Below are 271,360 nucleotides of genomic sequence, written 5' to 3'. Positions count from 1 at the left end.
TGGCAATAATATGTTATGTAGCTGTAATCTTATTTTTTTTAATCAGGATGTCTTCCTCAAATATTCCTAGCCATATATGGTATGAACTTTTTGCCTTTATTCAGGAATTTCCTTTTCAATTTCTGTTTTTCTTAAGGCAGCCTCTACTAGGACAGCATGAAAAAATGCTGGAGTGTGATCCAGCCCCTTGTATTCATAGCTGATAAACAGATGTTTCTGTGAGCCCCAGGCAGTGGAGGAATATCATCACATTTATAGAGTTTTAGTGATAACTCAGATAGTTATCCAAAACATCATATGTTACACCAATATTTTGCACCAACTGAGTAATGTGGAGTGTTCTGCCAAGGCTCCTCGGTGTCCTTTTTCACAGCTGTGATGCTGTCAGCCCAAAGACAATGCTTGCAGTGAGGAGCCCAGCACTCCCACAGATGCTCGGCTGACTCCAGGCTGGATCTCAGCCAAAAGACTCTCGAAACATTTTCCATGGGCTACAGCTTAATGCGTATTCCAACCCTAGCTGTTCTGTGATTCTATGGTTCTTTCTAATGAAAGGATGGTTTGCAGGATAACTGCTGGGCTGGCTTATAGTCTGCTCTGGAAGTGCACAAGGCAGAGGTCACCTCTGTAGAACTAAGGTCACATTATTTTCCCTGATGATTATGCATTTACACTTAGATTTTGTGTCTTGTTATTTTGCTCAAGCCTCCTTAAACTATGTGGCACCTAAGTATACCCAAGCCATGATGATTTATAATATCCTATAATATATAATATATTGACCACTGCATTGCTGTAGCTTGTTCACTGAGCAGAGTAGCTTGTTTGACTGAACGGCGTGGTGTTGTGGGAAGACAACCCCTAATGTGATGGCCTGCTCCATCATTCTGCACTCAGTGGTTTCTCTGGTGGTACCCTATAGGACAACCACCATGAAGTGTACGGGCTGGGGGCTTGGAAATTAATATCCTTGCTTCTTCTCTTGGTATTGATTATGAAGAAACTGAGCAAAAAACTTCAGCAGAGCACTTCTCTGCAACAGCTCTGCTTTGTGCAGCACCACACTGAGTGCTATCAGAATAAGTTTATTTTACAATAAATAACATAAAATACATGTAAAAATGTAAGTAGCACATTGTTTATGGACTAACAAGCCCCTGGTGAACTGACCTTTTGGTAATTATGTAAGTAACAAAGCAAGCAGATGGTGTAAGTTAACTGAATACAAAGCAGGACTTCCACTGGAAAAATGCTGGCAATCTGTAAACCACAGGTTAAGAATTACCAATGTAGGTAATGCATTTGTTCTCATCCATCTTCTGGGAGTGGGACCACACTGCATGCTGCGGGAGGGCCCTCCAGTTACCCCTGAATGGTGTATCTTCTCCAGAGCGCAGTACTCTGGGATGCAGTCCTTAGAGCTGATCACAAAAGAAGTTAATTCATGACATTCCTCCCCTGCAGTGCCTGTGTCAGTGCTCTTTTCAGGGCAATGAGCTCCATTTCAGTCCTCTGAGGATTCTTTGGGAAGTGTGTTAGGGCCTTCTGTTGGGTTACGTCCAGTAGTTGCTGGAACAGATCCCTCTCTTGCTCCTTTTTCTTTCTGAACTACATGTTGGCCATCCATCTGTGTGCACTACTTACTGCTTCGGGGGAGCTATGGCATCAAAAAGTTTAAGGCAGAGTTAAAAAAGAGTAAGGGGTTTTAAATTGTACTTTCTCAATATCAGTCCTCATGCTAAATGCAACATAACTCCCTTAACACTACCCCATCTTTAATTCACACTCAGGTGTCCAGACAAGGCAGTAAAGTGTAATCCAAATTGCTTTCACTTGCTGTAGGTCTTCATGTAGCAAAGATGAGATGGTTTGGAATATGTCAAAAGAAGGGGCAATTAGCTGGGGGGGCTGTGTTGGCTCATGTAAATAGATTAAATCAGTCAGCAGGTCAGCAGTTCTGTTGTACCCCCTGTTCTCTTTGTACAGGAGTCAGAAAAACCCTTGCAAGGGTCTTGTGCAAGAGAAAGGACTTTTGTTATGAGGGTAGCCCAGTGGCTTCAGTGTTCTCTGTGCTGGGCTCTTGTGCAATCTTCAGCCCTGTTGTTTGTGCAGTGTTGCTGACTGCTCTCATAAATCTCCTGATAGAATCACAATGCATACACAAGATCAAAGGAGCTTGCAATGGCTTTTATGCTGTTTGTTTGGATGTGCTTGTGCTGCAGCCTTGGGTGTTTTGTGAATAGATAACCACCACATAAAATTTAGAGTCTGCCTGCAACACTTGGAAAAAGGTGGTCCAGCTTGTCCTTCGGTAATTCACCTGTAGCTCTCTAGCTCTGCCTTGGTAGAGTGGCCAGTGCGGTGCATTTGGTTTTCCCTATTTGTCTTGAAAGTGTTCACTAAAGGTGACTGCATTCTGGTGGTTCTTCTGAGAGAGACTGCAGAGGTCTGTGTCAGGGCCAGTAAAACCTTCTCTCTCCCAGAAAAAGGCACACCATGGCATAGATGCTACAGTGCTGATAATTACTCTTCTTTAAAATACCAAATAATAGCAAATTCACACATAATATTCCAACCTGGAGTCCCCAGACTAGCCCTATATGAAGTGCTGACCCCACATCCTCTTGCTCCTAATTTAAACCTAGCCTGGGAAGCTTGGGAAGTCCCAGCCCTAACCACAGCGCCAACACTTACATACCATGGGGCTGTGTGGTGTGAGGTGGCAGTGACTGAGCTGTAGCAACAGTTGTAGGATGTAGAGGTATGGAGGATGTGGTTCTAAGTGTGGAAATTCTTCAAGACCCTTAAGGTTTTATTTCTTTTGCTAAGTCATTCCTGATGGTAACTTCCTTACAAACCTTGCATGACACATCTGCTTGCTGCTCTGTTAGTTCTTGTTTTACCTCTGAAAATTGATTTCATGCTGTAAAATATCATGAGATCATTCAGCTGTGCTCTTTAGCACCATTGCAGGACTGTAGTCTATCATTTCATTTTATTGCTTGTGACAGTCACTACCTACACGCTGCAATTTTATAGTCCACACTTCTGTTAAAAGAGCAACTAGTTCTGATTTCTTCAGACAGAATATTTGCATGTTTCTAGTAACTTGGTCCCTGCCTCTGTGTGAAAAGACAGGTTCTGTAGTCTTATATACAGCTGTTCACATGCACAATGTTTTATGAAGACTTAAAGCAATGTGATCATGCATCTCCTATTCCAATCCAAAAGGCAAAACTTTACTGTTTTGTTCAAATCACAAATGACCTGCATACATTACACTTTTCCTTAAAACCAGTGATACAGCTCCACTGTGTAAGTTATAGGGAATGTGGTATGGGCTGATAATGAGGTTTCTACCACCATGTCATCCAACCTTGCCTACAACCATGGCCTGCTTTGCATTCTCAAGCTGGAAGCAATGGTATACCAGTACAAAGGAACACCTAATTTCATTTTAGTTTCCCTAAAGGGGACATTTCAATCTCTTCTGCAAAAATGAGCTCTGATTATGATGAAGTAATCTGATGAATGTATAGAGGTATGGGAACAAAAAATATTGCAGCAAGTATCTTTTGCCAGTGGAAGAGGGTTAAGTAGGAAGTTGAGCAAACCACCACAGAAATATGTACCATAAAAACATCATTTTCAAGTGTGGTTGACCTCTTCCAACAGCATCATGCAGACAATTTTAGCAGAAGAAATTAAAACAAATACGTAAATATAAGCAGTTATTGCTAGAGCTGAGCAACATATCCGTCTTTTAAAAATACTACTGACTGACTTCACATTCCAGAGACTCCACATAGATCATTCCTTGGATAGTGCTATGAATCATTTGCCCATCCCAATGTTTTGTTCGAACAACAATTCTAGTCATCTGATTTGTCAGACCACGGATGATGTCAGATAGCTCCTCTGCACCTCACTTTGTGCCCCCAAGGCTGAGAAAATGGATTGATTTTAAAATGGGACCTATTGTGCCAAATTTCCTGAGCACTTCAAATGAATACTCTTGCTCTGTCATGACTAAGAACTTCTCAGATTCTGAGAACATGTCCGCGGCTTGCATGCTCTTTGAATAACAAAGAACCCCCATACATAGAGATCTTTCAAGAAACTTCTTGTAAATCAATCACTGACAACTGCGCAGTCAGTCTTCTTGGTCTTGTCAGTTTTTAATTAAAAAGTTACACCAACAAGTGGTGACAGACACAAGCAGCACAGCCTTCTTCAGAATGTCCAAATCCATCTGAAGTGAGCATGCAGTACAGGTTACTGTGCCACTCACAGAGTAACAGCTGAAAATGACCTGTCATGTAGAAATAAAAAGCAAACATGAAAAGACAGGTTTATTCTTTTTCTTTTCAATTCTTTGTGATTTGTGTATACACATAATGTGCTCTCTTTCTGCCCTAATTCAGGCCTAGATGTAGCCCCAGAATAAACGAGATAACTGATTGTACTTACTCTTACATCATCTGATGGCATGACATCAGCATTCAGTCAGTGGTGCTAGCTTACAAGGAGTGAGGGAATGACGGCTCTGTGTTTCCATCCATTTATTCTCCTAAAAAGCACTTAACTGGTTGAACTTTAGATTAATTAACATGCTGGAGGAAGGAAGCCTCTGTCACAAAGCTATCTAGCACTGAGCATGTGTTTCCCTTCACCTCCTCATGGTGATTTTAACCAGTGCATGAGAATTATTGATACACATTCTTCAGGGATGCCAACAAATGTTCCTGCAAACCCGGTGGAGACCCAGAACTGGATCAGAATCATAGATGATTTGGGTTGGAGAGGACCTTAAAGCCCATTCAATTCCAACCCCCTACCATGGGCAGGGACACATTCCACTAGAGCAGGTTGCTCCAAGCCCTGTCCAACCTGATGTTGAACACCGTCAGGAATGGGGCAGCGACAGCTTCTCTGGGCCCGCTGTGCCAGCGCCTCAGCACCCTCACAGGGAAGAATTTCTTCCTAATGTCTAATCTAAACCTCCCCCCTGTCAGTTTAAACCTCTTCCCCCTTATCCTGTCACTACATGCCCTTGTAAAAAGTCCCTCACCCAGATTATATAAGGTGAAAAGAAAGCAAGGCAATATTTAGAGGCTGAGTTTTCTCAGGCTGCCTTTCAACATCAAAAAAGAAGGAAAGGGAGAGAGAAAGGACAACTCAGTTTAAAATTATTTCTTTGAAGGCAGATAATACAGAGAATAAACCTACTGATTTAGTGCTTGTGACATCTTCTGACCCTAGACTCGTAACCCATGTAGTCTTCTGCTTGGTCAGGAAGCAGAGAGATTTAGGAAGTTGGACCAGATTCACAAGAAAACTTGAGGCTTATTGGGAGATTTTTTTTACTTTGACCCCAAATATGAAAGTTTGCATTTTTATCATTCAGTTAGCCAACTCTGGATTACCTAAGATACAGGGACTTACTGAGGATTTGTACAAGTCTTTTCAAAAGGCTTTTGTTAATATAATATCAAGTATTTCAGGCTGGCAACTTCAGATCTCCCCACTGGTTTTGTTTTTGGTGTAAGTCAAGAGGTGCTTCATACATCTTAATATGAACATTATTATTTTGCTTTCCATTAATAATTCTGCGTCAGAGGAAATTGCCATGATTCTGTCTATTTTTATCCTTCCATTCTTTATAGCAATGTCTAAGAATACAGTAACTGGGAGAATAAAGTAACCGGAAGACAATAGGACAAAAAAATAAAAGATCAATTTTCTCAAATTCATTTCATCCCAGCACATTGCATAGCTTTTACTTTCTCACTTTTGATGGTTTTTCACCTGCATTGCCAGTCAGGGCTCAGTTCTCCTTGCATTCCGAGTACACAAGGCAGATCATAGCCTTAAAATTTAACTTTCTGCTCATTCTTTCATTATAAGAAATTCGTTTTAGACTGCGCAAGTTTCCAGCAGTGCTTGATGCTTGGTGCATCAAGTATATGCAGTGAATATATGTGAGGTACATTACTCACATGATGCAGCACATTTTGTAGCTTATCATATTTGAGAAGTATATTTCTATGTATGCAAGGCAGAACAGAATGTTAAGCAGGCAGGCAGATCTATTGGGAAAGCAAGTGAAAATATTAACAAAATTAATATTAAAATATAAAGAAAAAATAGGAGAAAATAGGTAAAAGACTAAATCAATGCTACGTAGTTAACAACTCCGTAAAAATCAATAAAACCCTGCACTTCTTAGAGACAGACAGGGTAACCACAGGAACATTTGCAGAAAAAAATCAGTAATTACAGATTGAGAAATAACATGCTTATTCATAACTTTGCCATTACAAACAAGTGATATATATGTAGGAAGAAGCCAAGCAATAAATGATTTTGTCCTTCTTTAAAAAGCCAGTAGCCTCCCAGACAGACAAGTACTTGTCCATATCTGCCATACATTCTTCTCCTGAGGTTTGCATAATTGCTTAAAAAAAAAGAAATGAAATCCTTTGGCTTGACCCATAGCTTCTAGACTTTCCTGTAGCTTCTCTCATTAAGAGGAAAGAGTAGTGTTGTTAAGTCATTTGGGCTCAAAATGTAGGGGAACAATTCCATACAAGTTATGCCAAGCCTCCTTTTCAGAAAGCTGTAGGGCTCGTTTCATAGCTGACTTATGATTTTTGTTGTTTTTATTTGCCCAGTTGGAGGCCTGGCCTTTAATGTTTCCAACTCCATACGAAGTCTATGGGACCTGCAGTTTTTACCATGTGTAATAGAAGTTAAGAGTCTCCCAAAGCAATCAGAAATGGCATATCCCCTAATTAGAAGCCATGCTTAAAAGTCAGGGGTTTAATCTCTTTGTGATAATTCAGAATACCTAATTTAGGTGGCTGTAGACTTAACCAACTCTATAAGGAGCCTAAGGCTTCTATGTGCCAAGATAGAAGCTTAAAGGTTGGCAGTGTGAATATGTAATCCCCTGTAAAATGGGATATCCATTCCACAAGGCCACTGTGAGGCTGAACCCCTGCATGCTTTTGAAGTGCTCAGACACTATGAGGTGTACATCAAAGACAGTATATAGAAAGAGTAGAATAGGGCCCTGCTGAGCCTTCAGTTACACCAACTGCAGGCGCAGAGCAGTACAGTACCAATTACCCCCCAACAAAATCCCTTAAGTAAGCCACCATTTAACTACATCTAGAAATCACATCAGCATAAATGTCTTTATGGCAGGGATAAGGAACAGTGGTGGGTAGCCAAGCAGAAGGTTAATATATAGATATTAGTGGCCTGCTTCTCATCTGTTTTAGACTCATTCAAACCAAGAGCATCCCTCCTGAAGCTGGTGGATGTGCCTCTGTGAAATGGCATAGGGGTTGGAACTAGATGATCTTAAGGTCCTTTCCAACCCTAACAATTCTATGGCTCTATGATTCTAAATTCCTTCAGTGGAAATGAAAGTCTCTGACTGACAATGACTCCTCTCCTCAGTTTCAGATGCCAGTACGTAGGCAATAGATATTTACAGCAAGAAACAGCTTAAATTCAGTTTAATCCTCTTAATAACTTATTATATGTTGTAGTCAGCTTGATGTAATTTTGGAATATCATCCAGGACTAATAATAATTATGATACTATCACAAGAAGATTGGCTTTTACCCTTACCAGAGCCCAGTGCAGCAGCAAGAAGGACAGAGAGCAAAGAGCTGACAGAGACCCTTCACAGCTTTTCCTGTCCGTGCTGTGCACAGGCATTCAGGGAAAACTCACTCTGTCTTCTGCAATACAAACATGCTTTGGATGAGGGTCAAAGCAAGAATAATGGCAACACCATCTCTGCCAAATCCCTTCCTGATGTGGGATTTACAAAGGTTATTGTGGACTGGGGAATAATTTCAAAGGACTTCTTTATTGCTATGGCCTGGGGCCAGGGGAATAAACCTTCTGGAGCAGAGGAGGATTCCCTTTACCTTAGGCTATTCATTCTAAGTGTGAACACATAGCAGAATTTGACCTACCAGTCTCTCCCTTCGAAAGGATCCTCAAAGTCTCTTCTTACAGCACCTAGATAAAATCAGCTGCTTCTGGAGACAAAAAGATTAGAGATAAATTTGCCACTACCCAAAGCACATAGTGTAACGTTATGGAGAGAAAAAGCTGGACCAATGTCAGGGGAAATACGTGCTCCTATAAGAACAATACCAGGAGAGAGAAGCTGGGAGCTGATTTCCAAAGCCCCATATGAAACTCCAAGACAAGACTACAGAGATGTATTTTTTTAAAACTTATCAGATAAACTGAACAGTTAAAATGGGTAGTTTCTAATTCTCTGAAATTTGTGGTCTAAGGCAACCACCTCATCTGCTCTTTTGGGAGTTCCAACCTTAGTTTTTTAAAATGACTTCTATTTCTTATCAGATGTCAATTACTTTCTTTAAGTCAGACATCACCTAAAGTTTAGGTGGGGCAGTTAAATATTGAACTTTCCTCTTCCTAAAATCAAGATATGGGTGCTCCAGTGTAGGCACACTTGTACTGAGGTAACAAATAACAAACAGAAAACTCCTGGAGAAGGTGTTTGATGCTGGGAGACCACCATCACCAGCAGGATTTCCTCGAGGGGTTTGACCTTATTAGAGTGTTTCTCTTCCTTTTTCGCCCCTCAAAGTCCCTCACTTCATTGAACTCTGGAGACTACTGGATTACCATGACTAGTAGAACTCAGTATTTGCCTTTTTTTTGCTTTCTAATGGAGATGTTGTAAATTTGTGTAATCTTTGTGTCCTAGGCAGGTTGACATAGTTGTGGTTTGTAAATGAAAGAAGGCTGGAAACTTTCTTTCTTTGCTGCCATTATCCAAAAGGGCTACAGCACAATCACCCTGTTTTGATTCTGCCCTACCTTGTAGTGTAACAGAGGTGCTTAGAGACTGATTTGTAGTTTATTGTGGAATATAAAAGCCCCAGGTTTTTTCCCTTTTATTCATTTCCCTGGCCAATTCTTTCCATGACAATCATAGCTGCCATCATCCTCTCCCTAAAAAATATCCCCAGCCAGTCAGGAAACAGACTGAAATCCTGGGAGTGGCCCCATGCTGCTGTCAGCTTTAATGCACATCCTTTTGGCATTAAAGCTTGGGATCGTGTGGAGCTGAACATCACGGACGAAGGGCAGGGTATGAACATGTGTGTATAATTGCAGGACTTACACCTCAGTCAGGGGGAATACAAAGCCCATCCCCAGGCCATTATTCTTTTGGAGTCCTGCCTTTTGATCAGTTAATTAGGACCTACTTTTGGATGATGCTAAGCACACCTAAACTCCAAGTAACTTCAGTGGAAGCTAGAACCAAGCTTTCTAAGCACTGAGCGCAAAGTAGCAACAAGAAAACCTACCTCTGACCAGGTCTCATTGCTTGGTTGGCTGCCTGCTCAGAGTTGAGCTTGTTATGCAGCCTTGGAGCAGATCATCTTGTCTTACATGGTAAGACTGATGCAGAAGAGGGTTTCTGCTGTAAATTCCAGCCTGAGCAGCTCCTTCTTGGAATCGTTTCTGAAAATGAATTTACAGCTTCAAGACTACACCTGCACAGGAGATGCCTGTGGCAGTCAGTAGGGAATGTGGTTAATTAAATAGGAACAGATTTGCAAAGATTACTTCATCCAAGAAGCGAAAGCTAATAATTATATGGAACAAGATGATTACCTGGAACAAGATGATAAAACTGCTAATGTTCCTGTTTATAAAATGACTCTGAAGCCTCTCTGTTAAAGCTTGGCTGCAATGCATTACAGTTTATTGCCTAATACTACAAGAAATAATGCTGCCTGTATTCTGTCAAAATCGTGCTTTTCTTCCAAACAAAATTCCACCTGGAACTGACCCATCCAAGTAACTCCCACGCTTTCTGTGGTTTATCCTCACCTGGGAGGAAGGAAGGGTTAAGAGAGGAGAACTCAGGGTTTGCCTTATACATAAAATATATCTGGAAACTTCAGTAGATGGTGAAGGATGGGAAACTTCCCCCACATTTCTATAAGATGGCAAGTAGCATTCAGTGCGGTAGGAGTGTGATCCTGTGCCTCCTCATTTGTGTGATGAAAACATGCTGATGCAGTGGCCACAGCTATCCGTCTCCTGGGCTTTGTTTTAAAAGGAGAGCTCTGCCCCTGTGCGTGCACGGTCAAAAGCTCGCAGAGAGTTTTTGATCTTTGGTCCACCGTCAGCCGGGAGGTGTGGACTGCAGGGTGTGCCCAGCCCATGCATCCAGCCATTACACCAGCAAACACAGCACTTAAAATGTTGTATTCTACCTCTCATTGCTGAGCTAACTCCTCTGACCTCTCTGTAGCAGAGTCCCAAGCTCTGTGCTGGCCCCACTCTGCTCTCCACCCAGCCTCTATGCCTTTTTATTTATATTCACTTTATTCACCTTTTTCTATTTCTTTTAAAAAGAGTAAATAGCAACTCATGAGGTGCCAGTGTGTAGTACCATGAGTACAGCTTGTACAAGTGCTAACTCGACCCCAGTTCTCTGTATTTTACAGATGACCCTCTGCAGAACATTAAATTACTGCTTGTCTCAAAGCCAACTCTTCCTGCTATACCACATCTTCCCTGAAGCCATTTATAATGACCTCTGCAGATTGGTTTCAAACTCTGAAAGCATCTTGGCATCTGCCAGCCTAAGTGGCCTTGATGCTGTAGCTTCACATCCATGTGAACTTCCTCCAAAATGAATCTTGACAGCGGGGATTCAGCATCACTGGGGGTTCGATGCACCACTTACTTCTTAATTCTTTCAATTTCCATGAGACATTTCACATCCCGAGAGCGAAGGATGACTTAAAAAGGCATCTTGGATCAGGACATAAGGCTTTACCTGAGACAGTATCTCAGATTCAGGACCTGCATTTCCACATGGCCTTTAGCATTCCTGAGTCAGATCTCCCACAGACAGGGATCCTGATGTCACTGCGTTTATAGGGCTGAGCAGCCTATTTCAAGTTAAAAAAGCCTCGATAAATTATGGCTGTGTTTCAGTTGCTGATTGCTTTTAACCATTTGTGCAATACCTCAAGCCAGTTGGCAGGATTAATAGGTTAACAATGCTGTATTAATTAATATCATAAAATCGCTTTGAAGGAGGGAAGAGCTAATTAAGTATGAAGCACTAATACTCCAACCAAGGGAGAACCCACGGGAAAAAGTCTACAGTGTAATTAAGAAAGAATACATTTTTCTTCCTGCCCTACAGTCTCCCCATTGTAACAGTCACTAATGACTTTCACTTGGCTTTCTGCAAGGTTTTCTGCTCTCCGTCAACCCATGCCATGCATAAAATACCCAGAGGTAATCTGTATTATTTTTTCTTTCTTGACATTTTCTTCTGGTGATGCCCTCAATTCAAGCTGTGAACTCTCCTGTTCCCTTTCCTACTGTGAAGTACTCATGAAGCAGCTTCTTTCTTACATAGGAACAGCCATGCTGGTTAAGATCCAGCCTCCAGCTGCCAGTAACACAGGCACGGCAGGAGAACAGGGCATGCCGCAGCAACTCTTTCTATTCTATACTTTCCCTTCCTACTGTACATCCCACATTTTTCCTGTGAAGATCAGATGACTCATTGATTTATTGCAGCCCTTTTTTTGTTTTATCTCGTTGGCAGTCAGTCTGCTTCCAAACACACTGCATTTTATTCATTTGCTGTTCTCCAGTAACAATCCTCAAGAAACAAACAAACAAAATGACAAATTATAGTCAATTAAGGGGGGGGGGGGGGGGAGTTAACAAATTTGTGCTTGCTTCTATAAAATTCCAGCTGTCCTTAGTTGGGGTTTAAAATGAAAGCTTACTACCCTGCTTTTTGTGTTTGGACATCAATCACCTGTGCAGTCAAAGGTAGTGAAGGTGCCCCCGAGTGAGGAGCTGGGGAAGGGCACAAGGAGAATTGTCAAAATAAGCATCACATCATGTGAAAATAGCTATCTTCTTGCTGTAAAAATATCTCCATGCTACAGCTTGGGCTGAGTTAACTGATGCATCCAGGAAACAAATGTTTATACATGTCTAAACCAGAATTTAAAACATGCAATAGCATCTTCAGTGAACTAGCCATCAAAAACTGAAACCTTTGTCCAGATGAAAATGCTTGAACTACATCAGTATCATTGGAAGAGTAGAAGAAACAAATGAATAGCAACTGGCTGTAATACTGAAGCATTTCTACAACATACAGCTTATTTCCTGGTAAGAACTGTTTTCATGCATCTGCAGTGGTGTTTAGACCTAATTATTCAGTTTAAGGAAAAAATAATAATCAATTAAATTTATTTTTTGAAAGTCCAGCACTCTATCTTATGCAGTCCTTAGAAGTTATTGCACATCCTATCCTTCCCAATGGAAAGCAGTGGGTACAACCCATACACCTGAGTCAGGAGGATCAAGTCTGAGTCCAACATGGAAAACAGAGCTGTGTGATATTGCCAGGAGAGCATTGTGTCATTACAGAGTCTGTCCGTCAAAGGAGAGGTTAAATCAAGCTCTCTAATCTCTGGATGAATAATCTCACTATTTTCCTGAGAAAACATCTCACAGAGCAAATATAGTTAAGTCTTGCCCAGACACGTTTTCTATAGGTGGGAACTGATAATACGTGGATGAGGGTGTGGAATGGCCCTTCTTGATGAAGACTCTCCACATTAATCATTATGTGTCTCATACACAACAAAAAGTGTTGATGGAATTGGTTTAGACATACTTTTCAGTTAGAACAAACCCCGTGTCACACCAGCTCAGCTAACATTAGTTTTCATGTTGGTGGTTGTCTGGTATGATGCAATGGAAAATTGCTAATAAAATTCTGATGCACTCTCAGCTCCCTGTGAACTTTATCTGCAGGCAGGAGGTGTCACAGAAATAGAGCAGCTCTCCATCTTGCCACAGACACCTTCGTGAGACAGGAGGAGGAGAAGACTAAGATCACCATTGTGAGAGATGATTCTTCTCACAAAAGGGGGTTTTACTCTGAGGGTTTTGCATCTTTATTTTGTTTACCTAGAGCTGCGTCTATTATGCTGTTTCATCCACACGGACCAAATTTACCTGCCAGCTTTACAACGATCCATGTGATCCCTGCTGCTGGGCTAACACTACATGTGATGAAAGGTTCCTTCTGCTTCCGAGAAGCTCCAACATCTTTATTATTTGTCTCATGCTTTGAAATCTGACAGGAAGAAAGTGATCAGCACAGAAAATTACCTTGGTTTTCTTCTGTGAATTTCTCTTCAGGTATTGCCACAATAGAAATGATTGAAAACTTACTATTTCCTCACTCCTGGAGGAATTGCTGAAACACAAAATATTGGCAGCACATCAAAATTGTAGCTGATTAGAAATATTCTAAGGAGAAGGATTCACGCACCACCAACACAGCTGCGAGAACCGATATGTCACTGACAGTGCTTGGGAACTGCCAGAACAGATGGAGCAGCAGGTCTGGGAAGAAAGAGTGAGTCCAAGCTTCTCCAGCCATCACCTGGTGGTGTTTCCCGCCTGGAAGATACACAGGATCCTCCAAGCTATTTCCTCCACAGTCCTCTCCCCATGTTATTCCTTACCATGTCCCATGGGTGAACTGGAATAGTGGTGGAATAGTTTCCTGCCTGATACTAGGTCCTTATCCCTTTTTAGAGAATCTTGCCTATTCTGTGGGTCAAAAAAATCCTCAAACCACTTCCAGTTCAGACCCAAGCTTCTCACCCATTTTACTCTGGGCTGACTGCTTGCTGCCTGAGGAAATAGCATTGGGATCTGGCATTTGCCTTCTATCTTGGCCCTCAGCCCAAGTGGCAGGTCACCCACAGCAGCCTCAGGAGAGAGCTGGAACATGTTTGGGACTGGTGCCAGCCTTCCTCCATAGGTTCAGGGAGGCAGAAGTAGACTTGTTTGTTAAAGTAACTGAAGGTGGAGCTGAGGGTCCCCTCCAGTGGGCTGACTGAACACGTGTTCATGCAAGATGAGTTTCCAGGGCTCACTGGGAGTTTTGCTGCCTTGACGACACATAGCTCACAAAGTATCGCTCTGCTGTCATGCAGGAGGAAGGTAGCCCTCAGAAACACCTTTACAGTGTAAATCCTTGAAGGAGCAATACAAACCTCAAGTCTCTGACAAATCCTTTTGCGATATTTCCACACCATGCCATTGTTATCCTGTACTATCACCAGTAAATTTATTTACTGGAGCCCTTCCAAAGTGGAAGTACAAAATGGGTAGAAATCCGTTCAAAAAAGAGCTAACCAGTAGGATAGCAGAGTTCATCTGGACCTTTGGTGGTGGAAATGAAGTAGAGCCCGCACTCAGCCATGAGTAATACCAAAATCATTGCTCACTTTTTCTTCAACACCCACCTCCTGGGCTTCTCCAGCTTGTCAGGTTTAGTGCAGTTGCACACTTAACAGCTATGCCTGGAGCATCTTCATTTAAACATTCAAACCAGGAAATGTTTATGCAAAAACTTCTTGCAATATTCACCCAATTCTAGGGCTGCTTTTCTATATTAATTGCAAGGGAAGAAAAACAGGTAGAAAAGCATATGCTGTGTGTAACATTCAATACAGCTTTTAAAATGTGGGGGTTGAGCCTAAGGAAGCAAGTGACATCTTCGGCTTCTCTTACATCTTTGCAGGATCTGCATGATTCAAGTCTGAGTGTATGGCCAAAATATAATGCAGACTTGTGAGCCAAGCGTAACATCCCCAACTTACTGGCACAAAGCACCTTTTCCCTGCAGACACTCTCCACTGCTTCATCATTTGGCTGTTTATTTTTAACAGCTTCCAAAACCTGATCAAATGTATATTGTTGCAAACAATTTGGATGTACATTTTCAAGGCCTTATGACCATGAAGTCACGCTTGTGTGTGTCATTCTTTCCATTGGGGATGAGCCTGAGGTGCTGAGTTCATTTCTGAATCCAGATGGGTATTTGGAGCCCCATTTTTCATCTGGGCACATGATCAGATGCATTTCTTGGCTAAACGCATATCAGGGTCTATAATTTTTTGAGTATTTAGCAGAAAAGTACAGTCAGCTTTATGTTACTACTGAATGGGATGATCAGTATTTCTTTCCATGCAGAGGACAAAATAATGTGGAACCTAGTAAGTGAACATAAAAAGTGGAATCCCCATAATCTTCTGAAAAGATTCTGGGTTCAGCATCTTTTCACACTGTCTTCTTGTTAGCCTGAGAAAGAAAAAAAAGAGAAAGCATTGTCTAGACTGCATACTTAGATCCCGTTAACTGTTCAGGGGAAAATACACATCAGGCACAGACAGAAAGATTTGGATGGCAACCTTTTATGTATTTGCACAGTGTCCTGCAGGATAATTCACTCTGTTGAGAATGCACATAGTACTGTGCATTAAAGTCATATGAAGTTGGTAGTTAGGTCTGTTGAGATGCTCAGGCTATGCAGAAAGAGCTATAGAGCTTGTCCTTGGATCAAAAGTTGCAGTTCCTGAAAGCAGGAGGATGAATGCATGTGGTATTTTCTACGTATGCTGAATAGATGCCAGCTAAGCTCTCTTCGCCCTCAGCTTCAAGATTTTTTGCTTGCTGCAGAGTGCTAGGCTCAGCTGCTGTCCAGATTAGCGTTATATCTGGTTAAGAGCTAGCTAGGGACCCAAAATAGGTACCTGGGGGTTTTATGTACACCACCAGGCTTCCAGGGAACATGGAAACATGCATCTGTAAAATGGGCATCATAATCCTCACTCATCTCCGGTGTAGGAAGCTTAATTAGCAATTTTAAATCATCCTGAGCTCCTGAGAGGGATGGTGCATATGTTAATAGAGTGAGTAATTTGGCACAAATGTTTTATCACACCTACAACTTTATGTAGATGTGCTAGGGCATTTACAGCAGTGTGTGTCCCAAATGCTGCGGAGACAAATGGCTCTGGAATAGCCCAAAGGCCTCTAGCAGAAGCGAGGGATGCACCTACTGCACACAGGCTTTATTATAGCACATACTGGTATATCAGCAGCCCACAACTTTTCAGCCCTATAGACAAAGGCAGCCACAGCCACAAGCTTTCTGGAAGCACAGAGATACACCTACATTCCAAAACCTTTTGGGAACCCTTAAGGGTATAGTCACAGCCACAACTTACTGGCAACGCACAAAAGATACGTCTATAGTGTGCAGACTTTCTGGCAACACAGCTGCATCCCCAGAGCCTGGTTTCCTATGAGCAGTGATACACCACAACCCTTAAGGCAAAGAGATGATACAGAAACACCTCACACTGCAAAGGGAGATGCCTTTGAAAAAGAAAAAGGCTTTTCTTTTTTTTTTTTGAATACACTGGATAACAGGGGCTGTAATTGTTACTTACGTGCCAACAATGTCAAAAGCTATCTCTGCATGAAGTGAAAGCTCAGTGTTAATAAAATACATCCAAACTGAATAGTCTACATTCTGCTGAGCTGTACAGACCATGAGAGCTCTGAGCTCTCGTGGTTTATGTTTCCACCAAGAACCTGTAATAATGAAAACACTGACCTAGCAATCAGCATTTTGAGTGCAGGCCCTGACACTGCTCAGTTGGGCACAGTTTCTTTCTCTAGAAGACAGCATGCAATGCAATTCATCTAGTTAGTGGTACATGGCATATTAGGGGATAGCCGCTCCTCCACATGAACAGAACAGCCAGTGTTTGAGTATTTCCTTATTTCTAAGTGCTTGTCTGTTAAAGCTTATGATGTTCTTTGACACAGGGAAGACAAAAAGTAAGGGAGGAGTTATTAAATATTATACAGTGGATCCAGATTTGTTGTTATTTAGGATTATAGCTAGAACAAAATACTCTGGGATTTACTTTAATCTCCACAAGGGGCTAGGTCTCTTTGGAAATGCTATAGCTGATCTACTGGGGTTCACTTAGACCCATAGCTTTTCTCATGATGATTGTCCTCACATTACACTCAAGAGCTATTCAAAATGGAAATCTAGATTTCCAGCTGTTTTGCTGGCTGCAGCCGAGTGATGTGGGAGAGCAGCCAGGAGGGCTGCAGGTACATGGCTGCTAGATTGCTATTTGTCGCCTGGCTCAGTCCAGAGCAGCCATGCCCAGCACCATGTCCTTCAGGGATTCCAAGAATGAAGAGAACGGGACATCTCTACCACTTTCACACCACCAAAGGAGGGGAGTGTAGCCAGCACTCTCTGTGCAGAAGAGATAATGATCAGAAGTCATTATTGACAGCTTGCCAAGCAATAAGTCAGTCACTTAAATTTTGTCTATCACGCAGCAATAAAAATGTCCATTACCCTGTAGGATGTGACTGCACAAGGGCTCTGGAGAAATCCAGGTTAGGGTTTGGAGTTGCTTGCTCAGGCTTGTCTCTACTAGGCACAACTCACTAAGAGTGATTTTGCCTTCTCTCTAGCTCATTGCTATAGCCCAGTGGTCGACCAGCTGCATTGCACGCTAGCGAGAAGACACTAATCGGAAATCTGATGGCCCTTAGGTGTGAGACTGTTAAGAGGTGTAGTGGACTTGCAGTAGATGCAGATTTTTTTGCAGTTGAAGCTCATTCACCTTCTTCTGTGGGATGAAAGGCAGGAAAAAAGCCCAATGGAGCCTCCATCATTTGAGATGGAGAATTGTTAAGACCTGTGTGGTTATGAGTGAAAGCTGCTGCTTCCCTCAAGAGCCTATACAGACATATATGGCTGAAACCATGAGATAAGCCTGTTCTAATTATATTTGAAAGGTCTGGAAAATAGGACTTGGCACAGCTGCTTCCAGCACTGTAGCTTGTGTGAGAGATTCTACACAAAGTTGAAAATGGAGGTGGATGAAAGGAGACTGCCAAGTGTACTGATGCACTTACATCCCAACACCCTCTCCTGGGCCTTCACTGAGCTCTCTGCTGCATGGTAGTTTTGTGGAGGCATTGACAGCACTTGTCATGTTCTAGTGGAGCTGGTAGACTGTACTGTTCTACTGTATGATAAAATGCTATCAACAATGTCTACAAGAAAGGAAATACAGTCTGTATCTTTATGGAAAGCTTGTAAGTTGCCAGCACAGCTTGTACCTAATAGCAGTGAGAACCAAAATGTGTAATAACAATCAAAAAGTAAGTCTTAAGGCTGGTATCTTGGACAGGAAATTGAAAATGAAATATTTCCAGTTTGTTGGGTTATGCCTAACTACAGTATGTCTTGAAGGCTATGTCAGGCTCTATTCCTACTTCAAAGTTTACTTTCATCTTCCTTTATTTACATTAGCCTTTGCCACAGTATTCACAAAGAGTTTTCAATGACTGCTCCAAGTCATGTATTACACCCTGCTAAGCCGTTTTAAGTCAGTATTATGGTGGTGTACACTATATGAAATAGCAATAATACCCCCAGCAATATGAAGTATTACCCTTACACCTTTAATACACACACATCAGAATTTACACAACCTCAGCCATAGTTCCATATAATTAGGGACAGTTTCTAACCAAAAGTTCTGTGAAAGTTGCCTTATAGAGCCAAACCTTGTACTTAATATGCTTTTCCACAGACTGTGCTCCACCAGAATGGTACATAATGAGCAAACATAAGCTGCTTTACCCAGGAGAGGTGCATAAACAACTGCACCAGGACAACCAGCCAAGGAAGGATCATGCTAAGCACCAAGTACAGTGGAGAAGTGACTCTATATCCTGTCTATATTTGTCACAGAAGCACAAAATGTGAAGGGGTTTTACCTTTTTTGCATAGGTGTAAGCAACCCAAATGTTTGAGGGCAACAGAGAATCAACCTCTTTTTGAATCTCTTGGCCCACCCTTGCTGATGTCATGGGCCATGGCAAGCAGGATGGTGGCTGGTTTGCTCATTCCCATGGAAATCACAAAACAAAATGTCTTCTCCATATTTCTAAACAACTCAAGGACAAGGCAGGAAGTTTCAAAGTGTTAGCCCTTCATCATTTCATTACTTACAGTCAGGTCTGTTTAGGAAGTATCGTAATCATAACAACATTCTAACAAGTGTCATGATAAATCAGGTAGCATTTTGCAATGCAAAATCCCATGTCTTTTTCCCCTCCCATTGACTTTGGCTAGGTTTTGGAAAGGGTGATGTAATGGAGAGACTAGTGAGAGGATCAAAGCTTTAGATCATGAGTTTCATTTTCATTAAGGCCTTCTGAAGACTCCAGTAGAGCAAGGGAATCCCAAACCAAGCAGGTATACCAGCAGTGACAGACAGTGAGAGGACTATGAATGACTTTGAAGGCAGATTTTATTCTGTAATTTACACTTGTCAGAAGGCTAGAGTATCATTCACATAGGGTGTGGAGTACGAGTATTCCACCACATTTTCCAGGAACCAGACAGTTGGAACAGAAGACATTACACAAACACCAAGCTTTTTGCTCCCATTAAGAATCCAAGTAATGTTCCAGACTCGAATGTGTTTAGGAAAACACAGAATTCTTTTGACTAAAAACTGTCAGCCACGCTGAAGGGTAAAGGGAAGAAAGCCAGCCTCGTGCCCTGCAATGTGTGTATAAAATGCCTACGAAAATACAGTATTTTCCATAATGACATTTTTAAAACTGTTGTATTATTATCAGCATTTGTCATAATAACTCTAATTGATCAATATAGTAGGGGTTTTAAAAACAAAAATGTCACATTAATTGCTGCAAAATGACCAAGCAGTAATAAATCAATAATGAGAAGCTATGGCAAAATATTTGGATGGTTGTATTTAAAAGCAGACCCAGAATTACTGTTCTGTGAGCTGCTGGTATTTAAGTTGTTGTTTAAATGCTAAGTAATTCTTATTTGATATAATGTAGTGTGTGTAAATTGTAAAAGGAAGGGACAGACCATCAGAAATCCAGGAATTTAGATGTGACATTTGACTCCGTTCATTTTCTATGATTCTCTTGAACTTTCTGTGTCCTAATTTCTCTATCTTTCAAGTCTGAGAAAATAATGTATTCTTATGGTGATATCACCATATACAATTTTATTCATAAATACAAATCATTCTAATTTTACACATAGAAAATAAGGTCAATATTTTAAGTGAATGTTGACAAGTAGATTTTAACCTTTCCTCTTGCACAGCATCGCTAGCACATGCCTGGGAGCAATGCTAACTATAAACGTAAGTCCCACCCTTTCTGCTTTCATCATATGCCTTTGTGGATGCCATGCAGTTTGGCGATTACACTGAAGAGGTGTAAAACTGTGCTAGCAGAAGAAGTATAGGACTGGAGATGAGTACCATATTCCAAACTGGAGGCAAAGGGGAGCTGGACACATTCCTCTTGTTGCCACTGAAACCACTCATCTTGAGCAGTAAAGAAAATAAACAAGTGGAGAGATGCAGCTGATGCTGTGTATTAGAAGTCTGTGTCTGATGTGTTGCTCTGGGTTGACTGGTTACAAAGTCAGCAGAGCAGCTGGAAAAAGAGACTGTAGGAGGCACTGTCTGTGGGAAAGGAGACTGCAAATCCTGTGGAGCACAGACGCACAAATTAAAGATAGGATGCGCTCCTCAAGCTCAGATGGGAACGTAAACACTTCCAGACTTCAGGATATTTGAATTCCAGATTTGGGTGCTTCCCATTACCAAATACAGGGCATTTGTTTACAGGATCCAAATCCAAACTCCATCATGTTCATAACGGCATGAATGAAATGCTTTTTATACTTAAAAGGACTAATCTGCAGTAGCTATAAATCTTCGTAGGTCCATTGATCTCACTGAGACTCTGACCTAAAAGTTTCAATGTTCTCTGTATTTTTCCTAAACTTTTCTTCAGGAAACATTAACAGCATTATCAGTCATGGCCTGGAAATGTCAGAAATGGTTCATTAAACCTCACACTGCTGAAAATTTACTTTTAGAGAGACATTAGTGGAAAAATGTAATGACCAGATCTTTTTGCTCAAGAGTGTTTTATAACCCAGAAGAGGCAGTTAATCTCTTTTCCAAGATATCTTTTTTTCCTAGAGTTTTTATTGAATTGAATGAAATTGTGTAGCTTCTGCTTGTATGATTTTTTCCTCTTCATGTCAGGCCACCATCCTGGGTTGCTGTGACAACCAAAGCATCTTAGGAAGCAGTATTAATCTGCAGGGCTTTTCTATAGTAGGATCAAAGCTTTGCTGTCCTGGGATGAAATTATCCGGGATGCACAACTGTAAAGCAACACTGATCATGATTTAAGAAGAGTATAAGACAGAAACCCTGGTGAAATGCCAGCCAATTTGGGTATCCCCATGCAGTGAATGAGCAGAGATTCAGAGTAAACTTCAAATGGGGAGAGGTTTAGTCAGAGCAAATACAAAGCTAAGATTCTTGAGCAGCAAACTTAAAAGTTTCAAGGACCTGTGTCAACGAAATGGCCAGCACCATCTTGTGGCATTATTGTTAATTCAGCCAGTTGTTTTTTCTACTGTGGAAACTATAACTCTTGCGGTTTTCTTCCCTGGAGAGAGATGATCAGAGATTTCTCATTATAAAGCAAGAGTACAGCTACAAATCTGCTGACAAAATGAAAGCTTTGGATTAGCAGCATCACTAAAACTAGGACGTGGTCCACGTGTTCAGATAGGAACACAAACATTTCAACAGTTGTTATTATTGCTTGAAAAGTACTTAAAAGGTAAAATTGAGGAGTGTTTATAAAATGCTGTTAGGCAGGAACTAGATGAGGTAACATTTAGTTATATACCCATATAACTAATATAACAATATACATATAACTAAGCATATACCTAAAGCTTGCTGGGGCAGAAGGTGGGAATGCCTATAGCCAGGGTGAAAACCTGCAGCGGCCTGCACTGTAGGCTTCCTGACAAGTCTGTGATCCAGGTCCTGCCTTCTCTTGTGCTGCCAGCATCCAGGAGGAGGCTGGGAATCCATCACTCCTTTAGAAATAGGCTGGGGAATAATGCTCCTTCTGATGGCCTGGCCAACATTCCTTCGTCCAAAAGACAGCATCAACTTTGTGCCAGCTATTAACTGAAACAGAGCTGCTGCCACATTTGCTTACATAGCTGATGCCTTACTAGTATCTAAGTCATTGTAGTGCTCTATGCAAGATGTTCTGCATAAATATGTATATAAAGCGACATCATGCTTTCAGCTAAGTTTATAAAATATTCCCATGCAGCTTCACAGCTTCAGCCCAGAGTTAAATTGGGATGAAGAATGGAAAGGGTCATTTATGGGAAGCTTTCAACATTCTGGACTAATGGCTCTTTGTCTTACTTTGTTCAAACAACAAAACCACCCAGCTAAATTGCCTTTTTCCCTCCATATCCATGTGTGAATTAAATTCCACTGCTGCTTGATTCACAGATGTGAAAGTTCTATCAAATTGAGAGGAAATTCTGGAAGCTCATCCTGTCATTTCTCACAAGCTGAAGTTTCCCTGTCTCTTCTATCCTGGTGCTTCACAGCCTACACTTTAAAAGCCTGTATTTATGAATTAGGTTTTAGTTCATTCAGTCTTTGGCCTCTGCTGAGATGGATAAAACATTCCAGCTTCAAATGGCACCTGGCAGGGAGGTTGTTTGTTTATTTTTAATCAGGTTTGTTGCAGCATAAGTTGTGTTATCGTTACCAGATTCATTTCAGAGGTCACTGGATTCTTTGGCTTCCACCCACAACTGCTGTACACTCATATAGATCCAAAGACATAATATCTCCAAGGATCTGGCTATATTTCTTAGCAGGGCTCATAGCTATGCTGCAGACATTGCTAATGCGTAATGCACGTGTGTATAAATAGCCACGTATTCTTTAAAGCATTCACTTTAAATTCTGAAGCTTATCCAAATCATGAGCTTCAACTTTCATGAGCCCTGAAGTGGTGAAAAATAAATAAATCAAATTCAATTCTGTAATTATTAGTTAATCAGAAAGTCACAAGCATGCCTTGAATTAAAATGATGGAGATGATGTCCTTTTTACAACAAATAACCACATCATGTTAACCTCTGACAACAGGGAGTGTCTTTGTAACTGGTCATGGCCTTGCAGCCAGTTGTTGTTCTTTGGACAAAACCAAGTTACTAGGTTTTGAATCTCACACGTACTTGATATTTAGTTTAGATCTCTGTTTACTTGCTGTTTAAGTGAGGTAAGGTTGCACTTTGTTGGAAAAATTCAGTCTGTAGTTACTCTAACTCCTTCTTTGCCTTTCACAATAAATCAGGTGAAAAAGAGCTGTGAAATAAGACAAATGATTTGTAGTGGCCACTGCGAGATATTTTAAGTTGTAAAGCAAACGGATAAGCACCAGAAAAACTGAAATCTAGTTGGGAATATATATTAACCAGATGGGTGCCAGGAAGACTTCCTCACACTTGTATAAATAATCTCTTTACAGACAGATGTCTGATCTTTAGCTAAAGGGATTACAGGATAAAGTGCAGATTTGTCCTTCTAACTGCAGCTTAGTGAATCATTGGTAATATGTCAAATTTGATGTACATCCATATATTGACTTGAAGTTTTTGGGTGGGTTGTTTAATTTTGGGTTTTGTGCAATGGAATTTCAATTTGTCAGGGATACAGTAATGTGAACTACAGCAATGGAGTACCTTGATGTGCATGAAAAAGTAAGGCAGAATTACCAAATTCAGCATAGGCGAAAGAAATCATTTGCTTTGGCCTAGCAGAGCAGACTGTGGTCTTACTGATTTACAGAGGATGATAAAATGAATTCATATTCAGTAAAAAATTATAGAACTATAAATTAACACATAATATAATATAATATTTTATAGATACCCTAAGTGAAGAAAAAATAACTTTTATTTGCAAAAAAAGTAAGAAAAAGATACAATATTTAGGAGACAACCTGAAAGAAATGCCTCTGAATGCTTTGAATATGTTCCTAGAAAGACTTCCGCTGTTGCCTATCTGGGAACTTGACAAATAAAGTCTGTTAGTTTTTAATGCAGGATTACTGGAAACAACTTTTTTTTTCTTTTTATGAAGTGTTATTTGGCAGCTATTTTTGCCTTTTTAAATTATAATAAAGACAGGGCATTGGCCTTGTGTCCTGGGTTCAGCAGTAGCAGTCATTCCTCTCCTTCTTAGTAGCTGGTGCAGTGCTGTGGTTTTGACTTTCAGCCTGGGAACAGAGCTGATAACACCGATGTTTTTAGTTGCTGCTCAGTAATGTTTACTCTGACCAAGGACTTTGTGAGTCTCATGCTCTGCCAGGGAGGAGGGTAAGCCAGGAGGAGTCAGAGACAGGACACCTGACCCAAACTGACCAAAGAGGTATTCCATACCACAGCACATCATGCCCACTATAGAAACTGGGGGCAGTTACCCAGAAGGGCTAGATCACTGCTTGGTTGGGCTGGGTATCGGTTGGCGGGTGGCGAGCGGTTGTATTCTCTTCCCTTGTTATTTCCCTTATCATTATTATCATTGGTGGTAGCAGTAGTGGTTTGTGTTATACCTTAGTTACTGGACTGTGCTTATCTCAACCCATGGGAGTTACATTCTTTTGATTTTCCTCCCCATTCCTCCGGGAGCGAGGGGAGGAAGAGGGTGGAGTGAGCAACAGCTGCGTGGTTTCTGAGTGACAGGCTGGGCTTAAACCACAACACCTTGACAACAAATTTCTGTGACACAGCTTCGTATCTGTTATCTACCCAAGCCTGCAACTGTCCACTAAAGGAAGAGGATGTTTCCTTTAAGACCAGAAATACACCATTTCTGTGGGGCAGGGATGTCTCTCGCCTCTTCCTGTGAGCAATGCTGGTCCCAGAACACTTCAGAAAGAGGGAATTATGTATAATTTGACGAGGAGCAAGCCCACATAACCTTGCAGCCAACCTTAATAGAAAATTGTGTGTTTGATTCCTGTGACATTGAAAGGATTAACAGCTCAGATTGAATCCAAACCCCTCCATTAATCCACTGTGTGAGCATAACATCAGTATGAGCACTTACCCTATCACTGTCCTTCGTGCCTTAAATCATTTTCAGTGTCAGTAACCAAGGGGCAGCTGGATGCAGTCCAGCGTTTCCCACCGACTTCGTCCCCGTATGACCCAATGTCCCACCACTGGAGAAAGGTGCGCCTTAGTTTCTTGATAGCATCTTGTGGAATCTTAGTGCTAACATAAATGTTTTTATGCAGGACTTTGTTGATGGTGGAGTATCCCTGTGGGAATTTTCAGGTGGAAATTTGTTGGTGGGGTAATGCTGTTGTGGCATTTTTCCTTTAGGTGTTTTCTGATGGTGTAGTGGTTTTGTGTGAGTATTCATGCTGAGGAAGACCAGTAGAAACTGAAGTGTTTCCCAACAACTTACTGCACTACTGTAAGCCTGAACTTCTAGAAATCAGAGAGAAAACAGAAGGTTTGCAGGAAAAACACTCTGTTCCTAAGCTATAATATCTAACAGGCAATGAACTTTCCTCTGAATGGAGCAGACTTGGATAGAAGTAGCACTGTTTATTTGAACATTTCAAAAGACACTGAGGCCACTGTAAATTATCAAATAAGCTCACTTCTTATAGTGCTATTATAGTATAATTTAATCAAGTTCAGAAAGACTCTGGACTTAATTAAAAAAGAGGAAAGGCAACACAACTGTCAGATTTGTAGTGAGAATGAAATAAATCCTAATGGTGTAGGAGAGTATTTTATTGTAATGCCATGCCTACTAATCTACTTTGTATAATAGAGACTCAAAGTTCAAAGATAATCTCACCTACACCAAAAAGAAATCAAATAAGGCTAGCAGGATTTAGTACTAAACCTAAATTACACCCACCTCAGAAAAAGGTGAGGGCTTGGAACTGGGAGTTGAGAATGTTAAAGTCAAGAAGGGTGGCCATTTTGGAAGAGGTGGGCCATGCTTTGGGAAGCGATAGGGACGTGGTTTAGGTAATAAAAGAGCAACACCGGTGTTTAGGAGTGGAGAGCAGTGCGGTTGTAGAGGTGGTGAAAGAAGGAGGGTAATGGCTGTATCCGCTTTGGGAGAGGTGGGTTTTGTGGTGCAGAACAAATACAGGTGGACAGAAAATTAACTTCTAGAATAGAGATATGTTTCCTGGGTCAGGGCTATTCTGAGCCAGCTGCCCAGTGACCTGATCTAGAACCAGGACAGTGTAAAAGACGTAGATGATGAGAAATGTGTCTAAATGCCAGTTTAAAGAAAATAATTAAGAACTAAAGTCATGCTACTGCATTTGGGAGCTGTTTGAGCAGGGATTTTCTGTGTGGCAAAAAGAGAAACAGTCAGACAGACCTCCAATGCTAAGGGAGTTGCACAGTTGTATTCTGGTTTCCTTGGGGTTGGAGTGCCTGGCTGTTAAGAAGCTCTAGAAAAAAAAAGGGGGGGGGGCTCTAGAAAACAGGTCTGCAGAGATATTTGCTATATGAGCGTATAGAGAACATGCAGGATATGGCTACGCCATTTGGATCAATTAAAAAAAACACACACAATAATAAGACCATTGCACTCAGTTCAAAGGACAGATATACTGGACTCCAAAGGAAGACACCGAACTCAGTTGGAGTATCAGTGCAGTTTGCTTCCCTGCTTGGCCAGGATATCTCGTTTCCCTAAGTCGGTCAATTTGCACTGTGTTTCTTTTTCCCTCTTTTGTTCAGCCATCAAATACATATAGAAAGGAAATCTCCTCTGTAGGAGCTGAGAGGGAGGGGAAAAAAGCTCCTGTCTCCCTGGGAAGGAGAGTAACTGCAGCTCTGTGATCTTAGTACACTTGTCTTGAGCCTTTTAATCTTTCCCCATCAAAAATAAAAGCCCAGCCTGCCACCTATAAAGATCATAAGTAAAACTGCCCTTGATTGCTGCAGTATTATAGGGTAATACCTGGAACAGCCTTGTACAGAGGTGAAAAAGCATTGCTGGCCCTATTCCTTTTCTAATTGCAGATGAAAAGTGGTTTTCAGCCTGTGCTCCCTGGGTTGAGGGAATGTGTTTCATCTGCTGGTTTACATTTATACTCCTCAGGCTTTTATTCTGCTGGTGGTTTGGAAAACTCAGCATCTCCCATTTTTAATCTGGTTTAATGACTTGATACATTCCTCCCGTCTGCAGCAGCGCAGTCATAGAAAGCTCTTTGTGACAGGCCAGTGTTAGCAACAAAGTGCAAACAGGTTCATTCCCCTGGCTCTGAACTGTGGTCAACTAGGACAAAGTAGTTAAACCATGAAGCAGTAAAGCTTTAGAAGTCTCCTGTAACTAATTATTTCCAGCTACAGCTCCTGGGGTGACACTGGAGGAAGTTAAAGTTTATTAGTGGGTATTTTGGCTGTCTGTTCAAATGATATTTCCACATTCAGCTAGGTCAGAGTACTCAAACAATACAAGTATCTCCTAGAAGTGGGGAGGGACTGCTCTGGTATCCTCAGTGCAGCCGTTTTTCAGACATGACTTGAGCAATCCTTGTAGCTAGAGGTGTTAGGTGGACACCTCAGAAGAGAGAAGCCTCAGGCCAGGGCCCGCTCCTGCTCCTGAACCAGGGTGCTCCCAAGAGCAGTTGCATGTTCCAGACCTTCATTCTCTGCTTCCTCTGTTGCACAGCCAAGCCAGGAAACTTCAGGACAGGGAATCCTCTCTGCACCTGCTGCAGCCCTATAAAGCCTGCAGCAGCTTAGACTGCATGCAAACAGGGGTCTACCAGAGAGAGCTCCTGGATCCATCGTGAGAAAATGGGCAATTCTTTATTTTTATTTTGTTTAATATTTATTTTTCTTTAATATTCTCATTCTGTTCATATCATTCTGAAAATGAATAACCCATGCTGTTCTTGTATTGTATGATATAATTTCCTTAAGGTTTGCTGCATTCTACAAATGCTCACAGGCACCTGCACATACCCCTAAAGTTTTCTGTTGAGATGCCCATTGGCTAAAAAGCATTGAAGTTGTTGCTATATACTGTTCAGATTTAAGGCTTTTATTTATTTACACAGGGCACAAGGTAAGTACCACCAGCAATATTCACATCTGGGTGCATGTATTTTATAATACATATATAATACTTATATATATATATGAAAATCCAGGGGTATTTATATCCAGATTGCAGGTGGAAGCTTTTATTTGAGAATGCATCAGTGTTAATTCCCCACCTGCAGGCTGGTCCCAATGAAGCAGATGGAGAATTATTCCTGGACAGCCTCAGACTCTACACCGAGAAACTGGTAAAAAGAAACCTTTTCTTTTCTAGAGTTAGCACACTGACATTTTCTCTTCTGCTTTCAGCTGAAAAAGATTACTCCTGTTACTAATATCTGTTTCCACAGTCATGAAGTGGTGTCTTAAATAAAACTAAATGCATATCAAAAATACAGTTCAGTTGTTGCTGTGACTGACCTTGGTGTGATAGCTGTGCACTAGAAAAAAAGAAGTGGATTAGGAAAGAAGAGGACTTGAAAAAGATGAGACTGGGAAAAGGAAATGAGATCTCAAACTACCACAGGTCAGCAGAAAGGCTTAAGAGAAAAAAATATTTATTGAGGTAATGATTAATTCCTTCACCAGGTAGAATAAAGCAGGAGCCTGGGTCTTCTGGCTGTTGGCATATTTAACAGTATGCTGTTGTGTTTAAAAAGGCTGTTCTTATTAACTGTCCACAGAAACGAATGTCAGAAAGGAAAGGAAGACAGCACCAGATTATATTTTGCTGAACCTGAGCAATATCTTCATTCTTCAGGAGAACAGAGAATTCTTGCCCTTTTTTTTTTTTTTTTGCATGCCACCTTTAGAGGGAAATCCTACACTTCTCCAGAAAAATATTTTGAAGGCTTAGGACTGAACTTTCTGCTATTTAAACAACAAAAAATACAGAGGACCCAATTAAATGCCATTATATAGAGTAGTAGTTATAGGTCTTAGAGCTTGGTGTACAGACAGTTCCATTTCGAAGGTGGGAAAGTAAAATGGATAATGATTAAATTATAGTTCCTATACTGGGGAATTGAATCTGCAGGACTTAACCCCACTGCCACAGGATGGCCTCCTAGGTCAGGATATATAGGTTTGCTTAACGCTTAAACTAATCGCTAAATATCATAGAATCACAGAACCAAAGAATGGTTTGGGTTGTAAAGGACCTCAAAGCTCATCCAATCCCAAACCCCTGCCACGGGCAGGGACACCTTCCACTACAGCAGGTTGCTCCAAGCCTCATCCAACCTGGCCTTGAACACTGCCAGGGATGGAGCATTCACCACTTCTTTGGGCAGCCCATTAAAGTGCCTCACCACCCTCACAGTAAAGAACTTCCTCCTTATCACAGTATCACAGTATCACAGTATGTTAGAGATTGGAAGGGACCTCGAAAGATCATCTAGTCCAATCCCCCTGCCGGAGCAGGAACACCTAGATAATGTTACACAGGAATGCATCCAGGCGGGTTTTGAATGTCTCCAGGGAAGGAGACTCCACAACCTCCCTGGGCAGCCTGTTCCAGTGTTCCGTCACCCTCACTGAGAAGAAGTTTCTTCTCAAGTTTAAGTGGAACCTCTTGTGTTCCAGTTTGTACCCATTACCCCTTGTCCTATCATTGTTTGCCACTGAGTAGAGCCTGGCTCCGTCCTCGTGACACTCCCCCTTTATATATTTATAGACACTGATAAGGTCACCCCTCAGTCTCCTCTTCTCCAAACTATAGAGACCCAGCTCCCTCAGTCTTTCCTCATAAGGGAGATGTTCCACTCCCTTAATCATCTTTGTTGCCCTGCGCTGGACTCTCTCCAGCAGCTCCCTGTCCTTCTTGAACTGAGGGGCCCAGAACTGGACACAATACTCCAGATGTGGTCTCACCAGGGCAGAGTAGAGGGGAAGGAGGACCTCTCTCGACCTACTAACCACCGCCCTTCTGATACACCCCAGGATGCCATTGGCCTTCTTAGCCACAAGGGCACAGTGTTGGCTCATGGTCATCCTGTCGTCCACTAGTACCCCCAGGTCCCTCTCCCCTACACTGCTCTCTAACAGGTCGTTCCCCAACCTATACTGGAACCTGGGGTTGTTCCTGCCCAGATGCAGGACTCTACACTTTCCCTTGTTATATTTCATCAAGTTACTCCCTGCCCAACTCTCCAGCCTATCCAGGTCTCGCTGGATGGCAGCACAGCCTTCTGGCATATCAGCCACTCCTCCCAGCTTAGTGTCATCAGCAAACTTGCTGATAGTACACTCAATTCCCTCATCTAAATCATTGATGAATATATTAAATAATACCGGTCCCAGTACTGACCCTTGAGGCACTCCACTAGTTACAGGCCTCCAACTAGACTCAGCCCCATAGACTACAACTCTCTGGCTTCTCTCCTTCAGCCAGTTCGCAGTCCACCTCACTACCTGATCATCCAGTCCACACTTCCTCATTTTAGCCGCGAGGATGCTGTGGGAGACTGTGTCAAATGCTTTGCTGAGGTCAAGGTAGACCACATCCACCGCTCTGCCATCATCCATCCACCGTGTTATTTCCTCATAAAAGGCTAAGAGATTGGTCAAACATGATTTCCCCCTGGTGAAGCCATGTTGACTGCCCCTCATAACCTTCTTATCCTTGATATGCCTTAAGATGGTACCAAGGATAAGGTGTTCCATCACTTTCCCAGGGATGGAGGTGAGGCTGACTTCCCCTGTTTCAGCTTAAACCCATCACCCCTTGTCCTATTGCTGCAGTCCCTGAGGAAGAGTCCCTCTCCTTGTAGGCCCCTTCATTGAAAGAGTTGAAACTTAAAATCCTTCCAGAATCTTAGGCCAGTTTTTTGTTTGTTTCTTTGTCTTCCCACACAGATGTGTGATGAGAGTTGAAAGAGGAGAAGGACATGAAAGTATCCTGATAAAGAGAGTAAAAGCATAGTATTGATGAAATATCAGCAAGCTTAAAAAGCAGATGTTCAACAGGTTTACGTGGGTGTTTCAGAACATTATGATAGGATTTGTTATATCAATAAAAATTAAAAAATCCTAGAGTCCAGCATTACACTTTTGTACAAATTCCACTCTGGAATGCTAGAAACATTTGCTGATTTGAAGAAATGCTTGGTTGGAATATTTTTGGCATTAGCAGAATGATGGATTTTAGATTTATTGCCATCCTGAAGATGGTTGTAAAACTGTTCAAATTCTCAAGACAGCCTGAGCATGGAAAATATTAACCTGACAAAATTAAAGTGTAGAAGATTCATTGCTCACTGGATCCCGAGGCTGAAATGGGCATTCTCTACCACTGCAGATGCCACAGAGCCCTGGCAGAACCAAGTTATAGTGTCTCCAGACCTGATTTAGGGTGTCTGCTGCCCTCTAACAGCAATACTTAGGAATCACATACTGATTTTTACTTGTAAACTAGAGAACACAGGACCAGATCCTGCTCTGAGCTGCACACCCTCCTGTCTCCTGTAACTCCAGAACCTTCTGTTTCTCTATAGCTTTAGAAGACAAGATGCATGGTGTTTTTGCCTATCTGCCATCACTCCTTTGGTTTTAATCAGCCATCAGAAATGTAAAAGGACTATCAGCGTACAAATAGCTTGGAGTCTTCCCTCCAACGGTATCACACTTTAAAAGCAAGCCAAAACAACACTCTAGGGAAGAACGGGTCTTTTGGGTTGATTGTATTTAATTTCCTCCCTCAGTAGCTCTGCCTCCTGCACACATGCAAGTCTGATTGCTACCGAATGAATTACAGCTGCAGTTGCATCTACCAAAAATAATCTCCCAAACTGTTATCTTCCTGAACCCGTGAAAACAATGTAAAGGCTAAAGTACTGAAGTCCATGCTACAGAACTCAGGATATCTTCTGCCCTAACCACATGGCTGATGTATAAAAAGAATTACTGCTATTTCTGAGATGAGACTGTGAAGAGGTGGCTATGTTAGCCATTTAGTTTGCTTCCACTTCATGAAAATAACATTCCCATAGACTCTTGAATGGGTTAACAGTGCAGGAAAAAGATTTTTTTTTTCCTCTGAAATCTATACAAGTACAGCTGCATAAAAGGCTGTTAGCATTTCTTTATGATTTGAAATTAGTATAATAGGTATATCCAGACAGGATCATCTCAAAACATTGCTTAAAATACCAATTTAGAAAGGCATTTATGTAAGTACCTTTATCACAGTCTCATTCTGCACGATAAACACATGCTGTTCTGTGCAGAGTTTGAAGGGGTGAAGAGAAATTCTTTCTCTGCCAATCTAATTGCTTTTGAGAATTTATTTTCCATGCTGTGTAGGTCTTCAAATCTGAAGGAGAGGTCTAACTAAAATAATGAAGCTGAATAAGACTGACATCCATTATTTTGGTTCCAGTTTTAGCAACTAAGCAGCTAATGCTAATGGGATTATCTGTTAGCCCATTGGCATACTTGGTGCTCCTGACACTGGCCAATCTAATGAGCCCATGGCACTATGAAGTTCAGTAAATTACACAGAGCTTAAAGCTAGCAGCTGGTCTGTCTCCCTTCTCTATCTAGAGGTGGTTTATTTCTCTCAGGAGGCACAAGTCATGCAATTTTCATAGTTATAGCAGAGACTTGGACTCCCAACCATGTCATCCAGCTCAGCAATACACAGCTGCTTGCTTTGTGCATGCAGTACCTCACCTCAGAGGCATTTATGGATGCTCCCTTTCCTTATGCCTTTTAACAATGAGACACTGACTCTGGGCTCTCTTCTTCTCTGGAAATGAGAAAAGTTAGTAAAACCCTGCTGAATCAAACAGATGACAACAGGAAGTAAATTGGCCATATGTTAACAGACATTAATTCTCCATAATTATCTAAACAGATTGGTTATATACTGCTGCTCTTAATTGCGGATTTAAAAAGACACATTACTATTCCCTTAGCATTTGAGAAGACATGTTTAAGTGCACCTTAATAAATGGCATTCTGAATTTGATGTGATTCATTACTTTAGTTAGGTGGGAATATAATAGAGGAAGCACTGCAACAAGAAACGTTATGTCTAAAGCCTTTACCCAATTTGCAAGCCCAGTCCCACTGACCACATCCACACTACTTAAAATAATAGGTAGTGCCAATTCTGTTTCTGGTCTGGTCGTAAATAACCACTGCCACTGATAAGAGTCAAAGAGGACAAGCAAGGGGGTTTTCTTCCTAAAATACCCATGAGATATAGGGTGTTGACAATAGATTTGTAACCTTCTGTGCATGTGTGGATAAACCTTTTGTTACATGAATTATTGTTAGGAAAAAAGAAAGATTATTACACCTGGCTGTGAAGCTTACAGATGAGACTGAGATTTCTATGTATGGGAAAATATGTTTAATGACTGTTGACCAGATACATTTATTTCAGACACTATTATTTGCTCAGGATCTGCTTTTTATTCAGTCTCACTCTGCTTATGTAGAGAGGAATCTGCAATCACCCATATTTTCATTTAACGTTCAGCTCATGACATCATTTGAGCTACTGCAGAAAATAATTAGGTTCGGCTCTTACAGATCCTTAACCAGAATCACCTTTTAAACTGCTGGTTGATAGACAGGGAATCCCAATTTTATCAAGACCATAGAACACTGCCTCAAGTGTGATAAAAGAATAATTATTTGCATGCAGACACCTAGGATAATTTATTATTGTTATTGCCCTTCATGAAAGATGAAAGCAGATGCAAAGAAATGAATTGTCTAATCACAGCCTAAGCTGTGATAAATCAATTGCCATTAAAAAGAAAACCTGCCCTGTGGCTCAAAAGACTCATTTGGACACACATGTTAAAAGTAAAGATAAGAGGAACAGTATGTGAAACTAGGGACATTGGAAAATTGCACAGACAGTGCTGCCCCACTTTGCAGCATCCCAGCATCCCTAGGAAATGATCCAGGAATGCCTTTCCCTGCCCTAGAGGGCTTCTCTAGAGAAATATGTGGCTATAAGCTAAAATATCAAACAAGACTAAAAGAATCCACTGCCTGGAATGAGAAATTTTCTCTTGCTCCAGGGAATTACGATGACACCTTGAACCAGCATGATGTGGATGAATGTAGCTTGATCTATTCTATAACAAGAGCCTCTGCTGACCCATGTCAAGATGTTCTGCACCCCCAAATCCCGCCACATCATTAGTGATGATTTCTTCACAAGCATTCCTGGGTGGCAATTAGCACTCTAGGCAGCCGTTATGTTGGATGCTGTTTATGTTACATTATTCATACAACTTTTGCATAAACACAATATTGTACTCACAAAATTTGGGGAAGCATTTCCGCAGCTTCTTATGAATGCCTGGATAGAGATGGATGGTCTTTTGTCTTCTGATGATGATCACAGACAGGTGACCTATGACTGCATAACTTTTTATTAACTCCTCCTTACTACTAAGTATATTTTACTTCCCTCTTTAAAAGGAAACAAGGGGCTGCCAGGGGGCGGGGGGGGGGAACCCAAACAAAATGGAACAAAATTTCCATATAAATTAAGTAACCATTTATAGATCAGAAACATCCCCGCCCCATCCCTGGCAGTGTTCAAGGCCAGGCTGGATGGGGCTTAGAGCAACCTGTTCTAGTGGCAGCTGTCCCTGTCCATGGCAGGGGGTTGGAACTAGACAAGCTTTAAGGCCCCTTCCAACCCAAACCAGTCTGGAATTCTAAGAACGTATTGAAGGGAAGTTTGAGAACAGGCTGTAGATCAAAAATTATTCATTCAAACAATTCCACAAGTACTCAGAATCAGGCAGAGAGTTTGCAAATTAACTCAGTGAAAAGTTCACTGGATAAAGTATTTGCAGTGAATACAAACTACTGGAAGGTATCCTGTTACATCAACCACATAGGCTGAACTTCTCAGCCCTTCACCCAGATTTATCAGCCCTAAATCCCCCAGATGGCAGTCTGAACTCATCCTCTGAGATGGTAAATTTGCTTTGCTGATGTTCAGGTTTTCTCTCATTAAGGATCACGAAGACTAGGGATCCTTTCTTCTCTCTGTTTTTATCTCTCAGATCTGTGACATCAGAGTCTTACTCTAATGAATAAAGACATTGAAAAGATGAACTTCAAATACAGGAAAAGAGCATCTTTTTTGCTTGATATGCTTGATTTTGCTTGATTTGCATGTTAGCAAACTAGGAATGATGCAGCATGCTAGCTGCATTCTTAACAATACTGAAACTAAAAGAGAGGTCCCTCCCTCACTTTTGAGCACCTCTCTAGAGAGTTCCAGCTAATGTGCTGAAAACCCAGATATATAATATTCTACTGGGAGAACTAATCAAAAGTATGTACTTCAGAGATACGAATTATGCAAGAAATCCATCTTATTTGACTCTTGTCACTGAATAAGCCTGTGAGATTTAACTATATCTCTTTATGTAAAACTCAAAGTAGTATCTGAAAGTTGCCTGGATATATATATGTGAACTAAGATCTCTTAAGATATATTACTGACATTTAAGACCAGTAGAGAAATAGATGATTATCTGATACCCATCACAAGCAAAGCTATGTTGCTGAAAAGCGATCATCTCACTTATTTCTCTCTGCTTTTGTTTTCAGCATCCTGAACATGAGAAAACTGTTTTAAACTTGTTCAGATTCACTCAAAAATTAACTGTAATAAAGAATTCTTGGCCTGTAAGTTTTCCAGGCTGAATATTCAGCATTTGAATCATGTTGATTTGTCATAACTAGACAAAAAATTCAGTGGGGTACACATATGCTCCATGGCTGGGGTTGTAACTGGCAGAATCACAGTTGTACAGTGTTTTTCTTGGGCACTGTTCTTCAATATTTGCATACTGTTTTTTTCTGAGACTATTTCAACCTGTGAAATTATTTGCTGAAATATTCATGAAAAATGAATATAGATGGAAGAATCGCAGTGAGTTAATGTCAAAACATTAATATCCTCAGATAAAACAGCCTATTTTTTGCTTGGCCTTTGTATCTCTAGAAGATATTGAGCTCAACAGCCAGTGTGTTTTTTATGGAATGCTACAATCTGGATTCTGAGGTTGGGGAATTCAGGCAATACAAAATAATGTGATTTGGCCAACCTTTAGTAGCACAGAATGACCTTATTGGAAGAAAAATTCTCTATGGGGTATGGATAAGAATTGCAGCAGTGACATTGTTAGTGTTACATAAAATACATGGTGAATCTCCACTCACTGCGCAGTCACCCAAGGCTGCTGCAGGCTTGATGTCATGCAAGCTAGGGTGGCTCAAGGAGTCAATGGAAGTAACTTCCTCAGGACAGAAAACAGAACTGTTAAATTCCCTCATTTTTCTTTCCATATCTGTTATCTTCCATGAGAGGTGGCTGTGAGGCTGTGTTTAAATCAGGACCATCAAGAGGAGGGGATGGAAGGTTCTGTGGCAGCACCTTTTTTCCACTTGTTTGTTTTATGATAGTGTCCTTGAAGACCCTTAGATTTGGAGCTTTGCTTTGTAGGTGATCTACAACTACAGAGACAGCACTTGCCAGGAAGAACACATGAATTCTGTTTATTTCTTCCACTTGGGCCACATACATCATTCCCTCTTTGCTTTTGAAACTCCCCTTTTTTTGTGGACATGTTTTGTTCTCTAATATAAATCACAGCAGTTTGTTTTTTTGTGGTTTGTTTTTGTTTTTGTTTTTTAATCTGGCTCCTGCCTGCTCTTCAGCTGTATCTTGTCCTCACCAAAACTAATTTCATTAGTTCTACATGTTAAAACCAGGGTGTAGTGCCTGGTCCACGGTTGCTTAGCAACAGCTACCCTCTGGATACAGGGATAACAGGCAGACAGAGATGCCAGCATGTGAGTCCAGCCCAGAACGGTGAGAAAACCCAGGAGCAAGACAGACTGTATCCCTCTAGACTTTGATGCTGCATGCTGGCAGATGTGTTGGATGGGCAGGGTTTGCTTTCATTTCCAGGGCTGTTTTTCCAGGTAAGAAATATTGGCTCAGGACAGGACAGGAATCAAGTGCGTGCAACAGAACAGGTTTTGGATACATACACACAGATCTAAAATATTTGACTATTAAGCATTAGGTATGGATTAGAATTAATCAAATCCCAAGACTTAAAACTACATGCAAGTCCCAAGTGTATCAAGAAGGAATGTGGCTAACTTTGTTACACAGAAATTAAGGAACTAAGCGTTGTAATCTTCAACCAGGAAGCCTGGCACTTCCAAGATGAATATGTAGGATTTTTGGTGTAGATTCCTTCTGTCCCAAGACTGCCTTCCAACAGTGTGGGAAGAGAACTTTGGGGGTTTTCACTGTGCTCTATCAATGGGAAATATACCATGGCACTTTATCAAAACAGTGTTTAAACCACATCTTTAGGTGAAAGTTAAGAAATGAAAAAGGTAAGACTCAGAGTGGGTAGCATCAATCACAAACATTCAATGATCCAGCCTGTGTTCTTCAACTACAACCTTTACGTAACGTCTGTAACAGCAGTAAGGCATCTTCAAGCTTTTAGCCCTGCCACAGTTCAGCCTTGAGTCTGTGTGAGAGCTTACAACAAACAACTCAGTGCTACTAGATAGACAGAAAGGTCTGCTATAGATATCTCAAGATGGATAATTTTGTGACATAAAGCTCTTTTAATATCCTTATATTTATATATGTTTATATAAATCTGAATTTAGAAATTTATATAAAGATACAAATATGCAAATTGATGTTCAGAGGTGACAAACCACTGTAAGTTATAGTGACACTTTGGGAATCACAGACATTTGGCATGAGACAGACATCATTACTCAGGAATCCAAGGATGCAGTTCTATGATCAGCTGTGATTAGACAGCAGTGAAAGTCTTGGTAGGAGTACCAATGTTCGATTGAGATTCTCCATATTCTCTCTGTTAACAGCTTTTATTGAACACTGATTATTTCTTGCTCCCTCCCTGCTAACTGCAGTACTTGTAAGCCACTTATGAATGGATTTGATAAAGTGACTGTTTGCATCAGATTAACATTACAGTATAGATGTGTCTGCTGTAATTATTACTAAATTGCTGGTTTAATTTTCACTTACAATCAAAGACCAAATGCAGGCCTCTGCATATGTTAGTATAATCAATTCATTTATGCTAACTAGCATGCATGAACAACAGGTAGAGACCATCACTGATGGTGAAGAAAGCAGAGTTCTACTCGCAGGTCTCCACGGATCTGTGGACTGACCCTAAGCAAATCACTTATTCTTTCATTACTTTCCTTTCCCCAAGTGAAAATCCCTAAAATCCATAATTATGCATTTCTGTAAACACCGTTAACGTCTCCAGATGACAGGACTGATGTAAATGCAAAGCATTGTTGTCACTGCAAATGTATTGTTAATTTTGGCTATTAAACATTATCTCCATTGCTTCAAGAACTTTGCTTAATGTTTATGACAGAGGTTTTTCAGAGCCTTTTTTCTTTTTTAATAGCCTCCAATATAATCAATATTTTAAAATTAGTAACTATTGAAGAAGGTATAACAAACATAATCCAGTAGCCGAAGTGATAATGTGAGTTCATCAGGGCTCCACCCTGCCTTGAAATATTAACTCATCTGTTGAATTATTCATTGCATTATTTTATGCATTAATTGGTATCTTGGCAGTTTCATAACTTGACTTCTTGGTGCACAGCAAAACAGACAGGGGATATGACTGTGTTTTACACTGCTCACTAGTCTTTAAACAAGGAAATTTTCATAATGTGATGGAAGCATCACTAAAGAGTGACAAACCAGGCTGTGAATTTAATTGCTTGTATACTCTTTATTTATTCACTTGGTATTACCAGTGACTGCATGTTACAGATCTAAAATGTCACGAAATACTTTTCCCCACAGGCTTTACATGGTTAATTAGCGCATCTTCAAAGTCATTAGCCATTCCTTAATACCAGGTGCTTTAAACCTTTTCCACACTGTGACCTTATTTTTGAAGAACCACCTCCTCACTGGTACACAGCATGTAATTCTATGCCCATTCAGAAAAACAGGATTCAACCATTCTGGATTTAATAAGCATACAATTATTCATCTGCTCACATTCAAGTCTAACCCGTGTATTGCCTAGGAAGCCACAGATTTTAAATGTTAAAACAAACTGTCCCTGCTCTTACTGAAGGCAAAACTGCAGTTGGGTCATGGTGCAACAAAACAGAACAGCTGAAGACATTAAAAAGTTGTGAGGGTAAGTTAGAGCCACCTTATTTGAAAATCTGACCAGAGATCCTCTGGAGTTTATACCCTGTTACAGTCTGTGCCTCCAGTTTCTAGTTTGGAATGAAACTTCTCTTAGCAAAAACATGTTCAGCCTTAGAAAGTGTTTAAAGACCACCCAAAAAAAATGCAAACCACAAACCAAACTGTCCAAATGACTGGGACTACTTGCTCAATCATTTCTGGTTTTAACTACTAAAGACACACACATCGTTATCTAGCAAATAAAAGACACCTGTGTAAAAACAACCACCTGTATTTTTATATGTTAGGAAGAGCCTGGTAAAGTAGGATCCATTAAAAGATATTGTGAAATTCTGTGGACAGTGCAATTTGTTTCTTCAGGGCCCAGAAAACATCTTCATGTGTTCTTCTCACATATTTTTTTTCCTCTTTGCCCTAAAGGATGATTGTTGAGACTGTGGTTCAGCTGTCACCACTACAGATGTCACCCCACAGCAAATCTCACTTGTCACAATCACTGCTGCCAGGAAGATGAACAGAAATTGTTATCATTGAATTGAAGCATGAGCTCTCTATTTGCAAGAGCAATTAAGATTGAAATAAACCCGGTCTTCACTACCCATTAAAGGTGTTGCCAGTTCAACACAGTAATATAGGTGTTTAGGGCTGTTGTTGGTTCACTCTTGAGAAAGAATAGCTGGAAAGCTGCTCATGGAAAAGGACCTGGAGGTGCTGACTGATGGACCTGAACATTGGCAGCTTGTGCCCAGGCAGCCAAGAAGGCCAACAGCACCCTGTCCTGTATCAGACCCAGTGCGGCAGCAGAGCCAGGGCAGTGGTTGTGCCCCTGTGCTGGGCACTGGTGAAGGCCACACCTCGAATCCTATGTTCAGCTCTGGGCCCTTCACTATATGAGACATTGAGGGGCTGGAGCAGGGCCAGGGAAGGACAATCGAGCCGGTGCAGGGCAGCGTGATAAGGAACGGCTGAGGGATCTGGAGGGTTTAGCATGGAGAAGGCTCAGGGGGACCCTCATCGCTCACTAAAACTGCCTGACAGGAGGATGGAGGTGGGGTTGGTCTGTTCTCCCAAAGTTACAAGGGATGAGGCAAGAGCAAATAGCCTCAAGCTGCGCCCAGAGAGGTTTAGATGGAAATGAGGAACAATTTCTTTCCAAAAGGGTGCTCAGGCATTGGAAAAGGCAGGGCAGAGGTGGAGTCACTGTCCCTTGAAGTGTTCACACAGCGCGCAGACGAGTCCCCCGGTGACAGCGGTTAGTGGTGGCCGTAGCAGTGCTGGGGTAATGGTTGTACTTGATGATCTTAAAGGTCTTTTCCCACCCAGCTGATTCTATGATTCAATGATTCTCTGACGATCAGGCCTGGGTGATGAAATGATATCTGCACCCAAGGTCCCCATGCAACCGCCGGCCCGAGGGGAGCACACGGACACTCCGGGCGCCATTCCCCTCAGGAACAACGGCAGCAAACGGCCCACCCCCAACCTCCCACCGCACGCTGAAGCGCCCCCCGCCTACCCCCTCCCGCTGCCATCACTCCGCTCCGCGCATGCGCGGTGTGCGGAGCAGGGCCTGAGGGAAGTCAGTGATCGTTTCCGGGTTGGGTGGCAGCGGTGTCGGCACTACCGGTATCACCATGTCGTGCGTCCTGGTTCCCTTCGGACACTTCCAGGACCTGGATGCGGCTCGCGACTTCTTGTGCCCGCACCGCCGCCAGGCCGGCGCCGCGGCCGGCAAGGACAGCGGTGAGTCCTACCTCGCCGGTCCGCTACAGCACTGTGTGGCCTGCCCGGTGCTACAGCCGGGGCTGGACTCGCTCGTCTCCGCTCTCCTGTGTGTCATTATCCGCTGTGGGGTGTGCAGACAGTAACCGCAGGTAGCCGGGTGCTTGGCAGCGTTACTGTGGGATGGGGCTGTAAAGGGTGAGTGACCTGCTACAGGTGCCGTGTCTTCGCCGGCAAGTTCATGTTTTCCTGGTGTGTGTAAGTTTCAGGTGTTCAGCTGTTCTCGGTCCTTATCCCGTAGTGTGTGAGTGAAGCTCTTTGGCCACACACCCCGTGTGCCACGAACTTAGAGATGAAAGTTTGTGATTTTATCGCTAAGAGAGTGCAGTTATTCGAAGGTTCACAGGCGTTGTACATGCAGGGTTGTCTAATAATGCAGTTTGCTTAACGTATGCTAAAAAAGCAATAAAATCCTTTCTGTAGAAACTACAGTCTAAAGTTGTGGACCTGATTTCTGTTGTGTGAGGCAAGGCACATTGAAAGCTTCTCGACAAAGAAGAATGACCAGTAGATCCATGGCCAAGGAAATGAAACACTGGCCTGTACGCTGTCCCTGTACTGTCTTAACTGTATTTGGCTGGTGTTTTGGCTTTCTGTTAATAGAATTGGAGGAAAGTATTAGAAGAGGTTAGGGTTAGGATGTTTGTAAAGTCCTCTCTGCTGTAAACAGAGCTATGAGGGAAAGCAAAAAAGGCTTATTTAAAAAACTTCAAGTGTCTGGGGGGAGAGATCATAGTGTGGGATGTGTAGGAAGGGACCTTTAAAGTCCATCTAGTTTCAGCCCCCTACTATGGGCAGGGACACCTCACACTAGATGAGGTTGTGCCAAGCCCCTTCCAAACTGGGCTTGAACAATTGCATGATGGAACATCCGTAACTTCTCTGGGCAACTCGTTTCAGTTTCTCACCACCTTCACTGTAAAAAAATTCCTTTCTACTATTCAAATTAAGTTACCTATTTCCAGTTCAAAACTTTTGGTCCTTGTCCTCTGGTACAGGTGCTGCTAAAAAGGTGACGCAACAAGTGTGAAAAAGTTTTCAAAGTACAGTGTATGTTCAGCTAGTTAACTTTGCCACTAAAACTTATGCATGCACATAGTTATATGTTATCTCTGCTTTTGATGTTGTGAACCAAGGAAAGAAAAAAAAAGTCTAAGCAAGTTATTTTTAGTTGGTTGTTTTCTTTATAAAGTGCATATTACATTTTAATAGGCCAGAGAGCCAAGGCAAATATTTTTAACCAAGTAAGATATAAATAAGTTGATTTTATCAGAGAATTCTGTAATAAGCGCTGTTTCATTGGCAGAATGTACTGTAATATTTATGTATATGATATTTATGTAGTTGCATAAATATCAATAAACACATGTCAAAATTCTAAGTATTTTATATTTTAAACTGGAGAGCTAGAACCTTTTATTTACTGTTTTTCTTGTGGGTGTTTTTGTATGTTTTTTTTATGTTCTGCTGCATTTGTATGGAAATTTTCCCTAGTATATAAACTTCATGGTTAAATGAAAGATGCTGTCTACCTTAGGAAAATAAATGTTAAATATTTTTAGTTAACAAAGCATATTTCAATGAACAAATTAATTATGATTTTTTGAGACATAATGTTTTAGGTGCTGAGTAGAATTTTCAAAAGCTCCTGTCAGATTTTGGGTAACAAATGGTTTTCAAAAGGTGCCTTCAGGATCTTCAGTATGCGGGATTTTGGTTTTTGGTTATGAGCTGTAGATTATTTTTTTTTCTTCTTAGTTATAGATCAAATAAGCTTTTTTCTGCTGTTTTAGCTTCGGCCATTTTTTCATTATAACCAAAATATTTTCTGTGAGTGTATTGGCCACACTAAAATCTGGGATGATTCATGTGAGAACATTTTGTAGGTCCATTTTAACGAAAACAATTAGTTTGCAAGTAGTATACATGTCTAAATCACCATGCGATACTGTAACTTTTATTAAAGTGTGAAAGTAGTTGTCTTTAGTATGAATAAAAAGCTGTACTTCTCACCTATTCATATTTGACATAGCAGCATATTTCATTTATGGTAATTTAATCTAGGTCATTAATTTCAAATTTAAATTGAAAATAGTTTATAGAAGTACAACCTCTATGAAAAATACAGATGTAAGTAAGCTTAAAAAAAAAAAAAGTCTGCTTTTTTATTCTAAGGGAACTTGATTATTCTCTTTTCCTTCCTTTATACAAGTAAACATTGAAATGCTTTCAGTGTTAGAAAAAGATAGTGGAAAGCATCATCTCAACTACAGCTTTATCCTTTCCTGTAGCCCAGCAGTTTATCTGGTTTGTGCAAAGGATGATTTTGTGTGGTAAACTGGGGAGGAAAAGGAAAGGTTTAACTTTAAACCTGGTTTAAAGTCATTTCTGCAGTTGCCAGCTTCCTGTTGGGTCAGGAAACACTGGAAGGAAGGGTTCGCGTTGTTCTTGCTTGTGTTACGCACTCATGTCTTAAGATTGCTACTAATACAATGCTGAAGTGACTAAAGAAGTGCTCACAGACTGAGGTAATGATTGATCTGCTGTGAAGCAAAATATAGCTGCGTTTTTATTGTGTATATTAGAATAAAAGGTGCTGGGGTTGATTTTGTCTCAGGTATCTTAAATTAAATAATATATTATGGAGTAAGCTGGCTAAAGATGCTTCGTATGGAGTTCCTGTACTTATATCCTCTTAAAAAAAAGGATGGAAAAAAAATGCTAACAATGAGGCACGAATAATCTGTGGAGTGATATCTAAATGGCTTTGAAAACTTCTGTTTCAAATGTGTAAATACTGGGAATAGAAAGTATTTGCATTACATTTAGTTTGCCAGCTTGCTGCGTTTTGGGATGTGTATTGGCTAGATCAGAAAACAGCTGTAGCAAGTAATTTCATTATACAATTCTTTATAAAGGTGTACACCTGAAGGAAAAAAAAATCCATCTTATTTGCAAAATGCAGTAAAACTTCACAGGCATAACATAATTTTAGCTTTAAGAAATTAATGGGTATTTAACTGGAAAGAGCAGAAAACTGAGCAGTACACATAACATTTTCTATAACATTTTCTATAGCTTTATAGTTTGAGGAATTTAACTACAATTTATTTAAAGTGATGTGTTCTTCCAGTACACTCTGAGCTTGAACTGTGTGTTTTAAAACACTGATGACAGGAGTTCAGTGACATAACTATTTAGGACTGCTGGTCCGAAGCTGAACTTTGAAGGTGTTAAGATGAAATAAAATAACCATTACTTTCCTGGTGTGCAGTTATTTTTAGTTCCCAAGTGTGTTTATCTCCTAGTACCTAAATGAAATGGATAATGAAAAAAACCCAAACCCAAAAACCCAAACCCAAAATTGTTCTGTGGAGGTCTTGAGCGATGATACCTGCATCTGTGATAATGAGCTAGCACAGCACATAGCTTTGAGGTCCAGCTGCATCAAAATCGACCTTCTGATTCGGAGGGTTGCTCAGGGCTATAAGGTGTCACTTCACTGCTTCTTTTTACAGTAGGAATGTTGGCTTCAGCCTGGTGGAGAAACTCGTTTCCAAACTCTAGCCCTGTTACGCTGGCAGCATCCTGAAAGATGCTCTTCAGCCCAGTTCTTCTAAACAACATCTTTGGACTTGTGCTTGTACACTTTGTTTTATCTGGATCAACTAATTTCATTCAGAAACATGGAAGGCCAGGCAGGCTTTTTATTTCAGAGTTGCAAACAAGGTTACAAAGAAAAGAAAAAGATTATAAAATCAAATTCTCTATTGCATTTAGCAACGATTCTTAGCTATTTCTGTATCCTTCTTAGAGAATTTGGTATGTTCTTATTGAAGAATATTCTGACAAGCTCTTATGTATTCCCTCTTTAATCAGCTTCTCCCCTCCAGAAGGCATGATATACAGATAAGATTCTTTTATTTCAATTTTCATGTAAAATATCATAAAAACTATGCACTGTACCTGAATTGTGCTACATCTGTAATTGTTAATACATTCTGAGATGTAGGAAAGACTAAATGACATGCTCTCAATGTGCATGACAATGGTGTCAGAGTACTCTATCCAAATTATCTTTGCACCTGAGTGTTTTGCTGCTTTAGCACCTCCTTTACTGGATAAACTTCCTTCTTTCTTGCTATAACTTCAGCTATTAGTTGCCCCTGAAAGAAAGCTGAAATGCTCTGTTTTGAATGCAATCTTGTTCGCTTGTTTCCTATGCCATATAGCATCACAAAGTTGCTTGGTTTTTTATTCTTTCCATATGGTACATCAGACTGATTTTGGAGTTGACAGCTGTAAGCCATGGAGATCTGCAGCATTGCTTTAAAGACTCTCTGGATTATTTTTAATTTAGTCATCTTTTATTCCGTTGAAAGTAATTGTGACCATCTAAAGGAAGAGAAATTGCTCAAGTGTTTCTTTTTCAGATCAGTGAGCTAAGTTTGAGTGTTGTCTTCTTTTTTTCTGCCTATGGTTGTCTGGAGTGATAACACAAATGTAAAACTAGTCTCAAAAGGGGCTTCCTAGTAATGCTGTCGAAACCGAATGTATTTGTCAGTCCTTGTGTTGGAGGAGCTTTGGGAATAAATGGCTCATGATTACTGAATAGCAAGAACATTTTCAACTATTTCTATAATTCCTTGGCCTGAGAAGAAAAGAAACTACTTCTGTTTCTTAAGTAATTATGCAATCAAATGGTATCAGAGTTGCAGTAAATAGAGAAAAAAAAAAAAACAACCTGAAACTCTTGCACTTAAGTAATAGGGCAAAAAATAATTGTGTATTAATTTTATAAATTCTTAAAGCATGGATGGGAAACAAGCTGCAAGATCATAAACCAAACAAACATAGACAAACATACTGATATAGGTAGGGGTAGTTTGACATTTGTGGTTCAGTTTTCAACACGTACTCTCCCACTTGGCAAATACAGGCTTTTCTGGACAAGCCCATGCCAAGCATGTCCTTTGGTAACATGCTGCATAGAGCTCGAACAGAAGCATGAGGGCAGGTGGGAAAGGCTGTTGGTGCCTGCCCCAGGTTATTGTGCTGCTCTGGAAGGGAGGATGCTGGCAGATTTCTATGCCCAGAGATATTCTGCAATTTGGGGAGGAAGTCTTAGACTGGGTACAAACATGTTTTATACTGAATTTGTTAAATGCCAGTTAGACCTCATTGATCTAGACCTAGCATTTTTCTCTCCTCTGTTCTTGTCTTCTAAAAGCATGCTTATCAGAAGGACTTGTTTTTTTGTGTATTAAGTTTATGATAAATGTGCTTGAACTGAGTTCTCTTATACATGAACACCAGTGCTGTACGTGTGCAGCATTTAAAGCAGCATTTAAAAGTTTCACATATGCTGATGATGGAGTTTTAAAGCAGTATACTTCAAATTAAAGAACGAAGTTGTTCTTGTAGATGCAGTAGATTAACTTTTACTTTTGCAAGCTCCGCAGTAACACACAATCTGGAATATTGCTGATGCTTTATCTAAGTAGGGAGACCTGTTTACCAGACATCTGCTGCTAGTCAGAGAGAGATGAATGGAAATATAGATTTGCAAAGGGAGGTTTGATTTCCAATTAGTGGACTGGAAAAAATGAACGCATTCCAAGTCAAGAACTGTTTTGGCCTTGTTTAGGTATTGGTTATGAGGTAATGTCTTGCATTCCACAGCTGTAAGTTCTGTAATGTTACTAAAGGAAACAATGGGGTATTTCGTAAAATCTTTATTGTAAAAAGAGCTTGGATCCTGTGTCTTCTCTGGCTTGACCAGCCTTTCTAGGTGCCGGTGCATGGAAAAGTCTTTGCAGGCTGACAGCTTCTGCTGGCATTGCAGAAGCAGGTCGCAGTTCTAAAAGATCTCTGCAGCTTTATCAGTGGGATTGTGCCTCACTCATTTTTCCCATCCTTTTTTTATTGATCTTGCTTCATCCAAGGAAGATGACAAGCAGGAAAATGTAGCTATTCACAAAGAGGCAGCCGGATTCTTCATGGCTGAAGGTTGGTGTTGCATGTTCAGTCTCAGAATTGAAGTGGCTGAAGATTCTTGGGAAGGCTGGTCTGCTCTGTGCTGTAGGGATGCCAGTGGCCCCAGTTGTTTTTTAAATGTAGTTATGTTTCTCTCTGGACTGTGCCACACTGACAGACTTCCTTTATTCATAAATTTTACAGTAAGGAGATTTTGTTGCCTTTTGAGGTAACAGAATGCAAACAGAAGTAGAATTTTGTTAGGTATCTTCAACTAAACATCAAAGCTATTTACGGTTTTCTTCTTGTGGTTTGTATTCAGCAGTATTTGTCATAATTCTCCTTCATGTATTTTTTCCTGAGTTCAGCAGTAGCAGTCATTTTTCTCCTTCTTAGTAGCTGGTGCAGTGCTGTGGTTTTGACTTTCAGCCTGGGAACAGTGCTGATAAAACTGATGTTTTTAGTTGCTGCTTAGTAATGTTTAGTCTGACCAAAGACTTTTTCTGAGTCTCATGCTCTGCCAGGGATGAGGGGAAGCTGGGAGGAAGCAGAGACAGGACACCTGACCCAAACTGACCAAAGAGGTATTCCATACCACAGCACATCATGCCCAGTATGTAAACTGGGAGCAGTTACCCGAAAGGGCTTGGTCACTGCTCGGTTGGGCTGGGTGTCGGTCAGTGAGTGGTGAGCAGTTGTATTCTCTTCCCTTGTTATTTCTCTTAACATTATTGTTATTGGTGGTAGCAGTAGTAGGTCTGTGTTGTACCTTAATTACTGGGCTGTTCTTATCTCAACCCATGGGAGTTACATTCTTTTTGATTCTCCTCCCCATCCCTCTGGGAGTGGGGGGAGAAAAGGGGGGGGCAGTGAGGGGGAGACTGTGTGGCTGACTGGGTTTAAACCATGACAGTTATTTTTGGCGCCCAGCGTGGGGCTCGAAGGGTTGAGATAATGACAGATCTGACCTGAGGGTGTCTAATCGTATTTGTGCTAAGCATTAATTGGTTTGGATTAATAGTCACTCGTCATAATGCTGATTTATTGGCTCTCAAAGTTGTTGCTCATGATCTCGCAGTTCCAGCATGTCATACCTTACTTACAGCTGGTATTTGCTGTTTTAGTGTTTATTGGCTGGGGACCTTGGGCTAAGGTTCTTGTTTCTTTGTACTTTATGGTAATGACTTGTAATACAATAGAATAATTGATCATGAAATTGATCTGGCTTGCGTTCCCAATGTGGTCACCACCTCTATGCTTTGGGAGGTATGTAATAGAAGTGTATAGCAATTACAAATATCTTTTCTGCTCCTTGGCTGGTCAGCCTATGAGGGAAACATTCCCACACACCCTAGTAACAAGTGCAGCAGCTACTCAAACTCCGACCACAGCAGATAATGCAGCTACTCCAGCTCCAAGCACAGCAGCTACACCAGCCCCAGTGACAAGTACAGCAGCTACACCAGCCCCAGCGACAAGTACAGCAGCATCATTTGAGAGTTCTGAAGGTTTTGAATGGCCTTTGGGTACCCTTGAGACCTGCCTGCTGATTGTGATAGGGGTCACCCTGGTGGCAGGCATGCAGAGTGTGTTTTACCCACTACCATTTCTTCTGATATCAGGAGCTGAGCAGAGTTGGGTTTGGGCCTTGTCTAGGGTTAGACGATGATATAGGAGGACCAAGAGATTTTCCCCGAGGCTGGACAGTCATGAGTGGCAGGGTATGTGGGTCAGCATGGGGAAGTATCTAGGCCAGTGAGCTCTGCCAGTGCTTTGGAAGCGTCGGACATGGAAGGCAGCTGTATGGAGTCCCCAGCAAAAAGCTGCAGAAACTGCTGAAGGGGACGGTGAATTATTTTGACCCTGGTGGGCCCATGGCACTTCAGACCATCAGGGTAGAGATGCAATGTACAGATGGACTCATGATTGAGGGGTGAACTTAGCAGTAGACACTATAGCCCAGGTTATTCACGAGTGTGAACACTGCACACAGCCTCTCCTGCTCTGAAAGACTGTTACAAGAGATGGATCCCATCATCGTGAACCAGATGGACTCAGCAGCTTTATAGGGATTTATCCATGCACTAAGGAATGATCTCTCTCTCTCTGTGGATGTGTGTATATACATATATATGAGATAAGAGTGATGGTATATTGAAAATGTGGGATCTGAACATGATGTGAGTGGTACGGAATAAGAGGTGGATACTGTCCTGGGTTCAGCAGTAGCAGTCATTTTTCTCCTTAGTAGCTGGTGCAGTGCTGTGGTTTTGACTTTCAGCCTGGGAACAGTGCTGTTAACACCGATGTTTTTAGTTGCTGCTTAGTAATGTTTAGTCTGACCAAGGACTTTCTGAGTCTCATGCTCTGCCAGGGATGAGGGGAAGCTGGGAGGAAGCAGAGACAGGACACCTGACCCAAACTGACCAAAGAGATATTCCATACCACAGCACATCATGCCCACTATAGAAACTGGGGGCGGTTACCCAGAAGAGCTAGATCACTGCTCAGTCGGGCTGGGTGTCCGTCAGCAGGTGGTGAGCAGTTGTATTCTCTTCCCTTGTTATTTCCCTTATCATTATTATTATTGGTGGTAGCAGTAATGATTTGTGTTATACCTTAGTTACTGGACTGCTCTTACCTCAGCCTGTGGGAGTTACATTCTTTTGATTCTCTTCCCTATCCCTCCGGGAGCGGGGGGAGGAAGGAGGTGAGGAGTGGGGCCAAACTGCCTGGCTTACTGAGTTTAAACCACGACAATTTGCACACTGGAAAATTCTCAACCCCAAATACAAGATTAGAATGTGACCCTTGGAAGCTGGTTGCGCCTTGGTTATGCCTGAAATAACTGCAGTCAGATCTGTATTGATGACGATGCTGTAAAACTGACTCATCCAGTTTATAGGTGGTGCAGACCTTTCCATTTTAACACAGGTTACTCATGGAGTGGGCATTTTGTCTTCTACAGTCTCATGAAATACCTTCTCAACAGCATTGGTGGAAAATTTCTTTCTTAAGCTAATATTTTTTGTCTTTCTTAGCCATACAATAGTTTAAAAATCTGCCTAAACAGCCAGAATACAGATTTCTGTTATACTGGATTCTGCCTTTCTTTGGTGGTAAAGGAACCAGAGTTTTTAGACCAAATAAAATTGGAGTGTTCTGGGTACAAACCTTCTTGCTCATATTGTTTGACCACCTAAAATGGCAAAATCTTACTTGCTTGAGACTAAATTGAAAATAATTGATATGGATAGGAAACAGGTCAAAGTAGCCATGACATAAGCTAATGAAAAACTTGAAAGAAATCTTTGGAGAAATCTTGAAATCTAATTGATGCTTCAGATTTCATGCTAGTGCTTCTAGATGGAGGTCAGTGCACTGATTTCTTGAGGGTCCCAATGATGGTCTTTGAGAACTGTACATCTTCTACTTCTAAATTGCTGTGCAAAATTACCCTTTGCATAGAATAATTAAATCCACATCACAATTGGGATTTTTAGATGAAGGAATTTTAGATGTGTTCATACAATATGTTCACTCTTTTAAGGCAACTAAGAAGTAGCCTGTGGCTGAATTTCAGTCTTCTCAGGTGTTTCAGGTATTTTGTAAGCCTGCAGTTTTTGAACGAGATAGTTAAAGCTGATCAGTGTCTCATTCATTTTCCTCTGTTGTCTTGCAAAGATGTGAATAGCCAAGGTCCTTGTGCTCATTTTCCCCTTAGAGGCCACAGCTTCAACTTTTTGCTTTGGCTGCTTTAGGAGTGCGGGTGAGATCTGCGTTATCCTCAGAGGTTTTGTTGTCACAAATGAATTTCCATGTACTGTCATTCCCTGTTAAAATCATAGAATGGTTTGGGTTGGAAAGGACCTGAAGATCATCCATTTCCAGCCCCGCTGCCATGGGCAGGGACACCTTGCACTAGGCCATGTCACCCAAGGCTCTGTCCAGCTTGTCCTTGGGCACTGCCAGGGATGGAGCCTTTGGGCAGCCTGTGCCAGTGCCTCACCAGCTTCACAGTAAAGAACTTCCTTATATCTAACCTGAAATTCCTCTGTTCAAGTTTAAACCCATCACTCCTTTGTCCTATCACTACAAGTCATTCTCCAGCATCCTTGTAGGCACCTTTCAGGTATTGAAACTTGCGTTGCTACTGGCTGATCCAGCAATTGACTTAAACCAAACCGAAATCCACCACTGTGGAAAGGAATATATTTTACTTATGTACAGAAATACTGTTTCTCATAAAGTTGAGCATATGTTGTTCTTATGGTGTGTTAAAGATCATCTTACGCCACATAGTGAAATATCTGAAGTCCTGACAGGAGTGAGCCTGCTGTCCCCTGACTTTCCCTCTGTAGCTGCCTCATACATACAAGATGGGACTTTTGTTGTGTTTGGAGTAGTAATTAGATAAATGCAGCTAAAGCTCAAATTTTGTAGTGATGTCTGAGGTCTCTGCACCAACTGGAGAAAGTTTTTGTCAAGTGGACACAAGAGTTTCCCCCTGTTATGCCCTCACTTTTTGCTTGATGTATTGAACTTGAAATATGTCTTGGCTCTCCCTCAGTGTCTATGAGAAGCCGAGAAAAAACATATTTGGTTGAATAATTTGTTCTAAAAAGCAGAGAGTCCCTGTTGAAGGATCAGTGGTGTATTGCACCAGGGACCGTAAGGTATTACTTAGCAAGGGCTTTAGATGCAGTCTGTCAGAGTTAATTTACAATTTGTTCTGTTTCCACATTGTACTTAGGTTGCATCTTCTGGTATTGCTTGTCAATAGTGTCAAAACTGGAAGTAAATGCAGAGAAGTAGGACAGCCGTTTCTGCCACTTCATGTTTCTTTCTGTAGAGTTCATCTGGTAACTGCCATAAATGAACTTATTGGCGGGGAAATGAAAACAACCACCAGCAATCCTTTTTGATTGTGTTTTTCATTGCTTATGCTGTATCTCATGTGCTGTTTCAGTCAAGTAACAAATCTTTCTTTGCTTAAAGCAGGCAAGTCAACCAGCTGGGAAGATGGTGGCTGGGGAGGCTGGGATGAAGCAGAATTACAAGAACCTGTAAGTACATACAGATGAGTTTTCATTGCTAAGTTGCCTATTCTAAAAGACTTCTCTTCTTGTTTGTGCTTTGTTTTTTTCTTCTATGTAGTTATCACCTGGACAAGAAGGATCTTGCTCTGTGTTACAAATGTGACAGCTTATTTGTCCCTTGCTCCTGTAAATTTTTCTAAATAACTTGGATGTTACCTGTTGTGATATTTACTTATGTTCTTGTATTCTGTAGGGTTTTTGTCACTAGAGTGTGCACACATCTTTCTGTGCTGCTGCTTGTTTGTCCTTTAACTAGTCAGAGAAAGCAGGGCATGGCAGTGAAGTTATAATAATCTACCATGAATTAATATAAATCGAAATCTCCTCAATCATGAACCACTGACACAAGCATCTTTCTGACAATCATGTAGTAATTCTTTTATGTTGTGATGTGGGGATGGTATTACTGGAGGGATGAAACTACATAAGTAGGATGGGGCAGCCCTTCAAAGGGAGGAAAACATCCCTCTGCCAAACTAGCTCAACTAGGAATAACATTGCTAGTCTAGTAATTGTTAAGGCTGAGACTTTTATCTACCAGCTGCCTTACATAAGATGCTGGCAAAGCTGACTGTGTAGAAATCCTCTGCACCTGCATGAATCATCTGAACAGAATTGCTTGATTCATCCCCTGTTATTGCTGATGGGGTTTACTGAGGAATCTAGAGCTCACCTTGCTAACAAAATGCTCTTATCTGCTGTCTTTATCTCTGTATGCAGAAAGTATGCCTAAGGATTTGGGCAGGATCCTCCTAACTACTTAACTTCAGCAGGGAAAGAGGTCTTTCAGCTGAGCTGACAAACAGTTTGAAATAAGCATGATGCCTCCCAGGAATGAATCATGGTGCTGATGTCAGGGAATGACAAGTGTATAAAAACATAAATAGGATGGGAAATCAGCTCCACTGTAATTGCTATGACGGTGTTTCTTGGGCGACATCTTTGTTAGATGAGCTGTGATACTTGTAACTTCCTTAATGAGAAGAACAAATGCTCTGTTTGTTACTTACATTGTAATTGAGTAGAACCACCAGGCTCTAAATGGAAATTGCCTTATTTTTCACTCTTTTTCTTTAAAATGTCAAACTGTTCTGCCAGGTAGTTCACTCCCTTCTTGCTAAGGATGTCCTGCCTACATGTTTTCCTCCAAAGTTGCTAGTAGTTTCAGGTCAAACTCTTTAGAAAGAAACTGATCCACAGCAAACAGGACTGTTTGTCCGTGGTTTGCATTGTAATTGGTGCAAAATGCATCTTTTCTTGGAATTAGTCACTTGTCAAGTTTCATGGAACAGAGCTTTTGAGAAGGCATTCTTTTCTTCCACAAGGTGTCTTTTTATATTAACTAGTTTGTTGGGATGATGATGTTAAAGTCATGTTTTAAACGCTGATTTTAATTTTTCAGCCTTTTGCCTTATAAAGGAGTTTCTTTTGACAGGTGCAGTGCCTTTTCTGTTTTAACACTTAGTTTATTTTTGTCACTAATAGAAGATGGCCATATTTGATGCCTTTAGATTTCAGGTTCTTTGTATATTCATGCTTATGTTGAATTCTTTGTTTAAGATATAATTTTAATTCCTTTTAATCTTGAAAAAAGCCTTTCATTTTCGATTCTTTTACCTCAGTTTGAAAATCATTACATTAAAATCTAGTATAAGGCTTTTCTTTGGGGTTTGGTTATGTGCTTTGGTACGATATATTTACCTCTGTCATGAGGAGTTAAAATTAACATGGGTATCACAGACAACTTCATCACCTCTTTGTGAAGACTTGACAAATGCCAGTAATCAGGGAAAAATTGTTGCTATAGAACTTGGCATCCAGCAGCAGACAAAAATGGCATGAAAATAGGTTGTCCTCTTGCACAAATCAATGGATAATGTGGACAAAGTTAGCAGAATATTTGTGGTGTGCTAATGTAGAGCTTGTGATGGATATACAGGGTATTCTTATGTGCGCAAGGTGATCCATTTATGGTACAACCTTATGAAAAGAAAGAAACGCAATGAATAGCTGATTATGATATACAAATTATTCCTACTTTTTTCATTTGGGAGTACATGTGTATATTTTGAAGTAGGTGTAACTTCATAACAACAGGATAAATTGCATGAATCAAAAGGATCACATTGAAACTGTTGGGTTCTTTGTGCATAGCTGCTTTGGGATCCTAGGGGATGCAGTAATATTTTGGAGAGCTAGGAGGAGGTGGGCTTGGGTAGGTGGCTATGGAAACAGAGACTGGACAAGGGAAGGTGTTTGTATTGCTGTGATCAGGGTAAGAGGATGGAGGTAAGAAAGCTGGAGTATCATCTCTGAGACACCTTTTAGCTGTCTGCTCAAAGCCTATTACCTGCTTTCTTCCTTTGAATTATGGTTAACAGGAGCTACCTTTGTTTGTTCTGCAGTCAAACATTTGACACTGCTCCAAGGAGAAACGATGCAGTCTGTTTGCTTTTATACTTAGTGGTGGTATCTAAATCTGTAACTTACCCATCGTTAAACCTTTAAAACTTGACACTAAACCTGAATTTTTTTTCTTTGTAAGCTCCTTCTTGTGAAAAGACATGGTACCTGTTGCACGTTACCATGAGGCTTTAGTGTGAATGCCAGCTTAGTTATGTTCTTCCTATGTGCATATGTTTACTTAATGCTGGTCAGTGTATGAGCTTGGATAAATTATTCATTTTGAGTATGGATTATGATGAGAACAGCTAAAGAGATTCTCTCCAGTCTCTAATCCATAACAATAATGCTTTAAATTTTGTTTTTCTAATGTCTCTTTGGTGAAAGGAGATATTTTGAAGAGCAGAATTAGGGATGAGTACTTTGGGTTTTGATTTGTAAACACATAGAATTAGTACAAGGTTGGTGCATTTCTCTTGGCTTTTCATGCAATTTCTAGTGACTGGATAAGTAACAGTCCATTCAGTGCTGGTATAGAGGGCAAGCCAAACTGTTGTCATGAATCTTGCAAGTTCTTCTATGTTTAGAAACTCTTGTATACATTTACCTATAGGAAGAAGAGGAATCTAATTCCAAGAACCAGAGAAATTACTGGCTTCAGGATTGTGTGTTGTCCTTATCACCAACAAATGACCTGATGGTAATAGCTAATGAACAGAAGGCAGTCTTTTTAGTATGTAAGTATACATGCTACTAAGTGTATATGCTAGTACATCTAGTACATTTAATAGCAATCAGGACAAGATTTGTTTCTACCCCATCCACTTACACCCTCAAGGCATACCTTCAATAATTTTGGAGTGTTTTATAGTGTACATCATGCAATTTTTAGGTACTGCTTGGGAAGTAAGTTGTTTTGGTTTTACTTCTTAGCTGTATTTTGGTTGGAGAAAACTTTTATCATGTATAGTTAATATATGCTGTAACTACCCAGTTGTTTTGAGATGCTCCAAGATACTTACATCAGTTGTGCTCAATAAGAAAACCCAAACGTTTGTATTAACTTTAGCCATTAAGAAATATTTGACCTTGTTTTTCTCTTCCTTTTGAAGAAACAAAAGAGCTAACTGAGCCAGGGGCACTTGGAGGAGGGATATTGAGGTGGATTGGTTTTGAGATTCCTATCTTCGATAGAAAATTATTCTTTGTCTTGAATAATGGGAAGCTTTATATTTTACTCTCAAGTAGGGCTCTTGGAACTTTTAAAGGTACCCTTACTGTTGTGAACACTGATAAGCTAGCTGCTGTCTACATAAGTGCTGAGGTATTGATTGTGTTAACAACTGTAGTTGGTTGCACGTGAACATGAAGAAGTGAAACCTCCTGCCATGGGGCATATTACACCATCTGAAAACAAGAACAGGGACTTGAAGCTCAGTTGCATAATGAGGTAGATTGTATTGAGTTGTCATGCTGCATTTGGCATTCCCTGCATTCCCTTGTGTGTTCCAAAGCTGATATAGATTAGTTGCTAATTTTTCACAAAGAATGGAAAGGTAACAGTACTCTTAAGAAAGTTCTTACTGGATCAGGAGTAAGGAGTCAATTTACCTTGCCAAGAGCTCACTAGCTGGAGACTTGCTTCTGCTCAGTGGTGCGGTAGCAACTGTACCACGCAGGGGCAGAAGTGTCCCTGTGTCTCAGGTTTTAGGTGTCAGATAAATGGCACACAACACTACCTTTCTTTATTTGGCATCTGGGAGTTGATTCAACAAATGTCAGCTGTAATAGCACCTTGTGCATAACAAGCTGTAGTGTTTTCTAACCTTGAATATGATGTGATGATTAAATATTGTCAAATTTAATGTAAGATTCCTGTGTCCTTCTTAGCAGTTAAAATTAGAATTTTCTGTTCATTTAAGCTCATCTTCAGTAATCTTTTCAGAAGAAGCGTGCTCTTCCATAGTGCTTTTCTCCTAAGGATCCCTGTTTCGTAAATTGAACTTTTAAAATTTGATAAAGTAGATATTACTGTATAAATCTTATTAAAAAACAGTCATTTCAGAATTGTAATCGTGCATTATTCCATGTCTTCACATTTATGACAAGGTGCTTAGCTAAGTGTGGTGGGTGTATTGTACATCCATTAGAAGGGAAGGATTAGGAATAGAACTACATTTGTGAGATGCAAAGCAGTTTTTACAGATGGTATCTTTATTCTTAATGGCAGCTAAATGGAAGTATGGTGACAAGGGGAAGGAGGAGATGCAGTATGCTGTTGGCTGGAGTGGCTCTCTGAATGTTGAAGAAGGGTAGGTGTTGAAATACAGCTGTGATAAAAATATCATTTCCATGTTTAATAATTGGTAGTATATGCTTTTTACTTGTAGGGTTGTGGAGTTTGGGGCTTATTTCTTCTTACATCTGGATGCATTCATTGTCTTACGCATTTTAATGTTGAAAACAGAAGTGACCTGGGTGATCAGAAACATTGTCTGCAAAAGTCACTCTTCATGTATAGTGTGATACCTCAGGACAAGTTCATATAAATTAAGAGAGGTCCTCTCTCGGCAAGTGAGTGTATTTGCATGTAATTTAGACATCTGAAGAGATCTGGATTATGATACTGTTTATAAATTCCTGTACTAGGAGGGAAAAAAAGAAGTACCCTTCTGGAAAAAAAATCTACTTTTAAAGTAGGGATTAAATTTTGTTAGGGGATGTTGCAAATGGAAACATATGAAGTTGTTTTAGCAATACTCCTTTTCATTTTTGAAATCTCAAGGAAATATAACACTATGTCTCTGATCCACAAATAGTTTTGGACTCTAAGTCATTTAGGGGCTTGAAAAATTTGCTTTGGTCATACATTTGGTATTTATACAACATTTCTGGTCTCTCTGTCTTCAAATAACCAGACAGATGCTTTCCACAAATCTCCCATATGGAAGAGGATTTTGCATCTTGTTATTAAGTTTGCAGCCTTGAGTTGCTGTCTGCCTTTCCACATGCTTCTTATTGGCTTCAACCTTCTGTTACACTGCAGGAGGTGTTGACTTAATCAGTTTCTCTCCAATCTGTAAAGCTCATAACCTAACTGCTGGTGCACACATTTAAACTGGTTTATGTGCATCTCTTTAAGTTTTTGTTTTTGTTTTTTTTTTTTCTGAAATTATTCTGTCATCTTTTATTAAAACAAAAAAAAGGAAAAGAAATTCTGTTTGGCTGTTTGGGATTTTCTTTCTTACTACTGTTACAGCCCAAGAGACATGCTGTTATACAGGACAGGAAGCTTTCTTTAATTGACATGGTTGTATTCACTACACCTTGATTTAAGGTTTGCAAGGGTTTACTGTAGGTGAAGGTTCTATATCTGTGGAAGTATGGTAAGATGGTAAATAATAAATTACTATCAGATTGTCAAAAGACATGACTTTTTTGTCACCAGTTGCCTCCAACTGATAATGTTTTGTGGTGGCCAAGCTTTGCTATTGGAAGATGAGATTCCACTGAGATATTCAACACTGCTTTGAAGTTGTAACTGAATTGTGGTTGATGTCAAGCATGCATTTAGGAAGCCTTTTTTCTGTAATTGTCTAGCTGATAATTTAATCACTCCTTGGGGAATGGAGGTGACCTGAAATGCAAATAATCAACAGTACTGCAGGCAGTTATACTTTAAGTGCTGTTTGGGATGTCATCTTGAATTTATATGCTCTTTCATAAAAACTTTGTATTGCTTCTGTTTCCCCAGACACTATAAAACTTTGTCTCATGGTAACAGTTCAATAAGTTCTGATTGGAGATATTGAAGCTTGCTCATCTGCTTGCCTTCTGCATGCTTTGCTTGCTATGCAGTGAGCATGCTCACCTATTGTGTGAACTGAGAAGACTATGTTAGCCCTTCGAATGCTCTTAAATTGGTGAAATGCAATTGATCTAAAATCTACCTAATTGCATAATGTGATTCAAAAGTTTATTTTGATAAGTATGGTTCAGTTCTTTGTTTTGTTGGTTTTTTTTTTTGTTTGTTTGTTTGGGGTTTTTTTAGTGGCTCTTCTCTGTATCTCATTATAGATCGGGAAAAAATATTTACTTTTTGATACCTGAAATTTAACTTGCATATTTACTGAAGAGTACTGGCAGAATATTTAGTCTGTGAATGATGAAAGGCAACACTAGCAATGTGTAATAAACACTTTTGTAATCTACTTGGGTAATCTTGAACTTGTAATTGAAAATGACTTGAAAAAGTTTTTTTTGCTTTTTAGTATCAATTTGACATATTGTGTGCTGCATTAATATAGTCTTAAAATGTTTAAAATGCTGAGTTGGTAAAATCTCTTGTAAAGCAGAATTTCACAACTGGAGAAAATAAGATACTTAATGGTTTTATCTTTCTTTTTTAGTGAATGTGTGAGTAGTGTATTGTGTATCCCATTGGCAAGTCAGAAGAGGTAAGGATTGATACTCTTATGTATATGCATCATCAGTCCTCTTATGTTGTTCCAGTTTTAAATGCTTACAGCTTGGAGCAGGATTTGTTTGTAACTTGTAGTGTGTTATTGTGCAACAGGAGTTCCACAGGCCGTCCAGACTGGACCTGCATTGTGGTTGGCTTCACCTCTGGCTATGTTAGGTTTTACACTGAGGTATGTTTCATAAGCCAAGCTATTGTAAGACTCACCTATTCCTATAAAACTTGTGTTTCTGCAGGTAGTGCTTTTTGACTTACATAAGAAAAGGGGCACAAATGTTCATGCTTATTATTCTTTCTCTTCCAGAGTGGAGTTCTGCTTCTTGCTCAGCTGTTAAATGAAGATCCTGTCCTACAGCTTAAGTGCAGAACCTATGAAATTCCCAGGCATCCTGGTGTCACAGAACAGGTTTTGTCACATTATTTCAAAATTGAAGTGGCAGTGTTATGGTGTTTGGAAGGGAGTCTTCTCTGTGAATCCTCTGTGTTCTTTACCAGTTTTTGATGGGATGCACAGTTCCTTAGAACAAGAGATTCTGGATTTCTTGTTCTAGAATTATAATTTGTGTAATTTGAGGATTCCAAATTGATTTTTTGGTTTTGGAGTATTTAGTTATATTTGTACTATTTTTCTCTGTCATAACCGTGCAAGGCTTCATTCATTTCCTATTTATTCATTCATGTGCAGGAAGCATGATAATATGTTGATGAAAGTAGAAAATGCAGCTGGACAAGTGCCAAGAGCTAGATGTACTCATTCATAAGATCTTAATTATTTCACAGAGAAGAGAGTTGAAAATTAAAACAATCTTTGTAGGAGATAGTTGTAGCAACCTGCATGTCATTATGAATGTATCCTGCAGAGAAGGCTCTTGATGAGCTCAAGCTCTTTAGTAGGAAAGCAGCTTGCTTTGTTCTTGGCTGAGTTGTCGTGCTTTATGCAGAAAACTAATGAAGTTACAGATCCTCAAGTTTGCTTTATACAAATGCGCATGTGATTTAACATGATGTTTTGGGATCAGTTTTGAAATTCAGAAGCATTAAGGAATATGAGTCTTGAATTTATATCACCAAATTAGCATTTATGTGCCCATGTGGTAATTCAGGCACTAAAAAATCCAGTCTCAGAATTTGGCTCATAAAACCTTGATACTTGCATTCTAGATAAAGCTGTTTCTCTGTGGCCTTCACAAGCTGCTGTAACTTTTTTGTTTTCTCCGTAAGCCATAAAATACATTAAGCAAAAATTAAAGTTATTGAAAGAAGATAAAAATATAATATGTGCCTAAACTTACCTATTGGATGGTTTTAATACTGAATTTCTGTGGTATTGCCTTAGTCCATTGCCTGTGGCTTGTTAGATATTAACTTGCTGGATGTAATCCTCATCTTTTTGTAGTTAATAGTATAAAAAGCTGGAAAAGAAGCTGTTACAACAGTAACAGTGATTTTTTTATTTTTTTTCTCCCTCCTTTCATTTTCTTCCGTAGAATGAAGAGCTTAGTATCTTGTACCCAGCAGCAATTGTGACAATTGATGGTTTCAGCCTCTTTCAGTCCCTTCGTGCATGTCGCAATCAGGTTGCAAAAGGTATGATTAAGAGGAAATGTTCATTTCTGACTCTGTTAATAGAAATTTACATTACATGAAAATTACTTATGTTTATTAAATACCAGACCAAGGTGGAATTTGGATCTTCCTTGTTTGTCCATCAATATATAGGCATCTACTGCATAGAAGGAAACGTCTTCCTCTACAGGAAATGTTCTCAGGGATATGCATGATGAAGCTCTGCTTTTCTGGAAACAGTTAAAACACTTGCCTGCTGATGGGAAGTTGCGAATGAATTTGCTATTTTGCTTTGCTTGCATGCAGAGCTTTTGCTTTAACTGTTAAACTGTCTTTATCTCAACCCACAAGTTGTCTCATTTTTATTCTTCCAATTCTCTGCTCCATCTCACTGGGAGGGAGTGAGCAAGCAGCTCTATAGTGCTTACCTGCTCACTGGGGTTAACCCACCAGCATACTGCTAAGGTGCTTTTTATCATGTCAGGATGCTGATTTTGCTGTCGGTGAAATGCTTTTCTTGACAGTAAGGACTTTTTAGCAAGTGATAATGCTGTGATGATAATGTTGGTAATGATCACTGCTCTTTGTATTAATGTGGAAGAGCTTTTGATACCTGGTTTGATTGTGCAGCCTTTGATCCTTTTTTTTTAGTATACTGCTGGTTTATACTTTAATTTGGAAGCAGGGTCGGTTTCCTGGGGTTAGAGGAGAGTCATATAAGAGCACCGTGTGGTAGGTTGTATAAGCATGCTGCTGTTACAGTTCTGCAAGATAAAACATAAACAGGTGGAGAGTTTCAGTTATCCCTTAATTTTTGCCACGGTTCTTACCTCACATTGTTACAGATCTAGTGCATGTGCTGACTTTGCAAGTACTTTTGCACAGGAGTGTCCACTTAAACATGCCCAGACCACAGAGATAAATTGTCGTGGCATTTTAAAATTGGGCAGAATATTAAACCATAAATTACAAGTAAAACAAAGCTCTCTGCAAGCACAAGACATAGATGTGATGGAATATCATTTGCAGTTTTACTCAGTTAATTGCTTAAAATATTTTAATTTCATTAAGGTAAGTATTTTAAAAGGCTATTTTAGTTCAGCAGCTGTTTAAATGTATGTTAATTTAAAACTAGGTTATTTTGTGGCTTAAGATTGCATCATTTCCCCCCCTCTATTATGCTATTCCTTTGTCTTTGACTCAGTAGGAATTTTTTTGTGTTTTATCAACTTTTGTCAGCTGCAGCATCTGGCCATGAGAATGTTCAGCCTCCACCATTAGCTTATAAGAAATGGGGTTTGCAAGATGTGGATACAATTGTTGACCATGCTAGTATTGGTAAGCATTTCTGTTTAATTTCAACTATTTGGCTTAAATAAAACTGAATGCTTCCGTGTTTTACATTTGGGGTGAGAGCTCTTAGTAGTACCGGTTGGATAGAAATAAATAGTGGGAGAAGTCTGTTGTAGTGAATGATGTCATTAACCATCATCAGACATATTTTACTTTCTCTTCAGATCTGATTGAGCCTCCCCTGTCCACTTGAGGGAAGAAATTTACAGCTGTAGCTGTCTTGTCCTCTCTTGTTTGGCAGGGAACAGCCAAGGGAGACTAGATCAGGTGCAGTTGTTCCCATTATGGTCAGGTTAAAGGTCTGTCTGCAGGCAGGTTCAGGCTGGTATGGGTCTTTCCAGAGTCTAGCACATCAAGAAAGTAAAAGTTGGGATTGTTCCTCTCCAAAAAAGACAAACTGACTTCTAGGCTCTCGAAGACTTCTACTGCTTAGGATTTGCAGAAGCCCAGGTTCTTGTCAGACTGGCAGGTCTAAGGGACAGTCAGCTTCATTTTTCTTCTCCCCTTTCCACGTAAGATGTCAGAAGGGAGTTAACAAGGCAGGTGAAGTGAATTTGGTAGTTGTTTTTGATGCTGACTTCAACTGACTTTTTACCTCTTCTAAACAAACTAACTATGCTTTATAATTAACCTAAATACATCAGGTTATTTCTGCTGTGTCCTTTGGAATTCCTATGGTTAAAGCTGCAGCTCCTCCCTCCCCTCTGAACGTTTGCTAGTCATTCAAGAAGGCAGGAATATATTTAGGCTTCTAGAGCAATTGCATGCCTTTATTCTGAAAGTATAAGACATTCACTTTAATGTTTTTGTTAGGCATCATGACACTGTCTCCTTTTGATCAAATGAAGACTGCCTCCAATATAGGTGGATATAATGCAGCTATAAAAAACAGCCCACCTGCTATATCTCAGTATGTTACTGTTGGATCCAATCCTTTCACTGGTTTCTTTTTTGCCCTGGAGGTATGTACTACAAAGCTGACTTGCTGAAATTTTGAATGATTAACCAGGCTCTTTTCCATATGGGTAGTTCTGAAGTACTCTTATGTTAATTTTTTGCTGACAAGTGTCAGCACAGAAGATCTTCTTGATCTTCCAAAACTGGAATGATCTGGAGTGGATGTGATAGTAACATCTATCACAGGTTCCTGCTAATGAGAAATTTTATTTTCTATCTTAATGTGATAGTCATTTTTTAGTTTCTTTTCGTTTGTTAATTTATTGCTGATTAAGTAACCTAAGGTTTCTGCAAAATTATGCTGGAAGTTGTGCAAACATTCCTCTTAACAGATGTTTGGAGGCCTTTGATCATGTATGCACATGGCCTGAGTATTTTGTGGTGATTTTATGTAGTGGAACTACTACTTGTAGAAGAAAACTGCAATTTAGGCTTAACAATACTTGCAGCACACTTAGTCATCTTGCATTGTCTTGGAGGAGAAGGATGGCAATGTAGTTCTGTCTTGCACAGTCAAACCCTACGTGTGTGCTGGCCTTATCAGGATTGAAAGTTGATTGAAAATGCCAGAATCCTGGTTTTGATTTTGTACTTGCTTTTCCAATATGTTTATGAAAAAACTGCCTACGTTGATGTTTGCAAGGATGCCAAAGCCATCCACCCGCTAACTCTCCATGATAAATCATACACAGGGTTTTTTTAACTTCTGTTGCAGACAAACATACCAGTGACTTGCAGGAGGATTTTGAAATGGTAAAGAGATGTCAGAATGGCTTTTCTGGGGGCAGTGAATTAAAATTTTGCAGAGTCTTAAAGCTATGCTTTCTGAGCTGAAAGTCCATAGGAGGCCTGAAAAACTATTCTGCAGTTGAGTTCAGTGTAAGAACTATTTCTTGGCTTTCTGAATACTTTGTTCCTTTATTTCAGGGTGGCTCACATATGACTATTTCTTGGCTTTCTGAACACTTTCTTCTTTTCTTTCAGGGTACCTCACAGCCACTGTTGTCTCATGTTGCCTTAGCAGTTGCAAGTAAACTGACTTCAGCACTATTTAATGCTGCCAGGTAATAAAATAGTTACGTATTTTTGTTGTAGCAACATAATGATTTGAGGATTTTTAGGACCATTAGTATGATCTCTCAATGTGTTTTTCTACTGCAAGTGGCTGGCTTGGTTGGAAGAGTAAACATGAAGAAGAACCTGCCCCAAAACAGAAACCGAAAGTTGAACCTGCAACCCCACTGGCAGTGAGGTGAGTTTTACATACTGTCACAATTGCTTTAGATCTCTTCTGGTTTTAATGATGTGAATTATTTTAAATGGTGTATAATTGATGAACATGTATTTTTCTTGACCTTAATCAGTGATGGTAGTTTGCATATCATTCATTTGAAGCTATCAGTTTATCATTGTGGACTTATCCTTTTCACTTAAGATGTGTGGGCTCATTATTACTATGTGCACAGTTTAATGACATTATAAGTGCGTAAATACCAGCCCTGAAGTTTATCACTCAAGTGTTTCAAAGAAGCTGGATGATAGTTTAAAGTCCCTCTCAAAAAGGAGGTATCTTATTTCACTGTTGATAGAGGAGAACCGGAACAACAGTTTGTAGCCTTATGTAATCAAGAAAGCTGATAAAAGACTAAAATAATTCCTGTTTGCTTTCCCTGATTATTTTTAAGTATTCCCCAGGCTATTTGGCAACAAGAGAGGATATATAAAGTAACCCACTGCACTTGAGATCTTTGCCTAACAATGTATGACAAGGCAGTCACCCTAGTTCCTGAGCTTTGGTTTTCACTAGGACTTTAACAGATCTGAGATCTTGCAGTAGACATAACATGCTCTTGATTTTACCCATACCTTTATGTTACCTTAAAAAAGAAATGCGAATCTGTATGACATACTGTTTACTGTTTCTGAAGAATAATAGGTATCTAGTGTTGCTTATGTTTTCCCCTTTTTTTTTTTTAGGTTTGGACTTCCTGATTCCCGTCGCCATGGTGAAAGAATATGTCTTTCTCCATGTAACACTTTGGCAGCAGTAACAGATGATTTTGGAAGGGTTATTTTGCTGGATGTTACAAGAGGACTTGCAGTTCGCATGTGGAAAGGTATGATGGTATATATCAGTATAGCAAATAATACTCTTCAAAACATTGTGGCTTCTTATGTTCAGATGTAGAATTCCAAGTATTTTTCAATTATTAAGAATGACTTTAGTACATTGTTATTATACACCAAAGGCAGATAATGTAAAATCTGTATGGGTATTGTTGTACCAATCGCTGAAATAGTGATAGGGCCTGTAGTAAAAATTGTGTTTGGTTTGTATTGTGTAGATGTCTTTATTTTTTCCCCACAGCTTCTATCCCAACAGAAAGCTTGTAACCTAACTTTTTGTGGGGGAAAGCTTTAGCTCTGTTCTCAAGGATTCTCTCTCTTGAGAAGCTCTAGTGTCTTCTTTAATTCTACTGGGAAAATGACCTGAAGTTTGAAAAATCAGTAAGATGTACAACTTAATAGATTCTCATTCCTTCATGTGAGTGTGCAAGCACGGATTGCTCAGTCTCTAAACTGCAGACATTAAGCTCTCATTGTAATTATACCTAATGTTACAGCATGTCTTAGTATCTCTATGCAATTAAAATTTTCCAGCTGTTTATGAAATGGAAGATAAGTTTTAAGAACAAGTAAAGAATCTTTAACTCTTCTCTCTCCACCCCCAATTCAGATGGTCATGACTATAGTAGCTACTTCAGTGACATGCTAGCAGTGTGATAGCTAGATTAATCATGTTTCCTTATGCTTTCTCCTCTCATATCTTGAAACTTACTGGCTACAATACATGCTTTCTGATATTCTTGGACTGCTTTCTTCAGTACTGGAGAGCTTCCTGTCACCTAGCAAGTACTGTTAGAGTCCCAAGCTTTGATAGTCAGACACAGGTTTATAATTTGCCTTTCCCTCATGTTGACATATGGAATAAAACCACAGTTTTTAGCAAAACTGTCCACTGAATTAAATGGTTTGGGTTGTACCTTTCCTCTCTGAGTTGTGAATGCTTTTCAACCTTCTTACCATCACTTATCTTGTTATGGACTTGTTTTGTACATTAGTATTGTGGTTTGGAGTCTTCATTTGTACTTACTAAACCATTACATAGTGATATCGTAGAACATCTTTGCCTTTTTTTGTTTAGGAAGATTTTGAGGGAAGGTATTAGTGTTACCGAGAGAGAAAAGTATTTTTACTGGGTTACTAAAAGTTGCGTTTTAATGATGAAAACACATACCTATTCTATTTAGTAGGTTATACAAATTTACTTCCTTAAATCTTTTTTTGTTGTTCTGAAGTGTGGGAAATCTAGACACTTACTACATATTTTCTCTGGGAAGCTTTTCGGTGGTGTAATGTCCAGAGTACAGACCTGATGTGTTTTGGGGTTTTTTGTGGCTTCTCCCAGGAGAATTTGTTCCTCCCCAGAGCTGTGCAGGAGGCTGCGTTTGGCTCTGAGGAGTCCTCTGATGGGCCCTGCTCTAAGTCCATGGACCACAGCTCTTGACAGGACCTAGTCTTGTTGCACAGTTTGAAACAAAGCTTAAGACAGCTTGCTGCTGGAATAGTACTGAAGTGGGTGGTGATGCGTACTAATCATGTATTAATTACTGTACGCTAATCAACTTCTGGCTTCTCTTCCAAAGGATACCGTGATGCAGAAGTTGGTTGGATACAGACTGTAGAGGACCTTCATGAGAGGGAAACTGAGAAGATGGATTTTTCTCCTTTTGGAAATGCACAGGGTCCAAGCAGAGTAGCTCAGTTCCTTGTGATCTATGCTCCGAGGAGAGGCATTCTGGAAGTGTGGAGCACGCAGCAAGGCCCTCGGGTTGGAGCCTTCAATGTGGGGAAATACTGTAGGTAAGAAACATTTAGCAGGTAGGCGTATTGGTTGTACTGCTGCAGTAAAGTCATATGTGGATATGCCAGTGGCAAAAGTAGAAAGTGCTGGTAAGCAATTTTTGCACAGCCCACAGTTTTTCTACTGAATGCAGCTGCTTGCGCCATAGAAGGGGACTTTGTTATCTTTCATCACTCTGCTTAGATAGGTACACTCTCTGTCAGTCTTCCCTGATAAATGTGTGTAGCAGTTGTTAAACCTTAGGTTTGTAACATAGGTCTTTTTATTCACTGTGTGGAGAGGGATGGTTGCTAACTTTGTTCCTCACTGTTTTTTTTATTGTTTTTAGGTTGTTGTATCCTGGTTATAAAATAATGGGTCTAAACAATGTGACCAGTCAGGGATGGCAGCCCCAGACTTACCAGATATGCCTTGTTGATCCAGTCTCTGGAAGTGTAAAAACTGTCCATGTACCTTTCCATTTAGCACTGAGGTAAGGACTCTGTGCTCTGTATAACCAAATGAATTTCATTATTGTTTTGGAAACAATATTTACAGAGAGTGATTCTAGTTTTCCTTCTCAAGCTGAATAGTAGGCAATAGCCTGATTGGTTTGTATGCATTAACTTGATGTTTTGTTGTTTTGTTTTTTTTTTTATTAATGTGATGTTATCGTATTCTTTAGTTCTCTTCACTCATATAACTAAAATTATTTCCCTCCAGTGATAAAAAGAGTGAGCGAGCAAAGGATATGCATTTAGTGAAGAAGTTAAATGCTTTACTCAAAGCTAAAACCTCAGATCCGGGTAGGTTCTCTTGTATAATTTCTTCAAATTGTATGTTATCAAATGGGTCTTGTATTATCTGTCCTGTAAGTGGACAAACACAGGTATGATTGTAGTGCATTGTAAGTGCATTCTGCCTGCACCAGGTTAAATTTAATCTCATACACTGATCCAGTATAAGCCTTGTCTGCCATGTAAATCTTAACTAAATTCTACTTCGAGTGCTTGCATAAAACATGGTCTATGTGCAATCCGTTATGCTATGTAATGGAGTTTGGCATTTGACGCTAGATATCCTTCTTCCTCTAAGTGATACAGATGATACTGAGCTCTTGTTTTGTTTCATTTTCTTAAGCTTATTTTGGCAGCTTTTGTGATAGTGTCTTCATCTTCACGGCATGAATCTGTGTGCCTCAACTATGGTGTGGATTGACTTGCTTTTCAGGTTTCATTTGAGAAATATGAATTGAAGTTCTGATTATCTTTGCAGATTTGATTGAAGCTGAAGCAAAGGAATTAATACTTGATATCAAATACCCTGCTACAAAGAAACAGGTGAGTATTTAGAAGCCAATATACTTTATTATTAGGAAAAAAATTATCAGATTAGTGCTAAATGTTTTAAATGTTTCAAAAATATGGTCTTTTTTTTCCTAGAGGTATTTGAAGCAAATAATTGAGCTGTTTTATTCTGGGTTTGGTGTGTGTTGGTTTCTTGTTTGTGGGTTTTGGTTTGTTTTCTGCAGCATACTGACTGGAATGAATTTTGCCTTGTGACTTCCCCCAAGGCATCTTCCTAAACTAATAAAAAGAGAGAAGGCCTTCCTGTAGAATCAGTTTATGCCACAAGTATATATGAAGACAAAATACAGATGAAAAATCATTGTCAGAGTTGTGCTGTTATTGGCTTACCTTATATGTTTTTACAGTAAAGTTAAGTAAATGTTTAACTCTGAGCATCTGCTTAACAGGCTCTGGAGAGTCTATTGACAAGTGAACGTGTGCCACTCTCATCCCTCACCAACATCACTCAGACATTAATGGATAACTTAAAAAAACAGGGTAGGTGGATATTTATTTTGCAAATATGGAGAGGCATTTGCACTTTGCCTGCAGCACTGTAAGACATCTTTAAAGCTATTCTGTTTCACAGAGAGACCAGGGTTGGTTTTGCTGCTAGATAGGATGTTTAACCCCTTAATAGGGTGTTGCTTCTATGTATTTTATGTTGTTTAATGCAGACTGCAAATAGCTTGCTAGGAAGTATGCTTGCTTGCTATGTACCTAGTAAAGAGTGATTATATTAGAAAACCCCTCCAAAACACCCCCAACAACTGGGCTGAGTACTTTCATCCAGTAAAAGCTTTCTTCATGAAGAAATTTTCTAGAGACATTTACTTCTAGGTGGTTTAGTTTGTATTGAAGCTAATAAGGATATGGTACTTTGGATCTGTAAGCTTGAATGTACTGGAAGCACAAAATCCTTATCACTGAAGATCTGAGCTGTGGCCAGATGCTTGGTATATTTTCTTGGTAACCTTTGCCAAAGTCATGTTTCATGTGTTTTGCTAGAGATATCTGAGCCAATGCCAGGAAGTGTCATTACCCATTCAAAATCTTGTTGCTGAAAGCCTGCATGATTGTTTCTTTGAAATGATACACTTGGATCTTTCTAAATGGGAAGAACCTTCTTTGTGCTTGAGGTGACGCTATTGTGAAGACTGAGGAACTGAGGAATAGAGTGTGCCTGCCACTTCCTTTGCATACTCTGGGACTTCTCAGGAATAGAAGTCTGTTAGATTTTTTATTATCACTTGATTCATCTTTTAGAAGATGAAGCTTTAGCAATAGGAGTCAAGAAATCCCTGCTGTGTGGAAGTCCTGAATAAACCATTTGTCAATAAGAAAGGCTATGTCACTTGTCCTGCCTCAGTGAGAATGTGACAACATGTTTTGGGAGTTTCAAAGCCCTGGGGGAAATCTTTCAGTTCTGTCAGTGGGGTATTTCTTAACCCCATTTTCTTGAATTAGATAGAGGAAATTGAGAGCTTCACACATGCAGTTCTCAAGGTAATTTTGGTTTGTCATTCTAAATCATTATTATTATCTGTTCTATTAACTCCCAGAAAAACCCAAAAGAAAGATGGAAACATGCCCTTTTACACTGAAAAGAGATTGACAGAACTGTACACTTACTGAGGTGTGTCTGTGTGTCTGTTTTCATCATTAGTCTGTTATTGTCATATATAAAGTTATTTCCTCCCACTCACAATAAAGAAAAAGCTTGGCTGATGTTCCAGCCTTTTAATTTCAGAAGAGTAGTGTTCTTTGTGCTTAATAGGTAAAAGATAATGTGAAGCAGATGCTGGGCTCTGTGAATGCTGTGATTATGAAGAAAAGGTCAAGTGACTGTGCAGCAAGCACTGTGCATTTCTCATTTTGTTTGTAGGATTTTTAATACAATGTATTGGAAGAGCTGGTAGGGAGAAGATCACATTTAGAACCTGTTCACAGGTGAAGATGATATATTTGGAGTTATCTTTTGTATAGAAAGGTCCTTTTGGGATCTCTCTAAAATGCTTTCTTTTAAAACAAGTTGGAATAGAGAGTGGTTTTCTTTTTATATTTCTTTTTCCAACACTGTTTTGGTTAGTTTCCTACATTCTAATTACTGTATTTGTTACTGAAATTTGTATGTCAATAGATACATGAAATTTCTGAGACTAAGGTTGTAGAAATACAAAAGGCAGTGTCTTGCAGAGAATTCAGGTGAGTAGGTATCAAGCCGTCTTCTGTTGCAAGGAATATGCTCAAAATATTGGCAGAATGAGTAAGATTATGGCTTGGTATTCTTGATAAAAGAAAATATGATTGAGACTTGGTGTATTTCAGTTTTTGGCAGTCTCTGGTTTGGCCATAATGAGGGAAAGACAATAGATTTATATTCGTTCAGTTCCACATTTTTAACTGAAGGAGGTTGATAATGAGTCTGTTTTCTCTCTAATACTTCTCATAGTAATAATTCTTGTTTTATACCTCTGTGAATTAAGTATCATTGCAAGCAGCAATGCATCAAAAAATTACACTGAGAGATGCAAGTCCTCCAATACTAATAAAGGAGAAGTTAAATGCAGCTGAGAAGCATGTTTCACTATTCCAGGCTATATGTTCAAGTTCAAATGCAGGGTTTTTTTTCTCTTCAGAGCTTGAGTGTGTGGATGAAGGACTTCTGCAGTTCTGTGCAAACAAGTTAAAGCTGTTACATCTTTATGAGCTGATCAGCAAACTGAATTCCCAAAGCATCCTGAAAGACACTCCACCCTCGGATAATGTGAGTAAATTACAAATTCAGTTGTCTTATAGAAGCTATTGATGATTTAAGCATAAAAATACATTTTCAAGGTTTCAGATAAGATATGTAGGTAAGCAAGTTACCTGGTTTTGTGGCCTGGAACTTTTAATGAAGTAATTGTTTTGTAATGCTTCTCCCATTATACAAATGCCTAGTAGTTCATCTACCTAATTTTCTTTAGTAGGTACATAAAGTTGAGACAGAAGTGAAAATACAGACAGGATCTCCTGATTCCAGTCCTGTATCCAAAGTACATGGCATATTCTTAACTTTGTTTAGTTTTGGAGGGGTAATGTGGGCCCAGTAGAGATTACACATTCTGGTATTTGCTTGTGTAGCATCATATTTTGGCTGGCTTTTGGTATCATGTGTAAAAATATATATACATTTATATAGTCCATATGGAGTGGTGTTAAATAAGCTGCTTGCTTGATGGGTGATTCTTATACTATGAGCAGGATCTAAATATGGGAAATGTATCTGTTGAAGTCCTTAAAAAAGGTCTTCATTTAGGCTCTATGAATAAATGAGATTATTCAGTCATTTTGGCCTTTTTAAAAGGCATTTTTAATGTTCAAAATGAAATATTTTAACTTTTCTGATTCTTATTTTTTTACTGTTTTGAAAAACATCTCTTTGTATTAGTCTTCTGATATGGGATTTTTGGGGCTTTTGCTTTTAAGGACTTGGCTAAACTGCTTCGACTGAAAGAAAAAGATTTTCATAGGCTTGAAACTTTACTGGAGAACTATAAGAAAGAAAACACTCAAACTACTGTACAGTTTGCTGATGGGAAGGATGATGTATTGTCTGTGAGAATGTTCTTAGAATATTTGGAATACGAAAAGGACATGATTAATGTGAAAAATATGGAAGATGGAGAATATGTGGCTTTAGGTAAGAGCTATTGAACTGTTTGTCAATTAGAATCATAGAAACCATGGATGTTAGAAAGGACTTTAAGATCATCTAGTTTCAAATCTCCTGCCATGGGCGGGGACACCTCACACTAGACCAAGCCCTGTTCAACCTGGCCTTGAACACTGCCAGGGATGGAGCATTCACCACTTCTTTGGCAGCCTGTTCCAGTGCCTCACCACCCTCACAGTAAAGAACTTCTTCCTTATATCTAACCTGAACTTCCTTCGTTTATGTTTAAACCCATCACCCCTTGTCCTGTTGCCACAGTCCCTGATGAAGAGAGTGTATAAATTACTTACAGACTGTAAATTACTATAAATTACTTATAGACCAATTATAATCTAAGATTGTATCAATACTTCAGCCTTAATTTGGGGGCCTTAAGATGGCTTGCCTTGAAGTTGTATGTGACAGTGCTTGTTCTAGACTTTTACCTTTAGCCATAGGACAAGCTTTTCTACCTAGATGGGTATTAGTACAAGTTAACTACAGCCATGTTATCAGTGTGCATTCATTTATTAATGCCACTAAGTTGAACAGTGGTGGTGAGGTGCTGAGCAGGCTCTGTAGGCATGGGTTAGGCTCCAGCACATTGCAGTGATTTGTGCTTCTCTGGTATTGCTAGGACAACAGTGCACTTCTTCCAAATACTTTTTTTTCTGGATTCTGCATTTGTTCAGGGATGAAGTTCTAAAACACTGGAGGTGCCCACTGGTGTAGGTACTTGCTCTTCTACATCCTACCGCTCCTAACTGTCCAGCTTCCAGGCAGATCTCTGGGTGGTATTTTTAAATAGATGTTTAGCCCTGAACAAGACGTGAAGAATATTAAAAGATCTTAAGAGCTATTGTAATTACCCTGGAGGAGAAGGGGGAGATGGAGAACTGCCTCTCCCCCATGGACTGGCTGAGAAAAGGTGAAAAGTTGTAATTAAGAATAGTCTCCGATAGATGGCTCCTGAAGTACAGAGGTGGCAGTGCTGAGTACAAATACCAGTCTCATGACTGGGAATTTTCTCGTAAGGTACCAGCTACTAGGAAGAAAATTAACTGTATCCCAGCCAAAATTAGGCCATCCAAGCAGTAACAACAATAATAGCAATAAGCCTTGTTAAAATCCATTTTCCATGTGACTCCTGTAGTGGTAGGAGCACATAAGTCCCTAGTGGAGAAAAAGGCTTATTACAAAGGTTAAACCATCAGGGAGTCCTGGATGTAATTTAGTCCTTTTTATTGTACTCAGTGGGATCTGATCAATAGATGATCTTTCATATGAGTGTAAAGGGAGAAGCTGTGACTTTAGGTGTTCATAATGTCAACTAATTTTTGCTTCAGGCAGCTTTTTCTTCTGGAAGTGTTTGTGTGGGGAGAGTTCTGCAGAAGAAATGTGTCGTGCATTGGAATCAGCAGGCTTTAGCCCTCAAATCTTGTTGGTAAGCTTTTTATTACATATTTTGAAAACAACATACTGAAGGGAAAAATTCTAAATGTTGACCTTTGTATTAATGCTGTGTTCAGGGTATTCAGATACCCCCACATTAAGTTCTTTAGGTGCTCTTATTCATATTTTCCACTTAAAAGATGGCAAAGGAAAAAAAAAGGGGGGGGGGGATATAAAATCTTATGCATTAACTATATTGCAATATTAGAATTTCATTATATTGTTTTAATTCAATATTCTTTTTTTTACAGTCACTCCTTCTCAATTTATGGCTTTCCAAGGAAAAAAATATTCTAGAAAAACCAGATTCTGTCCGTTGCCTTCACACTATGCTGTCACTTCTGAGCAAAATGAAAGGTGAGATGTGCATTTGGAACACTTAAACACAACTGATATTAATTATTGCTAAAAATCTGTTGCTAATAGCTAATATTATTATTAATCACAGTCTATATTATCACTTAGGGTTTCCCTCCCATTTCCTCGTTATTAGGGAACAGAGCTAAGTGCTTTATGTTGATAAACTAGCTGAAAATAAGATTCTGAAGAGTGTCACAGTTAAAGGCCTGATTCATGTCCTGTAGTTTCACTTGCTACTAAATTGACACAGCTCCTGTTTGGCACCAGAAGGTGGCTGTCTCCCTTTCCCCCTGTTGTTTTGGGTGTATAATCCTACCTCTCTCTTGTGCTGACTGGTTCTCAGAAGTCCTTTGAGTTGCTTTAGCCCCTTGGGACACTGTTATTCCAGTGCCATTTTGTATATTGAACATCTTTAACTTGAGGAGACTTTCTGAAGCCAACTTGCTGTTATTTAAGTTAAGTTGCGTAATGAATAAATACTGATGCTCCTACCTCACCCAAAGCTGCTATAGATTTGTCTGTGCCAGGTTCCCTTATGTCTAGTACACCCTAGGGCACCACTATGAGCTTAGAACTGGAAGCATGAATAAGCTACTGCTGCTGTCTGAATAAATTAGTTCTGCTGAACACAAGGTAGTTTGAAGAGAGCCAGTTTGAGTGCACTGGATGTGTGTGGCATCTTGAAATTACACAACAAGCTGTCTGCATTATGAAGTGTCATTTTGTAATATTCCTTAGATGTAGTAAGTGTGGAGCAGGTTTTACTACCTGGTCATTTAGATCTATTGCCTGTTTCCTACAAATGAAACTTGGAAAATGAGCAAATCACATTCTGCTGTTTATTTTAAATTTGAATTGTAATCTAGAAATTGTATGCTACATATCCAGAAAAAAATAATGTAGAGTAACTGAAAATTGCTTGTCGTGTAAGCTGTACTAATAAAGTGCTGCTTTCAGTGTTGGCTGTTGCTTTACTAGTTTCAACACCCAGTGACCCGTTCCCTTTCCCTACAGTTGCTATAGATGAGTCGTGGGACACTCAGTCAGTTTCCCCCTGGTGGCAGCAAATGCGTACAGCTTGTGTTCAGTCAGAAAGTAATGCAGCTGCTTTGTTATCGGCTCACGTTGGGCATTCTGTCACTGCACAGATCATTGACAGTGTGACAGAGAAAAAGGTAAGACATCTCAGATTTCCCCCTTACTGTATTAGTCCCTTGCAATTTGCTGTCTTTGTAACAGAATAGCGTCCTCAGCATTCATCTGGCATCATTCTCACATGTGCACAAGCATCCTGCAAGCCTGAAAATTTGTATTTGAATTTGAAGAATATTATGCTGAAGTGAATAAAGTATATGTCAGAATTGCTTACTAAACAAAATATGTGATGGGAACTGCACAGTGAGATTTTCTCCTGATAATAAATGATGCTGACAGACATGAAGCCTATACAGTTTCCACATAAATCCACTGAACCTGTTTTAACATAGCTGTGATTTTTTTTTTATTATTATCCTTTTAAAATATACTGATGAATTGTCTTAGCACTTATGTTACTATGCCTTCTTAAGGTGATAGGTGTTTGGTTTTCTTGGCAATAAGTATCTTTTCACAAACTTGTGAGTAAGACTGTGAAGCTGCACACAGCATTGATGGATTCAAGATGGAGAAGTTACTCCATTCCTAAATAGCCCTAGGCATATGTGTGTGTTAGTACTTGTCTTAACTGTTTAGTCTTGTGAACAGACTGCCTTATAATTTATAACTTGATTACCTAGAAGTGCTTTAGTAATTTTGAACATTTATCTTAACTATTCCTAGTCTGTATATTAAAATTGTCAGCATTGCCCAAATAGCAGTGTTAGTATGTTGCGGCATACTGTTCTTTACTTGTATGCTCTCTCCTTTGTTACCTTCTCTTCTGCTCTTAGAAGAAGAAAGTAACAATTTTATTTCCCTCAACACTTCCCTTCCATAAAGCCATTTATCTTTTCACCTTTTTATTCTCGACCATCATTTGGCTGAAAGCTTGTAAGTGTTAATGGCCAGGCTTGTGAGAACTATAGTGTTTGGTATCTTGGTGCGCAAAGCTAAAAATCAGATCTGCACTCCTGCTGGAAAGACTCTTGGACATCCTGGTAGACCCAGTATTTCTGAGTGCATGATATGTATTTTTTAATACAGTAGGAGACTGAAATGTAGGTGGATTAATGACATATGTAGGGAATGTGTATCTAGAAGAGGATTTAAAACAAAGTATTTTTGAAAGGATTCTAGCCCTCTTTTCAACTAAATATAAGCTTAAAAATGGGCCTATAAGATTACTTTTTATTTCCTTAGGCTTTTAGTTAAGAATCTGTGCATCTTGTGGGTAGTGTGGGATGTCTCATCATCTTTGCACATAGTTAATGTGAATACTTTGTTTGAACTAAATCATTCTTTAAAATGCAGTAGCTCTTGGGATATAGCTTTCCATTGTAATTAACATGCATTTCTTAGAAACTGCCCTCCTTTCAGTGGACAGACCCAAAACAGTTCATGTGTTCTGTTAGTTTTCCCAAATAATTGTAGGTTCAGACACAGAATCCTGGGAAGCACTTTCCCTTGATACTGAATATTGGAAACTTCTGCTGAAACAGTTAGAGGATTGTCTGATCCTTCAAACACTGCTGCACAGCAAAGTGAGAAAAAGGACAGAGAGTGTTTCATCACTCCAGGCTGATCCATTGGGCAAGCTTTCTGTGAAGAAATTGCTTGAAGCTGGAAAAGGTACATTTTTTCTCTTGGAAAGATGATTGATTGTCTCTCTAATAGACTTCTACTTACCTAATGCACTGGAAATTGTTCTGCTGATTACTCTCCTTAATGTAAACCCAAATGTAAACCTCATAAGAGTATTGCTTAAGAATTGTAAAGGGATATAACTGTAAAGACTGCATTGTCATCTACTCAGTTGATTAGGTTTTCTAATTGGTAGTTATCCTTGTGTAATTAATAGTAGTGGTTAAAACTCTCTCTTGTCCTTTGATACTGAACCATCAGTCTTCTGGGATACAGTGACTGTACCTCATTGCTGTTTGTTTGTTTGTATGTCCCAGGAGGTATTGCTGACACTGTAGCCAAGTGGGTTTTTAGGCAAGGCTTCAGTCCTCTTGTACTGAATTTGGCCCAACAGAAAGCCAGTACAGATAGTACTGAAGAATCTGAAGAAATGCATACCAGTATTTTTCTTGAGGAACAAGAAGCAGGTGCAGGCTTGGAAGCAATCTTAGGTAACAAAATAACATGATTTTTTCTAATTGTACACATCTGCAGAGATGTTTTAGTCACTGCTGTTGTGAAGTAGCAGAAATTACAGTGGAAAGAGGTCTGTCTTGTAACTTCAGATTTGCTTTTTCTAGACCTGCTGCAACTAGCATATCAGCAATTTCCATGTAGTCTGGAAGTGGATGTACTCCATGCACACTGCTGTTGGGAATATGTAGTGCAGTGGAATAAGGATCCAGAGGTAAAAGAATTTAATTTGCAGGGAATAATGTTTAAGACCAAATCGACAGAAACAGTTTCAAAAGTTTCTGATAGTTCATAAAAGCTTTCATTAAGATGTCTGACTTTGAGAGCATACTAGTTACAATATTTCTGTGATAAGTGCCAAGCAGACATTGAATTGAGAAAACAAATGCAGGTCCTGAGGCTGAATGGCACCTCACAAAGACAGGAATGGATCTTTCCAAACTATCAGATTCTCAGAAGTGGAAGTGCAGAAAATGGGATTCAAACAGGCAGCATGAAGAAGGGTTCTGACTGTATTTTGTGCAAGTACAAACCATTTTCAGCACTGCCATACTGGTGGTGAACCTTCCCTCTTTTTTTTTAGCAGATCACAAAGATCACGAAATGCTGAATGCATTAGGCTAGAATCCATTCCATTTAAAGAGGAAAGAGGGATTTCTTGAATATTATTAGATTTCCTGGCCACTGATGAGAATTGTCATAGGAAAATAAAACAAACCAGAAGCCTTTTGCTGCTGCTGTCCTGTAGTTTCTCTAATATTGGAAAATATTGTCTTAAGTCCAGCTGACATTAAAATTGAAATTAGCACTCCTTAGATCTGTGCAAGATAACACCTTGTTATGACAGGATCCTTTGAGATTGTTAAAAACTTCATCCATCCTAATGGAATGGAATAAAAATTAATCTTTCTAGCACAAATGGATTTTGTTTTTGAAAAATGGCTATAGTCAGTGGATGTGTCTTTCAGCAAGGAGTATGTTTGCAGTCAATAGACTAAAACAAAACTCTGAAAATAGTGCTGAAATCACAGTGTGTTTCATGACTGAAACATACTTTGCCACATGAATACGTTTGTCAGAAAGTAGCAGAGAAGATTGCAATATCAGAATAGCTTAGTTTTATAACTGTCAGAAAGTAGTAGCTTTAAAATAATCAATAACCAAAAGAATCAATATTTTACATGTAAACCAAGTTCTGAATAATGTGGTAACTTGTTCTTTTACTTCTTTTGTTTTACATAAGGAAGCATGTTTTCTCATTCGGTCTATAGATCACCTCAGATACATCATTAATGCTCATGTTCAGCATGGTAAGTGTGAAGCTGTTCTTAAAAACTACCTCTGTTAAAACTAACTCAACAGAATAAATGATTGTTTGTTCACTAGTGTAAATGTATGCAGGTTTTAAGTAGTGATGGCCATTCTGTCTAAATCAAAAACACCCCAAGACCTTTTGCTGATATTCAAGCTTTGTTTTTCATGTTGAAGCTGAGTTTCCATCAAACCATGAGAATATGTTGACTAATCAATAAATAATCAGTAAAGTTCATGTGTTTAACTAAAACATTGCTCTGAAACTGATTTTTAAATCATGGCACATGCTTCTTGCTGTCAATTACATTTCATGCATTTCTTGATAATCTATTTTAGTGAGTGTGATGACAGTTGTCTTTTGTAGACTATTTGTGTGCAAATAAGGGGCAGTCTATGCCTAAAGCGCTAGTCTTAAACTTCATGCTTACCACTGAAGTTTCTGTGTACCTACAATGTTTAACCCAGTCCGTATAATGTTTTATTACACTTCTGATTGGCTTTTCACTCATAAGATCTCTTTTCTGTTCACTGGGAGTTCACAAGTTTGCAATTCTTCCAGGTATTGCTCTGATGATGTGGAATACATTCATAGTCAAAAGGCTTTCCTCTGCTACGTATCTAATGGACAAGGTGAGTGCACTATTGTGATAGTTGAGGCTGAGCTTTTATTAGCTGAAAAGTGAAACTAGTATTTTTTAACCATTAGGGGGTTTTGTTTGTTTTTAAGTAAGTTTGGAATATCTTTGACTTAAGCATTAAAAAAAAACTCCTACTGATTTGGTTTATTGTTTAGCTAACTTTTGAATTGATGAAGGAATGTATGTTTTAAAAAAATCAAAGCCATGGGATGGTCAACTACAGGCAACTTTAAGTAATAGCTGATCAGCACTGGCTGATGTGTACTGAAGATCTGTGCACAGCATTAGCTTGTAATTACCAAATACAAAGTATTTGTGAAACAGTTTGGAACTATGTATGTGTGCATGCGTCAAATTTAAAGATAGAAAACAATAAATAACCTAAGGTGTTTTCTCTGTGCCTGTCTCCTGGTAAGTTATTGCCATGAAACTTTCAGATTCCCACAAGAAACATCTTTTCCTAACCTTTTGGTCCATCTCGGTGGATACGCTGGCGTCTTCACTCTTTTGTTTCCTCTTCCCTTGTTCCCTACTGTTTCTTTCTCATATCACACCTGGTATTTTCTTGTTTTATGTTAAGAAAATAGTACTAAAAGGTTAAAATGTGGTGTATGAAATACCTTATGATGAAAACTATTTGATTGTGCTAAAGTATTTGTTTATTTGATAGGTTGGAAAAGCTCCGAAGGACAGATTATGCAGACGGGCAAGTAATAATACTTTTGTCTAAATGGGAAGAAATAAATAAAAATGCCTTAATACTAATATATGATTTTGGTTAAAACTTTTTTGGAAGGCAAATCATATGCTCAGAAACTGAAATTCACTTGATGTGGTTGAGGAATTGAGTCTTCTTCAGAGATACAGTATTGTAAATGGCTACATTTAGCTTTATTCCTATTTTTTCCCTTATTATTTCTATTTCTTTGTGGTAATTCATGAATATTTGTTTAGCTTTAAATAGAACAGGTTAATAAACTGAGCTTAAGAGTGTGTTTTATGTCAGCAGCTGCCTTCTCAAACAGAGCTTATAAAAGCCTGTTTCAATTCCAACTGAAACACTTTAAATCACACTGTTTGTTAACAGGACGTGGGGATGGGTGACGTAGCAATGACAGCTTTTCTTGGCTGCTGTTCAGAACTCCTGCAAACACTGCTAGAGGTAAACTTTCATTTTATCCTGTACAAAGTAAGGAACTAATCCATTCAAATTTAATTGTCAATAATACAGATACACTGATTTCTGTACTGTTCAATTCAAATATTAATGAACTTTAATGACATTTTCTTCTTCATTTCACTGTAGAACAGGGTCTTTTGCATAGAAGGCCAATAGAGATGACATTTATTGTAACCACTGTTCTGTGTTGCTCTGGCAGGCTGATGTTAGTAGCGACGAAATGCAGGCTCCTGTTTTAGATACTGAAGATGCTTGGGTGGCCGTAGAAGGGCCAGTATCGATAGTGGAACTGGCCCTTGAGCAGAAACGTATTCACTACCCCCTGGTCGAACACCAGTTTGTGTTATGTACCATCCTGTACGCCATCATGAGGTTTTCTCTGAAGAGCGTGAAGCCTCTTTCATTGTTTGATAGCAAGGTATGTCTTTCAAAAGCATGTGCCTTAATATTGCTACCCTTCCTTTTGGTATCTGTAACACAAGCTAGCTTTCACTCTTTATACAATTCATGCATAATTTTGAGACATTTAGTCCAGTGTGGTGCATTAAAGAAGTTGTCGGCAGCATGCAAGCTGAGACCCAAACCTGATGCTTTTCCTTATAAATAAGACATTTGTAGTAACCTCAGATGCATGAAAACCAGCTCCACAATAATTAGCTGTCCTGAAAACACTGCATCATAAGAACATGGGATGGCAGCATTTTCTAATTGCTTTGAGACATGCCAGAGGAGTGAAAACATAAATATTTTAAGGTCAGAAATGTTATATCCATTATTGCTGATGATTATTCCAGAATTCTGAGCATCTCTAAGAGAATAAGCAGCTTGTCATTTAATGCATTTGAACACTTAAAATAAGAGTCACTGTATTTAAAATGCAGTGTATCTCCACTCAGAGTTTGACCCTGATACAAAGCAGGTCCCACAGATCTATTTGTTGTACCACCCTACAATTTTAATACATACTGAAACACAAAGTACTGGTGTATACTGTCATTTAAATCCTGCTGGGGATTTTTGTCCTTGGAGTGAAACAGAAGATGCAGCACAAGATTAATGTAAAAAATAAGTAACTTATTAATATTGGATCAAAATGGATTATTTGTATTCCCCTGTATCTGAGGCCTGTCTTTGGTTTTCAATTTTAGGGCAAAAATGCATTTTTCAAAGACCTCACTTCAATTCAGCTGCTCCCTAGTGGAGATATGGATCCAAATGTGTTATCCATACGACAACAGGTAGGTATAACTTCTGTACTTAAACATCTAAAATTCCAAATAACACTGGAGTAACCTGCAATTTTTTGTTTCTAAGTTCCTGGTCAAAGTTGTGAGTGCAGCGGTTGAAGCACTCTGTTCATCACAGAAGGCCAAAGAAGTCTCAGAAGAGGAATTGTTCCCTTTTGAAAAGGGGAGGAATTGGCCAACCTTGGCTGTGGACCTGGCTCAGTATCTTCAAATCTCTGAGGATGTCATCAAAAGGCACTATGTGTGTGAACTCTACAGTTACGGGATGGATCATCTTGGTGAAGAGGTAGTAACAGTTTTTAATGATTTTTAAATCATTATGTCAGATATTCTGCTAAGATTACATTTTCACGTGCTTAAGATGCCTGGGAAGGTAGGGCAAGTGTTACAGGCTCAAAAAATCCCCAAGCTTGAAGAAGTCAGAGGTTGAAAAATAAGACCAGTATCACCCTCATTTTTCCTTATTCCCCAAAAGAATCTCTGTATAGCAACTAGGGGAAGCATGACAGGGAGTTGCTCTACTGGTCCAAACCAGTGCAGCCTTTTTCATTTAACTATATTTGATAAGAATCTGCTTTTTCTTGCCTGTAATCTTTTAGGAAAAGTTTACTAGTCTTTGGACAAGAAAATCCTTCCTTTTCTTGAGGGGGAAAGAGATTATATGGCAGTCAGGTGTATGTTGTTGAACTATAAAACAGATCTCATGCTAATCACTGTAAAGCACAGAGTAGTTCCCTGCTCATTTGAAGCTATTAATAACATGCTTAATTACAATAACAGATAACAGTCCCAAAACTATGTGTCCTTTTAGTATTGAGAAGCTTCTTTTGATACAGCTTTTCAAGCCTCCAGATAAGTGAGCTGTATCATGCTGCAATGGTTTCTAGTTATGTTGTTCTATTTTCAGGCCTTTCTTATGGTGACAGATAAAGAAGTGCTTGCATCACAGCTGCTTATACTGGCTGGACAGAGACTGGCCTTCACTTTACTTTGCCTGCAGACAAAGGAGGGTATGGAACTACTTGCCAGGCTTCCTCCAACACTGTGTACTTGGCTCAAAGCTATGGTAAGTTAAACTTGATTTAGGAAAATTGATTTTCAGAAGCTGTTGTTCACCAAGACAGTGATTAGATCTGAATGGCCCTTTCTTACAATGGAAACGAGAATTTGTTCTCATTTTCCCTGGTGCTAGCTCTGTTTTGTGAAGGGTACAGCAGTTCCATGGGTTAAAGCATCAGCTTAACTGAGTTAATAAATCTTCCTAATCTGTTTTGTGCGTGTTGAAGAGGGCTTTATATGCAGGAGATCATCTGTAAAGTTACTCTAATGCTGTGTTATTCACTTATGCAGGACCCCCAGGAACTGCAAAACGTAGAAGTACCAATTGCAGCAACAGCCAAACTCATTAACAAAGTCATTGAGCACTTACCAGAGAATCATGGGCAGTACAGCCTGGCCTTGAACCTCATGGAAGCTGTTGAATCCATCTCATCATCGTGACACTCTTGGTGTTAGCACAGCTGTGCTACACAGTGGTATAATGCATGATTTTACATCATGAGGCTGAACTTCACAGGAAGAAACTTCTTTGTGTGTGTCTCTTGTTAGAACAACGACAAGAACAATGCTCCCCATCCCAGAACTTCAGAAGGTAATTTGGAATTGGGGTCTATTTTAAACTCTGCACTAACACAAAGCTGTTTAGTTTCTAGTACACTTGTATCTGAAATACTTTGTTATTTATTTCCAACTTGAGCGCTTTTTGCAGTAGTCTAAATTAGATTTATTTGACAGCAGTTTTAGCCTATTCACAGAATCACATCTTGTGAAATCCTGTATTTCATGCTGGCAGGAACTGCTGCACTTTCACTGTTCCATGTATGATTTGAGAAACAAGCTGTAGAATTACACCCGAGCAAAACTTCAGTCTCTGAAGTTACCATGTAAAGCCAATACTGCTTTGTCAGAAGCTAGAGCTGGCCTTGGGCTCATGCCTTGTAACTGCATTATACGTGATGACAACGCCTGCACTAGACATCAGAGGAAATGTGCTGGGGCCTTATGTAAAGGGAGAACTGCTGACACTAGGAACAGCTTGGGAAGGAGAACCCGGTTCTCTAGGCACAAGTATGGACTCATCTTTTAGTCCAGCTCTCCCAGTATTGTCTCTAGGGTGCTGGCCTTCAGCTAAAACTGGATTTACATCCCTCTTCCTTATTATTAAGCTCTGCTGAGTTTAAATAGGTCAAGGAATGTCTTACTGTAAGATTATTTTCCTCATCACTGTAGAAGATGTAGTATGCTATAAGTCTCTGCACATGTAACTTGTAGTCAGAAACTGCTTAAGTAGTTGACCCAACTTCACTGAAGATCTATAGTACTGAGTACTTTAGCCTTAAAAAAACCCATTTTTATCTACGGTACCTACAGGGAGTCATATAGTGAGTATCTTCACTACTGGGAGTGGTATTAAACATGATTATCTTGCATCAGTTAGTACTGTCTACCTAAAGAAACCAGGAGCGAAAACTAAACTCGGTGTAAACTGTATTTGTCTTGAAGTCAGCTAAAACTACTAGCTCCATCTTGTAACCTGCTCCTCTTGCATTAGATGTAAGAAACATTCATAGTATTCTGCCTTGCTAGAGACAGAATTTGGTCTTATCTTCCTGACGTGGGCTGCTGTCAATGAAGGGTTAAACTGTCCCCCAAAAAAAAAAGGTTCTGTAGGTGGCCTGTTGTACACAGCCTCTTCCACCTGCTCAGCATCCCCAGTTCCTGACCACTGCACAACGTAGCTGATGAAGGCTTCTTAACAAGTTCTGATACTAAATGTCTGACTTCCTAGAGTGATAGGAGGTCAGAGTAAGAATTCTAGTAAGTGGCCAGCCCTGGTCTATGTTTTAGATACTCCTGTACTGTTCTATAACAGTTTAAAACAGCTTTAGGGGCCAAATGGCAGGTGGCAAGATTGTATGGGTGACTATACCTTGCCTGACAGCACTTTAGCCTGCTGCAGAAAGGAGCATGCTAAATTTGGTCATCAAGGAACACAAAAAATGTGTCTTAGTTGCATTACCTTCTGTCTCCCGGTATAGCTGTGTGAAGGATTTTACTGTAACTGAGTATCGCATCAGAGCTGACGCACTACACCAACCAATTTGTAATGTATTGTAAGTAATACTCTGTATATAGTGCTATTTTGTGTCTAATTTGCTGTGGATTTGTGTAAATTGATTAAATAAAATCTGAGGTTTCATTGTGTCTTTTCCTTCTTTTTAGGGAATGGTGGTCACCACCTTTTCTTCCTCTGTTTTACAAGAGGAATAGACACTCCCATAGAGAGAAAACTGGTTTGCTGACTGCTGTCAGTGTAAAGATTAAATAGTAGTTTTACCATGAAGTTCCATGTAAATGGAAGTGAACTTCAAAAGAACACAGGTTGCTAAAACTAGGTAAATCAGTCAGTTATTTAGAACCACCCTTTTTATTAAGCTGAAAAGTGATATACACATGTATATGTACATAAGGTTTCCCTCTAAACACAGGAAAATCTACTTGGGCTAGAGCTTAAAGCATCTGATTCTACAGGCTTTAGTACACAGACCTTCTCTTCAGCTACTACTTTGGCATACTGCAGTACTCATAGCTTCGGAGCAGCTTCACGTGCTCCCTCGTCCAGAAATGACTGTGAGGCACCGCGGGCAGGGAGTGCTTGTGGAATCGGAAGTGTATCTCCTGCAGCGAGGGCATTTTGCTTTGGTGACTGGTAGAGCTATAACTTTATATGAAGACTCTTCACGGATATCACCCCCTGTTAAAGAAAACATTATTGCTGAGATCATGTAGGCGGAGGTTGGGTACTCAACTCTATGTATGAACAACAAAGTATGGTATAGTGTAGAAAACAACACAGCAGCCTGTCTGGAGTAGTTCTCGTACCTTCCAAGTTAATCAGGAAGGTCCCTCTGATGATGTTTGCATCTGTAGGTGTTTCTTTAGGTAGCTCAGTCAGCAGCGTTGTCTGGGAAGCCATCATTATTTCATTCAGCTCTGAAACACTAGAAGTTTCTTCAGCCTGCAGAGCCTATGGAAGAGTTCATTTTCAGACCTGTGAGCTGGCTCTGTTCAACATCCTCCTCCCAGATAATGTTAAAGCAAAAGTAGAATTACTGTGTATGTGATTGCAGCAGCTGTCATGGCCTTGGCATGAAGGGAGAGCAAGTTTGTTTATGTACACATACATGCCTAAATATATGCATACATAGAATTCTGTTTAGATCCAGCATCAAAACTGATGTGTACACTCTTGAAAACAAATGCTAAGGTAGAAGTTCCTGATCAGAGTGAATGAGAGTAATTTACTTACTCCTCAGCACCTCTGTGACACATCTGCAATGCCAGATCCAGTTCTGTACTACCTGATAAAAGGGAGATGTCCAGCAAAGGGCCATAAAGATGACTGAGATGGTAGACAAGGTGGAGCCAGGCACTTTTCAGTGAGGGCCAGTGGCAGGACAAGAGGCAACAGACAGAAACTGGAAGAAGAAATCCCAAGAAAACACAAACCCACTTTTATATTGTGAGTGGGGCCAGACAGTGGCACGGGTAGCTCAAGGAGGTCATGGAGTCTCCAGTTGGTATCCACAACCCAACTAGACACCCTGGGGGATTTGTGCTAGATGTGCCTGCCTGAGCAGAAGAAAGCATACAGCAATTATGAGGATTTGCACAGATAATGCTGTTCTTATTTGCGTCTTTTACCTCCATTAATTCAAACAGCAGTCCAGGCTCAATTACAATGATGACTTCATATTCCAAAGCATTCTTGCCAGAGATGGACCCAAGGAATGAGTCTCTTATTGCACATGCACCTTCTATTGCTTCCTCAATGCCAGGCTTCTTCCATGCTGAGCTTGCATTAATCCAGCCAGTACGAAACACACCCCCTGAGTCTTGAAAGCAAAGCAAAGGAATCTTTCATTTAGTGTCCTTTAGTCAAGTGTTTATCAAATGAATAAAAATGAACAGCTTATCTACGTGCATTCTCTTCACTGTGCAATGAAACAGTGAACTAAAAGAATCCCTTAGAAATCATAGGTGCTTTACCTTTCTTGTAAGGGAGGTGCTGGAAAACCTCCTCTGCCAAGTGGGGAAGAATTGGTGCAAAGGATCGGACTACTACGTCTAAAGCCTCTGCTAGCACAGTTTGACATGAACGGCGCTTGGGATCTTTTTCTTCTTCACAATAGAGCCTGTAAGACAGAGATAAAAGCTGGGAAGTATTTGTGTGTTCATGTTACTGTCCTTGATCCTGAGCCATCCTTTCAGGATGCTTCAGTGAAGGTAGAGGAGTCTGACCCAGCTTGCCTTTTGAAGGAAAGCTTTTCTTAATTGCCCTTCCTAGGCATGCACAGCGGTGCAGGTACAGATCCATTTGCATGTGCAGCCACGTTTTGTCACAGGAAGGATGCTGTACATGGCAAGTTAATTTGCTTTGTTGTGTAGAAACAGAATCACTTTCAGAGAGGTGAGCCTGCAGCCCTGTCAAAGTGCATTAGTCACAGCCTTCGGATTCTCTACGGTTTTTACAGATCAGTAAAAGACATTAGGGCGCACAGGTAAGTGCTAAATGCTCTTCTACCTTCCCAGATCCAGATGCACACATTTCTAGGCAGAAATACAGCTCCAAGAATCTGACTTTAAAAGTCTGAAAGGTGATCAGGCATACACCTTTAAAACAAAGTGATTCAGTGCTCTCAGTGCACAGCAACCAGAAGCTTGCTGATGACAAATACTCAGCTGACAGCAACCAAGCTTTACCTATGAGCTTTAGTGCAGCAAAGCACAACACATCACTGAAATGTTCCCTGTGCTCACACGACATTCACCTGGAGCATTATTGCCTCCATCTCAAACTGATGAACTTGTATTTCCTCTTCTAAGGGCAGAATGCCAAGTAATGAACGTACCTGTCTTTGATGATGCTGAAATAAAAGTTTGATAAGTTTCTGGAACAGAATGCTTGCAATAATCGAACGACTTTGCTATAATTGTATTCTTTGTATGCTTCTGTAACCTGGAGAGGGAGCAAAGAGAGAGAGAACAGCATATGGATTCACATACATGGCACACAATGACAATCTCTGATGAATCTGAACGTAAAGAAACAGTAATGAGTGCCGGAGTCTGGGAGAATCTTTCCTCCAAAAGGTGGGTTGTGGGGAATATTAAAGCAGTAACAATTAGGACAAATAAATAACTTCAATTCACATTCGAGGGGAGAGGACATGGGGAACCTTAGATATTATCTTTCTTATTCAGAACAGTTCTGAGTGACAGAAATTACTAAATTTTGGACTACAGCAGCTTTCCAAAGCTCTAGAATTTTTTGGGTTTGTTTTTTTATATTCCATTCTAACTATTTCTAAAGACTTGTAATTTGAGGCCTTGACCAAGAGGGAGTGGGAAAACCAGCCAATGTCAAAAGTAAGTTAAGAATGTTAAAAACAAAGCTTGCTTCTTAAAATCTGAAATGGGCTTAAGGGAGCTCACACTGCATCAAAGAAAGCGCCGTGGTCAGAATTTGCCAACTTGGCATGTACTCTGTACCTAAAGAGCCTAGAGGGTATAACTGATGATAAACATTACACATACATTCATCTCAATACAGTTTACCCCTACCTTGCTGCCATAATCTTGCAGTAAATGCAGCATGTATTGATCCACTATGTACATCTCTCGAGCAGGGATGGAATCTGTTTCTGGGTTGAAGCCAGCCAGGTTCCCCAGCATGAAGCGTATTGTGTTCCGAAGCTAGGAGCAAACCAGGAAAATGAAACATTAATGATGTGCACTTTAGATGAAACAAATTATAATATCCTAGAATGAATTAACTGAAGTTGACTGGTTTCCAAAGTGACTGAAGAGTTACAACAGCATCTCTTCATCAGGGACTGTAGCGATAGGACAAGGGGTAATGGGTTTAAACCTCAGGTTAGATATAAGGAAGAAGTTCTTTACTATGAGGGTAGTGAGTCACTGGCACAGGTTTCCCAAAGAAGTGGTAAATGCTCCATCCCTGGCAGTGTTTAAGGCCAGGCTGGAAGGGGCCTTGGGTGACACAGTCTAGTGTGAGGCGTTCCTGCCCATGGCAGGGGGTTGGAACTGAGTGATCTTAAGATCCTTTCCAATCCAGACCACTCCATGATTCTATGATGCCAAAAGGACCTATACAGAAGTAAAGACAAGACTGGCTATTACTGAAGAACACTGCAAACCCTAGTGTTTTCCTTAGGACCCTTTACTATTTGATTCACAGATGTAAAAAGCAGTAATACCTCCCTACCTGAGTTCAAAAAGCTTTCTTTAGGCTAAAGATTAAATAGGTTTGCCATGAATTCTACTCAGTCAACATAAGATCAGATACAGAGTACCTGGCACTAGAATGAAGAGCGTATATGGGTCTTTCTTACCTTGTTGACATCATCTCTTGCAGCATTAAGTACAACAGGCCCAATCAGCACCTCAGTGAAAACATTGGATTCTGCCACCCACCAGCGGAGAACATCAGCACCATATGGGGGATCCTTGGTGTGATCCTAAGTACAGACAGAAAGGCATCAAGTTAAAGTGGTGGGGGCCCTGCAGCGTGGCGAGCAGTGCAGTGCCACACTGCCACTGCTGTGAAGGTATCTATAAGCATGCAGGTGGCCACTGTATTTGCAGGTCTTCCCCCTCTTTTAGCAAGCATATATACCATTTATATTATCCAGTACAATAGATACCTGCAGCAGTCTGCAGACAGGGAATGCCAGAACTCGGGTAAGCTAAGATGAACTCATCTTACAGCCTGACCCCTCTGAATGGTTAACATTGCTTTTTAATGTTAGTATCTAAAATTACATTCTTCCACCCCCTCTTCAGACTGTTTTCCACCCTCTTTTCAACCCCCAAAATGTCTTCTTTTTTTAAAAAAAACATAGAAGCTGTTGTGTGTTTTATTGAATTAGATAAAGTCTTTGTAAGGATGCATTATCTAGAGCTGCAAAATCTACTTGGCAGCCTCTAAAAGAGCAACAGCAGGACTGTGCAGAGCATCAGAGCATCACCTGCAGTGCAACCTCCTTGTACACAGAATGAAGTCAGTTTCCAGAGTCAATCCACAGCCTAAGCTGGGAGCAGATTGCTGGGTACAACCACTGCTCTGACTGCTCAGCTCATCTTGTAGGTTTTAGACAGTTTGAAAGCAAGGGTTAATTATGTTAAGTGTGTTTAAACCCTGCCCCAAATCACTCCATCGACAGTGTTCCCAAGTGAAAAGGAACCATTCTACACCTCCTGTATAATGCACTTCCTTTTCTCTTAGCACAGAACAAAGGTGTGGGGTCTTCAGAAGAGCCTTACAAAACCCAACTGTTCAAACATACCACAAGACTGCTGCAGGGTCTGGTAGTAAAAAGTTGCAACTAGCGATTCTTACAAACTCAAGAGTTTGACTTACTTCGCCTCCATTGATAACTATGTCAGGGTCAACCACGTTGCCAACAGATTTAGACATCTTCTCCCCCTTCTCACCAAGAGTAAATCCATGAACTACCAGAGTCCTGAAGAAAAGATTTTAGTGAAGACAATATCCCAGTGAAAAATCTTTGTTAAGAACAGGTTTCTAAGGATATTCCCACATCAAAACATGCAGAAATCCTCTATTTCACTAAGCCTGAGGCTTCATCTGTTTATTTCAACCAACCATGAATACACTGTACTACCCTCCAAGCAGTGATACTTGATTTTCCTCATTTAATTTTGCCATGGGAGCAACAGATTGTTTCAGGTATTTGGGCACATGTAGTTCACATGAATTAAAGACTAAAAGTATTACTCTCTTCAAGCCAATGTATTTCCCAAATTTGCACAGCTTCCTTCCAACTGACCCACATTAGCCTCCCCTGTGGTTTTCATCTGCCAGGGGCAAAACAGAGCTCCAGTCTAAGACACACACAGACTGATTCCGAATTCCTTACAGCCTAATGTTCAATTCACAAGTTAATGATCCTAGATTTCCACCCTGCACCTCCCATAGCAATCCCTTTGATTATGGGAATGGAAGAGATGGCAGAAGAACAGGCCTGTGTCTGGCAAGGTAAAAGGATACACCTAAATGACTGAGGAAGAAAACAGCTATTAGGATTGAAACAATTCAAACCATAAATCCATTACAATCTAATCTGAGGAAAACTTTATACTGAAGGTGTTACAACGTAAGTCAGATACTTACTAAAGGCTTTCTCTCTCTGTTACACGATTCTGTTCACACTATCAGAAGCCTGACATTTAATAAATGAATTAGCAATGTGTTTGCAATCCACACTTACTTATATGGTGCTTTATTCCTTGCTGCCACACTTGTTAACAGAGAGGACTGAAACCAACCTCCCAGTTGGTCTTTTCCTTCAAGGTACGTATCTGCTCTTTGCTCTGCACCTTTAAAACCAGGAGATTTTGTTTAAAGTATCAGCCTGTATCTTCAATTAATACACTTCACAGGAAATCTGAGAGAGATTAGTAAAAGTTATTCTGCTCTTTAAACACAGAACGTAAGTTACTTGTATACATGGTGCATGGTTACTGGAACATAATACAAGTGATTCATTAGTAGCACAATGGTCTTTTAAGTCCAAGACATTTAACAAATGAGCTTCCTTTCCCCCAAGCATAGTAGTAAGTTATGAAAACGGAAGCTATCACGTTCAGAGCACTTCATGAGTTCTCAAAACACTCTAAAACAAAGTGAAGGACCCAAAGAAAAGATCATATAGTTCAGGATTAATAAAACATCTATGCCACAACCTGAAACTTCACCAGCTGGGAATTACTCAGGATGCAAGTCCCAGATGTAACATGCCTGTTTGGCCTGTGTAAGGCATCAGGTACTTTCAGAGGAGACCAGGAAGCTTTGGCAGTGATCACAGCTCACCTGTGACAGAATCCACATTTCTGGTCACTGGTGTTCCAGGAAGGTTAAACATTGCAGGGAAGGGTGAGGACAACATGGGAAACAAAGCCTGTGGTGGGAGAGAGGGGTCTGGAGGAGCATGGCTTGTTTAGCTTATCCAGGTGAAGGCTGAGTGGAAATATTCTTCCATATAAATACACAATAAAGAGGAATGCTAGAGAGGAACTGGAGCCGATCAGTACTGCTGGCATCAGAGCAAAAAACGGGCAACAAGGTGCACAGATTGGGTATGAGCTGCCTGCACACTAAAAGCATAACAGCAACCCTATTCCTGCCTGGAGAGGGGACTTTTTACAAGGGAATGTAGTGACAGGACAAGGGGGAATGGCTTTAAACTGAAAGAGGGTAGATATAGATTAGGCAGAAGTTCTTCCCTGTGAGGGTGCTGAGGTGCTGGCACAGGATCCCCAGAGAAGCTGTGGCCACCCCATCCCTGGCAGTGTTCAAGGCCAGGTTGGATGGGGCTTGGAGCAACCTGGTCTAGTGGAAAAGGTGTCCTTGCCCATGGCAGGGGGCTGGAAATGGATGAGCTTTAAGGTCACTTCCAACCCCCACCTCCGTGCTTGGCAAAATCTTGGAGCAGATTCTCCTGGAAGGCATGTTAAGGCACATGAAAATCAACAAGGTGCTTGGTGACAGCCAGCATGGCTTCACTAAGGGGAAATCCTGCCTGACCAATTTGGTGGCCTTCTATGATGGGGCTACAGAACTGATGGACAGGGGTAGAGCAGTTGATGTCATCTACCTGGACTTGTGTGAAAGCGTTCAACACTGTCCCACATGACATCCTTGTCTCTAAATTGGAGAGACATCAATTTGATGGAGGGACCACTCGGTGGATAAAGAACTGGCTGGATGGCCGCACACAGAGAGTTGTGGTCAATGGCTCAATGTGCGGCTGGAGACCAGTAACGAGTGGTGTCCCTCAGGGATTGGTGTTGGGACCAGTCTTGTTTAACATCTTCATCGCTGACATGGACAGTGGGATTGAGTGCGTCCTCAGCAAGTTTGCCGATGACACCAAGCTGTGTGGTTCGGTTGATACCCTGGAGGGAAGGAATGACATCCAGAGGGACCTTGACACACTTGTGAGGTGGGCTGATGCCAACCTCATGAAGTTTAACCATACCAAGTGCAGTTTAACCATACCAAGTGCAAGGTCCTACATCTGGGTCAGAGCAATCCCAGGCACAGCCACAGGTTGGGCAGAGAAGAGATTCAGAGCAGGCCTGCGGAGAAGGACTTGGGGGTGCTGGTTTATGAGAAAATGAACATGAGCCGGCTGCAGTGTGCGCTTGCAGCCCAGAAAGCCAACCGTATCCTGGGCTGCATCAAAAGGAGCGTGACCAGCAGGTCGAAGGAGGTGATCCTGCCCCTCTACTCTGCTCTTGTGAGACCTCACCTGCAGTATTGTGTGCAGTTCTGGTGTCCTCAGCATAAAAAGGGCATGGAACTATTGGAACAAGTCCAGAGGAGGGTCACGAGGATGATCAGGGGACTGGAGCACCTCCCATATGAAGACAGGCTGAGGAAGTTGGGGCTGTTCAGCCTGGAGAAGAGAAGGCTGTGTGGAGACCTCAGAGCAGCTTCCAGTATCTGAAGGGGGCCTATAGGGATGCTGGGGAGGGACTCTTCATTAGGGACTGTAGTGATAGGACAAGGGGTAATGGGTTCAAACTTAAACAGAGGAAGTTTAGATTGGATATAAGGAGGAAGTCCTTTCCTGTTAGGGTGGTGAGGCACTGGAATGGGTTGCCCAGAGGGGTTGTGAATGCTCCATCCCTGGCAGTGTTCAAGGCCAGGTTGGACGAGGCCTTGGGTGATACGATTTAGCGTAAGGTGTCCCTGCCCACGGCGGGGGGGGTGGAACTAGATGATCTTAAGGTCCTTTCCAACCCTAACGATTCTATGATTCTATGACTCTATGAACTAACTCAGCCTTCCCACAGGGTTGAAAGAGGGCAGCAAAGTTGTAAAGGCTAGTTGTGGAGTTCAGTCACTGTACAGAAAGGTAAAAGACCTGTAGACTCAACAAGTCCCTCCTCGTCCTAACCAGCCCCAGAAAGGTCACCATCAGAGTGAGAACAAAGTTAATGTGGAGCACCACAGAGAACATGCACGTCAAAGCCTAGAAATGTGCAAAATAATACACACATCTGGCAGAAAATTAGTTCTGATTCTAAAAGCTGGTGGTGTAATTTTCCAGATATGCAGATATAAGTTTGTATCTACTGCTCCTTCTCTCCTCCCCTGAGGACCCCTGAGACAATGCTTCTTTCTGCTGCTGACACGCTTGATTTATTTGCTTGACTTAATGGAAGTTTCGATATTTAGATCCATCCTGCAATAAAAGGAAGTTCAACATTACAAAGGTCAAAGCCACACGGTTCCAGCTAGCACAGGAAAAATGCGTGGGCTCCTGCTACGGGTTTTAACACATCTGTTTATTCCTTCAAGGAAATCTACAGAGAGTTTGGGTTTTAAAAGGAGAGTAAGTGGGGATGGGCCTTTGTATAAACAGACTGCAAAAATACTTGTGAGGACAAGATTAAAAAGTGTTTGTGGTAAGGAAGAACATCACTGTGATAATCTGTAAGAACATTTGTTATTTACAACTAGTTTACTAGTCACTGGCTTTAGAGAAGTGAACTTTTAATGGAAATGCCAGTAGTAACAACTTAGGGAAGAATTTAAACAACCAACTGGTTACAAACAGCAAACTTGTTGTTTTCTGACAGGAACCAGGACATCTGGCTAATGTAGCTTAAAGTTAACTGATCATTTTGTCTCTATAAAACACAAACACAGGTTTTGCATATACAAAGCCTGCCTTTTAAGCAGCTCCCCTACCGCCTCAGTTTCATTACAGTTGTGATAGCTGTATATAAATCAATTCCAACAATGTGCACGTTTGTACATGGAAGAGTATGTCCAACAACCCAGGAGAGACTTCTCGGTTGTTTGTTTTACATTGAGGTATAGTACATAGGTCAAGAAAGAGAATTACAATTTATGATCCTTCTGGGTTGGATTTCAAGATTCTGTGCCTTTGATCTCACAGACTTTGACTTTTAGATTAAATGTATTGTATTTAATGCCAGGAATGAATCAGCCAAGATAAATTCAAGTCTCTAAGTCAGCATAAAAGTTTAAACAGATAGGTAAGTTGTAAAATAATCACATTCATTCAGTTAAATATTAGCCAATAAGATGATAGGGAAAAAAGTTATGATGTTGGAAACTACCATCATTGCAATACAAAGCTACAGGTAAAAAGCTGTGGGACTTTTACCAATGGCAGATACCACAGAATCATAGAATAGTTTGGGTTGGAAACGACCTTAAGATCATCCAGGTCCAACCCCCCTGCCATCGACAGGGACTCCCCACCCCAGACCATGTCACCCAAGGCTCTGTCCAACCTGGCCTTGAACACTGGAGCATTTACCACTTCTTTGGGCAATCCATGCCAGTGCCTCACCACCCTCACAGTGAAGAACTTCTTCCTTAGATCTAACCTGAACTTCCCCTGTTTCAGTTTGAACCCTATCACTGCAATAAGGCCCAGTGTGCATTTTTATATGAAATATTTTGAAAAGTAACAATCTGAAGGTTGCAGCGCAGATGGCATCCTGCCCACAGGGAGAATGTCAAGACAGAATTCTCTACAATGGGTACTCCAAAGCCAGCTACTGGAATGAGCATGATCTAAAGCCTGAACACAAACTGAACTTCAAAGCAAAAACCCCAAACCCCAAAAGTCTGAGGCACCACAGCACTGAGTATTTGAAATCAGCAGATGCTTTTGAACCAAAGCCTGCTTTTACCAGACCCTGGTTTTGGAGGCAGGGTATTAATACTCTGCCACCTCACAGCAGAACTGTGAACATTATGTATTCACACTTCAGTGTTCAGACTAAGATTTTAACACTTGCATGTGTAGCAAGAAACAGGGTTAGACAGCACAAGAGTAAACTGTTCAGTGAAAGCAATGCTAGGCAAACAGCATTAATGAAGCAAGTGGTATCCCCAGATATCTTCAGTAGCAGTGGGTTGGTTTGTGAGAGCACATTGCACCGTGGGTCTGCTCTCAGTGGTGCAAGTAGGGTGGTTATTTTTTGCACACAATCTAGCTATAACTGTACACTTCTGGGTTTGTGATTACAGTAGCTAAATCTTTGGTCTTAGCGTGTAAGTCACCCCCCTTCCTCCCTGCCACACTGCTGATGGAGAATGATTTGGGTAACGTGCCATTTTAGAAGTGGTTCCTTTGACACACCCGGGCTGGAAAGGGAAGCCAATCATAATTTAATGGAAAAAGAGGAACTTTAAGTCCTTCCCTCAGAACCGTGCCCAGTCCCTGGTAGGAAACACAGCAGAGGAAGCATACAGATATGACTGTATCCATGCAACCTACGATTCAGGCCACTGAGTTTGCTGTCACTCAGCAACTCCTTTAACCAGTTCAGAACCCTCACAATGCAGAACCTCTCTCTCTGCTTCCTCCTCCTTAACCTGCCCTATTTTTTGAAAGCAATCCATGTGGCCATCAGCTAAAGGGATGAATTTTATAACTGCTGCCCCTCATTTCATAAGCTCAGACACATTTTGTTTGAGACCAGTGAAAACTGAGGCTGAAGTTCCCCAGGTTCCGGAGATAATGGAGAAAACAACTTACTCTTGCAAGAGTGGAACTGGCACGGAAATCTGTGCTACCTTTTATACCTGCTGGTTACAGACAGATCATTGATTTATCATTTTCAATAACCTGAGCTCATGGTAGAATGAAGCAATTATAAACATTAGTCTTGGCTTTAACCATCATATTATACTCTCCCGTTTTCCTAAACTCGTGCTGTGAAAGAACATGATACTCATCAGAAGGCCAGTAATAATTGCTGTTATCGTCGACCTCTACACAAAATGAACAGGTAGCATGCCAGCTTCCCTATGCCTCTGTGCTTCCATGAGTTTAAACTGCAGGAAGTTCTTCCTGTTACAACGTTCTGTAAGCAATTCTGGATTTCATCCATTTTTCTGTAAAAGTACTTTGGAAAAGAATCCCACCAGTGAGCCTGCTTGTAAGCCTTGGCCTGTTATTTATAGGAAGAAGCTCAGCAAAAAGTCTTAGAAGCTGGAGTATATTGGGAAATTCAAGACACAACTACTAATTCAACAATTTCTCCTGCAAAGTGCCTTTTGCATTTTGATGGCACTACTACTACTACTTTTTGCACCACTACTGCTGGTAGTGGCTGGGAGCCTTAATTACATAGGAAAAAGGGTAATGCAACTCTGGTGTCATTTCTGAAGATAGAGGCTTATGAGATCACGCTGCTTTAGTTGTCCTTCCCCCAGCTTTTGAACCAGTGGGGCCACTCCAGTCATGTCAGACAGCAAATGAAGATGCCTTACACACACCACACTGAGCCCAGTTTCAGGAAGATACATGAATTAGGTAGAGAAGAGGAACTTTGAATGGTTCCATAAAAGAAATAGTGTGAAAGACCCAACATTTATTACAGATTACAGTATCCATATGGGAGCCTTACACAAATGAACAGTGAATCAAGAGTCCATTAATAAGCAGTGTCTTTCCTCCACAGGATTAGATGTAGTTTTTGCATACTGAGGTGTTAAGTCCATAAAGAATCCAAGTATGTAACTGTGCACAGAATACCACTACTTTGTTATACCTTCCAAAACCAAGCCAGAACCATTTTTAAAGAGTACAAATTTTAATACATGTAAAGGTCTTCTAGAAAATGAATGTTTGCTGATGATACTGTTGCCTGACCATGTTGCTAAGAAACAAAACCTCTGGTACTAACGTGTTTTATAATTCAACAAGATTGCTATCACACCATTGTGTACTGTGGGTTTAAAGTCCAACAGACCTGATGTATGGGACCAGACTCCTCCTTTAGAAAGGACTCCTGACTGGACTATCCTCCAGGCAAACAATCCATGTTTTATATATTTTTACATAAATATATAGCTGCTACCTGCTGAGTAGCAACTACTGGTAGTAGGAGCTATAAATAGCAGATAGCAAGTATAAATATTTTAAACCACAATATATTGCTTTAGTTACTGGAAGTAGTCAGAAAGTAAAAAGTACACCTACAACTCACTTAGATCCAGCAGCTAATCCGTTTTGTTTTGCTTCAAATACCTTGCCCAAAATGAAATTTTTTAACTGAAAATAATTCAAGTTACCACCTAACAGCAAAGTACTTTGTGTCATGAAGCTTCTATACTCAAAACAAGTATGTTCTGATTAGAAGATCTATGGTATGCCACATGGCAAAATCAGTCAGAATAGAGTACTGGAGAATTCTCAATTTTGACTATGCTGAAAATGAGTTTGCCAACATTAAATCCTTATCTTTACAAGCAAAAGCAGCTTTACAAGAAGTCACAGCCACAACCCTACGTCAGTTTTGCTGATACCAGCCACCAACCATCATGCAAAACAGTTACACTTCTGTTCTACAAGCATTTTAAAAGAAAAATCAACATATTAATTCTGTACCTTCCAAAGCATGAGCCCAGGAAGTTCCACTGTCAAACCAGATGTCTAGGACATCCTGTCCCTTGACATAATCCAAAACATCATTACCACCAGCCTATGGGAAAAACAACTATTAAATAACGCAAATAGAATACCCCTTAGCATCAATGCTTTTTGAATGTAGAAATAAAGTAGCCTGTAGATCTGTACAGGCTCTGCCATCAACTTTGTGAGTAAACACAAAATAACTTGGATAATTTGTCACAATAGCTTTTAGATATTTACTGATGAAAACCCAAACCAGAACAAGGAAAGTACAGTCTGTGTGCTTGCTTAAGAACACACTTGTTAAAGGAACAGTAAAAAGTTAGGAAGAACTAAATTAAAATTCTCATCTACTTTAATGACAAAGACCAAATATATACTAGGGTTCATAACTTGGTTAGTTAGGGTGTTACTTTTCCCATGAACGAAAAGGAGGAGGAGGAGGGAGATTTCTGCCCTGAATTAATGGCACAAATCTGACTGTGTGGCTTTTGCCATACTCAGATCTCACTTTCTGAATACTCCTCTCCCAGAATACCTTCTCATGAAGGTCCAAGATTCAAAAAGGGGGATTAGAATGTATAAAGGTTTCATATCATTTCCCACCACTGAACTCTTTCAAGCACCTTCTGTATTTGAAGTCAAAAATTTACCTTCGCTACAGCCTCTTTTGATAGCAGTTGTTCAATAGGAAGGGTCCACCATGCATCTGTTCCTTGCTGCTCCACGATTTTGATGACATTTGTGACAGTTTCACTGGGTTAGAAAGAAAAAAGGGGTTTATTAATTAATGAGTTAATTGTACCTCAGTGTTTCAGATCCAAAGTGGTGACATAAACTGATAAAGACATCAAGCTGTTTATCCTGTGATTTTCCAGCTTCTAATCAAGATGGGACTCCACAGAGCTTTCTGCCTGTATAGGAAGACTTCCTACTTTTGTCTTCCAAGATGGTTGGGGTTGTGTAAAACCTAGACATACAGAAATCCACATGTATTTCAAACAGCTTTTTCTGCAAATAGTCAATAACTGGGCACTCGGAACAGACGCCAGCAGCTTGAAAACTTCTAGAATCCATTTCATTTGCTATTTCTTGACCTTGAATTTAAAAAGAAACTAAACAATTATTTTCCACCCAAAATATCTGCTCCTTTAGCCAACAGGCTTTTATTCTCCACTGGATAAAAAGACACTGAGAACTTACATGGAAATGTAGAGTTGAGAAATGGCAGCATTTTGAACAACACACATGTATTAGACGTCTGGTTGCTTCAATTCCCCCTTTTGAGCAACATGTTTTTTAAATGGTAAGAAATTGATAAATATATTAATCCCAATAATGTGGCAAACTTTACCCAGTAGAGGAGTGATCTAAAACACCATTCAACATACACTCTGAAGGCAACAGATGAGTTCATAAGGTACAGCAGTTCTGTGCACTATTTAGGAGACATTCAATTGTTGTCCCCAGTAGGAAAGGCTATAGGGAGTTGATTTTTAATATCATTTAATTAGATAAAACATTAATTAAGACAGCTTAAAAACCAAAGCAGGCCTCATGCACTTTGCCTTCTCTTTAGTAAAGAGATGATTTTTAAGACACCTGCTGTATTCAAGTAGTACAGTAAATCATCATGACCTGCCGACTTCAAACTAAACCCACTGCGTTACCCAAGCCACCAGAGATTCATTTTTAACTCAAGAAATGAAGATTTAATCAATTAACTAACTTCTTGACACAGTATTGCAAGAGGGGAAGAAGTAAAATAATGATCTGACATTGTTATCTTGAAAACACAACATGAAGATGGTCTTGGTCTTGTACAACTGCAGCACAGTATTTTTACTGCACTGCTACTAAGGTGAGCTACATCACTCTAACATTCAGTGGACTCCTGTACACAGAGTTCAAGCATGACAACCTATGTTCTCCAAGAAAATGCAGAACAAATTGTTACTTAATCATATGACATGAGGTGCAAGAGTAAGAAGAAAATGCAGTTTTGCTCTTGATTGTGGGAATAAAATTGCAACGACAGACCAACAGTTTTGTATTAATCAATCAATCATCAATTCATCAGTTTATTTTTCAAATTCCTGTAGAACATCCCAGTAGCTTTTCTGGAGAGGAAACTAGTAAGGCTCACAAAGTGATAGCCAGCCAGTTTACCTCCACCAGTCTTAGCCTTTCAGATTAGGATGGGTATCATTCACCTTCCATTTTAATGATGATAGGACACAATTTATGGCTTTGTAATAGGACTGCTAACAGTTGGTAAAACAACACTGAGGAGCTCCAACTCTGAGTAGTATCTTTCTCTTTCAGTAGTATTTGCACAGAGGCCTATTTGCCTACACTTTCAGTTGTGAAATGTTACTTCTCCAAGACAAAAGCAAACAGCAACTCCAGTCCTGGCAGATAGTATCAGTATCCCTTATGCCTTGTCTCCTTCAGGCTAAACCTTCACATTCAGAAAGCATTCAGGAAAAAACAAATCACATAAGTCAAGAAGTTTGTTTGCCTCAGTACAGACAAAATTATTCCAATGAATCAGCCTCTCTTGCAGGGTCAGTACCCTCCACTGAAAAGGCTGGCTTTACACCCATATCTTCAGTCATGACACAGACCATGGCATCTGGGAACAGGCTAGAAGAAGCAATACACAACATCATTTTCACTCCTTGCCAACAGAAAGCTCCATCTTTGATTCCTCTCAAATACACTGCCTATGCATTTTTAAAGACAATGATGGATAACTAGTTGTTTCCAGGTATTTCAAGAGCTCTCGATAGTGTCAATGCCTGCTTGTTACTGGGCAATCCTTACTCACGGAATTCACCAGCAGAAGACAGAGTAGCTAAATGAAAAAGAGGATGATTCACCCCAGAACATGCTTATTACCACATAAAAGGTTAATACATGTTGAGTGATTCATGGAAGAAGCAAGTCAGTGCTCAGCTAATGGCTCTGGTATCAAATTAGAGCCAGAAATTTTTTCTTATCATGAATCATACCCATAACCAGTGTAGAAAAGCCACCAGCATGCTCCAAAAAGCAAGTAGAAAACTAAAACAGGAACTAAGCTTGTCTTCCACATAACGTTTCCATATCGCAAATAACTTCAGTGAAGGGCCATAAACTGATGCTGAATTAATTTTCAACCTATACATCTTTGAAGTTTGCAACTGTATTTGTGGGGATTTTTAGAATGTGTTAAATGTAGCCACAGACCAAAACTAAGAGCTACCTGGGACAACATGTATGAATATACTCTTAATAAACAATGTTTTCCAGCAATTATCTGGCTTCAGTTTGATCACAGCAGAAATCCCAGTTTGTCAGATGTTCTAAGCTATAAGTAAAGGAGACACAGCTTCAAGTGCTGATGTTTTTCTGACTCTGCAGCTGTTAATTGTGATGACATCTCTCCTTAGTTGAAGGTATAACTGTTAAGATCAGGCCTATCAAACAAATATTTGGAGAAATTAATACGGAGAGAGGACCTGAAGCACTGTGTTAGTGCAAACTGTATTGCCTGTAGTGAGAATGAACTGTTCTCCTTGCCACTGGAGGCAGGGGGAGGGACAAGAAGGAAATAAACCTTACTATCAATCTCCCTTGAGAAACCATCATAAAATGACTGCCTTCATTTACAGCAAGTATTGCCAATGCCACACAGCAGCTGCCTACCATTGTATCACAGTATCACACAGTATCACAGTATGTTAGAGATTGGAAGGGACCTCGAAAGATCATCTACCATTGCCGGAGCAGGAACACCTAGATAATGTTACACAGGAATACAAAAGATACAATAGCCTGTTCCAGTGTTCCGTCAGAGAAGAAGTTTCTTCTCAAGTGGAACCTCTTGTGTTCCAGTTTGTACCCATTACCCCTTGTCCTATCATTGTTTGCCATTGTAGATACACCATTACTACAAAAGATACTATAGGTATAGCTTTTTACCAAGTGTATTGCCACGCAATGCAAAGGCTTATATTGCTAATTTAGGAAGGGCAGAATAATTTTAAAGACACATTTCTGTGACACGTGAACTAACAGATATGATTACGCCACAGATACAAGCTTCCAGACCGATAAGGTCAGTTTTGTGTTATCAGTTACTTAAAAGAAATAAGGAGTCAATGCCTGTGAACTTAACTTGATAAATATTCTCAAAATTCTACTATAGTTTAAAATCAAGTAAAAAAAGAAAGAAAGAAACAAACAAACCCCAAACATTTTACCAGTTTTAGTTTTTTCATTATATTCAGTTTCCCTACAGAATCCAAGTGACCTGTCTAATGTGAGGCAGCCCTGCCCATGACAGGGGTTTGGAACTGGATAATCGTAAGGTCCTTTCCAACCCTAACTATTCTATGATTCTATGATTAACAAGCAAGTATTTTATAAGATGAGATAGTTAAGACCAAAGATTTCCAGGACACCATTTCAACAAATACTTTTTCCTCCAACAGTTTGAAAAGCCCCACTCCTTTAATCCCTTCCCAGTGTCCTCATGATTAATTATCACTGCAAGAGAGAGAAGTGACTCTACTTAAGGTATCTGTATTGGAAGAAAGATTTTGGCAAAGTACTTTTCTGTAAGGTGCAAGTGAAAAACCACCTTTCTCAAATAACTACTCATTACTTTATGATCTGCAGGCTTCAACGTGAGCATGACAGTTCACCAAGTTAGCAATAAACCCCATTGTAAAACTTTGCCCTGTATTCATGCACTATCTAGAAGAACTCCCATTACGTGTCACCTGCTACGTTTTAGCACTGAACACCCCCCCCCCCCCCCCCGGCAATTCACGCTACCACGACACCAGCCAATCACTCTGAAGAATGATATTGATTATGCTGAACACTTATTTAATGTGTTAACAGAAATTAGGCAGCATAAGACACAGTCAGGAGAAGAAGAATACAGGGCCTGGTGTTCTCTCAACCTCTTCAAACAACAGAAAAGACGGCAAGTTATCTTTTTTACATGAGCATTGATACTGTAGCAGTAAGTACCTAGGTTATGGTAAGTTGCTATCGCTTACAAGTCACTGATGTGTCTTGATACTTTCAACAGTAAATTAGAGAGCAGTATAGATCTACTTCAAAACAGGTCGGGGTTTTCTTCGTCAGAAATTTAAGTTACTTCTTAATCGAAGTCACACAGAAGGGGACAAACGTTTGCAGGCATTAGAATAATCTTTGTAACAGTACTTACTATTACCAATATCTGAAAAGTGAATTTGCAAAGAAGTTACTGCATGAGGTCAGATTAAAGTACATATCTCACATTTATTACCTGGTCCAAGCTACTACAGGCAATACAAATCTCTTGGTTTACTTTTGGAGCTTTCTCTTTTCTCTTCCATGCGTTACAGAATTTCCTAAATCAATTTTTTTTTCTCTTGAATCTATTAAATTTTGAAAGTTGACAAACAGCATCAGCGTTTATTTGTGCATGTATTCTAGTTCCACTCACGTGGAACATGAATTTTACCTCCGTATTCTTACTAAAAGTGGCAATAATGAAAAAAAATTGTTCTTTCTTTTCTCTTTCTCTTACACGGGGTTTTGCTATTTTAAAATCATTCTTTAACTCTCGATGGCAGTATGACGTGGCATACCCTACATTAAGAATTTAATCACCAGTATTAAATTTCTAACTATAGGCAGCAGTGTCGAACAACTGAATGGCTTTTAGGGCTGTGGCGGGCCACAGTAGCAAACAGGAAGATTCACAGAGAACTAGTTGCGTGCAATATTCCATCTAGCTCTTGGCTTTCAAGTTAGAAACATAGGATTGTTGGTGTGGGAAAAATACTCTGTTAAACATGAGCAACCTGAAGAGAAGCCTTCTGCTGCCTTTCACGTAACAAATTCAGGGGAACTCACAGAGGGAAACACAGTGGTTTATTTTAGGGACTCTTTTGGTTATCTTTTTTAAAGTCTTTTTTACAGGTGATACACAAACAGCATCACTCAAGATCGACCTTTGGTGCTCTCATATGTAACAGCAACTCCATGTGGACTACACTGACTTCCAGTGGAGATGCTGTTACTTTTGATAGTCACTGGGAAACTCCAGAGCAGCTGCTACTGGAAGCACATTTATCCAGAATTCCAGATAAGAAAAGAGATTTTGTTTTGAAATTTATTTACTATTGTTTTCATCATATTAATTATAACCACAATCTGAATATGAAAATTCTTAAGTGGCAGAAATATGTCAGCAACCTCTTGTGATGTGTTTTCCAAAATGATTAACACAAATGCAACAAAAATACTTCATCTTCGGTGCTTATTTCAATAAGAACTGGTGTCCAGGAAAATGACCTATGAATTGACAGACTGCTTTCTAAATTTGCCTGTCATTTCTATAGGCCAATATTCTGTGCACTTTTCCCACTCTGGTCACAGAAGTCTGCTGTGGCTAACTTTAAATATTTAATTTTTAAATATTTAATGTGTTTTACACTTTGCTTTGACAATTTCACCTCTGCTGTAAAACAGGTTACAAGTAAAGAGCACAGAGGATAAATGAGCATCAGAAGCTGTGGGTCAAATGAAATAAACCTACTTTTCAAGCATATTGGGTATGTCTCTTTTTTCCTAAATGTCTCTCTTTTCCCCCCAGATGAACTCTAACCAAACATGCCATAATGTTGCTCTGCTCATCCACCTACATGTGTGACCACCAGTCCAGTACCTACAGACAAAGGTCAACCTGTCTTGTTAAACTAGTGCAGAGTTTACCACATCAAAATGCCCCAACTGCCATGTTGTACAACTCCAGCAATAATCTCACACAGCTCAAGCACTTACAAAAGACATGCTTTTAAATACAGATCACTGGCTTTCAAGGTAATTTTACTGCAACCTAAAGGAATCCCCATGCATCCCTCCTTTCAAATGCTTTCTGATCCCACTGTGTCAGCTTCCCTTGGGGTCTGAAGAAGCTATTGCTTCATAGTGCCCTTCACATTTGACTACCAACTGTTAACCCGGTTTTCATTACACTCGAATTTTGTTGTTAAATTATATATTTAACAAACTTAAGCAAGCACAAATAAGTACAAAGTTAAGAGTAGTCATAAGAACACTCACGCCTATTCTGCAAATAGACTACAATAAGTATTCTTCAGAAATTGTGACTTTTTAAAATGTGATCATATGCTTACTTTCTAATATGGTAACAATTTTGGTGAGTAAAATGTTTTTTACACCCCATAGAGCCTCCATCCATTTATTTCCTGAGGTGTGTCAGCATTATTCAGGAACTATAAACAGCTACAGTTATTGTGGTCTTTTCTCACAGTTATTGCCTACTGTGAGAGAGTCAAAGTACACATCTGTGCACCTACACACCCAGTCGCACCAGGTGAAGCTAAGGACTAACTGCTTGAAGTCCATTCCCTGCTCACCACACCCTAAGCCTCACCTACTACTACACCTGTGTGCTCAGTCCAGCCTCTGGAAAACATGCTGGACTCTGTGCAGTATATTTATTCAACACCAAAATAAAAACCCCAAGAGTTCTGCAATACTACTTAAGTTCATCTCCAGCTATGCAATCTTATTATCCATAATGAATTTGCATGAGTGGGTGTAAGGTTAAGATGTGTAAAACAGAGTTACAGCAGCATATCTCAAGACAGAAAACAATGAATGTGGAATTCCACAATACTACTTTTATGAAATAATCTCTTAGAGGATACTCACAATTGATAATCTCTGTTCCCCAAAGGGATAAAAGCAGAACTCTATTACTGCTTAAAAGACAGAAAAGGTTCGTATTTGGTTGAGTTTTCTTGTTTTCAAGCATAGCTTGGATTTCCTCTACATTACATTGTCTGGAATTTCTTAAATGCAGGGTTTACAGTACCTGGATGCTATTAGCCAGAAGATGGCTGAATAAGGCTAACATCTGAAGCTTTAGACATACGAAATCATATAGCTAAAGGTCAGTTACTTACATTTATTGAGGCTAGCTTTCAAAAACGCCCTATTTGGATTTTAAGTGCAGTTACTTATTCTGCAACTGATTTGGTTATTCCACTTCAGATAGATTATTGCCACTTATTCGACTGCAAAATGCTGTTTTTACAAAATACCTGTTCAACTTACAACTGCAGTTGCAATCCACTCTAACTACAACTTGCATTTTACTCCTTGCTTAAACATAAAGGATGGGGATTACTATCAGCTCACTTAACTTGAAGATGAGAGATGAAAGCACAGCAATAACTATCAAGGAGACTTTACAAGTAACATAGGTATCTAAGTAAACTGACCCCCATTACTTACAGGCAACTCACCTTCAGCAATGAGGTTTTGATTGTTTTAATTTATAGCTGAATTAGTTCTGCTATAAACAGTTACAAGTAAAAGCATAGATTTATACTTGAGCAGTTAGAAGTTTTATAATATTGTGTAACTGCAGCACAACAGACAGTGCTCATTCTTTCATTTTTCAGTATATAAAACTAGGCAAATACCTGTTTATCAAGCATTCTCCTGTATTCTTCTGATAAAAAACAGGAATTGGGACACCCCAAGATCTCTGTCGTGATATACACCAAAACGTCCTTCTGTCCAGCATTTCAAGCATTCTGTTCACTGCAGATGTGGGAATAACTTTCACTTTTTTCAGCACTTCCTATAAAGCAGACAGTGAATTGAACATGCTGCAGCATTCGCACAATGTTAATGTTACCAGTAAAAAAAGGTACAGGTCTACATTCCCACTCCCAGCACTGAATAACATGTTTCGGGCAACTGTCGCATTTACTTCATTTACTTCCCTGCATCTTCTCTTCAGTAACAAACTCTGAACTCCGTATATGCTGTACGTTTCCCCTTGTCCTGTTGTCTACTTTGAATCCCATCATGACACATACCAGCTGTATTACAGAGTGAGGGTTACCACTCACTCCCAACCCTCAAGAACCACATTATCCTTCATGGAATACAGTAACTCATGCCCTAATTAGAATGAAATTACTATTACCCAAAGCAGCCTGACGTGTTGGTCTGAGTTTTCTGTGGGGATATACATCATTTCAAAGAGCACTGCACATTAAAAAAAAATCCCATATGAAGACAGGCTGAGAAAGTTGGGGCTGTTCAGCCTGGAGAAGAGAAGGCCGTGTGGAGACCTCAGAGCAGCCTTCCAGTATCTGAAGGGGGCCTATAGGGATGCTGGGGACGGACTCTTCATTAGGGACTGTAGTGATAGGACAAGGGGTAACGGCTTAAAACTTAAACAGGGGAAGTTTAGATTGGATATAAGGAAGAAGTTCTTTACTGTAAGGGTGGTGAGGCACTGGAATGGTTAGCCCACAGAAGTTGTGAATGCTCCATCCCTGGCAGGGCTCAAGACCAGGTTGGACGAAGCCTTGGGTGACACGGTTTAGTGTGAGGTGTCCCTGCCCATGGCAGGGGAGTTGGAACTAGATTATCTTAAGGTCCTTTCCAACCCTAACTATTCTATGATTCTATGAAAACAGGACTGTGCCAAAATCAGTGGGGGAGCAAAGATGTCTAGTCACGCACATAAACGTATCAAATCAATGCAAATCAACAAAGGTAATTTTAGTAGTGATAAAACTGTCTCTTCTGATTTAATTCCTTGAAACATTCTATTTTTAAAAATATTGTTTGGGAATAAAAAAAAACAGTAGCTCTAAGAAATATGCCTATCCCCTGTAAATACAACGAACAAATATGTCAGTCAATGTATTCATCCTGGATTATATTAACATTGAGAACAAACCCAACAAGATTCATCACTTCTACAAGTAATTAATACTTTTCAACTACTGTTTGTAAACCCTAGAGAAGAATACATTCTGAAGTGAGCTATAGCAAGATTGCTTTTTTGATTCCAAATAGCATCAACCATCTTCAAATGTCCCCTAAGAAAGCAAAATTACACACTTGTGCTGTAGCCTTCACACTTGCTGTGTTCACAAACCACTGCTTGCTGGCACGAATAATCATTGGTTTTTTAGTCCTCCAGTCATACGGGTAACTGTGCACGTATTTCTCCTCTTTCAACAAACTCCCAGCTGCCTGAAGCATCTGAATGACTGAGAGAAACAACGAGGCAGGATTAACAATCTAATACGGACATACCACTTCTGTTAACTTCAACTTGTTTCTTTCCATGATCAATACACAGTAAGAAGGGCAGATACCTGTCCTGGGTTCAGCAGTAGCAGTCATGTTTTTTTTCCTTTGTGTTAACTGGTGCAGTGCTGTGTTTTGACTTCTAGTTTGAGAACAGTGTTGGTGAAGCCGATGTTGTCGGTTGTTGCTAAGTGATGTTTACCCTGACCAAGGACTCTGTGAGGCTCATGCTCTGCCAGGGAGGAGGGGAAGCTGTGAGGAAGCAGAGACGGGGCGCCTGACCCGGGCTAGCCGGGGAGGTATTCCATACCACAGCACGTCATGCCCGGGGTGGGGGGTAACTGGGAGTGACCGGGAAGGACAGGAGCTTCCGGGTGGAACTCGTTTTCTTGGCCGGTGGTATCGTATTCTCTTCCCTTGTTATTTTCCCCTATCATTGTTTTAGCTGATAGTAGCGGTGGTGATTTGTTGCTGGACTGTTCTTGTCTCAACCCGTAGGAGTTGCACTCTCTCGATCCTCCTCCCCGTTCCTCCGGGAGCGGGGAAGGGGAGAGCCCCGGTGCAGGGGGGGGGTGAGACGGACACGGACCTTGATTGTTGTCAGCTCGGCACCACTCACTGGGAGTGAGTGAACAAGTTACCTGACTGGGTTTAAACCACGACAATACCTCATTCATTTTCAAGCTGCACCCAGTTTATATGAACACACAAACGTAACAGACACAAACGTAACAGACACAAACGTAACAGACAGCTAAACATCAAGTACTCACCAGCTTCATTCCCTTCCTCAAGGACATTCTTGTTTCGAAGTTCAGGACCTGCAGCTTCAGTGAAAAATCCCCCTTCATCCACAAAGCACTCCTAAAAATAAGTATGTTAATCATGTCAATAAAATACCTGGTGGCAATTTACAACCTTTTTTTGGCATTCAAAAGTGAGTTGAGTGTTCTGCTGAGCAGCTACTTTTCTGATTAACAGCAAAATATGTTATATTTAAGTACACTTTAGTGAACTGCAATTTAGTAACCTATCAGGCAAGCGACTTAAATGTGTCAGAAGAAATGAGCATCATTACATTTGCAGATATACTACACCTGTCTTACATCAAGTCACTGGTTAGTATTTCAATAGCTTTTCAAATAAACAGTGAAAAACAAAACCCCCCAAGAAAACCCCCACCTCTGAAAAAACCCAACCAGAAATATGAGTCTACTCAGGGTTTGGAACATCAAGAGTCACCTCTTTAAAGAGGTAGAAGAGAAAAAGAATACCCTACATCTTCATTTCCATCAAACAGAAACTGATCATGCATAACTGAACTGCATTTACGTACGTGTTTATCACTATTCTTTTTCAGTAAAGCTTGTTCTAATGATCTAAATAACTGATGATTTACTGGTATGCAAAATACAGCTTCAAAAGCCAATTCTGAGTTCTAACAGACAGTATCTGGGAACTGTTGTCTGCGTTATCCTTTAAAAACCAAAAACACAGAGAGAGAAATCAGATTCTATTCTTCCACTTCCCAGTAAGCTTTAATTACGAGATGGGTGAAAAACTTTGTCCTTTTATTCTGATACACGCTTTTATTAAGGTTACTCATGCATTCCTGCAGGCCATTAGTGATGCTCACACTTATGTGAATGCTTTGAAACATTTTACATACAAATTACAACAATCAATTTAAGAGAACATGATCAAACACTTGCAGGAAATCTAGAGCAAAAGCTGAAAAATGAAGTACCGTGGGCAGCTGATGGTGGGAAGCTACACTGTAGTCTTCCATACCATGAGCAGGGGCTGTATGAACTAATCCTGTTCCTTTTGCCATTGTCACATGATTTGCAGGTAACAGAGGGGAGACTCTGCCAGGAATTGTGGGATGAACACAAGAACCATCGACCAAATCTACACCTGGGGATGGAAAAACAAAACAAACAGAAGAGAAAATAGCATTCAGCTTCTTTTATCAGACAGCAGAAATGGAACAACTGATCAGCAAGTGTATGCACATGGTACTTTTCAGATGTACTACTACTTCATCTCATTTGTGGGTCCCAATCCACATGCTTTCAAATTCTCTGCGTTGTTAAACTTGCATACAGGCTTTTTTACCTTTGAAGAAAAAGCTTTTCTTCTACCTTAGGCAATGGTATTCCACTAATAGTGACATTCCACCAAGTGACACTCCACATTCCCATTCCCTGGGGACCACTATCTCAGTGTTCCCCAGACACAGATTCCAGTAATGATTTAGCAGGCTAAAAACTTTGAATTTGGGAACTATTCCCATTCTGCCACTAAGTATTATCATTAACAATTACTATAAATTCTCTAAATTACATACTAACAGACTACAGGACAAATGAAGATTGTGACAATTTAAGGTTTCAACCTTACTGAATAAATCTTAGCATCAAAGCTTTGCTGAAAAACAAGAATCACAGAGAAATGCTTCATATGACACAATAGCTTTCACTGACCATTTTCTTCTTAGAAAGAACATGTTTTGGAACTCCTGACAGTTCTGTACACTAATACAGGAAGGTAACAAATATAATGAATTAGTGAATATATGGGAAGAGAAAAAAAGAATAGGTTCTAATATGAAGTTTTTTTTCCAAGAAGCTCCAACTCCACATGTTATCTGCAAATTGTGTGATTCAAAAAAGTGGAACCCATGAGAAGACCTCCAGCTAATTTTAGCACCAGGTAAAACCAAGTTTATTAAGCAAAGAAACAGAAGTCTCTTTTGCCTCTGAAACAGAATATGTTGTATAACATCAAAAACCTGAAAAGTCATACAGATTTCTCATCTCCTCTAGACACTGAGTCGCTGATAAAGGCAAATGAATAAAGTTCACAAATGACACATTAAATCCCCATTTACGACAATGAATCATAATACAGATGTGAACAGACAAAAGTCTGTCTATTAAGAAACACCATTAGGCATTTTGTCAGGATGCAGACTTAATCGCTTTAGTTTGTCCATAAGGACAACAGACACCTATGATAGCTTGATGGTCTTCACGGTTATAATGAAGGCTTAAGGCACTTCTTGGCAATGAAAAACTCAGTAATTTCAGTAGTTTTCATAGAATTTAGTGATCAGTCAGTTCAGCAAGTATACCTGTAATTAGCTTCTTGCTCTCATTAGCGATGGATGAGAAAACCAGAAAAAAGTGCATTCATTGTAATTAATATTTTGCTGGCGAACAGACTTCTACTCTGTTTTCCACATGTGAATCTAGATCTTAAAGACTATTTTGAAACTTATGGATGAAAATTTGAGCTACAATATGCCAACAGTGAATCTGACAGACTGCTACTCCTCTTTGTATTATTTCAGTGAAGCACATTCTCAAGATCTAAAGAAACTTAATAATACATCAAAACTGAAGCAGTTTTCAGACACCTACATACAGATTTCTAAGCAACTTAAGATTAACAAAATTAAAACCTACCTTTACATGTTGACACAACCTCAAACTGAGTGTCCAAAACAGCAGCTGTAGATTCAACTCTATCTGCAGCTAAAATGAAGTATTCACCAGTAGTTGTACACTTCACAATTGAGTATCTACAATGCAAATATATATTTGAAATACTCAATAATTACAAACACCATAAAGCTACAAGTTGTCTAAACACTCCATTTCTCTAAAAGACAGCAAATGGTTTGGGATCTACATGTCAAATTCACCCATAAATCTCAAAAGAATTTCAAGATAATGTTAACATCAGGAAGAAGAGTTAACTTAAAAGAAAAAATAAAGATGAAACTAATATATTAAGAGTAATACAGAACAAAGGTTGTAGCTGTATCACAAAAAAAAACCCACAAAACAACAAACGACCACAACAAAAGGATGCCTTAAATAAAAGGTAATGTAGTCCAGAACATTTTAACTTTACTGATACTGGTAAGGACTGACACAGATCACTGAACCAAGTTAAAGACACATACGCTGAATCTGGCATGTAACAAACTGCTTGATTGGCTGGCACAGTCCAGGGTTGTGTAGTCCAGATTAGCACACTAGCAGGGGATGATCCATCTACAGATGTAAATTAGAAGTACTTTACTTAAAATTATAACAAAAACAAAAGCTATCACTCTTAAAATCTATACAGAAGTCATACCTAGCACAGAAGCCAGTTTAGGTGGTGACTTTAACAAGGGGAATTTCATATACACAGAACGACTGACGTGCTGCTCATTGTATTCCAGCTCTGCTTCGGCCAAGGCTGTTCTGGGTAGAGATCAAACATCAGTTAACACACTTACACATGAAAAGCTATTGATACCTTTGCTAAAATTCTGAAGACAAAATAGTCAAGTCAATGCTTACTTTGTCGAAGGAGACCAGAACACAGGTTTGTAGTCCTGATAAATGAACCCCTGGAAAGGGGGGAAGAAATAAAGTTAGGATAATCAAAACTCATGATAAATCAAACCAGACTTCAACAAAAGCTCAACATACCTTATCATACATTTTATAGAAGATTCTCAGCTGGTTTGCTTCATACTTTGGATCAAATGTACGGTAGCAGTTAGCCCAATCTGCCATTACACCCCAGCGAATGAAGGCAGATTTCTGTTTCTCAATTGCTCTCTCTGCAAATTCTCTGGCTGAAAGGAATAGTTCCATTAAGCACATGGTTTACCTCATCAAGGTAAGTGGGTACATTTGGTACATTTTTGTACAATTGGTACATTTATCAATGTAATACCACTTAATTACGCTACTGACCTTCTATAGAAAAGCCTCAGCTGAAAATACTTAAAACATGCACTAACTACTGATGTGTATTACACAGATTATTATGGCTCAAAAAAATATGCATTTCAGAGTAGTTACATAAACTGCAAACAGCAAAAAGATCCAGAAGTGGCACTTTTTGATTTATATGGGGACATAAAACAAATGTTTCCAGAATAAAAACTTTATTTTTAAGGGGGGGGGGGAATAGGTATATTTCGTTAAGAACAATTTCTTAAAATGCCTTCTCAAATAATGTAAAATAAAGAGTGAAAATTAACTACTTCTGTTGATCCTGAGCCAAACATTTCAGAACATGCACCTGAAAATAAGTTAAGCCGATTTCATTGCCACAAGCTAAAGCAGTTTAAATTGCTCATTATAAATAGCTTTGCAGCTGAATGTTGATGTCTCAATACACATGGTATTTAACATTATTTCTTCAGAACAGTTTCCATACAATGCAAACTAACCTCCTCTGAAAGGCACACTCTTATAGTTCTGTAATATTGTTACAAACACAGTAAACAAATACATTCCTACTTAAAGTACTGAGCCAACCTGTCCTGATGAAACCTGATTTTTAAACGCATCTTTTTAGCTCCTAATCAAATTCAGTCTTCAAAAACCAAAAGGATCTTAATATGATAAACATCAGTTTCACGTCACTACACAATTAAGCAAAGCAGAAATCCAAAACCTCTGCCTTCCTTTTAGGTTTTTTTAAACCGCTGGTCAACAATATGCACGTTGATTACAGCAGTGAATTAATCCTATGTTCAATTATCTCGTTTCATAAGATTACGCTGCAGTCAGTCTGCTGGGCAAATACATAGTAATCATGGAAAATGTCGCCAATAGCTTATAGAAAAGCCTCCAGGAAAGTATAAAAACTACGTATAAAGCATAAAATACAAAGTATGAGTAGGATGTATAAATACTTAAGCCAACTTCTTCTATGAAGATATGACAAAGAGTAGTTTACCTTTCTGTCGAATTTCCATTGGTGAAAGATTTTCAGATCCTTTGACTTCTGACAACGCCTTCAACTCAATTGGCAATCCATGGCAATCCCATCCTGGCACATAATGTACTTTATAACCTCTCATCACGTAGAAACGATTAGTGATGTCTTTCAAAATCTGAAAGGACCCAAGAGTCTGTTACCTCTTTAGCTCCCCCACGTGGAATAGCTACACTATTAAGATCCTCCTGCTAAAAAAAACCACCCAAAAATACAAAAGGCTGCATGTCCTGGTTTCAGCTGGGATAGAGTTAATTTTCTTCCTAGAAGCTGGTGCAGTGCTGTGTTTTGGCTTTAGTCTGAGAACAATGCAGACAACACATGGATGTTTTAGCTGTTGCTCAGTAGTGCTTACCCCAATCAAGGACTTTTCAGTCTCTCACGCTCTGTCAGTGAGGAGGGGCACAAGAAGCCAGGAAGAAGCAGACAGGACACCTGACCCAAACTAGCCAAAAGGGTATTCCATACCACAGCACATCATGCCCAGTATATAAACTGTAAGGAGTTGGCCAGGAGACACCGATCACTACTCACGTCAGACTGGGTGTTGAACAGTTGTATTGTGCACCACTTATTTGTTGTTTTTTTCCTTTTTTTTCCTCTCTCTCTGTTATTTCTCTTTTCGTTATCAGTATTATATTACACCCTATTTTAATTATTAATCTCTTCTTATCTCAACCCATGAGTTTTAACCTTTTTTCCAATTCTCTTCCCATCCCACTGGCATCATGCTGCTGAGCTGCCAGCTGGGGTTAAACTACAATGGTGCAGTATAAATTTACATTTAAGACTATGCATTTGTGATTTTTCTTGCCCATCATTTTGTATTTTGGCAGAACCTCAGAGGACCCCTGATGAAGGGAATTTACATTCAGTATTGGTGAAAGATGCAGATTAAAAACCTGCAAGACCTGAAGCAAACAAATCCTACTTGTCATCATTTTTGAAACACTGAGCTGCATTTACAGGGTTGGCCTAGTGCATATTACTGCAGTCCGAGTTTTAGCACTAGTAGTATAAGCTGTGGGTCACATTTTAAGTCTTTCCCACTTTGCAGTGTATGCAATACAGATACTCTCAGGACTGAATCTAAATGTATCCAAACATATTTAGGAGTAATATTTCAAAGCTGAAATCTGTATTTTAAAAACCATCAACACTTAGTTATTGTGGTTCCACTGAGGATAGCAAGATAAAATAAATTCAATGGAACAAATCTACAAAGTACTCGGAGGAAAAAAGAATAGCAAGACACAGCTCAACCATGCATTACAGTAACATTATTACATACACACATATAGAAATATACATTCACCCATGTGTCTACATGCTATATGTTCCATACACAAACTGTGCATTTAATACTGATTAGGAATGAATTACAGGCTGGTCTGTTTCTAAAGAGATGTCCTCTTTTGACTGAAATATCCAGCCTCATAAATGAACACTTGGAATATAGGTACATGTTCTCTTATGGTATCTGTATCACCTTGGCATCATATGGCATCTACATAACCACATCATTTGCTTTTGAAAAGCTCCATCTACAAGAAAACTGAAGACTTAAAAAGTGTTACTAACTTAACATTCCATTGATTCCCATTTCCATGGGGAAATCACACAGCACATTATAAGACATGTTTACCACTTCAAAGCAGTACAGTGTGAACAAATAAATAGTTACTTTATTTAACGCGTGGCCAACATGAGGGTCTCCATTGGCATAAGGTGGTCCATCATGCAGACAGAATTCCTGCTTCGTTTTCCTTTGCCTTTGCCATGAATACAGTTCTGAAAAACCACATTTCTGTAGAGACAACAAGAAAATACCTAAATCATCACTTCCTGAATTCTGGCTAGATTGTAAAACATGTAATAAAAGCAAACAAACAAGCATGGAGAGTTCACTTTTCTAACTCTGTAGCAGAAGACATTATTAGCTTAAAAGTATTAAAAAGCTCAAGACAGGCATAACACTAAGCCTAACATTATTATTCTTGCGCTCCACAACCAACAGGGTCATTACTCTTCCGCCAAACAAAACAGTAGCAAACCAGAGTGTACCCACCTGTACCTCATAGACTGGTTTGGGCTGGCAAAGACCTTAAGACTCATCCAGTTCCAGCCACCTATGATGGGCAGGGACACCTTCCACTAGACCAGGTTGCTCCAAGGCCTACCCATCCTGGCCTTGGATGCTGCCAGGGATGGGGCAGCCACAGCTTCTCTGTGCACCCTTTGCCAGCACCTCAGCACCCTCACAGGGAAGAACTTCTGTTTGTCTACTCCAAATCTACCCTCTGTCAGGTTAAAACTATTCCCCCTTTTCCATGCCATTACAGGCCCTTGTAAAAAGTCCCTCTCTATCTCTCTTGTTGGCCTCCTTTAGGTACTGGAAGCTGCTCTAAGGTCTCCTCAGAGCCTTTACTCCAAGCTGAACAATCCCAACTCTTATAACCTGTATTCATAGAAGAGGTGCTGCTAATTTTTGTTGTCCTTCCCTGGACTCGCTCCAACAGCTCCACCTCCCTCTTGTGCTGTTGGCCCAGAGCTGGCCAGGACTGCAGGGGGCGATCTACCCAGAGCACAGTAGGGGGGCGGAATCCCCTCCCTCGACCTGCTGCTCATGCTGCCGGTGATGCAGCCCAGCACACGACTGATTTCTGGACTACAGGCACACACTTCTGGCTCATGTTGAGCTCTCATCAACCAACGCCCCAAGTCCTTCTGCTCTCAATCCAGTCTCCGTCCAGCCTGTACTTGTGCTTACACATAAACAACTAAAGTCCTTCAACTTACTCTGACAGCCGACTGTAGACGGCCTGGCTCTCACCTGAAGCAGCCCACACCTACAACTTACTGGCAGCAAAGCCGGGCCCGTACAGTAACCTCAGCCAGCCACCTTCCCCTCCTCCCCAGGGCCGAGCCTCCCCGCTCCCCTCCATGAGCTGCTGCCGGGCCACGCCTCCCCCGGGGGACCCAGCCGCGGCCCCGCCGCTACCTGCTGCGTTTCCAGCTCTGTCTCCGGCTGCAGCCGCCCGGGCAGCTGCGCGGGGAAGCGGCTGCGCGGCAACAGCACGGTGTCCCGGGACGGGGAATCCTGCTCCGCCGCGGGCTGCCGGCTCTCGGAGGCGGCGGGGCGCGCCCATCCCCAGGCGATTCGCGCTCGGGCCTGGGCCCGGGCCCCCGCCAGAGGCGGCGTCCGCCAGGCCCGGAACATCCTCGGTAGCTCCTACGACGTGCGCGGGGGAACACTTCCGCCTGCGCTACGGCACGGGATGGCGACAACAACGACGGGCCGCGGTAAAGGACATGCCACGGCGCAACGCGTTTTCCTCCACGCCTCGGAGGGCGGGCGAGAGCACGGGAGAAGGCGTCAGTCCTCCGCGGAGCCGGGAAGAGCTGGGGTGCTTCGGGCTTGGTTTGTAAAGACGCCTCCCTGACGCGATCGGGGCGAGCTCTGCCTGAAGCGGGCGGCGCCTGTGAGAGGTCTCGGCTGCTGCTGCGGCGGCGGCGCGGCCTGGACTCCTGTTCCCTCGGGGCAAAGGACTCACAAGAAGGGCTCCCGGCGGGCTCTGGGCTGCCGGACGCTGCCGGAGGGCGAAGGGGTGCTGGGGACGCTGCCGAGACGGAGAGCAGCACGGCCGGGACGGTGAGTTTGCTGGGGCTGCCGCTTGTGCAGCGTTGTGCAGTGCTTGCCTAAATGCATTGAGAGCGCGGCTCGGTAGCATGGCTGGTGTGCGGTGCGGTGCGCTGCCGCGGGTTACCGCCGGGAGCCCTCATCACAAGGGAATCAGGAACAGGCTTTAAAAAAGTAATGATTATTTTCAGTACAAACTCAAAAGGCCTCTAAACACTTGGGTGAAATGAGGCAGCACTGCCCTTTTCCCCTAGAAGTTGCATTCCCACTCCGAGCCCTAGCCCGCTTCTGGGTAAATATAATTTCTTCACATTACACAGAGTGAAAAGTTTATCTTTTATGAAACGTGAGCCAAAGTCTATGGTAAAGGAATAGAGAGCTCTCATCACCTGGCCTTTGAAGAATTCAGGGAAAGAAGCTCAGGCTCAGCATGCTCACGCAAAAGCAAGCTCTGCATGCTGTCCAGTGCTCTGAGACATCCACCTTCTCCTTTCATTAGAGAAAACTGCAGAACATTGTTTTGGTTTTGAAATAATAGACAAATTTGATTTGAAGGATAGCTGCTGTGCAATCTTTGTAAACTGTACAGCCTTATAAGAGTCAAGCTTGTTTGTCCACAGCAAGCCATATATTCTTGGATGTGTTCATAGAATCATAGAATCAGGTATTAAGACCTTTAAGCTCATCAAGTCCAACCATTACCCCAGCACTGACAAAACCACCACTAAACCATGTCACTAAGGGCCTCATCTACACTGTTTTTGAGCGCTTCCGAGGATGGTAATTCCACCACTGCCCTGGGCAACCTGTTCCAATGCCTGAGCACCTTTCTGGGGGAGAAATTTTTCCTTATACCCAGTCTAAACCTCCCCTGGCACAGCTTGAGCCCTGTCACATGTTACTTGGAAGAAGAGAGCAGTCACCTAACTCCATCCTCCTTTCAGGGAGTTGTAGAGAGGGATAAGGCCCCCCCTGAGCCTTCTCCAGGCTAACCCCTCCCCCAGTTCCCTCAGCTGCTCCTCGTCAGACTTGTGCTCCAGGCCCTTCACCAGCTTGTGGAAGTAAGTATTAGACATTGCCCTCATCAGAAAGAGCCATAAACTTATAAATAAGCTACATAATTTGAGATTAAAAAAGTTAGAGATGAGAAACTTATGGACAACTTACCTAACCAAGAAGGTCCAACAGACCGGAAAATGTGCCACATAGGAGGTACAGCCCTGTAAAAATTTGAGTTGTCTTTTGCAGCAATAACGTACTTCACACTTCGTTAGTTAGTTACTATATATTGGGGAGGAGGGGTTGCTGAACCTCCCATTTTAGTTTCTCATAATCTTGTTTTTCATAAAATATTTAAATGTTAAGGTTTGCTTAAAAATTTCAGGTATAGGTTCACTACAGAAAGTATATTTGTTTGCTTTAAGAATGTCCAAGAAAACCATGCCCAAGAAACATCTTGGGTCGAGCTTGAAGAATATAAGACAGTATTTCTGTACTGTTTTCTGAGAGGTTTTTTTAACTTATGAAATCATTAAATAAATCAAGCCTTTAAAATAATAAAGTTTAAACCTTATTTTACAAAGCAGGATCAAATGCATAATAAAAGGTCAAATGAGAAGCTGAGCATCAAAATCTTAATTATCCTCTTCTGAGCTCAATTCTTTAACCAAAACTTTCCATCTAATATGCTAATTTTTACTCTCTCTCAGAAGTTCTAATATTTCAGATATTTTCAGTATGGAATGAATTACATTCAACTTTCCTTCCCTTTAACTTGTTTCATATGATAGTGTATACTTAAAATAGTACCTGTCTCCCCGTGTGTTATGACACGTATTTGCTCTACAATTTTCAGTTGTTTGAGAGTTGCTTTTTGCTGTGGGTAGCATTTCAGAAATCTCCTTTGTAACCGTTGTTACCAGTCAAAGATAGAGTACTTCGGGTACAGACCCTGCCTACTCTGCAGGACTCCAGAGCACTTTGCTCCCATCCATGAGCAGTAGGTCATAAAAACCAGTAGCAGCTATGCTTTTTTAATGTACTTACACAATGACTCTTTTAGCTTCAAAGATCTTCTGGCTTTAGAGATACCCATACAGTGTTTGTAAAGTGCTGGAAAAATTCTTAAACCAGCTAAATTAGGGATTTTGGTACCTCTAACATGGCTGTTTGCTGTAAACTGTAAAGACATGAACTTGAGGTCCTGTCACTATCATCTACAGTAGCTAGCCTTATAACCTCCTTACATTATACTTTACTGAGTACACTATACTTGAGATTTCTCAAGCAAGAATGGAAGGATATTGTCTAATAACCTACTAGTGCAACTTATGCAATACTTGCTGCAATTCCTGCAAATATTGGTTATGAGGAAAGCCTAATACAGTCTTCTATGTGATGATGAATGAATCCCTCTGTATTTTTCTAGCTCTGTGCTCAAGAATTAAATTGGAAGTATATTGCATGTGTAAACCAAACCCAAAAAGCATGTAATCTACACAGACAGAAAGAATTGACAGGAAAAGCAACTAGCTCTGAATTTGAAAGACTGCAGCCTGATGATCCATACTTCTTTTTCCTGAGGTAGAGAAAAGCTGGGAGGAATGGATGATTGTCAGCCTTTCACAAGTGATAGTTGTTCTATTTGGGAACTGAAGGCACAGTGAATTGCACTGATGTGTGCTGGGGAACAGATGCAGAGGATTACAGTAGGAAGAACTACAGGACATGCAGTGTTGAGGGAAAGAATCATAGATAGTTAGGGTTGGAAAGGACCTTAAGATCATCTAGTTCCAGCCCCCCTGCCATAGGCTGGGACACCTCACACTAAACCATGTCACCTAAGGCTCTATCCAGCCTGACCTTGAACACGGCCAGGGATGGAGCATTCACAACTTCCCTGGGCAACCCATTCCAGTGCCTCACCACCCTTACAGTAAAGAACTTCCTCCTTATATCCAATCTAAACTTCCCCTGTTTAAGTTTTAACCTGTTACCCCTTGTCCTATCACTGCAGCCCCTAATGAAGAGTCCCTCCTCAGCATCCCTATAGGCCCCCTTCAGATACTGGAAGGCTGCTCTGAGGTCTCCACGCAGCCTTCTCTTCTCCAGGCTGAACAGCCCCAACTTTCTCAGCCTGTCTTCATATGGGAGGTGCTCCAGTCCCCTGATCATCCTCATGGCCCTCCTCTGGACTTGTTCCAACAGTTCCATGTCTTTTTTATGTTGAGGAACCAGAACAGGAAAAGATGCAATAGATTTTCTTAGAGAAAGCAAGAGAAGTTAAATACTGAAAGGATGGTAAACTTTAGATGAACAGACTTCCACATACAAGTTTGGGATATCTGTGTATCATTAACCTAATTTGTGCCCACAATTAGGCCATCTACAAAAACCTGTTTTACATTTCAACCAATGGACTAGTAGTAGACTACACGTTTTCTAACATTTATGAATTTCTGTTGCTTTTCTTGTTTAATGTCAGATTTTATTTTAGTGAGAACTAGATTCTCTATCAGAGCATAGGTATTTGAAAACTTGTCTGAAGTAGCTTTATACATATTTAATGTATTTTTCAAAAAGTCAAAGCTCACTTCATTACTGCTCACTGGAAGTTACCCACAAACCCCCGTCTACTCAGCTCTAACTCTGTCTGTTTGGAATATTAACTAAAATATTTTCTTTATTGTCTTCTCTTGAAGAGAGAAACACACAAGAAGTGGTAAATGCTCCATCCTTGGCAGTGTTCAAGGCCAGGTTGAACAGAGCCTTGAGTGACATGGTCTAGTGTGAGGCATCCCTGTGCATGGCAGGGGGGTGGAACCGGATGATCTTAAGGTCCTTTCCAACCCTAACTATTCTATGATTCTAAGTTTGCTTTTTGTTTCCTTTCAGCTTTCAGCATGGCTTCTCCAGCTCTGCTCATGCGTGTGGTCGCCTCTGCATATTCTGCTGCAGAAAAAGCTGCAACAATTGTTAGAAATGTAATGGCTGCAGGAGATCTGGGCATAGTGGAGAAGGTATAACTTTTACTTTGTTCTAATATAATTTCTCTTACTAATGCTAATTTAGATACAGGTCAAAGCAGTATTTTTGAAGATCAGCAAATAAGGAAGGAAATACAGTCCTCACCTCTCCAATACAAGAAATATTCCTTATTAAAGGATTAAAAGAGCACTGGAGAAGTATCTTTTGACAGGTATTTCTAAAGAATGTTCAGACACTTAAAAGAAACACCACAGTTTTGTCCTGATTTTCTTAACAAAAAACAAGCTTTGGATAGCATGTTGGTTTTGCTTTTCCCTCGTATCTGTGATCACACCTATATTAATTTACTCTGTACATAGTGCAGTATTTGCACAAATACATATCAGTACAACTGTACCATTGCATGAGAAGAACACAGCATCTAAATATTGTTCTGATATCACAGCAGTCTGTTTTAGCTTTGGGGTGTGCAGGGAAACTGTCTGTTTCAGTTTTTAGCCTGCCTCTCTCAGGATCATTTACTAGGTTGATGATTTATCTAATTAGACTTCCTTTTCATTATAAGGTAGATATTCAGCATTACATATGGGCCATTGTACAGCTGTTTTTTGTTTTGTTGCTGTTGCTTTGAAACATACAAATTCCCATCCATCCTTTTACAGACAGGAGCCAATGACTTGCAGACTAAAGCTGACCGACTGGTACAAATGAGCATTTGTGCTTCGCTGGCACAGAAGTTTCCCAAGGTGACAATCATAGGAGAAGAAGTAAGTACCTAGTTTATTTCATACCGCAAGTTCAGTAACTTGCGGTAGAATCTGTTTGGCTAAGAAATAACCTATTAAAAATATTGGTATTCCATTTCACCTTTCCATTGCATTAGCTTTGTCAAGCAAGCCACAAGTAAATTCACAGTTCTAAGGCAAACTGAGGTTAGCCTAACATCTTTTTCCGATAATTCTAAGAATACTTTTGTTAGGAACTGCCCGGTGATGAGGTAACTGAGGAACTAATTGAATATGGTCACTGTGAAGAAATCCTGAAGAAAACTTGTCCTGCTCAGTACACAGGAATTAAAGAGGAAGAGGTAATGTGGTAACGCTATACATGTCTTCATATTTTACACTATATTACTTACTGATTTTAGCTAAGAATGTGTTAAGAAAAAGGTTATTCCAGTGTTGCAAGCTTTTCTTTTTTGTTGGAAAACTGAAATGTCATTATGAGAATCACACCTCCACAGCCAGAAATGCTGCATATTCCTGAGGTGCAATAGTGGGAAATGGACATTTGCTTCCTGCAACTTGTGATTCAAATTAATTTATCTACTTCAGACATAATAATGTCATTTCCATGTCAAGTTTAAGCCTTCGTACCTCTATAAAGATACTTGCTGAGAAGTTCTAGTCAGTTTTTAAGCTTTTTTGTGTACTTTTTCTGTATTTACTCCTGTAAGGAAATGAAAGTACTGAAGTAATATATATACTTTGCATGACAACTTCCATCATTTGTATTTGTTAATGTCCTTATTTTTGTATTTTTAAAGCTTGTAATATGGGTTGATCCCTTGGACGGAACCAAGGAGTACACTGAAGGTTGGCCTCTCCTTTAATTCTGTTGATTTAAACCAAAAAAGGAATGTAATAAAGTAGCATGCACATGTAGATAGTTATATGATAGGAGTTACACATGATATTGTTTCATAAGGCTGGTGTTGTTTCTTTACTGTGAGTTCTATGGATTTTTTCATCATTCCATTCAGTATTGAATATTCCTGATGGAGTACTGAATGCCCACCAGTTTTTATCATTTCAGGGAGCAAAGGGCTGCCTTTGATTGCTGGCAGATTTCCTTCAGCTTTAAGTCAAACTTACAATTTCACATATACTTTCAATTGAGGGGCTAAATCACACAGGAATGCCCTCAATCCTCCTCTTCAAACAACTCAAATACCAGAGCTGTATTTGTAGCCCTTTCAAAATAAAATATCTCGTTCAGATCATAATTCTTCTGAAACTGTTTTCAGCAAAGCCTAATTTGTGTCCTTAGAAATAGACCCTAAAATGAAGAAAACAAAAGAAAACCTCCAGAAACAATATGCTGAAACTTCTTGCTGCATTTTTTAGTTGATTAATGTGAAATCTTTTAGGCAGATTTTTTTCCCCTTTTCAGGAAGAGAGATGTACAATTGTCAACAAATTGTTAGTTTTGAATACCGTTAAAGAAACCACACCACAGTTAAAGAAGAATGTTATCATATACTTCCATTTAGCTGTATCTTTAAATTTCTTCCTCATTTTGTGTTAATTATAACATAGTTCTATTAAAAGAATTCTATCTGGGGCATTTTTTTTTTTTTTGCAAACCTCAAGGGTAAATGACTAAAAAAGTTATATCAACCAGCTATTGCACCTGAAAATTCTGATTAGTATTTGCATTTTTAAGATACCACTCTGCGTATCAGGACATCCGTTGAAGGGGCTCTTTTTAAATATATATACTCTCTTTTAGAAGCATAACTACATTCATGTGATTTCTGTACAGGTCTCCTTGACCACGTAACGGTTCTTATTGGAATTGCTTATGGAGGCAAAGCAATAGCAGGAGTTATTAACCAGCCCTATTACAACTATGAGGTATTAAATGCATTGATTTGTTTAAAAGCATTAGATGATTTCTGACTGTCTCTTCTAAGCCTTTTCTAATTAACACACTTTCAACTGAAAAGCAGCACATAGTGGACTTAATGCTGGATTACAAGGTGGTAGTTTTTTATTAAATATATATGATTTTGAATGTTGGTTTGCAGGAACTGAATCTCAGGGATCTACTAACAGCTATACTGAATCCTGAGGCTTGTGTAATATACGATATATTGAATATATGCTGTACATATTGCTAGAGTAAATACAGAGTACGTGCTGTAAAATAAGTACAGATCAGTGGTTTTGGAGTCTTTGCTATAAACTCTCTAGTAAATCCACGCAGTAGGTGCATTTGTGAAACGTGGTAACTGCCATAAATCTGCAGCCCTGTAGTAAACCAAGTGTACCTGTCACTGACAGCTGGGTTAGAGTATATCATGCTAGGTTACAGGAATAAGTCCAGGATGGCCAACCTACAAGCATTTAAACATGTTTTGAGATTATATCAGTATTATGTGTGATGGGGAAAAAAGCACTTGGCACAGCCTGATTGATTAAACTCACTAGAATTTAAAGAAAAAGCTCTTGAGTTGATGTAATACATATCGTCAGCCGATTCCATATGTTCTGTGTAATATGTATGACAAAACATTTAAAATGACATGATATTTTCAGTTACAGATTGTGCCTGAAGTACAGAAATATACAAATATTAACATCAGTCATTGGAGGCAGAATGTAATGCACCACAATGTCACAGATAAGAAAAGGGTAAACAATGTCCTTGCCTTAGAGCCAATTACTCTGAGCTCTAGAGTAGTTTAAATGTATAACCTAGTATTAGTATTATACTCCCTGATATGCAGACATCTCTAAGTACTCCTTCCATTTGAGCTTTAAATGCTGATCACTGTGATTAACCGTCACCTGGACCTGTGTACCTTTTCTGTAGGCAGGACCTGACGCTGTGCTAGGACGGACAATCTGGGGAGTCCTAGGCATAGGTGCCTTTGGATTTCAGCTCACAGAAGCACCTGCTGGGAAACACATCATTGTTACCACCCGTTCTCACAGCAGTGCCCTGGTAAACGAATGCATCAGTGCTTTGAATCCAGACAGTGTCATCAGAGTTGGAGGAGCAGGAAACAAGGTATAAAAGCTATAAATCTTTTCTTATTACTGGGAGGTGGTACCTTTGGAAAAAAAAATAATTTTTAAAGAAATCACTTACTTGCATAAATGTACAGGAGATTTCCTCCTCCTTTCCCAGCACAACTTCTCTTCCTAGCATTCAGTGTGCTGTGAGGTAGAGAGAATTTGGTCCAGGTATATTGATAACAGTGGCCATGCTGGTAATAGCTCAGGTCCATCTTGCCCTGTATTTTGTTTCTAGGGGAGAAAATAAAAAGTTTTAATGAAGACTAAACGGGAATTCAGTTTAATCACAGCTATTAGACATTTCCTCTCATTCATGTTAATACAGTTTTGGTTCCAACTATCTAGCAGCTTATGTGAAAGGATAAACATAAAAGCACTCAGTGATATTTCCTTTGCAGAACTTCTCTGCATGCAGGGAATACCCATTTGCTACAGTTTTTAAAGCTTTTTTTTTGTCATGGCTGTCAAAAACAGACTCTCTTCTGAAACTAAGATCAGATTTTCATCTACTAGACTGTATTCATAACAATCCAAAATAGATCACTTAGAATGGTAATCCACTATAGCTTTCTAAATCTTAATATAATTTCTTGTAATATTGGAAAGGAAATGGCTAATATTCCTTTTCTGAGAGTTAAGTACATTAATAAACTGATCTAATCCCTGTTTGCTGGTGTTAGTTTTACCCAATTCTAAATGCCTAGATCCTTTGCAATGATTGCCACTCTCTATTCCTAACAGGTCATTCAGCTTATAGAAGGCAAGGCATCTGCTTATGTATTTGCAAGTCCTGGGTGCAAGAAATGGGATACATGTGCACCGGAAGCTATTCTACATGCTGTGGGAGGTAAGTTAATATCATTCAAAATTCTAAGATAAGTGAAATGTAGTTTAAAGTTACTTACGTTTTTCATAGAGAAAAAAAAAAAGCCCTCTGAAATCAACAGTAGCTCCAAAGGGATAGGCCAAAATAAATGGCTTTTTTCTGTTGGCTACTATTTCACAGTAAAATCACACTGTCCTAAGTGCATGTAGTAGGCTAGCATTAGTAACATATTATGTAATACGTGGACAGAGAATTCTTTAAAACAACAAAAATAGGCCAAACAATGCAGTTGTTCCTTTGAGTCATTCACCAGGGATTGTAGTCATAGGACAAGGGGTAGTGGGTTTAAAATTAAACAGGGGAGATTTGGGTAAGATGCAAGAAAGAAGTTCTTTACTGTGAGGTTGCTGAGGCACTGGATCAGGCTGCCCAGGGAAGTGGTAAATGCTTTATCCCCAGCAGTGCCAGGTTGGGCAGGGCCTTGGGCATCATGGTCTAGTGTGAGGTTTCCCTGCCCATGGCAGGGGGGTTGGAACTGACAATGTTAAGGTACTTTCCAACCCAAACCATTTTATGATTCTGTGTAATTCAGTAAAATTAGTGGTGTCCAGCCAACATAAGCCACTTCACCTTTCTAGGGAGGAAGAGATTAGAGGAGTTATGAAAAGTCTCACTGACAAGAACTTGAATATAAGTATTATTATATTTTTTTTCTGCTGTTTATGCTGATAAATGGGGTTTAATCTCCTAAATTGTCAAGCAATGATAACTGGCTTTGTAATGACATTATCTGCAGTCTCTAGTGTTGATAATTGAGATAGCTTTAAACAGGTTAGCTCAGGCACAAAAAAACCAATTAATCTGGGGCAGCATAGGGCTGTATTTAGCCTCCTTGTTACTTAGGTATGTCATGGTTAAATTAGCTTGCATAAAGATCAGTGTTGGTCTTGCTAAGTGATTTCTAGAAACTTGTTTAAAACCAGCTAAGGTATTTCTATATTATGTTAGTTTGTTGTATAGGCTTACCCTGGCTTTTACTTTATTACAAGATACTTCCTTCTTTCCTGTCAATGGCAAATGTAAAAACTATTCAGGAAGCATTTTAGTTAATCCATAAGAGAGAGGTGGTCTTTTCCTGAAACACAAGGAATGTAAATATTACTGAAAGAAAATAAAACCATTAGTTATTTGATTTCAGTCAGTACAAAACTGTTGCACTTAAACTGGGAGCAAAGATATTTCACATCTGAAGACAGGCATGTGTACAACAAAGTCTGGTTTTTTAGCTGTATCACTTGTACTAATTACGTAGATTCTCTCCAACTCTTGTTTGCTGATTTTATATTTTTTTTCTTTTTTTTTTCAGGCAAGATAACTGATATCCATGGAAATTCATTTCAGTATAACAAGGAAGTGAAACACATGAATTCTGCTGGGGTCCTTGCTGCTTTGAGAAATTATGACTATTATGCCAGTCGTATTCCTAACACTGTTAAACAATCCCTTGTGCCTTGAAGAAATAAAACATCTTCACTTGGCCTGGCAGGCTGAGAAAGCGAGCTTGGAGAAGAAAGCAAGATGATAACTGAGCCTGAAATACTGTTTTAGAGAGTTTGAACTGCATTCTTACATTAAGGTGTTCAATAATTTCAAATTGCACACAGAATCGATATGTATATGTTGGATCAGATTGTTTTGCTGTGTTTAGCAGAAAACATCAAACCAGTCACATTTCTTGAACCATCCTTTGGCAGTATTTGTTCTTCATTTCTGTGTTTAACATACTGCTGATCATAACAGTAGAGTCCAAAAATCATCTTAATAGTCAGGGCACAAAGTCATGTTAAGTCATTTTCCTGATGTTGTTCAATATTTTTTGTTGTATGTAGTCAACAAGAGTTTATTAAGTACAAATGGACTAAGAATTTGCCTGGATGGATTAGCCCATTTATTATAAAATTCACAGTTTTGATTCTTAGAAGTGAATCTTTGAATTTTCTGATCTGTACTTGGTTTTGGGATGACAGAGATTGCTGTTTGTGGAGAGCTGGGGTGTCAGTTTTGCAGAAGCCAAGACCAGGCCAGCTGGACCTCTTAACATCTCAAATAGAGGTTCCTGGATCACTGGATCCATTTGGGATCAGTGAAGCATTAATACAGCAGAGTTCAGAACACCTCAACTGAGGAGAACCCAAGGAAACTGCAATAGGGAGAGGAGTTCCCAGCACCTCTCTGATTTGGAATGCCTCTCTTGGGGTCTGTGTCATCTCAGTCTTGGAGAGCATCCTAGGTCACTTTGTCATACACAGGGACAACTTAAATGCCAGAACTTGAGATTTTTTTATATCCAGGTGCCTTTCCAACAGCCCCAAGAGCTGAGGAACCCGACACTACCACGTCTTTGTCCTATGGAATGTCAGCACATTAGGGAATGAGAGAGACCAGATGACAAGAGCACCTAAAATGAACTTACAAATTGGAGAGCCTGTTTCAGTCAGTTTTCCCATAGGTATGGGAGTTAGGAAAGCAGGATTCAACTGTTCAGTCTGCGTGAACACAAAAGAGAGTAAGTAGTAAATTACATACGACTAACTAACAGTGGCAACCTTGGCCAAAACAGATGTCTCCTCAAGCTGAATTTAGGACTCTGGAGTATTTTGAACCAGTGGAGCCCCTGCATACTTTGTTTTCTTCACATTTTGTGACCCAAATCCTTCAGTGTGTACAAGTTGCTTCTTTCTCCTTTCATCACACATATTAGAGTCTTTAGATTACATCCTTTCCTCACAGTAGGGTAACACCAATGTGACTTCAGTGGCTTAAACCTGGCTTTATTTCCAGCAAGCATCTCTTGCTAGAGCATTCTCTGTCTCCCATGTTCATGCATGGAAAAGGATCTAAGGAAGTGCTTTCCTTAGTGAGGTCAGCTTATCATAACGTTTACAGATCAGTTAGCAAGATTACCACTTACTGCATTCTATTATCAGCCAGTCCATAATGCTATCATGACACTGGATTAAAGCTGCATATATATAGAAACAACACATGCATCTAATCCTTTCGTCTACAGCTTCACCTTTCTTCTCCTTTCTCAAGCTCATGACTAGTAAGAACATGCAACAGAAATTCAGCCTGCTTTAATTAGAGCCTTCACATTTTGCCCCATTATAAGTTTAATCATTCCACATACAAAATTAACATCATTTCACTACCTCAGTTATACATAATTCTTACCCCTACCTTCTGCAGGACTTTTGGATGTGCATGCTTTAGTATTCATATAAAAATCTGCATGTGAATTTGTAAAGCACATTGACACAAAACAGAGAAAAACTTGGACAACTCAAAGCCTGCTTAATAAACCTTTCCATAGAACATAAAAATACAAATCGCAGAACTCACTGTTAGCAATTTCATCTGTTTCTTTATCCTTATTTTCATCTGAAACTTGCTATATGCTTGAAAGTTTCCTTTGTATAAGCTTCTCTCTAATTCTGCTGTAATTTATTGCTCTGCTCCTTTACAGTTACCTTAGTAGGAGTAAAACACACAAAGCATACACCAGCTTCTACCTGATGTATAAAAATGCTTATGTATGGAACCGCTTTCCATACTTACACAAAGTGTAAAACTGCTAACACAGGCAAGCACTGAGGGAAGTTGGGATAAAAGCCAGCACATAAGACACAGTCATGCTCTGGCTATACCACTACACCCACTGCACAAAACAGCACCAGTTCACCAATCAAGCATTTGATAATGTCTCTAGCAGCACATGAGGTGCTATAATACCATCTATAAATTAGACGGGGGGGGGGGGGAACACTGCATTGTCCTTGCAACAATGTGAACTTGAGTCTGCATCCTGTGAAGAGAAAAATTGCTGACACAGCATTTTAGCAATTCATTCCAAGACTAGCTTGGGCCACACTGCAAAATCCACGTTTACGAGGAGCATAGCAAGTAAGAGTCTTAACTAAACAGACTGCTAAACCACCGCACCACATGCGTCGGTATACGTGCGCCGCTTGATCTACTTGTGTCATTACCGACAGAAAAACGACGGAAGCTCTCCGTACAGCCACCGCCACACATCTACCTCAGGTTTACGGTGAGCTCCTGCAAAGCTCTAGAGAAGCCTTTGCCTGAGCGAATCGGCAGCACCCAACCCTACAGAGGCCTACAACAAGGCGAGAGATGAGGCAGCCTCCACACAACACCCAGGCTTTCCACTCAACTCCAGCCTCCCCATCTCCTTCGGACTGACCCCACTATTAGAGAGGCCCAGATCAAACCCTCCCCGCCTCACACCCCGCCACCGGAAGTGGCTCCGCGCGGCCCCGCCCCTCGGCTGCGGGCGGGACCAGCCGGGCCGGCGCTTGTCTTGCTGGCGCGGCCGCGCGTCCCGCCTCAGCCTCTGCCGTGGTTCCGGCGTCGTGTCGGCGGGATGGCGACGCTGAGCCTCACCGTCAACGCGAGCAGCCCTCCGCTCGGTGAGTGCGGGGCGTACCCCGCTCCTCCCGCTGTGCTGGGTGGTGCTGTGGCGGCGTGCTGTCCCTTCGTGGGGTTGCTGTGTTGCATCATGCGCGTGGGGACGGGCGAGGGGGGGCCCTTGTTCGTCCTGCCCTCTGCGGCCCGGCTAGCCCGGGGCCGTGTGCCCCCTCCGGCCTCGGCAGCGGGGGAGACGGCTGATGTGCCTTAGGGTTTCGGGACGAGCCCGCCTTGCTGAGGTGGGGCGCAGGCCGGTGGTGTGACAGTCACGGCGCCGTCGGTCCCGCCGCTGCTTGAGGTGCTGAGGAGGCGCCGGCCGCGTGTCGTGCTCCGCAGCGCCCGCTCGGCCCCGGTCTGCAGGCACTGGGCAGGGCAGGTCCTGCCGCCCTCCGGCGGCTGCTCCACCGGGTTGCTTTGCACTTAGGCTAAAGAAACTGAGTCATAGGTGGACCCCTCAGGTGAGTTAGCGCGCTGAGGATGCGGTTTCAAGGCAGCCCGAATTCAGATTGTTCGTGAGCTCTGCCTAACTATGTTTCCTTGTCAGTTCTAACCTGCTGCTAAAATTTGGCTCGTCTGGGGAGCTAGCTCAGAGTTTCACTGCAAAATCTTGCTGTTTCACTTACTTCTTGCCCTTCGGTGTTATTTTGCCTTTACAAGCCTGAGAACCTCCTCCATTGTGCACAGCCTTTTATATGTCTTTCATACCTCTTTTCCATTCTAATTATTCAGAATATATTTTCTTCACATTCTTCATCTCAGTTTATTGATTTCTTTTTCACGCTGTTATTCCTAAATGCATTTCAGAGTTGAATACAACTTGTGTAGCTATTGTTTTAAGGTATAATATACGAGTTTTAAATAATGTTTCTCCTGATACTTATTTATAACAATTTGTTAGAAAAGATATGGTGCAATATGGGCTGATTAACACGGATTTAGGGAGGCTTTGGAGGATTCTTATCTCTTGATAACTGGTGAGTGGCACTAGAGATGTAATTCAGGAGATCACATAATTATTTTAGAACTATTACAGAGGAAACACTTCAGTAAACATTTGTATTGAGAAGACAAGCACACTCATCCTGCTCATTCCTGCTTTGTACTATTCATCTGCTGTGCACTGGGAAAAGTGTAGTCGCTTATGATGCTGTTAGTATTAATTGCATGGCTTGGTACTCATAATGCTTTTCATCTTCAAAGTATTTCCATGCGTGTTATTAAAATACTTGCACATCTTACAAACATATTGCGCAAGGGATGTCATCCTGACTTCTACAGGTAACTGATGGGGTGAAGAACCTTGACTTACTGTTGATAAAAGTTTAAGGATACAAGAAGGGTCTGCATCTGAGCAGAGGTGAGAGCTAGGGAATTCCTAGCTCCAGTGCTTTGTATTTAGGACAGCGTATTAATAGCTTGCATCATCTGCCTTGGGTAGTCTGGGTGTTGTTCTAGGGAAGATGAAGTGCACAGCACACTGTGAGCACTATAAAAGGTTAGATGCCTTTCACGACCTACAATATAGTCCTTTGGCTAGGTTAATTTAAGTAATACTTGCCTATGCAAAAACTTTCTGTCTTTGTGCATGCTTCTAAGCAAAGCAAAAGAACACAAGCTCCTTTACTTATGCTCAGTAAGCTGAATCTGGACCAGAGCCAATCCAGAAATACAGCCAAGTTAGCTCAGTGCTTTGTTTGAGCAACTGTGTCATGCTATAGATCATTGAGATCAGAGCAGGTTTGCATCAAGGCACTTTGAATATTAGCAGAGCTATCCAGTTGACAATGTAGCCTAAAAACTTCAAAAAAGTCTTTTATTTCCTATAGACCACCTCTTACTCTCCCTGCTGAACTGCTTACTCTGAAAACCCTGTATAAGTTTCCTGCACTTTTAGGTGGATAGGGTTTCTTCATTTTGAATGGCTAATCTTTTCATAAACATTAAATCAGGTTAAAAATAGTCTTGTCCTTGTTCAGAAAGTACTGGCATATTCAGTAATTGATCTCCTTTGATGCATATGTCAGGGCTAGGATGGAGTACATTACTATGCTGTTCAGTAATTTAAACCAGTTTGATTATGCTCCCCACCTATAGTGGGGGACAGCACTGATTTTTACAATACACTTAGGAAGCAAAATGTATTGCTGCTAACACTTGCTGAGCTCACTGCAGGTTACTGAATGCTGAACATTATCAATTTGAAGCTGTAAGGATTGCCAAGAGTAAGAAGCCTCTTGCATATGAGACTGAACATTAATTTCTTTCCTGGACAATCTTACTTGAAGGAGTCAGTTTGGTCACCTGGTCCTATTTAATAAGAAATGTAATTGTTTTATTGCTATGATGAAAGATATCTTTTCTGGAAGAAAGTTCAGTATCATTTTCTCATGTGTTATTTTTAAAGGAGCTCTGCTGACAGTGGAGCATGTGAAGAATGATGTTGAAATTGCAGTGGAAGAAGGCAAAGAAACCATCCTCTGTGTGTCTGAGTAAGTGACTTTGCATCTCTCCTTCCAGCTTTGGGTCAGCAATTTTAGAAATCACATGGTGTAACATTGACCGTAACCTTTACAGGTAGGAGGAAGAGAAGAATACAGTTCTGTTCATCACTGCATCACTGATGCCTCTTTGTAGCACAGGCGAAACATTTACAATATATTCCAAACTTGACCTTTATGGAAAAAGCTTTGGTATTTTTATTTGCATGCACTTATATGTAATCATTTATGCTGTACCAGTCACTTTATTATTTAGGTATTTGGCTTTTTGAGATGCCATGGTTTATCAAAAGCAAAGCCATTTTATGTTAGGCATAAAATGTTAGACTGGTATATCCAAGATTCCTTGGACGTTGTACATATGTGCTGCAATGGCTGTCAAAGGTTTATATGGCACTATTTTGGGCTCACTGCTGCATTTAAGTGAAGGCATGGTGTTATTTCAGAAAAGTGCTAATTCACTACACCATGCCATCCATTTGCATCCTGTAGAAAGAATTTTGGAAAGTGTTTTGGAAATCCATTGTCTCCTTCTAAAAATACTCTGCCATTGGAATAAATATTTTCAGATTGGGCACAAATGTTGGTTTTAGGATCTGAGTAGGATCATACATAGATCAGAAATGCAGGACTAATGCTGTTAATTTTGGGAAGCTGCATTGTCATCTTGCCTTCCATGAAGTAAAATACCTGGATAGCAAGAGGAGATGTATCTTAAGTAACATTGACCTATCAGTAGAAATCTCTGATGTCTAGTATCTCCAGTAAAGTACGTATTTTGACCCATAAACATTGCATTCCTAACTTAAAGTGTTGAAGCTATGATGAGTTTGCAATTAGTGATCATAAGTGTAAGCTTTTAATCATGATTGTCAGCAGTTCGGTTCTGTCAAAAAACAAACTTGCATTTTATGACCTATTTCAGTAGATGCATCATAAATTGGTATTCCTGAATATCTGTAGAATGGTTACAAGTGCAGCATGGTATTTTTATGTTGTGTTGCAGAGCTCTTGACCTGATCCTCATGAATTAACACTAAGCTTTTTTCACTGTCTTCTAACCTTAGGGGAAAGAGCTTGTCACTGTGTCCGTATTTCTGCAAAAAAGCAAAGTAGAAGATGATTCACAGTCTTCAGTCATAATGATTGTTTTACTGGTGCAGATATTGCTTTCTTAAATGCAGTATCTGGACATTGGACTTGAACTCTGTTTAAAATGTTAGACTTGAACTCAAATATGAGTTAATTCTTGCTGCAATAGCTGTTTTTATGTCTAGTGCTCTCGTTGAATTTGTGATTTTTTTATTTTTTTTTTTTTGATTGAAGCAAGAGAAATGTGGCAGATTATATTGGGACTCAGCTGCTACAGCATTAATAATTTCAGGGTGTGCTATGCATATGTGGAACACAACTTACATAATGATAATTAATCGGATATTTTTTAGTTGCATGAGATTTCACCCTGAAACAGTCTTAGTTTTGGTTTCATTTTCCTTTCACATTTTAGGCAGTGTGTGTGTAAATATACCAGAAGATAATACATGTACATGTACACTCTTGTGACATATGGGGATGACCTTGGAATAATACAGATTCATGAACTTGGATTTGAAATGTTATGTTATTAAATAATTTCATATTGCCATGTCTTCTTCCCGTTGTATTGCAGAAACAGGTATTTTAGCTGTAATGGAAGTTGTCAGAAATGTAAAGCAAAAGCTCCTCCTCTGCACTTTGGTAACGTGTGGTTAATATCTAGAATCATGGTTCCATTGGATGGAATTTTTTGTATTAGTGTCCTCTTATCCCTGGCGTTGAATTATGTTAAAGAAGTTATTCCAAACCTTAATATTGTATTAATTCTCTCTTGCTCGGTTGCACAATCATTAAAAAAATTGATTCTCTATTTTAAAGTCTGTTTAAAGTGTATATGTAACTTGAGAAGCATCAGCTGAACTCTTATCTCAGCTAATGCTTTTGCTAAATGGATTTCATGGCATCAATTCTGCTGAAACTGTCTTATTTTGGCATGACTTGAAATTCATTTGGGATGTTTTAGCCTCTGATTTTACTTTTTTTTTTTTTTTCCCCAGGAAAACATTAGTTCTAATGGCTTGAACAAGAGAGAACATTTCATTTGCAATTCTTCTAGGTTATATTTTGAAGTGCAGTTAAAATCTGGTGACAAACTTTTCACTAACTAGCTAAAACTTGGCTGTCAGCTAGTTCTCTGGAAAGTTGAGCACTAATTTGAGATTATGAATTTTATTTTAAAGGTTTTTTTTTAAGCTTTTGCTTTGGTAAATCTTAATGAAAATGTTCCTATTTATCTTAGATTAATTTGAAGCTAGATTTCTATCAGTCTGCAGTCTTTGTAATGCTGTATGTGAGGTAGAAAAGGGAGATTAGAACACAGAAAATAGTATACTCTTTGGAGGTCCTTCTGCTTCCAGATCTATTGAGAAGGAAAAAAAAAAATCAAAGTAGTCTGTTATCTAGAGAAGACTGAGTAAGAAACAAATACAGACAGCCAAGTTTCTTCAGCAGGGGATAGTCTCTGTGAAGTGTGAATTGAGTGAAGTGAGTAACAAAGTAATAGGTTTTTTTGTCCTGATAATAGCCCTTAAACCCTTTGTGGAAACCTCTTGTTTCGTCTATAGATTCTTGAGGAACTCTTCAAAGTTATCCTTCTTGTGTGAAAAGAAAACAAATATTGATCTAACTCCATATGTTCTGGAAAATATATAGCTCAGGGGAAAATATGTAGCTCAGGTTGTACTTGGGCATTCTGTCAGATGTGGAGAGTGTGTTTTATTCTTTGAAAGAGTAATCAGTTTTTTTCCTTTAATTTCTGTTTATCTAAAAAATTGCTTTATGTTTAGAAGGTTATTGTTCCATCTGGTGGTAAAAAAGCAAGGACTGGTGCATTTGCTAGATACTTTTTTTTTTCTGGTGACCTAGTACCTGTTGGTTCACCCAGAAACTATTTTGCTTTGCTTTACACATGTTTCAACTATGTGCAATTAAACTTGAACTGGAGGTAGTAATTTAACATACCTTTATCTTGCCTCTTTCTTTTTTTAGTCAGGTTTCATTTACTGATGTGAATTCAATAGCTCGTTACCTGGCTAGAGTTGCTGGTTCTGCTGGGTTGTACGGCTCAAATCTGTTGGAACACACTGAGGTGAGACGGAATTGTGCCTGTTTTTGTTTTTTTTTTTTTCTTTTTATCCTCCTTTGGTCTGTGAGCAAAGTTTTTGGTTTCTTTGTTTTGTTTCTGTTCTGGAACTTGTATGTATTGTTCTTCATTTTATTGTTAGACTGAGGTTCCAACTGTGTGCGACACTGAGGATTTTGTTTTCTTAAGCTTGCTGCTTCTTGTAAAGAAGAATTGTAAATCTGAGCTTTGAAAGGGTTGCCCTTATCCTGCCCCTACAACCACAACTCTGAACCTGACAGTTTAATAACAAAATAATTCAGGCTGGAATGGGAACATTTACAATGTTCCGTCTTCCCTTTCCTCAGCTCTCATCATCATCATCTTCATCAGTTGCTACTTTGTAACACTTCAGTGTAACACCAAGGAACAATATATGATACTGAAATGCTGAATTAGTTTTTACTGTGGACAAAACCCAGTCCCCAATTTCATTCAGTGAAATGTGTCAGGACATTGCCACATAGATGGAATGTTCCCTTGTGTGAAGTCCTGTATTCCATAGTGCTTCCCTCCTGGTGCCATGAGAGCACCACAGTTTTTGTGCTAGAGAGAGATCTTTTCTATATTCCTCGCTAACACAGATTACAAGAAGTTATTAGGAACTATGGGTATTATATGAAATGAGAGAAAATTCCTCTGGAGTCCAGCTCAGAATAATTGTGCTAAATTTTGAGTTGGTTGCTGAAGCTAGCACATAAATTGAAATTTATTTCCTGTGAAATATGGGGAGGGACTGAAGGACTTGATTCTGCTCTTTTCCACAGCTACTTGAAGCTAGTAGTAATCACGCTTCAACCCTTATAGCTTTTTTTAAGAGAAGTGTTTTCTTAGTCTGTTGTCTTAGTATATTGCTCGTAAGGCATTTGAAAAGTTGTAGGCTATCTTGAGGCTATTTAAACTCTCTGACCAAAGCCCTTGTTTTTAAGTTAAGCTGAGACCTCTGCAAACACTCTTTCAAGATTGATATTTTAATAAAATACTACTTTTCACTTCCGCGTCTTTCAAAAATAATGTTGTGCTTTGAGAAGTACAGTGACAACTGCACTTGTAGTACAAATGTTGTGAAGCATAACTGCAAATGACTGAACTGAATTCTGTGGTGGTGTAATTACATCTGTGCCTGCCACGTCAGCTCAAATATTGGAAGGATTCCTGATGCAGTTTACAGAACACTTGCACAGGAAATAAGGACAGAGGACTGGAAGAGAAACTTGGTCTCTTACAGGATTGAGGGATTCAGTTTATAGACAGGGCTACATTATTAACCAAGGGCCTGATTAGTGTGGGTTTTCTTTATGTGCCAAAATGTATTTTTTTCTTTTTTATGGGAGAGCACAGTTTTGTGGGAGAGGAGGGAGGGATTTCATTTCTTCAAATCTTAAAGGAGATGAGGCAGGGAAGATAGGGACTGAGGTGAAAATGGCATACTTATCCTGTAGTAGTACCAGGAAGTTCAAGTAGGTCACAAATGTGGCAACTAAATATTTGAAGGATAATGATAAATATTATGGACTGTGTGTGATAAATAAGTATGTTAGAACTGCTGATTATTTTTACCAGTGGGAATAGCTTTAGTGAAGTCAGTATTTTCTGAAGTTTGAATACAACCTCAAGGAATAAAATTAATCGGTTAATATAGTACTGGATGAATGTTTCAGTATATTTTATTTTAAGTGCTCTTTAAGTATATATTATGATTATTGTCCAATACTTAATGCTTATATTCCAGTTAATATTTTCTGTTCAGCTGATAAATGAATTGTTTATTACTTCATTTCTTTAACAAGCTTTCTTATCCCATTAGTAACTTTGACTGTCTTTTGTCCCTTAAAACTAGATTGACCATTGGCTGGAGTTCAGTGCTACGAAGTTAGTTGCTGCCAAACAGTTTCCTTCAGCAGTCCAAGAGCTCAACCACTCTCTGTCTCTAAGAACGTACTTGGTCGGAAACTCTCTGAGTCTTGCAGATCTGTGTGTGTGGGCTGTACTAAAAGGTATCAGTAAGATTGTCTTTTTATTACCTGGTGCCTAAATGTGAAAATTTGCTATGGCTCGAAATTTTGGATTAAAAGTTTAAATTATCTTGTAATGCAGAGTAAAATTACATACAGACTTTTCAATGACTTTATTTTTAGTAGAGAAAGTTTCTTTGGTGTTTAGTTTGAGTTATTGAAAGAGGTATATATTACTCTGCGAAGTACCCTTCAGAGGTTAAAAGAACCTTTATGATCTGTTTTTATGGCTTTTCTTTTTATATTCTTAGATGTATGTCTAAAGTTGATAGGTGTCAGTCTACCAGTCAGCATAACCAAATGCCTTGTGGAAGGAAAAGGCATACTCGAGATTAAAAGGTATTTTTTTCCAAAGTTGCTGCTCTTGAGTGAATCTGAAGGGAGTGTATTTTATATTTTTTCCAATCATAATCTTCCTAATGAAGTTGTGTTCCTTGAAAATTAGACTGTGGGAATACAGCCCCTCAGAAATAAAGGGTAGTATTGATATATGCTTCATTTCTGCTAATGCTTAGAAAGCATCCACTGTAGACAAAGTAGAGGGATATCCTGTATTTCTCTCTTGGAATAAAAAGTTATGAATTTGGAGGTGAATGGTGCAAAGAAAAATGTTATGTTCCCCAGTCATGTGTCCCCGTCCCCCTTACGCTTTGATGAATCCAAGAAAGGATGCAGCATGGTTTGGGGTTGGAGGGAGTTTGTTTAATTTGCTTTAGCATTACTTATGTCCCCATGAGTATGTCTTTTCAGAAGACAGGGTAAGTAGATTTTTTTTTTAGAAATAATAAATTTTTCTTGGTCATAAACTGCTCTCAGTAATCATTTCATATTCATAATTTAATAGCTTGGCAAATTTTTTTTCTAACAGGTAATAACGTATGGCAAGAGCAATTACAGCAAAACAAAGCTCCTGTCCATGCAAAACGATGGTATGGCTTTCTTGAGGCACAGCATGCTTTTCAGGCAGTAGAAGCCAAGTGGGCTTCTGATACACCACAGGTTAAAATGGTAAGATGTGCTGTCTCTGAAGGGAGTAGCTTTATTTGTGTGAATACACTATTAGACAAATTGTTTTATTAAGTTGGAGAATTAAAAGGAATCAGTTGTACAGTAAATTACATTATTGTAAACTTTTGTTTAAAGATAAATCTGTCCCTTTCATATTTAGAAAGGGATGAGTGGTGTAGTCCAGCGCTTGCATGGAATCATGTTAAAATGGCACCTCTTAATCAGCAGTGCTCTTTAGTTATATTGTTTGCTTTTTCTTAAGAGGATTTTGAGATCCCGATAGACCTGCAAAGATTGCAGTCTTTGGTTGATAGAACTTGTTGATTGCATTCAGGTTAAGAACACCAAGATAAAAACCTTGGCTAGCAACTCTTTTCTTCTGTGGAATAAATTAAAGAACTTGGTGGGACTTCTCAGTCCTGGATCAAATTTGAAAACAGTAACTTAAAACTCCAGAATCAATCTTGTTTTAATGGACTAAGAGTAATGTGAAAGTTACGAAGAGATGAATTTGGGGTCTGACGTAGCAGCCTTTTGTTGTCTGGTTTGAAAGGATACGTTGCTGCAGAAGCTGTTATCTAGAGCTTTATATCTGATTATACAGCTAATGTGATCTGTAATTATGTCTCTTTAATTTTTAAGGCAACGGAAAAGAAAGCCGATATTGGAAAGTTTGTTGAACTTCCTGGTGCAGAGATGGGAAAGGTCATTGTAAGGTTTCCTCCTGAAGCAAGCGGGTAAGAAACAAATACTTAGAGGAGATTCTTTTTATGTTTTTCTTTCAGAAACCCCCCCAAAAATGTGTTTTGATGAGGATGTTAATTAGCTTATCAGACAAGACTTTTAAGCCAAAAGGGTATTTAAAGCTTTGTCTATATGTATTTTAGGGGTTGGGTGAAAGGACTCGTAGTGCTTCTCAAGGAAGCTTAGATTTGAGAAGGGAAATATGCAGGGATGGGATAGCCTTGCTTTGGGAAGCTTCACACCAGATGTGTAATTGAGGCCTTTGGCTCAGGGGTCCAGACTGTGCGCAGTCCTAAAACACAGACTCCTTAAAGACTTAGAGTGGAGATCTGAGAACCAATTTAATAAATGTAATTTTCAGCTAGCTTTTACTTTTCTGTTTCTTTTTAGAATTGCATGATGAGCTGTAAGATTTCCATGATTTGCATTTCTTTATTAAACTGGCTGTTCAGCATTGTCACTGCTGTACTAATGTCTCTTACTCTATTAGTCCAGTATAAGCTATTGCTCAAAAAATAAGTTATATATTATGCGCATGTATGTGTATAACACATATTGTTCTCATGTTACATTAGTTGCTTTTAGTGTCTTAATTCTGGTATTTTATTTAAAACACTGTTGCTAAAGGACACATATTTGAAACTTCTTTTGGAAGTGATTTTCATTTGTGGATTTGTTTTTTTTATATGTAGTTTAAATTGACGGTAGCTTTTAGCGTATGTTAAAAATACACAGTAACCACCATTTCAGAAAATTCCTCTCTTCTGAATGTGGTGGCTTCAGATTGTCTGGTAGCTACTACTGGGGATCATCAACAGTTGGTTTAAGTTAGCCTGTAAAACTGAAGATAATTGTAGTCCTATCTTTATATCCGTAGTGACACCCTAATATACAGATTTAAGTATTTTTAACAGCTACTGAATTTATGGTAGAAAAACACAATCTACTTTCATAAATGCATAGTATTTGCACAAATATCCTGGGTTGATTTTTTTTTTTTTTTTTTTGTTAGACTTGGGTATTGCTTTCCATTCATTCCCCTTCCATCCCTAAAAAGAAGTCTACCTAAGGAAGTGCTGGTGTACATACTTACTTTTTATTTCCTTTTTAGGTATCTGCATATTGGTCATGCCAAAGCTGCTCTGCTGAATCAGCACTACCAGGTTAACTTTAAAGGCAAGCTTATTATGAGATTTGATGACACGAATCCAGAAAAAGAGAAAGAAGACTTTGAAAAGGTACGGTAAAAGAGCAGGGAAATCCATTCACTATATAGCTAATTCAGAGGTAAATGACAATCAGGTCTGCTCTTCCACACTTTTTTTGTACTAGACTTACAGTATCAATATTGCACTTAAGTCTAACACTTGGAAGAAATTTCCATCATCTTCACCTTTAAAGCTTAAAGCTCTTTTACTGGTAGCTTATTTCTTCTCTTTCTCAATATTTATTTTACAGTATGTAGATACACAGTTCTTGCAGTACACTGTTGTTTTCATTCTATAAATACTACTTAGCTGTAACAAGTAATTTGTTTAAGCTTTCATCTCATTTTCTTGTCCTACCTCTTTCTTAAAGTTACTTAAGTCTAATCTCATAATTTTAAAGTCTGATCTCATATAATTACAGCCTGTGAATGAATGAATGATAAATCCCTGCCTCTGTTTTCTTTCATGCATGTCATGTTATTCTTGTGGCTTATCCTTCCTGGACAATAGAGCATTAAAAACACCACATCTGGCCTGAAGAGGATAGAAGTTTAAGAGAACTAGCTTTCCTGAATATTACTGTATACAATTTCACACTTTGCAGGTTATTCTCGAAGATGTTGCAATGCTGCACATCAAACCAGATCAATTTACATATACCTCAGATCATTTTGAAACAATAATGAAATATGCTGAGAAGCTTATTCAAGAAGGGAAGGCATATGTGGATGATACTCCTGCAGAACAAATGAAAGCAGAACGTGAGCAAAGAGTGGAATCTAAACACAGAAATAACTGTACGATATTTTAAGCTTCTCTCTTCTTATCTTTTTAATTTTGGCATCAAAACTTGATTCATGTTAGATGTAAGGAAGAAACTCTATACTGTGAGGGTGGTGAGGCACTGGAACAGGTTGCGCAAAGAAGTGGTAAATGCGCTATCCCTGGCAGTGTTCAAGGCCAGGTTGGACAGAGCCTTGGGTGACATGATCTGGGGTGGGGAGTCCGTTTCCATGTAGGGGGGTTGGAACTAGATGATCTTAAGGTCCTTTCCAACCCTAACTGTTCTATGATTCTGTGATTTTTATTAACAAAAATGGTTGGGATGATTAATTGCGTATCTCTAAGGTCCTTATAGGAGGTTAGAAATGTTTAGTGCTTTGTTCTTCAAGGCTGGAATAAGTGTATTTAGACAGTTGCAGTAAACTTGTGTATGTATGATTCATCACCACTTTTAAAACAATTCTAAATGTAAAATGTGTGAAAATGAACTCTAGTGTCTAAAGAGGGGATGACACTGCTTTTCATTACTGCAGTAATGAAACGTGGTTCTGTCTCAACTTCATAATACCTTAGAAAAGAAATTATTTTTATTGTTCTTAGGTGTTAATAAGAACCTACAAATGTGGGAAGAAATGAAAAAGGGAACAGAATATGGACAAACTTGTTGTCTACGAGCAAAAATAGATATGAGTAGTAACAATGGATGTATGAGGGATCCAACTCTTTATCGTTGTAAAAACCAGCCTCACCCACGTACTGGAAGTACCTACAAGTATGTCTGCTCCCTCCTTGTGTGGGCTGTAATTTTTGCTCTTTCCCTTTGTAACATTCTTCTAATAGTTGTAACCTGTTAGAATTTTTTTAGTCAGAATGTGTGATGAGTCCCTTGACTTCCTGAAGCTGGCCTTTTAAAAGCTGTGAGCTGAGCTGGCCAACTTGGTCAGCAGTGAATATTATTTCAGTTTTGGTCCATAAATACACTTTGTATGTTGGTGAAGAGCTCCGAGTCAAAGCATGCGTTGAGACTTAATGGGTTTTGGACAGCAAAGGTATTTGTTTTAGCTCATGGAGCTTAACTAGAACCATGGGAATTTTACACTGCTACAGTCTTGTATTGCTACAATATATTGATGTACTTACCTGAATGGCTGCTTCCATTTTTACAGCAACTGCTGTCTTTGTGCAGAATGAAGTATTACTACATTGTGCATTGAAGTAACCCAGTTGTTCAAGACTATGGTTCAGTGCTTATTTGAAACCTCTGTTTCCAGCCAACACCTCCCTTTTTGGAAACATTAATGTGTGTATAATAGTAAAGCTCTGTCTGTGGATAGAGGTTTGGCTTTAAACATGAAAGCTTTGCTCATTATTCAGTGAACTGATAATTCTTTTCGATATTTAAGAAAAAAAAAAAGGAAACCCCTTAAGTCAGGAATTCATATATTTGAAAGGAGCAATAGCAGTGTAGGACTTTTTTTAGTCTTGAATATTAAGGCTATGATCAGTTGAAGGCTTGCTTTGTTTTAAAAATCTTTTAAAATAGAGCCCTCTGGCTCTTTTTGTGGTTAGTTTGTTGTGTTTATGCTGGTTTAGTCTTGATGTAGAAGTTTTCAGGATCACAGATTATAAACATTTCTAATATATAAATAAGAATTAAGTTTAGTTTAAATGTTTGCATGCTAGACAAGTGTTTTGTTCTTGTACCCTGCTAATTAAAGTATTTTCTTCTCAGGGTTTATCCCACATATGACTTTGCCTGCCCCATTGTTGACAGTATTGAAGGGGTCACACATGCATTGAGAACAACTGAATACCATGACAGAGATGAACAATTCTACTGGATCATTGAGGCACTGGGCATAAGGAAGCCATATATATGGGAATACAGCCGGCTAAACCTCAACAACACTGTGCTCTCTAAGAGAAAGCTTACATGGTTTGTCAACGAAGGGCTTGTGGATGGATGGTACGTTACATGGTTGTAGTTCAGCTTTGTTCTTTAAAGTATTTGTGGCTGATGCACATTCTCTGTTTTGGACAATACTTAGACATGAAAGCAACAAGAATTGAGTATGTGAACAATATTTAAGAAGATAGAATAATTACAGTGGCTTCTGCCTGTACGCTATGGCTGTTTACTGTTCTTCAGTAACTGTGTACATAAATATTTGTATCCTGTAATAAGCATGAGATAGCTTATTTTTGGACTCTGGCTCTTCCTATGGGTGCTACTTAACACATTTTCCACTCTGAGTCATCAGATGCATTCCTGAGCAATGCCAGAAGAGGGCCTGAATTGAACAACTTCTGGTCCTATCCATCTAGTCAAATCTGTTCTGCTACTTCCCTCCTGACTGCCCTCCCCAACTTCTTTCTGTTCTTTTCATGGTAACTGCATTTCTGTAGATAGTGCTCAGTAGCTTAGTAACCTAAGCATTTTCCTAGATAAGGTGAGCCTTGCGTTTACACTTCTGCAAGTAGTTTGAAGTCTAGAGAGGCTCCTTTGTTCATTCCCACTGTGGGGGCCCACCATCTGAAGTCCTCTACTCATGGGTGAGGAGTCTGAAGAAATCCATGAATAACGCTAAGTCAGACAGCGGCTTGTAGTGTTTTTCCTGAGCTGGTTCTAGGTGATTCTGTACTCAGCCTATGGGAACATCATTTTATGCAATTTCCTAGACCGCTTGCTTATTTTGATTAGATGTGCCAAGTGTGCTTTTTCTGTTGGTTTTATTTTTCAGCTGTGTTGGGAGTATTTGTGGTGTAGCTGGTCTTAGGATGACCTCTCCTTCCCTAAACCTCTCTGTTAGGTCCTCACCAAGGTTTGACTTGTGTTCTCACCAGCACATATTTTATATTTCAGATAGGGCCTTTTTATTTGTTGCATGAGAAAATAAAATTGTATAATTCTATCACTTATGTCATTGAGAGATAGCATTGTCATGTCACTCATCTCTTTCTGGTTTCTCTTGAGCAAGAAAGAAGCCTTTTGTTTCAGGCTTCTTTATTCAGGTGCCATTGGAAGGGAAGTAATGTGATAGAACACAATTTTTGCTTTGCCAGTTTTTGAGAAACTTAAGATTGAATAGATACAGGAAAAGAGCCACTTCACTGAGGGTTGGCTTCCCTCCCTGAGGTGAAGTAGAAGAGAACCTGCACTGTACATTTTGTATGGATAAGAGCTCAGTCTTTTCAGTTAGGTCTTCTCATTTAGGTCTTAATTCACACAAGCAAAATACACTGAAGCTGTGTGTTCTACTTGTGGCATTATTAGTGAAGTTTTTGATCAGTGTAAATAATGGGTAAAACTCAACACTTGACACTAATGAAATGTCTTTACTAGGGATGACCCAAGATTTCCCACTGTGCGTGGTGTCCTAAGAAGAGGCATGACAGTTGAAGGGCTAAAACAATTTATTGCTGCTCAGGTGGGTGTTTACTTTGATTCTTCAAATCTCACTTGGTAAGGACAAGTTTTTGTGAAGCTTTAAAGTACTTGTCACTGGGAGGTTTCTTTTTTTAAGGGTGCTTTCATGTGTACTGCTTCAACAGTATTAACACCTCTGAGGAGGTCCTGGTGAAATGGGGTAGCAGGTTTCTTACTTTTCAAAGTGTTTATTTTGCAAGCTAAAGCTGTCCTTCTAAACTCTTGATGAAGGCAAAATGTAGAGGGCTTGTAGTCTTTAAAGAGCTTTGTGTTAAATAAGTCTAAGAGCTCTAATATTTGTATTAATGTATTTTGTTCTGTCTTTTCCCCAGGGCTCCTCTAGATCTGTTGTGAATATGGAGTGGGATAAAATTTGGTCCTTTAATAAAAAGGTATGTGCTCACTTGAATTTGATGCTACTCCTGACACCCTCTTTCTGGGATATGTAGAGAATCCAGCGTTCATTAAAGTGCTTATTACAACAAGTAGCAGTTGCAATATGTTGCATCATTTGGCACACTTTCAGGAAAATGGAATGTCCCGTCCCCCCTCTTTGTAACCTGAACTAGCACTAATCCTATTGATTCTCCTACACCAATACTGACTTGCCTTATTTAGTAGTACGGGGAAAGATAATGATATTTGCTGTAAATCTGATCTGAAAACTGCATTTCATTTTTCTGCTTTCAAGCTGCGAGCTATCTGTAAGAAGGTATTACGTAACGCTTTTTACCTTAGCATATAGCTTACAGTGCTGTAAGCATTACATAGCATAAGCTATCATTTTGCAGCTTCCATAGCACAGTCACATTTGCTTATATAACAGGAGCTCTACAAACTCACCGAAAATGCATTATTCCTAGTTTCAAAAGGCTGCCCATTTCTGGTTTGGCTTATTTGTTAACTTCAACACAAATATCCCTCAATTGGATTCACGTTGGCCGCTTTTCCTTTCTGTGGCAAAAGGACGATGCGCTGCGGAGATAAAGCCAGCACTGCTGATGTTTCTGACTGAATGTCAAATAAGGAATATTGCATCTTGACATGGTTAGTTGCTTTTTGGCAGCAGATGCTTGGACACTATAATAAGGCGAAGTGTTACAATGCTGATGGCATATTTTGTGCGATTGTGGAAACACCTGTTATTTTGCATTGGGATTCCTGCTTGGTTTCGCTTAGATACTACCCAGATCTGTTCATTTAAGTAGTTTTTGCTTGTCTAGCATGTGTCTTTGTATTTATTCATGTCTTTTGCATTTGGTCTACTACATGCACAAAGGTTTATTAATTGGTTCTTTCTGTTGCTGCATAAATATATTTATGACTAAGAATCAGATTTTTGGGGAAATGCACAATGGATTGTCGGGGCTCATTTTTTTAATTGTCTTTTAAATTGAGCTTCTTGGACTCAATTCCTTGGACAGCACTAAATTTATTAGCCAGCTTTATTTACATGTATCTCTGTAGATGGTTTGCAATCTGTAACACGTGCAAAAACGGTTGCACAAAGGCAGTTCTGAGCTCCAGGGCTTCTGAGCTCTTACTTTATACGTTATCCTGTAATTATACTACTGATTTTTTTTTTTTAACACCTGTCATCTGAGGAAGGATTTGAGTTTTAATAAGTAGAACCTGGTAATAACACTGTAAAATTCACTTATTTAATTATCAAAATTACTATTATTAAACCACATAATACACCTCGATTTTTGAGATACGTACACAAGTCTTTTTTTAAAGCGTGCACATGACATTTGGAAGTCTGTTTTCAATGACTATGAACTTGCAAATGTGTGACATCTTAAAAAGTATGTCATCGTATCTCCTTATTTGCTAGTGTCAAGAATTAGATGCTAAATGCTTTTTCTTTCTAAAATTTCCATGTAGCTTTTCACTCTAAGCAGGAATAAACTAAGGAAGGGAAAAAAAAAGTCACTTAATATAAGCAGATGTTTTCCTTTGTGTTAGTTTTCCAGTTGAACTGATACATCTCGGAAATTCCTTTGACCTAAACAACTGTTTTAATTGAATCATCTTTTGAAGTGCCTCTGAACAGTCTGGCAAGCCAGTATTTCAAGTATGAAAAATGCCGTGAAAAACTTGTCAGTTAAGTTTGAAAAAGGGCAATGAAAATACAGGATAAAATAAATAAAATACGGGATAAAAAAAAAATATCTTTTTCTTGCCAAACTCATGCTGTAGAAATCCTGATAAAGTCAATGTTATGGTGTTGCCTTATTATAGTATCTAATGTGTCTTGTGTTAAAATTGCAGACTTAATTGGTGCTTTCTGTGTAGCCAGGTCTGTCCCTGATTCTGCTGGAGTATTGACCTGAAAAATGAGTATGGGATCAGGTCCTGTCCTTCAAAAAAAAAAGAACAAACTGCACTGATAAATATCACTTTAAATTCAGCTATCTAGAGAGAAAGAATAGCCTATGTGCATAGTAGAACTATATCGAAGTACATTTTGCTGTCTTCCCTATGAGGCATTTGCTCATAAATTTGGTTACTTTTGGTGTCAGTAGTACCCAATCCTTAGTTTTTACTTGGAAGAATTTCAGTAAAGATGGGAAATTGTGAAGTATTACCACTGTTTTCTCACTTTTCTATACCTTAGGATTAAAGTGGCATTAAAGCAAACATTTAAAAAAAAATGCAGTAACATAAAGAATATCAGTTAATATTCCTTTTTAGTGGTGGTTGTTTTATGCAACATCTTACTTCTCTGTCAATGTCATTTATTCATGATCCACCTCATTTGTTTTCTGTAGGTTATAGACCCAGTAGCACCTCGGTACACTGCTTTACTGAAAGATGCAGTGGTCCCAGTAAATATTCCTGAAGCTCAAGAGGAGATGAAAGAAGTGGCTAAACATCCCAAGGTTCTTGCTTTACTCTTAATATTCTTGTATTGCAGATCAGTAAGGTTGAAAGTACATTGGTTTGGAGCAGTCAGCAAGGACAGTCCTGCTTTTAACTTGTTCAGGAAGCATGAGAGAAAACTGAGTTTTTTTTTTTCCCCACAGAATTGTCAAAAACTGGGCAACTACCAGACATGTTTATTCTGTTAAGAGGATATAGGAAACTGCTTTTGTAAATATGTCGAATGCATTGAAAGTCCTCAGAAGAGGCAAGGTGTTACAAGCATGTTTTTATTGTCGTTTGATACTAACTTTCATAGAGAAATTTAAATAGAAAACTTTATTCAAGCTTCGCGAGTATAATACAGTAGCTGCTGCCTATCCATAAGTGTGAGGAATGAAGGATATATTTTTAAACTAGTTTATAAAATTAGACTTATGTAGAGAAGTGATATAGTAACCTCTTAATTCTACCAATCTCTGTTTTTTTAGGGTAGCAAATAGTTACTATCAAAGGTCAAGAACTTGTTAATTTGATACTCTTAGTATCCACAAAACAGAATAATATCTTTTAAGAATAGGACTGTATTACTGGTACAATTATTTTTTTTTTGGCACTACAGTTAGGAAGATGGTTTCCTTTGAGCCTGGCATCTCAAATTGCACTCTAAGCTTCATGAAAGTAGCCCTTAGATTATCACACTTATGCTGACAAACAAGAGAATATTTTTGAAGTCTTGCTTCATTTATTTGTTTTCATTTTTGGTGCTCTGATGTTATTATAGCCATCTCTTGTAACTAAGAGGTAGACATTCAGTTTCCCAGCTCCCCCTGGCAGATAAACAGGGAAATCAGTTTTGAGCAGATGCCAAGTGAGAATTTTTGCTGTTTAAGAGTCGAAAAATTTGAAGTTTGGTCAGTGCAAGCCAGCATAGTAAAACTTTCACATTAAAAATGCTGCCTCCAGTATATAGTAAGTACTGATCAGAACAAACAAATTTCAGTTCAGAAAAAGTCTGAACTCCCAGCTGTCTGTCTTTTATCTCCACTGTTGTGATGCTTTAAAGTTCAGTATTTTTAGTATTTCCAGTTTCTATCATTAAAAATCTATGCAGCTGAGAGAAGCTCCATATCTATTTCCATATTAACTATATAAAAGGCAAAAATGAGAGTTATAATGTTGTTTTTGAAGGGAATTTGCATAGCAAAATGGAAACTTGAAGAAAAACTCGGCTTTTACCTTTATGATCTTAAAGATGTATGGACTTTGAGGAAATGGGATATGGTATCAATTGCTTTGGAGCTAGTATTTCATAGAAGATAGGATTTTTTGAGCATACTGTTAAAGGAATGCATGCAGCACTTGTAAATGAGAAGCCTGAGAGTAGTGAAAGAATACTGTAGCTTTGAATGACTTTATTGTCCATCTTCTGTCTTCATCTGTCTTGTCATGCAGTGTTTTGGCACTGCATTAACTTTAGTCAGCTTAATAACAACAATCTCTCCTTTGAAATCAAAATCACTGTTCACAGAATGACGCTGTTGGGTTGAAACCTGTGTGGTATGGCTCCAGAGTCCTCATCGAGGGTGCAGATGCAGAGACCTTGACAGAGGGAGAGGTGGTTACATTCATAAATTGGGGCAATATTACCATCACCAAATTAAACAGGTAACCTCTTTACTGGAAGATGAAATTCAGTTTTTGCTTCTCAGCTTTTTGTTGATTTTTCTTTTACTAGGTAGCTTCTAACAGTAAAATATTAATGGTTGTCCATATATATCCATTCTGTGATTCTTTTTATTGATATGTACTTTGAAATAGACTACAAAACTCAATTTTAGCTTCGAGCGTATTTTACTGTAGATTCAGGTCCGAAATCAACAGTCAGTCCTGATGCTGCATGTCCTTCTCATCCAGTGTTCTCCATGTTTCAGCAGCAATATTTCCACTGTGAAACAACTTTTTTAGAACAAAAAACACCTGGAATTTTAACAACTTTCACCCTGTAAGAAGTACTGCCGTTGCATGATAAAAAAAACTAAATCTATCACAGTTTCGGTTGCAGAACTGTTAAGGTGAGGAAGGAGACCATTAATATCATCATAGTAACTTTGAAGTGGTTGGGTTGAGTCAGTGGCAGAATGAGGTGAGCTGGGGCAGAGAACATAAATAGGTAGAGATTTTTTTTTTCCTGTATTCTTTAATGCCTCTTGATATTAATGAATTAAAATTAAAGGGGAACTTCAACAGCAGTGAATACACTCTTCCATTACCAGTATCTCCCACACTTCAAAAATGAACTCTGAACACCTGTTTTTCAGTGAGTTGGTGGTCTGTAGTATCAAATGAGAACTAATCATTTCGGCTTTACTGTTACCATCTCTGTTTTCCTGTAGAAATTCAAATGGAAAAATTGTGTCCATCAATGCCAAGTTGAACTTGGAAAATAAGGACTTCAAAAAAACAACTAAGATCACTTGGTTAGCAGAAACTCCATGTGCACCACTTGTCCCAACTGTCTGTGTTAATTATGAGCATCTAATCACTAAGCCAGTTCTAGGTAAAGATGAAGATTTCAAGCAATACATCAACCGAAATAGCAAGGTAAGTTATCTTTTATCCCCTTTATTCCACAGAGCTTAATGTTCACGAGGTTTTTTTGGCATCACTGTGTCGCTTTTAAATTTAATGGCTCTTTTTTAAATTTAATTTCTCTAATAAGAAAATTGTGTGCTGGTATGTCTAGTTTCCATGTTTCCATTTACCCTCTCGTAAGTTCAGAATCAAAACTTGACTTGTTTTTTCTCAGGTTTATCTGGCTTTTAGACCAGGGACCAAGAGTTTGTGTTTTTTGTCTTGATACATTCTTATGATATAGCATCTTCTTGTTACTACTTGTTCTGCTGCCCTGGAATTAACTAATATTTCAACTCTTCAAAAAAACAGAAAACTGTCAGTATCCTTCTGCAGCTGTACTGTATTTCTTGTTATTTCTTGCCGTTTCTTGTGCTGTGTTACATTTGGATCGATTTCTTTTAACACTGACAGCAAGAAGAACTGATGTTAGGTGATCCATGCCTTAGGGAGTTAAAAAAAGGGGACATCATACAACTTCAGAGGAGGGGATTCTTTATTTGTGATCAGCCCTATGAGCCAGTGAGGTAAGCTACCTAAGAGTGTCCTATGGAGACTTCACAAAATTTGCTTTAGCTTGTTGTGTTATAATGCTTCCACACATGCATTGGCAAGGCTAATCATAGAATCATTAGGGTTGGAAAGGACCTTAAGATCATCAAGTTCCAACCCCCCTGCCGTGGGCAGGGACACCTCATGCTAAACCATATCACCCAAGGCTTTGTCCAACCTGGTCTTGAAAACTGCCAGGGATGGAGCATTCACAACCTCACAGTATCACAGTATGCTAGAGATTGGAAGGGACCTCGAAAGATCATCTAGTCCAATCCCCCTGCCGGAGCAGGAACACCTAGATAATGTTACACAGGAATGTGTCCAGGCGGGTTTTGAATGTCTCCAGGGAAGGAGACTCCACAACCTCCCTGGGCAGCCTGTTCCAGTGTTCCGTCACCCTCACTGAGAAGAAGTTTCTTCTCAAGTTTAAGTGGAACCTCTTGTGTTCCAGTTTGTACCCATTACCCCTTGGCCTATCCTGGGCAACCTATTCATTGCCTCGCCACCCTAACAGGAAAGAATTTCCTCCTTATATCCAATCTAAACTTCCCCTGTTTAAGTTTTAACCCATTACCCGTTGTCCTGTCGCTACAGTCCGTAAGGAAGAGTCCCTCCCCAGCATCCCTATAGGCCCCCTTTACCATGACCTTTTCCCCTTTACTATGACCTTTCTATGGTATACTTCGATGGCCAGGTGTGGCTTTTAGCTTGTACGTTCCTACATCTTCAAACTGTCTAAGCCAAGTTCATGGCACTTTTGGTACACCCAGCTAACTTGGACTTGGTTAAAAAGATCATGGTTTACTTGTGATTCTAAGTATATAAATTAAGAAACAGTGTTACAGAGTAAAACAGACATTTGCCCAGTTGGAGCCTGCACAAGCTATTTAATTGTAACAGTTCTTTAGCAAGTACCAAACATTTAATTACATTGCATTTCAACATAATATTGTACTATAAAGAAAACTTGAAATAACAGGAGTCAGTGCAGAACCCCAGTGATGTAAATTTGGGTAACTACCGTTCTGTACAAAGATACATGTGCGACCATCTTGTAGGAAGAGTAGAACGTTTATTTCAGTAAACATTTCATATGTATCTTATATTTCCTTTATTATTGTATTTTCTATAAATCCTTTCATAGTCCTTACAGCTGTAAAGATGCCCCGTGCATTTTGATTTACATCCCTGATGGACACACTAAGGAAATGCCAACATCTGGGTCTAAAGAGAAGACCAAAGCTGAAACTGCAAAGAAAGAGGTAAGCTTGTGTTTTACAAAAGTGCTATAAAATGTATTATCCACATCTATTACTGTACAAGACTACCATGTTAAATACTTAAATACTTGGCTTTTTTCTGGTTTTTTTTTTGTTTTTTTTTTTTAGGCTAGTTCAGCTGCAAAAAGAAAATCTGCTCCACCTGGTGGTGGTACCTCTGCTCCAACCTGTACTGTGTCTGAAGGTCACCTGGCCATTTATAACAGGGTGTCTGCCCAGGGTGATGTAGTTCGTGACTTGAAAGCTAAGAAGGCAGCAAAGGAAGATATTGATAAAGCTGTGAAACAGTTGCTGGCCTTGAAAGCAGAATACAAAGAGAAGACAGGACAGGAGTATAAGCCTGGAAATCCTCCAGTATCTGTAACTGAACAATCTTCAAAGCTTGAGAGCTCTGGTACCATGGATAGTAAAGCTCTGTATGATAAAGTAGCAGAGCAAGGAGAAGTGGTCCGAAAACTGAAAGCTGAGAAAGCACCTAAGGTGACTGATTAAACTAATACTTCTTTTGTTTGGGTTTGCATAGCCCATTATTCTCTGTCTGTGGAGGTGAATGGGTGCTTATGGATCCGTGCTTTCATAGTGGTCATCATGACTGGGCTCTGTTCTGTCTAGTATTTTCCAATACCTGTCTTTTAGCTAGATATGAATGACAAACTTTGGGTTAATGGTCATAAACATGCAGGTAAATTCCTATTTTTCTTAGACTGCTGTTCATCCCACACCATGAGTGGATTAAGTATCCAAATCTGGTCCTTGGGGTTAAAATAGCCTATAGTATTTTATTTATTTGTTTATTTAACACAGTATGGTCAAGTTATGTTACTTTGAGATTGACTTGTTGCTATTTAGACCTTAAAGCCAAACCAAACAAACTCCCAAAATCAGAAAGGAAAAACAAAAGTAAAGGTCCAAATCTTGTAGATATTTTTGAGAGATCTTCGTGTCTGGAATGGAGCATAGAAAACTTAGCTACTAGTAGCTGCGTTCTTTCCATTCTTTCTAATGCAGAGGAAGAAAAGATGGGAAGTGACATACTTTGTGTGGTGATTAAATACTGTTCATAGAAGTGTCTTGGCAACACCATCAAATCTAAATGGGAAGATCTAAACTAATTTATTGTTATAATTCTACTTAGGACTGTTAGGGTTGTATATCCCTTAAAAGGAGCTACTTTGTTAAAGTAGGAAACTGGCAGAGAAAACTTCACTGAACAGCTCTGCTATTTAGTTAAGAAAATGAAATAGGTGTGCATAAACTGCAGGTCTTTTCATGTAAGCATTTAATGTGCACTTCAGAGTCCCCTGTCTCTAAGTCTTTGTTCCTCCCTCTTTCTGCTCTTTCCTTTGTCTTTCAGGGCGAGATAGGTGCTGCTGTGGAAGTCCTTTTATCCCTAAAGGCAGAATATAAACAACAGACAGGCCAGGAGTATAAACCTGGAAGCCCACCTGTGGTCTTTGTCCCCCCTCAGTCTTCTTCTGTTTCTACTCTTCTATCCCCATGTCCAGTAGACAGCAAATCTCTATACAACAAAGTAGCTGAACAAGGCGACATGGTCCGCAAGCTGAAATCGGAGAAAGCTTCAAAGGTGTATTAGCAATGAATACTTCTAGGTGGAACAGTATTTTCAGTTTAAATTAAAACCTGATCGCAGGTTTTGAGAAATTCAACAAACAAAATATAAGCAAGTACTTTCAAATTCCATGAAGTGCTTTTGCAAATTCTCTTCAGCTGATGATATGGCTGACTTTGTGAGTTCTGGGATAGTGCATGGAGAACCTGGGAAATAAATTTTTTTTTAGTTATGCAAGATAAGTGAAGCAGGATATAATCAGTAACTTGAAAAAACGGCTGTAACTTGAAAGCTAGAATGGTAATAATAAATGCAATAGTAATTTAATAGCAGCTAGAGAACAATTCTTTATTTAGAGTCTGAGTATTTGCTGCCATTCTCTGGTGTACAAAGTCATAGACTGCTATTAACAGGAGGGAACTAATCCATCTAAATGGGAAGCTTTCATGGTATGGAAATCAGCCCCTCATGTACTGCATGATTAGCTCCTTTTTTGTGCAGCTTATAGGTATTCTGTTTTACCACTGAACTCGGTAATGACAACTTGTTAGTATAAGTTAGCTCCAGAAGTTTTATTACATCAGCTGTGTTAGTGCCATTCTAGTAAAGGTTACATTGGTTTATCTGTTGTGTTTTATCTGTTACTTCTATCTGTATCTGCAACTGCTGTTTTTCCTTTCTTGCTTCAGGAACAAATAGATGAGGCTGTGAAAATTCTTTTAAATCTAAAAGCAGAATATAAACAAAAGACAGGTCAAGAGTACAAGCCTGGAAATCCACCTTCAGCTCCTCCTTGCGTACCTTCTAATACGTTTCCATCTTCTGTGTGCTGCAATAACTCGGAATCCTGTAGTTTAGTGGATGGCAAAGCACTTTATGATAATGTAGCTGAACAAGGAGAAGTGGTACGCAAACTCAAAGCAGAGAAAGCTTCCAAGGTATAATAGTAAATAGAGAGTAAGCAGTTGTAATTCTTACCACATTTTGCCACTGGGGGGAAATATTTCACCAAGTAATGATCAAACTCCCTTATGTCTGGGTTCTAGCTTAGACATCAAACTTGCATGACAATGCCTCACAAGGCTACTCAGGGGCTGGATACTTTCTTTTCTTTGAGATGTAAATTCTATGTTCAACTAGTTGTAGAAAGTCAGACTTCTCACATCTAGATGAATAGGCACAAGCATGACAGATGTCAGTCCTGCAGCAGATTTAATGCATTTTACTTTTTCTTGGTCTATTTGGGACAAGATAAAAGTATCTAGTCTGCTGCAGCAGCAGCAAGACTTTCTAAAACTTGACAAATTCAGTGATAGACATGGAAAAGAACACAAGAGAAACCCATAAGTTATCAGGAACTGCTGTTTTTTTCCTGCCTATATTTCTATCTTGCAGAATTGATTTTATTGTTGGCTTTGTTTTTTTTAGATTTTTCCTGTTTGGTTGTTGGTTTTTTTTTTTAAAGGTCTTTCCTAAAACAGCTTATTTTATAGATTATGCTGCAGTTATTAACAGGTTGTAGCTGATGAGGCTAGGGGAATATTCTGTTACAGTATGACAGCTCTCAAACATACTCCTGTTGCTTGGGGAAGTGCTTGTACTTGAATTCTCCCCCAGTCATAAAGCACTGTTTATCGCTAGATGGAAATGAGTGCTTCTTTTGAGCTCTCTCTTTAATTCTCACCAGTACATCTTGCTATTTGTTTTCCATACAGGATGAAATAGATGAAGCAGTAAAACTCCTTCTTTCTCTAAAAGCTGACTATAAGGAAAAGACTGGTCATGACTACAAGCCAGGACATCCACCAGTAGCTAAGGGTGCTTTGCCTCCATCATTAAACCCAGTACCCAGTGGTCCAGACACACCTGAAGCTAAAGCCATGTTTAACAAAGTAGCTCTTCAAGGAGATGAAGTTAGGAAATTGAAAGCAGAAAAAGCAGAAAAGGTAAAAACATACTGTAATATAAAAATGTAATGTATGTATTCAAATCAAAATTCTATTATTAAATTCAGTGTGATTATGGGAATCATAAATCAGAGAATGGTTTAGGTTGGAAAGCACCTTAAGATCATCTGGTTCCAACCTCCCTGCCATGGGCAGGGTCACCTCCCACTAGACTCAGTTAATTAGAAATGTATGTTTAGGATAAGAGGCATTTTAATTCTGAGATGTGAAATGTACTTTTAAAATTATTCCTGTCAAATATGGTCCTTAAAATGTTAATACATATAACTATTGGATTTGGCGGATTTTTTGCCCCAGTACTGAGTGGATGTCTGCAATGCCATACATAGATGCAGATTTATTTTTTTTTTATAGAGCCATGTATTTCTGTGATTTCTGTATACATTTCTATATTTTTTTTGTTTGTTTTTAAAGGATAAGATTGATGCAGCTGTTAAGGAACTTCTTCAATTGAAGACCCAGTATAAGTCTATTGCAGGAGTTGACTATAAACCAGTTACTGCTAGTGGCGCTGATGACAAAGACAAGAAGAAGAAAGAGAAAGAGAACAAGTCTGAAAAGCAGAGTAAACAACAGAAGCAAAGTGATGGCCCAAAAAAAGAAGCTTTGCAGGGACAGAGTGGTAATGAGTTCTCCTCAAGTGGATCAGGAGAGGGTCAAGGCCCTAAGAAACAAACCAGGTAAAGATGCAGTCTTTAATCTGCTTGCTAGGAACCTCAGCTGTTTACCTCTACTCAGATTCAGAGTTTTACAGGTTTCTTATTGTATTTGAAAACATGGACATTTGCAAAATAAATCATTTTGTATTTAGGATCAAGCCGAAAGCAAGTTACCAAAGTTCATTTAGTGTCAGTTGTACCTCAGCCTCATACTGAGGAAAATTCTACCTAGCCTGTAGAAAGCACAAAGCAGTGTGCACACTCTGTTACTGTGGGTACTGTCATTGAGAACTTACTTCTTTATTTTTATTTTTTTTTTTGCAAATATGCTGCTTTATCTTGCTTAGTATAAACCTCAGAGTGGGGGGAAAAAAACCCTTATGCTTATTTCGTTGTACCAGAGTTTCCAAAATATTTACTGTGAGTACTATAACAAGTATGAAACCCAAGCCAGAGCAACACTGCTGCTCCTGGGGGAACTCTCAAGTGATGATTGCTGTGCATCACCTCTCCTGCTCCAACCGTGAAATTTAGAAGCCTTTTCACAACATATATTATGCAGTGCTATTTATTTTCTGTTTCAGGTACATAAATCACATGATAAGAGACAGAGATGTGGTTATTTTATATAGGAACTATGCCAGAAAAATATATTTTTCACCCTTAAAACTTCTCAGTTTGTAGAGATATTTCTGTCTACTGTCATTTGAGTCTAGTGATTTTAGTCTTCTCAGAATCTTTTATTGGTTGTCTTTATTTTGATGATAGGGTCAGTTTTCTATTGAACGCTGTGACTGACATTCACACGAATGGTGAATTCAAGTTGCATATGTTTCCTGAAATTGTAGGCACCAGCTAGGTAAGAAACTAACCAGATTTGTTTAATAAAAAGTAAACCAGCTTACACACAGGTCTGGTTAATCTAAGGTTCTTACTTGAGGTGCTTAGGGCTTTTTTAATGCATTGTTATGAGGTTCCTTGATGCAACCATGGTGGTAGTTAGAAAGGTTCAAACAATAGAGAATAAACAACTGTTTTTGTTAAATACTTGTGTTATCCCAGGTGAGGGAATACTAGCAATTCCTACTAGCCAATTGTAATGGGTTCAGCTCTAAACAGTTATTTTTCCTCCTTCTTAGTAGCTGGTGCAGTGCTGTGTTTCTGAACTGCTAGAAAACAAATTGGGAAAAGTTAGCTTTATGAAGTAAAATTAAAAGATTCTGTTCTGTACCCCCTTTTTCTATGTCAAGTGTCCTTCCCTCCCCCAAAAAAAGGTTAGGATAAATTTTAATGTTGAATGTTAAATGCTATACAGTTCAAATCTGGTTCTTTCCTAATACCCTAGGCTGGGTCTAGAAGCTAAAAAAGAAGAAAATCTTGCAGAATGGTTCTCTCAGGTAAGTGCACATCAGTTTGGATTAAATAATTATTTAATTCTTATAAATCAAGATCTGTTTTGGATTTGTATCTTATATTTCTGTTTTGTCTTATATTATAAATCCAAAGCCAAGTACCTGCTCTTTTCTATTTCTTACATTGCTATCATAGTCTTTAATAGAAGTGCCTGGATTGAAGTGCTGAATAAATTTAGGAAGCTATAAAAAGGGAAAGCATCAACCATACCCCCACCTACTTTATATATATATATATATAATGTTTTTTGTAATTTGTATATGAATTCCTCTTTCATTAAGAGTACAAAATGTCAGTGAAGTGATAGGAATTTCACAGACTTGGGAGTTTTATTTCACCTCAACATGACGTATAACAAAAGTTAGTATCTGTTTATAGTGAATGAGTTTGCTGGTTCGTGAGATTCAAAACAACCAGAGTAGATGTGATTAGTTTAGATTAGCTACTTACGAAAGATTGTAAATAGGTATCAGTGGTGTGCATTGCCTCTCACTCGTATAAGTTTTGCCTATATTCCAAGGGAAAAAAATATTCTTTTCCGACATGAGCTGGAGATTTCTTACAGAAGTGCAGTTTGTTGGTTCCAGAAATTAGCTACTGTCTCTTGGATTAGTGAAATTCATTTTTAGTTAAGTGTTACATTATTCAGTTCTATTACTAAACATAATGTTCCTGCTTAACTTTCTCTACTTATAGGTAACAAAAGTGATCTCAAAACATACCTTTGCTAATTTTTTAGCTTTTGTAGAAAAGTAGACTTTTTTGAATTGCATGCAACACACAAATTACTGAATGTTCTTTGTGTATGAAATAGAAGCTTAAATATCTATCTTTTGAAAGGTGATCACAAAAGCAGAGATGATTGAATACTATGATGTGAGTGGCTGTTACGTTCTTCGTCCTTGGGCTTATGCTATTTGGGAAGCTATCAAGAACTTCTTCGATGCAGAGATCAAGAAACTTGGAGTGGAAAACTGTTACTTCCCCATGTTTGTGTCCCAGGCTGCCCTAGAGAAAGAGAAGACTCATATTGCTGACTTTGCTCCTGAGGTACACTCAAAAAGTTTGTTTTAATATGAGTACAGGAGAACCCAACCACTTAGTCTGCAGTTGAGTATGAAAGTGAGGTTTTTGTAAACTTGTTTTGTTTTGACTCCCCCCCCCCCTTTTTTTTGTCTTCTTTTAGGTTGCTTGGGTCACAAGATCAGGGAAAACAGATCTGGCTGAACCCATTGCTGTACGGCCCACGAGTGAAACAGGTAGATTTTTTTCATGCAGTTTGGCTGCAAAGGAGACAGTTGCAAGTATGGTGTAGCTGATAGACAAGCTTGTGAAAAGTGGAAACCCATTTGTTAGGGTGTTTTCTATAACTCCTTACCAAAATATCCTAATTTTGCTGTTGCTTACAGGAAGTGTCAAAACACTGTATGTTCCCTTAATTGGAGTTTCCTAGGAAATGTACACTCTAGGAATTTTTATATATCCTGAAGACTGACTTGCTTTGACTGAAAAACATGTTTTGGTTTGGTTTTTCTATACTGTTTATAAAATTTCTTCATCTTATTATTCACTTCAGTTTTCCAAGTACTTTGTCTATAGCTGTAAATTAGCTCTTACTAAAATTTCTTCTGAGTAATTTAAACATACATTTTAAGACCTAAGTCTGGATGCAGTTTTATTGAATCGGGTACACTATAGTGTCCTGAAGTCTTGAGGTTGGTGAATTTCTATTTGTGAACCTAACTGTATTTACATACCCTAAGCCAGAGGCTCAAACCTAGTGTCATTAGATGTTAAGCTTTGGATTGTACTTTGGCCAGCAGCAAGCAAGCTATTTTGCAGAGACACAGGATGAAGTGAAAGTACTCTTTTATGTGAAAATATTATGTGTTAAGACCAAACTGTTCTAAAGAAAATTTAAACATAAGAGCATATTTCTCACAGCAGAGAATGTTAAGCTTGTATGTAGCAAAAAGAAAAGGTTTGGCTTAAACTGGCTGTATTGTGCAGAGACCTAAAGCTGTTTTCTTTTTACAGTCATGTATCCTGCCTATGCAAAGTGGGTGCAGTCACACAGGGATCTTCCTATCAAGCTTAATCAGTGGTGTAATATTGTGGTATGTCTGTGCAGAATTTCTGACTAACACTTATATTCTAAGTGAAGTGTAGGACAGTTACTCTATGTGGATATGGCCTGATGATACTGAACACAGCACATATTCATGGCAGAAGTATGAATGTGGTTTGGGATTTGTTTTCTCACTGTTTTTAACAAAACATAATTTATCAATGTATTATATTAAGTAAAATCTGTGAATTTTCTAATACTTATGTGTTATTTTTACAATAACTTGACACTTTACTGGTAACCATGGTTTTCAGTCGTTTATTTCCCTCTTTCCAGCGCTGGGAATTCAAACATCCCCAACCTTTCCTTCGCACTCGTGAGTTCCTTTGGCAAGAGGGTCACACAGCATTTGCAACGTATGAAGAAGCAGCAGAGGAGGTAAAAAGCAAATGTAATAGTGCTTTTGCTTTCAGAAAGCTACCTTGCTCCATAGCAACACAACCAAATCAGAAATTGGTCTCCTTTTCTTTGTCATGAAAAATGCCAAGTGTACTGGAGCCTATTTTTTTTATTTCAGATTTAACTTATGTTGAAGGCTTTTCAAACAACATGGAGAGTTTGAAGAGTGTGTTACATAAAAAGAATGCTTTCCTTAAAAATTGTTTTCCGTAAAAATCTAAATAGTGCATTCATATATTAACAGCAAGAAATTTTAATGTTTCCTTTGCCCAAGGATAGATATTTCATTGAGTATCATAGCATATCTTTATTTACTTAGCAGATATTAAGACGTTTAAGGTGGAAACCAGAAGTCAATGTAACAAATGGACTGGCATTTCTGTAGTGACTCTTGTTTTCTGTCATGGTTGATAGTTGTTGCTATTTGATTTATGGAAAACAGCTGCAGTTTAAAGAAATTGAAAAAAATGCTTTTTTTTTTAATCATAATCTTGAAAAAAGTGTTACGTTTTTAAGATTTTAGACTGACATATAAAAATTTCATGATTTAGCAAATGCAAAATACTGAGTAGTTCAAGAGAGTATGTTCATCATAGGTGATGCAGATACTTGATCTGTATGCTCAAGTGTATGAAGATCTCCTAGCAATACCTGTTGTGAAAGGAAGGAAGACAGAGAAGGAGAAGTTTGCTGGTGGTGATTATACAACCACTGTGGAGGCATTTATATCTGCCAGTGGAAGAGCTATCCAGGTATCTACTAGAAGAATAATGTTTTTCAGTAAATAGAGTAAGATGAAAGCCTTAAACTGATGCTTGATAAACTTAACATTCCATTAAGTACAGTTTTCTGTGTGCAACTATTTCAGGGAGCAACATCACATCATCTAGGGCAGAATTTCTCAAAGATGTTTGAGATTGTATTTGAAGATCCCAAGAAACCGGGAGAAAAACAGTTTGCTTACCAGAATTCCTGGGGTCTTACAACCCGAACTATTGGTGTAATGACAATGATTCATGGAGATAACATGGGACTGGTGCTCCCACCTCGAGTAGCCTGTGTTCAGGTGTGTAAAAATGCTTTATCAGTTTGTTTCCTTTCCTGTCTTGGAATTCACAAGAATTTCGTATTGGGCTCCTGGAAGACTTAACGTAGCACAGGAGCTGTCCAATCATGGAGTGTCCTCTATAAAGTTAGCACAGATCATTAAGATACTTTTAGTGGTCAAGATCCCTTTAACAGTCCATTCATTTAAAATAATTGTATCTGGATCTGGATAAAAAGGGAAATGTATCCTTTACTTCTGACAGCTTGAAAGAGATTACTATTACGTGGATATAAGGCCACAATATTGATTTTTAAGTTCCTATAAGTAGTAGCTATTTAAGAACTTAAAGTACACGTTATATTATATTACAGGTTGTAATTATTCCCTGTGGTATCACAAATTCCCTTTCTGAAGAGGATAAAGAGGCTTTATTGAAGAAATGTAATGAATATCACAATAGGCTGCTTGGTATTAATATCCGTGTACGGGCTGATTTAAGAGACAACTATTCACCTGGTTGGAAGTTCAACCACTGGGAACTTAAGGTACATTTCTTTCCGGGTGTTTTGAAGCTTTTATGTGGGGGTATGTAGGAGGCCTTGTATTCTGAAGGCAAATATTTTCTCTAAATGAAGATGTGTTATCTGATATTTAATGATCACTTTCATTAATAAATGAAGAAAAGGTTTTCTAAGACTTGCTCAGTTTGCTGGGCTTCATGTGTCATTACAGATTTTTGAGTTTCCAGGTCTCTACTTTATATACCCAGAAAATTAATAGTACAAATTACTTGCATGTTTAAAAATTTGTACTAGCACTTAAGTGTCTCCAGAGTCACAACAGTGCCTTCTCTGCACAGAGTGAAACAGAAAAGATAAGCCTGTACAGCGTCAACAAAGAAAGGAGCAATTTGTTTTGTTTCACAATTGCCCTGTTCCCTTTACATAGTAGTTGAAAGGAACAGTTCTGCTTCATTAAATATGAAGCTTTTGTAAAACAAAAACGACAGAATGAGACTATGGTAATTAGAAATTGAATAATGTATTGAGTGATTTTATGGGATCGTGTTCTGAATTCAGTGTAAGATGGTAGAAGCTCCCCGAGTTGTTGAAAGTTCCCATTGTGTACAAGTTCTTTTCCCTTTGTGTAACCTTATTTATTTCTTTTATTGAGCTGTGATACCATGAATCCATGTTGGGAGATGTTTTTAAATAAAATCAGGTTTATCAATTGAGGCACAGTATGGGGCAAACTTGATGTTTTTTTATTCAGTCTACTAATGTGTCAAGCATAATGTGTAAACTGCATCTTCAGGCTAATGCAGGCAAAGTACACTCATTTCATTGAGTATTGATAAGGAATTTCACAGGGTAAAAAATACTAAGTAGTTCAAGGATGAACTGGAAAGTATCTTGCCTTAATGTACTTTTCAGCCTAGCAGATTTCTCATGTTAACCCCCAAAACAGCCAAATCATTAGTATCTCTTTTTTTATGATGTCTGGTAGTAGTTCCATTGCTCTCTCTTGGGAAGTCTTCCTATGTGCCCGTTAGGCATACTTTCACAAAAAATCAAGGAAAAACCAACAACAAAACCACTGCCAAATATGTTCACACTTACTCTCTTCATCTCCCATGAATGAATGTGTTCATCCTGGGACATATGCTAGCAGGATGTAGTGAAAATGTTAGGCTCAGTATACTCTTAAACTGACTAGTAAAATGGAAACTTTTTGTCTGATGGTATATAGGGCATGAGAAATTACATGGCTCTTATCAGTAAAGTTTATAAAGTGTAAAAGCTTTACATAGATAAAGCAATGATCTCTTTATAGTTAAATATTCAGTGCAATTAATGTTGATGTTAGGGATGTATTTAACGAACTTCTGTTATTTTCTGTTAATAGAGTTGAAAATGTTCTGTGAAAACAGAATTAAAAGGTATTATTGGAAGAACAAGAATAAACAGGGGAAGTTCAAATTGGATATAAGGAAGACTGGATATAAGGAAGAAATTCTTTACTGTTAGGGTGGTGAGGCACTGGAATGGGTTGCCCAGGAAAGTTGTGAATGCTCCATCCCTGGTGGTGTTTTCAAGGCCAGGTTGGACAGAGGTGTTCCTACCCATGGCAGGGGGGTTGGAACTAGATGATCTTAAGGTCCTTTGCAACCCTAACTATTCTGTGTTTCTATGAATATTAAAATTACTGTGGAAGTCTTAATCATTCAGACTTCAAAAGTCTAACTTGCACTATCTGGGATAATTGTCGTAGTGTAGTTTCAGTTCTGATTTAACTGTGTTAGTATTACTTGCATGTTGTCACAGGTGTAGTCTCCAAGCAAGTGGAGCAAGGTACAATGCACAAGTAAAGAATGTGTGTATGGGAAAGACAGAAATACGTAAAAGCAGTGGAATATATGTTAATTTATTTCAAAGAAACTTAAATGTATAAAGTGATTCCATATCAAGGCTGGGCATTAGGGTTAAGAAAAGAGAGAAAGAAAACGTCATCTCCTGAGAATTATAAGTGTTTGTCATTACTTTAATCATTTTTTTTTTTTTTTAAATGAAGGGCGTTCCAGTCAGGGTTGAAGTGGGACCACGAGACATGAAGAGTCAACAGTTTGTAGCTGTTAGAAGAGACACAGGACAGAAGCTGACCCTTTCTGAACATGAAGCAGAAGACAGACTGAAGCAGATCTTGGAGGACATCCATGTTAACCTTTTTAACAGGTAAACAGAAAGGTACAATAAATGGCTGTGCTAATCACAGCTGCACTTTACCTGTTGGAAGAATTTCTCACATTGTTGGTTCATCTGTGAAGAAAGACGGATTAGGTCCATCTTCCTGTTTGTGATACTAATTTTTCTGTCTCTGAAACTTGTTCGCACACAGTGTTAGAAGCTTTCTATTGTGCTTATCAAATAGAACGTTTAAGGTTGTGAACTGTTTTTACAAAATACTTCCGTGTATTCATGTGAAGTATTAATAAGCACACCATAAATAGTTCATGGATTAATAATGCACAGGATTCATTCCACAAAGATGCTTTTGGTAAGGAATTTTGAAAGATAGAAAGTTGTCCAAGAAACTGCAGTAGCTGAAGTTCAGAAGTGTACTTAAATCTGGATTTCATAGGATTGTTTCCTTATAAGCAATCAGATACTTTTGGAAATGTTATTTGCACTTATTGTGTATGCCAAAATCCTTTCGCTGTCTGTCACTGTAAATTGTTGCTCGTAGAAACACTGAGAAAGAACAGGGTAGTGATCCAGCACTATGGCAGAGGAGTTTTCCTCCTTTCTTCTGTGGTGATCAAAGCTGCTTACAAGCAGAGTATTTTTACCTAATTAAAAAGCATTTTGATACTGAGATGTAGATTTTTCTTTGTTAATTATCTTCTGTACTCATCTGTTTCTGTCTGCAGTTGGTCAGTGTTGAGCTGATATGCCCAACAGTGTGAATTAACATGGTAAAATGTGGAGCAACTTGGAGAACATTCCATAAGCAATTAATCAAAATTTTGTCTCTTTGAAGGCAGAAGCAGTAGAAAGACATAAACTGATTAGGAAAATTTGAATGAATGGATAGCTTCTCTTACAACTTTTTGTTTTCACTGACTGAGAACTTTGTTAGTTTGGCTACTGAGGTTACATGTGTAAATCTGCCCTGACCTATTTTTTTTCTTTCCTTTTCTTAGAGCTTCTGAGGACCTAAAAAGTCATATGGTGGTGGCCGATACTATTGAGGACTTTCAAAAAGAGCTTGATTCAGGAAAGGTAAGAAAATTTACTTCATTCTGTCTTGTAAATGTGTTCACATGTGTTCTGTTCGTTACAAATGATCAGGGGCTAGAAATTTCAAAACTTGCATATAAATGCTGTTGTGTTTTTCATGGAACTCTCCCTTCACAAGCAGATGAAGCTGCACAAAAACAGTTTTCCCAACATTTGTAGGATATGTTGCTGTTTTCTTTTGCTGAAGTACTGTATTTACTAAATGTGGTGTTTCCACCACCATTCAAAATATAGTCCTGTGCTGGAGGTGGCAGGGTATCTTGAAGTGACCTACAATGGCTGCAGTTTGATAAGTTGCATTTTTTATTAGAAGGTGCTTTTCAGAGAGATTAATGCAAATACTGTATTCAGATTAAGATAAACTTCCTGACATTATTCTAATGCAAGCAATGAAAAACACTTGTCAAATCTCATAATAGGTCCAGGTAAGAGTTTAAAGTACATGCAATTTACGTCAAAGAAGTTTTACCTTTATGACCGAAGTAGAAGCCATTGGGTTCACTGAGAATTACTGCCGAGTCAGAAACCTCCTTGGGTTGATAGTAAGAATACTGCATAATGTGGATGATTGAACCTTACTGTTCAAGAAAGCCGGTAGAGAATTGATCTTCTGCTTCTTTTTCAGAGATCCACTAACAGCAGTTCTTAACCCTGAAATTCTGTCACAAGCCTCAGCTTGTGAATTTTTTCATGTTTTGAGATTAATGTGTTCAAGTAGTAAGATCCCCAGGATCAGTCATTAAGGCTGCGTGTTTTATAAAGAGAGATCAGGGTTTATTTGTGTTAGATCTAATTAGATCCACTCTGAAAAATTAATAATTTCTGTTGGAAAATGCAAAAGTACTTTTGTTAACTGCAAAAATAGTTTTAAGTTACTCTTGGTTAGGCTTAACCTTCCATCACACTCCAATTCTTGCATTTCTATTGCGCTTCAATTTATAACAAGATTTAAATGAATAATTATGAACTTCAGAGGAGGGACTGTTTTAGCATGCTTATGAAGTTCTGGATATAGAGATCTCAGACATTCTGTGCATAGGTGCTACAATAGTAGCACCTTGCTTTCTGCTACAAAGCTAAACGCAAATGTGAAATATTCTCTTTCCAAACTGCTTTGGGCACTTCCTGCTTTCCTGCTGACTGCAAAAGTTATTTCCTTAGTGCAAGTGTTTCTAAAGTGTCTGATTCTGATGGTAGATTTAAAAAACCCAAATCTTTAGTCTTTGCTTAACACATAATCATGCTCTATATAGAAGTTCAACTAGTACTACAGCTCTTATGTACTGTGATTTCAAGATGTGCTAGCACGTATCTTTCACTTATGAATTAAACAAGCACTCTGAAACTATGATTGATTGTCTTTAAGGCAAAGAAACAATTGAAGATAAGCTCATAAATTTATAAGAGATGCAGTAAATTTTAATGTAATAATAAACTGAAATTAAGAGTCAAGCTCATTTCAAGAGTGGGAATGGAATGTGAAGCTGATCTGTATTTATTGCACATAAATTATTTCCTTTAACTTTGATGAAATAGTGTAGAATCTTCTTTCTTCTACTCCTACTGCAGCGGTTTCACATGATACCTCCTGCCTATGGAGAGAGCAAAATGCTTGGTCTTCAACATCCAACACTAACTGCTGTGTATGGCTAGATTCCAGAGAGGGCTGAGAGTATTAAAATGTTTATCATGTTTAGAACTCTAATATAATCTAGTTTATAATGTAGTTAAACTTGAAAACATGAACAAATATTTTTACATTCCAAGTTGGATACTTGCACCATTTTGGTACTTTGGTTATATGAGTTTATTACAATCAGTATATCTGAGCTGAGAAAAGTGACGTACGTAATTTTATGACTGTTTCACTGTCTACCTATATGTGTTGTATGGACAAAGTTTTACAGCATATACGTTCTGTAGTATCTTGAAATTATCCTGTTAGCACCGTCTACTGTTTAAGAGGGAATTTATAAAGCCAAAGTACTCCTGCTTAATTCCTGTCACTGTTTTCCCCTTTACCATAATTGCAGCATAGGCTATTAGCTCTTCCAGAATGTAGACTGCTTCTGTGTTCTTCTAAGTTGAGCTGAAACTCTTAAGAATAATTGCACAGGTATTTAAACAAAGTTTCACTTAACTAACAAAGGCTTAATGCAAGAACAGTATAGTAGAGTGGTAATAGTTCCCTTTTTTGGTTGCCAGTGAAGTCTAATAAAGGTGTGTTCTGGTTCAAGACAGAGAATTTTGAGAGCGTAAGTTTGGTTTTCGCCACAGAAGAGGAAACCTCAATCACAGTTTGGATTGAATTAAAATGACTGTGAAGATTGAATTTAGTGGCCTTTGTTGCCTTTAGATAACATTAAAGGAGTGGTCAAATATAGGTAGGGGGTGTCTTTTTAACAGTAAATCCACTTTTTAGTAACAAACAGAGTTCTCACTGTGAAAGTCCATTAAAAATAAAAAAAAAACCCACAACTCCAAATCAACAGTAAAATGGAATGCAAAACTTAGGAAAAGAGATTCGCTACAGTAGCTAAGAGTCGTACTGAGAAGAATATATGAAATTGTTTCAACTTTCTTATATTTCTTCAGTTAAGCTAACTGAAGGAAACGGCAGGATATTACACACCACTTCCCTCTGCCCCCAAGACAAATGTGCTACTGGGGATTCTGTTAAAATACATATGTCCTTGTCTTGTTCAGAAGATATGAAAAATCTTAGTCAGGGAGTCAAAATGGAAATTTCATTAGGAAAGCACTGTCGCACAATATGGAAGCAAGTATTTATTCTGCAGTTTGAAAGTATCAAACTTTTCCTGAAAAACGCAGTATTTTTCCACAGAAGGGAGATACATTTGGTTAAAAGAAAAAAAAAGAAATCAACACTCTGACTTGCTTTAAATGCTGCTTGGAGTGTGTTTAAGTTTTTCCATGCTGCACTATGGAGGGATGACTGTGCTTATCTATTTCTATGATGAGAAAGAGCTATTAAAAATTATTTGTAGCAACTGCAACTTTTCCCACTTATGCGTGTATACGAGATCTTAATGTTTAGGAATCTTCCAGAGACGAGAATGACTTTTCAGATGTATAACTGTTGGGTTTTGTGTCTTTCCGCTTCTCCTCCCTGCTTCAGATTGTACAAATCCCTTTTTGTGGAGAAATTGAGTGTGAGGATTGGATCAAGAAGACGACTGCCAGGTAATATATGACTGAAAAGGGGAGTATCAACCAAGATCAAACTAAATGTTGTGAATATAAAATGGGAATGTAAGATGCCTCTGGGTATGACACTGATGTACACTGCTCACCCTTGACTCTTGCTGTCCTGCATAATTCAATATATTTATTCCTTTAGTTCTAAAACTTTCAGACGAAGGTGCTTTTGAGATTTTATGTATAATACATTTATTGCACCTTTAGTTTTTAATCAGAGTATTTACGAGTATCTTTTTATTTCAGGGATCAAGATCTTGAGCCTGGTGCCCCCTCCATGGGAGCAAAAAGCCTCTGCATACCTTTCCAGCCAATCCGTGAACTACAGAGTGGGGCAAGATGTGTCTGCGGCAAAAACCCTGCCAAGTTTTACACCCTGTTTGGTCGTAGTTACTAAATTACTAGTGAAGGCACCTTCTCCTTTATCTGTGAATCCACCTTTTTTAAAGAATACTGAAATAGCCCCCGAACTTAATCAGTTTGGCGACTTTTTAAACAATTCAAAAAACAAAGCCATAAACCAGAACACCCTGTGTCCCTCCCCGACAGTTGTCAGTCTTAGGCTAGCAGTAATTCACAGACTTTTCTGTAAACATCTCTAATAATAAACATGTATTGTGAGCTGTAAGATGCTCTGGTTGTTTTTTCTGTTGCTCAGTGGGTTATCCTTTGCTCATGATAGGTATGCTTTGCTCATGACTTCTCTTTCCGTTTTTGTGCATGTATTTTGTTGTACATTGAGAAAATACCTGAAAGATTGGAGAGAGTATCGTAAGCAGTCTACAGTTTAGTGGCCAACATCAACTTTATGGATACAACATCTGCTTTTAATTCTGTCTTCAAACTTTTCAATTTTCAATACAGACTTGCTGCTAACTAGGCATGGTGAATGCTGCCCTTTATGAAAACTCCCTCAGGAGCCAGGTATTAAAAGGAGTATTTTCACCCTGTTGTAAAACAAGTTTGAAAAGCTACCTTAGATTAAATGCCACATTGTTAGCAAGATGCAGGTGAGTGCTGTTTCTTGCAGATCCTTTGCCAAATCCCTGTTTCTCTTATCTTATAAACTGGCATTTATAGCTGTCTCACAGTGATACTGCAGTAAGTAATGCAAAGGCAGTCTGAAGAGAGGTATTTTCATTGCTAAAGATTTTAGGCGCTGTAGTTAAATTTAGAGCATGTTTCATAAAACCCTTTTGCTTTTCCTGCACTTACTATGTGTTGCTTTAGCAGAGAAGGCTAGAGGTTGCATGGTTATGAAACTGTTTTTAAGAGAAAATTACATCTACTCTGAGCCTAGGATTGACTTTAGCAAAAAAGAGATAGACCTGGCACAAAATACATTTTGGATGATATGCTTAGTTTGTTACTTTTTTTACCTCCTCTAGGTTTGAAGGCTGTTTATGTAAATCGCTTTCCCCTCAAAAGAGTTGAGTGAAAACTTGGCAATTAAAAAGCTGGCCCAGTAAGATCCTCCCCATACTCTTCCTGGGACAATACTACATGGCTGCCTGTCTCCAAACCCTTATTTTTATGTAGCATCAGTAGTCTGAAAGTCTTACGCGTACAGTGCTGTTCCCAGGTCTTCACAATTCTCTGCTTTTCAGAACCATGCAAAACATTTGCTTTTGCCCAGGTTCTTATGGTCAGCCCACTTGGTCAAAACTTTGAATGTTAAACTGGACAGGCCATTGGTTCAAATTTAGGATCATGCACCTTGTGATCATACAGAAAAAATGTGAAAGAATTAAGATAATTTTTCTCAGAGACATAGAAGAGTGACCCTAAGACTTTTTTGTATGCTGTCTCTAACACTGACAGAAGTGATACTCTGAGAAAGAACATAAGTAATAATACCAGAGTGATGTTTTCCCAGCCTCGAATGATGGGTAAGACTTGTCTTCAGAGGGATTGTCCTTTGAAGGAGGTAGAGGAAGTGTCCTTGGGAATTAGAGACAGGAATGTGCCAAGACAAGGCAAACCAGATTATTAACAGTAGATGAGCACTATAGGCTCCCACTGATGCACTCCACAATACTGGTATTTTACAAGTGATATGTGGAAGCTCAGAAAAAAGACGAAACAAAATGCAGTGTCTAACACTGTTGCAGCCTTATCAGTTTGAACAGCCAACCTTCAACTAGTTGACTGGATCAAATTCATGAGTAAACATGTTGACGATACTGTTTGTAGAAATGCGTTGCTTTCCACCTACAAGTGGGTTTGTTTGAAGCCAGAAATTTCACAGAAGACCAGCCCTTCCACCACTACCTCCCTTTCTTTTTCCCTGTTTGCCCAGCATGTTTCCTCCTGATCATATTAGGGCTTTTGAAGTGTCTGGAATGTGGGTGACTCCCCTGTAAACCTCTTGATCTTCCACAGAGATGCCAATGCCTGCCTGGGAGAGACAGGTCCATGTCAAGGATCACTCCACCAGAAGTACAATATGAGCTACCTGTAAAGCATTGTAGAAAAGTCCATACTGTTAATTTTACTGGTGTGGAAACTTTCATACTCCTAGTAGATTGTGTCTGTTAGAAAGTAAGTATATGAATCTGAATAATACGCTACAGTTGGTTAAATGATACTACTTTGTGTTTATAACAGAACTGCAAATCTCTTACTGTTTCTTAGTTCTTATATACTGATAAATTTGGATTAAATTGCATAGTAAGGTGGGATGCAGGGGAGCTGCCTTGATGTGGTGCTGTTCTTTATTGACAGAGTCTACTTGAGCATTTTGGCTATGCTGCAAAGGGAATGCTTTATTTAGCTCAAGCTCTTGTTTTGGTAATTGAAATCTTGTGACCTGAGAGATCTGAATTTTCACCTAGGTCTGTTCCCATTGAAAATAAAATTCTCACTTTTCATGCTCAGGAGTTCAGATAATAAAATAATGAAGTAGCCGATCATTAGTATAAGGAGGAAAACACCATAGAAATAGGTGGAGTAGAAGTAGTAACACAGGTGCGATATGAAGACAAAGAAGAGCAAGTACCAGTTTTAGTGTGGCAATTAGTTCTTCTAATTCACTATCCCAGGGCTAGTGGTGTTCTTAAACTGGGGGGAGGGATGGCACTCTCAAGAGTGCAATGTGTAGGTAGACAAATGACCAAATGTTAAAGATTACATGTATTGGCAGACAAGGCTTCTAGCAAACTGGACTTTAAACGTAAACATTTTGGCTGTTGAAACCCTGTGAGCAAAAAATTATATGAAAACTGGGGGTGGGTGTTTGAGTTTTTAACCTGAAGTTAATTCACCTTGGGAAGGCTGAGGCCAACAAGGACAGTTGGTCAGCTCAGGTTATCAGTGTTATCATGTTATCTCTCTCAGGCTGGACTGCATGTAATTTCCTTCCTTTTTATCTTGTAAGTAACTGTGTATATATACATACATGGATGAGGATTTCAAACAGACTGCTGGATCATAAACTTTTCAAGGAAGGTAACCTTGTCATCATCCACATAGCCTGATGTGCTATTAGCAGCTAGATTTCCTTCACCAAGTTTCTGAGTGTGCGTAAAACTATGTGTACCCTTAGGAGTTCAACAGGTACTACAGTGAGTGACAAAAACCAGTTTACAGCTTCATGTCCTTACTGTTCCAGAAAAGGCACCGAGTCCAAGCTAGGGCTTCTGCATCTCTCATTTCCCCCTTAACTTCTGGTTCTGCTTTGCCCAAATCTGACTTTCTTGCAAAGCTATGAGGATTACTTTGGGTTTTTCAGATAGGCAGGGTTTTCTAAATAGGGAATAAACGATGTGCTTTGGGTTTATTGTTGAGGCTCAGCTCTGTGTCTACTGACTGTGTATCTAGAAAATGGTCTCCAACTTCGATCCGTTTCCATGGGAAACATGCTAAAAGTACAAGCAGGTGAGAACTCTAGGTTGCCAAACTGGAAGATCGATACAGTTGGCTTTGAAACTTGCTCTACGGACAACATGTTCCACAGCCTTCACAGACAGTCCATATTTTTACTGTGTTCTTAAAAGTAATGTCCACCCAACTTGGATTTCAAATACTGTCCTCCATAGGCTTGTAGTAGTATTTTCTCAGTACTAAAGTTACAGGCAATAGAAATAGTTGAAACAGGCATCGGAAGAGAGTTTTAGCAAAAGAAACGCCTTCTCTAACTGCTTAAAATTCTGAGCCACTGTCTTATGCTCTCCTGTCTAGGCCTTACTCAGTGTTATAGGACAGTGCCACTGAGTAGCAAGTGCCAGTGCTCTTAGTAGTCTCCTTTGGTTTATAGGAAAAAAAAAAAAAGCCTCCTGAGGGTGGAACCCCTACAGGACTTAAGTGTTCAGGCTGCCTTAACATGACAGATCTTGCTAAACTGCCCTTTAAACTGATTTATTGCTTTACAGCTTCCTATAAGAGTGGTTCCTGCATGTGAGCAGCGCTGACAGGTGAAGGGCAGAAACGCAGGCAGTGAGGTGCTCCTCGTGCAGGAGCTCAGAGCCAAGGGGAAGAGAGCAGCAGAAATGGGCCGCTACTCGGGCAGGAGCAGCAGGCTCATCCTCATGTGTGTGATGAGCCTTGTGCTTTTTATTGTTGAGACCTCAGTAGCCTACGCTGGCAACTCTCTTTCCTTAGCTTCAGATGCCTTTGCTGTTCTCTCTCACTTGATCTCCATGATCATCGGTTTGTTTGGTGTTAGGGTCAGTCGCATCCAATGGCATAAAGCTAACACTTATGGCTTCAGCCGGGCGGATGTGCTGGGAGCTTTTGGTAACTCAGTTTTTGCCAGTGCTCTGATGTTTAGCATCTTCGTTGAGGCAATCAAGAGGTTTATCAGTCCTCAGAAGACTGAGAAAGCACTGTTCGTCCTCCTTGTCGGGATTGTAGGGCTGTTCTGCAATGTGCTCAACTATGTTGTCTTCATGGACTGCTGTTATTGTCGTTCACCCCAAGGAGACACCGAAGCAGGTAAATAACGTAGTGTGGTTGCTCAACGTACCCAGCCCTCTAAGCTTGTGCTTAATGACTTAATAGAGACTCTTTACTGCTTCTCTGAGATGGGCGAGTAAAATGTAGTTTTCTTCATTCCTTTGTTAGCAAGGGTAATGGATTTAATGCCTGAACCCATGTGTGTTTCCAGCTATCTCCACATGTGTTTGAGTAAGCAGTGTGTAAGTAGTGTATGTGTTGACTTCCTAAAGTGTAAAGTGATCAGCAAGAGAAATTTTGTCCCTCATCCACTGACTGGCCAAATGGGGGCACAGTGTACTACCACCCAAGGAGATACTTATTAGGAAATACCTTATCCTGAAATACTAATCGTCCACAATCTTCATGCTCAATATTTGGGTACTTCTGCTGTAATTTTTGTCTAGGACATGATTATCTTCTAAGAAGTGTTCACAGTTTGCATGAGACAAAATAATAGGAAAGGGCAAAAGGGGAGTCTCAGCCTTCCTTGATTTGGGACTATTTTGGTGCTGTCTAAAGAATCTGTGAATACAGCGCTGGAGTATTCTTTGGAGGTATTTGTTAAGCTGTGCCTGGGAGAGGGCAGGGGACACAGGGATACTCTGCTATCTAAATCTTTTGCAGGAGGTGCCGTTGAGTGCGCAGTTTTAGGTCTGTTTATGATGCCTTCATGGAAGACAGCTTCCAGTTGTGCCTCTGACTGAAGTCAGGGAGGAAGAACACATCAGCACTTACAACCAAATGTGGAGGGAACCATAGACAATTAGAGAATTAACTGAAATTAATAGTAACTGTGTAGGTAAACACCATTCTTACTGCATTTCCAGATTCCTGCTTCTAACAACTCTCTGGGACAGCACAGCAACCCCTCTCCCTCTGATAGACTTATGTTCAAATACTGGGCAACTCTGCTTTGAACTAAGGATTAGGTTTGTACCATCCCATAGACACAGCATGTAGATTTGTTGGTGGTTTTGCCTCTCTTTCTGGTACTGTGAATCTTCTTTGCTTGTGGTAATGCCTGCAGGCAAGACAGTGCCATTTTATACTATAGAGGAATGCTTCTTTCTCATGGACTTGATTTTAAAATCTCCACTTCGGTAAAATTTCATTATTTCATATTTATTTCTTCTAATTATCTGTATATTCAGCCTTAGTGGGACTTCTGTTGCATTTCTTTTAAAAGAAATCTTATTCCCCAAAAAGTTGTACTCTGAAAGGTATACTTGATACTTGATGTATATTTCATGTGCATATTAAAAGACATGAAAAGAAGAGGGATTCCATCTCTCTTGTCATCCTGTGTACAAGGAAAAGACACTCCTTCCTGGGGATGGAAGTCAGGGCAAGTTTTCTAGCACAGCAGTGCCACTAGCAGAAATTCAGGTGGATGGACATGGTCTCTGAGCTCTGCTGGTGCAATCCCCCTGTCCACAGGCAACGTTTGAGGCAATTGTGACATCAGGTTTGTACGCTAGTCCTCCACCTCTTATGCTTTCCAGGAAGGGGCACAGCTGCCTTTAAATCTCTGTTCCCTAAGTAGAGAATGGATTTAAACAGCCCTCTGCTCTCTTGTATGTGATTGCATCACTTTGCAAAATACAAAGCGAAAACTAAAGACAGCGGTTCGGTTATCAAGTGCTCTGTTGTGGGTGCTCAGGGCAGTGGGAACATCTAAATCCACTGAAGTAGATTCCTCCATGTATTAGTGCCATGATTAATCACAACAGCCAACAGTTCATCTCATTCCTCTGTGGCACGGTCTACTGTCAGGGATGGAAAAGTTAGCTTTTCTGACAGCTGGGGCAGAGCGAGCCATGCCTACAAGTGAGCATTCCTGACCAGACCTGAGATCCAGTGGACACAGAGGGTGGCATTTACAGGTTCCAACCCAGCTCAATATCCTTTTCCCTTGTTCTGTATTCCTCCTTTAGCTCATTGCAACATTCATGCTTCAGGTTCTTACCTTAATACAAATATTCTTGACGTACAAATGTTCTTGACGAGCAAATACATGTTTTTCCAAGTTGCCATCCCTGGAAAACCCAGTTTTCCTCCTCCACCCATTGGCTAGGTTTGTTTTGCCTCTTACCCCTTACTCTTCTGTCCCTTGCCCTTCTCTTTTTTCTGGTTCTTGCTGCCCTTGTGCTCTTGACTCAGACAGTGCGGTTCCCCACGCTACATTAGGATTAAGGGGAGAGGTCGGCAGGAGTATGGGGATGACTTTCCCCTGTTCTTTCTTTTGATGCTGGCCAAGAGCAGCTATTACAGGTATAAAGTATTTCTATACTCTCTAAAGGAGCTGCTGTGTAGAGAGGTTCTTGGGCCAGCTGGGCCATCCATAGCACCATGGAGGGCAGCAAACAGTAGTTACTACTTTGACTTAAAATCCAGGAAGTACTTGTTAAAACATAGAAATATTAAAGCTTTCCTAAGAAATTTTTTGCCAGAAGTTAACATTCACAAAACACTTTTCCTGCTGTTGCTGTTGGAAATGACAGAGCAGCTTTAGCCAGAGTTTTCTGTCAATTTTAAGGTCTTGCATCTTACACAGAAAGTTTTGGCACAAAATTGAAGAATATGGTGAAGTAATCAGCTGAGAAGAAAAAAATACTAATCAGGCTCTTGTAATAAATACCAGACAACTTTAATACTGGCCGTGCCCTTTACAGTCAGTCATGAAAATACAGAAGCATGTTTTATTGCACACAGAGATCATACTGCTCTTGTTTGTGTAGTTATCTCTTCTAGTCATTTATACAGAGTTTTAAACTGCCAGGGAACCACAGTTTGGAAAGTACCACGTTAGTCTGATCACAGCAATTCTCTGTTGTTTGTCTTGGGAAAATGAATAAAGATGTAACATGGAGAAAACATTTGTGCTGTCGTTCATGTGATCTGTACAGGGAGGTGGGAGGGAGGCAGGAAGTTAAGATGTCACCCAGCCCAACCAGTCTGATACTGAGCCGCATAAAACAGCTGGGACTGGGAAACAGCTTCAATCTCATGAGAGACCTCCTGGTCTTCACACAGTTCACAACTCATTAAATAAAACACGTTCTGTGTTAGCAGGCAAGGGGCTTGCTTTTATATTGTGGTGGGTGCAATTCAGCAGGCATGTGTGTGAGCTTTTTCTGTTGGGTCTTGATTCTCCTATCTCATGATGCACCAGGAGCCAGCCTCTCAGATAAGAGCTGGCATGTAAGCTAGCAGTCACAAAAATGGAAAACATACCTTCTTTCTCTTATGCAGAGTGAGTTTGTTTAGTCTGAGGCTTGCTATGAGGTGTGTCTTCCAGGCTTTTATAAGTAGAAGAGATTGGGGTCGAGTGAAGAGGGGGCACTAGCTTTAAATGGCTGGGTAACTTAGGGAGGGTTTGTTGCTGTAATATTCTGAACTAAATTTTCACATCTTGTTGCAAATGTACTGATCCCAGGGGAAGTGAGAACATTTATAAGCCAAAATGAATGGGTAAGCGGCTCTTTGATCCATGTCTTAATGCCATTGCCCTTCCCCGTGGAGACCTCATGAGCACAAATGTGCAGGTATTGTGAGGAGCAATTGTATTTGCAGTGCTGCTCTCTGATTCAGCAGACACAACAGTCTGTATTCCAGGAAAGAGAAGTTCTCTGGGGATTAGAGATCTGGAGCAGAGGATTGCAGTCACTTAGGTTGTCAGTGTGAAAAATTTCATGTTTGCTTAATTCACCTGCACTTAAGAAGAGGAAAAGTAAGTTCACTGAGCTGAACAGGTTTCTCTCTCAAATGTACTGCTTAAAGGATGCCAGACTGCACCAGTCTTGGCTTGGAGACCTTTTTAAGGAATCGGAAGGAGCCCTGGGTGTAACACCTGTAACAACAAACCTCTGGCTTACCATGCTTCTCACACCTGGAAAGCCTGAAAGCTTTTACTGGAGGTCAGCATTACTACCTCTATTTTGCCTCTTTTGAGTTTATCTTCACCAAGTTGATGCCGCATTCCCCCAAAACCACCGACCCTGCAGTAAAACACTCCATGTCATTCCATGAGTGACAGCATTCAGTACCGACCGTGCAGTGCTGGAGTTTACCAACAGGCAGCTGCTTAATTCATGCACTACATCCTCATCCTCATGGACTTATGCTGTCTGTGTAGTGCACTGTGGCATCCAACTAATAAATGCTTGCCAACATGGTATGCATAAATGGAGGGGCATATTTAGATTTTCATAAATTCCACAGGTGTTGGCATGCAGGTAACCAAAGCCTAATCTAACTAAATATTTAGATTTTCTGGCTTTGATTTCTGCAATGTTACTCAACAGAGTCCTCTCAAATAGATAAAGGGGCCAAGAGAAACTCTCAAAGTAATTTTAAGTGTTTTTCAGATACCTAAGAATGAACACGTATATTTTCTGAAGGTCTTCTTTAGTTTAATAGTGCGCCAAATAATCCTTACCAAGTACTTCCAAAGCTTTCCTGAGCAGCTACCCTAAAGGTAACCTGGGTTAATTTGTATTAGCTGAAGCCATAGTCCAGAGTCTTTAAGAAAGACAACGCAGATGGGAAGAGACTGTGAAAGTTTATTTAGCAACAAGCTTCACTAAATTTTCTTAAGGTCTGTTTTGAATGCTTAAAAGAAACTTCAGAAGATAATCTAAGAGGGATACATTTTACTTTCCCCAATTGTTTCAAGAAAACTTTGCATCACAACAAGCAAAAGCGAAACCTTTGGGGCTACTGTTTGTCCAAAATGGAAAGTGTGGAATGAAAACTGTAAGTAAAGCAAGCAAAGCACCCCTGAATGGTTTAGCAACAGCATAAAGGTAAGACTAAAACTTCTGAACTAGATTCCAACCGTACCAGTGCCACTGAACTTTGGGTAACTGCATTCGCTCTCAACTTTGAACCGCTTTCATAGGGAAGACATGGACAGACTGCCTGAGTTACCTCACAGTATCTGTGGTGAGCTGGAAGGAAATAAGAGGACTGTAAGATAACTGAGTTCAAAGTCATGGACAGATTCAATACAATGTGCTTTTAAAGGCTGACATGTTATATATGTTAACTGCAATTGTTTTATTTGGAAGGCTCTTCGGCAGAGAGTTTGCTACAGGCACAGGTTTGGTATCAGCTTCTGTCTAGAAATGCTGCTGGGACAGAAAAGGAAGGATTTGCAGTAGGACTCAATGTAAATTACAATGGTGAAACCGTGAGTGGCTTTCTCCTCTTCATGTTCTTTGCAAGTCCTTTTTCTAGTAGGAAAAGGTTATATGGGTTATAAATATATACACACGCACATACATTTATATGGGAAACTTAACAAACTACACTTCTTAAAATTGAATTACCAAGTAGTTGAAATATTCAGGGAAGCGCTATCCGGGTGCTAGAGCAGATACTGACTGGATACGTTTCAAGGTATGTAAAAGCTTTCTGCATGCTAGGTATTAAGAGCAGGGTAATGGTGGTTTATAACTAACAAAAAAAGAGCAGGGAGTGGTGGTTTATAACTAACAAACTGAACAAGCATCTTAAAATAGAAAAAATACCTAACAAAAAAAAAAAAGAAAAAAAGGCGTTCCAGGCTAGGAATTAAATAATCCCAGAGGCTGATAATTTCAGATTGACCTACCAGTGTATTCAAGCTGTCTTTGGAAGGGCATGAGAAATCCGTTCTCTGTGTCCGGACAGACTATGGTCTCTCCCCGGGACTGTCACGAAGAGTCACAGCTGTGGTTAAAAGAGCCAGGGACATTCACCTCTGTATCCTGCCCAGACTGCTGAGCTCTTGCTGGAGGGCAAACTAAGGCTTCTTCTCCCTAGATTGGAGCAAACCTCATGAACTGGTTTCCTAGCTCTTCAGTGTATGCCAAGAAACCCCATCCTCCTCTTGCAGGTATGGCTGTGAGCAGAATGAGAGTGAGATACAAGTAAAATGATCAAACAAAGACGAACAAACCACCTGCAAATGGAATACTCTCATGCTGACCATCTTCCGCAACAAGGTCCAACGGTCAGTATTTGTTTTGTGATTCATTTCATGGTCCAACTTATCTGGGGCAGAAGCCAACCACAAGGTTTCAGTTTGAGATTTGCTGTGAATTTGGCCCAGCGTTCCTAATATAAAACATCAAGCTTCACAAGCTTGTTGAGATCCTTCAGAGATCTTGTTTAAAGGTCCACTCTTACCTACCCGCTGCATTTCAGGCGCTTACAGGTAGGGATGCTGCCTTTAAATGTGATATGCCTCAGCTTTTTAGTGCAAACGTAGTGCTTTTATCCCCACAGTCTTAAAAAGGCATGACTCCTTTATCATGTACATGTGGGTGTTTGTTTCTTTAATTCTAATTTCTTCCAGATAATTCATGAAATATTATTTGTAAATCATTTTTATGATGGGTTAAAAAGTAATCTCTGCCAGGACTTTGATAAGCAGGGTGAAGAGTGATCTCTCTTAATTACAGTGTTCACAATTAGTTCTTCATTTTAATGATCTGTTTTAGTATCCAAATTCTATAGCACCACAAGGCCATAAGTGATCTTATTTTCACTCTTCATTTGGCAATGGAAGAAAATTACTGTTGTTACTGCTGTTAGTGCTGTCGTATTTCATAATAACACAGAGATACCCTAATTTAAAAGGCTCATAATGGCTCCTCTGCCAGGAACAACTAAGTAGATTTTAACCTGTCACCTTGAAAATGGATAGCTTAAGGAGGGTGTGACAGAAGTCTGCATAGGGAAGGTCGGTAGTCATCGACTATTTGTTCTGTCCTCTGATAAAAGAACCAGGATATATTAAATGAAACTAGTGGGATCCAAGTTCAAAGCAATGAGAAAGAGGTGATTCCTCAAACCATGAGTAGATGTGTGGAGCTTGTTGCCAAGCAATGTTGAAGTCTGCATCAATGAGTGAAAGGCTGCACTAGTACATGGACCAGAAACCCATTGATGGCTAGTTAATACAGATATATAGCTCAGAAACTCTCTTGAGCTGGAAATACTTGAAAGGTAGAAGAGTATTATGGGAAAGTGTCACATATACTTACTCTGCTCTTGCTGTTACCTAAGCATCCCTTTATGGCCACAGGTGGGGATAGCCTATTGGCTAGAGGTCTGACTGCCAATGGCTAAGTGTTAAAAATTGGTGTGCTGAGAACTTCAACAACTTGGTACACAGAAATCTTGAATCTTATAGGAGTGCTTTGCACCTTTGGGGTTCAGAAGGAAAGCAGTCTTGTTTGCAGTAATTTTACCAGTTAATAGGAATTTTACCAATTCCCACTCCTGATTAGGATGAGGAAACTGCAAGAACAGCTTTCAGAGCAGTATTGTAGCTGAAACTAAAGTTGGCAAAAGATTCAGAAAACTAAGGTGTTGGACAACCTTTTCTGAACCTCCTAAGAGAGACTTGTTCAACTCAGCATGGGCAGAAGCAGAGACTGGGATATTTGGACTGATTGGTTTAATGGTACAAAGCTTGCTCAGGCTATCTCAGTATGGCGTGAGCAAGTGGAACTGTAACATACTGTTGCTGAATGTCTGCAGTCAGTGTAAAACACATGAGACCATGCATGCTGCAAGACAGTCAGAAACACAGTTCCCTTGTAAAAGGATTTGAGATGAAATGTTCTGATGCTGCAAGCAAGGGTAAGGGTGTTGGTGCTGCTTACATGCAGGATCCAGACTTTCTTCTGGACTATGTGGAAGAAGATCAAGGTTCAAAAAAGCTACAGGGGTTAACACATGCTTTATCCTGAGGATTGAGCTAAATTAATTATTCTTGCCATTGAAAGATTCAACGTCCCCACTAAGAATGTTAGTGTAGCTTTGTTCAGATTATAGTTTTAGGAGTCGTTTGTCTTGAAGTGATTGCGGTACCTGGATGAAGAAGTGTAGGGAGGCTTGTATGCGTTGTGTGATAAGCACAAGTTGGATTTCCAAGAGGCTTTCTAAGCTGCCACATCATGAAATAACTGGTCAGAAGGCGAGAAACAGAAAGCAGGAGAGACTATCAGTCCTATAAGATTGTTTGCTAAGCGTTCAGAAGACAGAAGTGAATCAAATGTGGGGCAGCACTGAGGGAGGAGTAAAGGAGGCAGTTGGGACCTCTGACTCTGCATGAATCTCTGGCTGCCCTGTGTTTTGAAGACTGTGCCGGTTCAGTTCCCTCATCTCCAAAAGATGTAGATGGGAACTGGATGCAGTTCAGAGAAAGACCCTAGTGTAACCCAGCACAGACATTGCTCTCTTCCTATCTCAGTGTGTGGCTTTCAGACTGATACTCTACCAGGAGAAGCAGATTGAGATGCTTGAGCTTGACAGGTGGAAGAAGGAAGAATCAGTGGATCAGCTTACATGGCTTCAGAGCTGAGGCTCTGATGAACACGTGCTGCTTCTGGCTTCTTCAGTGTCATCTGTGGTTGTGTTCCATGTCAGAGGACTTAGCCACAGCCTTATTTGCTGAAAATAGTATTTTTAGCACTATTTCTGCAAAATAACTGGGATATTTTTAGTTTTTTGAAGTGAGTTCAGGACGATGAGATGTTGGGTTGATTTTTTCAAAGAGATTTAATGTATATTTTTGCAGAACAGGATTGCTGATGTTCCAGGTACTGCATTATACATCTTCCTAAAATAAGAACTGCTGAAAATGCTTTTCAGCTCTATGCAGGTGCAATGAACTTCAGTGAATTTGTATTTTTGATTGTAAGTGAAGTGCCAGAGGCAGAATTTTCTGTTATTAATTACAGAAAAGCAGATAGAGTCCGTCGGTTCAAAATTTGTATCTAACAGACTATTTAACTTCCTGTAACTTATGTATATCTTCTTTTTGTTCTGCCTATCTCACACTGCTTTCTATTTGGCATCACTGTTTAAAATCTCTCATCTTATGTCAGTAGATGTAATTATAGAGCTGAAATGTGTGTTGATGTAAGCTATGCTACATGCTCCCACTGCTGTGTTTGTCTTTATGGTAAAGTTCTTTTCAACACATTCATTTTTACGCATTTGTTACGTTGAACATTGCAGGGTACTGCCATTGCTTTTGCCTTGAGTGCGTGAGGGACGTGCAAGTATCTCCAGTGAATTGTATCTGGTGTGTGTGTTAAGCCTTGCAGATACGCAGGAGGTTATCACTTGAGTGGCAACTGAAGTCCACTGAAGAGGTTAAGATATATCCTGTGTCTGGTTGTGTACACAGAATTTAGGTGGCATTGAGAGGCTTTATTTAAAAGATGTATTCAGGCAAGGGCTCAAACTGCATTAACAGCAGTAACAATGCAATTGCTTCAGAGTCAGAATGAAGCAGGAACTCCTAAAGCCTTTAATGAATACCTGGTTGTAAAGAAGGTGGGAGGAATGTGATAGCGTTCCCTGGCCGTGCTGGTTTATTATCTGGTAGTGATGTATGCTTTGTCAAGCATGGTGAAATGGCTGATGTGGCATTTCAGTGTAAATTGTAGCTGCTGAAGCAGTAGCTCCAGCCTCTTGCATAACTGAAATACACCAGGATAGTCTTGCAGGATACAACTTTAAGGACATTATTTTCTTTAGGTCTCATGTCTTTCATTTAAGCTTATTATTTTGGGTACTAAGAACCCACAGCTGAGGATGAGTTAACTGTGCAGAACCTCCTCTGATTATCCAGTTGCTCCTGTCATCTCCCAGTGCTGTATTAGCAGTTGACTCTGTCCTCCTTCCACTTACAGGGGTGTCACTTTCCCAAGAACTGTCATAACAAAACTAATAATCTACAAATACATTTCAGAGGTTTATTCACTTGTTATGCTTCTTACAGACTATGCTGTAGGTTAAATAAAGTGTGAAATTCTTTTTCTCGTAGGATGGTGATAGATTCATGGCCACTGAAGTACTATTTTGACATACTTTTTTAAAGGCTAGTGGCAGGAAATCACCTTGTTCTGTAGGTGGCACTCTGTGCTTTGATTTGGCACTTAAACAACCAATAAAGTGCTAAAGGAGTTTAATTGCTCGATCTGTTATAGGACCACAGTCTGGTTTGGGTTGGAAAGGACCTTAAGATCACCCAGTTCCAACGCCTGGCCATGGGCAGGAACACCTTCCGCTAGACCAGGTTGCTCAAGCCCCGTCCAACCTGGCCTTGAATACTGCCAGGGATGGGGCAGGCACAGCTTCTCTGGGCACCCTGTGCCAGCGCCTCAGCACCTTCACCTTTGGACAGCGCGGTGGGACCCGGCTGTACAAGATAGTGTAGCCTTTCCCTTTGATCGGGATGTCTTTGCCCTTCCCCAGAGGGCTCATCCCCGTCCGGCGCCTCCCCACGGCCGTTCTATTGCGGGTTTATCTCGGATGCGATGTCTTCGTACCGCCGCGATCCCCGGCACCGCGCAGCGCTCGGTCCCGGCGGCTGTAGAGGGGAGGGGCGGGCGCCCATGTCCGTCCCCTCGGGGCTGGGCGGCGGGCGGGGCGTAGCTCTGCGGGCGGCGGCGTTAAGGGCAGGGGCGGCCGCACTTGTTGCGGGAGGGTGGTGGTTGCTGTGCTCGGTGGCGGGGCATGCCCCGGAGTTAGCGCGGAGAGGGGTGCCGAGGGGGGGGGACCGGCTATAGGCCTGGCCATGGGGCGGTACTCGGGGAAGACGTGCCGCCTCATCTTCATGCTGGTGCTTACCACCGGCTTCTTCGTGGCCGAGCTGGTGTCGGGCTACCTGGGCAACTCCATCGCGCTGGTGTCCGACTCCTTCAACATGCTCTCGGACCTCATCTCCCTCTGCGTCGGTCTCTCCACGGGGCGCATCGCCCGCCGCAGCCGCCGCGGCCCCCGCGCCACTTACGGCTACAGCCGCGCTGAGGCGGTGGGGGCCCTCAGCAACGCCGTGTTCCTCACCGCGCTCTGCTTCACCATTTCCGTCGAGGCCATCCTGCGCCTCGCCCGGCCGGAGCCCATCGACGACGCGCAGCTGGTGCTCATCGTCGGCACCCTCGGCCTCGCCGTCAACCTGGTGGGGCTCCTCGTCTTCCAAGACTGGGGCGTCTGCTGCCGCCGCCGCCCGCCTGCCGCGGTGCCCGCTCCGGCCGTGCCCAGCGGTGCCCCAGCCGGGGAGGCCGATGAAGCAGGTGCCTTTCGGCTGCAGCCTCGCCGTCCAGGCTTCCCCTTCTGTCCCGCTTCCCACCCTTCCACGTCCGTCCCGTGCCCTTTCTCCTGCCTGTTTTCCCTTGGGACCTGTTGGATTCATCCCTAACCCTTCCGAGCCCACCCATAGGCCCTGGGGAGGGTCACAAAGACACTCGGAGGCTGTGCCTGTCACTCACGCACCCGCTGCCCCTTTCACCTTGTACTTTACACCGGGCTGCCTGGGAAGGGGGGGGGACAGGAGGTGGTGTTGCTCGGATTGCTGCGTGGAGAATGGTTTGGCTTGCTTTGTTGTCTGTGTTTTTATTTCTCTTCAGGTCGTCTTTGAAATAAGTTGGTTTTGAGAAGGTTGATGTTTTTTCTGTTTGTAGAACTTATACACAACACAGCGTTTCTTCTTTGAATGCAGGTGATTCACCCAATGACCAAAAAAGCCCTGAGGAGGGGTCTGAGAAGAAAAAAGAAAAGAAGTCCGAAGCCTTGAACATCAGAGGTACAGCATGGGAGCATACTGCTAATGTTATCATTAACTTTAAAACACTTTCTGATTTCCGTTTCAGGTTTCTGTTTACTTTTACCAAATATCAGTAATAAATGGAGCAAAAGCCCAGGGCTTTTCTGTGTACGTAGACCCAGTTATCTTTGGCAGAAAGGTTTTGGTTGTATGAAATAGCATAGATAATAACAAAATAGCGTGGTGCTGATTTGGCTGTGAGTGTGCTCACGTCTTGATTTTCATTATTTAGAAGAGTGCAGCTGGACCTCTTGGAAAGGAGGCAAAGCCTATTGCCCTAAGCTCAAGTCACTAGTGGCTTTATAGGAAGGTGAGCCAGGTAGCTGTGAGGTGCTTTGCTGGCTGTTACTACTGTATCAGTTGAGCAGTTTTCAGCTTTCAAATGCTTTAGGGCAGGAAATGGAACTTCTTTAAATCCCCAGGTTTTGTTGTCAGCACGAGGAAAAAGGTGCTGGAAGTGGTGCTCCAGCACAGTATTTTTGCAGGTCCTTGAACTGTGAACTTGTCCCTGAGAGAGTCTGTGATAGGATTAACCCTTCTTACATTGTAATTCGGCAGGTCTCTGGGTACCTGTGGAGCTAACTGGCATAGCTGCTTCTAGGGAGAAGTTAACCAAGTGTCTCTCTCCCTCTCTGTATAGGCATTTATTATGTATACACACTTAAATACCCACTCTGAGACAAAAGCAGATATCTTTGACTATATTACACATGGAGTTTGTCTCCAAGGAAAGGGCTGTTGAAAAGCTGAAGCAGAATGATAATTTCAGGCTGCTGAGGTTGCTTATCAGCATCTGGTATTCCTTCAAAATCCTGTAAGTTGGCATCATGTGAATTCAGCTCAAGAGGTCAATGGCAGTCAGGCACTTGTTTGCTTGGGTTTTCTGTGTGTCTGTCCACCTGTCTTTCAAGGATGACCGTTTGGAAATCAAACCATATGCTACAGCCACAGCACTTTCCTGAATGTGTAGAGGTCGGTGTCACTGGATATTATGGCATTATAGTGGGTATGGAGGAGGAAAGAATAAGAAACCAGTGAGTGTATTTTAGAGAAGGCCTTACTTGCCTGAATGACAGTGCTTAGCACACGGATGCTGGAAGCTTTGAAAGATGTCTGAAGGATAAAGAGTTTTGTGTCAGTTATTTTAAGATACCTGTCATCTTTGGTTTTTAGAAAGAGATTTTTTTTCTCTAAGTGCTACTTCAGTGTGTCATCTTTGCAAAGTCTTTGTATTGTCCTTACAAATGTTCCTTGCTACAGAAATTCAAAATCTGTTTTTTTTTTTTTTCCTTTGAGATTAGTTGCATAGCCATGATCACTTGGCAAAATTCCTGCATATTACAGAATCTGAGCCTCCCTGAAAAACATGGCTGGAGAAAATGGATTTTAAAAGTAGTAGGAACAGGGATCCATACATTCTGCCCAACAGTACTAATTACTGTGGTATAAAATTATTCCTTTTATTTCCTGAGCATATGCAGAGTAGTTCAGACTTTCTAACACAAGCTGTTGGAAACTGTGCGTTACTATCATCCTACCAGACTCGCTTTATTAAATGAAGCATAATTTTCAGTTCTATCTAATAACCAGAGATTTAGGAGATCAACAGTGAAATAATTTCTGTCTAGGCCCTCATTATGTGATGTGCAACTAAGTTGTACATATTAATGATACGAGTAATGTAAAATAATAATTCTCCAAATTCTGTATTCTCAGTTCATCATTTATCAAAATTCTGACACATTTTACTTTATTCTTCATTCAAAAGAAGACTTTCTGAAGCGTTTTCCTGTTCTCTTTAAGCTGTGCTCTCCAGTTCGTTTCCTTGGCAATTGCATCCTGCCTGTCCCTTTTGTTCGTGCAATAGCTGATAGCCTGTGCTGAATCGGGATTATTTGTAAATAAAAAGGGAACACTGCAGCACTGTTAGGAGGAGTAAAGCTTTGTGGGAGTCTGCCAGAAAGGGCAGAACATGCCTGACTCCAGCAGAAAGAGCTGGACTCACTGGATGCTTGTACTTTTCTTATCTGACCCAAGTGATTCAGAGTAACTCCAGGGTTATTGCCTTTATTTATCACACAGAAGATCAATGTTCATGCACAGAGCTGGCAAGAAACAACAGCACAGGCAAAGCTGTAGGTTTAATCCAGTGACTAGCACCACCGAACAGCCAAAACTCTTCACTGTGTTGTTAATGAGTTTGGGAGGGAGCCTTTTGCAGACCCTCCAGCCAGAGGAAGTGATTCCAATAGACTGAAGCTCTTGAAAGTGCTTGTCATAAGGATGTTGAAAGGAGATAGTCCATTGCAGTCTCTCACAGGCTTACAGTAAGAAGTATTGGCAAAGAAATGAACTTAATATATTGAGAGATGTTATGAATTAGGCATGGGTTGAATGAACCAGAGTCTAAATAGTAAAGACTGACAAAACTAGAGTGCATTTGAGGGAAAATGATGTAAAGTAATAAAAAGAAAAAATTTCTTGGGTTATTGTGACTTTATAGCAAGAAGACTACTTCAGTCGTTGTAGTTGAAAGGGCAGCTTAAAATGTGTTATTACAGGACCCTGTGCAAAAAACATATCTTAGATGTAAGAAGTGGTACCCAGCGTTCCTCTCAATTTAGAGTAGTCCAGGCACATAATAAACTATGTTGTCCATGTGACTGACTGTCAAACCCAATTCCAATTTTCTGGGGGGCTTTGAGGGCTAGTAGTGTCGGTGGGACAAGGTTTAGTCTGCCTAATAATCATGCTTGATATCAAAATCAGCGTGAGGGTATTTGAAGCAATAGGAGTGAGCTTAGTTTTCACGTAGGTAACTTTTCAGGTTTCTGTAGTGTCATAGAAGCTGACGGAGGAGAATAACTATTACTGGGAGTGGTCTGTGGCTCTCTTAGCTTCCAGGGTAGAATGGATATATTTAGTCATCAATTTTTAATTGAGAAATGAGGTTTAATGTGCCAGGATCTTTTAATAATCTGCAGGCGTTTAAGCCAACACTTTCTATGTTGCCATGGCATTGCAGTTGGACCGCAGTGCTAGCATACCCTACATGTTTAATAATGCATCCCACTGAAGCAGCTGGGGTTCAGTCAGCATTTCCCTTGCTGTTTTGTCCTGAAAGCCGTTGCTGAAAGTATTGGTTAAGATATTAATGCCTGGAAAATTGCTTTTTTTACATGTCAAGTGGAACAGACTTGAAAAATGCAGCATTACCGTATTTCCCCCCCAAAAAAAAACTCCCTCACCCCCACTAATGGAAGTTGTGCCATCTGTTTCAGGTGTTCTTTTGCATGTTATGGGAGATGCACTTGGATCTGTGGTTGTGGTAGTTGCTGCTACAATCTTCCATGTACTTCCTCTGGGAGATGCTCCGTGTAACTGGCAGTGCTACATTGATCCAAGCCTCACAATAATTATGGTGTTCATCATCTTGTCTTCTGCATTCCCACTTATCAAGGAGACCTCAACTATTTTGTTGCAGATGGTTCCCAAAGGTGTTAATATGCAACTACTGAGTAAGTCAAATTTGTTGCTATTAATTCTAATGATATATTTCAATGCATAGGTTATTTCTGGAATGACGTTTGGATTATTTACTCCTAACAGCTCTAAATTCTCAAGAACAGTGAGAAATAGTCACATGCCTGTGTCCTAGCAACATGACTCAAATCTCTCTGGATTAGTTAAAGCATGCATTTTGAGAATGTGGTACTCTTAACAGTACATCAAAAGTACCAGGTCTTGAGCTGGTAATGCTTTGTGTGGGGTGTTTGTGAAAGAAATAACATTGAACTGCAGTATCTCCCAACCCTTCTTCTGAGAGGCTTCCAAAACAGCTTGGAAATTTCCATTAAGGCTGGTTAATTTTGTAGCTCTCTGGCATATTTCACACTAATTAATTGTGGGGTAGCACTGGTTATTGCTGGAATTCCACCATGCTCAGGGCTAAGGAAACCAGAAGATGTGGGATCTTGGCCAAGGAAGTGGTGCTCTATCATTGCTTCTGTGTAAATTGCCATAAAGGAGCCTGAGGGATGGGTGAACCCAGAAGGAAGGGTGACTTGCTTGTGTGGCCATCTGGCAGGTGAACTGAAGGCAGTTGGGAGTAGCTGTATTTTACTAAACATAAAATACGTGTAAGTGCACAAAATAAGAGTAAATGTACTTTTGTCTGCTTTCAGATAGGGCTCTTAATGAGAAATCTAGTAATTACCCAGTACACCAAAGCCTGTAATATCTTTCTCTTATGTTTTCCAGCTGATGAACTGGCTCGTGTACCAGGGGTGAGCAGCCTTCATGAGGTGCATGTCTGGGAGCTTGCAGGTGGGAAGAATATTGCTACTCTTCACATCAAGTGCCAAACCCCTGCCGATTACCAAGATGCTGCTTATAAAATACGGAAGATTTTCCATGATGCAGGGATCCATTCTGTGACCATCCAGCCCGAATACACTGACCACAAGAACTCCCAGATACTGTGCAGCTCACCCTGCATCTCAAAAGCTTGTGACTCTCAGCTGTGCTGCAGTCAGCGGGAACCTCATCTGGCTAAAACTAATGGCTATACTGAGAAAAATGATAGTTGCCTTTCTGCAGTGCATAAAGACAATGGTTCCAGGAAAAACGATGTTGAAATACCTATCGAGTACCCACTGGCAGAAGATAGCATTAAAAATGTGAAAAATTGTGATGGCAAATCCATGTTGAGCAGTACACGGCTTTAGGCAATTCCCCTCTACTCTGCATCATGTTCTCACAGAACAATTCTGTCCTGGCTGGGAAGGGGGTTGTAGCTGAAGCTGATGTGGCAAAAAGTTTTCTCTGCTTTAGCTGTAAACCAAAATACACCTAAATAAGGATTCATATTTCCATGAAGTGTGTTCTGATGCAGCCTAACACAGTTCCTTCCCAAACCATGTGTGAGTCTCTGTTGTTAGACTGAATTGGGGTGTTTTGCTGTCTGCACTGATGCTCGCAGTTAATGGCCAGTGGCACTGGGAATGAAAATCTGGCCTTTTCTGCTGAAGTGAGCCATTTCCTGAAAGCCCTGTGGCCAGTTAATGATTCTACTGGGCTGAAGTACTGTATATTTATAAAGGACTTCAGTAGAGATGCTTTACTGATCCTGAAACCCCATTTTTTTTGCGTAGACAGTTCATGTTTAACATAATGCTTGTGCTTCTGGCCAGTGGAGTATGTGAATGAAATTAGAGAGTCTAAGGAATATGGGAAATACTTGGGAGTTTTGACTTGCATTATTTTCTTGACTGATTCCTGTATTTAAGGAATGTATTTAAGAGCAGAAGCTGGTCTTGCTTCTCTACTACTGGTGTCCTAGCCTAATCACAGATAAATGTGCTTAAGAGTAGACTTCTCGTCATGAAAGCAAAGAAATACTTTTAGTATCAATTCTAGCAAACAGAAACACAGGCAGTCATCCAGTTAACTTTTATCTTGTTTACTGCTGTGATTACAATTCAGTGGTTCTTTTTTTTCTCTTGACAACAGAAGGTATCATAGCCACAGTCTTAATTCATCATTGCACAGGATGATTGCAGTATCTTTAACAATGAGTGTCTGTCATTACTCATGCTGAATAAATAAGCTAATGTGTTTATTGTGAACAGTTAAAATTCTACAGTTTTACTAAGAAGACATAATTTAATAGTGCATTAATTAAGAAAGTCCCTTTAAAATTTTATATGCAGTATTATCAGAGGGAACTATGCACATTGTATCCAGAAGCTTTCAAATGTATTTTGCTGTCAAAAGCAGCCTTTCAATGATATGTGTGGCCTGGGCAGGCTATTTTATTCGTTTATTCAGGAGAACACCTTTATAAATTAAAAGCATCTTTACTTCAGTGACACCTTAACAGAAAGGGCAAATTGATTTCCTGCCTGGGCTGGGAAAACACAAGGACCTCCTTGTAGGGCTGGCTTTAAAGCAGCCAATTTCTTATTAATAAGGATGATTACATTAAGTCAATGACTATTACAACACACAGCAAGATATTTTGCTGCTTGCAAGATGGTATTTACTGAACCAGTGATTCCAGTCTAAATAGCACATTTTGAGATCTGTAGTTAAACAGATTCTTGGGCAAATTAATATATTTTATAGCTTTCCATTGTAAGTTTTTATAATATAAACTAAATTATGTGTTAATATAATTAAAAGCTTGATCCTCTAGTCTGATTCTGTTAGCAGCAGAGGTGAAAGCAGCAGGATCTTGCTTGGCAGTTATTGCACAAATTAATGTAAATCAGGAAACATTTAAAGAATTGCTGTGTCTTTTAAAAGTGTGTGGCATAAAGTAAGACAGTTCTGTCCTTTTTGTCCTTATTTTCATCTATGATGATGTTATTTACATCTAAACCTCGACATTAAAACAAATATATTTACAGGGGTTATTTTGAGATCTGGAATAAAAGGCTTCCAAAATACCAACAAAGTCAAGGGGAGAGCTTGCTTCCCAGATATACTCTAAAAACAAGTACCCTTTCATAATTATTCATTTATGTCTTAAATCAGGTAATTTTTATATGTATTATTAAATGGTTGAAGATGGAATGGCAGTGTTGTTTATTCGGGGATTAGGGAAAATAAGTATATGATGTTGGGGCATTTGACAAAATGGACCATCTCTTTCTTTGTTCTGCCAGTGTTTGTTGAAACTGTGTTTATCTATTTTTTAAGCTTTTAAAAGTGTTGTAACCCCAAAATACAATGAAGTAACATTCTTAGACATTTTTTCTTGTCTGGTTGAATGTACTGTAATTGTTGCCTGTGAATAAATAGGAAAATACCAGGGATTATAGAAATCTTCAGGTCTGGAAAACAATCAGATTTAACATTTGCATTATTGCTTAAGCAAGCAAGACCAACAGAGCTATGTTATTGATGAGATGAGCCATGTTTTTTCCTGTGTAGGGGTTTTAAGGGTATTCAGCTAAGGTTTCTGACCTGGTATCCTTCCTTTTAGTCCCACAATAAAATATCTTTCTCCTTCGTTTGAAACGTGCCACAGCTTGGCTGTACTGGGTGGCCCCTCTCTGCATCTGTAGAAGACTTCCTTCCAATCAGTGTGTATTTTGTACTGGCTTATTTCCCTTCAGTTCTTGGCATACTTCTTCCAATTCACTCGAAGTAGGCTTACCTCATTTCAAAATACAATATATTTCAAGTATCTGCCTTTATCTGTGGATCTTGTTCTAGATTCAGTTTTGTAGCCTACTGCACTGTCATGGAATCTCTTGTCTGGCCTCTTTAGCTTAATTTCTTCCCCTCCCAATTCAGTAATGTAAAATTTCTGATAATTGCAGTTTGATTGTGCTACTCTGTCCTCTTCCTGTGCTCCCTTAGAATTACATCATTATGGCATTCAGGTTCTGTGGCTGTCATTATCTGTAGCAAAAGAAATCTGTTTAAAATACAGGTGACTTTCAACTGGTTATCCAGGTTGTGTGTCCCTCTGATCCATAGCCAGTCATAAGCATCACCTTACTTGTATGACAGCGAAACATTTGCTAGCCTTACCTGGTAGTTTTGGAGCAGAAGCAAAATCTGGAATGAATTAACATAGTATTGAATGCAAAAGCACTTTACTGGCCTTCATTAATTGTAGGTCTTTATGTAAAGTGAATCAATTTTTTGTTACCTTTTCATCTATACCATATGTGCCAATTTGAGTGTTAAGGTTTCCTTCTGTCACTCCTTAAATGCAAGCCTTGACTTAGCATCAGTTATTTTTCTTTACATCTAAGAGCAATTTTTAGGAGCATTGCCTTTGTTTTACAGGTTTTCAGTTGAAAACTTGTGTTCTTTGTGTTATTTTACAGCTGTGTTTTTTTCCTTTTAATGTTTTTCATATTCTTTGTCTCTTCAAGGAAAGTAGGATGGTTTTGGTGGCCTTCTGAGGAGGGTGATGTACCCATAGTACAGTTTAGAAATACCTCTTTTGTGCACTGGTTAAATTTTTGCACTCCATTTAACTCAAATTCACCCACTTTCTGGTTTTGCTGTGTGATACACTTTATCATTGCAAACCACTTTTTGACCTTGTTTAGTTCTTCCTCTTTGTTCCCCCTTCCCTACCTGATTATAACAGTTACTGTTCTGAATGCTTCCTTTTATTCTGAACTTTGAAGGGAATATGCCAGCATCCAAGTTTTCCCTGAGGTGAAGATCACCACCCAAAGCCTATGGATGTCTTGATGGGAGCGACTCCAAGGACTATTTTATGTTCTGTGGCCTGTGTAGAAGTGTTGTCTAAGTAGATATCCTGAGATGTAAATATGTATATTTATATATATACATTCTTTATAAACAGTCCACATGAACCAACTTTTAAAAGAAGTTGGCTTCTAAACCTGAGAAAGTACAAAGAAATCAATAGGGTTCGGAAGTCATTCATTAACAGCTTAGGGGAAAGTATGGGTCGCTAAATGGAAAGCAGGTAAAAGGGATGTTTCTGAAAAGATCAGTCGAAACCTATGAAGATTTCTATAGGTTCTACCACGTATACTGCTCTAAGTGGAAGCACTTTCTATGTTAAATACTTTATTCGAATAGTGATACCTTGATATGGGGATGTCACTGTGTAAGATTGTTACATTCGTGGAGTTGTGTTGCTTAAAAGTTTCCTCCAGTTTTTTCTGTTCATTATGTGATTTAAACAATGTGCCAAATTTAACTTCCATGATTGCTGAATCACTGAATTTTAAATCCCACTGTGGTTTTATTTACTATTAGTGAAAGATTACTTAAGGTCTTATGTACAGTCATATTCTTTTTTTTCAAAATGAAGTTTAAATGTCAATAAAGTGTATTTTTTAATAAACCTGTTGTTCTGAGCTTGGTGTGTGTCAGCTGTAGGGAGCTTGTGTCAGTTTGGATAATTTGAAGACCTTTGTATGAGTAAAGTTTGTTCTTAACCTGCGGGTTTGCTAATGCTGCAACTTCTGTTTTGTGTTTGGAACAAAAGAGGGCAGACACTCAAAAGCTCTTCCTCTGCAAGCAGCCTAGTGCTCCCTAACCTGGGAGTAAACTTAGAGTCTATAACTCCAGGATACCAGGCAAGGATGCTGGCTGCAAATGATAGGAGAGCTCTGTGATTCTCACTTCTGGGTTTCATGACATGAACATGCATGTTAGAAATGAGATGATGCTTAGCACTACAAGTTTAGGTGCTGGTTTTAGAGCAGCAGTCAACTTCACCACACTGCCATGGCTTCCTAAGTAATGGTCCATAATAAATGCTCCAGTAAATGCTCCACAAGAAATTCAGTTCAGTTTTGGCCAATATGTTGCCTGTGGTCGTGTGCTTGGCTCAGCTTGAAGCTGGTGTGTTGGGAGACAGAACTGAAACATCTATAAGCAATTCCTGACAAATCAAATAATACATATGCTCAAGAGAAACAAAAATAGTTAAGAACAGAAATGTTAAGGATTTAACCTAACTGTTACTGGTTGTACATGAAAATGATTGCAGAAATGCTGCCAAAGTAATCCTGAGGTTGCTTTTCAGAGACAGAAATCATGTTCTGATTCTTAAATGTTGAAACGCACCATTTTAGGACAAGAAGAACGGCTGATAGATTTGGAGCATGCAGTTTTAATCCTGACGTTTAATGAACAGTTTCCTCACTGCACAGACTGGCACAAGGCATTTGAAATTCAAGGACTTCTTCTCTGCACAGAGGCCCTTATTTTGTACCTGGGTCCTTCTGGAGCAGTAGGTACTTTCCATGTTAGAGGGCTGCTACTGTTCTGATACTTACCTATGCTCCAAGAAGCCACAGAAATAGGATGATTTTGGGCTTTATGTAGTAAGTTGCATTTTTAGAAGCAGCTTCTAAAATAAATCCATGTGGATTCTTATATGTCCAATGTTTACGTATTCAAAATACATAAGGCCAAGTTGAAGCAGGATTGGAGCAACCTGGTCTAGTGAAAGGTGTCCCTGCCTGTGGCAGGGGGTTGGAACTCGATGATATTTAAGGTCCCTTCTAATCCAAACCAGTCTGGGATTCTATGCATGCACATTACAACATGTATTTGCAATTACAGTTTGTTGGGCTTTCAAATGTGTGGTTTGCAACCCACACCCTTCTGTAAGAGTATTTTTAGGAGGCTGCTATGGATTCCTCACAGACACATGCACACTATCCATCTGCTGAGGGCAAGTACTTTCTGATCTGGTGGATGTCCTGTTGGGGTCAAAGTTGTAGTAAGAAGTGGGGAAATGACAATTTTCACAATGGGTGATGAAGGGTCAGTTAACCCCCCTGGCAGACTTAGAATATAGTTGAGATGAAGTTAGCAAATCTTCCAGTTAGGCCAAGGTGAAGGATCAGTAAACCTGAAAGTAGGAGAAGCTAATGAGTAATTCAGTGGGGATGAGTAAGCCTCTGTCTTTTCAGGTATATAAGCTTTGCCCTTGAGGCAAAGGTTGAATTTACTGTTGAATCCTAGCTGTATTTTACATGCAGAGAGTTATTTTTGCCATATAATTCTAGAGGGAGGGACATAAGTGTAATGCTTACTGTCACCTCACCAGAGAAGTCACTTAGAGCAGCCCTGTAGGTTGATGACTGAACTTATCTTTGCTAAACTGACACTGATGAAAGAAGCATGTAACTTGGTCAATAGAGATAGCATACATTTTAATAACTGTGAAGCATTATTGACTACCTCTGTATTAGTAAATTAATTATACCTTGGAATATTCCCAGGCACAAGAGACTAGCCAGCACAGAAGAGCTTGCATCTGTGCTAGTAAAATACTGTCCACTTCAAAAGAGGGTGGCCCCGTGCAGAGGGCCAACTGAGATTAGGTCCTTGACTGTGCCTGGGAATGGCTGGGGAGTGGAGTTATTGCCACAGGCCACAAAATACCTGAACAACTTGCCGATATGTAATCATGGCTCATCCCCAGTAGCTGTTTAATTCGCAAGTATTGATAAGGCCCTTGGTCCCTGAGCCTCTGTGCTGTTCTGCAAGGCAGATAAAAAAGGAGATGAAGCTGGCGGTGGTTTCTTAGGATTGGGGGTTGAAAGATCTCCGCTTTATCCTCACCTATGCTGTGCTGCATCATTGTGCTGGGCGAGCTGGAAGGGGAGAGGCTGCCTGGGTCAGCAGTGCAGTCAGCAGATAACGCTATCATCACAGCTTGTTTGCATGGCTCAGGAAACAAAAAGCGTAAGGCAAGTGGCACTGCCGATATAGTGTTGCACTTTGCTTTGCCTCCTTCCAGCCCTAGTGCATCTATTTATTTATTTATTTTCAGCATTTGTCCCTGTTTACTAAAGCTCTCTGTCTGTTTAACCCCCTATTGCTGTGGTGTCTCCTCACCTTGGGGTGAGGAGATTGAAACAAGACTATGGCAAGAGGCTTCAGGGTGAAGACAATATGTAAATCATTGAAACGGCACAGCAGGCTCACAGCCTGAGGTACAGAAAGCTTTGTAGGTGAAGGATTGCATAGTTCAAGAGGTAGAAAACAACCCTTTTTTCAATGTACCTTAAAAATCAGTCTTGTAAAAAGCATTGTCACCCTTGGGTGACAGGGTCTGGTGTGAGGTGTCTCTGCCTGTGGCAGGGGGTTGGAACTGGATGATCTTAAGGTTCTTTCCAACCTAAATCATTCTATGATTCTATAAGCTGATCCCCCAAGTTTTAAATCAGGAAGTACAACAGGTGATGGAAATTCAGCACAATGAATGCCATGTCTGGTAGAGCAGCACTTGCTTTAATTAGCTATTTCTTTCTGAAATTGCTGTATGAAGCAGGGCTGGCAGCCTTTCTGCATAGCCCAGCTTCCTTTGCCCAAATTGTTCACAGAAAGTGTTTGGAGTGCGCTTCAAACATCTGCACCCAAATGATTTTGGGGACGTCACCATCTGGGGAGCACGTTTCTACTTGTGAACATCTTTGTTGTGTAATTTCTAAGAGTGTTTGGGGGTCAGCCTCAAATTGTCTGGGTGTAACTTGATAAGTCATGACAGAGGGTGATAATCAGGGTCTCCAAAATAATGGTGAGCCTTTGCACGGTAGCAAGAGGAGCTGCTTCCCAGCAACTGGAGGAGGAAGAGGGTCCTGCTTCTCCCCCAGAGTGGGCATGGAGCGAACCCATGCCAGAACATGATGCATCCCCTGGGACAACCAACTTCAGCTGCTGCTGGGGAAGGATTTGCCAAGGGTTTCAGAGAGGGAAGAGTGGGGAAACTGCTCAGTATCCTTGGTGGACCTGAAGCCCTGTTTTCTGAGTACCATTTGTGCTTTCAAGCACAGTTGGAGGCCATCCAGAAGTGGGCAGTGGTGTATACATCTTCTTTCTGCCTCTGACTCCTGGATACTTTGATACATGAAGGAAGTTACTTGGAAACGTGTTGAGGCAAAGCCTCAATTCCTGTTGTCTCCAGATGTGAGCTTTTCACTTGTTTGCGTTAACCCTAATTTGCTTTGGTGCTTTAGTATCAGAAATATGAAATCTGACCTTAACCAATCAGTTCTTACGGTCACAGTAAGTCCTTCTATCCCTCAGATTAACACTGGTTTTTCTTCTATGCTAATATGCTGGTGTTGTATGTCTGCACTGAAAAGAAAAGGAAAAGCAAAGGCGGAGATATAGTTCTCCTAAGGGTTATGAAGTTCTGTAAATGATGAAATGGATTATGCTTCCTCCTGGTTGTAAAGCAGGGTACTGCTCCTTCAAGGAGGAAACTATCATTTTGGGTTAGTGTTTGGGCTGACATGAAGGCATCACTGTCTTTGCAGTTCTTTCTGCTTTGCTAGCCCAAGAAAGAAGGGATTTGGCTCCCGATGGAGGAACATCAAGCAAGCACAAGTGTGTTGGCTAGAAGGAAGCTCTGGCTATTTTCAACAGCTGAAAATCTAGCCCTGTGCTCTGCCCTTCTTCATGTGTCAGGGAACTGGGCTGCTGGTACAGCCAGGAAGGTTACACAGTGCCTCAGCCATCACTTTAAGGGGATGAAAATGTACTTTTCTGGCTACAATGGGGGTCTCCCAGGGCTGTGGAGCAGTAAGGCAATGACACCCCCTCCTGCTGACTGTGGCATCTATCTATCTATCTATCTATCTATCTATCTATCTATCTATCTATCTATCTATCTATCTATCTATTTATATGTATATATTATTTCTGGCAGAAGTCAAAAGCTTCTGCTAATCATGCTTCATACGCAAGCTCCAACTAACGCTGATCTTACGTTTCCTTCTGAAAGACAAATACTGTCTCTCTTAAGCACTCTGTGTCCTGGCCAAAGAATAATCATGTGAGGCAGCAGCAATGGGAGACCAAGGGGAACAAAGAGGAGCCTTGCTCACAGAGCTCTTTCAAAGTACTTGTTCACTTGGCGAAGGAGGTCGGCAGCTTGCCTGTGCCTCCTTTGAATCCAGCATCCCATACAGCCCCATGCCCACTGCTGCAGGGGTAAGGGTCACCTTCTTTGTATGGGACACACATACACACAAAGCAAAGAACAGTGTGGACAAATGTGGCCTCTGGACAAGGAGCTGTAAGGAAGATAGGGATGGAGCATGTCTCATAGGAAGGAGGTTGTTTCCACAGCAAGAGCCAGCAGCACTGCGGCTGATGAAATGGAGAAAAGTCTTATATTTAAAACACAAACATACATGCATGTGTGTTTTTTTTTTTGCATACACACACGTGTGTACACAAACACACACATGATACTGACTATATATAACCATATTTATCAGCATTCAGCAAGTGAGAGTGTTTGCTTTAGTCACAGTGCCATACTAGTACAGCTTGCTGGGTATCCCCAATATCTTCTATCTGGTATATCCTTCCTGCTTATCACTGTGAAATTGGACCAATTCGGTATGTCAGGATTGCAGAGTTGCCCTTTTAATAGTTGTGTGTCTGCCTGGAAGAAACTGCCAGACTCTAGCAGCAGGGTTTTGTGTGAATTTAGTGTATTTTCTGTACTATGAAAGAGCGCTGCCATGAGGATCCCACCTGTGTGAGGCAGCTTTCTGCTAGGCACTGAAGCTGTGTAAAGGGTAGACACATTACAACAGGACTTTCCTTGTGAGGTTCACACTGATTTTCCCTGCAGTGGTTGATCTGGGCAGAGAGGAGCACAAAAGTGATCTTTAAAAGTTAGGTAGACATGCACAGGGAGAAAAGAAAAGGGCATGGATGGTCAAACACAGCCAGTCCCCGGGGAAAATCCTCGTGCTGCTTCATTTAGTGAGTAGCTGCTACTGCAGCGTGTTTTTTGGCTGGCAGCAACAGCCATAATCCAACCAGCTGTTATCACCCCTCCTCAAGCATGACAGGTCCTGCTCCACCCTGACTCTATCTGGGGGCTCCAAACTCTGGCCCCACTGATACCTTTGACTATTTTCCTTCTGCTTGCTCTTCTCAGATGCTTTCTCCTTATCAAATGCTGTCTCCCTAATCTTTCTTCCTTGCCCGTCCATCCAGGGCTGCAAATCTCTCCCTCGCCATCAAACTTCTGGCCACCTTGTGCCTGCTGTCTTTCTGCTTGGAGTACTCTTTAGCTTAGTCCTGGAAAACATTGAAAGAGATGTGTTCCGAGGGGCCAGGTCTAGGGCTTGAAAGAGCAGCTGGCTTGAAAACTAACCTGCTTTTTACAGAACTGCTGCTCAGTCTTCTGTCTAGACCTGGAGGTTGAAATACACTGCTGGCCAATTTTGTCTTTTTTGCTGAAAACTACCAAGAGGTGTGTTAGAGGTTAGAAAGTTTGAAGATGAAACTCAGACCACTTACTGTGGATAAATAGATGTGGTTTTTAATACTAGTACTACTAACAGAAACATGAAGAGAAAAGGTGCTGTGACTAGTTTCAAACAATTTAGAGAAGGGGATCAATATAATGATCCCCTGCAATATTGCTACTTAAGAAACATTTGCAAACCCTCAAAGCTTTTGTGGGAGATCATGTATATTCAGGGGCATCGGAAGTACTTGGCTAGACCCTGTTCTGCAGTGTCCTTCAGGGTCACACAGTGAAGCTAGAGACAAGACTTTGTCCAACCACTGAGTGCTGTCCCTTTGCCAAAGACCACAGATATTCTCAACACCATTCTTGAGGTCCTGCCCATCCACAACATTGACAAACCACCACTTTGTAAACGTGTTTTTTGTCTTGAGACCAGGCTGGCTAGACTGCAACCAGAGGGGCTGTCACGACTGCTTAGCCCATTCCTTTCTGCCTTCACCACCTTGGTCTGCTGCCTCCCATCAGCAGAACTCATCTAAATCCAGAGCATCCTTCCGATGCATGACTTTTCTGAAGGCATCAAAAGCATTGTAGAGAGCTTGGGGTGAATACAAAATCAAGAAGGATGTGTCTACATGTGTCTCTTGTTCTCAACTTACTGTTTGGGGCAGGGAAGGAAAGAGGGTGTTTTGAGTTCAGTTACAATAGAGAATTATATGTGCTCTTTACTCAACACTAAGTGCTTTAGCATAAACCTCCTGACCCCCTAGGGAGCTGCTGCTGTCACGATAACAAGCAAACATTATGAGTTAATGCCTACAATAACATTTCATATGGTAAAAGATTTCCAGGGTTTACAACTTTGAACCTGTTATCCTATACCAGATTAATACAACTGTATTTACAAAAGTGATTACAAGGGCACTTCTCTCAAGACAGGCAAATTTTCTTGTATTAATGATTACACAATTCCGACTGATTTGACTGCTTTTACACCTTTTTAGGGAAAGAAGTCTATCAGATCCTGAGCAAAGACTCCGGGCACTTAACCTTTTTGTCTGATTCACTAAAAATGAGGTTCTGCTGATGTGAAAGACTGGTGATTCTACCTTCACTGAGACCATGGTATTGCAAGACCTATGGGACTGAACCTCATGAACCTCCACTGTGACACTGCTGCTTGTTTTGCCTGGCTGAACCAATACCTCTGTCCTCTCAAATCATTTTGTTTTTAATCTCCCCTCCTCTCTGGGATTTCAATGATAAGACTATATTTGTAAGGCTGAATTTTGTCTGTCCAGTTGAGTGTTATAAAGAAACCCTCTGAAGTCTTGTTTGACTATACACTGGGAAGTAAATGTTTAAAAATGTAAATCTGTATAGAAATGTCCTAAAGTTTATTGCTCTTAATATTATTAATTGTTCCTTTATTAGGACAGTACCTGAGAATGGGCAAAAGTCAGGGCCCTGTTTTGCCAGGTGCATTAGAAACATAAAATGAGTGGCACGTCTGAACCTGAGGGGTTTAAAACACAAACCAAGTTCTCAAACTTCCTCTGAATTTTTTTTTTTTCTTTATGTCAGTTTTGCTTTTAGTGGGGTTTGCTATGAGTAGCCAGCTTACCTATGGTGAAAGGGGTGTCAGGAGCATGGGTAACTTTTGCTTCTTGGTTGTTTTGTCTTGACTTCAGATTCAGTGATGTCGAGTCTGGTTACGAGTTAGTATATCAGGATTTATGCATGTAGATATATTTAGTCAGTGAACTCACTGATTTCAGTTGTTCAATAAATGATGTAGGCTTAGTAAAGAGACTAAGAAGTTAATGAGTCCATTCTTCAGCTCTGACAGGAGTGCTCAGTCCAGTTCTGGTATCTTAGGTCAAGCTTCGTGTTTTACCTGTGGATTTAAAAAGGAAGTTATTGGGTTGCAGGCCTGTGGCAGTGAAGGGATGATACCCTTCTGTAGATTTTGGGTTCTCAATATAACTCCATTAATGCTTTCAATAAATATTTCATAAATTCTATGTGAAAGGCAAACAGAAACAACCATAAAACAACCTTTACTTTCACAGAAATCATGCTGAACTGAAGCTGTCTCTGTAGTATCAGGAATTTTATTATCTGCCTGAACCAGTTCCCTTTTTTCTTATCCACTTACCACACTATGCAGCTAGAAATCTGCTTTGCGTGCTACACACAGAGCAACTGAAGCATTCATTTTAAACAATGTGGGTTTCTTAATGAGCTTGTAATGAGCTACTCAGCCTGCCTTTTGCAAGCACACACCTCTTCTTTTACACTGCCCAGGGACCTTCCGTGTCCGACTCTGGGTTTTGGATTGCACACTCAAGGCTGGGAATTGCAGTGCTGGAAGATCCTAATGGGCATTGAGCTCTCTAGTCATACAATGGGTTTCAGAAGGACAGCAAAGAGCATCAACAAGACATATAACTATACCAGAGCTGTGGCAAATCTCCAATGACTAGTTTCTCTGCTTTAATGTCATTTGTTAAGATGAGCCTATTGAAACAAGTGTCAGTTCAGTACTTACGTGTAGGAGTTATGCTAGAAGGCTGTTTTGTGAAGACTGCAGGGTTTCTGAACAATAAAACCTTTGCTATTCCTATTTTCAATATAAGAAGCACTAATACAGGGGGTCCTGCTGTGGTGTGGTGTCATTGAGTCAGCAGGACTAATCTGGTGTGGGTCAACTTGACCAATACAAGGACAGACTATTCTCTGGAAAACTCTTCACACTGAGAGGAATTTCAGGGAATGGCAAGAAAAAAGCAGACTGCTGGCATTTGACAGCTCCTGTTGGACATGATTTCCTGGTCAGTAACTGCTTAGTAGTGAGAAGCACATAAACTTTATACGGTAATTCCCTGGCAGTCTTGTATGGTACTTAAAAGGCGCAACCCTGAGGAGCTGCCTTGTACTTGCTGTACAGTTTCAGTCAGATACTTGCATTTCAGAATGAAATAACCTAACAATGTAAACTGAACAATACTTTAGTTTTTATACAGAAGAAAAAATATTAGGAGGTTATGATATCACTGCTATCACAGTAATGTCTTTGGTTACACATGCATCTGTCTGGGCCTGATGCAAATAAGCAGAACATGATACAACATATAGGAACTGATGTAGTTGTCCTTCTGCAGCTGATATGATAGATTCCCCCACATACCTACGTACTCAAGCTTTCTTTCTTACTCATGTTTTCAAGCTCTAACTGTTGGATGCCTGGCCTTCTCTGACACTTTTCTTCTTTTAACTTACCTTTAGTATGTGATTTCCTAGGGTATTTGTCTACAAAGAAGCAAACCAAAGTGACAGTGCCATCAGGGGTCTGGAGGTACATACAGGAGCACAGCAGAGAGGGGACCTCTGGCTCAAGCAGAGACCCTGCATGTGTGCCCGCACTTCAGCAGAATGAAGGTTTTTTTGGCACTGACTTTGACAGGCAATGAACATGTCTGTTAGACATACGCTCTTGCCAACAGCCTTGTTTCTTTTTGTTTTTCTCTTTCTTTTCTTTCACATATCCACCATCAGGAGTTAGTCTTCATTCCTCTGGTTTATTTATGTTTATTTGACCAGAAACTCTTGTACTCTCTGCAGTTTCCCCGTCCCATTGCCAGTTACCTCCTCTCACCTTCTCTTTTCTAAGTTCACCTAGTCACTGCCTTCTGAGTGTTGGGTTTATAACCTTGACAGTTACAGCCTTAGTCAGTGTGAGCAGTATATACATGGTCTTTAGATTTACAAATAAGCTCAAGAAACATGCTATATACAAAATTCCTCAGGGAAAGGTAAGATATGGGTAAAATAGAGAAATTAAGTTTGAAGCCATACTAAATGGTGGGAACAATGAGCGCAGAATGAGCCTTCTTCACCTTTAGACCTGAAGATCAGCATAATCTCCAGAGCCATGATGTAAGAGCCTGGCTGCAGGTATTGCTGTCTTTGCCTTGACGTAAGCCAGGGATGCAAGCCTGATAAAGATTGTATTGAATTAAATCTTTCATTTGTACTAGCTTCAAATTGATGTTGCAAATGGAAATAATTCTGGTTCATGCTGGAATAACTCAGGGGAGAGTCTGTGTCATAGTATCTTGAAGTCTCAGTAGGAAGTCTAATCTGCAGTGCAACAGGTTTAAAATCCTAGTTAGTTTACTAGGTGCTCCATTATGGTCAAAGTTAAAGTCCCTGTTGACTTGTGTACTTTTGGTATCAACAGAGGATTAGGTTCTTGAGTCGCTAATAATTACTAATAATGATTCATAGAAGACAGAAAGCAGCAGTCAAAGGTGAGATGAATCATGCTGCCAGAGAAGCTGCATTTTGCTATCTATCCATGTCTTCCTAAGCCTTGGGGCTTTCCTCTTCCAGAAAAGCAGTGATTCCCTGAAAAGCAGCTATGAGAATGGCTTCAGTCTGCATTCAGAGTCTACATTTTTTAACTACCAATGTTTTGTGAACAAAACTATCCTGCTCTTGTTTAAAACTCCTCATTGCCAGTCCTAAATATGCTCGTGGTTCTATATCCTTATACACTAACCTCACACAGACTGAGACTTGTAATGCCCCACAGCTGACTCCTCCTCATCATTTTATTAAAGGTGCTGCAGGCCAAATTGTCTCCTCCATCACATTGCCACCTGCAGCACTTTAGCTGCAGGTAAGCTCTCTCAGGAAAGGCAACCTCAGGTCTTTGCTAACATTAGTTGAATTCAAAGTCCGTTGAAGTTTCAAGTTCCCTATAGGGGTGCTGGGGAGGGACTCTTCATTAGGGACTGTAGTGACAGGACAAGGGGTAAGGGGTTAAAACTTAAACAGGGGAATTTTAGATTGGATATAAGAAAGAAGTTCTTTCCTGTTAGGGTGGTGAGGCACTGGAATGGGTTGCCCAGGGAGATTGTGAATGCTCCATCCCTGGCAGTGTTCAAGACCAGGTTGGACGAAGCCTTGGGTGATATGGTTTAGTGTGAGGTGTCCTTGCCCATGGCAGGGGGGGTTGGAACTGGATGATCTTAAGGTCCTTTCCAACCCAAACCATTCTATGATTCTATGATTCTATGAAGTCTTCATAGCAAGTCATGCGTCCTGGTACCAGGGATCAATATGTGATTTTGGATGTGGGAAGAAACTCTTGGGGGACTCCTCCCTCATCCTTTAGTTCAAGTTGCTATTTCAGGCAAAAGGCACATTTCTTCAAAACAGAGGCAGGTCAATGTGTACTAAGACCCCTTCCAGAATAGCAGCCCTTGTGTGTGCTCAGTACCAACAATACCAAAGTAACAAATCCAAATGCTTCAAGATGATGTTAAATAAAAGCAGATAAAACAGCAAAAGGGAGGAGATGTCACATGCTGGTTGACTGTAAGCTGGCTGGCACATTATCTTATAGTGTTTCTCATACAAGGAAGTCATAATTAATAAATTACTGACTTTATACCCAACCTTCAGGTAAATTATGCAGCTTGAAGAAGTATGTAAAGGAAGATCTTTGCACAGCATGTATCTTAACTTTGCATTCCCCCAAAATAAGTTTTTAAAAGCTATTTAGTGAAATTTCTCCAGCAGAAAGAATATCCTTTGGGGTGTTTATTTGCAGTATTATGAACAATACCATATGTTCATCTAGCAGGCAAAAGCATACGGGATTACTTAATAAAATATTTAATAAGCCACTGTGATTATTATTGGGCAATAGTGAAAAGAGGTGTTGCTACAATATTTCTTATTTGAAAGGAAAGCAATACTGCAATCATTTCAGATGAACACAACAAAGTGCAGGTGTGAAAATCTAAAGAAACCTATCAGACAAAGTAATCTTTGTTAAATTAGATCTTTGTCTCAGAGAGATAGCCCAAGGGATTACGTTTTCTCTTTGCTTCCTGAGACAGTTTTTTAGTCACGTATCTGCCCATTTACCACTGAGCTCTGATGAGCTGTGGAGTTAAAAGCATTTTCAAGATGCATTTCTGCATTGTGTCATTGAAATCTGGGAGACATAAACAGTCCTAGGAAAGGCATTTTAAATTTGATTGCTGCAGACTAATGATCCCTGTTGATGGATGCAGGCTTTTTCTTTAGTCTCTGTTTCCCTTATTCTAATTTCTGAGAAGACAGGAGGTTTTTATTCAGTCTCTACCTTGGAGTGCTAACAGTCCTCCTGAGTTGTTTAGCAAAGGATTAAGCATGTCTGGTGAGACATAGTTTGTGATGATGGAGGTGCAGGGAAGACTGGATTTTAAGAAGGAGCTTCCAGAGGAAGGCAGAGCTCTTTCACAAAGTGGTAAAATAATCCAAGTATAGGAGCAATTATTAGAAAGCAGAACAGAGTAGAAAAAAAACAAATTCAAAGTTTGGGAACTATGTGGGGAAAGGTGTATAAGAAATATTGGTTAAAAGTCTGAAACCTTAGCTCCAAAAACTTCTTCAAAATAGATTTTTTTGAACATTCATCTTCTTTTGTACTCTGCCTCGGAGGTGGGAGTAAATAAAAGGCCCAACACCATTATAAGTTCAAAACCAAACCAGACCAATCCACCACCCAAACCCAGTCCCTTCAACTAAAGGTTCTTGACAAAGTATTTTCTTACAGTCTACTGAAATTAATTTTTAACCATTTCTTCCTCAATGTGCATGACAGCCCCTGATCTGTAAACCAGAGAGAAGCAGATTAGTTGTTATCACATTGCTACTGAGAGTTAGCACAAAAGTGGCAATGCCTGTGATGCTGGCATCCACAAGCACTTTTGATGTTTGAGTCATTTTAAATAAAAGTGAGAGAGATACGGCAACCAAAGAGATCACCTAGGGTAATGAACACAGTTTGAACCCAATAGCTCTCATAACTATGATAATAGGCAGGAATTTTCTATTGCACTTTCTCCTCCTATTGGGCTTCTCTTTTTTTTCTTTATATGGTTGAAGTGTTGCTGGCCAGACATTAGATAGAGCTTCTTTTCCCTCCAAGATAGGGGATGTTCTAGACACAAGTTAAGTGCATCTTCTGATCTCTGATCAAGCAAACAGTGCCGAGTCTTCCATGGAGAATGGGAGATAGATAACGATTTAGCTCCCCTTTCTGCCAGTGCAGGGCACTTCCCTACATTAAATTTTCCTAATGTACTCTAAGGGCCAGTTTCAAGTGAAAGTGATTTCCCTTGCAGAAAGCATTCCTTACTTGACTAGATAAATGCTGAGAATGGATGGAAAATTATTTTACCATGAGATATGGTGTAGAGATCTGCAGTAAAGTTGATGTTGCAGAGTCATTAAAAAAGAAAAAAAAAAGAAGTTACTGTTAGCTGTAAACCAGCAATAAAATGGGATGAATGAGCAAGAAATAGCAAAACACCATGACAAAACCTCTGCCAGCACAGCAGTTTTCAGATCCAGATGACGCAGATCCTGCAGCCCATTTGTGCAAGTTATCGGAACACTCTGGTGACAATGAGTTTGCCCCTCTGTTATCAGCCTTACCTACCAGCCACTGTGTTCACCTCATGGTTTGAGTTCACATATGAGGTGGCTAACAACCTTTAAGAATTTGCTCTTTGTATGTAAAGATGTATTGTATAACATGAACCCTCTTAATCTCTGGATGATATAAATGCTCGTATGTCCTTGTTGCACATGTTGCTTTTGCAAACAAGGCCAATTCCAGGCTCACCTTGAGCTATCAGATCTATCTGCGTCCACAGGCTCTTCATTTTCCGAAGACAGAGGTCAGCTCTGGGGCACTGGCAGCATCCACTCAGCCCATCCCTGCCTCATATCTGTGTGACTCCTCAGTGCCCCAAATGAGATCAACCTCTAACTGTGCAGACAAACATCAAGTCATTTGCTCAAACATCAGTCTCAGTCCTCACAACTGGTCTAGTCACCTCATTTTACAGCTGCTTTCCACCAAAGCACAGTTCCTGAAAAATCAGTAATGACAGTGAAGTTGCTAGCAGGTTTTTTTTTGGAGTGTCTGGCCTTTCACACGTCTCAGAGAAAACCCGTCCTTTGGGATGAGTTTTTATGTGCCCTTGATTTAATTTTTTATATCTTCTTCATTGATATAATTTCTTCATTGATATATTTTTTAAAAGCATTTGCTTGTTTTGAGGTGATTCATGCTGCTTTGCTAGCAGTTTGGAGTGTTGCATGCATTGTATTGTGAGCGTGGGAAGAGGTTCACAGGATGTGTAACGCTTGCACAGGAGGACCATTGCTGCTTGGTACCAGCAGGGGTGCATAATCACTGGGAAGGGGGAAAAGAGATCCCTTTGCCTCCAGGATATGATTGCTTCATCTTTTTCAGTTATTTTGTCCACACCAGCTGTACTAGAAGCCTCCTTTCTCCCAAAAGAAAGCTGATTTCATAGGCTTTCACCAGGAGGGTGGTTTAATAAACCCATGCAAGCCCTCAGCAAGTTTGCTGATGACACCAAGCTGTGTGGTTCGATTGATACGCTGGAGGGAAGGAATGCCATCCAGAGGGACCTTGACGTGCTTGTGAGGTGGGCTGATGCCAACCTCATGAAGTTTAACCATGCCAAGTGCGAGGTCCTACACCTGGGTCGGAGCAATCCCAGGCACAGCTACAGGTCGGGCAGAGAAGAGATTCAGAGCAGCCCTGCGGAGAAGGACTTGGGGGTGTTGGTTGATGAGAAAATGAACATGAGCCGGCTGCAGTGTGCTCACAGCCCAGAAAGCAACCGTATCCTGGGCTGCATCAAAGGGAGCGTGACCAGCAGGTCGAAGGAGGTGATCCTGCCCCTCTACTCTGCTCTTGTGAGACCTCACTTGGAGTATTGTGTGCAGTTCTGGTGTCCTCAACATAAAAAGGACATGGAACTATTGGAACAAGTCCAGAGAAGGGCCACGAGGATGATCAGGGGACTGGAGCACCTCCCATATGAAGACAGGCTGAGGAAGTTGGCGCTCTTCAGCCTGGAGAAGAGAAGGCTGCGTGGAGACCTCATAGCAGCCTTCCAGTATCTGAAGGGGGACCGTAAGGATGCTGGGGAGGGACTCTTCACTGGGGACTGTAGTGATAGAACAAGGGGTAATGGGTTCAAATTTAAACAGGGGAAGTTTACTTTGGGTATAAGGAGGAAATTCTTTACTGTAAGGGTGGTGAGGCACTGGAATGGTTAGCCCACAGAAGTTATGAATGCTCCATCCCTGGTGGTGTTCAAGGCCAGGTTGGACAAAGCCTTGGGTGACATGGTTTAGTGTGAGGTGTCCCTGCCTATGGCAGGGGGGTTGGAACTAGATGATCGTAAGGTCCTTTCCAACCCTAACTATTCCATGATTCTATGATTCTATGAAACTTGCATTACTTTATGCCTGCAGGTGGCACTGTGGTTTGTATAAGCCAGCAAAGCTCGAATGGGAGATGGGTGCAGTGCTGCCTGCCCCAGTACCTGGTCCTGCTCGGGGCTTTCATGGGTGTCTCACTGTGAGCAGCATCCAGTTTGAGAGCTTGTGAGATTCAGGTGTGATTCATTGCAAATTGGAGTGGACAAGACCCTTAAGGGTGGTTTAACCTCTGGAAAGCAGAACCTCTGTGCCTTTGTGGGGTGGATACTTGGGCAGTGAGACTAAGTTTTGTGTTTTGCAAATCTTGAAGAAGACAGGGAGTTTTACAAAATGAGGAACTACTGCCTGTCTAGTGAATTTTCCCTCAATCTTAACTAAACCCCATTTTGTCAGAAAAGCCTTTTTTAGTGGCCTTTAGGCATATAGATTTATATTCCACCTTTTCTTCTTTTTATTTTCTCATTTAACTGTGCTTTAGTGCTGGATTGTATCAAACTTTTCTTCTTAGGTTAATTTTAATTGCAGGATTGAATAATTCATTCTTATAAATCAGGCAATAAATACGCATCGAGTAACTGATCTGTTGCTGAACCATTAATAGTCCGCAACAAGCGCGAAGGCAAACAGGTGTTGGTAATGGCATGGTTTGACTGACAGGGATTGGAATGTTTGTAGAGATTTACCTTCTGGGCTGCTTTAGCCCTGTGGAAACGCTCCCTCTAGTGGGCACTTGAAAAATTAACTGGTTTGCTGCTTGGCGGATGCAGGAAACCCAATTCCTCAATATTGGGGAAAAAAGAGAACCAGAAAAGAAAGAAAAAGAAAGGAAGCAAGAAAGAAAGGAAGTAAGCGAGCAAGCAACGAAGGCAGGCAAGCAGGCAGGCAGGAAGGAAGGAAGCAAGCAAGAAAGGAAGGCAGGCAGGCAGCCAGGAAGGCAGGAAGGAAGGAAAGAGAGAGAGAAAGAAAAAGACAAAGAAAGGAAGAGACAGGAAGGAAGGAAGGAAGGAAGGAAGGAAGGAAGGAAGGAAGGAAGGAAGGAAGGAAGGAAGGAAGGAAGGAAGGAAGGAAGGAAGGAAGGAAGGAAGGAAGGAAAGAAAAAAGATTGCCACATTTTCTTAAACTTTATCATTGAAAAAAGATTCTAAGAGGACTGTTTTGAGAAGTTATAAACTTCACTAAAATGCTCATTCAGTGACTTTTGCAAACTTTTAAAAGCACTTTTATTTAGATTTTAAAAACTGAAATAATGAGATTGTTTTACATATTATTGCAAGTATCATCATATTGGGAAGAAACGTATTTTACTATTCTTAAAGTACTTTCTGCATGTTCTGTAAAAAAAAAGAAACCTGTTGTGATTTCTTCCTCAAGGAGAAGATATAAATATTTTATTAAAACAACTTTTTTAATTTTTCAACCTTTCTTGAAAGATTTCAAGAGATTTTATAAAAGTTAAACAGTTTACAACCAATTGTTCCTTGGAATTATAAGCAATTTCAAAGAGGGACATGAGTAATGTGTTTTTTTGTCACAGTGAAACTGGTTCTACCTTGTCAGAATGGAGAATTCCACTGTTAGGCATTGTATATTAAATGCATCAGAATAGAGAAGTTTGAAGCTTTGACAACAGTTGTGAGTTCCCTTGATGTCACATAATAAGTTAATATCTTGTGGCATTTTAGTTTAGATTTAAATCATGAGTGAACTAAAGGAGTTTGTCATGTTCATGGTTTACTTGACAAAAGTATGAAACCACTGAAATGTGTGGAATTAGCTCTAGTATTCATCACAGAATAAATGTTTGGATCGCTTATTCACACCAGTCTTGCATTATATAAAAGTGTCTGTGGAAAATTATACTTGTTTTCTGTAAAGAACGACTAAAATATTCCATCAAACTTTGGCTTCAACATAGTGGTTAGACTCATGAATGCAGTTCCAGTGAGTGCTGCCAGTAGACTTCCCCACTCACTTATCTTTGCAGAGAGGATGACTTTTAAAATAGGTTGGGATTTCTTCTTTTCTAGTCTATATATTTTCCCAATGTGTGATGGAAACAAAGGTCTTGTCATGACTGTTCTGACTGTAATTTATGGGAGCCATTTTTCCAGAGATTGTGCTGAATTCAGCTGCTCATAGAAATCCTATAAAAGGATGCTCCATGTCATGGAGAACAAAACAATGTCAGTGAGTTCACACAGCACTGAGTCTTAGAGTTGGGCAGGATCACAGCTGCCATCTCTCCTTCTGATCAGGGGCATCTTGCAATAACTTGTCCAAGTAGAACATAGCATGCAAATGGAGCAGGTTAGTGGTTTTGTAGAGGCTCTTTTGCTGTGTGTGCAGACCTTATTGCCTGTGTTTGGCTGTATGTGGTTGTTCTATTAATAAATGCACAAATTTAGTGGCAACCTTTTCATCTTTATCTTTCACCTAGAAGGAATCGGATCAGGTTCTTACATTCAATTCTGTATCTGTTGAAGCTGTCTGCAGGTAGCTGTTGTTTTCCTTAGAAGTGAGCGTCATTCTCAGAAGTCAGTTCTGTATTTGGGACTCAAATTCAAGGAAATTAAAGTTAACAAGGCATTAACTGCTTATCTTAAGAGTTGTAAAATTTGACTTCCAAATGATCTATTTTTGCAAGCTTCAGTAGTAGCATTACTTGCCCTACTCTACTGTGCAACCCTGAGTAATCAACATTAATATGTTAATTATGTAATGACATGTTTGCATTAAAGAGTAGGGTATATGGGCTAATGATGCCTAATCTCTGCTGGCTCAACATTTGAGTTGTATGTAGTGTACAGGAGGTGAAAGCAATTTATGCGATTATATAGTCTGTTTAAGCAATCAGACCTGACAGGCCATGAGTTTCAGGAGAGTGCTGTTATATGCCTCAGATGTACTTTTAGACAGGCAGTTGACTCTAGCAACACAAAGAATCCATAGACCGGCCCAATATACATCACCCACAGGGTTTCCCTGCTGTTGAGTTTTTGTTGGGTTGTTCTGTGGTGTTTTCTTTAATTATAGGTTATACCCTTACAGTGAACTAGAAGCACAATGCAACCTTGTCATTGGCAATCACAAACTGTGTGCCCTGCCTTCTAAAATCATGTCAACAACTTAAACGTCAACTGCTCCCAAGGCTGTCTTAGAGTGATGTGGGAATTTTGAAGCACTGGCTTTAGGTAAAAAAAGCAGGTTAGTTCTACATTGTTTTCTTTCAGAAGTCTTGGCAAATATTCTCATTGAACAAGAGTGTTCTTTTGCAAAGCTGAGGCTGAAAAGCTGTAGTATACCTCTGAGCACAGGTGACAATCTGGTCTTTGAAGGGTTCACAGCACTCAAATGACTGGGGTATTGGAAAAACCAGATTTGAGAAGGGCAGACTCAAGACAGGGCAGTTTGGAAGAGCAGCTGTGTAGGTATCTGAAAACTCCGGGGAACAGACTCAACTTGGGCTAGGTTTTAGCTAAGACATGACTAATAGGGTTTTTAATGAAAAATGTTTAGGGTCTGAAGACATCTATTTCCCTTGAAGAAAATCAAACACTTGCAAGCTGTTCACTAATTCCAAACCAAAGCTGAAAGTCTCACATTTAGCTTGTGTGGTGGAAAACTGTGCAATTTGCTTTGGAAACCTTGCTGGGATTTAATCATAAGTGAATTGAACTACTTGGGTCATTAAGCATTCAGCCATACTACTATCTTGGTGTAAAACTATGTGCCTGCTTTTCATGTCAGCTGGGGTGAGAATGTTGGAGAGAAGAACACAGGATCTTGACTGGTGTTAATGTATATCACAGTGTTCCCCAGCATGGGTTTGTCAGAAAGCTCTGAGAACAGTATTTGGACTTTCAGACTTCCAGCAGTTTAGCTGGGAAGGCTCACTTGGTATTTCTGGTTTCAGCCTCCAAAGGAGCATAAAACCATACTTCTAAAACCATACTGAGCTGACTGTGGCTGGCAGTGCTTTAGATCTGGGGACCAATCCCAAGTTGCTCTCCTCTGGAGTTCTCTGAGGAAATAGGGTGAGGGAGAAGAAAAAAGGCTAATTGCTTTAGTTCTCATAGACAAAATTACTTTGTATAGAAATTTCAAGTATGTATATATTTTACCTTTAGAATAATCTAAATGGTTGAACTTTTATTCTATATTGGAATTGTCTTAAACATAAAGTATTTTCCAATGAGTTCTGACTGGCTGTAAGCATGGAAGAGTTGGGAAAAGTTAGGTCACGTGTCTTACATAATCATAAAATCTATTTCTGATGTTTTCTCTTCAACTGCCCCCTTCATATATTAGAATATATGAAGAAAAGGAATGCTACACAAATGATCATACTAATTTGCCAGGTATGATCACACTGGTCTCTTATGTGGCAAGGTGACATAGATGTCCAGTTCACAGTTAAAGTCTGTAGTGTGAGATTACCCTTAATACTGCACAACATGAAGCATGTGCATTCTGAGAGACACATGATTCTGTATTAATGGGGAAAAAGTTAATTGCCAATTGAAATGTGAACATAGCTTTCCTAGAAATATAACTGGATGGAGCACAGTTTAGGAAAATGGGATGTTTTTTTATGTTTTTATAGGACAATTGGGTGCAGTTGTGACTAGCACCACATTAGGTTCAGCTTTCTTTGCATTTGCACGGAAAGATGTATGTAACTTCATCTTCTATCACTTCAGCTTTGCAGCTTGTGGGTGAGCAATGTTAACCTGTGCTGTTGCCCATATAACACAGAAAAAGCCTGAAATGTAGTCTTAGTAGAAGCAGGCTTTGGGTGTGCTTTGGTGGGTGATGTATAGCATCTTTACTCATATCATGCCAGTGTAAATGGAGAGATGGAGTGTATAATCTAGTCTGCTATTATACTGAAGAACAACTGTTACAATCCTTGTCCATGTTACGGGTAAAGAAACATATGGTTTTGACTTCATCAGTAAGGAATAAACTTTGAATATTAAGCATGGCATTCTATGGCACAAAGAAGAAAGGTGTAAAAATAATTGTTAATGAGAGTGTGCAACTATGGAAAACTTCTCTGGGAACTGGAAAAATTGCTTGTAGGAGATCTTTCTGTTGGGGTTTGGAGAAATCGAGATAGTGTATGTTTATATATATATAAATATTTCTTCACAGTTTTGAAGGAAGGAAGTAGAAAAAAATCAGAGATGGATAGAGTTGTTATATGAGATTTCACATGCTGGTTTGTCCTGAGCAAGTGAAATATATTTTCATGCTCTTGTGTTGAGTTTGGAACAATTTGCATCTTCGTTAGGCTTTCATTTTGAAGTACCTCCTATTTATGACATGATTTTGCTGTTAATTTTAACATTACATCAGTAAAAATGGAAAATTCTTTAAAGCATAGGTATACATACAAAAGTCCATGTAACGTGTAGGTGCTGAATATTTTGTACAGGTTGTTGTTTTTCTCTATGTATGAATACACGTAGGCATATGTAAAAGGTTAATGGATAGTCTGGATTTTCTAATATCACACTATACACTTTCAAGCGTATTTCAAGGCTCAGCACGTCTCTCACATTCTGTCCCAAAGCCATAGAGGCATCTTTGTCCAAGGATGTGTATACAGTTATGGAGGGTGTGAAGTTTTCTACAGTTTCCTTGGCAACCCAACAATATTTATACCACCACAACTTTCTTATGCAACAAATACTTGCTGTTCAGCTGTCCACGGCATCCCTGCTCTTCCTTTGAGCTGTGTGGCTGGGTTATCCCAGATAACACTTTTGAATTGTCATGCACAAAGGACATGTTTGGTCTCTTCATTGTTTTGGTGTTGCTGTCTCCTGGAAATGCAAACAAAAATTCTTTGTGGATGCATAAAAAGTCAGGGGTCCTTACAGGAAATGGGGAATATTTCCCTGGCAAAATACTAATTCTGTGGCTTTTCTTGCCACTTTTCATATTTCCTACAAGGAGTTGTAAGTCCTTCAAGGTATTTTTCCTCACTTGCTGAGGGCTATTTCAGTTCATTCATGCAGCTTTTCTGCTTCTCAGAGTGAACTCTTTAAATGATGTTGGCATTTGTGCCTATGTACATAATCAAAGTGTACATTCAAATAGATGGAGGAGGGCATTCTTGTTCAGCTTGCACAAGGAGATGTATCGATTCAGAAGAGCCTTTTGGGAGCAGGTGCACCAAGGCTGCTGCAAAGGTTTCTCTCTGATCTTACTTGGGATCCAGGCTGGAGAACCAGCAGGAGTCACCTTTCTCCTCTGCCGGACGGGACTTCTATTTGTAGTACCCAGTGGCAACTAGGGACATTAGGCAGGCTTAGAAATGTAAACAAATAATGATTTTAAAGAGGGAATATTATTCTTACAGAAATAGATTGGTTTCGAAATTGGAAACTTGCTAATCACTGGAGAATTTACTTGTGAGTTTCCTAAGGGGTAACCCTCTTCCTCTGGCCTGGGAATGCTGTTTATTTTAAATGGTTTAATGTAAGCCTGCATTGTAATGTAGCTAACAGCTCCTGAGGTTCATGGTTCGGCTGTGGGCGTTGGTTTATCCCTGTGTCAATATGTGTTCTTGACCACAGACTATCAACATAGCCTGAACTTCTCTATCCCTTTTATTCAGACCGCTTTACGGTCTGAAGAAAACACCAGTAAATATACTTTCTGGAGGGGGAATACTTCAGTATCTGGGACATGCAAAAGTTAAGGGCTACCTCAGCTGGCAGAGGAGTGATAATGGGGATTGCAGGATGCCACGCAAACATAAATATCAAATACCATTAATAAACAGAAAGCATTTGTCAATACCAAATGGACAAACCCGAGTGGCCGCAGGAGGGCACCAGAACCTCAGGAATGGAGATAGCTGTGTCCTCTCAAGCTGCAAAAGCGGCAGTGCACGGCACACATTTGGACACCAAATCTGGCAATAACATTAGGTGGTCAGAGGGGTAAACATGTCTCACAGTCATAATAATAGACACTCAAATTTGAATCACTTCTGCTCTTATTTACTTATGGGTCAGTAATTATCTACACTGTGTCCATCCAGATTAGACTGTAAGGCCATTGGGCAGGGACTTGTCTAAACGATGTATTGCTATGCACACCTATGACACTGTGCAAATAATTAACTGCTGTAATTATCATGCCTGTAAAGCACCCTCACTTGACATTGCCACTAGGCAGTTATTATCATCTGAATGTGACTGTGTCAACCAGACTAAGACCTGGATTCTAACACTGGAAGAGGCAAACCCCTCATTCACTAACGTTCTATTCCTTTTAAGCACTTTTAGAAAGAACTTTTCCTTAAATCTTTACTTGGTGAGAATGACCAAACAGGCTGGGACTGACATTTCACAACGTTGAGCTTCTGTAAGAATCAGGTTTCTAGCCCATGTTTCACTAAATATTAACATTTCTATTTGAGATAGAATAGAATGTGTTCACTGGGTTGTTGTGAGACTTTGGCAAGCTTTTAATCTATTTTGTCATCTTCCAAGGTGCTCATCAGTAGCAGATGAGGTTTCTGGGGGTCATGGTGTCTCGCACATGCTGACCTTCCTCAATGTACTGTCGTAACGCTCAACATGTTGCATTGGGAATAGCCCAAAGCAGAAGCTGTGGTCAATCCCTGCCTCACCTGGCTCTAGAAGAGCTGCATAGGATGTTCTCCATCCCTTTTCTGGGCTCCCCAGATGGAGTCCCTTGAAGTAGACACTGTCCTTACTACAGCTATATGTTTGCTGCCAGACAGTTAACACATGAGGAACAAATGCTTTTCATTCACAGACAAGAGCAGGAAAAAGATCATGAAGCCTTAAGGAAGGAGGATAGAGCAGTTGAAAAGCACTGCTAATGCTCTGCTCCTACTACCTGAGCATTTGAGGTGCACTTGGGAGCTTCAATATGTTTCCTTCCTGGTGCTCCCAGCAGCTCTGCAGAGGAGCCAGCTCTTGTGCTGGAGAGCAGGACCCCTGAGCTCTTGCAGAGGGGTAATGGGGGACTGGTGGTTCGTGAAAGTGACTGTCAAGATATCCAGAAGTAACTTTATACCTGGAATTTGCAGATATCAAACAGGATTAATGTTGTAGAAAAACAATGCAGGCATGTGTGTGCTTGTGTTTGTGTGTGAAGTTTCATCCCACGATTGCAGGGAAATGGTGGTGGTTGCTGCAGAGAGCACACTGGTGCCAGCAGGAGGTGGCCTGGTTGTGTTTTATCTGCAGGCAGAGTTAAGAGCTTGAAACCAACACCTGGGGCAGTGATTAAGCTACTCAGCTGGAAGGGGTAATTTGGGGCTGGTCACTGCTGCCTGGGTTGTTCCCTTCTTTATCTCAACATATCAAAAGCCCCTTAAAAGGACGAAACAGCCCAGGTCTCCTTCAACTGCAGGACTGGGCTCCTTTCACTTCTTTCTCTCATGAGTTTTACCTTCTTGGCTATCCAGTGAAGTACCTTCAAGAAGGGAAAATAGACTAGGATCTCTCCTGGTTTATTCCCTGCTTGGGAGGTGAGATGCCATGGATTCACACCCCTCTTGGGCTGAAGAGGCCTTAGATGTATGTTAGTGCCCTTTCACCACCTGGGGCTTGGAATAGGTTTTCTTTACTACAGATCCAGGCAGAGAGGTCTGTTTGGCACAGAGGAGACAGTGTACTATACTTCAGCACTTCAGATATAGACTTATGCCACATCTCATCAGTCATCCTTCAACTGCATGATGCTGTACTGACAGTTTTGAGCTGGAGAGGTTATGTGTATGTATAAAGGTGCTTGATTAAAAAAAGCCAATAAACATGTTGGTACAAATTGATACTGAATAGGCTTTGTCCTATGGACATGCTCTATCATTTTGGTGCTCTTGGGAATCAGGCTGGTGTCACTTCCTCTTTAAAAATGAGTTAATTGACTTTCTCCTAAGGGCTACAGCAGATCACAGCTACACTGAGAACAGAACTGTGTGCTGTCCTTGGGCTGTGCTGTCCTGTTTTGTCATCCCCTCTGTGTCAAGCCCAGAGGTCAAGCTCTGCAGCTCTCCCAAGCGCATCTCAGTTCTGTTGAACTTAATTGGGTCAAACACTTAGGAGATCAGAACTGGATCCGAAACATGCAAAAGCTTTAAATGGGTGGTTTGAGACACGAGGATAAGAGAGGGACTTCTGAAAAGTAACAAAAGGTTGTGAAATTGTGAAGGGATGAAGTTGTTCAAATCATTGTTCCAGCTCCATTAAAAAGGTATAAATTCATTTCAATTCTCACTGGATTTTAGGCTGCCAATTTCTGAGCTTTCACAGCCTTTGATGTGATTCCAGCTTTCTATGATGTAAGTGGATTATTTTTTCCTTAATTCTGAAGAGGCCATTTCCCTCCCAGCCCCCTACAGAAAAGCATTTCAGCAATCGGCCTCTAACCAAACACCGATTTCTGGCTCATTGTGGATATTAACCCACTCTCCACAGTGGTCTATTTCTTATTGTGTGCTTCTTGCAATACTTGAGTATAAGATGAAGATGCCAGTAACAAACTGCTATTTTAAATAACAATGATCTTAAAACACACAATGGACCACACACTCCAGTTCCAAACTGCAAATGTAAAGAACAGTTAATCCATCCCTCAAATACAGCCAAGTTTAGGGGTGGAATATGGCAGCTTTCTAGCATGCAGAGCAGCAAAGCACTATGTAGGCTGCAGCATGAGGAATAGTTTATCCAGCTGAAGGCAAAAGGGAAATGAGGACAGGAAGAACGCAATTATGTACCTGGTTTTAATCCAAGACACCTGAGCTGACATTTCTGCTCTAGCTGAAATACATCCAGAATCCCTAAATCAGGACAAAACAGTCAAGACCTGCAGTGGCAGAGATCTCCAGTGGTACCAGGGTCCTCCCTGCTGACATGAATGAGATGGATCACCGCATGTTCAGAGGAAGACATCTGCTTGTGGAATTATCAGTGTTACAGCCAGTACATCTCTAGCACAGTAATGCATCTGACAAGAATGATGCACCATGTCAGAACTGCTGAAATCACAGCTTAGACAAGTGTGGCTGCAGATACTGATATATAGTTGAGATCAAAATAATACACCTTTTAACTGAGTTGCAAGGACAAACTTTGGACAGGTACTTCCTTATGCAGCATCCAGCACCTCTGAAATTGCACTGGCAACCAATGTACTAAAGGGTCTGGCGGAGCACCCAGGGGCAGGGGGATGAAGGAAGCTTCCTATGGGCACTAATGAAGAATGACTAATCTGTAATGGGGTTACAGGGGGATGGACCTCCCTTTTCAGAGACTGGCACACACTGTGATCTATCATACCATGAGCAGGAACTTTGCTATTATCCAACCTAAAGAATGGTTTAATTTTACAATGGAGCACACTCATGCAGGCTAAGCTCTTGGAGTAGACCATCTCCTTTACTTTGCATAGTACTAAGTGTGTACTATCACAGCAGAGATGTGGAGAATTTAGGCAAATGCTTCTCTGGTATGAGCTCACTGAGGATCACCTTGTGCTGCTCTGGCAGTCTTTATTTTTAGTCTTCATTTTTAGTCTTCTGTGCTATAACAAACATCTTTAGGTTTTCTGTATTAATTTCTGTATTTATTCTGTAAATGTTGTCAATAGCAAAAGTGTTTGTAAAGTTAGATGTTTAGCTCTTAAATGCCTTAACAGAAGGTTTTAATGAACAATCATAACCAGTCTTATTAGTCTTCAGTGAAACTCTCCAGTGATTCTTCTTTGATTGCTTGTCTCTTCCTTAGGGGAGACTCCAGTGCACAGAATGGGAAACATCCTGTTGTGGTAGCTATATGCCTGATTTTGGGGATGGCTAGGAATTTGTTGTTTGTTGTAAGGAAAATGTTTTCTCTACGTAAACATGTAATGGAAGAACTAGAATGTTAACAGATACAATTAATCCAAACCTAAATTTTACACACAATTGAAATCTGAGATTTTGTGCTAAAGATGTGACCAGCAGTTACCTTCAGGATGTTCTCCCTTGGGGGGAAAAGTGTTGTTTAATCTAATAACCAGCATGCACTAGATGGCACTATCTTATAGCGTGTGTACCTGCCGCCTGTTCTGCAGCTGAGTTTATTACCTCGTGGGGAAAGTTAGTGCTCAGATAGGTGTTAAGTTTTAAATACCGGTAAACAAAAGCAACATCTTTCATGGTCTATTTATTGCCATGGAATATACAAACTGGCTCAAAGCAAAATACTGACACAACGCTTGGTCATGGATTTTGGCTTGGAGTCTGGAAACAAAGTCCACAACTGAAGCTTTAAATCACACCAAATAAACCAAAATCAGCTAATGTTTCTGGGAGGTTTATACTGCCTTTGAACACTCACAACCCTTGTCAGGCCCTGGTCTGAGCAGCTCTGGAAGCTGTGGATGAGCATGGCATGAGAGACTAGGTAACCCTACAGATGTATATGCATACTGCAGTCACCATTGGGCTCTGGATTTGGCCTAAAACATGCAACATAAACATATCCTGACTGATTTTGTAGCTTCACTGCTCTCATCTGTAAATGAAGATTTCTCTTAACTTTTCCTCTTACTGGATTAAGCTGTAAATCAGCTATGCTCAAGTTTCCTTTTTGTGTTTTTTTTTGTGGTGGTGGTGTTTTTTTATGGGGCCTCATGACTGCTATTAATAAGAATAATGCTATGTCTTCCGAATTTATTATTGTCCCAAAATAGCAATGATCTACATAGGAAATTGTGTCCCATGATAATACCAGTGTATGGTTTACTGTCCAAACTGGTACTCATTTGAGTTTCCCCTTGTGGAATAGCAGATGCTGGTTGTCTAAGTTTGGGTGTTATACCGTATATACTTGAACAGAAAATGACTTTGATTTCTTCACTGTTCTGTTGCATGCACTTACTGCTAATGCCCCTTAGGATGACTGTGAGACTCAGCTACTTGTTTGGTTTCCTGTGACACAGAAGAGCTTTTGGTGGCTCTGGGTTACCAGGTCACATTTGTTTGCAGTCCTTAGGGTTTGGAACTGACAATCCATCTGTTTCAAAGACCAAAACAGTACCCTAGTGAGCCACTAAGTCACTCTGGATAGCCAGTTTGTAAACATTTGAGGTGGCCAGTATCTGTCTTGCCTCTCACAAAAACATTTCAACTTGGTTTTGTTCACTAGGTGGCACAAATGTGTAAGAGATTGGTAGAAGTTTTCTGTGAAGTTTTACAGTTGATGTAAATGTGTCCAGGGTAATTTTGAACGTATTTTGAGAATTATTCGGGGTACAAAGTTTATTTTTGAAGACAGATCCATACTGATATGTTCACTGGGGACAAGCCAGTACCCTGAGCTTTATATCTGAGCAATACTTCTTCCAATGTTCTGATGCAAGCAGTTGCATTTGTATCTTGTGTTCATCACTACCCTTCTTCCCTTCTTGGTCTTCTTCAATGTCATAGAACCAGGGGAAGACAAATTCTTCCTGGAACAACACTAGCATAAAGATGGCAAAGCACATTATTCTTACGTGAAGAGGCAAAATGCTTGGGGGGAAACAAATTTTCTCAGCTTTTATGTTCTCATCCACTTTTAAAAATGTAGATAATAAGTTATTACATGTAGGTAATAAGTTATAGGGATTCTTCCACACCTGCCACATTCAGAAGTAGAATCAATTGGCAACAAAAGCAAAGATTTACCAGCAAGATGCATTTCTTGACCCTCTGCATGTGTACTTTTGCTAAGAGAAAACTTCAAAATAGAAAATTGGCTGAAAAGAGAGAAACTGAATTTTCCAGTTTCAGCGAGGAAGCTGGATGCATCAGGGAGCCAAATATGTTTGTGGAACTTTATTTTTTAAAAGTTCAATACTGGGGAAAATATCCCATCAATTCCAGTCATGGAGGAAAAAAAGTGAAGAAAGTCCCTAACTGGGTAGCAGGAACAGGGTAAATGGACAGCAATAAAAGAAATACAGTAGACATGACTGATGGAAGCTGTGTTATTCATCATATGTGGCTGGAGGGAAGGAGCAGAGGAAAAGTCAGTGGTACAATGATCTGGGCTGACCTGCCTTCCACCCAGCCGTGCCACTTCTCCCAGAGCTGGAAGGATTGGGCTGGGAATGGGAACTTTAAAGGCCTAATTCATTGTCTGAGATTCCTTTTCTGGTTTGCCAATACAGATTGGCATTGTACATGTGCTTTAGAAAGTGCTAGCATAAATCCCCAAAGATGTGTCCTCTACTCCTTTCTCTAAGGATCTAATTTACTACTCAATTTCCACGGTTTCACCAAATTGGTATTTTGCAAATAGGACTTTTTGACATATATTTACATGCAGATATATATTTTATTTTCTGGCTTGATCAATTCTTCCAAGGATAATGAGCTTTTGGGTTTCTCTCCCTACCTCCACTGCTCAACTCTGAGGGTAATAGAAGTGATATGATTTCAAAGTCAGGGGTGAGTGCAAGACCTGCTGACTCATGAGGTTTATGCTGTGAATAGGGAGGGAGCAGGCAGTGGCAGAAAGCCACCACAATCATTAAAATTCAAGTGGAATACCAAAGGTAAGGAGGGCTTAGGCTTTAAAAGAGAGTAATTTAAACATTTTCTTTCCAAACATCTGTAAATTGTTAGTCTGATTTATTTTAAATTAAAAAACCTTTTTTAGCAAGCTAACAGCTTATTTTAATTTTCAGCCATTAAACTTTTCAGCCATTTGAATTAGATGCTGCACCACTGCCTTTGAAGGAAGGTGCCCCTGCTCATCAGGTGTACTTGGGTCCTTTACCAGTAAGTACTGGTTTTTGGTGGTGGTAGTGGGTTTGTTAAGTTTATTTTCTCTTCCTCTGTGGACAACACCTTTTGACCATTTTGATCCGTTGACCAAGGTCTTGAGGTTGTCTGCTGCCATTCTTGAGGCTCTGATATAGTTTAAATCCTGCTGAAAACAGCATTAGCTCGTTTCCTAGGCAAGTCAGATGAATCATAGAACATAGAATGGTTTGGGTTGGAAGGGACCTCAAAGCTCATGCAGTTTCAACCACCTGCCAGAGGCAGGGACACCTCCCACTAGACCAGGTTGCTCCCAGTCCCGTACAACCTGGCCTTGAACACTGCCAGGGATGGCACAACCACAGCTTCGCTGGGCCTCATCACCCTCACAGGCAAGAACTTCCTTATATCTACCCTAAGTCTCCCCAGTTTAAGTTTGAACCCATCACCCCTTGTCCTAGCTCTGCAGTCCCTAATGAAGAGCCCCTCTCTTCATCCTCTTAGGCCCTCTTCAGATACTGGAAGAGGTCTCCACGCAGTGTCTTGGTTCAAAGTGCTGTTGCCAAATGCTGTAGCAAATATTGGATGTCTGTCCCTGCATTGAAGCAGCCAAGCCAACATAAAAATAAAATAAAATAATTCAGGACTTAAAGCATCCCTTTCTCCATTGTTTCCCCTCCAATGCTGGCATTTTGGTCTTGTTACAGTAGTTATTGTTTGTTCTGTGAAATTAGTTACTTTCTTTTTCTGGAAATCCCAGGCTTGTATAGGCATATTCACCTCAAATTTCAAAAAGATTTATGGAAGAAAGGAATTGTGTTGGATTGTATCTGTGCCACTCACTTTGGTAGCCAATACTGACTGGAGTTCAGATAAATGCCTGTGAAAGTTTGGTGCTCTGACAACTGAAACAGCTGGACTTCCTATTTTTATTTTTTAAAATCTAAAGTCTTCCAAGGTAGTTCAGATCTGTGCTGTCATGACCTTTCTAGCAAACACCTCTAACCCTTAAAATTGTTAAAAACTTAATTTAATTAGACTAATTTCTACCTCAAATCATATAAGGTAAAAGAAGAGCTAAGTGTGTCTATAGGTGATCATGTTCAACATCAGATGATCCACCTAAGTATAAACTTCAGGTAATCTGATACTGCTGAGTTTGTCTTTGTTTTCAGTCTCACATAGAATCATAGAATCAACCAGGTTGGAAAAGACCTTTAAGATCATCAAGTCCAACCACTACCCAGCACTGCCAAGGCTGCTACTAACACATGTCACTGAGGGCTTCATCTACATGGTTTGTGAACACTTCCAGGGATGGTGATTCCACCACTGCCCTGGGCCTGTTTTATCTCAATCTATGTTTCATCAGGAATAGTATAATGAGCGCCTTCCTGGGTCTGGGACACATTTTATTGATGTGTAAGAGCAAAGATCTCCCTCCATCTCTGCCCATCTCCTTTGAACATTTGACAATGTACACTGATAGATTCCTGAGCAATGCTCCAAGACAGTGGGTATCCCAGTGTTTTCCCAGACCTTCCTCTGTTTTCCCTCGTTGTGACTGGTCCTAAAGTGTGGAACTAATGAACTACTTCCACCTAATGCAAATACAGGATAAACCCAATGGAACTATATGCAAAAAAAAAAAAACCCATCATAGAATAATTAGGGTTGGAAGAGACCTTAAGATCATTCAGTTCCAACCCCCCCTGTCATGGGCAGGGACACCTCAGACTAAACCATGTCACCCAAGGCTCTGTCCAGCCTGGCCTTGAACACCACCAGGGATGGATCATTCACAACTTCTGTGGGCAACCCATTCCAGTGCCTCATCACCCTTACAGTAAAGAACTTCCTCCTTATATCCAACCTAAACTTCTCCTGTTTAAGTTTGAACCCATTACCCCTTGTCCTGTCACTACAGTCCCTAATGAAGAGTCCCTCCCCAGCATCCTTGTAGGCCCCCTTCAGGTACTGGAAGGCTGCTCTGAGGTCTCCACGCAGCTTTCTCTTCTCCAGGCTGAACAGCCCCAGCTTTCTCAGCCTGTCTTCTTAAGGTCCTCCCCTTTATCCTGGAGTATTGATGAAAAGACTATCTAAGCTCCAGAGCCCCTAACCACCTCTCCCAGGCCTCTGTAGTCCTTCTTTATGTTCCCCAGGCTACTGCTATCTATATTCCTAGCACCCACATGGATCACTAGAAGTGGGTAATAGTCAGTGGGACTTACTAGAGCAGGCAGCCTCTCTGCAACATCCCTGATCCATGACCCCAGTAGTCACACACCTCCCTTGAGACTGGGTCAGGCTGCCAGATGATTGCTTCTGTCCCATTCAAAGTAGAGTCCCCTACTACTACAACCCACTGGTTTTTCCTGGCAGCACCAGTAGAGCTCTTTACCAGTGCATCAGCCAGTCGTTCATGGTGTGTGTTTCCTTGCTAGCCCCCTGCAGAAATGCAAAGCAGTTCTGAGTGGGGACATCAGACTTAGGAGGAAGCCCCTTGCTTTTTTAACTGTCCTCTTCCTCCTTTTTTGTTTGTTTTTTTTTTGTTTTTTGTTACAAGTTCCCAGCTTCCCGGCTTAACGGCCTCCTTGTTTCCTGCATGGGCTACGACAGATGCTTGAGGCCCCTGCACAGTTTGGGCCAGGAGCAAGCATTCCTGCTTCCTCTCAGCTTCCCTGACATCTCGCAGCCTATTGACAGCGTCCCGCAGCTCAGGCCCTGCTGCAGGAGCACCTCCTGCAAGGAGCACAGAGTGCAGCCGTGCCCATTGCGCCTCACCAGACCAGTGCAAGCACTCCCTACACCCCGAGCTCTGCACTGCAGCCTCCCCGCTCATCGGCTCCATCTGGGTGCCTACGCTGCCACCGCCGGGGCAGCCAGAGCAGAGCTCCCGGAGCGGGCCCCGGCCCTGAAGCGAGCGCTCACCCTCCCGCTCGCCTGCCCGCGCAAACCACCCAGGGCTGGTGCCTCTCCTGGCTCCGCCCCGGGTGAGTCCCGGCTCGCTCTCGTCAGCTGAGCTGCCGGCTCCGGGGCCGGTCCTGTCGCGGACCTGGGGCTCCCTGGGTGGCTCTCGCCGCTCTGAGTCGAGGCTCCTGGGCGCTGAGCTTCCTCCCGCTCCGGTGTTGAAGGCGTCCTCTCTCGAGCTACTCCCCTCAGCGCTTCTCACCTCAGCATCAGTGACAAACATGCAATCATGGATTGCCAAAGTGTCTGCTTGCTTAAACTCTTAATATTTACCATTTGTGCAGTGTTTTGGAGGCTCTCAGCATTGAGGGACTCTGATAAATTACTTTTTATGGCCAGTGTTTAACGATCAGGCATAAACGAAGTGCATTGGAAGAACTTGTCCAGCCTCAAAAGTTGGGTCTTGATAACTTTAGTCACCTCTTTAACACAGAAGTTGGACTAAGTATTTTGCAAGATCAGGTTTTGCCATGTTGTTTCTATTATTCCCCCCCCCCCCCCCTTAATCAGGATATTTCAGAAGCCTGTACCTTTTAGGCCCATCCAAAAAAACCATTATGGAAGCTCAGTTTGATTTATGCACAGTTACGGGTGAAGTCTGATATGCGTATGAATGGGGTAATGCAGCTTTACAAGCTACCAAATGTTTTATGGTGTTATACTGAGAACTGTGCCTTTGCAGTAAGGGGTGGATGAAAAGCCTCATCAAATCAGAGGGAATCTGAGTGACTTTCCCACATCTTAAGCAGATGAATCTTCCTTACTATCAGCCACCCATTAGCCATTCCAGTAGTAACGGTCTCACTGGTATTGATAAGATCATATAACTTAAGAGTTTAGGGAAACCCACCCTACTTATTGCAATTTGTTTTCCAGGTTAACTAATGGCTTGTGAATTTCAAAACCCATACCCTGAGTGTGAGGGATTTTGTTTGGAAATTGATCCTGGTGGATAATTCATTTAAAAGAGTCCGTAGAGATCAGACATGTCCAGGGAAACCCATTTAAGGCAAGGCTCATCTCAACGTACAGGGCCAGCAGAGATGCAAGAAAGAACCCTTACATGATAAAACCTCTTATGTATCTTTAGTATGTGCACAGTTATGCTGAATGATTTTTTCAAAGCTGCCTTCTTCCTCCCTTTTTTGGTTCTTTTCATTCATACATCATTCTTTGAGCTGTCTTTGCAAACTGTCTTTCCCATGGCACTTAGCCAAGAAAAAGGGCACAGGGCTACCCTGTATTTGGAATCCAAGAGGAAAAGGTCACTCATTCTTAGCCCACAAAAGAGAACTTACCATTCAGTTGTCAGACCATGAGGTCAGAGGGTCCCATGTTAAATAAGTTTGTAATGTGTTTATGATGATCTATTTCAGCTCTTCCCTTAGCAAGTGCGTGGAGGACGTGGAAGGAAATTAAGCTAGCTGTTCCTTCAGGTCTGAGAGGAAGTGTCATCATTCAAAACCCTTTTGATAAATTGTGTTGCAGTTCCAGCAAAAATAGTACACAAAGACAACTGTCTGCAGGGTTAGGACTTCTGTATCAACTAGAGGATGGGATGCATGGGGATGGGGGAGTAAGGAATGCAGCTGAAGGGTTTTAGAAGAGCTATTCCTAGTCTCCTCCATGCTGCTAATTATTTAAATAACTGCTTTTTTTGGTAGAAGACTTTTTCCATGTATGTGTACATAATATCACCACTAATCACACAAACCAAGAAGTGTCAGGGAGTATCTATATGAAGCAGTAGTTGGAGCCAGCAGTTCTCAGAAAGTATTGGAGCACCAAAGCTAGTGTGTAGTATGTAGGAATTTAATACAAGCTGGGTAACACAGATCAAAGATAAAAACAATGTGAATAACTCGGGAGGTTCTGTTGTGATTTCAACTGTGTCAGAGTTAATTTTCTTCCTAGTCGGTGGTGCAGTGCTGTGTTTTGGCTTTAGTCTGAGAACAATGCTGGTAACACACTGGTGGTTTAGTTGTTGCTAAGTAGCAGTTTACCCCGATCACCTTTCAGTCTCTCATTCTCTGCCAGTGAAGAGGGGCACAAGAAGCCAAAGAGGTATTCCATACCACAGCACGTCATGCCCAGCATATAAACTGGGAGAGTTACCTGGAAGGGAGAGATCACTACTTGGGTCATGCTGGGTATTGGTCAGCAGGTGGGTAGCAACATATTGTGCATCACTTGTGTTTTCTGAATTTTCATTTATGCTTTTTTGTGGTTCCCTATTTTTATCAATATTGTTGCTATTATTTCTATTATTTTACTTAATTTCAATTATTCAACTATTCAAATATTCAATTTTTTTTAAATCATAACCCACATGTGTTACTGTCCCAATTCTCCTCCCCTTCCCACTATGTGTTTGTGTGTGTGTAGTCAGTGAGTGGTTGTGTGGTATTTAATTGCTATTTGGGCTTACACCATGACAGTCCTTCTGGTGCAAAAGGTTGAGATAACAATGGATGTGACCAGAATATGTTAAACAAATTTACTGTAAGCATTCATTGTCTTGTAATAGTTGCTGGTCATGATGTTGCCTTGTTCAGAGTCCATGTGCTCACTGGTATACTTTGTAATGCTCTTCTTAGAATCATAGAATTGTAGAATAGTTAGTGTTGGAAAAGACCTTAAGATTATCTAGTCCCACCCCTCCTGCCATGGGCAGGGACACCACACACTAAATCATGACACCCATGTTCTTACCATAGTACACTCATTAGTAATGTTTATCTGTGGGACTTGTACTTTGTAGTGTTGGATTATGATATGATAAAATGCCTGGTGATAACCTGGTATGTGCTCTCAGTCTTGTCATTACCTTTGTCCCTTGGAAGACATCTCGTGGGAACTATTACCCATTACACCTTTGTCCTCTTCTACTTGGAGAGCCAACCTGTAACAGAAGCACCTTCCTACAGCTTCTGTCCTTCCTTTCTGCATTTGTTCCTGTCTTCATTTCTGCCTTCCTCCCAGTATCTTCCTCCTCCAGGATAATTACAGATTTGTAAAGATTCTGAATATCCTTTGAATACCCTTGAAACCAGCCTGGTTCTTTTGTGAGGCACCAGCACGTTGCTGGATATGGTTCAGGTCTTGCTCAGGGTTAAACATCTACTTCCAACCCCCATGAAAAGCACTGTGGCTCGAAGGAGGAAGATAAGGACTCAAACTCCAGTGGCAAAACTGTTGTATCATTGAGGATATAATTGTGTGGGGCAGTAGAGCAGAAATAGTTTTAGAGAAAGGGGAAAAATATAGTTCAAATCGTTCTGAAGGCTTTTTTTACCATAAAACAAAATAAGGTCAAGGGACCTCCACAGGAAATCCAGGTTTTGGGGAAAAAATTGCAAGATAGATGTTGTCACATCCCAAAGGAAGTGATCAACAAAACAGCAATGTTTCCACCAACTAGGAAGAAAAAATCACAACCTTTTCTCAAGTGCCCTGAATTTTCTTTTCTACTATTACTATATCTAAATCTCAAAGCTGTTCTTATATCAACCTATTTGGGGTTTACCTTCTTCCCGTTCTCCTCCGCATCTCACAGTTTGTGGTGGGGAGTGAGGGAGTGGCTGCGTGGTACTTAGTTGCCAGCTGGGGTTAAACCGTTACAGGTTCACATCTGCATCTGAAATATTCCAGCTGCCCTCTCCATGTGTACAAAAGGCTGAACCATAATGCTGGATCTAAGCAGACATAATCTGGGGAAAATTCAAGGCAACATGTAATCTTCTTACTGGCAGCCATCTCCATAAAGAGAACAAAGGAAACTGCAGATGTGAACTCTAGGAGCATTATGGACACTTGTGAAGTTAATATGGATACTATGTGTATAGTTCTTTGTAAAGACAATAATCAGAGAGTGAAGAGGAATGTTAAACTTGAGTCAGAGGCAAACTTGAAGTCTGTTTAGGTAGGTACTGTAGTATGGATTGCCCTATTAAGTGCAGTTGGCCCTAAAGTTATTTATATACATTTATATGTATATATTTAGAGCAGAGGCCTGTTGGCTGGAGTTAGGCTTTGCATGACTTCATAGAGGATGCTGTTTCCTGTGTTGATTAGGGATCGTTTTAGTCTTGTAACACCTAATATTAATTTGAGTTTAGACAGCAAATACAAAGCTGATGCTAGTTTAGATTCTGGTCTCATTTTGTTAAAGTATCTGTTAATGGCCTAATGAGAACGGTTTGGGTTAATCCAGAGATGGACTCAAGATGCTGCCAGTCTTGAATCTGGACACACATTTAAAAGCTCCAGTGTGCGGTGGGTGGAGGGCTGCTTGGACCACTATAAATATTTCAAGGATAGATATTTTGATTTCATTCCACTTCTGTTATCAGCTGCCAATTCTTTACCATCCCCACCCACACTCTGAAGGCTAAAGCCAGACTGCAGAATTGTTGTAAACCTCCTTCTGACACTCCTGGCTATGACAGTTATTAGACTGAATCAGTTTGCATTTCTGAGCAACGTCTCTGTCTTTGGCTACAGCTGAAAGTGTTCACAAATCACTGGTCATCCAGGTAACATCTTCAATGTACTCTTGAAGTGAATAACACATCTGATTGCCTCTTGCAGCTGATGGGCACTGTCCTGCATGGGAACATTGGTGATGAATTGGGAAGTCCACCTGAAGACCAGGTTGTAGCAAGGTATGCTTCTTGCTCATCTCCAGTGCTGCTTTGGGATAACCAACCATGGCTATCTGTTCACAGAAGACCCTGCATAAAGTTTCTTTGTAGTGTTGTTGCTTCCTTAGCCACTAGTGAATTTGTAGGCAGTGTTTCTTGCCTATAAACCCCTCAGGTGCGTTCCTGAAGAGAAGCCACACCAAAAAAGTTGATGAAAAAAGGACAAAAGAGGGGGCAAAACTAAAAAATATAAAGGAAGGAGTGAGGAATATGATAATTTTTAATGAGTGTTTTTGGTTTCTGGGTTGTACCTTCAAGCATGTTTCTGAGTTGATTTTGCAGGCAGAGAGAAGCCCGTGCTCTGAAGCTGCAAGATGTGAACCATCTGGATGCGGTGACTGCTAGGACAGTGTTGAACCAGGGGTATCAGAAGGGCTTGTGTTCACTGCTGGGCTAACCACAGTTGGTATAACTTCACTTTTGGAGCTGGAACACTTAGAGAGCATAAGCGGTCACCATACTTCAGCCCACAAAACATGATGCAGATATGCCCTTGTGCTGGTAAGAAATACTGGCCATCTTTCTCCCCCAGCAGTTCTGAATTTACTGCTGGGAGTCATCCATTAATGCAGATGGACATGTTGCACTCTCTTACATTCTTGGGGGTCCAGGTCATGTATGAAGAACACCCAAGAGTGAAAGGTAGAGGTACACTCAAAACTTGGTTCTGCAGAAGGAAAACATACCTTGTATATAATGTCAAATATTAGTGTAACTGAATTGCTATCAGTATAATTAATGAATAATTATTAGTCCAAATCTAAATATTAGAGAAAAGGAAAACAGCACGAATCTAGAAAAATATCTCAGTATTTATTAATTTAAAATTCCTGTATACACAATCCCTTGTACCTCCCTTTTCTCTGCTGATACACGCACCCTTCCACTCCCGTTTGGGTTCTGAAGTCTCTGGCTTCAGCCTGGAAAAGAAGTTAGTGTGTCATCATTGTCCTAAGTCCTGCACATGGAGAGATATGATGGTGGTGTTGAAGACTTTTTCCTCCTCAGCGTACATCCCCTCCAATCCCTCTCCTGCTTTTCATTAGCCTGCACCTCCACATTACACCCAGGTTTGCTATTTGGAGTGCCTTGCATCTATCAGATACTTGTGTTTTGTACAGGTTTCTTGAGTCTGCAGTTCTTAGATATTTTCACATCTCCAGGGCCTCTTGTGTTGTCTTGTGCCCCTTCTCTGATCACCTCTGTACTCCTCTACACTGACCTGTGTGCTCACTTTCAAGCCTTCTGCTGCCATACTTTGCCTTTACACCTTAAAACTATTCTTGAAAAAATTTTGTTCTACTTCATTAGTACAGAAAGGCTACTTGTTGCAACTACCTCTATAAAAGATGTTTGTACAACGTAATTAAGTAAAATAAAATGGATAAAGCAATTGCCACCTGGTCATTAAAAATATTACTTACAAGGGAATAAAGTGACAAGAAAGCTCCAGGCAGGCTGAGGCAAACCCAGGCGAGGCTTGCAGAGTTAATATAGAGCCTGTGATCTGTTATGAGCCATAGGAATACTATATTTTCAGTGTTGTGATGGAAAGGATTATGAAGTGAGTGGTGGTATTGTTAACTGCACCTTGCATGGTCTTTGCCCATTTTTGAAGCAGGAGCTTTGGCTACCTGGTATCTGCTGCTTCTGCTTTGTTCTGAAGGATCTCTGTGTTTCCAGGAGAGTCTTGCGGCCTTCCATAACCTCATGTTGAGGCATTAGGTGGTGCTCATCTCTGGCTCACAGAGAATATGAGAATTCAGGTTTTCTTGCTGCAAAACGTTCACTTGTGAATAATACTGAATCAAATGGTATTTGCTCTTAGCAACAAAAAAATGTGACAAACTCATCATTGTATAAGTTAAGGGACATTTTTCAGACACTGGCACAATTTAATTGGCATATAGCACTGGAGAATTGCATCCACGATGTACAGATTTATGAATGTGCAGGAATTGGGTTTTCCATCTTAAAGCACATTTCACTTCATTATGTAGGAAACCAGCAGGATCTGCATGGTAGTGTTTTTTCCCAGATGCTATGAGAGGACACTTAATTAGTTTCCATAATTCCTAGGACATAGCTTCTTGCATGAGGAAACGATGTGATAGTGTCTGCATGTTGCAGTTAGGAGGGAGTGCTTTTCTCCTTCCTCTCTTCTTTCTCAGGTGTGTGGCTATTCTTCATATCTGGGACAGTCCCATTCCTCTCTTCAGTCAGGCACTCAACCATTTTGCCTAATTATATCTGATGTTTTACTCATACTATTATGCTCTTTTTCCATGAAAATGGAAATGAGAACCAGATTGTCTCCTTGGCAGCAAAGAATAACAAATGTGCTGTATCGGATAACTGCTAGATGAAAAAGAGCCGCGATCTGCTTCCGTGCCAACCAGTGCTAAAGATGCTCTGACAGACAGGAGGCTGCTTTTAGAGCTATTACCTGCTCCCTTGATGTCTAAAAATGCTCTGAAGTAAAGTTAGGGTTGCTTTTTATGGGATGGGGTTGTGGATATTTGACTACCAAAGGGTACTGAGCAATTTCCAATAGACTTTTAAAGTCTATTTCAGTGAAGTTTTATTTAAAATAATAATATAATAATATCATGATAATAATGCACTTTAAGGTTAAAAGATAGCATTTCCTTATCTGGACACACATTTGCATTTAGGCTTTTTTGAGGCAAACTTTATTCATGTATTGGACTTTCTGCAATTCAAATAATGAATCTCTCTTTCTGAAAGGAAATATATACATGGAAATTAAAATATTACAAAAGCGAAATAAAATAAAATGTTTTGTCTTTCAAAGCAGAATATGTAATGGAACTGACTTTATTACTTTTTCTTTTCTGTTGGAAGTTTTGCCTCACAGGAACACGGGCTTTTATCTTGGTACAATTCCCTCTACCCTACTGAACTGAAACTCTCTAGAATTCAGCTAGTTTTGTGATAGTAATTGTGCCTGTGCCATATGTGTTACTTACACATAAGGTATTTCAACTTCCTCTTACCTGTATTACCAGGAAGCTTTTATACTGAGTGTGAATGTTCCTGACTTTTTATAGAGGAGACAAAAGTCCAACATTTGATTTACTGCCTTTAACACTTTAGATACTATTAGGTCAGAGATACAAAGATGAAAGAATGAGCAGAAAAACTGTCACAGAAAGTACTTACCTCAACTTCGTGTGATTCCAGCCTATCCCATGGATAGGCTCTGTTCCAGGGATGGTGTCTGGGTGCCTCTGGGGACTTCCAGCATGTTTTCCTGTGAAGAATCAAACACTTCACTGGTATCCAGTGCAGACAATTCTGCTCTAAATATCCTCTGGTGGACTGGACTGGACAAAAAGCTCTGTCTGGGTCTTGTTATGATGTGCATTAGGTGCCCTTGTTTTTCTGGCATTGCTACTTTCACTGTTGCCTAGTTTCAGTGAGAAATGTGAAATGTGAAACTCATGATGGTTGCATGTTATGCTGGTGCATTTCATGTGACTTGACTTACAGTTTTCTAGAGAGCAGCCTCAGTTTGATACCTCCATAGCATATGTTTGGAACAGTGTTTCATATTTCAAGGAATCTGTGAAAGTAGTCTAGAGTGGGCAACCCCAAACAGAAGAATCAGGGGAATTAGCCTCATCACTTGAGGAGATGAGGTGGTGGAGGTCTCTATTCCATCCCATTCCAAACAATTTTTTGTGAACTTGATGAAATGGAGCAGAAATTAATTAATTTTTCTATCATGCTAGTAAGGTCCTTTTTTTCATTTAAAGAAAATGAGGCTGAATGTCACTACTGCAACCAGGCAGAGTTTCAAGAACTTCTTGGTTGTTTAATTTTTCTCATTTCTTTGTGTTAGGAGTCTTACTTAACTGATTTTACCTCTTATGCCAGCTCATTACTTGAGACAGGATTATTCATACCTGATTTCCTAACCACAAATGTCTGCTATTTTGTTTCGACTTTTGAGCCACTTAATTACTGCATCTGCGCAGGTAGATAGACTTTTTTTTTTTTTTTTTTTTTTTTTTTTTTTTTTTTTTTTTTTTTTTTTTTTTTTTTTGTGAGAGGCTGGTCAACTTGTATCTTACCTTTCGCTTACACAGAGACAGCTTAACCTTCTGTCGTTACATTATAACACTGTGCAAATGAGAGGCTCAAACTCTGTCTATCCTTCCCTTACCAGACAGAAAGTCTCATCGAATGTATCTTGTTCCTGTTACTGTTGTGAGTCAGAGAGCTCAGTCACTAGCTAGATCATGAATTTCAGCTTTGAATTACCACTATTACTCAGGCTCGTTAGAAATATGAAGGAGAAATGCATTCTTTTGTATAAGAAAAAAAAAAAATGTGGCTTTTTGGCTGTAAAGGGAAAACAGAAATCAAGACAGAGAACATGTTGCCCTGTGGATTCTCAAAGCCTTGCATCAGCTGCAGTGGTTGGGTTATCTCTGATAACCCAAATCAGAATCAGGCTCCTCTGACCTGGGATATCTCATCAAGGCAACTGCTGGTGAGAGCACCTGTGACTGTCCACCCTGCTTCTGAAAGGGGGATGCCAATGTGCATCATGCATTTATGTCTGGCTTGAACTTGGATCCTTGGAGGAGGATGAACAACTATGACTACACGGCCCTTAAGGGACTGGATCAGTAACTCGGAGTCAGGATGTTTTTTGTTCCCAATTCTTTTATTGAAAGTTGTATTCCATGGTTTTCTTTTCTGTTTCTTGTCTGGCTCTACTTGTGATTTTTTTTACTTTGGAGACTCAGCAGGTTGCTCTGGCAGAAAAAAGGGACTTACATCGTGTTTTATGGGTGTTCTAGATGAGTTGCCACGGTCTCAGGTCTCAACACATAACTTGGCACTGCTGCTAGCTCCTGTTGCTCTCCAGCTTCTCTGCTCCCACTCCTCTGAATTGCAGGACCAAGTCCAGTACAGAAAAAGCATGCAGGGTTTCTGGAGCACCAGAAGGCTATGACAGTGCACGGACCTGCTAGAACAGATGCAAGTTTCACCAGTACTCCACAGTATGGTAAAAGTAAGGGAAATAGTGTCTCATAATGCTGGAGAGAGTAGCTATGCTGTGGAAAGGAAAACTTTATTAGATATGGAAATTTTATAATGTAGAGATTGCACCCTTATAAGCAAGGCCCACTTCTCCACAAAATCTCTGGAGAGCCAGCCTCTAAGCACTAGTCTCTAAGACCAGCTAGGGACAGCTAGAGAGGCTTTCCAACTTGTGAACAAATGGTACGGAATGGAGAGAAAAATAAGAAAACACTGAAGTCTTAATTACAAATGAACACGTGTATGATATTGAGACTCTTTGTGTACTTGTAATTACTAGCCTTGCTTCAAAGAGTAGCAGCAGGGACTCATTCTCAATTTCTACTAGAGCTTTCCTTTCTTTTTTGTGTTATCTTTTAAAGTTACTTCTAAAAATGCAATTAAACCATCTTAGAAAACAGCCTTTGAATAAGTGTTTCATATTGTTTCATATGACCCCTGCCTTCCTACCAGTGCGGATTATCTTGATATATTCACATAGCTGAAGTAGGCATTTTGACGCATGTACACATCATTTTCATCTGCTTCCTGGGGATGATTCCAATGCCTAGGGTTTCTTTCAACACTGTGAAAAGCCTCTGGCTTTGTGGAAGGCTGCATTCCTAAACAGTATACCAACTCTGAGGTTCAGACAATGTTTACTTTGTGAGAGACCTTTTCAATATCAAAAAGAAAACAGTCCTACATTCCACATAGGTAGATGCTATTTGCCGTTAAAAAACAAACAAAAAAGCCCAGCAAAACCCAATGCAGTAATAATAATGACAGATTAAATTGCTATTTCAGGGGAAGAGTCATAATTACAGTTGAATCACAGCTGTGGGCTGAAGAACTGATAAGCACAATGTGACTTTTGCAGGGTCAGGCATGTGACTAAGAATATGTCATCTTGCTTTGCCCTTTATGAAAACAGGAGTGACTGGTGGTGAGGATGTATTTCATTTTTATTGGAGAACTACTTAATATTTTCAGCTTTGGGGGAGACTGGCTATAATAGGATAAATCATTAGCTGGTTTAAGTACAGACCTCTGTAGTGCTGATCTAACTTTGACTTATCAGCAAAAGCATGTGGCCCAGTACATTTGCTTCTTATTGATGGCCCTTCAAGGCTAAGCTGACTTTAAGCTGTAAGAGAAGTGACTGTTCCACTCTTTCACTGCATATAACTTGGTGTTCACACACATCTGCTGCTTTGGGAATAGCAATCATGCAGCAAGCTGATTTGGCTAAAAAAAGGTTACTTTTCCTTTTTTTTTTGTAGAGTTCACATTCTGCCAGCTCAGCTGATTGATCTGGCCAATTGCAGGGCCACACTGTTGCTGAAATCTGGACAGGGAAGGCAACAATAATGTGCATAGGGTAAGGGCAAGGCACCCCCTTCCAAAGTCACCTCACAGACTGGTGTTAAGGTACCTGTGAAAATATTCCATTACAGCTACAGCTACAGCTGCAGGCTGTTCTTGCTGAAATGAGCAGTAAAACTCCCATGTGGTAGGACTGGGCTCTTACTGAGTAAATCTGATGAGGCTATAGATGAGAGGTCTTTGTCATCTTTGTAAAATGCATGTATCATGGGGGCGAGGAGAACAAGAAACAGACACAATCCATTTATTTTATGATACAGTTACGGTTCCCAATGCTGAGGTATTAAATCAATAATATACATTCTGGAAAATGGACCATGTGGAATGTCTTCATAAGTGGAGGAACCAGGAGTCGAATGGGAATAGGGGAGATGTCTTTCAGTATTTGTTGGATTCTGACCTTCAAAAGCTGTGAGTAGCATGCTCTAGGAAAACTAATGATCACTGGAAAAATGATGGTATTAAAGATGATTTTAAGTTCAGGTTTTAATGTTATTTTCCTAAAGTTAAAAATCTGTATTTATTTTTAAAGAGTGCTTTTGTGGACAGTCAAGTGTTAATTTTGGGAACCAAGAAGAAATCTTTCCAAAACCATATGAAGATATATTCATTTTACCCAGGGTGGACATGACACAAGCATGCTTCCCTGTAAGAATGACCTTACTTATTTGTCTCCTACTCAGCGGTTTATCTGTTTTTACTAGGATCCAAATAGATTAAAAGGGGAGAAGGGCTGGTCCATTTGTTTTCTTCCCACACAAGATGCATTTCACATGTTTTGCACTTTTGCAAACATTGTGCAATCAATCTTATTCAAAGATGTGCAGCCCACAATATTTAGTCCTGACAACTGTGCCGACATGAAGGAAGGTGCAGCTTTGTTGTTCTGTATCACTTCATGAAGACCAGCCAATCCAAACAGATTTTGACTGTAAGGCTTTTTTTTGGGTATTATTGCCAAGACAGCTTCATGCTCAATTAGAAACAAAACATGCTGAAGCCCTAAACCTTTTAGCAATTCCAGATCTGCTAATGATGTCAGGTTGGGCAGTTCCCCACCAAAGAGATGACATTTATTATGGAGGCTGACATCAGTGAGAGACGATGGTCTGCTGTCAAAGCTCTTTACTGGGGCATGGCAGAACCAAACTCTGTTTTCACCTTCCCAATGCAACATTTGTGTGACCCTAATGAAAAAAGCCTTCTCTGTGACTTGACGTCATGGTACTTGGGAAGTTTATGATGTTCTTATGCTAGATGGTATCCTCCAAAAAGAGTGGTTTAAGTGCTGCAGGGGAAGCTTGTCAGTGGTAAAATTACTTATTTAGTAATGTGCTTTTGCAATTTAGAAGGTAGTTTAATGCTGGATTATATGTTTGAGTAGCATTTTGCTGGCTGTAATGTACTGCAATATATTAAATTCCACACAGCACAGTAAATGTGCAAGACCATGAGGACCAAGTGGACGTGTGCCTCCTTCCTGGAGCCTTCCATTTCTTCTCTGGCACTAATTTGCCTTCATCTACACAATTTGAACAGGAAGTCTCAAAAAATAGTTATCTTGCCAAATAGTCATTTTGACTGTCATCTAATAGCTGCTCAGTCATTAAATACAGCTTTTCAGGTTCTGCAAATGATAAAACTGGGAAAATGAAGTTGTTGGCAACCAAAATCAGGAAGAACATTCTGTACCTTTTTCTAAAGTTCTTAGAGAGTGCAGTTCCTACCAAACTTCATTACTTTAAGGACCTGTTATCTCATCAGGTGTCTATCCCCACAGGAGTGCTAGCTTCAACAACTGCTTCTGATAACCAAGTAAATGTTTTCCATAAGAATGGTAAAGCCTTTTGTCAAATGGCTGTCTGAACAATTACATTTGAACTGCAAAATGGAAGAAAGAAACATTGTCAGTTCACCCTGAAATGAAAGACTTGCAATTTTCTTCATGAGATCACTTCTCATCCATCACATTTTTGTAATTATTTTTTCAATCAAAATAAAAGGCATCAAGAGAAATATTGTTTCAGGGTAGATATATTGTTTAAATGTAGGTAAACTTGGTCTCAAAATGTCGCTTTAGTATGGAAAATAGATTCCTTCCACTTTTTGTCTTCTCCAAAATTATTCCCTTTTTGGCTGCTCTTGTGATGATAAGAAAAAACCCTCAATTTTCAGGACACAGCCTCTTGTGAAATTATACGCTAATTTCCCAAGGAGAGAAAGAGCGGAAACACATGATAACAGCAGGGAGGAAGTTGTGCTGTCCGAAAGTTTACTGGCATCATACACTTTTACGCAGGAAGTCCCATCAAAATCAGTGGGAACAGTATTTTATATGAGAATGAGAACTGCTGAAGAGTAGAAAATATGGGGAGTTAGTCCTAGTTCCAGGGAAATGTGAGGCTGCCTTTTGCTGAACATCAGAGCTCAGATTTAGTTTGAGCTCTCTGATTGTTCATTTTATTTTTTCATCCAAACTGTTACATGGATTTTTGCCCTTTTGAAAAGCTTTTGTGTTTCCAGGCTGCTGCCAGCATCCAGCAGTGGCCACTGTAGTGGCTTATGCACAAGCCTTGTTGTTAGTGCCATGCTCAAATAGGTGCATGCTTTATTGCCTCTGTTTACTTCACTGCTTGTGGGGAGAAGCAACAAGCAATCACCTGCCATGTGTACAATCCCTTCTCAGCCCCTAAGCTGGTCTTCCCACTATTTCAGATAATCTTTTAATAGTCCTGATAGAGGGAATTATCCAAGTAGGTAGAGGACAGGTGCAAAAATAGCAACCTAAAATGTAAGTCTGGGAGCCCAACTCATTATTTCTGCTTTTAGATTTCAGAGTACCCTGAGTTATTTTCAATAGCAATAAAAGGAAATACTGTCTTCCTATTAGAAGACAGATGTGGTTTTGTCGTATTTGACAAAGAAGGGAGCTTTTTATATGGATTACTTGTCATTGTTTTGATATGATAAGGTGAAACTAAGGGTTTGTATAGATGTTGACTGGCTTTCCAAGACAAGTGCTTGATGGTAGGGGGCTTGGAGCAGCCTCATCTAGTGGAAGGTGTCCCTGCCCATGGCAGGGGTTGGAACTGGGTTGTCTCTGAGGTCCCTTCCAATCCAAACTGATCTATGATTCTATGTTAAGTTCCATCTGGGGAACAGGCAAAAGAGTGACCTAGAGCTTCATACCAGGTTCTAAACTCCTTTGCACCATAGGTAGTTAGAAGCTAAACCATGCTGGCATTGATTGCTCCATAGATCTGTTGAATGAATTTAATGGGCTCTGTTTAGCTCTCAACGTTCATATCCTGGAAATTATGGCTAGGCTGGGCAGTGAGAGTAGTTCCTGCTAGTGGTCCTCTGGTGTAATCAAAGAGCAGACAATGCCTCATGCTCTGCTTTGCAGGTGCTTAGAGCCATGGACATGCAATGTTGGCTAGGCAGTAGAGGGATGCTTGCAGAGGTTCAGCTTACTGTAACAGCTGTGTATTTCACTGTGCAGGATGATTGTTCTGGCACCAACCAAGAATTCTGAAGGGTCAAATGGTTCTTCTGTACTGGTGTTATGATCTGGACCAGGAGAGTGTTACCAGCCATCACTTTCCGAGCTTTAATTTGCAGCAGCCCAAGGTCGTGATGCTCTTGAGCTGGGTTCCTTTTGTATGAAGCCAAAATGGAAGATGTGCACATAAAATCTTGCAGCTGTGAATGAACACTCAGTACCTGGCATCAGACTAGACTTAACATGAGGAAATTGTGGTTGTCAGACCCCTGACAACAAGTGGTTTGCCCTACACAGCTGCTCCAATCTATTTGTGTTACCTGTTAGGAAAGCTGGATGTACAACCCCAGTTGAATTTAAATGGGACTACAAAACTCTGTCTATGAGTTATGCTTACATAGCCTCTGATGGTGAGAATGGGAAGAGTAGAACTGGAAGACTCAGTACTGCAGGTGTGAAGGAACAACATAAAGAAACTACAACATGTGCTTGCTTATTCAGTGCAGTGTTTGTCACAGGTTCTGGTCCAACTCCAGCAAAATTGTGCATTTGCAAAAGTTAATGTGGGTTGGAGGATGAGAAAGATAAGTGAACCTAGTGACACGTGGTGGAGAAGAAATTGGATGCAAAGTAGGAATGCAGTGTTTGGACAAGAAATGGTACTGCACTGAGCCAAAGGAAAAGGCTCAAGATCAATCAGCCAGAAGACGAAAAGCTTTAAAGGCAGAAGAAATGCTAAAGTTAGCATGTGTGGCTTACTATAAATTGGGGTAATCTGAAACAGATATTCTCTGAAGAATACTTCCAATGTTTCCTGGCTCTACTCCAGCTACTTCAAAGCTCTGTTATCAGTGAATTGTGGCCCCAGCGTTAGGAAAGCTGGGCGATGTTCTAAGGAAATGTCAGCTTCAGATCACAGTTTCCTCTCATTTCTGTGAAAAGAGGTCAAATTAGCAAAAGCACTGCCCACACGCCGTTTATGTCACAGCCCTCCGTGGCCCACTTTGTTAATACTTGAGCTAAGCCTTAGGGTAGGGAACAAAATTGCTTTGAAACAGTAGGCTATTTGATTTAGGAAGCTAAGTTTAAAATAATACCCCAGCAAAATGTGTTGCCAAAAATCTGCTAGGCTGTAACGTTCATTAGAGACATGCAGAACAATTAAGGGAAGTTTCTAATTCCCCCTCCCCCACTTTAGGATCCTTCCCACCTGGTGGGATCTCTTAGAGTGTTGAGTAACCCTGTTCCTTGCTATCCATGTGCTAATTAGCACAAGGTTTGACCAGGTAACTGGGGTGGATGGAAATCTGTTGTGTTTTCTATAGGCACCAACATAGACATTCCCTCTTTCATCTAAACAGTATCCATACTGCTCTTCACTGCTTGGTTCTCAGTGGTCTGGAGAGCAGTCAGAAAAGATTTATTGTTTTATGTAATGTGTCTGTTTTACAAATCCAGGTGTTGCTCACTGGAAAATACTGAGATTGTTTGGTCTGCCAGGATTAAATCTGGTTACTTTAGAAATGGCTTTGCTAGCAGGTTGTGTTAAAAAAAATCAACAACAAAACCCTCAAAACAACAACAACAACAAAAAAAAACAACCCACCACAACAAACAGCAAAAACCAACAAACTCTTTCACGGATCTTCTAGAGGACTCCAGTCAACAAACTGTCTCGAATCATTAAATTGAATCACTTTAGTTTGGTGTTGAATTTCAGCGGAGTTTGAGATGATGTGCATAGTGAAAATGGTTTACACTGTAAGACTTTAGATTTACTGATCACCCTCATACCCTCAACCCAGGCCAGGAACATGCTGAATCTGTCACTGACATGGCACAACTCAGTCTATCACATAAAGATCCATGGAGGTGTCTGTGCAGCTATTGCTAGCCAGCTAAATGAGGAATCCCTGGTCTTTACTGCAGAGCGCAGTCTCGTCTTGGCCAAATGTATCTATGGATAGATTCCCTCTTCTCTACACTGAAACTTTGCAGTGTTGGAGAGTAAAAGCAATGCCAACCCCCAGAGCTGAATCAAGCTGAATAGGTTGGGAAGTGGAGCTCTAGGATTCCATGTGTGAAAGCAGAGAATAGCAAAGCAAAGCCTTGCTGAAAATCAGTGCACCATGTGCATGAAGTTTTTTAATGCTATATCCTGTGCCAGAAGCAGAAGGAAATACATAATTAAAATCCACTAAATATGTTGGGCTAAAACCAATTCCAAAGACACAGGCTTTTAAGACATGTGATGAAAAGAAATCAGAAGATGACAGTGTTTTGGATGTGTTTATTTTTGCTAGCTCTGGGAGTACTAATAACTGACAGACAAAATCATTCGCTTCACTGATTACGGATGTAGCTGTAGTCATAATACAGGTGACCCTTACAAAACCCTCAGTGAAATTCTATCCCTACAGCAATCTATACCTTTAATGGTGTCTTCCTCCACACCACCAGCTGAGTACAAGCCAACCTTGGGGGGGGATGTATGCACACTTGCAGTTTAGGTACAGTATTGTGTATCACAAATGTTTTACCTTCATTATATAATTCTAATCTGAAAAATTGCTCCCTATAAAAAGATGAAAATTGTAAAACTATTATTTGCCAATAATTCTTCAGAATCACAAGATAGGCTCAGATAAGAGATGAAAGGCCACATGGGTAGCACAACAAAAGGCTTGCAAGAGATGAGGAGAAAGATAGTTGACTTAGCTGGAACCATGTGCAAGATCATCTGGAATACTCAGTTCATACATGCTGCTTTTCTGGGAGAAAGGATAGGTGAAATAAAATATCACAAGTAAGACATTTTAGACACTTTGTTTACTGCTAATAGAAAGTGCTCAAATGCTCAGCTGAATATACCAGAAAGACCTATATGGAGCCAGGTAGAGTAAGAATAAGAAAGCTGAAGTAATTGGCAGACAGAGGCCCCTGTGGATTTGGAAATGCCTAGTTAAAGCAACCTCTTTATACTTTTTACTGCTAGTGGCAAGTTGGTGCTGATTCTGGCCTTGTTTCTTTGGCTCAAGGCTGCCAACTCTCGTAGAACAGCACAAAGTAATTGCTGTGCTGAGCCAGCGATGGTGTTTCATGCGTGATCTAAAGATTCATCTCTCTGAGATTAGGTTTCTTGTCTTTCAAGGCTTGTTTTGCTTTTTTGATCACTCTTGTTATTTTAAAAGGCAAAAAAAGAGATCATGGGCCAATTATGAGTACTAAATGGCTTTCCAAATGTTAACCTTTGTTCTCTTTGTAAGTAATTTATGAATAGCCAGCTATTCAGTTTGTTTAGTTATTGTGAGTCACTTCATTTCAGATTTGGAAGCTTGTCATGAACTATTTGCTCTGTGTTCAGGTAGTCTGATGAGTGGGGTAAGACTAGTCTGCGGTGTTGCTGACTGGAATGATAACAAATGGGAGGAAAGAATTCAACATTTTTGGGATGACTGCTTTAACTCTCACATGCGAAAACCTTTTCTGAGCAAACAGCCACAGAAATATTTCACTTCCAGAAAATAGTGTAATGTGCTACAACTCACCTTATTTACAGATACAGAAAACTACTGAAGTGGTTCCTGAGTGCTGTAGAAGTTGTTCGCTTTGAACCAGTGTTCAAATAGCTCATCTGGTGAGAGTGAGCCATCATGACATTTCACTGGGAGCAGAAGATGTTCCTTTTGTTTAATGTATAGTGGTTGCAGCCTCATGAATATCTAATCCCTAGGGATTTTGGCTTCTTAAAAATAGAGCTTCCTCCAAATCCATGGTCTCCTATTCCCAGAAAGTCATCCAAAGAAGTAAAGCTTATGTCATTGAATAAATGACTGTCTGTGGAACAGATTCATCTTAGGCTAGGTTTCAGTTTTATCGTAACAGTTCTTCCCTGAGGTGCAGCAGCAGCAAGCAAAATTCAGGGCTCCACTGTTGGAAACAATTGTCACAATGAGTGAAGGCAGACTAGTTATTAGATTAAAAGTATATGGAGAAGGAAGCTTCATGATTTTTATGTCCTTCTGGTCCTTTTCCATTTAACCCCAATGAAAGTGTAACAGACAATAGCCTGAAGATTTTTCTAAGTTTGATATGGAAATAGAAAATTACTTTTTGATTCTGGAAGAACTCAGATTTCGGGAGTGGCAGAGACATGTCTTGTCTTAGGACTTCGCTCCTTCCTAAAGGTAACCCTATTTGGCCTCACTTTAAGTTTCAAAGGCTCACTTTTCTTTCTTAAAATGCCTTTTACAATGTTAAGGGACTTGCCATCTTCCTTGCTAGGGAGGAGGATTGATGTTAGTCCTGCTCTATGATCCAACCTGTGAAGTACTCTCTGCAACTGAAGTAGAGATGAAAGTCATAATTCTGGGAGCATGCAGCAGGAATATTGCCTTAGGCTGACCCAGGAACTGTTGGACATGGGGTTGGAGCAGTTACTGATTCCAGCAGGACCAGCTGTATGGTGTCTGCTTAATGACCCTGATGCTCACCGTTTAGTTCTTAACAGTAATAGCACATCTTTCTTCTTTGTTACTGCAAAGAAGGCCCTGGGTACAATTGTGCTGCTGCAGGCAGTTATTATGAAGTCTGAGAAGCAATAGATACGTTATCTCCTCAAGAAGTAGGGACATCTCCCCTTGTCTGTCCCATCCTGGGGTCTGACCTTGCTTCCTCAGACCTGTCTCTAATGTCAGTTACTGAGAATTACACAGTGCAGCACTGCTGAAAAGAAGGTCTGCATAGTGAAGCCTGCCTTTCACCAAGGATGGATCTGGAGAGCCTCCAAAGGACCCCGACTTCCTTTCTATTCTTTCACAAAAGATTAATCAAAAAGGAGGTGGTGAGTATGCGTGTTTATTCAGTGAGGGGATTGGAGGAACTTCCAAGAAGAGTTAAGCAATTCTCAGCCTGGTGCATCCTTCCACTAGCTGACTAGTTAGCTGGGAAACCTGGAAACCTTGAAAGATGCAATTTCTTATCTAATTCTCACCACCTCTCTGGGTCTTTGCAGACATCTTTCTTTCTCTTTTTCATTGTCTTGATATTTAGGGGAACTTCCACAAAACCAGTTTGCCCTATATGATGCAAAATTAAAGTTGTGTAAATAGGGTTTAAAATTGAGGAAATTCTGAATACTGGAGGTATTCCAGCAACTATAACAGTGCAGACTTTGATCTCCTACATATTTCATGGTTTGTATCAGAAAATTATCTTTATGTTCAGATTTAAGCAGAAAGAAGTAAATTAAAGAAATACATCACCCCAGTTTTATCCTTAAGATGATCAGGGGTTCTCTCTGTCAGAGACAGCAGGTGGGGCCATATTAGAAGAACATATAAGTAAGTGAACAGTAACACAAGGAATTCTGGTGGTTGCTTTTATTACTAAATAAGCAAGATCAGTCTTAAAGGTATAATTTGCTTTGGATATACCCTGCATGATGGGAGGCTGGTGTTTCATAGTGGATAGAGCATGGCTGGGTAGTCTGTAGAGGTTGAAGCTCTTACTTCTACTCTTGCTCTGTTTATGACATTTTGCAAGCAGCTCCGTTCTGTGGATTCCTCCAGTTTTCCCTTTCTATAATGAGGGAAAATAGCTTTTTATCTCATTTTAAAAGTTCTTTGAAACTTAATCTAGAGGTAAGGGTTTTGCTCATAGGCTGCTTTGATTTGGAAAAATCCACAGGGCAGAAAGCCACTTTGTCCCTCAAACCACACTCAAAAAGTTTTTACCCTCTTTTCTGGGCTTACCAACAACTTAGACCAACTGTGACAATGCTGTTTGAAGTGAGAAGGCTTTTGCCTGTTGTATCAGCTGAGAATCCCTAACACACTTAATATGCTTTGGACTCCTGAGTATCCCAGTGAAGCCAAGCACAATGTTGCTGTTACAGTAAGGCCAAGATTTTTTTTGTCCACACTTTTTTCTTTAAATAGGACTGGAAAAAGTGCCTTTTCTTTTGTCTCCTTTTTCAGTTCCAGTCCAAGACAGAGTCAAACCTTCATGAAAGTCCAGACACTTTTTGAGAAGTAATTGTTTGATTCTGTGTATATTTCTGTGTGGGGGTTACAGTTCATACAATTAATGTGACTCAGGCTCAGGGTCAGAAGTCTGGGTTGACTGTGACTGGACTTGTAATTTCCTCCATACGAAGTCACCCATTCTTTCTCTGAGTCATTCTTCAGCAGACAGCTTCAAGGTTAAAATTAGAAAGTAGAAACATATACCAAGAGAAGTGGCTGGTGAGAACCCTGTAGGCACAGCTTAAGTTTCATGAGCTGATGCAGCAGCAGCTATCTCAAGGGGGCCCTGTTCTGTCTGCAACAGATGCCCCTTAAGACATTCATAAATAATTCAGGCTGTAGAACATCTACAAACATGGCATGAATGCATCATGATCTGGTAAAAATACCTATTGCTGGTGTCAAAAAATCCCTTTGTGCATGCTTACTACAGATGTCTCTTACAGAAAGTCATCCACAGTGCACCCTGGTTGTTCAAGTCCCTGGGAGTACGAGCAAGGGCCAACAAGCAACAGCAGTGGCATTTGTTATACACACAGGTCTTCGTAGTGAGTACAACTCCCTTTCTAGAGGTCTTTAGCACTCACCAGCAGGCAAAGGTTGCAAATGAGGCTCATGCCAGATGCAGATGAAAAAAAGCTCAAGTCCTGAAGCATACAGAAATGGTAGAATATGTCACTCACTCTCCTGACCCTCTCTCTAGCCCTTATAGTGGTTTGAATCCCTTTCAAAGACGGATCTGGGAAGATGTTTGTCAGAAGCTACAACATTTATCAGACTAGTGAGCTCCCTACTCCTCTTGGTTATTTAAAACCTATTCAGTTAAAATACTGGCACTCAAAAGGCAGGGCTGAATAAAGCTGAAATCACTGTGTACTTGAATAAAAAGAGAACACTATCATCAGTATATTTGGAAGGAGCTGAGTGAGTCCATTCTAGTTACATTGATTTCTCCCTTGTGTAATTTCCTTTGCACTCCAGTCTGAAGTTCATGCTGTCCACACCCTGCACTGTCTTAATGGCCACCAGGCTCAGAAGTGGTTTTTAATTCTATTTATGTAATTATAGTATATGAGAGACTATCAGTAATAGAAAAGGACAAACAGATTGGATTGTAACATAGAAAGGAATGATTGTCCATTGAAATTAATATGAAATATCAGTCTGGAACTCCTAACTTTCCATGGACTAGGTCTCCAGCTTTAAGCAAAATCTTTAACTAGAAGTCAAATATGAGTTTATAAAGATATCTAGCAGTGGTATTCTTGGAATTCACTTTTACCACCCAACAAATATAGTGAGGTTATTGACAGAAGAGGGATTTCTCTATCTGAAAGACATGGAACATGAATTTACTAAAACCAAAAAGGAAACAATACTTAACAAACGTTTCAAGTGGTTTTTAATTCTTTAGCATTTAAAATTGAAGATGTAGCCTTTCTACATCTCAATTTCAAAAAAAGGGGGTGACGTTAATGCCAGTTTATGGAAACTTTAATAATCAGCTGTGACTTCCAAAGATGCTCATATGTCATGGTGATAGACACAAGAGAAGATCCTCAAATGTCCTATTGAAGTCAGCTGGTGTTTCATGTTAAACTTCATGAAAACAAGATTTCCCTGAGGGCAAGAGGCTGATAGAAAGCATTCTCTCTCTGCTACATGTCACTTTGAAAGTTCCAGATATTAAACTGAAGTAGCCAGTGTAATTCAGTGAGTGAAAAGAAGATGGGTATTTTTTTCTGACAAGGCCAGGTAACAAACAGTTGTAGTTTCCATTTAAACATAGCTTTCCCTCGGGTGTCAATCAGTCAAATTAATGTGTTTGAGAATAGCTTGTGTTTTCCTAAGGAAAAGAGTATAAAAGCTAAGGAGGAACATCCCCAAAACCACCACTACATGTAGCTGTTTTCTGTAAGAGTCAGCACTGGGGTTGAGGATGGTTTTCTAAAATCTTATATGACCTGTTTAAAATGCCAACTTATGAAAAGATGGTATAGGTAACTTGCATTACTTCAGGATTAAGCTGAACCAGGTCAGACTGAATTGATCCTTTCATAAAGAAAGACTTGTACTGAAAAGATCTAGTGTTGATTTTGTTTCTTAATGTTTTTTTTTTCTATTTGGAATTGCAAACTAAATGTACCTGTTCCCTTAGAATTTCCTATTTAAACTGATATTTAAACAACCAGTTGCTGTACGGTGTTTTCTAATGATGCTGATGATCAGCTGATCTACATGATTCCTTGGAAATAAAAATTCAGACAATTCTTATACATTTGCATATCTATACGCTTGTATAAATAACAATTTAGAATGTACCTACTGTTTTTGCTTTCAAAACTAGTGTAGTTTTATGATAGAACTTCTGGAAGTATTTGGCAGCATGAACTGTGTGTGAAAGAAGAAGTGAAATAGAATGAAATATAGATGAATGAGACTGTAGAACTTCACACTTAAAAACAGCAGGTAGGTTTTGCCTCATAATGAGGATCAATGTCTTGTGTTTCACTCAATGTCACTTACAGTTAGCTGCTCTTAGGTCAAATAGCTCGTACAGCATATACAATAAGAAAGCATAAAAGTACTTTTATGCCTTTGTATCTTTTTTGCTTGTTAAGTTTCTGTGATAAATGAGATGGAATACTGGAGCAAAGGAAGAAATAGTTAAGCCCAAAAATTTCATTAAAGTAATTGTGGTTTGGAAGTGCATTAGGTACTATACAGAAAATTTCTGTCTCTGATAGTGATCAACTATTTATGTTTCATTGAGCAGAAAAAGCTTTTTAGAGGAAAGGAAAGAAAAATATGACAAAGAAATGAAAATATACTTCTAAAACCCACAGCTTCTAAGGCATCCCAGTGACAATCTTGGTATAAAAGCCTGACTGAACAACCTTTCAAGTATGGGTAATTTTTTACTTATGGAAGTGTTTTTATAAAGTGCTTAAGGTTCATGCAACAATATTTGCTGACTTTGCTGAAATATTACAGGTTAACTTTCACGATCCTGATTTTCTATATACAGTATAATAATAAATATAAATTAAGCTTTAAAACATTATGATAAAGTAGAAAATTGTGCAATGGCAACTTCCTTAACTCATCAATAGAAGGCACTTGGGATAAAGACTAAGAGCAGTTTCACAGAGAAAGGCAACTTGTGCAGAAAAAGAATATTTCTAGCCCAAAACCCCATGAAAAATGATTTTTTTTTATTATCCAGGCTGAAATTGCTAGAATATCCTGAAATTAAAATCCTGTCATGTTCTAGAAAAGCATGTAAAACATGACATGGCCACAGGAACAACCTCTATTTGTCTCTTAACTGAATCTATTACTGTATCTGAGGTTCATGATACTAATACCTCTTGTATTTTGCTGCACAAGGCTTGTAGCGCATTCAGGAGTTGTCAGTGTTTGGCCTTTTGTTATGAGTTTGTACTTGCTCTTTATAATGCCACACGTTTCATCAAGCTGTTTTGTGTTTCAAGACATTCAAGCCCTGCAAGAACCTCACACTAGATAGCTCCATCTGTTGCTGTTACTCATCTAAACAGTACAGGAATTTTTGCCTGCATGTTGCTGGAATTGCATCACAGAGCCTGTTTTGAGCCAAAAGGATTAGTGCAGAGGCAAAATTTTCAGCACGTATTTTCACACTGAAGCTAAACATGAATAATGTATGGCCCACAGTGCTGTTTAAATAGGCTTAGGTAACATTTTCATTTTTCTTACATGATTTTATTTAGTGATAGGGGAACTGTAAGCTGGTTTACACTACAGGTCTAGGTTGTCCTATTTCCTTTTGTTTGCCCTCATTTCACTGAGGGAAGAACTTGTGAGGTAACATGAAGCAAAATTATAGTGAAAAAATTAGGATTTATATATTTTTTTTTACATATTGGTTGTCTGATAAAAACCTTTCACACTATTTGCACATTACCTGCTAATTTGAATGTCATAATATGTTATTACCATTTCCCCCATGAAATAGCACTCTGAGCAGTCAGAAGGCACAAGAATCTCTGTCCTGAAAAGTCCATGGGCAAGTTTCTTCCAATCCTTTCACGTAGTGTTGGTGTAGACATTGAAAGATGCAAATTTTAATATCTTCTATTTTTTTTACTATTGATGTAGAATTAAGTTGGGCTTGAGCATTCTTGCTCCTAGCTCTTTTGTAGTATGAAAAATGTTTAATGAAAACTACAGTTATGAGGCAATCTAAAATAAAAAGGAGACTGATAACCTTTGGGCAAAGGTGGGTAATTATTTCTACTGGCTATTCTGCAGTCCGTACAGTCAATGCAAGCAGTTATCAATGATATTTCAAATGCATCATGTACACTATCTAAATACTATAGGAACCTGAGGCTGCTACACTGAGGATAGTGAGACTCAGTACAGAACTGTGAGGAAGACTTCCTTGTAGTAGTTTTTTTCTCATATTTTCCTGAACTCTTAAAAAATAGGCTTAATGTAAATACATATAAATATGTCATATACAGGTATGTATGTCTACACTTAATAAATAGCCCTTTTCAAACTGAGGAGATAGACGTATTTCTTTTGCAAAGGGGGAAAAAAAAGCAGAACTCTCTGTAAAAGATGTTTGTGCTGCTGTTTTCAGCAGTACATCTAGGGACACTCTGAAGATAATTTTTATGCATGATCTTTTGAAAAAGTGAATGAATAATGTGTCATATATCTGTGCAACAAAACAAGAAGAGACAACTTTGTGTAATTCGGCGCCAAAAAATGATTGGAAGATGTGGTCAGAACAGTTTTATGGCTTTTAGGCCATAGCGTTTCTTTCAATTCATTCTATTCCAACAACTCAATGCAAGTGCTGTCCATGCCCTGGATGGCTTTATTCAATTAAAGCTGCTTCCCAAGGTCTTGTGTCCCTGTGGTGGAATCACGCAGTGCAGACATGTGCATCCGCTGAACTCAAGCTGTATTTGCTGCCAGCTCAGCAGCTTAAGGTCACTTAAGTACTTTCTAAGAGGAAGGAATCACTCCAAAGAATTATCTGCTGTCCTGGCTCCTTCAGACAGGAAAACTACTAGCTTTCTCAACATCCACACTCCTGCCAGTTCTTTTCTATGCATTGCTTTATCTTGTATTTACAAGTTGCTTCCTGCTGGGCGCAAGCTACATCTTATACCTGCATTCTGCCAGCAGATCTTTGGGAGGCAAGGTTCTAGGTCTGAGTGTCTCACCTCACCTCTGTGAGCACTGGTGATCAATAAAGCATATGACATAATATGTGCTTCTCACAAAAAAAGACAGCATGCAAAACCACTTCCCATTTAATGTACAGTTCCCCAAATGTATAGGTCTGGCTTCCTGTATAACTCCAAAGGACGTGAGCTAAGATGATCAGATAAGATTAGATAAAAAAGCTGGAGGAGAATGTGTTGGTAAAATTGGTATAGTTACCTTCTTTTAAGAAGTAATCACGGTTCGCTGTAAGTTGATTAAATGTTGGCCTAAAGCAACTTCAACCCTAAATGAAATAATCCATCCAAGACTCTAACAAACTTAGAATTCACACAGTCTGCAAGTTCTTATTCTCCTGAGTGGTCCTATCTAGCCAGCAATAAAAATCCACAGTCTGATACTCAGTAGTTCCTAAATAACTAAATTTTGCCATGTGCAAATTCAGAGCAGAGCTAGGTAAGAACAATTGCATGTCTCTAGGTCTTGCTAACAGTGAAAACCAGAATGACCCACTGTCTTGTTGACTGACTAACTACAGGATACTCAAGCTCTATCTCTTGCAGACTTGGTGATAGAAAAGCAGATTTTCACTGGAGCATCAAAAAGCTTTTCTGACCTAAGGGTCAAACTTTAACTCTCTTCCACTTCCTGCTGAGATGCTGAGCTCTTCAAAACTAGAAAAATAAAAAAGGCTGCCAACATAAAAAACCCAAATATATACTCACGCTTTTCTGTCAATGTTCTCAGAAATGGCTTAACTGTTTGTGGTCATACATAGCATAAACCTCTGCCTTAAGGTAAAGCAAGGTGAAGTAACTGGAAAAAAACCCCAACCCTTTGAAATGCAAGTGCTCAGATGGTGTGATTTCTGCTTTATCCTGTACTTTTATATACTCTTCCAGGTCATAACAATAATAGTGTCTGCCCAGATTCAGGGAGGGAGAGCTGAAACTGTGCAGACTACCAATGGGGTCAGCAGACTTAAGAATGGCTGAAACAAAGATTAGTAGTCAGAACTCAGGAGCATCTGCAATGGTTAACCCAAATGCTAACCATGAGCAAGGGCTTGGCTGTGGCTTCAGGTCCAAATTGCTGCAAGGAGAGGAGAGATCTGTGTGTGTCGGTCTGCTGAAAGACTGTTTTACTTGTGTCCTGTGGTAGGATGACTCTCTCTTTCCAGCTTGTGATGTTTTGGTCTTTCTATTTAAGGTGAGAAGCCTCAGAAAGTGTATGTTTTCTTTAACGTCTCTTAGCGTCTTCAGTCTGAGAGGATGTAGTTATTATTTATATACACCAGCCCTTTGTTCTTGTTTAGGCTGCTGTAATTTGTCTGAAATTACTCATTAGGTCCCTGAAACTGGAGTGAGCTCTGTGGCATGGTATCAGTGCTACAACACATCCCCAGCTGGAGTTCACTCTGGTGTAGTTTCCAAAAACTTGAGGCTTCCTGAGGGAAAGCAGTTGTGATAGGAAAGATGCTGTAATCTTGATTATGCCTATCAAGACCTAGACTCCAAGACAGGCACCTCAAATTATTAAAGTCTACTTCTCCCCTGAGATCCTCGGCAATGGGGTAATGACTTGATGAAATGTGAGCAGTTCTTGTCTTGCACAATGTTGAACTTGTAGCACAGCTTTGTTACAGCATGTGGTGGCTACTTTAGGAATCTGCCTTTTGGATGCCAGGCAGGCATTGTTGGTAGGGTGCTAATACCAAACATGATGTAGACTTCCTGGTGGAGTTCTGCAAGGCAGGTTAAGCTTCTTAAACTGTGCACTATTTGAAATCAAAATCTAATTGCCAATGTTGTGGGTGTTGCATGGAATGGCTCAGTGGGGTAGTAAAAGGCGGGCAGGCAGAGCAGGCAACCTGATTCATCTGGGCTGCTAGTTGCTTGGAGCCTGTTTGAAGAAAACTTCTCCTAAGCAGAGCTGGGTGCATTTGGGATTGCTGGATATTCCTGCAGGAGGGGAAACTACCTCTCATATGGGCTCAGAAAAATGTGAGGAGTCACAATACCATGAAGCACCTCAACCTGAGCATTTTGTGGATGACAGGAGAAGAATTAGGGGTATAGGGGTGGTGGTGTCTCTCTCTGGATATTTGCTGGGCCAGTGCTAGTTTCACATTCATTTTCATAAAGGATGGGAGAATTGGGAAGAAAGGACACAGACTTTATGTTGAGGCCTGCCAAAAGTGCTTTAAAGTGGGAGATTAAAAATACTTTATTTGTCTGGTGTAATAACAAGACCCTCTTGTTGTAATTGAGTTAAGGGTTACAACTGACTCCATCACAAAGAAATAGTAAGCTTTCTTCAACCAACAAGACAAAAGCTTTACAGAAACCAATCACATGATGTTAAACACTCGACAAAAAAAATCACCTTTGAGAAATAAAGTTTTATCTTTTAAAATGATGGTGGTGATTAATCGTTGGTGTTCAGTGTTAAATGGAGACATAACTTTTCCATATATTTATATTGCCTGGAGTATCATATCTGAATAGGTCTGTTTCTGCTACAGTTCCACAGAGGCTGCAGGAGCCTTGTTACTTTCAAAGTTTTATTCATGATTTAGGAAGAAATGCCAATATTCAGATAAAAATCTGTGTTGCCACAAAGGTTGTTGAAGTGACTGTTCCTGGCGCAGTCAGTCTGAGAAGCTTAAACGCTTAAAGCTTTTTTTCAAGTGTCATTCATTGAACTCACTACAGGACTGAGCAAAATTCCCTGCCTTGTTTTACACAGGATGCAGACTGAATGACCTAAAGGGACTGATTTGCCTTAAAATAGTCATATTGTTTGTGTGACTGAAATAAACAGCAGCAGACACACCTGTGGGTATCAGTATAATTTATCTTAAATCACTTAAAGCAGCCAAAGAATGAGATTCAGGAGTGTTTAAGTTTAGGGGCATAATTTTACTTGAGCTGTCAGTGGGAAGAAGCACATGCCTCCAGAGGCACTGCAAAGCACCTAGGTGTGCTGGCTAGAAATACAGTATTCATCATCTCCAGAGGTTACTTGAAGCCAAGGAATAACCTTATACAGCATATTATGTTTTAAACTACCAACATAATACTATTTTAATGTTTATAGTGGTTTTGGCAGCACTATGCAACTTTCTTATTGATTGTGTAATAAATGATGGGAATCTCTGTTTTGATTTTCTCAAAGTTTTGAGTGAATATTGTAAGAATGCAAACCTCACACTTGACAGTTAATTTTGACATGATTTTAAGAGGTGGGGTGCTGTTGTAGTCAACAGTAATATAGTGTAAAATGTAATATTGCCAAGGCTTGGGAGTTACAAGATATTAAGTGTTTGTGTCCCATGAAATTACAGATTTGAGCCAAGTGTAGAGCACAAATCTTGCTTTCTTTATTTTTTAATGCAATAATAGAATGTGATCTGAAACAGTATCTAAATACAGTCTCTGCTGGGATGTCAACATTAGTGTAAACCTCTCTCCAGAAGGGCAAATCCGTGGAAAACAAGGACAGCATGAACGTGCGTTAGCAAACCAAACTAGGAAAAATGCATAAATATCAGGGTGTAACTTTTCTTTCTAATCCCTTGCAGTATTTCATTCTGTTAAAAATGAGATGTGTAAAGAATCATCTTGTGCTCTAGAACATAAGATTTTTATACCTTTTCTTGTGTAACAGCCACTTAGTGGTAATGACTCATGAAGTTATTCAGCTGTTCATAAAAGACCAACTTTTCTTTGACTTCATGACCTCCCTTACAAACAAATTCCACAAGATGATTCCAGCATATGTCCATAAAGTAGTTGCGTCAGAATTTATTGCCTTGTAATTCAGCAATAATCTCCTTGTTCTTCCAGTGAGCAAAAAATAAGATGAAGAAGATGGATCGGTTTTTGCATTCTTTTATTGCATAGATCTTATTTAAAGCCTAAGAGCCAGGTCTTTTTTATGTAGCTCTAATCTCATGGACAAGAAAATGGTTATAATTCTGCTTTGTTTGCTACCTTAAAGATTTTGAATATGAACTTTGTTCCAAAATGTGAATCAACATCCTTCAATACAATCTATTTTTGTCTTTTGATCTTTCTTTTAGACATTCATGGAAGAAGTGTGATATTTCCAAAGCCTTTCAGGGAGCAGCAATGCATACAATGTTAGAAGCAATGGAGCATATAAGCTGCTTGGCTTCGAGCTAGAGCATGAGTTAGCAAGGGTGATCCCTTGAAGGGCAGGAGGCATGGTTCTGTCTCCAGCTCTTCCATTGACTTCTTGTCTAACTGCTGCCAAGTCCTTACATCTCTGTGTCTTTGTTTCTTCTCTCTGTTCTGTATTTTTAGGTTAGATTTCAAATTATTTTCAGATGGGGGATTATCTCTCTCTGGAATGTCTAGCACAACAGAGCTTCAATGCTGACTGCAGTCTCTAGGCGCACCTTAACATAAATAAGAGGGAGGGAGAGAGTTTCATTCTTTCCAAGGTCCTCTGTTTTTGCTGTCTGCAGCCCAAACATACAATGCAAAATCAGTCTTTGATTGCTGATGACCCACCTCTTCCTTTCTGTGTTCACCCAGTAGCTACCATGACATATTTTTTTCTGTGAATTGATGTGGATTTTCCAGATCCTTCTGAAAAGATTTGAGTAAGCTCATTAGCTATTTAAGGCAAAAGTATGGTATGAGTAGATGTACAGCACAGGGCATGTCAAGCCCTATACAGTATGGTGTTAAGATCTATACAGCAAAGTTTATAGCCATATGCAGATGATGCAGTAATGACATCTACAGTCTGTAAGCCAGCACTAGCTCTTCAGTCTTTGTAGGTTGTGGTATACATGCATCTTTACTGCCCCTGGAATAATGTGGCTACTCCAGGGATGCTAAAATCCCTGTACTTTTGTGATGGAGAGTTTGTACCATTTATTTTGTTTTATCCAGACCTGCTGCTCTATAGTGGTTTATTGTGGCTGCCTTTCAAATTCTGCTGCATCTGTTTAGTTTGCAAAACTCTTTGAGGTATTGTTCTCTGTTCTCAGCTAATACAATAGGAAATCTCTGGTTTATTGTTAATTATTTGTTTCGCCAATACAAATGATTTCTTTCTTTCAACTGGAGACCTCCTTGAGCCTCCTACTGTACTAGAAATGAGATTTTGTGGGAAAAGAATGCATATTATACACTTATTGACTGGTATAAATGCAGTTATTATGTTATAGTGGAAAACTGCCCTGCACACATAGGACTTTGGTCTTTCTGGTCTGCCCTATGAGGTGCAGTGTTGCTTGGGAGTTGCCACAGCGGCTGACACTGTTGCTCTATGGTTCCCCTCTCCACAGCCGTCATTGTGAGCCCCAGAGCTCCACTGCCTTCTCTCTTGCTTGTACTGTGGGACTGACTTTGAGACAACTTTCTTCATGGCCTTTCACCTGACACAAAGAGTTCGGTGTGTTTATATTTTGTAGATGAATTCTATTTACCATAAACCTGTTTCTCAGGACCAATGTCCTTCTGCAGAGTCCAACCAAATAAACAGACTTTGTCTAAAAGACAAAGCAAGAGGAAATGGATCCTGTGACACAACTGCATAACAAAACCAGGGAAACAGTCATCCTTAACCTTTCTTTAGTTTATTTATCCTTTATTTAGTTACTAGAGTTTAACAAGGGAGAGATTTTGGCTGGAATATGAAAGCAACTGAGCTCTGCTGTATTTGTAATTGTATTTGTATTTGTGCTGGCTTTGAGGTTAGTGGAAGATTTGGTCCACCCTGAATAGCAGTCTTCCCCAATTTAAACTCTCCTGCTTACTCCACAGGAATAAACTGGAGAGCCATGAAGTGTTTATCCTGAGCTCTTTGAAAAGCAAATCACTCCAGGACAGCCTCTCCCAGGCTAGACTAGGAAAGCTTATTATCACTGATTTACAAGCCTTTCAAGATCAAAATGAGCCAAACCAACATTTCCTTCCTTCTTCTTTAAAACCACAACAGAGAATCTGTGTGCTTTTGGACATAAAAATTCTTTCCATGGTAATTTTGTTCTTTCTCACTTCTACTGACAAAGAATTCACTAATTTCTCTGTTGTTTCAAAACAGCTTGCAATTAATGAATTTGAGATTCTTTTTAAGCATTATTTTTTTCATGTACAGCATCCACACTGACTTCAGTTGATCTTTGGCAGTAACAGACCTAATTTTTGGGCTGTTCTGTGCATGCTGAAGACAAAAGCTTCATGTCCAAAGGGAAATGAGCCACCAACAGGCTCCATTGGCCACTTCAATGACCTTTCACTGGCAAGCATAATATTCCTTCTATTTTTTGAGCATGTTCATTCTCTTCTTATCATGTTTAGGTGTTCACCTACAGAAAATAATCTGATGCTTCAGAGTTTAGTTTATTAATAGAAAGATTGGGAAGTGCACATAAGCAGGTTACTGGGCTGGTAGGATTGCTGGGTTGTAATACTTGAAAAATAGATTATGTCTACCACAGCACTGGAATCTCACACCAGGGTTCCTAGATACACGTAGTACGACAGATGCCAGCACTGTCTGACAGCGTGGCAGATGTTGGGGCTCAATTCAGAACTCTCCTGTTTGCTGCTTGATTCTCATGGTGCATGTCCTGGTGCACACAGGATTCTCAACAGTAGCTCTGTTTCCTTGTGAAACTTGCTTTTTTTTTTTTTTTTGGCCTAAAATTCTTCTACTGTTAAAACATAAGCATTATTGATGGCACAATCACAGTGTAAAGAAGGGTTAATCAGCCAAACAGTGACTCTCTGAACTCTAGGGGTCATACTAAAAAAAACTATAAAAGCATAGAAATCAATGTAAAAGAAAAAATGAGGGAGTTCATTGGGATCAGAGAAGCAATCCTTCTCTGCTTTGGTGGCAACCTGCATATACATTCTTAGTCTGCTGTTTCTTTAACTTACTGGAGTTTTCAAACATCATGCCAGATGAGGTATTAAACTTTCTGAGATATCAGTGGCACTCCTTCACTATGTGAAAGAGGTTGGGATTCATGTTACCATTACTCTGCGCTGGGGCAGAAAATAACTTCACAAAGTTAGAGCTTCTTTTGTGAGCCAGTTCAGGGAACAGCATTGGTTATTAGCTGAGCCAAACTACACAACCACTCTCAGTAGTGCTTGCAGGGATTGCAGATAGTATAACACAAGACATGAATCTTGGATAGACCTGAAAGTACAAACAAGACTTCAGGCTGGTCAGAAACCATATGACTAAATTAAAGGCACTCTGTCTCCTTATGTAAGGCAACCATACAGACAGGTACCTAAGTATGCAGGTATCCTAAGGGGAAGGTGATAGAAGAAGCATATGGCGACTGTCAGCTGTGTTGCTTCGTACACTGTTAAAGATGACAAGAACCTGCAGATAGGAGCCTACCAGAAGGGTAGGCTTCGGGCTTCAGGCTGTGCAAAGTGGTTGAATTTAAGCATTTATTTTAAAATGTAACCTGGATCAGAATGGCACCTCTGTGGTTCACTGACAAACCTGTGCATACAGTACACTGTGCTAAGCCGCATATCCACAATGTGTATATGAACAAACTACCTTCTGGCTTGTTGTCCAGTTTTTCTGCAGAATCAAAGAGTTCATTCTGGCACTCACAGCTGTTTCCCCCCACTCTTAACCACATCAAAAGCATTCCTAGCATTTTCCTTAGGAGGTTACAATCATTTCAATCATAACTTGAATAAAAAATGTTGGCATTTGTCAACACATTTATAAAATCTTCACCTGGAATCTCTTTTTTCCTGCTAATGAAAAACACCTGACTGCAGAAAAGCGTTCACTGGCATAAAAATGCTGGCAGTGCAGCATGCAAAGAGCAGATTTGGTCTTGAGAGCTGTGCCCATGCCACGGCTTTGCTACTTTGGCTTTTGTGCACTAAATAGCTGAACACTGTTGGCTACATAGCTCCTTTGCTGGAGAGCTGAAAGGAGACAGGGTGTGAAGGGGGCTGCCAACATCCTCCCTCCTTCTATGGGAATAAAGGAGAAGGAGCAGCAAATGATAATGGAATGAGGTGGAAAAGAGATGATGTGTGGAAGTTGCCCCAACACAAAGGGGAGATAATGGCTTTCATTTGGAGAATACCACTCCACATGTGCTAAGAAAAGGAAGCTTCTCCAAGATATGTTCTATATTCCAAGAAATACAAACATATTGACTCAGGCACTGATAATGATGTGTATAATTTTGTTACCATATTCTATCATCCTAAGACTAACTGCTGAAAGTTGTCACAGTTTGTTTTTCAAGCACCTTCGGAGAGACATTCACATATTTACTGTGCCAAATGTCAAAGATACACTGCCTCTCTTCACACAAATGTACCTATCACACCTCATAGAAGTCTGAATTAAGCCCTTTGGCTAATTCCTGGTTGCTAATTCATCACCTGTGACACCTTCATTTCTGAAGAAGCAGAATGGGAATCCTTGGGGTATGAGCTTCTTATTGCAGCAATGTTCAGAGGAGACTTTAATGGAGAGGTGCGGAGATGCTTTATTAACTCAGCATAACAGCTGCACCAGGAAGGTTTCATTAACTTTCTTCAACCACACAAACATTTCAGGTTGAGACTGCTGAAGTCAGTGAAGAGATTTAGGCCTATCACCAAAGCTAACAGCTGGAAATGTTCAGATACACTGTCAGTTTCTAATGCATTGGTGATATAGGGTAAGGTAAGAGGGAGCTCAGGAGTGATCTGCTGTTATTTAAACTAAAAACACAGAAAAAATCCAGGCAGCAGAAGGTAATTTGTGACAATAGCCACTTCCTGAGCTCTGTGCTGTGTGGAGCCCCTGCCCATGGTGACCTGACCTGCTCTTCCTTAACTGCTGAGTGCCTAAGAAGGGCTGCATTTCAAAAGGATTTGTGGTAGCAAGCACAAGTTCATGTGCCTGCCTAATCCTACCCAAACTGAACTGCACTTCAGAGGTAACCACCAAGCAGTGGAAAAGGGAAAGATTGAGGGTCAGCCCTTGTGGTCACACATGGAAATGTGAAAGGGGCTCCTAATACAGCACTGGGTCTGTTAGGGAAGGTTGTGATGCCAGTGGACCGTGAGGTTTGCAGTGCAGAACATGCCCAGCCCAGCCCCGTTCCCTCACCTTCCTTCCTGCATGGCCCCCTTCCCAAAAAAACCCACACCACAGCATCAATCAGTCCACCTGCAGCTGGCAGCACATAACCCAAACATTTGCATGCCAGGCACAGCTGGATGTTTGCTGCTATTGACCCAGAGCAGTGCAAGGTGTGTACGGATTGTTTGGTCAAGGTGGTTTGGGAGAAGGGAGCGCTGGTGAATAATTTGCAGGAAAATTAAGAAGCCGTGTTTTCCCTGGATGCCTTCATTTCCCTCCTCTCTTTAAAGTTCTCCTTACTCTTTAAGAACGCTTGCTTTGGACATGGGCTCATATTGAACCTGAGGAGTTTGTTTTGTTAAAAGGAGGCACGCGTTCCTGCCAGCCAGACTTTTCTCTGCCAGCATAAAATCAGGTGCATAGTACAATCTCTTCTAGATAAAGATGAGTCTTTGGAAATGAAGCAGGTTAAAGAGTATCAGGAATATATTCCTGCACAGATAAACAAGTGATACAAAGTGACATCCGAGGGTGAAAGTGTGCAAAGGAAACAGGTCCTGGGAGGTGAGAACATAGATGAAAAAGTAGCTGGGCATGGACAAAGACAGAAAAACCAGTGAAATGGGATATGACTACCAGTGCAGTAAAGGTATAGATGGAAAATGACAGACCATATTGTGGGGCCTCTGAAGGAAAGAAAATGACAGTAACAAAATGAGAAAGAATAGTAGCACATGGAGATGTGTAAAATAACAGCTATGACGACATGCGTGAAAAGGATGCTCTGAGGAAATGGTTGAACTAAACAACCTTCTGTGTTCCCTTCCAACCTGAATGGTTTTGTGGAAGCAAGCAAGCCTACAAGTAATTAATACACTAGTGAATTGTATTTGTGTTTTGATAACACTTGGAAGCTTCATGGCGTTGAACACCATTGTTTCAGTGTGTAACATATGCAGATATGCTTATGCCTTATGCACAACATACACCTACGTAATACTTCTTTCCTCATGTTTTATACTTCTAGTTTGTCCCACTAGATTTGAAGGTCATCAATATAATTGTGACACTGTAGTCAAGTAAACAGAGAATGACAAATAGTAGAAAGGCTGTTCTAAAACCAATAAGCAAAGTAACCAACCTTCCTTTCAGCAAGAAAGTCAGTGGATAGTTTTCCAAAGTGACAGGACAAAATTGTCCCTGTCAGTGAAAAAAAATCAAAGTTCAGTAAAGTGTCACTGAAATAGTGTATCCAGGTGTTTAAGTGTGCATCTATCTGGTAATTTCATTTAGCTGTTTAAACAAGCAAGGCTGTTTCGAAAGCCTGTCCCCTTGTGGTTCCTGAGCATTGATTACCTTATCTGAAAAAAAAAGCCTCTTGAAACAAATAACTAATGCTTGACCAGATCTGAATAGTATAGAAAACCCCACAAAGCCACCAAGAAACCAACCTTGTTGGGATTCTCTTTCTTCTGAAGTAGAAAAAAGTACAGTAAACTTCTCATTCCCTCAATCTTACTGAAAGAGTACTGTGGTTCTGTTGGACAGGACAAAGCGACTGGCACTGATTTCTGTAATGTCACACTTGCACATGCTGTTCTGGCATGTGCAAATGTGGTACGTGAGCTCTTTGCCTGTGGAAGCCCAGGCTCCTGATCCTGCTGTTCAGTCTCCTTTCTATAGTTTTCCTAAGTTGTAGTGGGGTGGCTACTGAACCAGTGTAAGCAGTCACAGCTCTGCTCAGGGCGCTGACTATAGGTTGCACCTTGTAGCTGTGGATCTGCTCCTAACTTTCAATGCACGAAGATCACTCTTATAACTAATAATTAACAGTGTTTATGCAGATTCAGGAGTGACAGAAGTTCTTCAACTCACATTTGAACTGCATTGTAATTTTATGTCTGCTTTTTTAGTCTGAGTCGTGTCTATAACTGTTCTTTCCTAGAAACAAAAATCCCTGAACTCCTATGGGAAAAAGCTTAGGCTTCTTGAAATACATTTGGGAGCTTTGAGATACTTAAGACTTCAGCATTCCCAAAGATTAATGGCTATTTCTGTGGTTTTCAGCATTCTTCCAAAGTAACGGAATTGAATCATCTTGAAAGTAACCAGCCAAAAAATCTAGAGCATGGTGAAAAGGTCTGTAAATATCTAGTGTTGAGAGTAGCTGCTTGGTTTTTCTGGCATCACTTAAATAAGATGGTTCTCATTATAATCTCCTACTCTGATATTAGGTGGTGCTTTTTCACATGGACTGTACCAACTCGCTCCACATTGAATCCCAAGATATTTGGTGATTTGTTTAAATCCCCTATTGCAATATTAGAGTGTATGAGATCCTTAGAATTTGTGCATCTTGTTTTAAAGTAAGCTTCTAGTTTCCATGTGTGTGAAAGAAAAGCTTCAAAATGTGGTGCAGGTATTCCAGAGAGGCTCAGAAACCAATGTATAAAGGAAAAGAATCACGTGCCTTTGTATGTGGTCACATAATTTCTAAATTAAACACATGGAAAGCCCCCCCTTTTTTTCCTCTTTTTCTTTCTTACTGTCTCCAGATCACTTCATGTTCAGCTGATTGGTCTGTTTGTTTATTCACCTTTCCAGTATCCATCTCAAGTGTGCTGGAGGTTCCTGTTAGAGAAATGAGAACTACCAAACATGTTATTGCTGTTGCTTATCACCTGAAAAGGGCAACCAGAAATGGTTCTGTGGTCATTTGGATGTTATGCAATGGGGGCTGAATGTGTCTTTGTTCCAATTACCAAAAGTACTAAAATACTACTTTCTGAGAGCTGAAGAATAAAATACTGCCCTTGGAAACACACATCTGTCTAAATCTTGAAGCCTTTCTCATTGTATCCAATTCTGGAGGAGTATTTTTAGCTGTTGAATTTAGCCCTTCAGAACGTCTTGTGGTTTCTTCCAGGACAGGGCTCAATAAATTACTCTCTTCACAAACAACCAAAGTGTGCTTTGGCGGTTCGGATCTCCTGCAGGGTTCAGAAGTTCAAGGCACAAAAGTCCATCTCAGTGTCCATCTTCCTATACACAACCAGCAGTGGTTTCCATGATGGGGTCTAGGCCATGCATGCTTGACAGGGTCCATGTCAGTACTGCTTTCTGCAGCGTCTATAGAGCAGAGGAGCTGAAGTTTATGTCCCTTGTGTCTCTGACACTTCTAGTTGGACTTGGGCAGAAACCAGCCCCAAGAGGAGCACTTGTGCTTACACACACCCCCGCATGCCCCCACCATGCACACACGTGCACCAGGGGCATCCAAGCTTGTGAATGTTTTACTCTGTTGCCTTAATTAAATCAATGCTGTTTATTATGTGTGTCTGTTTCTCCTCTTTCAACACCTCTGGTTTTAGGTTATAATTCCTTTATATCTTCATTGTTTTTTAGTAATTGGACAAACTGTTTCCCAGCTTAACCTTTTAGGAAATGGCAGGAATCCCAGCAGCCATTTCATAGGGCCAGGATTTCAGTATTTCCAGAGCCACACATTTGTCCAAGATATTTATGTCATATTGAGCTAGGTTACTCGAAGCAGAAATTTAAGAGTGGATTTTTTCTTTTTTTTTCTCTTTTATGTTTAAAGCATAGATTTACTTCTTATATATTTGGGTATTATTACCTCAGCAGCTATGGGTTTGACATCTCAGTTTAGGGGCTTAGGCCAAGCTGAACCTTGGCTACAGCTGATGGGTCTTGCTCTGGGGAGGGGATGTTCCCATACATGGTGGTAGCTGTTCAGCATCAAATGCCTCTCAGCAGCATCCCTGGAGCAGGAATGATGCTTGACCAAAATGTGATACAGCTGGGAGAAGCCCCCAAAACCTTTCCTTGAACCTTTTGCATCATTTTATTTGGGGATGGGTGAATTGCTTATAGAGATGAGTGGCTTCAGACCAAGATTTGAAACAGAATTTAGAATCAGTGCAGGCCTCCTATAAGCCTTTGCAAATACCAGGCATGAAGTCTAATGTATTGCTGACAACCCTTGCTGCTCACTAATGTTAGCAGGGCTTGAAATCTGCTTCATAGGATCAGGTCCCCCAAAATTCCATCTTAACAGCATCTGTAAGTATATGTGCACTCAAACCTTTGTTGTTCTGTCAAAATTCATCCTCTGTACAAAACCAGGTGTATTTTGCTGATGTGTCTTACAAGCCCCTGTAATTGCTGTACATTTGGACTATTTAGTGGTACTGTACCTGCAAGACTATATATGGTTTTGCATTACTGACTTTTATATGCGTTAAGGTCACCAACCATGACAATTAAAAATACTTCTGCTTTGCAAAGAGGGAGCTCTGAGTGCTTTCGCCATCAACCTGCAAAACACAGCCTGAATTAAAAGTGATTTTCATATGTGGAGTTCTTGCAAGATCAGGCTTTAGGTGAATACCCAGGTTTGCACATACAATTTCTTATACAGTAGATGTATTTGCAAACTTCCTACTGTTCTTTTTATTAAGAATAAATATTGCTGAAGTTCATGTATTCATGCATTTAGAATAATGATCAACTTCAAGAAGGTGAAGGTTTCACTCAGAAAATGAAAGCACAAAGGAGAAAAGGGTGTTCAAATTAAGACTAAGGCTGTATCTGGAGAACTGATAGAGTTCAGATGCCTTCCAGGCCTCAAGGCTGAGTACTTGCCCATGTACCATCCTGACTCTATTGCACTGGGGCAGTGCTGCACATCAGCTCCCCTCTTGTGGTGTGCTTGCCAAGAAGGAAATCCTGCCTCTGTGGGCTGTGAAGGAGTCAGGCTAAGCTATGGTTAGAGACCCAGGCCTGACAATTTGGGATTGAGGCTATGTGTGCTTGTTCTTTTGGGGAAAAGCATACAGAAGGGGACGTACAAAGTGCAGCCCCTGCTCAATCTAGTCATAGGATTTGAAATGTGAGACTTGACAACATCTGGGTGCCCTGACTCATGGATCTGGCTCTGTCTCACTTTCTGGCTTTTAATTTTCCCTGTCAGCTTGAGGTGCTCCTCTGCTTGTGTTCACAACTTCCCAGTCTCAAGAGGATAGTGCAGCTTTGCACTATGCTTATGTCTGTACCTGAACAGCATCCTCAAAACAGACACTTCAGCTAAGCTCTGTGGGAAGACGGTGCTGCTCACAAAAGGCCTATGGAAGCTACTACTTTTAATGCAGCAACAGGAAAACTCCCATCCATTACTTTCAGATTTGCTTTCTTCTTTCATTTTCAATAATGTAATAGGGATAGCATGCAAGAAGTTCAGTTTTAATTCTCTCAGTCTCATGCCATTACACTGCTTATGAGGGTATCCTACTGACCAAACCAAGCTGGACACAATATCTTCATGTCATCCTGAAGATGTGTTAGGATGGCAAGATTTCACTAGACCAGCATGTATGACAGCACGATTATGTGACTTGAAGTGATCAAGAAGGAGGGTGGAACCATGGATTTTTGTCTGGGTTCCAGAGACTTTCAGGGTATTTTATGTCAAACAAGTATTAGATAAAAGGCAGAAATCATCCAGGGGAAAACGATGACTAGTTTTAGGCAGCTGTTAACTCGGTGTATTGACATTGAACAGATCACTACCTGAAGTACTGCATTTTCTGATCCCATATTGTTTAGCTTGCTCTGTGTTGAAAGCTGCTATGTATTGCCCATCACTTGGGAATTCTGTTATGGAGGCCATAAACCTAAGAAGCAGCACATCTCCTAGGTTTTAAATACTTACCTCTTATTGGATATACCCCTTCATCCCTTCTGCATGCTGGAATGTAGTGACGTTATTTGTTGTAGTGATATTTTAAACATTCAAAGCCTCAGCTGTTTTAAACTGGCAATGCAGTGTTGTAGCTTGAGGAGGAGGCATTGAGATAAGTCTCAAATCCAGCTTTCCTCCTGCCTTGCTTAATTTCCTTGAGAAAGACCTGTTCTGCATCTTGAGTATCCTCATGGACACTTCATTGAAGTCTTTCTTCTGGACTGAGTAGTGGGAAATAAACTGTTCTTTCAGTAATTAGATATGATCCTGCTGATAAAGCCCAGGATGCTGTTGCCTGTCTCTGCTGCCAGGGCACTACTATTCTGCTCTGTCAATATCCCCAGCCTCCTTTCAGCACTGCTGCTCCCCAGCCATTCCCCAGCCTGTGCTGCTGTGAGGGGCTCCTCCTTCTGTGGTGTGGGACCCTGCATGTGCCCTCCTGGTATTTCATAAAGGTCCTGTAGTCCCATTCCTCCAGCTCATTTCTGTCGTTCTAAATGGCAGCCCTCTCCTCAAGCCTATCAACTGTTTCCCCCACTTTAGCTTTGTCTGCATGCTTGATGAGAGTGCACTCCATCACCCTCTCCAGGTCATTGGCAATGATATTGAACAGAATAAAACTCCCAAACAATATATCCCTTCCAGTTTCCTATAATCAGGACCACCTTGCAGTTAGTAGGCTTATTTCCAGTAAGAATAGGTGCCAGTTAAGAACCGTCTATTGAATTCCAGGCAGGTGGCAGCTGTGGAAAAATAAGAATCTTTTACTACTTAACCAGCTATATTAAAACTATGGAAAAATGGCTGACCAAAGTAATCAACCTTGGTGGTGGCCTGGTAAACAGAACACATACAGTTGAAGTTGTATATAAGCTGTGCATTATTTCTTCTTTTCATATTACTTACTATTGCAAGTTAAGAGGTAGTTTTCTTATATTACATCACTAAAGAATGTACTGCTTGATCAATTATCCCCAAGTGAACTGAAATACGATAGCTGATAGCCCACATCTTTATGTTGTGACATTTATTTAATTTTGTGTGCATGTGTCTGTAGGCACATTATGGTAGAAAGCCTTTAATGAGAACAGTTTGTTGATCCTCTGAATTCTTCATGTACTGGCTTGTTCTTATTAAGCAAGCATTCTGGTCTATAGAACCAATTGAAACCACCTGCATTTCCTTTGAACTGGAGCCTTGCTTTCAACTGAGCATCCTAGTGCTGTAATACCTCATCACATGCACAGTAGGAAAAAGCACTTACACATTTCACTCCCTCCATGTGTATCCACTGAAGGTTGCCAGGCACGTAATCATGCATGTGTCATTACAAGAGAGTAAAACTGATTTAACCAGTCTTTATTTATTGTCAAAGGTGCCTAAATTTGAGGTAGGGCCCAGGCAAGGGGCAAGGAGCAATGTGGCCTTGTGAGCAATCTGTGGAGCTTGTCACAAGTCCCCTTGGCATGGGCCAGCCCTGGTCAGAAATATATGAGGATCTGGGAGGCAGATAGCCATACTGCAGCACTCATGCTGGTTAGTCCTAGTGAAAGACTAAACCCAGCCAGACTTGGGTAGAGCTTCTCAGCACTACATCTGCTCTGCAGCAAAACTATGTCAGGAGAAGTCTGAGTTTCCAGCAACTGTTGTGAACCCACAAGGGGTTTCTAGGATTTTGGGATACTCAGCACCAAACAGGGAATTCCTGACTGTCCCATGGGAATTCTAGTGTAACAGGAAAGGAAGGTGTAGTGCTTTGGCTGTGGGCTCTGCCTATTGAATGGGTCCTATGGATTTGCTGTTGTGTTTCTCCTTGCCCTGACAAAAATGTATTTGAAAGACCATTTTCAATATCATTTAAAGGGTTCATAGAAAGCACTTCTCCTTGTGACAGCAGTCCAAGGGGAATATATGCAATATGTTGGGACTGGAATTTTAAGTCATGCTTAGTAGCAGTGATGAATTTTACAAGGCAATGCAAGTAATTAATGGCTGAAACACAGGCTCGTCAATTCAGAGATTGTATAAAACATTTGGGCCTGATTCTGTCCTCACTCTCAGTTTGCTCTAGCATGTCATGACAGCCTGAAGTAAAAACCCCAGTGTTTTAATAGTGCTACGGGTGCCCTTGCCCTTGCTACGCACACAGTGTGTTGGGGAAGTGCAAGGCAGTTTAAATACCGCTTTTGTTCTGCAGATTCACTGCTGAGTTTTTTCCCAATTAGTTTCCATCTTTTAACTCTCAGGCACTCTTAGTAGAGTTCTGTGTTGTCTTGTTTACTGGTACACAAAAGAAGGATGCAGTTTCATGGAAAGAGCTTTCTGCAGAGTCAGATAAAATTTAAATAAATAGATTCTTAAATACACTTGAAAAACATGCTCTGCACTACTCTGTCCTTGATTCTATCTCAGCTGTTTAAAACATCTCTTTGTGTGCACCTTCTGGCAAAGATTATAATGACAACAAATTCGAGATCTCTCTGGTGAGTCTCACATGCTTCTTGTTGGTATGTGTGTGAGCATGTAAGAACAGCTTTCCTATTGTGTTACACCTTGAATAATCATTTAAGCTAGAGCACAAAGGATTAAATGTGCTAAAAGTTTTCACCTGCTTGAGTTGCTGGAGACTTTTCATACAGCTCTGCATTGTTGTTACCTTCAAAAGGTGTGACTATAAGGTCCAACCTCCTCAGTAGTAGAAAATTTGGTTTGGTCCAGTTCACTGGCATAGTTGAGGGTAAAATGTGGTAATGAGCTTCATGTACTTTTAATTTGGGTAAACCAAAGTTGTTCTGTTTCTCATTACTCAGCCTCACATCAGGGAGAATTTATCCATTTATTTATGACTAGATTGACCTCTACTTAATCTTTGACCCACAATTCCTAGAATCTCTAATCTTTTTTTTTGTTGTCAGATACCTCTGTTGTCACTAGGTCCTTGAAACTCTGACTCTGAATTCATCTGGGCTGCACTGGCAACTCTGGGTGATGATGGTGGTAGTGGTGTCATTGATTAGCTGCAGGCTTCTCTGTCCTGAACTCAGCTAATAAGAATTTCTCAATTTCAGCAGATGTCTCTGCTCCTTTGCCAGATGGGGAGGTTTCGGACTAGTGATGTGAAAGTCTAGAAACTTGCCACTTAGTCCACCACCTGGGGAGCTTCTCTTTGTGTAAAAGCAGCTCACCAGAGTGCAGTTTTATGATATGCTATTTTCAATGTTCTCTTTTTTTTCTGTCTTATCAGAGAAGTGCTTTTAAAACCCGTTAAAAAAAAAGAAAAAAAGGATAACCATACAAATACAGGCATTAGGATTGTTTTGTTAGCTATGTTCATATGCATCCCTACTATCATAGTGTCTGGATGACGTACTCAGCCCTCTTCAGTCCAGCCTCTGCGTCCTGAGTAATCTAGATAAGAGAACGCAATGGAACCGTTTGCCTTCCCTGGGGACCTCAGTTCAGTTTCTCACCCTTGAAACAGACTTACCTGTAACCTGGCTCGAATGAATTGGATTCCAGTCCTTCAGTTCTCACTGCTGAAAAGATGAGGGTCACAGCACATAACAGAGGAACTTGATGTAGAGACCCGTCAAAGGTGCCCTCAGATAATGTGGTATGAGGGAGGTTCCCAAGAGAAGAATCTCTGGGAAAATACAGCCCAGAGAGGCAGAAAAGCCATGCTGTTCCCCTCCAACCCTCCATTTTAATTTGCAGTTTCCTCTAGCAGTCTTTGCTCACCCTTGTTCAGAGAGGGATTGGATTTAAGCACAAACTTTGCCGGAAAAAAAAACAAAAATAAACATATCAAATGCATAACAAATGATGACTTTATGCAATCAAATAGCTCTAATGTCAGCAGGTCAAAGCCAGAACATGCAGAAATAAGAGAGATGCTAATATTGCCCTGAGGCAAATGAAGCTGCAGGAAAGTGGAAAGTGGTGGTACTGCCACAAACACAGAGATTGGGCACAGAGAGGAGGTCTGGATTTAGGTGCTGCTAAGCACTTTCTGTGGTTGATGCTACTTAACCCTTTTTGCTGTCAGATCTCCAGCTGAATTGTTAGGGGCTTGTCTTCTCTCCTTTATGAGACAAAGAAATCCAGCCTAGAGGTCTTCTACATGCTCTATCAAATTTGTTTCAAAGGATGAGATGAAATGACTGCATAATTTAGAGTGCCACCTAACCAAACTAATATATGTGCAATGTAGACACTGAAAGTTAAGAGAGATTCATCCTGCCTTGGAAATCAAGGTATGATGTTGCTTTCTAAAATGTTTCTGCGAGGATCGGGCAT

General features: G+C 40.1%; 5 protein-coding genes across 15 annotated transcripts; 4 read left to right on the top strand and 1 right to left on the bottom strand.

Moving 5' to 3' along the window:
- Positions 1–40,775: 40,775 nt before the first annotated feature.
- On the top strand, positions 40,776–84,511 carry RAB3GAP2 (RAB3 GTPase activating non-catalytic protein subunit 2). 5 transcript variants are annotated; one of them, XM_057398759.1, is made up of 35 exons: positions 40,776–40,947; positions 51,964–52,028; positions 55,078–55,201; positions 56,695–56,776; positions 58,874–58,921; positions 59,041–59,116; positions 59,249–59,350; positions 60,432–60,531; positions 61,750–61,848; positions 62,677–62,825; positions 63,805–63,884; positions 63,983–64,072; positions 64,798–64,937; positions 66,528–66,744; positions 67,074–67,217; positions 67,448–67,530; positions 68,000–68,064; positions 68,481–68,571; positions 70,713–70,840; positions 71,545–71,758; positions 73,117–73,214; positions 73,474–73,579; positions 74,597–74,757; positions 76,132–76,348; positions 76,678–76,851; positions 76,981–77,087; positions 78,117–78,183; positions 78,747–78,817; positions 79,496–79,531; positions 79,913–79,987; positions 80,205–80,423; positions 81,154–81,243; positions 81,320–81,538; positions 82,160–82,318; positions 82,603–84,511. In XM_057398759.1, exons 1-35 carry the CDS (start codon positions 40,839–40,841, stop codon positions 82,750–82,752), a joined length of 4,155 nt encoding a protein of 1,384 aa, XP_057254742.1. In that variant the 5' UTR covers positions 40,776–40,838; the 3' UTR covers positions 82,753–84,511. The 5 variants fall into 5 exon arrangements, with proteins under 5 accessions (XP_057254742.1, XP_057254743.1, XP_057254741.1 ...); XM_057398760.1 differs by having other exon boundaries at positions 51,961–52,028; positions 61,756–61,848; XM_057398758.1 differs by having other exon boundaries at positions 51,961–52,028.
- A 209-nt stretch (positions 84,512–84,720) lies between these two features.
- Positions 84,721–117,026, bottom strand: IARS2 (isoleucyl-tRNA synthetase 2, mitochondrial). The gene is made up of 23 exons (XM_057398763.1): positions 116,758–117,026; positions 115,441–115,563; positions 113,718–113,874; positions 112,454–112,602; positions 112,322–112,371; positions 112,113–112,222; positions 111,937–112,027; positions 111,434–111,549; positions 109,711–109,880; positions 108,737–108,827; positions 107,772–107,923; positions 106,331–106,491; positions 98,480–98,582; positions 97,803–97,896; positions 90,627–90,735; positions 89,756–89,858; positions 88,728–88,853; positions 87,937–88,068; positions 87,225–87,331; positions 86,362–86,507; positions 86,017–86,207; positions 85,195–85,339; positions 84,721–85,066 (listed from the first exon to the last, which is right to left on the bottom strand). The coding sequence occupies exons 1-23, from the start codon at positions 116,974–116,976 to the stop codon at positions 84,915–84,917; spliced, it is 2,997 nt and encodes a 998-aa protein (XP_057254746.1). The 5' UTR covers positions 116,977–117,026; the 3' UTR covers positions 84,721–84,914.
- Positions 117,027–117,255: 229 nt separating this feature from the next.
- BPNT1 (3'(2'), 5'-bisphosphate nucleotidase 1) lies at positions 117,256–127,752 on the top strand. Of its 2 annotated transcripts, none has more exons than XM_057398756.1 (9): positions 117,256–117,408; positions 121,291–121,415; positions 122,046–122,150; positions 122,363–122,470; positions 122,930–122,978; positions 123,928–124,019; positions 124,981–125,178; positions 125,928–126,033; positions 127,379–127,752. In XM_057398756.1, the coding sequence occupies exons 2-9, from the start codon at positions 121,299–121,301 to the stop codon at positions 127,525–127,527; spliced, it is 924 nt and encodes a 307-aa protein (XP_057254739.1). In that variant the 5' UTR covers positions 117,256–117,408; positions 121,291–121,298; the 3' UTR covers positions 127,528–127,752. The 2 variants fall into 2 exon arrangements, with proteins under 2 accessions (XP_057254739.1, XP_057254740.1); XM_057398757.1 differs by lacking the exon at positions 121,291–121,415 and adding an exon at positions 121,468–121,594 and having other exon boundaries at positions 117,351–117,408.
- A 2,633-nt stretch (positions 127,753–130,385) lies between these two features.
- Positions 130,386–169,565, top strand: EPRS1 (glutamyl-prolyl-tRNA synthetase 1). Of its 6 annotated transcripts, XM_057398748.1 has the most exons (35): positions 130,386–130,505; positions 132,908–132,992; positions 136,086–136,185; positions 138,059–138,215; positions 139,102–139,241; positions 139,884–139,978; positions 141,097–141,223; positions 141,798–141,990; positions 142,577–142,748; positions 143,709–143,942; positions 145,320–145,404; positions 145,736–145,795; positions 146,095–146,115; positions 148,178–148,288; positions 149,800–149,936; positions 150,665–150,872; positions 151,317–151,429; positions 152,602–152,719; positions 152,846–153,217; positions 154,092–154,322; positions 154,997–155,245; positions 156,023–156,253; positions 156,689–156,954; positions 158,279–158,330; positions 159,187–159,396; positions 159,533–159,605; positions 160,384–160,463; positions 160,751–160,852; positions 161,470–161,625; positions 161,742–161,939; positions 162,293–162,466; positions 164,493–164,653; positions 165,622–165,700; positions 168,858–168,922; positions 169,184–169,565. In XM_057398748.1, exons 1-35 carry the CDS (start codon positions 130,460–130,462, stop codon positions 169,332–169,334), a joined length of 5,052 nt encoding a protein of 1,683 aa, XP_057254731.1. In that variant the 5' UTR covers positions 130,386–130,459; the 3' UTR covers positions 169,335–169,565. The 6 variants fall into 6 exon arrangements, with proteins under 6 accessions (XP_057254731.1, XP_057254732.1, XP_057254734.1 ...); XM_057398749.1 differs by lacking the exon at positions 146,095–146,115; XM_057398751.1 differs by lacking the exon at positions 154,092–154,322.
- A 14,763-nt stretch (positions 169,566–184,328) lies between these two features.
- SLC30A10 (solute carrier family 30 member 10) lies at positions 184,329–192,733 on the top strand. Its single transcript, XM_057398747.1, has 4 exons — positions 184,329–184,953; positions 185,379–185,462; positions 188,765–189,001; positions 189,744–192,733. Exons 1-4 carry the CDS (start codon positions 184,455–184,457, stop codon positions 190,208–190,210), a joined length of 1,287 nt encoding a protein of 428 aa, XP_057254730.1. The 5' UTR covers positions 184,329–184,454; the 3' UTR covers positions 190,211–192,733.
- Positions 192,734–271,360: the final 78,627 nt, after the last annotated feature.

This window comes from Pezoporus wallicus, unplaced genomic scaffold (genome assembly GCF_028554395.1).
Source record: "Pezoporus wallicus isolate ANWC-B61680 ecotype Strahan unplaced genomic scaffold, APGP_CSIRO_Pwel_v1 contig_5231, whole genome shotgun sequence".
Classification (NCBI taxonomy): Eukaryota; Metazoa; Chordata; class Aves; order Psittaciformes; family Psittacidae; genus Pezoporus; species Pezoporus wallicus.
Note: the sequence above shows the minus strand (reverse complement) of the source record. Positions and strands in the feature narration are given on the sequence as shown.

What these genes read in the sequence shown, in the direction of transcription:
- RAB3GAP2 (XM_057398758.1), top strand. Translation starts at nt 40,839, where the DNA reads ATGTCGTGCGTCCTGGTTCCCTTCGGACACTTCCAGGACCTGGATGCG. An exon ending in ATGTTAGGTTTTACACTGAG is followed by an intron (nt 59,117 to 59,248) that starts GTATGTTTCATA and finishes TTTCTCTTCCAG; the next exon opens with AGTGGAGTTCTGCTTCTTGC. An exon ending in ACTTCTGAGCAAAATGAAAG is followed by an intron (nt 73,580 to 74,596) that starts GTGAGATGTGCA and finishes CTTTCCCTACAG; the next exon opens with TTGCTATAGATGAGTCGTGG.
- IARS2 (XM_057398763.1), bottom strand. Translation starts at nt 116,976, where the DNA reads ATGTTCCGGGCCTGGCGGACGCCGCCTCTGGCGGGGGCCCGGGCCCAG. An exon ending in TGAGGAAGGGAATGAAGCTG is followed by an intron (nt 107,924 to 108,736) that starts GTGAGTACTTGA and finishes TGTTTCTCTCAG; the next exon opens with TCATTCAGATGCTTCAGGCA. An exon ending in TGCAAGATTATGGCAGCAAG is followed by an intron (nt 87,332 to 87,936) that starts GTAGGGGTAAAC and finishes CTCCCTCTCCAG; the next exon opens with GTTACAGAAGCATACAAAGA.
- BPNT1 (XM_057398756.1), top strand. Translation starts at nt 121,299, where the DNA reads ATGGCTTCTCCAGCTCTGCTCATGCGTGTGGTCGCCTCTGCATATTCT. An exon ending in CAGGAATTAAAGAGGAAGAG is followed by an intron (nt 122,471 to 122,929) that starts GTAATGTGGTAA and finishes GTATTTTTAAAG; the next exon opens with CTTGTAATATGGGTTGATCC. An exon ending in TTGGAGGAGCAGGAAACAAG is followed by an intron (nt 125,179 to 125,927) that starts GTATAAAAGCTA and finishes TATTCCTAACAG; the next exon opens with GTCATTCAGCTTATAGAAGG.
- EPRS1 (XM_057398748.1), top strand. Translation starts at nt 130,460, where the DNA reads ATGGCGACGCTGAGCCTCACCGTCAACGCGAGCAGCCCTCCGCTCG. An exon ending in AGAAAGAAGACTTTGAAAAG is followed by an intron (nt 141,224 to 141,797) that starts GTACGGTAAAAG and finishes CACACTTTGCAG; the next exon opens with GTTATTCTCGAAGATGTTGC. An exon ending in TTGCAGAATGGTTCTCTCAG is followed by an intron (nt 158,331 to 159,186) that starts GTAAGTGCACAT and finishes ATCTTTTGAAAG; the next exon opens with GTGATCACAAAAGCAGAGAT.
- SLC30A10 (XM_057398747.1), top strand. Translation starts at nt 184,455, where the DNA reads ATGGGGCGGTACTCGGGGAAGACGTGCCGCCTCATCTTCATGCTGGTG. An exon ending in CGGGGAGGCCGATGAAGCAG is followed by an intron (nt 184,954 to 185,378) that starts GTGCCTTTCGGC and finishes CTTTGAATGCAG; the next exon opens with GTGATTCACCCAATGACCAA. An exon ending in TGTTAATATGCAACTACTGA is followed by an intron (nt 189,002 to 189,743) that starts GTAAGTCAAATT and finishes TATGTTTTCCAG; the next exon opens with CTGATGAACTGGCTCGTGTA.